This window comes from Carcharodon carcharias, chromosome 1 (genome assembly GCF_017639515.1).
Source record: "Carcharodon carcharias isolate sCarCar2 chromosome 1, sCarCar2.pri, whole genome shotgun sequence".
NCBI lineage: Eukaryota > Metazoa > Chordata > Chondrichthyes > Lamniformes > Lamnidae > Carcharodon > Carcharodon carcharias.
Window position 1 is genome coordinate 263,337,725 of NC_054467.1, and position 244,695 is coordinate 263,582,419.

Sequence of the window (244,695 nt, forward strand, 5' to 3'; positions counted from 1 at the left end):
AAACCTAACTAAATTGAACTAGGAGAGGTCATGCTCAACAACCCAGGGTTCCTTGACAGTTCGAAATCCAGCCAGGTAAGCCGGTTGCAGTTTTGGGGTATGCTTTTTGTGTCCTCTGGGGCCTGCCGTCCCCATGTGGTCCTGGTCTGTGGAATCTGTGAAGGTTCTTCAGTTGGGTGGAGGACCCGGTTGTGGGTGGTCGATCTTCGTGGAGGGCTGCGGTTGCAGCCTTGTTGTCTTCGGTTGAGCCTGCCACCCCGTGCCCCTCACCGTGATGTTGCGTGCGGGCCTGAAAACCTCCAGATCTCCTCCCTCTGCCTGGCACAGCTACCTCTCCCTGCTTAAACTCTGCTTCAACTGCTCCAAAAACTGCTCACCCCTCCTGTGTTCCCTTTCTCTTCGTAACTGCTGGCCCAGTTATACTGTTTTCTCGAATTTCTTATCTGAAACCAAATCAAGGTTTGTCTGATTCGGGCTTCTTCAGGCGATTGTTGTCTCGTTGTTTTCAATGGGCTCGCATGATGTTTATCATTGTCTTCCTGCCCCCATAACTAGTCTTGAACTGAAAGCCATTGTGTATGTGGAGTATTGATAGGTTCGCATAATTGCATTGATTGCGGCCTTCCTGCCTTAGTAGTTAGTAGCGATTATTTATGCGAGATTTTGATGGGCTTTAGTTTCGTGTAAGATGAAGTCTTTCTCTGGGTTGATTGTTTTAAAGGGAAGAATGTGTATTGTGTCTCCTCTCACCCTAGCCTCCTGTCTGCAGGGTTCTACACTTAACCCAGCAGTTGGGTCCTCTGCCATAAAAGGCCAAAAGTCATATCCTTGTTGATGATATGAAAAAATGTGGGAATTTTGAGAACCCTTCACAATATTGATTAAAGATGTTACTACAGTACTGGAGAGAGATGATGTTCCAAAGGCGTCAAGGATGGAATCTCTCTGGCTAGAAGTAAGGAATGAAAAAGATGCGATAACATTGATCGATGTAGTTTTACTAGGATGTTGCTGGGTCTTAAGGAGTTGAGTTACACGGAAAAATTAAACAGGTTAGGACTTTATTCCTTGGAGCATAGAAGAATGAGGGGAGATATGATAGAAGTTTACAAAATTATGAGGGGTATAGACAGGGTAAATGCGAGTAGGCTCTTTCCAGTTAGATTAGGAGAGATAAACACGAGAGGACATGGCTTTAGGGTGAAAGGGGAAAGGTTTAGGGGGAACATTAGGGGGAACTTCTTCACACAGAGAGTGGTGGGAGTGTGGAACGAGCTCCCATCTGACGTGGTAAATGTGGGCTCACTCTTAAGTTTTAAGAATAAATTAGATAGATACATGGATGGGAGAGGTCTGGAGGGTTATGGACTGGGTGCAGGTCAATGGGACTAGCGGAATAATATTTCGGCACAGACTAGAAGGGCTGAATGGCCTGTTTTTCTGTGCTGTAGTGTTCTATGGTTCTATGGTTCTAGTATATAGATCATCAGTCAGTGGAAGGGATGTGGAGAAGCAAATTTGCAAAGAAATTACAGAAAGATGCAAGAATTATAATCATAATGGGGGACTTCAATTATCCAAATATTGACTGAGATAGGAATAGTGCAAGGGGGCAAGAGGGGCGAGAGTTCCTGGAATGTGTTCAGGATAATTTTCTGCAGCAGTATGTTTCTGGTCCAATGAAAGGGCAGGCACTGTTGGACCTGGTTCTGGGGAATGAGTTGGCCCAAGTGGAACAAATATCAATGGGAGAGCATTTAGGGGACAGTGACTATTGTATCACAAGGTTTGCGTGGGCCATGGAAAAGGACAAGGAACAATCCAGAACAGGGATAATTAATTGGGGGAAAACCATCTTCAATGGGATGAGAATGCACCTGAGTCAAGTGAGTTGGAATCAAATGTTGGCAGAAAAGACAGTGGCTGAACAATGGGCCATCCTCAAAGATAAAGTATTGCAGGAAATGTCAAGGTATATTCCCTTGAAGGGGTAAGAGAGGATAAATAAATCCAGAGTGCCCTGGGTGACAAGAGAGATGGAGGTAAAGATGAAAAGGAAGAAGTACGCATATGACAGACGTAGGCAGAAAATACAATGGAGAATGAGGCTGAATACAGAAGACCAGAGAGGAAGTGAAAAAGCTAATAAGAAAAGCAAGGAGAGAGCCTGAAAAGAGACTGACAGAAACATAAGAGGGAATCCCAAGGTTTTCTATAAGCATAAAAATAATAAAAGGGTGATAAAAGAAAGAGTAGGGCCAATTAGGGATAAAAAAGAGGGCTTGCATGTGGAGGCATGAGAAGTAGTGAGGGTATTAAATGAAAACTTTGCATCTGTCTTTACAAAGGAAGAATGTGCTACCCAGGTCAAGGAGAGAGAGGAGATAACTGGTACATTCAAGGATTTTACAATTGAGAAGGTCGGGGTGTTAGAAAGGCTGTCTTTACTTAAAATTGATAAGGTGCCAGGACCAGATGAGATACATCCAAGGGCACTGAGGGAGATGAGAGTGGAAATTTCAGAGGCACGAGCGATAATCTTCCTGTGTTCCTTAGACACAGGACCGATCGTGGAGGATTGGAGAATTGCGAATGTTACACCTTTGTTCAAAAAGGGTGCAAAGATAAAGCTGGCAATTACAGACCAGTCAATTTGACTTCAGTGGTAGGAAACCTTCTGGAAATTATAGTCCGGAACAAAATCAATAGTTACTTCGACAGGTGCAGGGTAATTAAGAAAAGCCAGCCTGGATTAATTAAGGGAAAGTAACATTTAACTATCTTACTGGAGGTTTTTAAGGAGGTAGCAGAGAAGCAGATAAGGGGAACGCTGTTGATGCCGTATATTTGGATTTTCTAAAGGTACTTGATACAGTGCCATACAAGAGACTTGTGAGCAAAATCCTAGGTAATAGAATAAAAGGGAAAGCAGACACTTGGGTAAGAAATTGGCTGAGTGACAGGAAACAGAGGGTAGTGATAAATGGTTGTTTTTCAGATTGGAGGAAGGTCTGTAGTGGAGTTCCCCAGGGGTCAGTGTTGGGACTCTTGCTCTTCCTGATATATTTTAATGACCTAGGGTGGACTGTGCTGTTCAGGGCATCATTTCAAAACTTGCTGATGATACAAAAATGGTATGTTGTCAGCTGTGATGAGGCTGGTCTTGAACTTCAAAAGGACATAGACATGTTGGTGAATTGGGCAGACAAGTGGCAGATGAAGCTCAACGCAGAGAAGTGTGAGGTGATTCATGTTGGAGGAAGAATATGGAGAGACAGTATAAAATAAAGGGAGAAACTCTAAAGGAGGTGCAGGAACAAAGGGACCTCGGTGTATATGTACTAAAGTCATTGAAGATGGCAGGGCATTTTGAGAGAGCAGTTAATAAAGCATATAGTATCTTATGCTTTATTAACAGGGACATTGAGCACAAGAGTAAGGAGGTCATGTTGAACTTGGATAAGACACTAGATAGGCCTCATCTCGAGTACTGCATCCATTTCTGGGCACCATACTTCGGGAAGGATGTGAAGGCATTGGAGAGAGTACAAAGGAGATTCACAAGAATGATTACAGGGATAAACATATGAGGATAGATTGGAGAGGCTGGGACTGTTTGCCTTGGAGAAAAGAAGGCTGAGAGGAGATTTGATAGAGGTATTCAAGATCCTGAAGGGTATGGGCAAAGTAAATAATGAGAAACTGTTCCCACTCACAACAGCATCAAGAACTAGAGGGCACAGATTCAAAATAATTGGCAAAAAGAGTAGAAGTGATGTGAGGAAAAATTTTTCTCCCAGAGGGAGGAGTCTGGAACAAACTTCCTGAGAGGGTGGTGGAGGCAGGTTAGATCAAGGTATTCAAAAGGGAATTGGATTGCCACCTGAAAAGAGAGAATGTGCAAGGTACAGGGATAAGGCAGCGGGACTAGGTAGAATGCTCTTCCAGAAAGCCAGTGCAGACTCGATGGGCCAAGTGGCCTCCTTCTGCACTATAAAAATTCTGTAATATTTCCCCCACACTCTGTTGAACACCGTTTTAAATGTTTCCCATTGTTTTTCCACATATTTGCCAATATTGTTGCACACTTTATTTTCCCAAGTTTGAATCTCTGCCCCTCAATGAATGAATTGTTAACCTCGACATCAAATTATTACTGCTCCCCTGCCATTCGATTAAAAAAAGCTCTCAAAATCAGCTTTTCTCCAACCCATATGGTTTTTGTCTTATTTATGGTCACTATTGCTTAGATATTCCCCGCTTCTACTTTTCGCATCTGCTCTGGTTCATTCCCCATTACGAGATCCAATAGACAATCTTCCCTTGTTGGGCTTTTAACATATTGGGTTAGAAAGGAATCCTGTACACACTATAGAAAATCCTAACCCTAATCCCCTTTACCTACTTTTTTTGTCCATTTAATATCTGAGTAATTGAAATCCCCCATGATTATTATTCTTAATGTTCCGCAATCCTCTAATTTGCATACTTCCTCCTCCACCTTCCTCCCACTTTGAGGTGGTGAGTAGACAACACCTATTACTGTGATTGATCCTTGATCATCTTTTATTGCCATCCACATAGATTCTATTTTTGTCTTGCTCATAGTTGTGTCCCTTTTTTCTACTGCCATCTTGTTATCCTGAAGTTAATCCACCCCGCTTTCTCCATCTCTATCTTTTCCAAATATATCATACCCTGCAGTGTTTAATTCCCAGTCCTGATTTTTTTGTAGCCATGTCTCAGTAATCTTTACTACGTCTGCTTCCTTCCAACCCAATTGTCTCGAGCTCCCTTTTTATTTTTGGATACTGTGCGCACCACTGTACCGACATCTTAACTCATTTTAAAAAGGATTTCCATGCACTTTATGTTTAGCCATCTTTTTGGACTCTCATTCTTTAACTCTATTCATTCCTTTATCTTCCCTTACTTTACTCTTTGCTGTTTTGTTTACATTTAGGCGGCTTACATATCACTGTTTTTTTAAAAGAACGTCTAATCACACATCCTCACATGTACAGACATGTGTCTGTTTACAGCAGTAAGAAAATCCCTGATAAGAAAAAAGCATTCCCAAAACTGCACATCAGCATATTTTTTTTGTACACTGTCAGGAATGCCGACACAATGTAGGATTTGATAAGATGAGTTGATACTGATAATCCGAGATCACACTCAATTGGAAATTTTGCAACCTGGGAACCACTTTATAACCTTAAAATGCAGACCCCTGACTAATTAACCACCACAAGTCCACGCAAGCTTGGCTTTCCTAGAATCAATGAGGCCTACGTAGAATTTGACAGTTAAATACATTTTCTTAGAATCAAAAAGGGCTGTTCTTAAGTAGAAATTAACAGTGATCAAAACCAAATTTGGAACATAAAGGGGCTGAACTTAATTACAATTAAGATACCACCCCTATTGGTAAGAAATTAGCTATGCAACCTCCAAAAAATACTATAAATATTGAGAAAAGTCATACGAATTTCCGATTTGCTGAACTCACTCAGGCATCTCTCACAAGATAAAGGTTTAACTGCTGATGCTCAATGAAGATGATTCTCTCCCTAACTGTAGACTTCACTTGGGGAATTAAGGAAAATGCTACTTTAATAATTGAAGGATATCCAATTAAAAAATTTTACTGTAACTATAACTGAGAAATTTAAAGCTGGATTCTCTACAAGAAAAAAGAATGTATTTTTTTCTCTTTTTCCTAGAACCTATTTCACGTTTCAATTGGGTGTTTCCACCTGACTTTGAATTGCACGTGCAGTTCTTTCATAAACTTCTATATATTTTAAAATCTATATTGTTTCACACAGTCTTCTGCATCATCAGCTTGAGAACCCGACTCTGTACTCCCTTTGGTGGAGGAGCACATTAGTAAGGAGTAGCCCGGACCCCGATGATATCCAGAATTTTATAATCTGGCTTAAAGTTCTTTAAAAAGCTATCCGGAGGATGGTAATACAGCTTTCCTCTCCTTTCGGCAGAGATAGATCAGTCCTTTACAACCATTTAGCATCTTCCTTGTGTTCTTCAAGATACGTCTTTCTTAACCTTTCCTAAATTGAGAGGTACTGAGTGGTACTCCTGATCTGGGATTGTCTCAAAAAGGGGCTAATATTATGATCCATCACAATTTGGGCCTGCAACCATTCTACCTTCAACAATATTTTTTATTTGTAAACAAGCCCAAGATCTGACATTGTGTAGATTGTATGGTCATGATTTCAGATAAAAGGCACTCTGAGGTACATCAATCCAGAAAGTGTTAGCATAAGTACATTCATTTGTATTCAATCATTGCATGTCAATGGATGCAGAATTTACATTCAAATACAGTGATGGTGTTGATACTCATGCATTTATTTATATCTGATGCTACATGCTCATCTTAATACCTATCTGCTAAATTGTGAGTACAGTTCGTAGAATTGGCTGCCATTGAGGTTAGAAGATTGTAAGATCATCTGATCGATGAGAATAAAATGTTAAAAGGATTTGATAGAGCGGAACTATTTATTTTGGTCAGGGTCTCCAGAACAAACGGGCACAACCTTAAAATGAGAGGTAGACCATTCAAGAGTGAAATCAGGAAGCATTTCTTCACATGGAGGAGAGTGGAAATTTGAAGTGCTCCTCCAAAAACTCTGTGGACTCTGGGGGTCAATTGAAACTTTCGAGACGAATGTTGAGCAAGCATATCAAGGGATATGGAGCACAGGCAGGAAAATAGAGCTGTGGCGTAGATCAATCATCATCTAACTGAAAGTAGAGGAGGCTGGAGTGGCTGAATGGCTCCCCCACCCCCACCCCCACCCCCACCCCCTGCTGATACTATTGTCACCAGTCAATTCGAGGGTGACATCTACGCAGCTTTCTCCCAGGGGTCTTCAAGTGACCATTTCTTGACCCTGTAGGGACCTGGGCACATGGGGCAGGTCATCCCGTGAGGCAGCGGGATCCGGAGCGCAGGAGCTGCTTCCTTTTTCTCTCTTTCTCCGCCGCCGCCGCCGCTCTGCCTCCTCACTGAGACGTTGGGACTCAAGGCGCGACGCAGCCCGATGGACACGCTGTCGCCATTTCGGACGATTGGCAAGAGAGCGCCTTCCCGGTCAGTAACGTCGACGCTGCCGGGCTCCAAGGAGAGTTTCAGGGTGTCTTTGAGGCGCTTCCTTTGCCTTCCCCTGGAACACTGGCCTGCAGTACCTCCCTTTGGGGAAGAGTGTGTGGGGTTGGGGTTGGGGGTGGGGTTGGGGGCGGGGGTGGGGGTGGTTTGGATGATGGTCATTGTGGAACTAACCCCCAGCAAGAATCAGGAGAGGAGGTTCGAACCTGGGGAAAAGAACTGGAGCAAGTAGGATTCAGCTCTTTCCCCCTCCAACCAAACCCAATCAGCCGCCCGCCCGCCTTTCCCGCCGAGGCGGGAACGCAGCGTCCTTAGCGACCGCCCGGGCAACCGTCTTTGCGGCTGTGGCTGTTGCTGCTGCACGGGCATGCGCAGTGCGGGGTACGGGGGGCCGGGGCCGGGGGGAGCATGCGCGGTGCGGGGCCGGGGCCGGGGGGGAGCATGCGCGGTGCGGTCCGGTGCCGAGGTGAGGGGAGGTGAGGTGATGGGAGCATGCGCGGTGCGGCCGGGGCCGGGGGGCGGAGCATGCGCGGAGCGGTCCGGTGCCGAGGTGAGGTGATGGGAGCATGCGCGGTGCGGTCTGTTGATTGGGGAGCTGCAGATGGAGCGAGCGGGAAGCGAGGTGAGAGCCCATTGAGTTGGGGGTCTGGGGGGGGGGCACATTCATTACACATGATATTTGTTCAGTTGTTCCAATAACTCAGGCAGGGCCTCGGTCTCCCGTGTTTTTGGTCTCTGGGGTTCAGTTTAAATTAATCCCCCCTCCCCCCCCTTCCCCCTTTCCCCCTCCCTCCTTGGGCCTGGTCCCCACAGCAGCCTCGGGTTTTCCTGCAGCCCCTAACCCCACCCCAAAGACTAGTGAAGCTGAGAGTGAGGAGAGACTTTGTGAGTCAGGAAACCCCCCCCTCCCCTCATTCAGGTCTTTATTGATCTTCACCGGAAAGTCTCTGAAGGGATGTTCGGCCAGTTGAGGCTTCAATAATTCCCTGTCTGTCCCCGTCCCTGACCCTGACCCTGTCAGCTTGACTCTCGCCTCTGAGTCTGAAGGTTCCAGCTTCAAGCCTCACCCCAGCCACCTCTGCACGAAAATCTGGGCTGACCCTTCCAGTGCCCTACTGAGGGAGCACTGCACTGCTGGCGGTGCCGTCTTTTTGGATGAGATGTTAAACCGAGGCCCCCCGTTCCCCCTCAGATGGATGTAAAAGATCCCAGGGCGTCATTTCAAAGAGTAAGGGTGTTCTTAAAGAACAATGAAAAGTACAGCACAGGAACAGGCCCTTCGGCCCTCCAAGCCTGCGCCAATCATATTGCCCGTCAACTAGAACATTTTGCACTTCCGGGGTCCGTATCCCTCTATTCCCATCCTATTCATGTATTTGTCAAGCTGCCTCTTAAACACCCCTATCGTACCTGCTTCCACCACCTCCTCTGACAGTGAATTCCAGACACTCACTACTCTCTAAGTAAAAAAAACTTGCCCTGCACATCTCTATAGTTTTCTCCTCTCACCTTAAATCTATGTCCCCTAGTAATTGACTCTTCCACCCTGGGAAAAAGCTTCTGACTGTCTTCTCCTCGGTGTACTGGCCAATATTTATCCCTCAACCAACACCTCAAAAACAAATAAAAACAGAAAATGCTGGAAAATCTCAGCAGGTTGGGCAGCATCTCTGGAGAGAAAAACAGAGTTAACAGTTTGTCTCTAATGTGACTCTCTCCACAGATGATGCCAGACCTGCTGAGTTTTTCTAGCACTTTGTTATCTATTTCAGATTTTCAGCATCCACAGTATTTTGCTCAGATCTAAAAAAACCAGATTATCTATTCATTATCACGTTGTTCTTTATATGATCTTTCTCTTTGCAAATGGACTGCTGTGTTTCTTACACTGCAATAATGACTACATTTCAAAAGTACTTCAAGTTGACTGTAAAGGTTGTGAAAGGTATTGTGTGAGAGTAAACATGAAACTGTGTCCCTGCAGGACCCACACCTTCCTGCCAGGAGAAAGTTGGAGTGCAATCCATCTGTGTTTGCACTTTACACTAAGCGTAAAAGGAAGGTGACCAAGGATGCATGATTTGTAACCAGAAAGCGGTCTAAAAACAAAACCTGAAAATGTTTGGGAATATACAGCATATTATGCTTTAATTACACAAAGGTATACCTTCTCTCCTTACAGACAGCCTCTCCGTCAAGGCTGCAATTCATATGTCTGTTGGCTGATGAATGTGAGTTGTTGTTCTTGATGAGCCTAACTAGACCGAGCTGCATCCTCATGAATTACAGGGACTACTGGAGTTAGCCTGATTGCATTATCTCTGCTGGTCAGCTTTCCGTTGTTTCACACTTAAATAAAACTCTTTGAAGGTAATTGCAGCTGAGATATACCAACGTCGCATCTGTTAGCTTACTGATTCAGTGGAAGTTGGGGTAGCGGTAGAGCTGTGTGAAAATTGTTCTGAGTGCAAACTGGCGTTCTTGTCTCGGGACTGACTACCAGTCTGTCGAGGAGCACTTTCATATCCCGATTTCATCCCCCCTTGTTCTAAATCTGAAGGAGCCAGTGACACACATCAGTGTGTTCCTGTGTGCGAGCTTAAACAGTGATTGCCAAAGGCCTGTTCAGCCATTGAGTGCAACGCTCAGTCTTGTTCTCCTCTAATGTCAACACAGAGTGAAGCAAACTCCTTGAAAATTTGTCCGCTAGCTTCAAATAACTTAAAACGTCTCCTCGGTGTGACTGACTTCAAGATGCATTCTAGGAAATTTGTTATACAGGGTAGTTGCCCATGGTCGTCGAATGATACAGCACAGAAGGAGGCCTTTTGGCCCATCGTGCTTGTACTTGCTCTTTGAAAGAGCTATCCAGTTAACCCCATGTCCCTGCTCTTTGCCCATAGTCCTGTAATTTTCCTCCCTTCAAGTATTTATCCAGTTTCTTTTTGATTGTTGCAATTCCATCTGGTTCTATTATCCTTTCAGTCAGTGCATTTCAGAATGCAGAGCAATTCACAATGTGAAAACATTCTCATAGAATAGAATCATAGAATGGCTACAGTAGAAGGAGGGCAAAAGGGCCACCCTGTCTGTTCTGGCTCTCTCTACTCAGCCATCCCCACTTTTCTGCCCTTTAACTTGTAGCGCTGCAAATGTTTTCTCTTCCAATAATTTTTAAATTCTCTTTGAAAGCCCCGATTGATCTTGCCTCTCAGGCAGTGCATTCCACATCCAAAACACTCGTTGTGTAAAAAGGTTTTTCCTCATATCACCGTTATTTTTTTTTGCCAATCACCTTCAATTGGTGTTCTCTGGTTCTCAACCCTTCCACCAATGAGGACAGTTTTTCTTTATCGACACTGTCAAGACCCCTCATAATTTCCAGCCCTGTCAAATCTTCTCTCAGCCTTTTCTTCACTGGGAAGAACAGTGCCAGCTTCTCCAATCTCTTCATGTAGTTGAAGTCTCGGTTCCCTGGAACAGTTCTTGTAAGTCTTTTCTGCAACCTGTCTCAAGCCTTCACATCTTTCCTAAATTTTATTAATATGCCTCCTGGTATCTCTGTGCCATTTTTTTTATTCATTCATGGGATGTGGGTTACGTTGGCTGGGCCAGTGTTTATTGCCCATCCCTAGTTGCCCTTGAGATGGCGGTGGTGAGCTGCCTTTTTGAACTGCTGCAGTCTATGTGGCGTAGGTACACCCACAGTGCTGTTAGGGAGGGCGTTCCAGGATTTTGACCCAGCGATAGTGAAGGGACAGCAATATGTTTCCAAGTCAGGATGGTGAGTGGCCTGGAGGGGGACTTCCAGGTGGTGGTGTTCCCATCTATCTGCTGCCCCTGTCCTTCTAGATGGTAGTGGTCGTGGGTTTGGAAGGTGCTGTCTAAGTAGGCTTGGTGAGTTGTTGCATTCATGCATACGAACTGCATTCATACAAACATACGAATTAGGAACAGGAGTAGGCCACTCAGTCCCTCAAGTCTGCTCCACCATTCAATAAGATCATAGCTGATCTGATTGTAACCTCAATCCCACATTCCTGCTTAACCCTGATAACCTTTCACCCCCTTGGTAATCAAAAATTTATCTAGCTCTGCCTGAAAAATATTCAAAGATTCAGCTTTCACTGCCTTTTGAGGAAGAATGTTCCAAAGACTCACTATCCGCATGAGAGAAAAAAATTTCTTCTCATCTTTGTCTTAAATGAACCACCCCTTATTTTTAAACAGTGACCCCGAGTTCTAGATTCTCCTAGAAGAGGAAATGTCCTCTCCACGTCTACCCTGTCAAGACCCCTCAGGACCTTAAAGGATTCAATTAAGTCGCCTCTTATGCTTTTTAAACTCCAGTGGATACAAGCCTAATCTGTCCAACCTTTCCTCATAAAACAACCCATCCATTCCTGGTATTAGTTAGTAAGCCTTCTCTGAACAGCTTCGAATGCATTTACATCTTTCTTTAAATAAGGAGACCAGTACTGTACATAGTACTCCAAATGTGGTCTCACCAATGATCTGTGCAACTGAAGCATAACCTCCCTACTTTTGCAATCAGTTCCCCTCACAATAAATGATAACATAGCTTTCCTAATTACCTGCTGTACCTGCATACTAACCTTTTGTGATTCATGCACTAGGACACCCAGAATCTCCCTTTGAATCTCAGAGCTTTTCAATCTCTCACTATTTAGTTAATAAGCTTCTTTTTTATTCTTCCTGCCAAAATGAATGATCTCACATTTGCCCACATTAAACGCCATTGGTCAGATCTTTGCCCCCTCACTTAATCTATCTGGGTCATTTTGTAGCCGCCTTTCATTCTCTCCACAATTTCCTACTTGTCTTTGTGTCATCAGCAAATTTAGCAACCATTCCTTCAGTCCCTTCATCCAAGCCATTTATATAAATTGTAAGACATTGAGGCCACAGCACTGATCCTTGTGGCACACCACTCATCACATCCTGCCAACCGGAGAAAGACTTATTTATGCCAACTCTCTGCTTCTGGTTAGCTAGCCGGTTTTCCATCCACGCCAATATGTTACCCCCTACACCAGGAGCTTTTATTTTCTGTAATAATCTTTGATGTGGCACCTTATCAAATGTCTTCTGGAAATCCAAGTACAGTACATCCACCTGTTCCCCTTTATCCACAGAACATGTGACTCCTTCAAAGAACTCCCTTTTAAATGAAATAATTTACTTAATTCTTCCCATCAAAGTGCATCACCTCACATGCTTGAAATGGGCAGACAGTTAGGAGATGATATTTAACTGTATTTTATCCACTATATTCTGAGTCTTACATCATTGGAAAACTTTGCAATGATGCCCACTATACCAAAGACTAGGTCATTAACATATATCAGAAAGGGCAGTGGTCCTGATAAACCCCTGGATGACACCACTGTACACTTCCCTCCAGCCTGATAAACAGCTATTCACCACCACTCTGCTTTTGGTCTTGTAGCCAGTATATTATTCACACTGCTGCTGCCCAATCCAAATTCTGCTCACATGTCACATCTATTGGTAAAAGAATCAACTCCAATCCCAGGCTTTTTGGAGAGAGGCAGCCCTTCAAGTGAAAAGTCAGATAAGACAACTCTAGGGATACATTTCATCATATTTTGTGAAATATGTAATTCTTTTTATTTGTAAAGAAAATGTTTACATCTATTTTGGACATTAATAATTTCAATTACTCCGTAAAAGAATGGCGAATAAAAGATGTTCAGAATGCATTATGAGTGAGCTATGAGAACTTAGTGGGCAGACTGCGTTTCCCAGTGACAGGTTTAGAGCGGCATGAACTTGTGAACATATGGACATGAAAATTTATAACCTGAAAAAGTTGGCACAAAAAGAAACGTGAGCAATGTTTGAGGACTCTGGGTCTATACTTGATGGAGTTTAGAAGGATGAGGGGGGATCTGATTGAAACTTACAGAATACTGAAAGGCCTGGATAGAGTGGACGTGGGGAAGATGGTTTCCATTAGTGGAGAGACTAGGACCCAAGGGCACAGCCTCAGAGTAAAGGGAAGACCTTTTAGATCAGATATGAGGAGAAACTTCTTTAGCCAGAGAGTGGTGAATCTATGGAAGGCTGTGGAGGCCAGTCATTGAGTGTATTTAAAACTGAGATAGATAGGTTCTTGATCGGTAAGGGGATCAAAGGTTACGGGAAGAAGGCGGGAGAATGGGGTTGAGAAACTTATCAGCCATGATTGAATGGCGGGGCAGACTCGATGGGCCGAATGGCCTAATTTCTGCTCCTAGATCTTATGGTCTAAAAATTGGGACAAAATGTAACAACAGGAAATTGCGAAGCTTACTGGCTGCTACAATAATGTATTTTGAAGCAATTGCAACATGTCTGTTGTAGGTGATAGCGACAACGCCACCAATGACCCGTAGCCTGGAGGAGCTGGTCAGTCAAACCAGTAGCCCTGAAAGTGGGACCCACCTGTCCAACGTGAGTGGCTTCTCACTGGGAGAGGCAATCGTCCAGAGAGCAAAGCAGGTAACACCATGGGGAAGGGAGTGAGCGGTTGTGGCTGTAGGGTGATCAAGGCTGGGAACTAAATATTGAAGGATATTTGACATTTAGGAAGGAGAGGCAGAAAGGAAAGGGAGGTTGGGTAATGCTGTTAATAAAGGGTGAGATCAGTACATTAGTGAGACAGGATCTTGGATGGGAAGAGCAAGATGTATAATCAGTTTGGGTGGAGCTAAGAAATAGTAAGGGGCAGCAAAAATTGACAGGAGTTGTTTATAATCCACCAAACAGTAGTGGTGATGTAGGGCAGGAAATTAGAGGTGCATGTAACAAGGGTAATACAGTAATCATGGGACACTTCAATCTACATATACACTGGGTAAACCTAATGAGCATGAATGTTGAGGAGGACAAATTCCTGGAATGTGTATGAGATTGTTTCAGAGCAGTATGTGGAGGAACCAACTTGGGAACAGGCTATTTTAGATCTAGTATGACGCAATGAGAGAGGGCTAATTAAGCTTATGGTAAAAGAACCCTCGGGGAATAGTGACTATAATACGATAGAATTTTCCATTAAGCTTGAAAACGATGTGCTTCGATCTGAAACTAGAGTCATAAATCTAAACAAAGGAAACTACAAAGGTATGAGGGGCAAGTTGGCTGTGGTGGATGGAGAAAATACATTAAAAGGTATGACAGTAGACAGGCAATGGCAAGTATTTAAATAACTAATACATGGTTTACAACAAATATACATTTCTTTCAGATACAAAAACCCAACAGGAAAAACGAGTCGACCGTGGCTAACAAAGGAAATTAAAAATTGCATTAGGAAGAGGCTTATAAAGTTGCCAAAAAAGTGGTAAGCCTGAGGATTGGGAGTACTTTAGAATTTAGCAAAGAAGGACCAAGAAACTGATAAAGAAAGAGAAAATAGAATATGAATGTAAACCAGTAAGAAACATAAAATGGACTGTAAAAGCTCCTATAGGTATGTAAAAAGGAAAAGATTAGAAAAGAAGAACGTGGGCCCATTACAAACAGAGACAGGAGCATGTATAATTGGGAATAAGGAAATGGCAGAGAAGCTAAATAATTACCTTGTGTCTGTCTTCATGGAGGAAAATACAAGAAATTCCCAGAAATAATAGAGATCCAAGGGACTAATCAGAATGAGGAACTGAAAGAAATTAATATTCAGATATTCAGAGGGAGGCAATGGCATAGTAGTGTTGTCACTGGATTGGTATTCCAGAGACCCAGGGTAATGCTCTGGGGACCTGGTTTCAAATCCTGCCACGGCAGATGGTGGAATTTGAATTCAATTAAAATCTGGATTTAAAAGTCCAATGATGACCATGAGAGCATTGTCGTAAAAACCCATCTGGCTCACTAATGTCCTTTAGGAAATCTGCTGTTCTTACCTGGTATGGTCTGCATGTGACTCCAGACCCACAGCAATGTGGTTAAATCTTAAATGCCCCCTGAAGTGGCCCAGCAAGCCACTCAAACTATGACAAAAAACTGGATGGAACACCTGGCATTGACCTCGGCACCGGAAAGGACAAGGTCAATCTCAGCCCTGTCGAGCCTGCAAAGTCCACCTTAGTAACATCTGGGGTCTTGTGCCAAAATTGGGAGAGCTGTCTCATAGACTAGTCAAGCAGCAGCCTGACATAGTCATTCTTACGGAATCATATCTTACAGATAATGTCCCAGACATCACCATCACCATCCCTGGGTATGTCCTGTCCCACAGACTCAGCAGAGGTGACGGCACAGTGGTATACAGTAAGGAGGGAGCTTCCCTGGGAGTCCTCAACATCAACTCCGGACCCCATGAAGTCTCGTTGCATCAGGTCAAACGTGGGCAAGGAAACCTCCTACTGATTACCACGTGCTGCCCTCCCTCAGCTGCTGAATCAGTGCTCCTCCATGTTGAACACCGCTTGGAGGAAGCACTGAGGGTGCGGGATGTACTCTGGGTAGGGGACTTCAATGTCCATCACCAAGAGTCCCTCAGTAGCACCACTATTGACCAAGCTGGCTGAGTCCTAAATGACAGCTGCTAGACTGGTGGTGATGGAACCAACAAGAGGGAAAAACACATTTGACCTCATCCTCAACAATCTGCCAGCTGCAGATGCATCTATCCATGACAGTGTGGGTAGGAGTGACCACTGCACAGTCATTGTGGAGATGAAGTCCCGCCTTCACATTGAGGATACCCTCCATCGTGTTGTTTGGCACTACCACCATGCTAAATAGGATAGACGTTGAACAGATCAAGCAACTGGGAATCCATGAGGCGCTGTGGGCCATCAGCAGCAGCAGAATTGTACTTAAACACAATCTGTAACCTCTTGGCCTAGCATATCCCCCACTCTACCATTACTATCAAGCCAAGGGATCAATGACGTGTGCAGGAGGGCATGCCAGGAGCAGCACCAGGCATATCTAAGAATGAGGTGTCAACCTGGTGAAGCTACAACTTAGGACTACTTGCGTGCCAATTAGCATAAGCAGCAAGTGATAGACAGAGCTAAGTGGTCCCACAACCAATGGATCAGACCTAAGTTCTGCCGTCCTGCCACATCCATTCGTGACAATATCCAGGCTTGGACAGACAATTTGCAAGTAACATTCATGCCACAAAGTGCCAGGCAATGACTATCTACAACAAGAGAGAATCTAACCATCGCTCCTTGCCATTCAATGGCATTACTGTCGCTGAATCCCCCAATATCAACATCCTGGGGATTACCATTAACCAGAAACTGAGCTGGCTTATCGATGTAAATACCGCGACTACAAGACCAGGTCAGAAGCTAGGAATCCTGCGGCAAGTAACTCACTTGCTGACTCCCCAAAGCCTGTCCACCATCTACAAGGCATAAGTCAGGAGCGTGATGGAATACTCCCCACTTGCCTGGATGAGTGCAGCTCCAACAACATCTTAGAAGCTTGGCACCATCCAGGATAAAGCAGTCCGCTTGATTGGCACCCATTCCACAAACATTCACTCCTTCCACCACTGACACACAGTAGCAGCAGTGTGTGTACCATCTACATGATGTACTGCAGGAACTCACCAAGGCTCCTTAGACACCACCTTCCAAACCCACAACCACCACCATCTACAAGGACAAGGGCAGCAGATAGATGGGAACACCACCACCTGGAAGTTCCCCTCCAAGTCACTACCACCTGACTTGGAACTATATCGCCGTTCCTTCACGGTCGCTGGATCAAAATTCCCTTCCTAACAGCACTGTGCATTTACCTATACCAGATAGACTGGAGCGGTTCACGAAGGCAGCTCATCACCACCTTCTCAAGGGCAATATGGGACGAACAATAAGTACTGGCCTAGCCAGCGACACCCACATCCCGTAAATGAATAAAAAAAAAGTTGTTTGGCAATGCAGAACTTATGTATCACTGAAAAAAGACACGTTGAAGCTTTTTGTCTTGCATTCATCAGGACATTCGCAACAATACCAAATGTTAAGGGAACAACAATTTATACTTCATGAGAAGAGAGTGCTGATTGGTTGGCAAGTGGACTCTGATTGATAGAGGTGTTGCCATGGAGAATGCACCAGTTAACTGATGAGTGACATTTAACGGCCAAGCTTTGCTTAAATTCAACCTGGCTGGTTGCATGTGAGGCTTGCACAGTTTTAATTTTTTTTTCCATTCATGGGATTTGAACACCACTGTCTCGGCCAGCGTTTATTGCCCATCCCTAATCTCCCTTGAGAAACTGATGGTGAGCTGCCTTCTTGAACAGCTGCCATCTACGTGGTGTTGGTACACCCACAGGGCTCTTCAGCACACGGTTCCAGGATTTTGACCCAGCGACAGTGAAGGAATGATGTAGTTCCAAGTCAGGATTATGTGTGGCTTGGAGGGGAACTTGCAGATGGTAGTGTTCCCATCTGTCTGCTGCCCTTGTCCTTCTAGGTGGGAGAGCTCTTGGGTTTGGAAGGTGCTGTCGAAGGAACCTTGCTGAGTTGCTGCAGTGCATGTGCTGCTACTGTGCATCGGTGATGGAGGGAGTGAATGTTTGTGGAAGGGGTACCAATCAAGCTCGCTACTTTATCCTGGATGATGTTGAGCTTCTTGAGTGTTGTGGGAGCTGCACTCATCCAGGCAAGTGGAGAGTATTCCATCACACTCCTGACTTGTACCTTGTAGATGGTGGACAGGCTTTGGGGAGTCAGGAGGTGAGTTACTTGCCGCAGGATTCCTAGCTTCTGACTTGCACTTGTAGCCACAGTATTTATATAGCTAGTCCAGTTCAATTTCTGGTTAATGTTAACCCCCAGTAGGGGATTCAGCAATGGTGGTGTTATTGAATGTCATGGGGAGATGGTTAGGTTCTCTTTTGTTGGAGATGGTCATTGCCTGGCATTTGTGTGGCACGAATGTTACTTGTAACTGTCAGCCCAAGACTGTGTTTCCACCCATTTGTAGTTGAGACTTCTTAAGAAACTCACCAAGGCTCCTTAGACAGCATTGTCCAAACCCATGACCGCTACCATCTAGAAGGACAGGGGCAGCAGTTGGATGGGAACACCACCACCTGGAAGTTGCCCACCAAGCCACTCACTGTCCTGACTTGGAAATATATCGCTGTTCTTTCACTGTCACTGGTCAAAATCCTGGAACTCCCTCTCTAACAGCACTGTGGGGTACCTACACCACATGGGCTGCAGTGATTCAAGAAGGCGGCTCACCACCACCAAAGGCAACTAGGGATGGGCAATAAATGCTGGCCTAGCAAGTAACGCCCACATCCCATAAATTAATTTTAAGATAAAAACATAAACAGGAGAGGAGTAGGCCATTCAGCCCTTCAGGCTATTCTGGAAGACCATGACTAACCTACTTCAACCACATTTTCCTGCGCTATCCCCGTATCTCTTGATGTTTATTATGTAGAAATCAGTTTTAAACATGCTCAGTGACTGAGCTTCCACAGCCCCCTGGGGTAGAGAATTCCAAAGGTTCACCACCGTCTGAGTGAAGAAATTCCTCCTCATCTCAGTCCTAAATGGCCTTCCCCTTTTTCTGAGACTGTATCCCCTGGTTCTAGACCCCCAGCCAGGGGAAATATCCTTTCTACATCTACCGTATCGAGCCCCGTAAGAATTTTTTAATATTTGAATGAGATCATCTCTCATTCTTCTAAACTCCACAGAATAAAAGCCCAACCTATTTAATCTTTCCTCTTGGACAATCCCTCCATCCCAGGAATTAGTTTGATGAACCTTTGCTGCACTTTCTCTATGACAAATGTATCTTTCCTTAGATAAGGAGACCAAAACTGCAAACAATACTCCAGGTGTGGTCTCATCAAGGCTCTATATAGTTCCAGTAAGACATCTTTACTCCTGTCCTCAAATGCTGTTGTAATAAAGGCCAATTTGCCGCCTTCCTTGCTTGCTGTACCTGCCTATTCACTTTCAGCCCCATTAATTTCACCAGTATTCTTTTTTAATATTAATTATTTTAGATTCTGTTGTCTCATTAGACCCTTTCTGGTATGTGTGTTGTGTCTTCTAGTGTGAAGAGAGACAAAATCTTTGTTTAACATCTCTACCATTACCTTATTCCTCATTATAATTTCTCCTGTCTCAACCTCTAAGGGATGCGTTTGTATCCACTGGAGTTTAGAAGAGTAAGAGGTGATCTGATTGAAGCATATAAGATCCTGAGGGATCTTGGCAGGGTGGATGGAGAGAGGATGTTCCCTCTTGTGGGAGAATCTAGAACTAGGGGTCGCTTTTCAAAAATAAGGGGTCGCTCATTTAAGACAGATGAGGAGAAATTTTTTCTGAGGGCTGTGAGTCTTTGGAACTCTTTTCCTCAAAAGGTGGTGGAAGCAGAGTCTTTGAATATTTTCAAGGCAGAGCTAGATAGATACTTGATTAACAAGGAGGTGAAAGGTTATTGGGTGTAGGCAGGAGTGTGGGGTTAAGGTTACAATCAGATCAGTCACGATCTTATTGAATGTTGGAGCAGGCTCGAGAGGCCGAGTGGCCTACACCTCCTAATTTGTATGTTTATGCATAAACAAGCTCAATTTACAACTCCATGACTCCCTCCATCATTCTGGTTATTTTCTTTCCATAAGTTTATTGAGCACACATACATTCAAGGAGCCACTTGTAGACAGTTCAGTTCAGATCAAAATATGTGGCAATTGATGGAGGTCCATCAAGTAATGAAAGTGTTTTATGGGGTAGATGTGGAGAAAACATTTCCTCTTACAGAGGAGGCAAGAACTAGGGGCCAGAAATATAAGATAGTCATGAATAAATCTAGTAGGGAATTCAGAGAAACTTCTTTGCCCAGGGAGCGATGAGAATGTGGAACTCCCTACACAGGCAAATAGCCTGGATGTATTTAAGCGGAAGTTAAATAGGCACAAAAGGGAGAAAGGACAAGAAGGACATGCTGGTGGGGTGAGATGTAATAAGGTGAGAGGAAGCTCTTGTGGAACACAACTGCCAGCATGGACCCATTGGCCAATTATCCTGTTCTGTTCTGTGGAATTGACGGAACTGTAGACCGAGTTGGTGCTGTTCCCTGTCAAGTGCTGTGTTCTCTGTTTTCACCACAGGGAAACGAGTCAGGGCCTCAGCTGCAGGCAACAACAGATATTGGAGGGATGACTTCAGCATCTGTGTCTCGGCTGCCACTGGCTGATGCAGAGCGCCAGCCAAAATTTGAGGAGTTCCCCACCATGGAGGAAGGGATGATCAGTGTTACTGAAGAATCGATGAGTACACAGGGGGTCTTTGGAGAACACCGACCCAGACAAATGCTTGGTAAGTGATGGTGAGAGAATCCTGGGGCACTGACCCACTCTCAGATCCTGCTGAATGAAGGGGTTGCCACCATGATGGAATTATAATTCACTCTTGCTTTAAACAATGTTTTTTTTCCCTAACAAATTTTGAAATGAGTATAAAAGGGGGAACAATGCAGATAGTGTAGATAAGGAGGAGGACTGTGAAATATCGAATGGGATTAAAGTAAGTGTTATGATCCCTGTGGAAACCAACAAATCAAAATAATTAAGTTTACTGAATGACCTGCAACAAGAAACCAATGGACAAGATTTTGCTTTTTATAATGATTACTTTAAGAACATACCAAAGTCACCGTAAGTTAACCATGAATTAACAGACCGATCATCATCAATATTTTATTAAATCACGCATTACATGACAGACACAACAAAGGTCGATCCCATGTATTATTTCAGTTGGCCACTTGGCCTGTACGCCCACCAATTTCAGCCACAGAGTCCATCAAAGGTCTGGTCTTCCTCAGATAAAATTCCAGCTTCTTTTCAAGGATTTAGCCACTGATTCTCGCAGCTTCCCCTCAACCAGAATTCCACAGGTACAATCTTCGACACAAAGGTGCACTTCTCGAGATCCTTATCAGCTGTGCTCATGACATGCTTGATGGTGTGGATTCACCGGCATTACCTTTATCCAAACCCTCTGTACGAATCCAGTGCGCTGTATGGCCGGTTCTGGTCAATCAGTACCTTTAAAGTAACTGGAACAGTGGCTGTTGCCTTTTATTTGCCCACTCCTGAATCTAGCCTCCACGTCCTTTTTCAGCTGTGCCACACTCTCCTCCCCTCAGCCTGCCTGTACTGCACTGCCGAACAATCTGAGCTAGCTGTCTCTGTGTCTTTGGCTGGTTTCAACCGGTTTCAGTTCCAGTTAGGATCTAACGCTAAAAAGTACAGACTTTGAAACCACGGTCAGTGCGCCCACCAGAACACTCAGCAAGTCATTTGTTCAGACAACAGTTCTCACATCCCCCACCCCAAAACTGGTCCTGCAAACCACAGATTCCACCACCGCAATGAGAGTCAGAGTGTTAAGGAGTTTGGATCTTTGAAAGTGGGTAGCTCGCCAAGCCCAGATGAACTGTATCCCAGGCTGTTAAGAGAAGCAAGGGAGAGGTTAGCAGATGCTCTGACCGTCATTTTCCAGTCCTCTCTGGTTACAGAGGACTGGCGGACTGTTAACATTGTATGTTGTTTCAAAAAGAAGGGAAGGATACACCGCCAAATTACAAAGCACTCAGCTTAACCTTGGTGGTGGGTAAATAATTGGAAACAATTCTGAGGGACAGTATTCATCCTCATCTAGAAATGGGATTAATCAAGGTCAGTCAGCATGGGTTTGTTCTGTTGAAGGGTCATGAGGACTCGAAACGTCAACTCTTTTTTTCTCCGCCGATGCTGCCAGACCTGCTGAGTTTTTCCAGGTAATTCTGTTTTTGTTTTGTTAAGAGAATATCGTGTCTGACTAACAATGGGAATTTTTGAAGAGCTACCGAGGAGGGTTGATGAGGGTAGCACGTTTGAATTTCGAGATGGATTCCAGCAAGGCTTTTGACAAGTCTGCCACATGGCAGACTAGTCAAAAAGTTAAAAACACGCGGGGATCCAAGGGAAAGTGGCAAGTTGGACCCAAAATTGGTTCAGTAGCAGAAAGTAAAGGGTAATGGTTGATGCTTCTTTTGTGACTAGAGGGCTGTTTCCAGAACTGACTCCCTTGCTATTCATGATATATGTCAATGATTTGAACTTGAATGCAGGGGGCATGGTTAAGAAGTTTGCAGATGATACAAAAATTGACCATTTGGTTTAAATAAAAAAGAACGATAGACTGCAGGAAGTTATCAGTACCCTGGTCAGGTGGGCAGAAAATTGAATTCAATCTGGAGAAGTGTGAGATAATGCATTTGGGGAGGATAAACAAGTTAAGGGAGTTACATGGTAAATAGCAGGATAGCGAGAAGTGAAGAGGAACAGACAGACCTAGGAATGCATCCCTGAAGGTATAGAACAGGTAGATAAGGTGGTTAAGAAAGCATATAGAGTATCTTCTTTCACTGGTGCTGAAGCATAGAATATAAGTGCTGGGAGGTTTTGTTAGGACTGAATAAAATGCTACAACACAAAAGCAAAATACTGCGGATGCTTGAAATCTGAAATGAAACCAGAAAATATTGGGAACACTGGGCAGGTCTGGCAGCATTTGTGGAGAGAGAGTTAACCTTTCATCAGAACAATATGTACACGAACAACCCTCATCTAAAGCAGCGTGGCCTCCAAGGAGAGGTGAGAACCCAGGCTGATCTGGGGCAAATGTATCTGAGAAATTCCTTCCTGGTCCCCTTAGGAAATCAAAGTGAGTCCAGGAGGCCACTCTGGCCCTTGAAATGTCTTCAAGGGAAAGATGCCAAATGTGAAAGGACTAATTTAATCTGGGGCCCTAAAGGGATTTGAATTTGTGCTCCATTTTTTGCTGTCATACTGTATTGGGTTTAACCTTTATTGGGGACACCTTATCCGTGTGTAATCCTTTTAGTAGAGGGGGCTGACAGGGGATTGTTGTTCTTCCTACAGAGCTTCAGGGAAGTGGATTGTCTCCTGCACTCCCACTCTTAGCTTCCTACTCCATGCAGAATCAGGAGGAAGAACTTTCCAGCATGTTCTTTCATCGCTCTCCAATGGAGTTTGCCCCTCTCAGGTAAGACATGTGCTCTGTCCTTCTTCATTCATCAAAGTGAAGAATCTAATCCTTAACCAAGCTAAGCGGCAAGGTGATCAGGGTTTCATTGTCTGAGGAAAAGAACGAGGTTCGATTGGGGAAGGCTGATGAGTTTCGGGCAGCAGACCAGAATCACTCAGTATAAAGGCACCGTATTACATAAACATCGGAATTAGGAGCAGGCGTTGGCCACTCAGCCCCTCAAGCCTCCTCCACCATTCAATAAGTTCATGGCTGATCTGATTGTAACGTTATCCTCGATAACCTTTCATCTCCTTGCTTATCAAGAATCTATCTACCTCCGCCTTAAAAATAATAAAAGACTTGGCTTTCACTGTCTTTTGAGGAAGAGAGTTAGAAAGACTCACTACCCTCAGAAGAAAAAATACTCCTGATCTCTGTCTTAAATGAGCCACCCCTTATTTTTAGACAGTGACCCCTGGGTCTAGATTCTCCCACAAGAGGAAACATCCTCTCCACATCCACCCTGTCAAGTCCCCTCAGGATTTTTTTTTCAATCAAGTCGCCTCTTATTTCTTTAAACTCCAGCAGATACAAGCCTAACCTGTCCAACTTTTCCTCATAAGACAACGCGCCCATTCCTGGTATTAGTCTGGTAAACCTTCTCTGAGCTGCTTCCAACATATTTACATCCTTCCTTAAATAACGAGACCAATACTGTACACAGCACTCCAGATGTGATCTGACCAATGCCCTGTACAACTGAAGCATGACCTCCTTACTTTTATATTCAATTCCCCTCACAATAAATGTTAACATTCTACTAGCATTCCTAATTACTTGCTGTACCTGCACACTAACCTTTTGCAATTCATGCCCGAGGACACCCAGATCCCTCTGCATCTCTGAGCTCTGCAATCTCTTACCATTTAGATAATAAGCTTCTTTTTTATTCTTCCTGCCAAAATGGACAATTTTGCATTTTCCCACATTATACTCCATTTGCTAGATCTTTGCCCACTCACTTAACCCATCCTCCGTTTGGAGCCTCCCTATGTCCTCTTCACAACCTACTTTCCTACCGCTCTCTTTGTCATCAGCAAATTTAGCGACCATACAGGTCCCTTCATCTAAATCATTTATGTAAATTGTAAAAAGTTGAGGCTCCCGGCCCTGATCCCTGTGGCACACCACTCATCACATCCTGCCAACCAGAAAATGAGCCATTTATGCCTATTGTTTCCTGTTAGCCAGCCAATCTTCTATCCATGCCAACGTGTTACCCCCCACACCATGAGCTTTCATTTTCTGCAATACTGTGATGTGGCACCTTATCAAATGCCTTCTGGAAATCTAAGTACAGTATATCCACTGGCTCTCCTTCATCTACAGTACATGTTACTTCTTTGAAGAACTCTAATAAATTGGTTCAACCTCTCAAAACCATGTTGACTCTGTCTGATTGCCTCAATTTTTTTCTAAGTACCCTGTTATAACATCTTTAATAATAGTTTCTAACAACATTGACCCAAATTTTTAATTCCTCTCTGGCCACGGGAGAGGTGCCACAGGACTGGAGAACAGCTAATGTGGTTCCGCTATTTAAGAAGGGTTGTAGAGATAAGCCAGGGAACTACAGGCCATTGAGTCTCACGTCAGTGGTAGGGAAACTATTGGAGATAATCCTGAAGGAGAGAATCTATCTCCACTTGGAGAGGCAAGGTTTGATCAGGAATAGTCAGCATGGCTTTGTCAGAGGGAGGTCATGCCTAACAAATTTGAATGAATTATTTGAGGAGGTGACCAGGTGTGTAGATGAGGGTAGTGTTGATGATGTAGTTTATATGGATTTCAGCAAAGCCTTTGACAAGGTCCCACATGGGAGACTTATAAAGAAGGCAAAGGCACAAGGGATACAGGGTAATTTGATAAGGTGGATTCAAAATTTGCTTAGTTGTAGGAGACAGAGGGTGATGACAGAAGGATGCTTCAGTGACTGGAAGCCAGTGTCCGGTGGCATACCACAGGGATCTGTGCTGTGTCCCCTATTATTTGTCATTTATATAAACGACATAGGTGACTATGTGGGGGGTAGGATTAGTAAGTTTGCGGATGACACAAAGATTGGCCGGGTGGTTAACAGTGAGGTTCAGTGTCTTGGGCTACAGGAAGATATAGACGGGATGGTCAAATGGGCAGATAAGTGGCAGATGGATTTTAACCCTGAGAAGTGTGAGGTGATACACTTTAGAAGGAGTAATTTGGCAAGCAAATATTCATTGAACGGCATGACACTAGGAAGTTCTGAGGAACAAAGGGATCTTGGCGTGTGTGTCCATAGATCTCTGAAGGCAGAGGGGCATGTTAGTGGGGTGGTGAAAAAGGCATTTGGGACACTTGCCTTTATCAATCGAGGCATAGATTACAAAAGTAGGGAGGGCGTATTCGAGTTGTATAGAACCTTGGTGAGGCCACAGCTGGAGTACTGTGTGTAGTTCTGGTCACCACATTATAGGAAGGATGCGATTGCACTGGAGGGGGTGCAGAGGAGATTCACCAGGATATTGCCTGGGATGAAACATTTAAGTTATGAAGAGAGGTTGGATAGACTTGGGTTGTTTTCGTTGGAGCAGAGAAGACTGAGGGGTGACCTGATGGAGGTGTACAAGATTAAGAGGGGCATGGACAGGGTGGATAGGGAGCAGCTGCTCCCCTTAGATGAAGGGTCAGTCCCAAGGGGGCATCAGTTCAAGGTGAGGAGGTTTAGGGGGGATGTGAGGAAAAACTTTTTTACCCAGAGGGTGGTGAGGGTCTGGAATGCGCTGCCTGGGAGGATGTTGGAGCCAGGTTGCCTCACATCCTTTAAAAAGTACCTGGATGAGCACTTGTCACGTCACAACATTGAAGGCTATGGGCCAAGTGCTGGTAAATGGGATTAGGTAGGTAGGTCAGGTGTTTCTCACGTGTTGGTGCAGACTCGATGGGCCGAAGGGCCTCCTCTGCACTGTGATTCTGTGATCTTCCCTCTGACAGGTGCTAAGCTAACTGGCCTGTAATTTCCTGCTTTCTGTCTCCCTCCCTTTGTGAATAAATGAGTTACAGATTTGCTATTTTCCAATCCAATGGAACCTTCCCTGAACCCAAGGCATTTTGGAAAATTAAAAATCAACTAGTGACTATCTCACTAGCCACGTCATTTAAGACCCTAGGATCAAGTCCATCAGGACCTGGGCACTTATCAGCCTGCAGCTCCAACAATTTGCTCAGTATCACTTCCTGGGTGATTCATTTTCCTGAGTTCCTCTCTCCCTTCCATTTCATGATTTACGGCTGCTTCTGGGATGTTACTTGTATCCTTTATAGTGAAGACTGATGCAAAATACCTGTGCAGTTCATCTGCCATCTCCTTATTTTCGATTACTAATTTCCCACATTCACTTTCTATCAGTCCAATGCTCACTTTGACTCTTTTCTAAATAGCTATTGAAACTCTGACGATCTGTCTTTATGCTTCTAGCTAGTTTTTTCTCGTACACTAATTTCCCCCTCCTTATTACTCATTATTCTTTGCTGTTTTTTTATATTCTGTCCAATCTTCTGACCTGCCAGACATCCTTGTGCATTTGTATGCTTTTTCTTTAAGTTTGATACCATCTTTACCTTATTTAGTTAACCACAGATGGTGGGCCCTCCCCTTGGAATTTTTCTTTCCCTTTGGAATGTATCTATTCTGTGTATTCTGAAATATCCCCTTAAATGTCTGCCACTGCATTTCTATTGGCCTAGCTCTTATCCTCATTTGCCAGTTCACTTCAGCTGGTTCTGCTTTCATGCCCTCATAATTGCCCTTATTTAAGGTTGAAATGCTAGACTTAGACCTGTTCTTCTCTCCCTTAAACCAAATGTAAAATTCAAACACATTATGATCGCTGCTATCTAGGTTGCTTTCACTGTGAGGTCATTAATTAATCCTATCTTGTTGCACAATACCAGGTCTAATATAGCCTGCTCTCTGGTTGGCACCAGAAGAAACAATCCCAAAAACATTCTATGAATTCCTCATTTAGCCTAGCTTTGCGCATCTGATTTTTCCAGCCTGTCGATTAAAATGCCCCGTGAAGATCACCGTCCCTTTCTGACAAGCTCCCATTATTTCTTCCTTTATACCCCTCCTACCATGTGGTTACTGATGTGGGGGCCAGTACACTACTCCCTTGCCTTTATCATCTCATCTCTACTCAAACCGCTTCTACATCCTGGTTTCCTGAACTTAAGTCATCCCTCTCTATCATGCTAATACCATTATAATGTGCTTATACCATCATTAATTGAGAGAGCCACGCCTCAACCTTTTCATAGTTCCTAAATGTCACGTACCCTTCAGTATTCAGGTATGTCATTCTGCAGCCATGTCTCTGTAATGGCTATCAGACTGTACTTATTTACTTCTATTGGCGCTGTCAGGCCATCTGTTTTGATATGAGTGCTACATGCAATCAGATGCAGAGCCTTTAGTTTTAGTCTTCTATTATTTTTGTAATCTCTAGCCTTACCTGCTGACTTACTCTTAAATTTGAACTCTGTCCCTTCCTGCCAAGGTCTGTTTATCGTTTCCCAAATTAATACCTTTCTCTCTTGCCCTGTCTCTATTCTTTGACTTAGCACATCTTCTCAAATTTGATCCCTTCCCCCTATTATTTAGGTTAAAACCCTCTACTTCCCTAGGTGTGCAGCTCACTAGAACACTGGGTCCCAGCAAGGTACAGGCGTAGACCCAATGGTACAGCCTCCACTTTCCCCAGTACAGGTGCCAATGCCCAACGAACCAGAATCCACTTCGCCCACACCAGTCTTTGAGCCACGCTTTCATCTCTCTAATTTTATTGACCCTATGTGAATTTGCACAGCGATCAGGTCATAATTCAGAGGGATTATTACCTTTGAGGTTCTGCCGTTGGAATCTACATGGACCACAACAACTGGATCCTCCCCCTCCCACTACCTGTTCCTCTCCAGCCCTGAGCAGATATCCTGAACCCTGGCACCAGGCAGACAGCAAAGTCTTCTGGATTCTTGCTGTCAGCTGCATAGAACAATGTCTACCCCTGACTATACTACCTCAGACTACCACTGCATTCTTTTTAACTCCCCCACTTGAACGGCTTCCTGTGCCATGGTCGGTCTGCTTAACCACACTGCAACCCTCGCTCTTGTCCATACAAGCTATAAGACCATAAGACGTACGAGCAGAAGTAGGCCATTGGCCGATCAAATCTGCTCTGCCATTTAATGAGATTACGGCTGATCTGCTAATCCTCAACTCCACTTGCCTGCCTTTTCTCCAAAGCTCTTAATTCCTTTACTGATTAAAAACCTGTCTATCTCAGCCTGAATATACTTAGCGACCCAGCCTCTACAGCCCTCTGCGGTAAAGAATTTCACAGATTCACTACCCTCTGAAAGAAGAAATCCCTCCTCATTTCTGTCTTAAATGGGTGACCCCTTAGTCTGAGATTATGCCCTCTGGTCCTAGACTCTCCCACAAGGATAAACAGCCTCTCAGCATCTACCCTGCCAAGAGCCTTAAGAATCTCCTGCATTCCCACCTTTTCAATCCCCTTACCTGCCTGTGTCTCAGTCACAACCTCCTCCCCTGACCAAATCGGATGACGCTAACCTAAGGGGTGTGTCTGTCTTCTGGAACAAAGTGTCCAGGTAACTTTCCCCCTCCCTGATGAGCCGTAATGTCTGTAGCTCAGCTTCTAGCTCATTAACTCTGAGCCAAAGTTCCTTAAGCTGCAAACACTCAGTGCAGATGTTGGTGCCACGGATTGCACTGGCACCCAGGAGCTGCGACCACGCCACATCATCCACCTTGCCATCTGTTAGAGTTAATTAAATGAATTTATATTAATTTATAGTTCCCTCCTCAACAAACTCCTAGCTTCACATTCTGTGCACTCAAAGTAGCACTCAGCACAGATACCCAAGCAACACTGAGGAACGTACCCCTGTTTTTATCCTTTCTGAAAAAAAAGAGTCAAGCTCTGAAAGCCAGTTTAAGCTTACTACCTAATTCACTAGCTGCAGCGGCTCGGAGAGCTTGTTTTCCCCTGTTTAAAGCTGGAATAAACTTAACTTCTCTTAGCTTAGAGTAATTTTTACTTGATTGCTTAATTAAAGAAAAAAATTAAGAGTTCAGGGAGAAATTAACCCGTAAAACCCCCTCAGCACAGACCTTCAGCAGAGAAGCGGTGGCGTCTGAGTGTGATGAGCTTCTGTGAGACTCCCTGCGTTGTTTTATTACGTGAAAAGCACGAGATAGATTGAAGAGGGTTGTGCATGCTGGACGTGGCGTGACATTGCTCATACTCATTGAGTGGATAATCTGAAGGACAGGAACATTGAATCATTCGCCACGATTTATTTTTCTGCTCAGCTACAGGTGTGTGACTGAAATATCAACATACGTCTTTTTATTTTTACATTTTAAAAAGTTTACTCATGGAATGAGGGCATCAGTGGCAAGGCCAGAATCATTGCCTGTCCCTATTGCCTTTAACTGAGTGAGTGGCTTCCTAGGCTGTTGCAGGATAGTTAAGAAACAACCACATTTCTCTCGCTCTGGAGTCACATATAGCCGGTCCAGACCGGGTAAGCAGATTTCCTTCCCTAAAGGACATTGGTGACCTAGATTGGTTCCGATGACGGTCTGGTATTTTAATGGTCACCGTTACTGAAACCAGCTTTTAATTCCAGATTTATTTAATTAATTGAATTTAAGTTCCCCGGTTGCCACAGTGGGATTTGAAGCCAGGTCTCCGGAACATTCATCCGTGCCTCTGGATTAAGGCTGCAAGGAAAGAAATACCATGTATTCTTGAAATCAATGACGTGCTGACTGCCCTTAGCAGATCCTATTAGCAGTCGGAATGGGCTGTGGTTTCCATGCGAGGTACCTGAGGTGTGGTCAGAAGTTGTTTGCGAAATTTGGCCACCTAATGCATGCCTGTCGTGTGTTGAAGTGAAATTCCTTCGAAGGAGGTGATGGTGTCGTGGAATTTGGCAGATGGTGGAATTTGAATTCAATAAAAATCGGGAATTTAAAGTCTAATAATGACCGTGAAACCATTGTCGATTGTTGTAAAAACCCATCTGCGTCCTTTAGGGAAGGAAATCTGTCGCCTTTACCTGGACTGGCTCCAGACCCACTCCAATGTGGTTGACTCTTAAATGCTCTCCGAAATGGCCTAGCAAGCCGCTCAGTTGTGTCAAACCGCTACAAAGCCACAAAAACGTAATGAAACCGGACAGACCACCCGGCATCAACCTAGGCACCGGAAATGACAATGGCAATCTCAGCCCTGCTGACCCAAAGTCCTCTTTATTAACATCTGGGGGCTAGTGCCAAAATTGGGAGAGCCGTCTCACAGACTAGTCAAGCAACAGCCTGACATAGTCATCGTCACAGAATCATACCTTACAGATAATGTCCCAGACACCACCATTGCCACCCTTGAATTTGTCCTGTTCCACTGGCAGGACAGACCCGGCAGAGGTGGCGGCATGGTGGTATACAGCTGGGAGGGAGTTTCTCTGGGAGTCCTCAACATCAAATCCAGACCTCATGAAGTCTGACGTCATCAGGTCAAACATGGGCAAGGAAACATCTTGCTGATTACCATGTACCGCCCTCCCTCAGCTGCTGAACCTTTGCTCCTCCATGTTGAACATCAATTGGAGGAAGCACTGAGGGCAGCAAGGGCTCAGAATGTACTCCGGATGGGGGACTTTAATGTCCATCACCAAGAGTGTCTCAGTAGCACCACTACTGACCGAGCTGGCCGAGTCCTAAATGACATAGCTGCTAGACTGGGTCTGTGGCAAGTGGTGAGGGAAAAACAAACTTGACCTCATCCTCACCAACCTGCCTGCCACAGATGCATCTGTCCATGACAGTATTGATAGGAGTGACCACAGCACAGACGTTATGGAGACGAAGTCCCACCTTCACATTGAGGATACACTCCATCGTGCTGTGTAGCACTACCACCGTGCTAAATGGGATAGATTTCAAACAGGTCTAGCAACTCATGACTGGGCATCTGTGGGCCATCAGCAGCAGCAGAATTGTACTCGAACACAATCTGTAACCTCATGGCCCAGCATATCCCCCACTCTACCATTACCATCAAGCCAGGGGATCAACCCGGGTTTAATGAAGAGTGCAGGAGGGCATGCCAGGAGCAGCACCAGGCATACCTAAAAATGAGGTGTCAACCTGGTGAAGCTGCAACACAGGACTACTTGCACGTCAAACAGCATAAGCAGCAAGTGATAGACAGAGCTAAGCGCCCCCACAACTAATAGATCAGATTTAAGCTCTGCTGTCCTGCCACATTCAGTCGTGAATGGTGGTGGATAATTAAACAACTCACTGGAGGAGGAGGCTCCACAAATATCTCCATCCTCAATGATGGAGGAGCCCAGCACATCAGTGCAAAAGGTAAGGCTGAAGTATTTGCAACAATCTTCAGCCAGAAGTGCCAAGTGGATGATCCATCTCAGCCTCTTCCGGAGGTCCCCAGCATCACAAATGCCAGTCTTCAGCCAATTCGATTCACTCCACGTGATATCAAGAAATGGCTGAAGGCACTGGATACTGCAAAGGCTATGGGAACTGACAATATTTAGGCAATAGTACTGAAGACTTGTGCTCCAGGACTTGCGCCCCTAGCCAAGCTGTTCCAGTACAGCTACAACACTGGCTATGTGGAAAATTGCCCACGTATGTCCTCATCAGTAAAAGGCATACTAATGTCAGTGCTATCATCAGTGTTAGCAAGCGGCACTTGCTTAGCAATAACCTGCTCACTGATGCCCAGTTTGGGTTCCACCAGGGCAACTCAACTCCTGACCGCATTTCAGCCTTGGTTCAAACATGGACAAAAGAGCTGAACTCCCGAGGTGAGGTGAGAGTGACTGCCCTTCACATCAAGGCAGCATTTGACCGAGTGTGGCATCAAGGAGCCCAAGCAAAACTGGAGTCACTGGGAATCCGGGGGAAAACTCTTGGCTGGTTGGAATCATACCTAGCACAAAGGAAGATGGTTGTGGTTGTTGGAGGTCAGTCATCTCAGTTCCAGGACATCATTGCAAGGGTTCCTCAGAGTAATGTTCTAGGCCCAACCACCTTCAGCTGCTTCATCAATGACCTTCCTTCCATCATAAGGTCAGAAGTGGGGATGTTCGCTGATGGTTGCACAATGTTCAGCCCCATTCGCAACTCCTCAGATACTGAAGCAGTTCCTGTCCAAATGCAGCAAGACCTGGACAATATCCAGGCTTGGGCTGACAAGTGGCAAGTAACATTCGTGCCACACAAGTGTCAGGCAATGACCATCTCCGACAAGAGAGAATCCAACTATCGCCCCTTGATGTGCAATGGCATTACCATCACTGAATCCCCCACTGCCAGCATCCTGGGGGGGTTACCATTGACCAGAAACTGAATTGGTCTAGCCATATAAATACTTTGGCTACAAGAGCAGGTCAGAGGCTAGGAATCGTGCTACGAGTAACTCACCTCCTGACTCCCCAGAGCCTGTCCTTATTTCTACAAGGCATAAGTCAGGAGTGTGATGGAATACTCCCCACTTGCTTGGATGAGTGCAGCTCCCAAAACACTGAAGAAGCTGGACAGCATCCAGGACAAAGCAGCCGGCTTGACTGGCACCACATCCACAAACATTCTCTCCCTCCACCACTGATGCACAGTAGCAGCAGTGTATATCATCTACAAGATGTACTGCAGGAATTCACCAAGGCTCCTTCAACAGCACCTTCCAAACCCATGACCGCTACCATCCAGAAGGACAAGGGCAGCAGATAGATGGGAACACCACCACCTGGAAGTTCCCCTCCAAGTCACTCACCATCCTGACTTGGAAATCTATCGCCGTTCCTTCACTGTCGCTGAGTCAAAGTCCTGGAACTCCCTCCCTACACCACGTGGATTGCAGCGGTTTAAGAAGGCAGCTTACCGCCACCTTCTCAAGGGCAACAAAGGATCGGCAATAAATGCTGGCCCAGCCAGTGAAGCCCACATCCCATGAATGAACGAACTGAAACTACACCTAACTGGCTGAAACAAAGTAGCATCTTTTTGAAAAAGTATTGCCTTAAAATAAATCTGGAGTTGATCTCAGTATGTGCAATATTGGTGTGTGCCTTAAAGAGACAGGTTATGTTGAAAATTGTTCGATTTTCACAGATTAATATGCTGTGCATTACATGGTACAAAACTCCTACTGTCCCCTACCTTGGGAATCAAAGGGAAAGGTACAGTCATTGACATTGAATCTGAGAAAGGCAAATCAGGATATAGTCTAAATTGGGAAAGAGCAGGAGCTTTTGGAGGAGTGCAGGGCTTTGGGTGTCCAGGTATAAACATCACCAAGAGTGAGCACAGGTACAAAAAGCAACCACAAAGGCTAACAAAATGGCAGCCTTTATTTCAAGAGGCATTGAATTTAAAGTGAGGAAGTGATGCCTCTGTTCTACAGAGCACTGATGAGACCTCAACTGGAGGAACTGTGTCCAGTTCTGGGTGTTGCAACTCAGGAAGAATAGTGTGGCCTTGGAAGGGGTACAGCGCAAATTCACCTGTAAGATAATGGGTATTAAATAGGGCCCGAGCCATTTGCTCACCACATAAGCTTGATGCCAAAAGAGAACCTTAGAAAAGATATGGCGCAAAAAGAGGCCATTCAGCCTATCCTGTGTGCCGGCCAGAAAAAGATGAAAAAACACTAGACGTTCATTTTAATCCCACTTTCCAGTACCTGCTCCGTAACCTTGCAGGTTACAGCGCTTCAGATGCAGATCCAAGTACCTTTTAAATGAGTTGAGCGTTTCAGCCTCAACCAGCGATTTAGGTCGTGAACTTCAGACACCCACCACCCTCTGGGTAAAAAGGTTTTTCCTCATGTCCCCCCTAATCCTACCAATCACCTTAAATCTATACCCCCTGGTAATGGAGCCCTCAGCTCAGGGAAACAAGTCTTTACTGTTCATCTTATCTAGACCCCTCATAATTTTCGATACCTCAACAGGACACCTCAAAGACATCCTGCGGGATAATGGCTATCCTGATCAGATCATTTCATGCTGTATATTGCACAAACTCATGAAAGGGCCTAAGGCCCTGAAAAGTGCCCAGTCTACCTCAGATTAACTTGGAAGGGCAAGGTATCTCAAAAATTTGAGCAACAGGTGAAGCTAGCTGTGTCACGCTGCTACTATGCAGTAGCAACATGAGTGGTATTCACCACTAACAGGATGCTGCTGTCAAGCCAAAAAGATGTCCTGCCTATCAGACAAAAGAGTGATGCGGTCTATGAATTTCAGTGCCAGTGTGGTGATGTTAGATATGTTGGCTGTACGTCACAAATACTGGTGGATCGTATCAGAAAGCATTTCCCAGCCACTGCTCGTAATGGGCAAGGGACAGACCGTACCGAACCAGCCCATGTTTGCAAAACTCAAAGTAGTGTCCAACATTAGATGTGAGCCGCGATTGGACAACATTTGCTAAATAATCCTCATTGTGCTAAAAATTATCATGTTGTGCTCCATTGTTTCACTGAGTATATTTAAGAAGGATATAGGTAGATTTCTAGACCCTAAAGGTGTCAAGGAGTATGGGGAGAGAGCAGGAATATGGTGTTGAGATAGAGGATCAGCCATGATTAAATTGAATGGCGGAACAGGCTCAAAGAGCCCAATGACCTACTCCTCCTATTTTCTATGCTTTTATGTTTCCACGCTGACAACCAATTTAAGATTGTCAGTCAGGCTTGCAGAGTAGTGCATTTGTACTGGAAGCTACGTATATTATTACACAGGGCCTGTTCTTTGCAGACAGAAAGAACATGTACACACATTGTGCCTGCTTCAGCTAAACAAAATAAATGACAGCCATTAGCTGGTTCATTCCTCAGAACAATGCCTTGTCCCATCAGAGTCAAACTGCTTGGTTTAAATTTCAAACAGTGCTTGGCAGTTACCTGTCAGTCACCATCAACCAGTGCATTCACTATGGTAACACCTCTACGAATCAGAGCCCACTTGCCAACACATCAGCACTCTCTTTTTGTGCGTTATAAATTGTTGTTCACTTTACATTTGGTTTTCTTGCTAATTGTCCTGATGAGTGCAAGACGAAAAGCTTTGACAAAAGAAGTCCCTTTTTTTAGCAATACTCAGGATCTTGAAGTGTTAAATTATGTGGACTAGTTGTATAACTTGGCTTGAATTCCCTTGAATATAGATTCAGGGGTTATCTAATCAAGGTATTTAAAACGATTAAAGGGATCCAATGGGTTAAGTAGAGAGAAACTGTTCCCTCTGGTGGAGGTATGCAGACCAAGGGGGCACAGTTAGGCTATTCAGCAGCGAAAGCAAAAATTACAGCGGTTCGGGGAAAACTGGAATTCTTCTTTTCCCTCAAAAATGGCAAAGCAAGTACTACGATCTTAGCACTATATTTCATAAGCACTATTACGATCCCTAGCTGAGGTCACCCCGAGGCAAGCCTGATCCCAGCTTGATAGACCCTAACTTTTAATTTGTTAATTTAGATTCATGGAGAGTAGCTATTGAGTATAGTCACAGGAGTCAGCTAATGAACTTTTAACAAAAGATTTAACATTTATTAAACAAGAAAAGAGTAACTATATTACAATACCCCATCACACACAACTATACCTTTCCAGATATATACAGATTTGTAAGGATAACACAAGTTACAAATGCTATCTTATACTTTAATGTTAACAGTCTATGTACACCTATGGCGACCTGTGGTCAGACACACCACACTTTGAAACCAAGTAACTGATGTCACCTCAACTAGATGCTATGGATCTCTCCTGAACTTCCCCCCTGACACTTGTCATGCCGTGAGCCAACTGGTTTCACTGAACTCTGTCTTTCACACGAGGGTTTCCAATCTCCACTCTCCAAGGCCTCGCCTTGGAATCTTCTCCCAAAGCAACGCTTTCTCTCAGATGCCTTCAAGGGTCCACCTTCCCTTTTGATATTCCTTTTCCCTGAGCCACCACATGCATTTAAGCTATCTTCTACGTACTCTCTCTCACCAACTCAGCCGTCAATAGTACCACTGTTTCACGTGTCCATAGCAAAGAGTTACAGACCTTCAGTCGTCCCTTTGGACCTTCTTGCCTCTTGAAAGTTGTTCTTGCTTTAAATCTGCTTTCTGCAGCTTTTGTCTCTTTAAGTCTGAAGCTTGGAACCTTTCTCTCTGCCCTCAACTCTTAACTTCACTTAACAGGACCTTTTCCAGGTAACTGTAATTCCCTTTGACTAGAAGGTCTTCTTTAGACTTTCCCCTATTCCACTCCCTGGACTCTTAGGGTTTGTCCTTAGCTTGGGATTGGCTATCTGTCCCCTTTGCTCCAGCTTCTGGCAGCTATTTTCAAACCCAACTTTAGCTTGGAGCTGGCTATCAGCCCCCTTCTGTTTGGCAGCAGTCTTCAAAACCAGCTGAATTCCAACAGCTTCTACAACAAAACTGCTGTAACTTGTTTTTCTGTGTGTCTGTGGGAGGAACCTGCCTCACTGGATCCATGTCGCTAGGCAACAGCCCAATTCTTCTACTCTTGTTTGCTTAGCTTATGGTTGTAAAACTCTCATTAGAAATGCAAGCTCCTTTTAAAGTGAAACTAAAACTCAATTTGGCCATTCTTAATACACAAATACAGAAATACAAATCAAACTTAAACCCCAAACCCAAAACTCATTCCTAACACCCACAAACACCAACATAACTCATTCAATCTGTCTCTATTTCTGAACAGCACTTATTCTTGAAGTCCAAAAATCTCAGTGGGTCCCTCCCCATTCAGTGTTTATTTCCATCCAAGCATTCCCCAATACTTTACTTTTGAGGATTCCTTTGCTTCTCCTGGGATGAAGCCAAGGTGTGCCATAGCTCTCAGGAATTCATTTTGATTCTCGCAGTGTCTCTGCAGGTCCCTTCGTCTGAGGTATGAGATTTCTTGGGCTCCTTTCACTAACATCCAGTTCAGCAAGCCTCTGAATTTGCTTAGGCACCTCATGATTGTGTGCACCCCAACTCAAGCATGGGCCTCACTGCACTCTTGCATGGTGACTCCAACTCAGAAATAACCCTGGTTCCTGATAGCCCTCTTCTCCTGATCCTCACCAAGCCTCCTTATACAGCACCCTCCAAACGCACAACCACTACTATGTAGAAGGACAAGGGCAGCAGATAGATGGGAACACCACCAGCTGGAAGTTCCCTTCCAAGCCACTCACCATCCTGACTTGGAAATATATCACTGTTTCTTCACAGTCGCTGGGTCAAAATCCTGGAACTCCCTCCCTAACAGCACTGTGGATGTACCTACACTACACGGACTGCAGCGGTTCAAGAAGGCAGCTCACCACCACCTTCTCAAGGGCAATTAGGGATGAGCATAGATGCTGGTCCAGCCAGTGAAGCCCACATCCAATGAATGAATTTAAAAAGAATTCCTTTACTGCCTCTGGCGGATTCTCTCTCTCTTTCTGCCTGTTTCCAAACTATTCCAGCTCTATACATAAACTGCCTGTTTAAAGCTGCTCCCAAGCTAACTAACGGTTTCTGTGAGAAAACACACAGAAAAGTTCAAAACACAATCCTGCAATCAGTCCCCACAGCAATGTGGCACACCCAGGGTGTCCAAAACAGATTTAAACAAAGTGTCTCCAATTTCCAAACCTGCCCTTTGATCTGAAAAGTAGATTGATATTTTGAGACCTTTGTTTAACTGTAGCCATCTTGCCATCTCCAAGACTCAAAAAGAGGTCGCCCATTGTTTACAGTTTTCACAATACCACCTCTGATCTCTTTAAGCCACCAGGACCATGCTTTGATTGGCAATTATCTTTGTGGCTTATTTACCAGCTTCTCAAATCAGGAGTTATCTTTTATCTGACACTAAATAATTTCAATCCCCAAACCACAACATATTTCAACAACACGTGAGTCTTGAAATTACAAATTCATAAGAAAAGGTTCATCAAAACTTCCTGGCTTTTATACTCTATGCCCCTTTTTAGAAAGATCCTGAATGCCTTTTTAACCATTTTCTCAACCAGTCCTGCCACCTTTAATGATTTATGTACGTGTACACCCAGGTCTCTCTGTTCCTGTAGCCCCTTCAGAGTTCCATCCTTTATGTTATATTGTGTCAGGTTGTTCTTCCTCCTAAAATGAATCAGCCACGCTTCTCTGCGTTAAATTTCGTCTGCTACAGTCTGCCCATTCCACCAACCTGTCTATGTCCTCTTCAAGTTTTGTCACTATCCTCCTCACAGTTCACGATACTTCTAAGCTTTGTCTCATCTGCAAGTTTTGAAATTGTGCCCTGTACACCCAAGTTGAGGCCTTTAATATATTATCAGGAAAAGCAGTGTAGGCCTAGTAATGACTCCCGGGAACCCCATTGTATACCATTCCCCAATCCGAAAAACAACCATTCACCTCCAACTCTCTGTTTCCTGTCTTTCAGCCAATTTGTATCCAAAGTGCGGTGCTTCCCATCTTCTGTTTATTTCCAAAGCGTATTTCTTTGGGAACATTATTCCCAAAGTCGCCTGTTTTCCCAAGCATGCTGCACTCACCATGTGTCATGTCTGAAACCAGTCATGTACTGTGCCCTAGAATGGTATTTCTTGACAGAAAACTACTTCGATTAAACTTCCACCATCTTTCCAGTGAGACTCACCAATTTCTGTTCAATTATATTTCAGGGGGACCCCTGACCTGTCTGGAGTATCGTGCGAAGGATACGCGAGAGCCTTCCAGCAGGCGGTCATCTCTGAGGCTTCCTCAAACTGCGTGAGGGGCAGCCTCTCCCTGTCGCAGCACCCACTTGGGGATATCAACAGCACCTGCTCCCTGTCGCAGCACTCCCTGACGCCTCCCAGCCCAAGGTGGTCACAGGCCACAGAGGACGAGGACTTCGCTCGAGCAGAGAAATTCATCCGTGACCAGCGCTTCATGGAGCTTCCCAGTGTGTCGCCATGCGTCAGGAGTGATGGATCCCACCCCCAGACTGGCGGAGTGCCTTTTCCTGGACAGGCATTGCCTCTGGGCAGGGAGCTGTCCAGTCCACGACTACTGGAGGAGGAGATTGGATTGCCCAGCAGCCCTGGCTTGACATCCAGCTCCGGCAGTGTGACTGAAACGAATCGGCCCCTCGGTGATAACCAGAGGAGCAGCTTGCTCGGGGCAGGGGGTGCAGGTGGCATTGCGGACCCTGGGAAGCAATGGGAGCCGAGTGCCTCCGGCAAGCCTGCTGCCAGCCCCAGGAGAGCTCCGGTTTCTCCGCAATCATCCGACCCTGAGCTCGTCGTGCCGCACGAGCAGCCTGCCCTGTCTGACCCAGGGATCACCTTTCCCGAGCCTCTTGGAGTTGGGAGTATGAGTTTGTTGGACCCAGCGAGACCAGAGTTTTCTGACGCTGTGGTCCAGTTGCAGGAGCAGCAAGCGAGTGCTACCCGTCAAACATCTCACTCTAAAGTAAGCTTGGAATGTCAAAGACCATCCTCTCGCAGTTTGTCTGCTACTTCCAAGAATGGTGTCAGCTCGGGAGCCAACATCGAGTCTGCCAGCTCGTTCTGTGGGAAGGACGATACCATCATCGAGGTCTTGCCCATCAGGAGTGGGGACAGGAAGGGCAATGGGATGGGACTATCTGGCTGTAGCACAGAGCAGGAGCAAAAAGACAGTGAGCTTTCTCCCACTGTGTGTCCACCAAGCTTCACCGATTCCTCGCTCCTCACTTCTTTAGCCAGTCCCGTTTGTCAGTCTACACCAGCCGTCGCCTTGAGTGTACCACCAGCCAAGGGCCCTGCTCAGTTGGGTCAGGGAAGGCGAGTGGCAAATCGCCTCATTGAAAGCCAGGCTCCTCTGGCTGGCACCTCCAAGTTCTCGCTGGCACCCTCGTTCGGAAAGCAGGGTTTGAGCAGCACCAGTCAGAACGCCACAGCCTCCAACAGCCAGGCCTCTCCGGGCACCCTGCAGTCCATGCCTCCCCTGAGCTACATGGAGAAAGTTGGGGCCTGGGACCTGCACCATGGCCCAGGTAATAAGCCCAGCTTTGACAGCCTGGTCTTACACGGCCTGAGAGGAGTTTCACCCCGACAGCGGGCACACAGCGCCATCGCCGACTCTCTCAATCACATCCTGTCACGGATTAGCGAGACTCCGACGTCCAGCTCTCTGCCAAGGAGAAGTATTGCAGCGACCTCCGGAACTGCTGGCCGGCCGGCTGACCACCAGCAATCCGCCCAGGGCGATGGCCAGCTGTCAGATGCTGCCACCCGAGATGCTCCAAGGAGTGGCTCTCAGCCGGATGCTAGGAGAGGAAGCTTGCATGATGCCTCTCTCTACAAACCTGACTCACCTCGTTCCTGCCTGAACCAGGACAGAGGTCGTGGCATTCGCTCACCGGAGTCCGCCAGTGCCCTGGGCAAGTGCCTTTCGTCCTGGCACAGTGGAGCCGGCCGGTTGATGCAGGAGGACCCTCCGGCTCCCGACCCGACTGACCGGAGGGAGAACATTGATTCCGAGCAGATCGCCAGAGGGTCTGAACCTCATGCCATCTTGCCTGGTCCATGCCCTACGAGTACCACCGTCCACCCTGACCGATTCTATGTTGCCTCTCCAGTGGATGAACTCAACCCACCGGGCAGCTCTCAGGACACCAGCCGGGTGGGTGAACAGACGCTGACTGTGTCAGGTCACTCACTGACCAGCCTGGAGGTGGACAACTATGTTCCCATCTGGACACCATCACGGCTTACCCCAGATCCCAACCACTTCAATGTAGAAGACAGAATACCGGTAGGTGCATGAGCAGGGCAGCTCACAGCTCTCCAACTTGACTCCAACATCACCCAGTGAGCTGCCTCCCATGTATAATGCAGTCTGAGCCCCGCAATTGGATCTGAGGGCTCATCGCAAATTGAATCCTGTCTGTTACCTCCTATTTCGAGGAGACGGTGATATAGTGGTATTGTCATTGGACTAGTAATGTAGAGGCCCAGGCAAATCCCACCATGGCAGCTGGCAGAATGTGAATTCATTGAATAAATCTGGAATATGAAGCTAGTCTCAGTAATGGGGGCCATGACAACCATCATCGATTGACGTAAAGATCCTTCTGGGGCCTGGCGTAAGACCTTCTGGTTTACTTTAGGGAAGCAAATCTGCTGTCCTTACCTGGTCCGGCCTCCGTGTAACTCCAGACCCACAGTTAACTGCCCTTTGACATAGCCTCGCAAACCTCTCAGTTCACAGGTCATTAGGGATTGGCATCAAATTCAGGCCTTGCCAGCAGCACCCACATCTCCTGAAAGAATGAATAGAAAAAGAAAAATTAAACGCCGGGCTTTCTTTTATTGGGATTGTTCACCTCAGGGCAGGGAAGGTTAAAGGGAGACTTAATGGAGATGTTTAAAATAATGAGGGGATTTTACAGAGTAAATAAGGTGAAGTGATTTCCAATAGATACAGATTTAGGATAATTGGCAGAAAATTCAAGGGGGAGATGCAGTTTCCTTTTACACAATGAGTGGTGGAAGCAGGCTCAAAAATAGCTTTCCAAAGGGTGTTAGAATAAATAGTTGAAATGGAGGGATTGAAACAGACCAGGTGAGTGGGACTAACTGGATCGCCCTTCCAAAAAAGCTGGCACAAACGCAGTGGGCTGAATGGTCTCCTTTGCTGCTTCATTGTATGATTCCCACTGTTGTACTGATCCAGTTATATCAGAAATCCAGCCCCGTTCTGGGACAGAAGAAGCCCCTGTGATATCCAGACCCGGCTGTTTAAATGGAGCTCTGGCCAGCTGCTTGAACTGCCAGTGAGCGGTCTTGTGGGATCAACTCAGCAGCATCTCGTGTTGAGCTGTTTCTGTAGCCTCCGAAATGTTGCATTAAGGACTGTGGTTCAATGCCTTCGAGCAAATTTAACAGCTGATCTGAATCCTGCTTCACATGTCTTCCCCTTCAGCCCATTTTGGAACTTGTTGGTGGTTGGGGGGGGGGGGGTGGGGGGGGGGGGGGGGGGGGGGGGGGGGGGGGGGGGGCGCGTCAGTCCCCGTGATTTGCAGAGCCAAGGCTCCAGGTTTCTACACCGCACAGACTGTCCACAGCTCAGCACCACTAGTTTCTCAGTGGTTCAGCAATTAATGCCAGCATTGCCATTGGTGCCCACATCCCTTCAACGAATATAAAAATATCTTTTGATTCCCTCAGTACCCAAAAAAATCTGTCAAGCACTGTCTTGATTTTTTTTTTTCCAATTGGTAGCACAGAACTTGAATATTGCTGATAAAAGGAGATATGTCAAAGTTTTTAGACTTGCATTCATCAGGACACTATGCAAGAATACCAGTATAAGGGGAAAACAACAATTGATACTGCATGAGAAGTGAGTGTTGATTGGTTGGCAAGTGGATTCTGATGGCACATTTGCGTATACTGGAAGCTAAGTATATTAATACACAGGGTCCTACTCTCTGCACAGAACATTTACACAGATTGCACATGTTTCAGCGAAACAATAAGTGACAGCCATTCGCTGACTCATTCCTCAGGGCAATTCCTTGACCAATTAGGGTCAAGCTGCCTGGTTTAAATTTAAAACAATGCTGGCAGTTAACTGTAAGCTATCATCAATTGGTGCATTCTCCATGGCAACACCTCCACCAATCAGAGTCCACTTTCCAACCAATCAGCACTCTTTTTCTCATACAGCATAAACTGTTGTACTCCCCTTGTGAAGTGTCCTCTTGAGTGCAAGATGAAAAGCTTCAATATGTCTCTTTTTCTCAGAAGTACATTTTTTTTCATTCATTCACAGGATGTGGGCATTGCTGGCTAGGCCTGTATTTATTGCCCATCCTTAATTCCCTACTTACCCTCGAGAAGATGGTGGTGAACTGCCTTCTTGAACCACTGCAGCCCATGTGGTGTAGTCCGCTGTTGACTAAACTACGATGGAGCATCCACAGCTCTCTGGAGTAGAGATTTCTAAGGATTCACATCCCTCTTGGTGAAGGAATTCCTCCTCCCCTCAATCGTAAATCATTCACACCCTTATCTTCATAGAATTATAAAATGGTTACAGCACAGAAGGAGGCCATTTGACCTGTCATGTCTGTGCCAGCACTCTGTGAGAGACACGCCCCTAGTGCCTCTCCTTGTAGCCTTGCAATTTTTTTCTCTTCAGGTGCTTATGTAATTCCCTTTTGAAAAGCAAATTGAATCTGCAGCTGGTGGAATTTGATTTCAATTAATAAAATCCGCAATTGAAAGCTAGTCTCAGTAATGGTGACCATGAATCTATCATCAGTTATCGTAAAAACCCATCTGGTTCACTAATATCCTTTAGGGAAGGAAATCTGCCATCCTTGCCTGGTCTGGACTACATGTGACTCCACACCCACAGCAACGTGGCTGACTCTTAACTGCCCTGCGAAATGGCCACTCAGTTTCCACCTCGCTCTCAGCCAGTGCATTCCTGATCCTAACCTCTCGCTGTATTGAAGAAGTTCTTCCCCATGTTCCACCCTTTATTCTTTTGCCAGTCACCTTATTTTGTTGCCCCCGTGGTTCTCAACCCTTCCACCCAATGGGAGCAATTTCTCCTCTACTCTGTCCGGATCCCTCTTGATTTTGGACACCTCTCAGATCTCTTCTCAATCTTTTCTGAGGAGAAAAACCCAGCATTGCCACTGAAGTAACGGAAGTTCCCTGGGCCTGTTCTCATCAACCTTTACTGCACCCTCTCCCAACAATTTCACATAGGACCCAGTACTCCAGTTAGGGTTGAATCAGTTTATTCTAATTCTTTCACAGGATGTGGACGTCACTGGCAAGGCCAGCTTTTGCTGCCCAGACCTAATTGCCCTTGAGCTGAGTGGCCATTTCAGAGGGCAATTAAGAGTCAGCCACGTTGCTGTGGGTGTGGAGTCCAGACCAGGTAAGGATGGCAGATTTCCTTCCCTAAAGGATATTAGTGAACCAGATAATCGATGATAGATTCATGGTCACCATTACTGAGACTAGCTTTCAATTGCAGATTTTATTAATTGAATTCAAATTCCACCAGCTGCTGTGGTGGAATTTGAACCCATGTCCCCAAAGCGTTAGCCTGGGCCTCTGGCTTACCAGTGAGTCACATTACCACTACCGGCTTTGTACAGGTTTATCATAACTTTCTTGCTTTTGTATGCCTCTATTTACAAAGTCCGGGGTCCCGTATTAACCACTTTCTCAAGGTATATCACTCCATCTTTCTCTGGATTAAATTTCACATGCCCTTTGTCTACCCATTCCACCACCCTGTCTATGTCCTCTTGAAGGCCGTAGCTATGCTCTACAAGTTCACAATACTTCTTAAATTTTATGTTATCTGTAACTTTTGGGAGCTTTAGCGGGGAGATGGTGACGTAGTGGTAATGTCACTGGACGAGTAACCCAGAGGTCCAGGCTAATGCTCTGGGGATAAGATGGCAGCTGGTGGAATTTGAATTCAATTAATAAAAAACCTGGAATTGAAGGCTAGTCCCAGTAATGGTGACCGTGACGACCATCATCGATTGTAGTAGAAACCCATCTTTGGGGAAGGAAACCTGCCATCCTTAGCGTACATGTGACTGCAGACCCACAGCAATGCGGTTGACTCTTAACTGCCCTGTGAAATGACCAAAGAAGCCACTCAATTGTCGGGCAGTTAGGGATGGGGCAACAAATGCTGGCTTGGCCAGTGAGGCCCACATCTCATGAAAGAATACATTTAAAAAAAATTGTCACCCAAGTCAAGGCCATTAGTATATATCATGAAATGCAGTGGTCCTAACTCTGATCTCTGTGGAAACTCATTGTATATCTTCTCCAGTCTGAAAAACAGGCATTCGCCAGTACTCTCTTTTCCCTGTCACTACTCAGCCAACTCCGTTTCCCTGGTGTTCCTGTCACTCAGCCAACTCCGTCTCCCTGGTGTCCCTGTCACTCAGCCAACTCCGTCTCCCTGGTGTCCCTGTCACTCAGCCAACTCCGTCTCCCTGGTGTCACTGTCCCTTTCCCTGTCACTCAGCCAACTCCGTCTCCCTGGTGTCCCTGTCACTCAGCCAACTCCGTCTCCCTGGTGTCCCTGTCACTCAGCCAACTCCATCTCCCTGGTGTCCCTGTCACTCAGCCAACTCCGTCTCCCTGGTGTCACTGTCCCTTTCCCTGTCACTCAGCCAACTCCGTCTCCCTGGTGTCACTGTCACTCAGCCAACTCTGTCTCCCTGGTGTCCCTGTCACTCAGCCAACTCCGTCTCCCTGGTGTTCCTGTCACTCAGCCAACTCCGTCTCCCTGGTGTCCCTGTCACTCAGCCAACTCCGTCTCCCTGGTGTCACTGTCCCTTTCCCTGTCACTCAGCCAACTCCGTCTCCCTGGTGTCACTGTCACTCAGCCAACTCCGTCTCCCTGGTGTCCCTGTCACTCAGCCAACTCCGTCTCCCTGGTGTTCCTGTCGCTCAGCCAACTCCGTCTCCCTGGTGTCCCTGTCACTCAGCCAACTCCATCTCCCTGGTGTCCCTGTCCCTTTCCCTGTCACTCAGCCAACTCCATCTCCCTGGTGTCCCTGTCCCTTTCCCTGTCACTCAGCCAACTCCATCTCCCTGGTGTCACTGTCACTCAGCCAACTCCATCTCCCTGGTGTCCCTGTCACTCAGCCAACTCCATCTCCCTGGTGTCCCTTTCCCTGTCACTCAGCCAACTCCGTCTCCCTGGTGTCCCTTTCCCTGTCACTCAGCCAACTCCGTCTCCCTGGTGTCCCTTTCCCTGTCACTCAGCCAACTCCGTCTCCCTGGTGTCCCTGTCACTCAGCCAACTCCATCTCCCTGGTGTCCCTTTCCCTGTCACTCAGCCAACTCCATCTCCCTGGTGTCCCTGTCACTCAGCCAACTCCATCTCCCTGGTGTCCCTGTCACTCAGCCAACTCCGTTTCCCTGGTGTCCCTTTCCCTGTCACTCAGCCAACTCCATCTCCCTGGTGTCCCTGTCACTCAGCCAACTCCATCTCCCTGGTGTCCCTTTCCCTGTCACTCAGCCAACTCCATCTCCCTGGTGTCCCTGTCACTCAGCCAACTCCATCTCCCTGGTGTCCCTTTCCCTGTCACTCAGCCAACTCCATCTCCCTGGTGTCCCTGTCACTCAGCCAACTCCATCTCCCTGGTGTCCCTGTCACTCAGCCAACTCCATCTCCCTGGTGTCCCCGTCCCTTTCCCTGTCACTCAGCCAACTCCATCTCCCTGGTGTCACTGTCACTCAGCCAACTCCATCTCCCTGGTGTTCCTGTCACTCAGCCAACTCCATCTCCCTTGTGTCACTGTCACTCAGCCAACTCCATCTCCCTGGTGTTCCTGTCACTCAGCCAACTCCGCCTCCCTGGTGTCCCTGTCACTCAGCCAACTCCATCTCCCTGGTGTCCCTGTCACTCAGCCAACTCCATCTCCCTGGTGTCCCTGTCACTCAGCCAACTCCGTTTCCCTGGTGTCCCTTTCCCTGTCACTCAGCCAACTCCATCTCCCTGGTGTCCCTGTCACTCAGCCAACTCCATCTCCCTGGTGTCCCTTTCCCTGTCACTCAGCCAACTCCATCTCCCTGGTGTCCCTGTCACTCAGCCAACTCCATCTCCCTGGTGTCCCTTTCCCTGTCACTCAGCCAACTCCATCTCCCTGGTGTCCCTGTCACTCAGCCAACTCCATCTCCCTGGTGTCCCTGTCACTCAGCCAACTCCATCTCCCTGGTGTCCCCGTCCCTTTCCCTGTCACTCAGCCAACTCCATCTCCCTGGTGTCACTGTCACTCAGCCAACTCCATCTCCCTGGTGTTCCTGTCACTCAGCCAACTCCATCTCCCTTGTGTCACTGTCACTCAGCCAACTCCATCTCCCTGGTGTTCCTGTCACTCAGCCAACTCCGCCTCCCTGGTGTCCCTGTCACTCAGCCAACTCCGTCTCCCTGGTGTTCCTGTCACTCAGCCAACTCCGCCTCCCTGGTGTCCCTGTCACTCAGCCAACTATATCTCCCTGGTGTCCCTGTCACTCAGCCAACTCCATCTCCCTGGTGTCCCTGTCCCTTTCCCTGTCACTCAGCCAACTCCGTCTCCATGGTGTCCCTGTCCCTTTCCCTGTCATTCAGCCAACTACATCTCCCTGGTGTCCCTGTCACTCAGCCAACTCCATCTCCCTGGTGTCCCTGTCCCTTTCCCTGTCACTCAGCCAACTCCGTCTCCATGGTGTCCCTGTCACTCAGCCAATTCCATCTCCCTGGTGTCCCTGTCACTCAGCCAACTCCGTCTCCCTGGTGTTCCTGTCACTCAGCCAACTCCGTCTCCATGGTGTCCCTGTCACTCAGCCAGCTCTGTCTCTATGGTGACCCTGTCCCTTTCCCTGTCACTCAGCCAACTCCGTCTCCATGGTGTCCCTGTCCCTTTTATTCCATGGGCATCAACTTTGCTGACAAACCAGTTTTGTGGCACTTTATCAAAAGCTTTTTGGAAGTCCACTTACGCACATCACCCACATTCCCCTATTCAACCTCTCCGTAAATTCATGGAAAAACTCAATCAAATTAGTTAAACATGATTGGCCCTTGACAAATCAAAACAGAAAATGCTGGAAGGATTGAGCAGATCAGGCAGCGTTTGTGGAGAGAGAAATAGAGTTGATGTTTCAATGACCTTTCGGTTGAACCAGCATCCTACCTCTCTGACCAAGCTTCTGGTCATTTGACCTAATATCTCCTTACGTAGCTTAGTGCCAGAGAGGTAGGTTTTAAGGAGCATCTAATAGGAGGAAAGAAAGGTAGATAGGAGAGCTTTAGTGAGGTAATTCCAGACTTTGGGGTGAAGGCAATGAAATGTACGGCCACCAATGGGCAGCGATTAAAATCGAGGGCTGCTTCAGAGGCCGGAATCGAAGGAGTGCAAGTATCTCAGAGGGTTGCGGGGCTGGAGGAGATGACAGAGATAAAGAGTGGAAGAAAGGCCATGGAGGGATTTGAAAACGAGGATGAGAATCTTAAAATCAAGACATTGCTTAACCAGGAGCCAGTGTAGGTCAGTGAGCACTGGGGTGCTAGGGGAATGGGACTTGCTACGAGTTAGAACAGCAGAGTTTTGGATGACATCAAGTTTATGGAGGGTCTAATGTGGGAGAGTAGCCACTGAGGGCCTCTGACATCTGATTTCCACCCCTGCAGTCCCTGGCCAATCCTCTGATCTCAGCCATCAGCCAAACAATGTCCAACACCGCCCCCCCCACCAACCCACCCACCCACCACCACCACCACCACCACCACCAAGACTGGACCACACCTCACCCCAGAAAAGCACAAGGTTTCCTTTTTATTTTAATCAGAGAACATTGCAGAACTATTTTGTCCCTTTGTTTAATTCTGTTTTATACCATGAAGTATTAGCAACATACTGGATGAAAATCCTCACACAGGTTATGTTGCTGAAAGTGTGGATAGGCATCTAATCAGGTCATTCCACACATAAATATTCAAAAGACAGTAACTTTCTCTGCAGTGGTTTTCATGTGATTTGTAAGTTGAATAAAGATGTTTCTTTTCTTTATGTTCTGTGAGTGTGGAACTTGCTGCCAGAGGGAGTGGTTGCAGCAAATAGTACCGATGCATTTAAGCGAGAGAAGGGAATGGAGGGTTATGCTGATCAAGTTGAAAGAGCAAGGGTGGGAGGAGGCTTGAGCAGAGACTGATTAGGCCGTATGGTATGCTTCTGTGCTGTAAATTTTGTGTAATCTTATGTAATTCAAATGCAGTGCATGGTATTCTCTCACTTTAGCTCTGTCGTACAGGTCAAAGATCTTTTAAATTAGTAACCCAAGATGACAAATAATGATAGCTGATTTTCCTCAAGTTGACTTGAGATACCACAAAACACGGATGATGTCAAGTGACACATTGCTATCCGGTTTAGCCATTGCACCTGTACTATTGTTCCTGCAACCAGCTCCGGATTCTTGCTCCAACTGGAAACCAAGCCTATCCTTCCGAACCTGTCAGCATTTTCCGGACCTCCAGTGGCCAACCCCCTCCCTCTCCCAGCGGGGTAGAAAGTGAAAATTCTTCCCCCCTGCTTTGTGTTCTCCCTTCTCACAGTTTATTTTCCCACCTAGCTTTGCATCATTAGCAAACGTGGATTAAATACAATCAGTCTCCTCAGCTAAAGCATTAATATGGATTGTACATGGCTGAGGCCTAAGTCCTGGTACTTGCAGTACCCCAATGATTACAACTTGGCAACCCAAAAATGTTCCAATTCTTCTGATGAGCTGCTTTCTGATCATATTAATATATCACCTCCAATCTCATTGACCCCCTGCAGAGGGGAGGACCATGTGCATCATGTGGTGTGGTTTCATAGACGGAGAAGGTCTTAGCAAGGTGAGCGTTCAGCTGCAGAAGAGAAAAATGGAGTGAGGATAGCACTGGGGGAACATCTGTAGCAGGACAGCATCCATAATTTATAGCACTGTATCCCAGAAGGACCCAAAGGGGAGAGGGAGCCTTTGGGGATTGGGGTTTTGGGGTAGGGTGCAGTGTGTGAAATTAACTGCAGCTTCTGACTTGTCCTGTTTCACGGTTCTCAGATCTACCTTCGGAACCTGGGGATTAACCAGTCTCCCAGGAGCATACTGGGGTCAAAAGGACCATCGGGACAGCTGGATTTTACCCCAATGGAGTTGAAAAGACTGGGAGACACAGTTGCTAGAACAAGCCCAGGATTTCAAGGTGCAGAAGGTAAGATGTTTTGCAGCGCGTGAAGCTACAGTGCCTATATCAGTGAGGGGAGTGAGTGAGGTTGGAGTGTCTGTGTTCAGTGGGGAGTGAGGTTGGAGTGTCTGTGTGCAGTGGGGGAGTGAGGTTGGAGGGTGTGTGTTCAGTGGGGAGTGAGTTTGGAGGGTCAGTGTTCAGTGGGGAGTGAGGTTGGAGTGTCTGTGTTCAGTGGGGAGTGAGGTTGGAGTGTCTGTGTCCAGTGGGGAGTGAGGTTGGAGTGTCTGTGTTCAGTGGGGATTGAGGTTGGAGTGTCTGTGTTCAGTGGGCAGTGAGGTTGGAGTGACTGTGTTCAGTGGGGAGTGAGGTTGGAGTGTCTGTGTTCAGTGGGGAGTGAGGTTGGAGTGTGTGGTCAGTGGGGAAGTGAGGTTGGAGTGTCTGTGTTCAGTGGGGATTGAGGTTGGAGTGTCTGTGTTCAGTGGAGAGTGAGGTTGAAGTGTCTGTGTTCAGTGGAGAGTGAGGTTGGAGTTTCTGTGCTCAGTGGGGAGTGAGGTTGGAGTGTCTGTGTTCAGTGGGGGAGTGAGGTTGGAGTGTCTGTGTTCAGTGGGGGAGTGAGGTTGGAGTGTCTGTGTTCAGTGGGGAGTGAGGTTGGAGTGTCTGTGTTCAGTGGGGAGTGAGGTTGGAGTGTCTGTTCAGTGGGGAGTGAGGTTGGAGTGTCTGTGTTCAGTGGGGAGTGAGGTTGGAGGGTGTGTGTTCAGTGGGGGAGTGAGGTTGGAGTGTCTGTGTTCAGTGGGGAGTGAGGTTGGAGTGTCTGTGTTCAGTGGGGAGTGAGGTTGGAGTGTGTGTGTTCAGTGAGGAGTGAGGTCAGAGTGTCTGTGTTCAGTGGTGAGTGAGGTTGGAGTGTCTGTGTTCAGTGGGGAGTGAAGTTGGAGTGTGTGTTCAGTGGGGAGTGAGGTTGGAGTTTCTGTGTTCAGTGGGGGAGTGAGGTTGGAGTGTCTGTGTTCAGTGGGGGAGTGTGGTTGGAGTGTGTGTTCAGTGGGGATTGAGGTTGGAGTGTCTGTGTTGAGTGGGGAGTGAGGTTGGAGTCTCTGTGTTCAGTGGGGATTGAGGTTGGAGTGTCTGTGTTCAGTGGGGAGTGAGGTTGGAGTGTCTGTGTTCAGTGGGGGAGTGAGGTCGAGTGTCTGTGTTCAGTGGGGAGTGAGGTTGGAGTGTCTGTGTTCAGTGGGGAGTGAGGTCAAGTGTCTGTGTTCAGTGGGGAGTGAGGTTGGAGTGTCTGTGTTCAGTGGGGAGTGAGGTTGGAGTGTCTGTGTTGAGTGGGGAGTGAGGTTGGAGTGTCTGTGTTGAGTGGGGAGTGAGGTTGGAGTGTCTGTGTTCAGTGGGGAGTGAGGTTGGAGTGTCTGTGTTCAGTGGGGAGTGAGGTTGGAGTGTCTGTGTTGAGTGGGGATTGAGGTTGGAGTGTCTGCGTTCAGTGGGGATTGAGGTTGGAGTGTCTGTGTTCAGTGGGGAGTGAGGTTGTAGTGTCTGTTGAGTGGGGGAGCGAAGTTGGAGTGTCTTTGTTCAGTGAGGAGTGAGGTTGGAGTGTGTGCTCAGTGGGGGAGTGAGGTTGGAGTGTCTGTGTTCAGTGGGGAGTGAGGTTGGAGTGTCTGTGTTCAGTGGGGAGTGAGGTTGGAGTGTCTGTGTTCAGTGGGGAGTGAGGTTGGAGTGTCTATGTTCAGTGGGGAGTGAGGTTGGAGTGTCTGTGTTCAGTGGGGAGTGAGGTTGGAGTGTCTGTGTTGAGTGGGGAGTGAGGTTGGAGTTTCTGTGTTCAGTGGGGATTGAGGTTGGAGTGTCTGTGTTCAGTGGGGAGTGAGGTTGGAGTGTCTGTGTTCAGTGGGGATTGAGGTTGGAGTGTCTGTGTTCAGTGGGGATTGAGGTTGGAGTGTCTGTGTTCAGTGGGGAGTGAGGTTGGAGTGTCTGTGTTGAGTGGGGAGTGAGGTTGGAGTGTCTGTGTTCAGTGGGGAATGAGGTTGGAGTGTCTGTGTTGAGTGGGGAGTGAGGTTGGAGTGTCTGTGTTGAGTGGGGAGTGAGGTTGGAGTGTCTGTGTTCAGTGGGGAGTGAGGTTGGAGTGTCTGTGTTCAGTGGGGAGTGAGGTTGGAGTGTCTGTGTTCAGTGGGGAGTGAGGTTGGTGTGTCTGTGTTCAGTGGGGAGTGAGGTTGGTGTGTCTGTGTTCAGTGGGGAGTGAGCTTGGAGTGTCTGTGTTCAGTGGGGAGTGAGGTTGGAGTTTCTGTGTTCAGTGGGGGAGTGAGGTTGGAGTGTCTGTGTTCAGTGGGTGAGTGAGGTTGGAGTGTCTGTTCAGTGGGGAGCGAGGTTGGAGTGTCTGTGTTCAGTGGGGAGCGAGGTTGGAGTGTCTGTGTTCAGTGGGGAGTGTGGTTGGAGTGTCTGTGTTCAGTGGGGAGTGAGGTTGGAGTGTCTGTGTTCAGTGGGGAGTGAGGTTGGAGTGTGTGGTCAGTGGGGGGGTGAGGTTGAAGTGTCTGTGTTCAGTGGGTGAGTGAGGTTGAAGTGTCTGTGTTCAGTGGGTGAGTGAGGTTGGAGTGTCTGTGTTCAGTGTGGAGTGAGGTTGGAGTGTCTGTGTTCAGTGGGGAGTGAGGTTGGAGTGTGTGGTAAGTGGGGAAGTGAGGTTGGAGTGTCTGTGTTCAGTGGGGATTGAGGTTGGAGTGTCTGTGTTCAGTGGAGAGTGAGGTTGGAGTTTCTGTGCTCAGTGGGGAGTGAGGTTGGAGTGTCTGTGTTCAGTGGGGGAGTGAGGTTGGAGTGTCTGTGTTCAGTGGGGGAGTGAGGTTGGAGTGTCTGTGTTCAGTGGGGAGTGAGGTTGGAGTGTCTGTGTTCAGTGGGGAGTGAGGTTGGAGTGTCTGTTCAGTGGGGAGTGAGGTTGGAGTGTCTGTGTTCAGTGGGGAGTGAGGTTGGAGGGTGTGTGTTCAGTGGGGGAGTGAGGTTGGAGTGTCTGTGTTCAGTGGGGAGTGAGGTTGGAGTGTCTGTGTTCAGTGGGGAGTGAGGTTGGAGTGTGTGTGTTCAGTGAGGAGTGAGGTCAGAGTGTCTGTGTTCAGTGGTGAGTGAGGTTGGAGTGTCTGTGTTCAGTGGGGAGTGAAGTTGGAGTGTGTGTTCAGTGGGGAGTGAGGTTGGAGTTTCTGTGTTCAGTGGGGGAGTGAGGTTGGAGTGTCTGTGTTCAGTGGGGGAGTGTGGTTGGAGTGTGTGTTCAGTGGGGATTGAGGTTGGAGTGTCTGTGTTGAGTGGGGAGTGAGGTTGGAGTCTCTGTGTTCAGTGGGGATTGAGGTTGGAGTGTCTGTGTTCAGTGGGGAGTGAGGTTGGAGTGTCTGTGTTCAGTGGGGGAGTGAGGTCGAGTGTCTGTGTTCAGTGGGGAGTGAGGTTGGAGTGTCTGTGTTCAGTGGGGAGTGAGGTCAAGTGTCTGTGTTCAGTGGGGAGTGAGGTTGGAGTGTCTGTGTTGAGTGGGGAGTGAGGTTGGAGTGTCTGTGTTGAGTGGGGAGTGAGGTTGGAGTGTCTGTGTTGAGTGGGGAGTGAGGTTGGAGTGTCTGTGTTGAGTGGGGAGTGAGGTTGGAGTGTCTGTGTTCAGTGGGGAGTGAGGTTGGAGTGTCTGTGTTCAGTGGGGAGTGAGGTTGGAGTGTCTGTGTTCAGTGGGGAGTGAGGTTGGAGTGTCTGTGTTCAGTGGGTGAGTGAGGTTGGAGTGTCTGTTCAGTGGGGAGCGAGGTTGGAGTGTCTGTGTTCAGTGGGGAGCGAGGTTGCAGTGTCTGTGTTCAGTGGGGAGTGTGGTTGGAGTGTCTGTGTTCAGTGGGGAGTGAGGTTGGAGTGTCTGTGTTCAGTGAGGAGTGAGGTTGGAGTGTGTGGTCAGTGGGGGGGTGAGGTTGAAGTGTCTGTGTTCAGTGGGTGAGTGAGGTTGGAGTGTCTGTGTTCAGTGTGGAGTGAGGTTGGAGTGTCTGTGTTCAGTGGGGAGTGAGGTTGGAGTGTCTGTGTTCAGTGGGGAGTGAGGTTGGAGTGTCTGTGTTCAGTGGGTGAGTGAGGTTGGAGTGTCTGTGTTCAGTGGGGAGTGAGGTTAGAGTGTCTGTGTTCAGTGGGGAGTGAGGTTGGAGTGTCTGTGTTCAGTGGGGAGTGAGGTTGGAGTGTCTGTGTTCAGTGGGGAGTGAGGTTGGAGTGTCTGTGTTCAGTGGGGATTGAGGTTGGAGTGTCTGTGTTCAGTGGGGAGTGAGGTTGGAGTGTCTGTGTTCAGTGGGGAGTGAGGTTGGAGTGTCTGTGTTCAGTGGGGGAGTGAGGTTGGAGTGTCTGTGTTCAGTGAGGTGTGAGGTTGGAGTGTCTGTGTTCAGTGGGGAGTGAGGTTGGAGTGTCTGTGTTCAGTGAGGAGTGAGGTTGGAGTGTCTGTGTTGAGTGGGGAGTGAGGTTGGAGTGTCTGTGTTGAGTGGGGAGTGAGGTTGGAGTGTCTGTGTTGAGTGGGGAGTGAGGTTGGAGTGTCTGTGTTCAGTGGGGAGTGAGGTTGGAGTGTCTGTGTTGAGTGGGGAGTGAGGTTGGAGTGTCTGTGTTCAGTGGGGGAGTGAGGTTGGAGTGTCTGTGTTCAGTGGGGATTGAGGTTGAAGTGTCTGTGTTCAGTGGGGAGTGAGGTTGAAGTGTGTGTTCAGTGGGGAGTGAGGTTGGAGTGTCTGTGTTCAGTGGGGGAGTGAGGTTGGAGTGTCTGTGTTCAGTGGGGAGTGAGGTTGGAGTGCCTGTGTTCAGTGAGGAGTGAGGTTGGAGTGTCTGGGTTCAGTGGGGAGTGAGGTTGGAGTGTCTGGGTTCAGTGGGGACTGTGGTTGGAGTGTCTGTGTTCAGTGGGGAGTGAGGTTGGAGTGTCTGTGTTCAGTGAGGAGTGAGGTTGGAGTGTCTGTGTTCAGTGGGGAGTGAGGTTGGAGTGTCTGTGTTCAGTGAGGAGTGAGGTTGGAGTGTCTGTGTTCAGTGTGGAGTGAGGTTGGAGTGTCTGTGTTGAGTGGGGAGTGAGGTTGGAGTGTCTGTGTTCAGTGGGTGAGTGAGGTTGGAGTGTCTGTGTTCAGTGGGGAGCGAGGTTGGAGTGTCTGTGTTCAGTGGGGAGCGAGGTTGGAGTGTCTGTGTTCAGTGGGGAGTGTGGTTGGAGTGTCTGTGTTCAGTGGGGAGTGAGGTTGGAGTGTCTGTGTTCAGTGGGGAGTGAGGTTGGAGTGTGTGGTCAGTGGGGGGGTGAGGTTGAAGCGTCTGTGTTCAGTGGGTGAGTGAGGTTGGAGTGTCTGTGTTCAGTGTGGAGTGAGGTTGGAGTGTCTGTGTTCAGTGGGGAGTGAGGTTGGAGTGTCTGTGTTCAGTGGGGAGTGAGGTTGGAGTGTCTGTGTTCAGTGGGGGAGTGAGGTTGGAGTGTCTGTGTTCAGTGGGGAGTGAGGTTAGAGTGTCTGTGTTCAGTGGGGAGTGAGGTTGGAGTGTCTGTGTTCAGTGGGGAGTGAGGTTGGAGTGTCTGTGTTCAGTGGGGAGTGAGGTTGGAGTGTCTGTGTTCAGTGGGGAGTGAGGTTGGAGTGTCTGTGTTCAGTGGGGAGTGAGGTTGGAGTGTCTGTGTTCAGTGGGGAGTGAGGTTGGAGTGTCTGTGTTCAGTGGGGATTGAGGTTGGAGTTTCTGTGTTCAGTGGGGAGTGAGGTTGGAGTGTCTGTGTTCAGTGGGGAGTGAGGTTGGAGTGTCTGTGTTCAGTGGGGGAGTGAGGTTGGAGTGTCTGTGTTCAGTGAGGTGTGAGGTTGGAGTGTCTGTGTTCAGTGGGGAGTGAGGTTGGAGTGTCTGTGTTCAGTGAGGAGTGAGGTTGGAGTGTCTGTGTTCAGTGAGGAGTGAGGTTGGAGTGTCTGTGTTCCGTGGGGAGTGTGGTTGGAGTGTCTGTGTTCAGTGGGGAGTGAGGTTGGAGTGTCTGTGTTCAGTGGGGAGTGAGGTTGGAGTGTCTGTGTTCAGTGAGGAGTGAGGTTGGAGTGTCTGTGTTCAGTGGGGAGTGTGGTTGGAGTGTCTGTGTTCATTGGGGGGGGTGAGGTTGGAGTGTATGGTCCGTGGGGGGGTGAGGTTGGAGTGTCTGTGTTCAGTGGGGAGTGAGGTTGGAGTGTCTGTGTTCAGTGGGGAGTGAGGTTGGAGTGTCTGTTTTCAGTGGGGAGTGAGGTTGGAGTGTCTGTGTTCAGTGGGGAGTGAGGTTGGAGTTTCTGTGTTGAGTGGGGAGTGAGGTTGGAGTTTCTGTGTTCAGTGGGGAGTGAGGTTGGAGTGTCTGTGTTCAGTGGGGAGTGAGGTTGGAGTGTCTGTGTTCAGTGGGGAGTGAGGTTGGAGTGTCTGTGTTCAGTGGGGATTGATGTTGGAGTGTCTGTGTTGAGTGGGGAGTGAGGTTGGAGTGTCTGTGTTGAGTGGGGAGTGAGGTTGGAGTGTCTGTGTTGAGTGGGGAGTGAGGTTGGAGTGTCTGTGTTCAGTGGGGAGTGAGGTTGGAGTGTCTGTGTTGAGTGGTGAGTGAGGTTGGAGTGTCTGTGTTCAGTGGGGGAGTGAGGTTGGAGTGTCTGTGTTCAGTGGGGAGTGAGGTTGGAGTGTCTGTGTTCAGTGGTGAGTGAGGTTGGAGTGTCTGTGTTCAGTGGGGAGTGAGGTTGGAGTGTCTGTGTTCAGTGGGGGAGTGAGGTTGGAGTGTCTGTGTTCAGTGGGGAGTGAGGTTGGAGTGTCTGTGTTCAGTGAGGTGTGAGGTTGGAGTGTCTATGTTCAGTGGGGAGTGAGGTTGGAGTGTCTGTGTTCAGTGGGGACTGTGGTTGGAGTGTCTGTGTTCAGTGGGGAGTGAGGTTGGAGTGTCTGTGTTCAGTGGGGAGTGAGGTTGGAGTGTGTGCTCAGTGGGGGAGCGAGGTTGGAGTGTCTATGTTCAGTGGGGAGTGAGGTTGGAGTGTCTGTGTTCAGTGGGGAGTGAGGTTGGAGTGTCTGTGTTCAGTGGGGAGTGAGGTTGGAGTGTGTGTTCAGTGGGGGGGGGTGAGGTTGAAGTGTCTGTGTTCAGTGGGTGAGTGAGGTATTAGTGTCTGTGTTCAGTGGGGAGTGAGGTTGGAGTGTCTGTGTTCAGTGGGGAGCGAGGTTAGAGTGTCTGGGTTCAGTGGGGAGTGTGGTTGGAGTGTCTGTGTTCAGTGGGGAGTGTGGTTGGAGTGTCTGTGTTCAGTGGGGAGTGAGGTTGGAGTGTCTGTGTTCAGTGGGGAGTGTGGTTGGAGTGTCTGTGTTCAGTGGGGGGGGGTGAGGTTGGAGTGTATGGTCCGTGGGGGGGTGAGGTTGGAGTGTCTGTGTTCAGTGGGGAGTGAGGTTGGAGTGTCTGTGTTCAGTGGGGAGTGAGGTTGGAGTGTCTGTGTTCAGTGGGGAGTGAGGTTGGAGTGTCTGTTTTCAGTGGGGAGTGAGGTTGGAGTGTCTGTGTTCAGTGGGGAGTGAGGTTGGAGTGTCTGTGTTGAGTGGGGAGTGAGGTTGGAGTTTCTGTGTTCAGTGGGGAGTGAGGTTGGAGTGTCTGTGTTCAGTGGGGAGTGAGGTTGGAGTGTCTGTGTTCAGTGGGGAGTGAGGTTGGAGTGTCTGTGTTCAGTGGGGATTGAGGTTGGAGTGTCTGTGTTGAGTGGGGAGTGAGCTTGGAGTGCCTGTGTTGAGTGGGGAGTGAGGTTGGAGCGTCTGTGTTGAGTGGGGAGTGAGGTTGGAGTGTCTGTGTTCAGTGGGGAGTGAGGTTGGAGTGTCTGTGTTGAGTGGGGAGTGAGGTTGGAGTGTCTGTGTTCAGTGGGGGAGTGAGGTTGGAGTGTCTGTGTTGAGTGGGGAGTGAGGTTGGAGTGTCTGTGTTCAGTGGGGAGTGAGGTTGGAGTGTCTGTGTTCAGTGAGGTGTGAGGTTGGAGTGTCTGTGTTCAGTGGGGAGTGAGGTTGGAGTGTCTGGGTTCAGTGGGGACTGTGGTTGGAGTGTCTGTGTTCAGTGGGGAGTGAGGTTGGAGTGTCTGTGTTCAGTGGGGAGTGAGGTTGGAGTGTGTGCTCAGTGGGGGAGCGAGGTTGGAGTGTCTATGTTCAGTGGGGAGTGAGGTTGGAGTGGCTGTGTTCAGTGGGGAGTGAGGTTGGAGTGTCTGTGTTCAGTGGGGAGTGAGGTTGGAGTGTGTGGTCAGTGAGGGGGGTGAGGTTGAAGTGTCTGTGTTCAGTGGGTGAGTGAGGTATTAGTGTCTGTGTTCAGTGGGGAGTGAGGTTGGAGTGTCTGTGTTCAGTGGGGAGCGAGGTTAGAGTGTCTGGGTTCAGTGGGGAGTGTGGTTCGAGTGTCTGTGTTCAGTGGGGAGTGTGGTTGGAGTGTCTGTGTTCAGTGGAGAGTGAGGTTGGAGTGTCTGTGTTCAGTGGGGAGTGTGGTTGGAGTGTCTGTGTTCAGTGGGGGGGGTGAGGTTGGAGTGTATGGTCCGTGGGGGGGTGAGGTTGGACTGTCTGTGTTCAGTGGGGAGTGAGGTTGGAGTGTCTGTGTTCAGTGGGGAGTGAGGTTGGAGTGTCTGTGTTCAGTGGGGAGTGAGGTTGGAGTGTCTGTTTTCAGTGCGGAGTGAGGTTGGAGTGTCTGTGTTCAGTGGGGAGTGAGGTTGGAGTGTCTGTGTTGAGTGGGGAGTGAGGTTGTAGTTTTTGTGTTCAGTGGGGAGTGAGGTTGGAGTGTCTGTGTTGAGTGGGGAGTGAGGTTGGAGTGTCTGTGTTCAGTGGGGAGTGAGGTTGGAGTGTCTGTGTTCAGTGGGGATTGAGGTTGGAGTGTCTGTGTTCAGTGGGGAGTGAGGTTGGAGTGTCTGTGTTCAGTGGGGAGTGAGGTTGGAGTGTCTGTTTTCAGTGGGGAGTGAGGTTGGAGTGTCTGTGTTCAGTGGAGAGTGAGGTTGGAGTGTCTGTTTTCAGTGGGGAGTGAGGTTGGAGTGTCTGTGTTCAGTGGGGAGTGAGGTTGGAGTGTCTGTGTTCAGTGAGGAGTGAGGTTGGAGTGTCTGTGTTCAGTGGGGAGTGAGGTTGGAGTGTCTGGGTTCAGTGAGGAGTGAGGTTGGAGTGTCTGTGTTCAGTGGGGAGTGAGGTTGGAGTGTCTGGGTTCAGTGGGGACTGTGTTTGGAGTGTCTGTGTTCAGTGGGGAGTGAGGTTGGAGTGTCTGTGTTCAGTGGGGAGTGAGGTTGGAGTGTGTGCTCAGTGAGGGAGCGAGGTTGGAGTGTCTATGTTCAGTGGGGAGTGAGGTTGGAGTGTCTGTGTTCAGTGGGGAGTGAGGTTGGAGTGTCTGTGTTCAGTGGGGAGTGAGGTTGGAGTGTGTGTTCAGTGGGGGGGGTGAGGTTGAAGTGTCTGTGTTCAGTGGGTGAGTGAGGTATTAGTGTCTGTGTTCAGTGGGGAGTGAGGTTGGAGTGTCTGTGTTCAGTGGGGAGCGAGGTTAGAGTGTCTGGGTTCAGTGGGGAGTGTGGTTGGAGTGTCTGTGTTCAGTGGGGAGTGAGGTTGGAGTGTCTGTGTTCAGTGGGGAGTGTGGTTGGAGTGTCTGTGTTCAGTGGGGAGTGAGGTTGGAGTGTCTGTGTTCAGTGGGGGCGGTGAGGTTGGAGTGTATGGTCAGTGGGGGGGTGAGGTTGGAGTGTCTGTGTTCAGTGGGGAGTGAGGTTGGAGTGTCTGTTCAGTGGGGAGTGAGGTTGGAGTGTCTGTGTTCAGTGAGGAGTGAGGTTGGAGTGTCTGTGTTCAGTGGGGAGTGAGGTTGGAGTGTCTGTGTTCAGTGGGGAGTGAGGTTGGAGTGTCTGTGTTCAGTGGGGAGTGAGGTTGGAGTGTCTGTGTTCAGTGGGGAGTGAGGTTGGAGTGTCTGTGTTCAGTGGGGAGTGAGGTTGGAGTGTCTGTGTTCAGTGGGGCAGTGTGGTTGGAGTGTCTGTGTTCAGTGGGGAGTGAGGTCGAGTGTCTGTGTTCAGTGGGGAGTGAGGTCGAGTGTCTGTGTTCAGTGGGGAGTGAGGTCGAGTGTCTGTGTTCAGTGGGGAGTGAGGTCGAGTGTCTGTTAAGTGGGGAGTGAGTTTGGAGTGTCTGTGTTCAGTGGGGACTGAGGTCGAGTGTCTGTGTTGAGTGGGGAGTGAGGTCGAGTGTCTGTGTTGAGTGGGGAGTGAGGTTGGAGTGTCTGTGTTGAGTGGGGAGTGAGGTTGGAGTGTCTGTGTTCAGTGGGGAGTGAGGTCGAGTGTCTGTGTTGAGTGGGGAGTGAGGTTGGAGTGTCTGTGTTCAGTGGGGAGTGAGGTTGGAGTGTCTGTGTTCACTGGGGGAGTGAGGTTGAAGTGTCTGTGTTCAGTGGGGAGTGAGGTTGGAGTGTCTGTGTTCAGTGGGGGAGTGAGATTGGAGTGTCTGTGTTCAGTTGGGAGTGAGGTTGGAGTGTCTGTGTTCAGTGATGTGTGAGGTTGGAGTGTCTGTGTTCAGTGGGGAGTGAGGTTGGAGTGTCTGTGTTCAGTGAGGATTGAGGTTGGAGTGTCTGTGTTCAGTGGGGAGTTAGGATGGAGTGTCTGTGTTCAGTGGGGAGTGAGGTTGGAGTGTCTGTGTTCAGTGGGGAGTGAGGTTGGAGTGTCTGTGTTCAGTGGGGCAGTGTGGTTGGAGTGTCTGTGTTCAGTGGGGAGTGAGGTCGAGTGTCTGTGTTCAGTGGGGAGTGAGGTCGAGTGTCTGTGTTCAGTGGGGAGTGAGGTCGAGTGTCTGTTCAGTGGGGAGTGAGTTTGGAGTGTCTGTGTTCAGTGGGGAGTGAGGTCGAGTGTCTGTGTTGAGTGGGGAGTGATGTCGAGTGTCTGTGTTGAGTGGGGCGTGAGGTTGGAGTGTCTGTGTTCAGTGGGGAGTGAGGTTGGAGTGTCTGTGTTCAGTGGGGAGTTTGGTCGAGTGTCTGTGTTGAGTGGGCAGTGAGGTTGGAGTGTCTGTGTTCAGTGGGGAGTGAGGTTGGAGTGTCTGTGTTCACTGGGGGAGTGAGGTTGAAGTGTCTGTGTTCAGTGGGGAGTGAGGTTGGAGTGTCTGTGTTCAGTGGGGGAGTGAGATTGAAGTGTCTGTGTTCAGTTGGGAGTGAGGTTGGAGTGTCTGTGTTCAGTGAGGTGTGAGGTTGGAGTGTCTGTTTTCAGTGGGGAGTGAGGTTGGAGTGTCTGTGTTCAGTGAGGAGTGAGGTTGGAGTGTCTGTGTTCAGTGGGGAGTGAGGATGGAGTGTCTGTGTTCAGTGGGGAGTGAGTTTGGAGTGTCTGTGTTCAGTGGGGAGTGAGGTTGGAGTGTGTGGTCAGTGGGGGGAGTGAGGTTTGAGTGTCTGTGTTCAGTGGGGAGTGAGGTTGGAGTGTCTGTGTTCAGTGGGGAGTGTGGTTGGAGTGTCTGTGTTCAGTGGGGAGTATGGTTGGAGTGTCTGTGTTCAGTGGGGAGTGAGGCTGGAGTGTCTGTGTTCAGTGGGGAGTGTGGTTGGAGGGTGTGTGTTCAGTGGGGGAGTGAGGTTGGAGTGTCTGTGTTCAGTGGGGAGTGAGGTTGGAGTGTCTGTGTTCAGTGGGGAAGTGAGGTTGGAGTGTGTGTGTTCAGTGAGGAGTGACGTCAGAGTTTCTGTGTTCAGTGGGGAGTGAGGTTGGAGTGTCTGTGTTCAGTGGGGAGTGAGGTTGGAGTGTGTGTTCAGTGGGGAGTGAGGTTGGAGTTTCCGTGTTCAGTGGGGGAGTGAGGTTAGAGTGTCTGTGTTCAGTGGGGGAGTGTGGTTGGAGTGTGTGTTCAGTGGGGATTGAGGTTGGAGTGTCTGTGTTGAGTGGGGAGTGAGGTTGGAGTCTCTGTGTTCAGTGGGGATTGAGGTTGGAGTGTCTGTGTTCAGTGGGGAGTGAGGTTGGAGTGTCTGTGTTCAGTGGGGAGTGAGGTTGGAGTGTCTGTGTTCAGTGGGGAGTGAGGTTGGAGTGAGGTTGGAGTGTCTGTGTTCAGTGGGGAGTGAGGTTGGAGTATCTGTGTTCAGTGGGGAGTGAGGTTGGAGTGTCTGTGTTCAGTGGGGAGTGAGGTTGGAGTGTCTGTGTTCAGTGGGGAGTGAGGTTGGAGTGTCTGTGTTGAGTGGGGAGTGAGGTTGGAGTGTCTGTGTTCAGTGGGGAGTGAGGTTGGAGTGTCTGTTCAGTGGGGAGTGAGGTTGGAGTGTCTGTTCATTGGGGAGTGAGGTTGGAGTGTCTGTGTTCAGTGGGGAGTGAAGTTGGAGTGTCTGTGTTCAGTGGGGGAGTGAGGTTGGAGTGTCTGTGTTCAGTGGGGAGTGAGGTTGGAGTGTCTGTGTTCAGTGGGGAGTGAGGTTGGAGTGTCTGTGTTCAGTGGGGAGTCTGGTTGGAGTGTCTGTGTTCAGTGGGGAGTGATGTTGGAGTGTCTGTTCAGTGGGGAGTGAGTTTTGAGTGTCTGTGTTCAGTGGGGAGTGAGTTTGGAGCGTCTGTGTTCAGTGGGGGAGTGAGGTTGGAGTGTCTGTGTTCAGTGGGGAGTGAGGTTGGAGTGTCTGTGTTCAGTGAGGAGTGAGGTTGGAGTGTCTGTGTTCAGTGAGGAGTGAGGTTGGAGTGTCTGTGTTTAGTGGGGAGTGAGGTTGGAGTGTCTGTGTTGAGTGGGGAGTGAGGTTTGAGTGTCTGTGTTCATTGGGGAGCGAGGTTGGAGTGTCTGTTCAGTGGGGAGTGTGGTTGGAGTGTCTGTGTTCAGTGGGGAGTGTGGTTGGAGTGTCTGTGTTTAGTGGGGAGTGAGGTTGGAGTGTCTGTGTTCAGTGGGGAGTGAGGTTGGATTGTGTGGTCAGTGGGGGGGTGAGGTTGAAGTATCTGTGTTCAGTGGTTGAGTGAGGTTGTAGTGTCTGTGTTCAGTGGGGAGTGAGGTTGGAGTGTCTGTGTTCTGTGGGGAGTGAGGTTGGAGTGTCTGTGTTCAGTGGGGAGTGAGGTTGGAGTGTCTGTGTTCAGTGGGGGAGTGAGGTTGGAGTGTCTGTGTTCAGTGGGGAGTGAGGTTGGAGTGTCTGTGTTCAGTGGGGAGTGTGGTTGGAGTGTCTGTGTTCAGTGGGGAGTGAGGTTGGAGCGTCTGTGTTCTTTGGGGGAGTGTGGTTGGAGTGTCTGTGTTCAGTGGGGAGTGAGGTCGAGTGTCTGTGTTGAGTGGGGAGTGAGTTTGGAGTGTCTGTGTTCAGTGGGGAGTGAGGTTGGAGTGTCTGTGTTCAGTGGGGAGTGAGGTTGGAGTGTCTGTGTTCAGTGGGGAGTGAGGTCGAGTGTCTGTGTTCAGTGGGGAAGTGAGGTTGGAGTGTGTGTGTTCAGTGAGGAGTGACGTCAGAGTTTCTGTGTTCAGTGGGGAGTGAGGTTGGAGTGTCTGTGTTCAGTGGGGAGTGAGGTTGGAGTGTGTGTTCAGTGGGGAGTGAGGTTGGAGTGTCTGTGTTCAGTGGGGAGTGAGGTTGGAGTGTCTGTGTTCAGTGGGGAAGTGAGGTTGGAGTGTGTGTGTTCAGTGAGGAGTGACGTCAGAGTTTCTGTGTTCAGTGGGGAGTGAGGTTGGAGTGTCTGTGTTCAGTGGGGAGTGAGGTTGGAGTGTGTGTTCAGTGGGGAGTGAGGTTGGAGTTTCCGTGTTCAGTGGGGGAGTGAGGTTAGAGTGTCTGTGTTCAGTGGGGGAGTGTGGTTGGAGTGTGTGTTCAGTGGGGATTGAGGTTGGAGTGTCTGTGTTGAGTGGGGAGTGAGGTTGGAGTCTCTGTGTTCAGTGGGGATTGAGGTTGGAGTGTCTGTGTTCAGTGGGGAGTGAGGTTGGAGTGTCTGTGTTCAGTGGGGAGTGAGGTTGGAGTGTCTGTGTTCAGTGGGGAGTGAGGTTGGAGTGAGGTTGGAGTGTCTGTGTTCAGTGGGGAGTGAGGTTGGAGTATCTGTGTTCAGTGGGGAGTGAGGTTGGAGTGTCTGTGTTCAGTGGGGAGTGAGGTTGGAGTGTCTGTGTTCAGTGGGGAGTGAGGTTGGAGTGTCTGTGTTGAGTGGGGAGTGAGGTTGGAGTGTCTGTGTTCAGTGGGGAGTGAGGTTGGAGTGTCTGTTCAGTGGGGAGTGAGGTTGGAGTGTCTGTTCATTGGGGAGTGAGGTTGGAGTGTCTGTGTTCAGTGGGGAGTGAAGTTGGAGTGTCTGTGTTCAGTGGGGGAGTGAGGTTGGAGTGTCTGTGTTCAGTGGGGAGTGAGGTTGGAGTGTCTGTGTTCAGTGGGGAGTGAGGTTGGAGTGTCTGTGTTCAGTGGGGAGTCTGGTTGGAGTGTCTGTGTTCAGTGGGGAGTGATGTTGGAGTGTCTGTTCAGTGGGGAGTGAGTTTTGAGTGTCTGTGTTCAGTGGGGAGTGAGTTTGGAGCGTCTGTGTTCAGTGGGGGAGTGAGGTTGGAGTGTCTGTGTTCAGTGGGGAGTGAGGTTGGAGTGTCTGTGTTCAGTGAGGAGTGAGGTTGGAGTGTCTGTGTTCAGTGAGGAGTGAGGTTGGAGTGTCTGTGTTTAGTGGGGAGTGAGGTTGGAGTGTCTGTGTTGAGTGGGGAGTGAGGTTTGAGTGTCTGTGTTCATTGGGGAGCGAGGTTGGAGTGTCTGTTCAGTGGGGAGTGTGGTTGGAGTGTCTGTGTTCAGTGGGGAGTGTGGTTGGAGTGTCTGTGTTTAGTGGGGAGTGAGGTTGGAGTGTCTGTGTTCAGTGGGGAGTGAGGTTGGATTGTGTGGTCAGTGGGGGGGTGAGGTTGAAGTATCTGTGTTCAGTGGTTGAGTGAGGTTGTAGTGTCTGTGTTCAGTGGGGAGTGAGGTTGGAGTGTCTGTGTTCTGTGGGGAGTGAGGTTGGAGTGTCTGTGTTCAGTGGGGAGTGAGGTTGGAGTGTCTGTGTTCAGTGGGGGAGTGAGGTTGGAGTGTCTGTGTTCAGTGGGGAGTGAGGTTGGAGTGTCTGTGTTCAGTGGGGAGTGTGGTTGGAGTGTCTGTGTTCAGTGGGGAGTGAGGTTGGAGCGTCTGTGTTCTTTGGGGGAGTGTGGTTGGAGTGTCTGTGTTCAGTGGGGAGTGAGGTCGAGTGTCTGTGTTGAGTGGGGAGTGAGTTTGGAGTGTCTGTGTTCAGTGGGGAGTGAGGTTGGAGTGTCTGTGTTCAGTGGGGAGTGAGGTTGGAGTGTCTGTGTTCAGTGGGGAGTGAGGTCGAGTGTCTGTGTTGAGTGAGGTTGGAGTTTCTGTGTTCAGTGGGGATTGAGGTTGAAGTGTCTGTGTTCAGTGGGGAGTGAGGTTGGAGTGTCTTTTTTCAGTGGGGAGTGAGGTTGGAGTGTCTGTGTTCAGTGGGGGAGTGAGGTTGGAGTGTCTGTGTTCAGTGGGGAGTGAGGTTGGAGGGTCTGTGTTCAGTGGGGAGTGAGGTTGGAGTGTCTGTGTTCAGTGGGGATTGAGGTTGGAGTGTCTGTGTTCAGTGGGGAGTGAGGTTGGAGTGTCTGTTTCAGTGGGGAGTGAGGTTGGAGTGTCTGTGTTCTGTGGGGATTGAGGTTGGAGTGTCTGTGTTCGGTGAGTAGTACGTTTGGAGTGAGGTTGGAGTGTCTGTGTTCAGTGGGGGAGTGAGGTTGGAGTGTCTGTGTTCAGTGGGGGAGTGAGGTTGGAGTGTCTGTGTTCAGTGGGGAGTGAGGTTGGAGTGTCTGTGTTCAGTGGGGAGTGAGGTTGGAGTGTCTGTGTTCAGTGGGGAGTGAGGTCAGAGTGTCTGTGTTCAGTGGGGAGTGAGGTTTAAGTGCCTGTTGTCATTTGAGTCACTGATTTTTGATTCACGTGATGTCTGCATTGCCCTGAAGGTCAACATTAATTTCCGATTGGGGTGGTCAATAATTGTTCGATTTGCCAGTGATGCCCACAGCCAGGGAATGAATAAATGATTCACTTTTCCCGGACGGCAATGCCACTTTTACCACATGTTGTCCTTGCTCATGTGGATCCTGGACCAGGGCCCGAGCTTCTCTGTATGGCTGCTCAGTTTTACACCAGCCTCGCTCCCGGCCAACAGGAGAAATAGATCAAATTTTACACTCCTATTTTCTGAAAAATAAAGTGCCCTGATTTTCCATTTGCTTTATGAACCGACTGTGATTTTTAGATGTTTTTAATTCCTGATGCTGACTTATTTAAATTACAGAGCTCTCTTCGTTGGATCATGTTTCAAGATGCAGCTTCAGTTCTGATACTCTGACCCACAGCACGTCCATTCCCAGTGGTTGTGACAGAGGCCAGGACGCCCTGATTCATTCCCAGCTGGCTGCGGGGATGGCCACAGTTCCAGCTGTCAGCCAGTGCGGCACTGCGTATCCTTCTGCCACCAGACAGCTAGACTTCTCCGACCAGCTCCCAGCCCACAGGCAGCCAGCCCCGAAGGACTCGCCTGAGGGGGGAGAAAAGCCAGTCCTTCCACTGCTGAATGTGGCATCGGGCCTGAACTCCAAGTCTCTGTCCAGGACGGTTGGACAGTCTTTGCACGGTTTGGGAAGTGCCGCCGATGTGGTTGTCCATGAGCCCATGCCTCTCTGCTCCTCCCCAGGTAGCAAGCGAATGCCTGCTGCACCTCCTGCAGCCGGTCTCCAACTGACTGGAGAGGGGGTGGAGGCATTCTCGCCTGGCACCCAGAGCTGTGGCCGTTCTCACCTCCACCGTGATGATTGTCCCTGGCATGAGGATGAACTCATTGGTCTGAAGACTCTGAGTGAGATCCGTAAGCTGTTAGGTGAAACAGGAACTCCTCTGACCAACCGGCAGGGCTCCGTCGCCACAGACTTTATACCGGAGAAGCTCGGCCCCAGTAAGGATGAGGCAGTGACCCCGGCGAATGTGGAAGAGTTCCTATCTCGGTGGACAGTCACAAGCCCACAGTCCAACAGCCTATTCGGAGAGGGTCCAGGGACAGGAGAGGACCTAGGCCATAGGACACCTCCCACCATCGGGAATACCAGCTGCATTGCGCGCTCACTCCCAGGGGAGGGGGAGCGGCAGTGGCAAGAGCCCCTCGAGAGACAAGCGTCAACTGCAAGTGGAGAAAGGGCAACGCAAACGGCCTTCGTTGCCCGTGTGGACAGAGCCGAACCTGAGGGGTGCAGCGGGGCCACCGCTGGCAGGCCAGCCACAGCGGAGCCAGCAGAGTTTTCCAGAACCACCTCCAAGACCGTCAAACTGACTGCCTCCAAACCACTAGCAACCCCATCTGTTCCCCAATTTGCCAGCCAGCCTGTGAGGGCCCATGCGCTCAGTGTCAACAACAGCAGCAGAGATGGAGGGCTTGATGAAGACAGCAGCACTGACTCGCTGGCTGCAAGAGTATCCAACCTGCTCCGAGACCAGAGCACTGCAACACGGGAAAGTATTTCCACCTGGGCAGCAGACAAAGTGAAACACAGAACACATGGTGAGAGAACCAGCAAGCAGCCTTGGCGATCCTCATATCCCCTTCCTGTTTATATTGTCATCGCTGTAAAACAGTCTGTCCTGGGAGTGTTTGATGGGGACAGTGTAGAGGGAGCTTTACTCTGTATCTAACCCCGTGCTGTACCTGTCCTGGGAGTGTTTGATGGGGACAGTGTAGAGGGAGCTTTACTCTGTATCTAAACCCGTGCTGTACCTGTCCTGGGAGTGTTTGATGGGGACAGTGTAGAGGGAGCTTTACTCTGTATCTAACCCCGTGCTGTACCTGTCCTGGGAGTGTTTGATGGGGACAGTGCAGAGGGAGCTTTATTCTGTATCTAACCCCGTGCTGTACCTGTCCTGGGATTGTTTGACGGGGACAGCGTAGAGGGAGCTTTACTCTGTATCTAACCCCGTGCTGTACCTGTCCTGGGAGTGTTTGATGGGGACAGTGTAGAGGGAGCTTTACTCTGTATCTAACCCCGTGCTGTACCTGTCCTGGGATTGTTTGATGGGGACAGTGTAGAGGGAGCTTTACTCTGTATCTAAACCCGTGCTGTACCTGCCCTGGGAGTGTTTGATGAGGACAGTGTAGAGGGAGCTTTACTCTGTATCTAACCCCATGCTGTACCTGTCCTGGGAGTGTTTGATGGGGACAGTGTAGATGGAGCTTTACTCTGTATCTAACCCCATGCTGTTCTTGTCCTGGGAGTGTTTGATGGGGGCAGTGTAGAGGGAGCTTTACTCTGTATCTAACTCCGTGCTGTACCTGCCCTGGGAGTGTTTGATGAGGACAGTGTAGAGGGAGCTTTACTCTGTATCTAACTCCGTGCTGTACCTGCCCTGGGAGTGTTTGATGGGGACAGTGTAGATGGAGCTTTACTCTGTATCTAACCCCGTGCTGTACCTGTCCTGGGAGTGTTTGATGGGACAGTTAAAGGAGGTTGATTTGTAAAAGAGGAACGTTGAAAGACAATGGTGAGTGAACAGAGGATTGAATCAAACTAACATGGAGAGAAAACTGATGAGCCAAATGGCCTGCTGCTCTGCTGGAGCATCCCTTAACTCACAATGTGAAAAATACCATACTCGCCACCTCAGTGTGCGGGAACACGAGAAATGACAGGGGCGCAAAAAATAGGGCCTCTCAGCTGCCAGTCTCAGAGTAACAAAATGGCCAGATGCTGTATCCAAGAGTCACAATGTACTCAGTCTCTGAGGTACTGAGGGCCACAGTGAGCAGAATCTAACCACCTAACCCTTTGATCTAGATGAGGAACAGATAAAGCTGTTAATGCAGCCTCCTGACCCACTCACAATCCTGGATGAAGAGGACAGGAGGAAGATTGAAGAAATCAAAGCAGAATTACTTCAAACATCCAAAAATTTCATCCACCCTCAGGTATGGTTGAGAAAGTGCTTTTGTCTGTAAACCTGGTTTGTTATCTGATGTTGGCCTGTTCTGACCTGTGCTGTACCTTTCCTGGGAGTGTTTGATGTGGACAGTGTAGAGGGAGCTTTACTCTGTATCTAACCCCGTGCTGTACCTGTCCTGGGTGTTTTTGATGGGGACAGTTTATAGGGAGCTTTACTCTGTATCTAACCCCGTGCTGTACCTGTCCTGGGAGTGTTTGATGGGGATAGTGTAGAGGGAGTTTTACTCTGTATCTAACCCCGTGCTGTCCCTGTCCTGGGAGTGTTTGATGGGGACAGTGTAGAGGGAGCTTTACTCTGTATCTAACTCCGTGCTGTACCTGCCCTGGGAGTGTTTGATGGGGACAGAATAGAGGGAGCTTTACTCTGTATCTAACCCCGTGCTGTACCTGTCCTGCGAGTGTTTGATGGGGACAGTGTAGAGGGAGCTTTATTCTGTATCTAACCCCGTTCTGTACCTGTCCTGGGAGTGTTTGATGGGGACAGAATAGAGGGAGCTTTACACTGTAACTAACCCCGTGCTGTACCTGTCCTGGGAGTATTTGATGGGGACAGTGTAGAGGGAGCTTTACTCTGTATCTAACTCCGTGCTGTACCTGCCCTGGGAGTGTTTGATGGGGACAGTGTAGAGGGTGCTTTACTCTGTATCTAACCCTGTGCCGTACCTGTCCTGGGAGTGTTTGATGGGGACAGTGTAGAGGGAGCTTTACTCTGTATCTAACTCCTTGCTGTACCTGCCCTGGGAGTGTTTGATGGGGACAAAATAGAGGGAACTTTACTATGTATCTAACTCCGTGCTGTACCTGCCCTGGGAGTGTTTGATGGGGACAGTGCAGAGGGAGCTTTATTCTGTATCCAACCCCGCGCTGTACCTGTCCTGGGAGTGTTTTATGGGGACAGTGTAGAGGGAGCTTTATTCTGTATCTAACCCCGTGCTGTACCTGTCCTGGGATGTTTGATGGGGACAGAACAGAGGGAGCTTTACTCTGTAACTAACCCGGTGCTCTACCTGTCCTGGGAGTGTTTGATGGGGACAGTGTAGAGGTAGCTTTATTCTGTATCTAACCCCGTGCTGTACCTGTCCTGGGAGTGTTTGATGGGGACAGTGTAGAGGGAGCTTTACTCTGTATCTAACCCCGTGCTGTACCTGTCCTGGGAGTGTTTGATGGGGACAGTGTAGAGGGAGCTTTACTCTGTATCTAACCCTGTGCTGTACCTGTCCTGGGAGTGTTTAATGGGGATAGTGTAGAGGGAGCTCTACCCTGTATCTAACCCCATAATATTCCAGTTCTCACAGTATTTGATGTTGACACTGGTTGCTGGAAACGACATGAGCTGTCTGCAGCCTGTGTTTAGGTGTGGTGGAGAAAAAAATCAGTTCTTTAATTATGTGGCGAGAACTAGTCATCGATATTCGGACGAGGACTTCTTTTCTCCTAAGCTACTTGTGTCAGTTAGTACGAATGAACTGTTGCTGACATTGTAATGCTCATTCTGCCCTTTCTTCTGCTCATTACCAAAGGGAATGAATCCAGGGTGGAATAAATATGAGTTTTCTGCCTGTGATATTACCCTGACCCACGTGAGGCCCTGAATCCATTGATTATGAGCTTGTTGCTGTTAGGGTAACTGTTAGTAAACAGAAAGCAACAAGTCTGGGCCTGACTCCTGCCCTCAGAGCTGACCAATGGAAGACTTGCATAATTACATGTAGACAAAGCCTTGAGATTGTTTACGTTAACAAGGACCAACGTTACAATTCACTGCATGAGGGTAAGGTTCAGTTTCTGCTGGTGTAGTCTCTGTCTGTTTCAACTCCTTTTACACCTCTCAGCCTCTCTCCTCTTTTCTGTCTGTTTCCACTCTGTTTCTAACCCTCTACTCCATCTGCTTCAACTCTTGTATAATTTGTGCTTGCTATTCTTATTGAGAGTATCAATTGTTCAGCCACAGTATAAACCATTCAGTTTGCACAGATTCATCAGTTTGTAACCTGTGATATTTAATCATGTTCAGTCTGAAACCTGTGCTATCTAATTCTGTTCGCTCTTTAATTCCACGGCCTTGCCCCTCCCTATCTCGGTGACCTTATCCTGCTTTACCTGCCCATCCCACACCCCTAGAAACCACTGCGTTCCTCTGACTGACTTTGCCTGTTCCCCCCTCTTTTTGCCCCACTCCAAGCAGTTGTGCCATCTGTCACCTCAGCCTCTTGCTTTGCAATGTCTCCTCCAAACTCCTTCGTTGCTCCATTTGCCACTCCCTTTATTGGCCATAAGGGCAATTAGGGCCGGGTGTTAAATGCTGGCCTGGCTGGTGGTGTTCACATCCCATAAATGAATGAAATAAAAACTCTACCTTGACAACCCCTTAGAAACAACCTCTTTGATTATGCTTTTGGTCATTCCCCCCCTAATTTCTCGGCCTTTGGCTCAACACCCTTTTCCCTTCGCAGCTTGGTGGTGTGCCTTGGAATGTTTTTTCCTCTTTAAAGGCGCGATGCAAATGCACGTTTTCTTTCCCTAACCCGCGATCAGTTCCTTTTCAGATTAGAATCTCTGCTAACCAGTATTTTACAGTGTATAATACCTGTGATTTCCTCATGTTTAGTCATCCAGGGCACTTTGATTCAACCTTGAATGGACAATGAAAAGCATCATATCCAAGCTTGTTTGGCCCTTGTTCAATTTACACATAAATGCATGCAAATAAATGCACACAATCATAAGGCACACGCAAGCATGCGCAGGAAGGAATATGCACTTGTGCATGCAACTATCCACACATGCATACAAATATCCACACTGCTATAAACGCACATGCTCATGTCATGTACACGTGCACATATTCATGCACATATGTACAAATATATTTATACATGCACACAAAGGTACACATGCAGACAAATATACCTGTATATATGTACGCAGGCACACACAAACATACACATGCGCCTTCAAACACAGCCATATACAGGCCAAGTATCCTATATCCAAAACCTTTGAGGCCGATTGTATTTCAGTTTTCAGATACTTTTGGTTTTCGGACCTACCGTATACATGGTAGGCCTACGTCTACTCACATTACAATATCCTAAGATAAGAACAGAAAATGCTGGAAAATCTCAGCAGGTCTGGCAGCATCAATCTGTGGAGAGAAAAAACAGAGTTAAAATTCTGGATTCTGAGGAAGTCACATTGGACTCGAAACGTTAACACGGCTTCTCTCTTCACATATGCTGCCAGCCCTGCTGAGATTTTCCAGCTTGTTCTGTTCTTATTTCACATTTCCAGCAGCCACAGTACTTTGCTTTTATCTTCCGATAGCCTAGGCTAACTGTAGTCTATAAATACTAGGATAAAAGCAAAATACTGCGGATACTGGAAATCTGAAACAAAAACAAAAATAGCTGGAAAAGCTCAGCAGGTCTGACAGCCTCTATGGAGAGGAACACAGTTAACATTTCGAGTCCAAATGACTCTTCAGCAGATTCCTCAGTTCTGATGAAGAGTCATTTGGACTCGAAGCGTTAACTGTGTTCCTCTCCACAGAGGCTGTCAGACCTACTGAGTTTTTCCAGCTATTTTGGTCTTTGTGTCTATATATACTAGGTTGTTTCTCCATTTGCCAACTCTCATGCACCCTATTTCTTATCTGTTACACTGATTACACCTTTAACATAATATTACATTGCTTTATTAACGTACAAATTAACTGCTTAGCCGTTCAGCAAACATTTGGGTTTTTTTTGATGTGTTCGATTTTTGGATGTATGGATGAAGGATATTCATAAGACCTTAAGAAATAAGAGCAGGAGTAGGCCATTCGGCCCCTCAAGCCTGCCCCACCATTCATTAAGATCATGGCTGACCTGCCCCAGGCCTCAGCTCCTCTTTCGTGCCAGCTCCTCATAGCCCTCAACTTCCCAATATTTCAAACATCTATCTACCTCCTCTTTAACTACTTTCAGTGATCTAGCCTTCACAACCCTCCGAGGTAGAGAATTCCAGACATTTACTACCCTCGGAGAGAAGAAATTCCTTCACACCTCAGTTTTAAATGAGTCTCCTTTTATTTTGTAACTGTGTTCCCTAGTTTGAGATTCCCCCCACTAGTGGAAACATCTCAACATCTGCCCTGTCAATCCACCTCAGAATCTTTAACGTTTCAATAAGATCATCCTTCATTCTTCTAAACTCTAATGAATAAAGGCCTAACCTGTTTAGCTGTTCTTGATAAGCCAACCCCTTCACCCCAGGAATCAGCCTCCAATGCCAGTATATCCTTTCTTAAATACAGGGACCAAAACTGTACACAGTGTTCCAGCTGCAGCCTCACCAACATCCTGTACAGTTGTAACAAGACTTCCCTATTTTTAAACTCCAATCCCCTAGCAATACAGGCCAAAATTTAAGTTCTTAATTACTAGCTGCACCTGCATGTTAACTTTTTGTGTTTCATGCACAAGATCACCTAGATAATTTAGTGCTGCATTTTTTAGAATCTCTCTCCATTTAAATAATAGTTTGCCTTTTGATTTTTCATATCAAAGTGCATGATCTCACTTTTTGCCCACTCACTCAATCTGTCTGTATCCCCTTACAGATTCATTATGTCCTCATCACAACATGCTCTCCCATCTATTTTTGTATCGTCAGAAAATTTGGATACATTACACTCTGCCCCCCCCACCCCGGCCAAGATATTAATATAGATAGTAAATAATTGAGGCCCGAGGACTGATCCTCGTGGCACTCCATTATCCAACCTGAAAAAGGCCCATCAATTCCGACTCTCTGTCTCCTGTGTGTTAACCAATCCTTAATCCATGCTAATACATTACCCCCAATACCGTGAGCTCCTATCTTGTGCAATAACCTTTTATGTGGCACCTTATCAAATGCCTTCTGGAAATCCAAAGACACGACATCTACCGGTTCCCCCCTATCAACTTTGCTTGTTATATCCTCAAAGAACTCTAGCAAATTTGTCAAACATGATTTTCCTTTCACAAAACCACATGGACTCTGTTTGATTGCTTTAAGCTTTTCCAAATGTCCTGCTCTTTCTTCCTTAACAATGAACTCTAGCATTTTCCCAAAGACAGATGTTAGGCTGACTGGCCTATAGTTTCCTGCTTTATGTCTCCCTCCCTTCTTGAACAGGGGTATCACATTAGCGATTTTCCAATCTGCTGGGACCCTCCTGGAATCCAGTGAGTTCTGGAATATTTCCACCAATGCCTCCACCATCTCTGCAGCCACTTCCTTTAAAACCCTTGAATGCAGGCCATCAGGTCCTGGCGACTTGTCTGCCTCTAGTCCCATTAGTTTGTCAAATACTTTGTCCCTCGTGATAAAGACTGTTAAAAGATCTTCTCTCCCATGAGCTCCTTGCTTATCTGACATCTTTGGAATATTTATAGTGTCCCCCACCATGAAGACCAGTGCAAAATATTGGTTTAAATTATCTGCTATCTCCCTGTTCCTCATTATCAATTCTCCAGTCGCACCCTCCAAGGGTCCCACGCTCACTTTAGTTGCTCTTTTTTTATATACCCATAGAAGCTCTTGCTGTTTGTTTTTATATTTCTTGCCAGTTTACTTTCATGATCAATTTTCTCCCTCTTTATTAGCTTTTGAATCATCTGCTGCTGGTCCCTAAAAAATTCCCAAACCTCAGGCCTACCACTAGTTTTCGGCTGCTTTGTATGCCTTAGTTTTTGATTGGATATTCTCCTTGACCACCTTTATTAACCACGGGTGGTCCATCCTTCTCATCAAGTCCTTCTTTTTGACCAGGATGAATTTTTGATGAGAGTTATGAAATATCTGCTTAAATGTCTATCACTGCTCATCCACTGACCTTCTCCTTGGTCTATTTTCCCAGCCCGCTTTAAACAACTCTTTATTCATACCCCTATAATTGTCCTTATTTAAGTTGAGGACACTGGTTTGAGACCCGAGTTGTTTGCCCTCAAACTGAATTTGAAATTCTACCGTGTTGTGATCGCTACCCCCTAGAGGATCCTTAACTACAATATCTCTTATTAACCCCACCTCATTACACATTACTAGATCTAAAATAGCCTGTACCCTGGTAGGTTCTGCAATGCATTGCTCTAAGAAACAATCCCTGATGCACTCTACAGATTCGCCTTCCATGTTACCCCTGCCAACCTGAATTGTCCAGTCAGGATGCAGATTAAAATCAAATTGTAGCATCCTTATTACATGCCTCCATTATTTCCCGATTTATACTTTGTCCTACAGTGAGGCAACTCTTCGGGGGCCTATAGACAACTCCCACCCGTGACTTCTTCCCCTTGCTATTCCTTATTTCCACCCAAACTGGTTCTACATCTCGATCTATTGCACCTATATCACCACTCACCAACACACTGATACCTTCCTTTATTAACAAAGCTACCCCACCTCCTTTTTCTTTAGCCTATTTTTCCAGAATGTTGAATATTCTTGAATATTGACTTCCCAGTCTTGGTCACCCTGCAACCTGGTCTCTGTAATAGCTGTTAAGTCATATCCATTTATTTCTATTTGTGCCGTCAACTCATCTATCTCATTACAACTGCTGCGTGCATTCAGATAAAGAGCCTTAAGCTTTGTCTTTTTACCATTATTACTAATTCTGGTTCTAATTTCTGCTGCACTCTTCTGCTTATATTTTCTGTCCCTTCCTGTCACACTTTGATTATTGTTCGACTCTTCACTACCCTGCACCTCTGCTCTCTCGTTTATTTTTGATTTTTTAAACTTTCCTTCAATTTAACCCTTCCCCCAACTAATTAGTTTAAAGCCTGTGTAAATATTCAACCTGTATTAATAGATGCTGCACCCGGGTATATATACATATTATATATGTATAACATCCACACAAATATACACATGTCTGCCCATGTGAGCAGATACATATGTACACTCACGTGTAGACATGAACACTAAGATAAAAGCAAAATGCTGCAGATGCTGGAAATCTGAAACAAAAACAAAAATAGCTGGAAAAACTCAGCCTCTGACAGCCTCTGTGGGGAGGAACACAGTTAACGTTTCGAGTCCGTATGACTGTTCTTCAGGACTCTGATGAGTCATTCGGACTTGAAACGTTAACTGTATTCCTCTCTGCAGATGCTGTCAGACCTGCTGAGATTTTCCAGCTATTTTTGTTTTTGCATACATGAACGCATGTACTTGTACGTGCTGACACATGTGTGTGTATGTGTGCGTATGCTCACACAAACACACATGCTCACGCACATGCTCACAGGCATGCGCACACACTCACCGTCTCACACACGCACGCACTCACTCATTTTGTTTTCCAGCAGTATCACGACAGTAGCTGACTAATGCTCAGGAAGTTTATTTTCACCTCCTTAGCTCAGGGGCATTGAGACAAATTGCAGAACCTGACCCCCCTTCATGCCAGCTGAGATCAGTTGACCCAGCACAATCGGGCATTGCAGCAGGCAGCTTCCTGTACATTCGCCAAACCAGGCCACTGGGTGAGGTTTACAAGGCTGGGACCCTGGAAGATGCCCTGCACTCAGCCAGATTCACAAGTTCAGGTTTCTTTATTGTAGGCACGGACTCCTTCAGTGGCAGCTGCCAGGGTGTAAGTTGCTTTGCTTTAACTTCTTAACCCCCTCTGGTGTGTAATTTCTCCACTGCTCTTTGGTCCATGAAGATGGAGAGGATGGGCTTCACGTGGTGTATGGAAAATGCATGAGGATGCATTTTATCCACTGGGTGCTCCTCTGTCTCCTTCCCGGGTGCTGCATGCTTTCAGTTTGAGTTGACTGGCATGGCTTGGAGGTTGGTGTTATGCTTATTTTTGTGCAGTGAATCCAGTTAGATAAGGGGAGGGGCGGGGTACCTGCCCCCTTGCGGAGCGCGGTGCCTGCAGATTTGCCGTGTGAGTGTGGCATTGTGGCTATAATCTGGAGGAATCGTTAACCCAGGTGTGCGCTCCATACAAAGCATGGAGTTCCAGTTCACACAAGTTTTGAGAAACCTGTTGGTTATGAACACCCGATAAACCCTAATAGTAAGATGTCTCATAAAATACTCAGCATTAACCTGATGCGACACAATTGCTGTTCACACACTCGATAGAACACTGTGGCCAACGTTTTAGTGATACATTATAATAGGAAGAATAAGGAGACCCAGCGCAAACTCAACGGTACAATTTCAACAGAGATGCAAGAACAGAGAGAATCAGTGGTGTTTGTGCACAAGTACTTCATGGTGGTAAGACAGGTTAATAAATCAGTTTATAAAACATACAGGAGGATCCTGGGCTTAACAAACAGAGGCAGAGAGTACAAAAGCCCAGAAGTTATGCCAACCCTATATAGAAAACCGTTTGAGCCTCGGCTGGACCATTGTGACCAATTCGAAGCAGCACACCTTTGGGATGATGTGCAGGCTTTGTAGTGAGTATAGAAAAGATTAACCAGAATGGCTCCAGGATTGAAGAATTACAGGAACTTGGAGAGACCTGAGGAGCTAGGGTTGTTCTCCTGAAGCAGAGAAGTTTAAGGTCAGATTTGTTAGAGATGCGCAAAACGGTGAAGGGTTTCAGAGAGTAAACAAAGAGAAACTGTTTCCAATGACTGGGTGGATAACCAGAGAGTGCAGATTTAGGGGGACTGACAAAACAGACAGAGTAGACATAAGAAAACTTGCTGCATTTAAAAAAAAGTGTTTAGGATTTGAAATGAGCTGTCAATGGGGTGGTGGATACAGATTCAACAGAAACCTTCATAAGTTAAAAACTTAATGGAGAAACATTCCAGAATTACGGGAAAGAACAGCTGAGTGAGACCAACTGAATTATTTTTTGTTGAGCTAGTGCAGCTTGTTGGGCTGAATGGCCTCCTTTTCTGCTGTATTATTTACTGATTCTTTACACAAACTTAAAATTAACACCTGACAAGAGAAATGTCTCATACACTTACTGTTAGCAGCTGTTTTTCACTCGTTTCATTAATTCCACTCTTGTGGTCTTCGCTGGCTGGGCCAGCATTTATTGCCCATCCCTAGTTGCCCTTGAGAAGGTGGTGATGAGCTGCCTTCTTGAACCGCTGCAGTCCATGTGGTGTAGGTACACCCACCGTGCTGTTAGGGAGGGAGTTTCAGGATTTTGACCCAGTGACAGTGAATGAACACCGATATATTTCCAAATCAGGATGGTGAGTGACTTGGAGGGGAACTTCCAGGTGGTGGTGTTCCCATCTATCTGCTGCCCTTGTCCTTCTAAATGGTAGTGGTTGTGGGTTTGGAAGGTGCTGTCTAAGGAGCCTTGGTGAATTCCTGTAGTGCATCTTGTAGATGGTACACACTGCTGCTACTGTGCGTCGGTGGTGGAGGGAGTGAATATTTGTGGATGTGGTGCTAATTAAGTGGGCTGCTTTGTCCTGGATGGTGTCCAGCTTCTTGAGTGTTGTGGGAGCTGCACTCATCCAGGCAAGTGGGGAGTATTCCATCCCACTCCTGACTTGTGTCTTGTAGATAGTGGACAGGCTTTGGGGAGTCAGGAGGTGAGTTACTCGTCGCACAATTTCTAGCCCCTGACCTGCACTTATAGCCCCAGTATTTATATGGCTAGTCGAGATCAGTTTCTGTTCAATGGTAACCCCCAGGATGTTGATAGTGGGGGATTCAATGATGCTAATGCCCATTGAACGTCAAGGGGCAATGGTTGGATTCTCTCTTTTTGGGGATGATCATGGCCTGATGGTTATTGATGCTGAAAAAATGTTTCCCCTGGCTGGGGAATGTAGAATATGGCTTCAGGATAAATGATTGGCCATTTAGGACTGAGATGAGGTGAAATTTCTTCACCCAGAGGATTGTGAACCTTTGGAATTCTCCCCTCCAGAGGATGGTGGATGCTAAGTTATTGAATATATTGAAGACAGAGCTGAGTAGATTTTTGTGTTCTAAAGGAATTAAGGAGTTAAAGATCAGCCGTGATTTTATTGGATGGTGGAACAGGCTTGAAAGGCTGAATGGCCTCCTTGTTTCTGTAAGGTTGGTTGGTGTCAGTGCCACTGGGCTAGTTGTGGGAGAAGGCATCCCTGGCCTCTGCTGATGATGATCGGCCAGTGTAGCCCAGCTGGTAAGGTGATGAGGAAGGACTGAATCTGTCTTTTGACCTGGCCCCTTCATCATCACTTTCCCGCTGACGGTCACGGCCGAGGCTCATGTGAAAAGACCACTTTCCCGGCTGAGCTGGCAGAGTGCAGCTGAAGGCCGGGAAACTCTTGTGCTTGCAGAAGCCAGGCCCTTGGGGAGAGGATTGTGTAACTGTAGAATCATGGAATGGCTAAGGCACAGAGGGAAGCCATTCAGCCCCTTGTGTCCATGCTAGCCCTCTGAAAGAAGAGCGACTCAGCAAGTCTCACACCCCTGCCTTTTCCACGTAGCTCTTATCCTTTCAGGTAATGATACAATTCTCTTTCACAGGCCACGATCGAATCTCCTTCCCTCACATTCTCAGGGAGTGCATTCCAGCCTCAAATTAAAGAGCAGATGAAAATAACCTTTGTGTCTTTGGCAGGATGACTGCTCGCTGAATGCTGAGGATATATCACTGCCGTCAGATCTTGCTTCGTCAGTAGACACCGCCTCAGAGATTGAGCTGCCCACCATCCCATCTGCAGCACTCCAATCTGTCAACGCAGCGCGATCCCAGCTCTCTAACCAGCTCCAGAAGCTCCCTGACGATCCGTTTGACACCGCCGTGCAGCTGCGGACCCCCCTGCGCGGGGACATGGGCGAGCAGCTGAAAGCCATGGATCGGGACTCCCCCGTGAGTGACTGCATCCAGTACCCCCCATCACAGCCTGTGAAGCCCGTCGTCGCCATCACCTTCTCCTCACGCAGGAAGCCCCCTTCCCCCGGTCCTCAGGTCAGCGCTCCGCTCCCCGAGGGGATATCCGGTGGACAGCGGGGGGCCAGTGAGGACTCTCCCACCTCTGCCAGGGCAGTGAGAGATGAGCTGGCCCAGCCGCCGAGCCCCACGTTCCGCGAGACGCGGCAGCGGCGCCCGCAAAGTGGCCCAGAGCAGAGGGAGCAGCTCGCCGGCGGGAGCAGCGTTCCCAGGCAGGCGCTGGCAGATACGGGTGAACCACCCTGTCCTGGCACCCCCACAGAACAGAAGCCCCACTCCAGCCCTCCAGATCCCCGCGGTTCCTCTTCCTCCAGGACTGTCCTTTCACGCATCCGGGTAACCCTTTCCCCCATGCGGCCAGCTGGCCCCGGAGCTCTTCCCAATAACACCCCCACCTCGTCCGGGGGACCCCTCCTCGGTGCTGAAGAGAGACACAGGTCAGGAGAAGGACCGCAACCAGCTCCTCCCCCAACCCACCACGATTCTCTGGACATGCCCTGTCCTGTTGCCTGTCAGCCCGCTGGCCGTGGGCCGCCATACCCACCCCTTCCCATGCCCATTCCGGCCTTTTACCCCACCTTCCTGCCCTTGTTCGACTACCCCTCTGAAGTCAAGCTGGAACCGAGGATTCCAACTGCACAGGACGGAAGTAAGGTGGACGTATCCACTCAGACAATCATACCACCCTCATCGGACTCACCCGTTGCCACTGCCGTTACAGTGGAGCAGGAGGTGTTGGCGCAAACCAGGAGAACTCAGCCAGATGTGGCATTGAGGACAACTGTCAACAGCACAGCCACCTCCAGCCACACACAGGGCACACAGGGAACAGGTAGGTATCAAGACTACTAAACTGAGAAATGTTTATTCTGGAGTGAATTCCCAACCTGAATCTGTGAAGACTGTGGTATTGGGCAGCGAGAACAGAGGCTGAGCCTCTGTAATGTATATTACTGGAATACCTATGTGGGAACACAGAAGCAGGACTTTGGGTCAACTTAGTCCTTCGAACTAGCTCTGACATTCCCTATCACCAGAAGAAATAGTTTTTCCCTATCTGCCCTGTTGAATCCAATTATCATTTTAAACACCTTGATCAGATCACCATGTTGCCTTAAACTCAGGGGAATATGACCAAGGTCCTCATAGTGTAACTCTAAGCCCCAGTTTCATTCTGACAAATCTGCATTACTCCCCCTCTAAAGCCAATATATCCTTACTGAGGTGCAGTGCCCACAACTGAACACAGTTACTCTCGATGGACTCTGACCAAAGTTCTGTACAGCTGAAGTATCGTTTCACCCCACAGTCGTCTTTGGTTATGATATGGCAGGTGGTAATTGCCAGGCTGACCAAATCCCAAAGTTTCCCAAAGGGAAACTTGGCCAAACTATCACAATGACTTTGCGATTTTATTATGAGAAGGTATGTGCACTGAGTCAGAAGTAGAGAGTCCACTGCCAATTTTGGAGATTTTAAGGATTAAATTAAAAGATTTATTAATAAAAGAAAAGAAAACTCAAACACACAAGATTACAGCTATGCAGTTAAGTTCATTCTTACAATATTCCCCAAAAGATTTCTACTTTGCTAGACTCCCAAAATAACCATCCTGTTCCAGGCAACAGTCCAAATAGATTCCTAATCTATAAAACATCCAGTAATATTAACACAAAGCACCCACTGTTGCTATAAGGGAGGTATTTCACAGCTCCCCTCTCCCCCTCACTGGAAAATGGAATTCCAGGGCTTTTAACAAAACCTTGCTCTCTGAAACAAGCAAGCACTTCTCTGGGGTGGTTAGAAGCTGATACTTCACTCCTCAAGTACACTCCTCAAGATCTTGCATAGCCACTCACAGCCTTCAATCTTTCCTTAAATCTATTTTCTCCCCTTTGGTCTTTAAATCCATTGTCTTAAACTTTCTTTGAAACTCAAACTCTTCCAAATATAAGATCTTTCATGTTTTCATCTTGGCTTTGCTTTTGGGTCAATAAAACATAATATCTCCATTGCCACCTATGAGCTCCTGCAAGATGCAATCAGTTTCCTTGTCACCTTCTAATTCCCCTTTGAAATTCAAGCAACCTCTCAACTTCTACAAATGCAAATGTTAGTTTGTCCATTTCTATTTCAAAATGCCTGCTTACCCCAACCCCTTTGATGATTTAAACCTTGCAGTCTGACTGTCTTCAGTTAGATTAAATTAGTCACACACACGCACAAACATACACGGACACAGCTCCCTCAAGCCTGCTTTAAAGTATCTCACAGTGATATTAGAAACAAAATGACATTTTCTTTACACTTGAGATGCGGGTCAACATTTCATTAATTAGCTTTTAAATTTTTTTTGCATCTCTCCACCAACTTTTAATGATTGGTGAACTGATGAAAACCTCTTTGTTCCTTCACAACTTCCAGTTTCTCACCATTTAGAAAATATTTTGATTGGTCGCTTTCGGCACTGGACCTCACATTTGCCAAGTACCACAACGTTGCCTATTCCCTAAGTACTGGGCCAGACTTTAACTCTATCTAAGTGAATGGGTTTTGAGTGAGTTAAAATCGGGCCCAGTCAGTCTGTCTACGTTCTAAGTAACCTCCTGTTCCCATCTGCACAACTTGCTCGTTGTGTGCCAGCCTCGTGGGTTCTGGGTTCAAGTCCCACTCCAGAGCTTGTGCACAAAAGTCAAGGCTGACACTGCACAGTGCAGCACTGAGGGAGTGCTGCAGTGCCGGGAGGTGCTGTCTTTCAGATGAGACATTAAACAGAGGCCCCATCTTCCAGCTAGTGTGAGTGTAAAAGATCCCATGGGACTGTTTTGAACAAGAGCGGGGAAGTTAATCCCTGATGTCTTGGCCAATATTTATCCCTCAGTCAAAAAACTGATTACAGATTATCTGGTCATTATCACATTGTTGTTTGTGGGATCTTGCTGTGCACAAATTGTCTGTCATATTTCCTGCAGTACAACAGTGACTGCAGTTGAAGCGCTTTACAGCCACTTTCAAAACCACGACCACTACCATATAGAAGGACAAGGGCAGCAGATAAATGGGAACACCACCACCTGGAAGTTCTCCTCCAAGTCACTCACCATCCTGACTTGGAAATATATCACCGTTCCTTCACTGTCGCTGGGTCAAAATCCTGGAACTCCCTCCCTAACAGCACTGTGGGTGTACCTACACCACATGGACTGCAGCGGTTCAAGAAGGCAGCTCACCACCACCTTCTCAAGGGCAACTAGGGATGGGCAATAAATGCTGGGCCCAGCCAGAGAAGCCCACATCCCGTGAATAAATAACAAAAAGTACTTTGAAATGTTTGGTGGTGTGAAAAGTGCAGTCTATCTTTTGTTCCCTCCTAATTCTGCGTCATCTGTAAACTTGGATGTACAACTCTTTATTCCTTCAGCCAAGTCATTGATAAATCATGTCATTGAAAATCAATATAAATAAAATCTATACAGCCATCTAAATTATCACACATGACATGCCATTTACAAATCCATGCTGTCTCCCTTTAGCTAACTCATATATGATCAAGTACCCAGTACAACCCTAAATGATAAATTCTTGTAGCCTCCACAGCACGTTTCAAACTGATAAATCCGAAGTTACCTGGTTTCTCTCCCCCACCCGCCCCCCACGGCCACCATCCTTCATAAATAATGGAGTGACTAATACTTTTAAAGATTATGACCAGCACCTCTACAATTTCCTCACCTTTTTATAATACCCTGAGCTGGAAACTAGCAGGTCCTGGAAACTTATCTTAAGCACCATATTTTTCTCCATTGCTTTTATTTTAACTTGTCTTAAATGCGGTAAGTTCATCCTTTTGTCTTGGGGTCAGATTGCTCTGTTAGTGGGGTTAATGGGGTATTTATTTGGGTCGGATTGCTCTGTTAATGGGGTATTTATTTGGGTGGATAGCTCTGTTAGTGGGGTTAATGGGGTATTTATTTGGGTCGGATTGCTCTGTAAGTGGGGTTAATGGGGTATTTATTTGGGTCGGATTGCTCTGTTAATGGGGTATTTATTTGGGTCAGATTGCTCTGTTAGTGGGGTTAATGGGGTATTTATTTGGGTCAGATTGCTCTGTTAGTGAGGTTAATGGGGTATTTATTTGGGTCGGATTGCTGTGTTAGTGGGGTAATGGGGTATTTATTTGGGTCGGATTGCTCTGTTAATGGGGTATTTATTTGGGTCAGATTGCTCTGTTAGTGGGGTTAATGGGGTATTTATTTGGGTCAGATTGCTCTGTTAGTGAGGTTAATGGGGTATTTATTTGGGTCGGATTGCTGTGTTAGTGGGGTAATGGGGTATTTATTTGGGTCGGATTGCTCTGTTAGTGGGGTAATGGGGTATTTATTTGGGTCGGATTGCTCTGTTAGTGGGGTAATGGGGTATTTATTTGGGTCGGATTGCTCTGTTAGTGGGGTAATGGGGTATTTATTTGGGTCAGATTGCTCTGTTAGTGGGGTAATGGGGTATTTATTTGGGTCGGATTGCTTTGTTAATGGGTTAATGGGGTATTTATTTGGGTCGGATTGCTCTGTTAGTGGGGTTAATGGGGTATTTATTTGGGTTGGATTGCTCTGTTAGTGGGGTTAATGGGGTATTTATTTGGGTCGGATTGCTCTGTTAGTGGGGTTAATGGGGTATTTATTTGGGTCAGATTGCTCTGTTAGTGGGGCTAATGGGGTATTTATTTGGGTCGGATTGCTCTGTTAGCTTTTAACGATCAGCCTGTTGTTGGTTGCTAAGATATTTACATAGTGATGCGTTTTTTATTGATGAGATCATTACTGAGGGATTATGATCTCACTGCTACAATAATTCAGCACTCTAATTTGCCATTACAGTTGGGTGACTGGAAATGTTAACATTATGTAAAAGAGAAATGTGCAGTAGCTGGATAATGGGGGCCAAATACACGCCTGTATACTGAGAATGGAAAGCTAGTCTGTAAACTGAAGTGTAATACAGTTCTGTATACTGGGAACGCGAAATTAATACGGGTCTGTGCGCTGGGAGTGTAATACGGGTCCGTGCACTGGGAGCGTAATGCGGGTCCGTGCGCTGGGAGCGTAATGCGGGTCCGTGCGCTGGGAGCGTAATGCGGGTCCGTGCGCTGGGAGCGTAATGCGAGTCCGTGCGCTGGGAGCGTAATGCGGGTCCGTGCGCTGGGAGCGTAATGCGGGTCCGTGCGCTGGGAGCGTAATGCGGGTCCGTGCGCTGGGAGCGTAATGCGGGTCCGTGCACTGGGAGCGTAATGCGGGTCCGTGCGCTGGGAGCGTAATACGAATATGGATCTGGATAATCAGAGTGTAATACGGGTCTGTGTGCTGGGTGCGTAATACAGGTTTGTATACTGGGAAAGCAGAACTAATATGGGTCTGTCTGTTGGGGGTGTAATATGGATTTGTACACTGGGAAAGCAAAACTAATACGGGTCTGTATGCTGGGAGTGCAAAAGGAATGTGCGTCTGTATGCTGGGAGTGTAATATGGTTGCAATAATATAACACAGTTAAGGTCATATGTACTATAAAAAAGTTCTTTTGAAAAAGTGTTGACAGTGTAGTTGATCAAATGGAAACCCACAGATAACCAATATTCTCATTGACTCTGGGCCCTTCTCATTTCTCTGGGGTATTGCTTGCCTCTTCTCGGTTGGTGGGCTCTGGTAGACTGAACCTTCGGACAGGACCAGGCAGCTGGTGCCGCACCACACTGGACTGCATAATGCCTCCCTTCCAACTGGTTTTCAATCAGAGTGTTGGTACCGGGCGCTGTCCCACCACCCACTGCTGCTGTTGAGCTCAAGTCGTCCACTCAGTCTCCAGCCAGAGCCCCAGATCGGAGCTCTGATTGATTCAGCCCCTGGGATGTCAATGCCTTGCACGCGACACTGTCCAGCTCGCAGAAGCTGACAGGCACCAAACATGGCAGGCAGAAACCAAAGATATTCCCAGAACTGGGAGTGTATTATGGCTCTGTATGCGGGGATTGTGATAGAGGCTCTGTGTGCGGGGATTGTGATAGAGGCTCTGTGTGCGGGGATTGTGATAGAGGCTCTGTGTGCGGGGAGTGTGTCAGGGCTCTGTGTGCGGGGAGTGTGTCAGGGCTCTGCGTGCGGGGAGTGTGTCAGGGCTCTGCGTGCGGGGAGTGTGTCAGGGCTCTGCGTGCGGGGAGTGTGTCAGGGCTCTGTGTGCGGGGAGTGTGTCAGGGTTCTGTGTGCGGGGAGTGTGATAGAGGCTCTGTGTGCGAGGAGTGTGATAGAGGCTCTGCGTCCGGGGAGTGTGATAGAGGCTCTGCGTCCGGGAGTGTGATAGAGGCTCTGCGTCCAGGGAGTGTGATAGAGGCTCTGTGTGCGGGGAGTGTGATAGAGGCTCTGTGTGCGGGGAGTGTGATAGAGGCACTGTGTCCGGGGAGTGTGATAGAGGCACTGTGTGCGGGGAGTGTGATAGAGGCACTGTGTGCGGGGAGTTTGATAGAGGCTCTATGTGCAGTGAGTGTGATGGAGGCTCTGTGTGCGGGAAGTGTGATAGTGGCTCTGTGTGCAGTAAGTGTAATAGAGGCTGTGCGTGCGGGGAGTGTGGTAGAGGCCCTGCGGGCGGGGAGTGTGATAGAGGCTCTGTGTGCGGGGAGTGTGATAGAGGCTCTGTGTGCGGGGAGTGTGATAGAGACTCTGTGTGCGGGGAGTGTGATAGAGGCTCTGTGTGCGGGGATTGTGATAGAGGCTCTGTGTGCGGGGATTGTGATGGAGGCTCTGTGTGCGGGGATTGTGATGGAGGCTCTGTGTGCGGGGATTGTGATAGAGGCTCTGTGTGCGGGGAGTGTGATGGAGGCTCTGTGTGCGGGGAGTGTGATGGAGGCTCTGTGCGGGGATTGTGATGGAGGCTCTGTGTGCGGGGATTGTGTTAGGGGCTCTGTGTGTGGGGAGTGAGTTAGGGGCACTGTGTGCGGGGAGTGTGGTGGAGGCTCTGTGTGCGGGGAGTGTGATGGAGGCTCTGTGTGCGAGGAGTGTGATGGAGGCTCTGTGTGCGAGGAGTGTGATGGAGGCTCTGTGTGCGAGGAGTGTGATGGAGGCTCTGTGTGCGGGGAGTGTGTTGGAGGCTCTGTGTGCGGGGAGTGTGTTGGAGGCTCTGTGTGCGGGGAGTGTGATTGAGGCTCAGTGTGCGAGGAGTGTGATTAAGGCTCTGCGTGCGGGGAGTGCGAGAGAGGCTCTGTGTGCAGGAAGTGTGATAGATGCTCCGTGTGCGGGGACTGTGATAGAGTCTCTGTGTGCAGTAAGTGTGATAGAGGCGTGTGTGTCAGGGCTCTGTGTGCAGGGAGTGTGTCAGGGGTCTGTGTGCGGGGAGTGTGTCAGGGCTGTGTGTGCGGGGAGTGTGTCAGGGCTGTGTGTGCGGGGAGTGTGTCAGGGCTGTGTGTGCGGGGAGTCTGTCAGGGCTGTGTGTGCGGGGAGTGTGTCAGGGCTGTGTGTGCGGGGAGTGTGTCAGGGCTCTGTGTGCGGGGAGTGTGTCACGGCTCTGTGTGCGGGGAGTGTGTCAGGGCTCTGTGTTCGGGGAGTGTGTCAGGACTCTGTGTGCGGGGAGTGTGTCAGGGCTCTGTGTGCGGGGAGTGTGTCAGGACTCTGTGTGCGGGGAGTGTGTCAGGGCTCTGTGTGCGGGGAGTGTGTCAGGGCTCTGTGTGCGGGGAGTGTGTCAGGGCTGTGTGTGCGGGGAGTGTGTCAGGGCTGTGTGTGCGGGGAGTGTGTCAGGGCTCTGTGTGCGGGGAGTGTGTCAGGGCTGTGTGTGCGGGGAGTGTGTCAGGGCTGTGTGTGCGGGGAGTGTGTCAGGGCTGTGTGTGCGGGGAGTGTGTCAGGGCTGTGTGTGCGGGGAGTGTGTCAGGGCTGTGTGTGCGGGGAGTGTGTCAGGGCTGTGTGTGCGGGGAGTGTGTCAGGGCTGTGTGTGCGGGGAGTGTGTCAGGGCTGTGTGTGCGGGGAGTGTGTCAGGGCTGTGTGTGCGGGGAGTGTGTCAGGGCTGTGTGTGCGGGGAGTGTGTCAGGGCTGTGTGTGCGGGGAGTGTGTCAGGGCTGTGTGTGCGGGGAGTGTGTCAGGGCTGTGTGTGCGGGGAGTGTGTCAGGGCTGTGTGTGCGGGGAGTGTGTCAGGGCTGTGTGTGCGGGGAGTGTGTCAGGGCTGTGTGTGCGGGGAGTGTGTCAGGGCTGTGTGTGCGGGGAGTGTGTCAGGGCTGTGTGTGCGGGGAGTGTGTCAGGGCTGTGTGTGCGGGGAGTGTGTCAGGGCTGTGTGTGCGGGGAGTTTGTCAGGGCTGTGTGTGCGGGGAGTGTGTCAGGGCTGTGTGTGCGGGGAGTGTGTCAGGGCTGTGTGTGCGGGGAGTGTGTCAGGGCTGTGTGTGCGGGGAGTGTGTCAGGGCTCTGTGTGCGGGGAGTGTGTCAGGGCTCTGTGTGCGGGGAGTGTGTCAGGGCTGTGTGTGCGGGGAGTGTGTCAGGGCTGTGTGTGCGGGGAGTGTGTCAGGGCTGTGTGTGCGGGGAGTGTGTCAGGGCTCTGTGTGCGGGGAGTGTGTCAGGGCTATGTGTGCGGGGAGTGTGTCAGGGCCCTGTGTGCGGGGAGTGTGTCAGGGCCCTGTGTGCGGGGAGTGTGTCAGGGCCCTGTGTGCGGGGAGTGTGTCAGGGCCCTGTGTGCGGGGAGTGTGTCAGGGCTTTGCGTGCGGGGAGTGTGATGGAGGCTCTGCGTGCGGGGAGTGTGATGGAGGCTCTGCGTGCGGGGAGTGTGATGGAGGCTCTGCGTGCGGGGAGTGTGATGGAGGCTCTGCGTGCGGGGAGTGTGATGGAGGCTCTGCGTGCGGGGAGTGTGATGGAGGCTCTGCGTGCGGGGATTGTGATGGAGGCTCTGCGTGCGGGGAGTGTGATGGAGGCTCTGCGTGCGGGGAGTGTGATGGAGGCTCTGTGTGCGGGGAGTGTGATGGAGGCTCTGCGTGCGGGGAGTGTGATGGAGGCTCTGCGTGCGGGGAGTGTGATGGAGGCTCTGCGTGCGGGGAGTGTGATGGAGGCTCTGCGTGCGGGGAGTGTGATGGAGGCTCTGCGTGCGGGGAGTGTGATGGAGGCTCTGCGTGCGGGGAGTGTGATGGAGGCTCTGCGTGCGGGGAGTGTGATGGAGGCTCTGCGTGCGGGGAGTGTGATGGAGGCTCTGCGTGCGGGGAGTGTGATGGAGGCTCTGCGTGCGGGGAGTGTGATGGAGGCTCTGCGTGCGGGGAGTGTGATGGAGGCTCTGCGTGCGGGGAGTGTGATGGAGGCTCTGCGTGCGGGGAGTGTGATGGAGGCTCTGCGTGCGGGGAGTGTGATGGAGGCTCTGCGTGCGGGGAGTGTGATGGAGGCTCTGCGTGCGGGGAGTGTGATGGAGGCTCTGCGTGCGGGGAGTGTGATGGAGGCTCTGCGTGCGGGGAGTGTGATGGAGGCTCTGCGTGCGGGGAGTGTGATCGAGGCTCTGTGTGTGTGGGCCGTGTGACAGAGGCTCTGTGTGCGGGAAGTGTGATAATGGCTCTGTGTGCGAGGCGTGTGATAGAGGCTCTGTGTGCGAGGATTGTGATAGAGGCTCTGTGTGCGAGGAGTGTGATAGAGGCTCTGTGTGCGAGGAGTGTGATAGAGGCTCTGTGTGCGGGGATTGTGATAGAGGCTCTGTGTGCGGGGAGTGTGATGGAGGCTCTGTGTGCGGGGATTGTGTTAGGGGCTCTGTGTGCGAGGAGTGTGTTGGAGGCTCTGTGTGTGGGGAGTGTGTTGGAGGCTCTGTGTGTGGGGAGTGTGTTAGGGGCACTGTGTGCGGGTAGTGTGATGGAGGCCCTGTGTGCGGGGAGTGTGATGGAGGCTCGGTGTGCGAGGAGTGTGATGGAGGCTCTGTGTGCGAGGAGTGTGATGGAGGACTTGTGTGCGGGGAGTGTGTTGGAGGCTCTGTGTGCGGGGAGTGTGTTAGAGGCTCTGTGTGCGGGGAGTGTGTTAGAGGCTCTGTGTGCGGGGAGTGTGATAGAGGCTCTGTGTGCGGGGAGTGTGATAGAGGCTCTGCGTGCGGTGAGTGTGATAGAGGCTCTGCGTGCGGGGAGTGTGATAGAGGCTCTGTGTGCGGAGAGTGTGTTGGAGGCTCTGCGTGCGGGGAGCGTGATAGAGGCTCTGCGTGCTGGGAGCTTGATAGAGGCTCTGCGTGCTGGGAGCGTGATAGAGGCTCTGTGTACGGGGAGTGTGATAGAGGCTCTGCGTGCGGGGAGTGTGATAGAGGCTCTGTGTGCGGGAAGTGTGATAGAGGCACACAGAGGCCTGTCACATTCCCCGCACACATAGAGTCTATCACACACCCCGCACGCAGAGCCTCTATCACACTCCCCACACGCAGAGCCTCTATCACACTCCTCGCACACAGAGCCTCTATCACACTCCCCCCACGCTGAGCCTCTATCACACTCCCCGTACACAGAGCCTCTATCACATTCCCCGCACACAGAGCCTCTATCTCACTGCCCGCACGCTGAGCCTCCATCGCTCTCCCCGCACGCAGAGCCTCTATCTCACTCCCTGCACGCAGAGCCTCCATCTCACTCCCCGCACTCGGAGCCTCTATCAGACTCCCCGCACACGGAGCCTCTATCACACTCCCCGCGCACAGAGCCTCTATCACAGTCCCAGCACGCAGAGCCTCTATCACACTCCCCGCACGCAGAGCCTCTAACACACTCCCCGCACACAGAGCCTTCATCACACTCCCTGCACGCTAAGCCTCTATCACCCTCCCCGTACGCAGAGCCTCTATCACACTCCCCGCACACAGAGCACTATCACACTCCCCGCACACAGAGCCTCTAACACACTCCCCGCACACAGAGCCTTTATCACACTCCCCGCACACAGAGCCTCTATCACACACCCCGCACACAGAGCCTCTATCTCACTCCCCGCACGCAGACCCTCCATCACACTCCCCGCACGCAGAGCCTCCATCACACTCGCCGCTCGCAAAGCCTCTATCACACTCCCCGAACACAGAGCGTCTGTCACACTCCCCGCACGCAGAACCTCTATCCCACTCCCCACACACCGAGCCACTATCACACTCCCCCCACGCAGAGCCTCCATCACACTCCCCACACACAGAGCGTCCATCACACTCCCCGCACACAGAGCCTCTATCACACTCCCTGCACACAGAGCCTCTATCACACTTCCCGCCCATAGAGGCTCTGGGTGCGGAGAGTGTGACAAGGCTCTGTGCGTGAGGAGTGTGATCGAGGCTTTGTGTGCAAGGAGTGTGATAGAGGCTCTGTGTGCGAGGAGTGCGATAGAGGCTCTGCGTCCGGGGAGTGTGATAGAGGCTCTGTGAGCGGGGAGTGTGGTAGAGGCTCTGTGTGCAGGGATTTTGATAGAGGCTCTGTGTGCGGTGAATGTGATAGAGGCTCTGCGTGCGGGAAGTGTGTCAGGGTTCTGCGTGCAGGGAGTGTGATAGAGGCTCTGGGTGCGGGGAGTGTGATAGAGGCTCTGAGTGCGGGGAGTGTGATAGAGGCTCTGCGTGCAGGGAGTGTGATAGAGGCTCTGCGTGCGGGGAGTGTGTCAGGGCTCTGCGTGCAGGGAGTGTGTCAGGGCTCTGCGTGCAGGGAGTGTGATAGCGGCTCTGGGTGCGGGGAGTGTGACAAGGCTCTGTGTGCGGGGAGTGTGATGGAGGCTCTGCGTGCAGGGAGTGTGATAGAGGCTCTGTGCGCGGGGAGTGTGATAGAGGCTCTGTGTGCGGGGAGTGTGTTGGAGGCACTGCGTGCGGGGAGCGTGATAGAGGCTCTGCGTGCGGGGAGTGTGTCAGGGCTCTGCGTGCAGGGAGTGTGATAGAGGCTCTGTGTGCGGGGAGTGTGTCAGGGCTCTGTGTGCGGGGAGTGTGTCAGGGCTCTGTGTGCGGGGAGTGTGTCAGGGCTCTGTGTGCGGGGAGTGTGTCAGGGCTCTGTGTGCGGGGAGTGTGTCCGGGCTCTGTGTGCGGGGAGTGTGTCAGGGCTCTGTGTGCGGGGAGTGTGTCAGGGCTCTGTGTGCGGGGAGTGTGTCAGGGCTTTGTGTGCGGGGAGTGTGTCAGGGCTTTGTGTGCGGGGAGTGTGTCAGGGCTTTGTGTGCGGGAGTGTGTCAGGGCTGTGTGTGCGGGGAGTGTGTCTGGGCTCTGTGTGCGGGGAGTGTGTCAGGGCTCTGTGTGCGGGGAGTGTGTCAGGGCTCTGTGTGCGGGGAGTGTGTCAGGGCTCTGTGTGCGGGGAGTGTGTCAGGGCTCTGTGTGCGGGGAGTGTGTCAGGGCTCTGTGTGCGGGGAGTGTGTCAGGGCCCTGTGTGCGGGGAGTGTGTCAGGGCCCTGTGTGCGGTGAGTGTGTCTGGGCCCTGTGTGCGGGGAGTGTGTCAGGGCTTTGCGTGCGGGGAGTGTGATGGAGGCTCTGCGTGCGGGGAGTGTGATGGAGGCTCTGCGTGCGGGGAGTGTGATGGAGGCTCTGCGTGCGGGGAGTGTGATGGAGGCTCTGCGTGCGGGGAGTGTGATGGAGGCTCTGCGTGCGGGGAGTGTGATGGAGGCTCTGCGTGCGGGGAGTGTGATCGAGGCTCTGTGTGTGTGGGCCGTGTGACAGAGGCTCTGTGTGCGGGAAGTGTGATAGTGGCTCTGTGTGCGAGGCGTGTGATAGAGGCTCTGTGTGCGAGGATTGTGATAGAGGCTCTGTGTGCGAGGATTGTGATAGAGGCTCTGTGTGCGAGGATTGTGATAGAGGCTCTGTGTGCGAGGATTGTGATAGAGGCTCTGTGTGCGGGGATTGTGATAGAGGCTCTGTGTGCGAGGAGTGTGATAGAGGCTCTGTGTGCGGGGATTGTGATAGAGGCTCTGTGTGCGGGGAGTGTGATGGAGGCTCTGTGTGCTGGGATTGTGTTAGGGGCTCTGTGTGCGAGGAGTGTGTTGGAGGCTCTGTGTGTGGGGAGTGTGTTAGGGGCACTGTGTGCGGGGAGTGTGATGGAGGCCCTGTGTGCGGGGAGTGTGATGGAGGCCCTGTGTGCGGGGAGTGTGATGGAGGCTCGGTGTGCGAGGAGTGTGATGGAGGCTCGGTGTGCGAGGAGTGTGATGGAGGCTCTGTGTGCGAGGAGTGTGATGGAGGCTTTGTGTGCGGGGAGTGTGTTGGAGGCTCTGTGTGCGGGTAGTGTGTTAGAGGCTCTGTGTGCGGGGAGTGTGTTAGAGGCTCTGTGTGCGGGGAGTGTGATAGAGGCTCTGCGTGCGGGGAGTGTGATAGAGGCTCTGCGTGTGGGGAGTGTGATAGAGGCTCTGTGTGCGGAGAGTGTGTTGGAGGCTCTGCGTGCGGGGAGCGTGATAGAGGCTCTGCGTGCTGGGAGCTTGATAGAGGCTCTGCGTGCTGGGAGCTTGATAGAGGCTCTGTGAGCGGGGAGTGTGATAGAGGCTCTGTGTGCAGGGATTTTGATAGAGGCTCTGTGTGCGATGAATGTGATAGAGGCTCTGCGTGCGGGAAGTGTGTCAGGGTTCTGCGTGCAGGGAGTGTGATAGAGGCTCTGCGTGCGGGGAGTGTGATAGAGGCTCTGAGTGCAGGGAGTGTGATAGAGGCTCTGCGTGCAGGGAGTGTGATAGAGGCTCTGCGTGCGGGGAGTGTGTCAGGGCTCTGCGTGCAGGGAGTGTGATAGAGGCTCTGGGTGCGGGGAGTGTGAAAAGGCTCTGTGTGCGGGGAGTGTGATGGAGGCTCTGCGTGCAGGGAGTGTGATAGAGGCTCTGTGCGCGGGGAGTGTGATAGAGGCTCTGTGTGCGGGGAGTGTGTTGGAGGCACTGCGTGCGGGGAGCGTGATAGAGGCTCTGCGTGCGGGGAGCGTGATAGAGGCTCTGCGTACAGGGAGTGTGATAGAGGCTCTGCGTACAGGGAGAGTGATGGAGGCTCTGCGTGCGGGGAGTGTGATAGAGGCTCTGCGTGCGGGTAGTGTGATAGAGGCACACAGAGGCCTCTCACACTCCCCGCACACATAGAGTCTATCACACTCCCCACACGCAGAGCCTCTATCACGCTCCCCGCACGCAGAGCCTCTATCACACTCCCCGCACACAGAGCCTCTAACACACTCCCCGCACGCTGATCCTCTATCACACTCCCCGCACGCTGAGCCTCTATCACACTCCCCGCACACAGAGCCTCTATCACACTCCCCTCACACAGAGCCTCTATCACACTCCCCGCACACAGAGCCTCTATCACACTCCCCGCACGGAGAGCCTCTATCACACTCCCCGCTCGCAGAGCCTCTATCACACTCCCCGCATGCAGAGCCTCTATCACACTCCCCGCACGCAGAGCCTCTATCACACTCCCCGCACGCAGAGCCTCTATCACACTCCCCGCACGCAGAGCCTCTATCACACTCCCCGCACGCAGAGCCTCTATCACACTCCCCGCACGCAGAGCCTCGATCACACTCCCCGCACACAGAGCCTCTATCATGCTCCCCGCCAACAGAGCCTCTATCACGCTCCCCGCACGCAGAGCCTCTGTCACACTCCCCGCACGCTGAGCCTGTATCAGCCTCTCCGTACACAGAGCCTGTATCACACTCGCCGCGCGCAGAGCCTCTATTACACTCCCCGCACACAGAGCCTCTATCACACTCGCCGCGCGCAGAGCCTCTATCACACTCCCCGCACGCAAAGCCTCTATCACACTCCCCGCACGCTGAACCTCTATCACACTCCCCCTACGCAGAGCCTCTATCACATAGCCCGCACACAGAGCCTCAATCTCACTCCCCGCACGCAGAGCCTCCATCACACTCCCCGCACACAGAGCCTCCATCACACTCCCCACACGCAGAGCCTCTATCTCACTCCCTACACGCAGAGCCTCTATCACACTCCCCGCACACAGAGCCTCTATCACACTCCCTGCACACAGAGCCTCTATCACACTTCCCGCCCATAGACGCTCTGGGTGCGGAGAGTGAGACAAGGCTCTGTGTGCGGGGAGTGTGAGGGAGGCTCTGTGCGCGAGGAGTGTGATGGAGGCTCTGTGTGCGGGGATTGTGATAGAGGATCTGTGTGCGGGGAGTGTGATAGAGGCTCTGTGTGCGGGGAGTGTGATAGAGGCTCTGTGTGTGTGGGCAGTGTGACAGAGGCTCTGTGTGTGCGGGAAGTGTGATAGAGGCTCTGTGTGCGAGGAGTGTGATAGAGGCTCTGTGTGCGAGGAGTGTGATAGAGGCTCTGTGTGCGAGGAGTGTGATAGAGGCTCTGTGTGCGAGGAGTGTGATAGAGGCTCTGTGTGCGAGGAGTGTGATAGAGGCTCTGTGTGCGAGGAGTGTGATAGAGGCTCTGTGTGCGAGGAGTGTGATAGAGGCTTTGTGTGCGAGGAGTGTGATAGAGGCTCTGTGTGCGGGGAGTGTGATGGAGGCTCTGTGTGCGGGGATTGTGTTAGGGGCTCTGTGTGCGAGGAGTGTGTTGGAGGCTCTGTGTGTGGGGAGTGTGTTAGGGGCACTGTGTGCGGGGAGTGTTATGGAGGCCCTGTGTGCGGGGAGTGTGATGGAGGCTCGGTGTGCGAGGAGTGTGATGGAGGCTCTGTGTGCGAGGAGTGTGATGGAGGCTCTGTGTGCGAGGAGTGTGATGGATGCTCTGTGTGCGGGGAGTGTGATGGAGGCTCTGTGTGCGAGGAGTGTGATGGAGGCTCTGTGTGCGAAGAGTGTGATGGAGGCTCTGTGTGCGAGGAGTGTGATGGAGGCTCTGTGTGCGGGGAGTGTGGTGGAGGCTCTGTGTGCGGGGAGTGTGATGGAGGCTCTGTGTGCGAGGAGTGTGATGGAGGCTCTGTGTGCGAGGAGTGTGATGGAGGCTCTGTGTGCGGGGAGTGTGTTGGAGGCTCTGTGTGCGGGGAGTGTGATTGAGGCTCAGTGTGCGAGGAGTGTGATTAAGGCTCTGCGTGCGGGGAGTGCGAGAGAGGCTCTGTGTGCAGGAAGTGTGATAGATGCTCCCTGTGCGGGGACTGTGTTAGAGTCCCTGTGTGCAGTAAGTGTGATAGAGGAGTGTGTATCAGGGCTCTGTGTGCAGGGAGTGTGTCAGGGCTCTGTGTGCGGGGAGTGTGTCAGGGCTCTGTGTGCGGGGAGTGTGTCATGGCTCTGTGTGCGAGGAGTGTGTCAGGGCTCTGTGCGGGGAGTGTGTCAGGGCTCTGTGTGCGGGGAGTGTGTCAGGGCTCTGTGTGCGGGGAGTGTGTCAGGGCTCTGTGTGCGGGGAGTGTGTCAGGGCTGTGTGTGCGGGGAGTGTGTCAGGGCTGTGTGTGCGGGGAGTGTGTCAGGGCTGTGTGTGCGGGGAGTCTGTCAGGGCTGTGTGTGCGGGGAGTGTGTCAGGGCTGTGTGTGCGGGGAGTGTGTCAGGGCTGTGTGTGCGGGGAGTGTGTCAGTGCTCTGTGTGCGGGGAGTGTGTCAGGACTCTGTGTGCGGGGAGTGTGTCAGCGCTCTGTGTGCGGGGAGTGTGTCAGGACTCTGTGTGCGGGGAGTGTGTCAGGGCTCTGTGTGCGGGGAGTGTGTCAGGGCTCTGTGTGCGGGGAGTGTGTCAGGGCTCTGTGTGCGGGGAGTGTGTCAGGGCTCTGTGTGCGGGGAGTGTGTCAGGGCTCTGTGTGCGGGGAGTGTGTCACGGCTGTGTGTGCGGGGAGTGTGTCAGGGCTGTGTGTGCGGGGAGTGTGTCAGGGCTGTGTGTGCGGGGAGTGTGTCAGGGCTGTGTGTGCGGGGAGTGTGTCTGGGCTGTGTGTGCGGGGAGTGTGTCAGGGCTCTGTGTGCGGGGAGTGTGTCAGGGCTCTGTGTGTGGGGAGTGTGTCAGGGCTCTGTGTGCGGGGAGTGTGTCAGGGCTCTGTGTGCGGGGAGTGTGTCTGGGCTCTGTGTGCGGGGAGTGTGTCAGGGCTCTGTGTGCGGGGAGTGTGTCAGGGCTCTGTGTGCGGGGAGTGTGTCAGGGCTCTGTGTGCGGGGAGTGTGTCAGGGCCCTGTGTGCGGGGAGTGTGTCAGGGCCCTGTGTGCGGGGAGTGTGTCAAGGCTTTGCGTGCGGGGAGTGTGATGGAGGCTCTGCGTGCGGGGAGTGTGATGGAGGCTCTGCGTGCGGGGAGTGTGATGGAGGCTCTGCGTGCGGGGAGTGTGATCGAGGCTCTGTGTGTGTGGGCCGTGTGACAGAGGCTCTGTGTGCGGGAAGTGTGATAGTGGCTCTGTGTGCGAGGCGTGTGATAGAGGCTTTGTGTGAGAGGATTGTGATAGAGGCTCTGTGTGCGAGGATTGTGATAGAGGCTCTGTGTGCGGAGATTGTGATAGAGGCTCTGTGTGCGGGGAGTGTGTCAGGGCTCTGCGTGCAGGGAGTGTGATAGAGGCTCTGGGTGCGGGGAGTGTGACAAGGCTCTGTGTGCGGTGAGTGTGATGGAGGCTCTGCGTGCAGGGAGTGTGATAGAGGCTCTGTGCGCGGGGAGTGTGATAGAGGCTCTGTGTGCGGGAGTGTGTTGGAGGCACTGCGTGCGGGGAGCGTGATAGAGGCTCTGCGTGCGGGAAGCGTGATAGTGGCTCTGTGTGCGAGGCGTGTGATAGAGGCTCTGTGTGCGAGGATTGTGATGGAGGCTCTGTGTGCGAGGATTGTGATAGAGGCTCTGTGTGCGGAGATTGTGATAGAGGTTCTGTGTGCGAGGAGTGTGATAGAGGCTCTGTGTGCGGGGATTGTGATAGAGGCTCTGTGTGCGGGGAGTGTGATAGAGGCTCTGTGTGCGGGGAGTGTGATGGAGGCTCTGTGTGTGTGGGCAGTGTGACAGAGGCTCTGTGTGTGCGGGAAGTGTGATAGAGGCTCTGTGTGCGAGGAGTGTGATAGAGCCTCTGTGTGCGAGGAGTGTGATAGAGGCTCTGTGTGCGAGGAGTGTGATAGAGGCTCTGTGTGCGAGGAGTGTGATAGAGGCTCTGTGTGTGTGGGCCGTGTGACAGAGGCTCTGTGTGCGGGAAGTGTGATAGTGGCTCTGTGTGCGAGGCGTGTGATAGAGGCTTTGTGTGCGAGGATTGTGATAGAGGCTCTGTGTGCGAGGATTGTGATAGAGGCTCTGTGTGCGGAGATTGTGATAGAGGCTCTGTGTGCGGGGAGTGTGTCAGGGCTCTGCGTGCAGGGAGTGTGATAGAGGCTCTGGGTGCGGGGAGTGTGACAAGGCTCTGTGTGCGGTGAGTGTGATGGAGGCTCTGCGTGCAGGGAGTGTGATAGAGGCTCTGTGCGCGGGGAGTGTGATAGAGGCTCTGTGTGCGGGAGTGTGTTGGAGGCACTGCGTGCGGGGAGCGTGATAGAGGCTCTGCGTGCGGGAAGCGTGATAGTGGCTCTGTGTGCGAGGCGTGTGATAGAGGCTCTGTGTGCGAGGATTGTGATAGAGGCTCTGTGTGCGAGGATTGTGATAGAGGCTCTGTGTGCGGAGATTGTGATAGAGGCTCTGTGTGCGAGGAGTGTGATAGAGGCTCTGTGTGCGGGGATTGTGATAGAGGCTCTGTGTGCGGGGAGTGTGATAGAGGCTCTGTGTGCGGGGAGTGTGATGGAGGCTCTGTGTGTGTGGGCAGTGTGACAGAGGCTCTGTGTGTGCGGGAAGTGTGATAGAGGCTCTGTGTGCGAGGAGTGTGATAGAGCCTCTGTGTGCGAGGAGTGTGATAGAGGCTCTGTGTGCGAGGAGTGTGATAGAGGCTCTGTGTGCGAGGAGTGTGATAGAGGCTCTGTGTGCGAGGAGTGTGATAGAGGCTCTGTGTGCGAGGAGTGTGATAGAGGCTCTGTGTGCGAGGAGTGTGATAGAGGCTCTGTGTGCGAGGAGTGTGATAGAGGCTTTGTGTGCGAGGAGTGTGATAGAGGCTCTGTGTGCGGGGAGTGTGATGGAGGCTCTCTGTGCGGGGATTGTGTTAGGGGCTCTGTGTGCGAGGAGTGTGTTGGAGGCTCTGTGTGTGGGGAGTGTGTTAGGGGCACTGTGTGCGGGGAGTGTTATGGAGGCCCTGTGTGCGGGGAGTGTGATGGAGGCTCGGTGTGCGAGGAGTGTGATGGAGGCTCTGTGTGCGAGGAGTGTGATGGAGGCTCTGTGTGCGAGGAGTGTGATGGATGCTCTGTGTGCGGGGAGTGTGATGGAGGCTCTGTGTGCGAGGAGTGTGATGGAGGCTCTGTGTGCGAGGAGTGTGATGGAGGCTCTGTGTGCGAGGAGTGTGATGGAGGCTCTGTGTGCGAGGAGTGTGATGGAGGCTCTGTGTGCGGGGAGTGTGGTGGAGGCTCTGTGTGCGGGGAGTGTGATGGAGGCTCTGTGTGCGAGGAGTGTGATGGAGGCTCTGTGTGCGAGGAGTGTGATGGAGGCTCTGTGTGCGGGGAGTGTGTTGGAGGCTCTGTGTGCGGGGAGTGTGATTGAGGCTCAGTGTGCGAGGAGTGTGATTAAGGCTCTGCGTGCGGGGAGTGCGAGAGAGGCTCTGTGTGCAGGAAGTGTGATAGATGCTCCCTGTGCGGGGACTGTGATAGAGTCTCTGTGTGCAGTAAGTGTGATAGAGGAGTGTGTATCAGGGCTCTGTGTGCAGGGAGTGTGTCAGGGCTCTGTGTGCGGGGAGTGTGTCAGGGCTCTGTGTGCGGGGAGTGTGTCATGGCTCTGTGTGCGAGGAGTGTGTCAGGGCTCTGTGCGGGGAGTGTGTCAGGGCTCTGTGTGCGGGGAGTGTGTCAGGGCTCTGTGTGCGGGGAGTGTGTCAGGGCTCTGTGTGCGGGGAGTGTGTCATGGCTCTGTGTGCGAGGAGTGTGTCAGGGCTCTGTGCGGGGAGTGTGTCAGGGCTCTGTGTGCGGGGAGTGTGTCAGGGCTCTGTGTGCAGGGAGTGTGTCAGGGCTGTGTGTGCGGGGAGTGTGTCAGGGCTGTGTGTGCGGGGAGTGTGTCAGGGCTGTGTGTGCGGGGAGTGTGTCAGGGCTGTGTGTGCGGGGAGTGTGTCAGGGCTGTGTGTGCGGGGAGTGTGTCAGGGCTGTGTGTGCGGGGAGTGTGTCAGTGCTCTGTGTGCGGGGAGTGTGTCAGGACTCTGTGTGCGGGGAGTGTGTCAGCGCTCTGTGTGCGGGGAGTGTGTCTGGACTCTGTGTGCGGGGAGTGTGTCAGGGCTCTGTGTGCGGGGAGTGTGTCAGGGCTCTGTGTGCGGGGAGTGTGTCAGAGCTCTGTGTGCGGGGAGTGTGTCAGGGCTCTGTGTGCGGGGAGTGTGTCAGGGCTCTGTGTGCGGCGAGTGTGTCAGGGCTGTGTGTGCGGGGAGTGTGTCAGGGCTGTGTGTGCGGGGAGTGTGTCAGGGCTGTGTGTGCGGGGAGTGTGTCAGGGCTGTGTGTGCGGGGAGTGTGTCTGGGCTGTGTGTGCGGGGAGTGTGTCTGGGCTGTGTGTGCGGGGAGTGTGTCAGGGCTCTGTGTGCGGGGAGTGTGTCAGGGCTCTGTGTGCGGGGAGTGTGTCAGGGCTGTGTGTGTGGGGAGTGTGTCAGGGCTCTGTGTGCGGTGAGTGGGTCTGGGCCCTGTGTGCGGGGAGTGTGTCAGGGCTTTGCGTGCGGGGAGTGTGATGGAGGCTCTGCGTGCGGGGAGTGTGATGGAGGCTCTGCGTGCGGGGAGTGTGATGGAGGCTCTGCGTGCGAGGAGTGTGATGGAGGCTCTGCGTGCGGGGAGTGTGATGGAGGCTCTGCGTGCGGGGAGTGTGATGGAGGCTCTGCGTGCGGGGAGTGTGATGGAGGCTCTGCGTGCGGGGAGTGTGATCGAGGCTCTGTGTGTGTGGGCCGTGTGACAGAGGCTCTGTGTGCGGGAAGTGTGATAGTGGCTCTGTGTGCGAGGCGTGTGATAGAGGCTCTGTGTGCGAGGATTGTGATAGAGGCTCTGTGTGCGAGGATTGTGATAGAGGCTCTGTGTGCGAGGATTGTGATAGAGGCTCTGTGTGCGAGGATTGTGATAGAGGCTCTGTGTGCGGGGATTGTGATAGAGGCTCTGTGTGCGAGGAGTGTGATAGAGGCTCTGTGTGCGGGGATTGTGATAGAGGCTCTGTGTGCGGGGAGTGTGATGGAGGCTCTGTGTGCTGGGATTGTGTTAGGGGCTCTGTGTGCGAGGAGTGTGTTGGAGGCTCTGTGTGTGGGGAGTGTGTTAGGGGCACTGTGTGCGGGGAGTGTGATGGAGGCCCTGTGTGCGGGGAGTGTGATGGAGGCCCTGTGTGCGGGGAGTGTGATGGAGGCTCGTTGTGCGGGGAGTGTGATGGAGGCTCGGTGTGCGAGGAGTGTGATGGAGGCTCTGTGTGCGAGGAGTGTGATGGAGGCTTTGTGTGCGGGGAGTGTGTTGGAGGCTCTGTGTGCGGGTAGTGTGTTAGAGGCTCTGTGTGCGGGGAGTGTGTTAGAGGCTCTGCGTGCGGGGAGTGTGATAGAGGCTCTGCGTGCGGGGAGTGTGATAGAGGCTTTGCGTGTGGGGAGTGTGATAGAGGCTCTGTGTGCGGAGAGTGTGTTGGAGGCTCTGCGTGCGGGGAGCGTGATAGAGGCTCTGCGTGCTGGGAGCTTGATAGAGGCTCTGCGTGCTGGGAGCTTGATAGAGGCTCTGTGAGCGGGGAGTGTGATAGAGGCTCTGTGTGCAGGGATTTTGATAGAGGCTCTGTGTGCGATGAATGTGATAGAGGCTCTGCGTGCGGGAAGTGTGTCAGGGTTCTGCGTGCAGGGAGTGTGATAGAGGCTCTGGGTGCGGGGAGTGTGATAGAGGCTCTGAGTGCAGGGAGTGTGATAGAGGCTCTGCGTGCAGGGAGTGTGATAGAGGCTCTGCGTGCGGGGAGTGTGTCAGGGCTCTGCGTGCAGGGAGTGTGATAGAGGCTCTGGGTGCGGGGAGTGTGAAAAGGCTCTGTGTGCGGGGAGTGTGATGGAGGCTCTGCGTGCAGGGAGTGTGATAGAGGCTCTGTGCGCGGGGAGTGTGATAGAGGCTCTGTGTGCGGGGAGTGTGTTGGAGGCACTGCGTGCGGGGAGCGTGATAGAGGCTCTGCGTGCGGGGAGCGTGATAGAGGCTCTGCGTACAGGGAGTGTGATAGAGGCTCTGCGTACAGGGAGAGTGATGGAGGCTCTGCGTGCGAGGAGTGTGATAGAGGCTCTGTGTGCGAGGAGTGTGATAGAGGCTCTGTGTGCGAGGAGTGTGATAGAGGCTCTGTGTGCGAGGAGTGTGATAGTGGCTTTGTGTGCGAGGAGTGTGATAGAGGCTCTGTGTGTGAGGAGTGTGATAGAGGCTCTGTGCGCGAGGATTGTGATAGAGGCTCTGTGTGCGAGGAGTGTGATAGAGGCTCTGTGTGCGGGGATTGTGATAGAGGCTCTGTGTGCGGGGATTGTGATGGAGGCTCTGTGTGCGGGAATTGTGATAGCGGCTCTGTGTGCGGGGAGTGTGATCGAGGCTCTGTGTGCGGGGAGTGTGATGGAGGCTCTGCGTGCGGGGAGTGTGATCGAGGCTCTGTGTGTGTGGGCCGTGTGACAGAGGCTCTGTGTGCGGGAAGTGTGATAGTGGCTCTGTGTGCGAGGCGTGTGATAGAGGCTCTGTGTGCGAGGATTGTGATAGAGGCTCTGTGTGCGGGGATTGTGATGGAGGCTCTGTGTGCGGGAATTGTGATAGAGGCTCTGTGTGCGAGGATTGTGATAGAGGCTCTGTGTGCGAGGAGTGTGATAGAGGCTCTGTGTGCGGGGATTGTGATAGAGGCTCTGTGTGCGGGGATTGTGATGGAGGCTCTGTGTGCGGGAATTGTGATAGAGGCTCTGTGTGCGGGGAGTGTGATCGAGGCTCTGTGTGCGGGGAGTGTGATGGAGGCTCTGCGTGCGGGGAGTGTGATCGAAGCTCTGTGTGTGTGGGCCGTGTGACAGAGGCTCTGCGTGCTGGGAGCTTGATAGAGGCTCTGCGTGCTGGGAGCGTGATAGAGGCTCTGCGTACGGGGAGTGTGATAGAGGCTCTGCGTGCGGGGAGTGTGATAGAGGCTCTGTGTGCGGGAAGTGTGATAGAGGCACACAGAGGCCTGTCACATTCCCCGCACACATAGAGTCTATCACACACCCCGCACGCAGAGCCTCTATCACACGCCCCGCACGCAGAGCCTCTATCACACTCCTCGCACACAGAGCCTCTATCACACTCCCCCCACGCTGAGCCTCTATCACACTCCCCGTACACAGAGCCTCTATCGCATTCCCCGCACACAGAGCCTCTATCTCACTCCCCGCACGCTGAGCCTCCATCACTCTCCCCGCACGCAGAGCCTCTGTCTCACTCCTTGCACGCAGAGCCTCCATCTCACTCCCCGCACACGGAGCCTCTATCAGACTCCCCGCACACAGAGCCTCTATCACACTCCCCGCACACAGAGCCTCTATCACAGTCCCAGCACGCAGAGCCTCTATCACACTCCCCGCACGCAGAGCCTCTAACACACTCCCCGCACACAGAGCCTTCATCACACTCCCTGCACGCTAAGCCTCTATCACCCTCCCCGTACGCAGTGCCTCTATCACACTCCCTGCACACAGAGCACTATCACACTCCCCGCACACAGAGCCTCTAACACACTCCCCGCACACAGAGCTCTATCACACTCCCCGCACACAGAGCCTCTATCACACTCCCCGCACACAGAGCCTCTATCTCACTCCCCGCACGCAGACCCTCCATCACACTCCCCGCACGCAGAGCCTCCATCACACTCGCCGCTCGCAAAGCCTCTATCACACTCCCCGAACACAGAGCGTCTGTCACACTCCCCGCACGCAGAACCTCTATCCCACTCCCCACACACCGAGCCACTATCACACTCCCCGCACGCAGAGCCTCCATCACACTCCCCACACACAGAGCCTCCATCACACTCCCCGCACACAGAGCCTCTATCACACTCCCTGCACACAGAGCCTCTATCACACTTCCCGCCCATAGAGGCTCTGGGAGCGGAGAGTGTGACAAGGCTCTGTGCGTGAGGAGTGTGATCGAGGCTTTGTGTGCAAGGAGTGTGATAGAGGCTCTGTGTGCGAGGAGTGCGATAGAGGCTCTGCGTCCGGGGAGTGTGATAGAGGCTCTGTGAGCGGGGAGTGTGATAGAGGCTCTGTGTGCAGGGATTTTGATAGAGGCTCTGTGTGCGATGAATGTGATAGAGCCTCTGCGTGCGGAAAGTGTGTCAGGGTTCTGCGTGCAGGGAGTGTGATAGAGGCTCTGCGTGCGGGGAGTGTGATAGAGGCTCTGAGTGCAGGGAGTGTGATAGAGGCTCTGCGTGCAGGGAGTGTGATAGAGGCTCTGCGTGCGGGGAGTGTGTCAGGGCTCTGCGTGCAGGGAGTGTGATAGAGGCTCTGGGTGCGGGGAGTGTGACAAGGCTCTGTGTGCGGGGAGTGTGATGGAGGCTCTGCGTGCAGGGAGTGTAATAGAGGCTCTGTGCGCGGGGAGTGTGATAGAGGCTCTGTGTGCGGGGAGTGTGTTGGAGGCACTGCGTGCGGGGAGCGTGATAGAGTCTCTGCGTGCGGGGAGCGTGATGGAGGCTCTGCGTACAGGGAGTGTGATAGAGGCTCTGCGTACAGGGAGTGTGATGGAGGCTCTGCGTGCGGGGAGTGTGATAGAGGCTCTGCATGCGGGAAGTGTGATAGAGGCACACAGAGGCCTCTCACACTCCCCGCACACATAGAGTCTATCACACTCCCCGCACACAGAGCCTCTATCACAATCCCCGCACACAGAGCCTCTATCACACTCCCCGCACGCAGAGCCTCTATCACACTCCCCGCTCGCAGAGCCTCTATCACACTCCCTGCACGCAGAGCCTCTATCACACTCCCCGCACGGAGAGCCTCTATCACACTCCCCGCACGCAGAGCCTCCATCACGCTCCCCTTACGCAGAGCCTCTATCACACTCCCCGCACGCAGAGCCTCTATCACACTCCCCGCACGCAGAGCCTCTATCACACTCCCCGCACGCAGAGCCTCTATCACACTCCCCGCACACAGAGCCTCTATCATGCTCCCCGCCAGCAGAGCCTCTATCACGCTCTCCGCACGCAGAGCCTCTGTCACACTCCCCGCACGCTGAGCCTCTATCAGCCTCCCCGTACACAGAGCCTCTATCACACTCGCCGCGCGCAGAGCCTCTATTACACTCCCCGCACACAGAGCCTCTATCACACTCGCCGCGCGCAGAGCCTCTATCACACTCCCCGCACGCAAAGCCTCTATCACACTCCCCGCACGCTGAACCTCTATCACAATCCCCGTACGCAGAGCCTCTATCACATAGCCCGCACACAGTGCCTCAATCTCACTCCCCGCATGCAGAGCCTCCATCACAGTCCCCGCAAGCAGAGCCTCCATCACACTCCCCACACGCAGAGCCTCTATCTCACTCCCTACACGCAGAGCCTCTATCTCACTCCCCGCACACAGAGCCTCTATCACACTCCCTGCACACAGAGCCTCTATCACACTTCCCGCCCATAGACGCTCTGGGTGCGGAGAGTGAGACAAGGCTCTGTGTGCGGGCAGTGTGAGGGAGGCTCTGTGTGCGGGGATTGTGATAGAGGCTCTGTGTGCGGGGAGTGTGATAGAGGCTCTGTGTGCGGGGAGTGTGATAGAGGCTCTGTGTGTGTGGGCAGTGTGACAGAGGCTCTGTGTGTGCGGGAAGTGTGATAGAGGCTCTGTGTGCGAGGAGTGTGATAGACGCTCTGTGTGCGAGGAGTGTTATAGAGGCTCTGTGTGCGAGGAGTGTGATAGAGGCTCTGTGTGCGAGGAGTGTGAAAGAGGCTCTGTGTGCGAGGAGTGTGATAGAGGCTCTGCGTGCGGGGAGTGCGAGAGAGGCACTGTGTGCAGGAAGTGTGATAGATGCTCCGTGTGCGGGGACTGTGATAGAGTCTCTGTGTGCAGTAAGTGTGATAGAGGCGTGTGTGTCAGGGCTCTGTGTGCAGGGAGTGTGTCAGGGCTCTGTGTGCGGGGAGTGTGTCAGGGCTCTGTGTGCGGGGAGTGTGTCAGGGCTCTGTGTGCGGGGAGTGTGTCAGGGCTCTGTGTGCGGGGAGTGTGTCAGGGCTCTGTGTGCGGGGAGTGTGTCAGGGCTCAGTGTGCGGGGAGTGTGTCAGGGCTCAGTGTGCGGGGAGTGTGTCAGGGCTCTGTGTGCGGGGAGTGTGTCGGGCTCTTTGTGCGGGGAGTGTGTCAGGGCTCCGTGTGCGGGGAGTGTGTCAGGGCTCTGTGTGCGGGGAGTGTGTCAGGGCTCTGTGTGCGGGGAGTGTGTCAGGGCTCTGTGTGCGGGGAGTGTGTCAGGGCTCTGTGTGCGGGGAGTGTGTCAGGGCTCTGTGTGCGGGGAGTGTGTCAGGGCTCTGTGTGCGGGGAGTGTGTCAGGGCTCTGTGTGCGGGGAGTGTGTCAGGGCTCTGTGTGCGGGGAGTGTGTCAGGGCTCTGTGTGCGGGGAGTGTGTCAGGGCTCTGTGTGCGGGGAGTGTGTCAGGGCTCTGTGTGCGGGGAGTGTGTCAGGGCTCTGTGTGCGGGGAGTGTGATGGAGGCTCTGCGTGCGGTGAGTGTGATTGAGGCTCTGTGTGTGTCGGCAGTGTGACAGAGGCTCTGTGTGCGGGAAGTGTGATAGTGGCTCTGTGTGCGAGGCGTGTGATAGAGGCTCTGTGTGCGAGGATTGTGATAGAGGGTCTGTGTGCGAGGAGTGTGATAGAGGCTCTGTGTGCGGGGATTGTGATAGAGGCTCTGTGTGCGGGCAGTGTGATGGAGGCTCTGTGTGCGGGGATTGTGTTATTTGCTCTGTGTGCGGGGAGTGTGATGGAGGCTCTGCGTGCGGTGAGTGTGATTGAGGCTCTGTGTGTGTCAGCAGTGTGACAGAGGCTCTGTGTGCGGGAAGTGTGATAGTGGCTCTGTGTGCGAGGCGTGTGATAGAGGCTCTGTGTGCGAGGATTGTGATAGAGGGTCTGTGTGCGAAGATTGTGATAGAGGCTCTGTGTGCGGGGATTGTGATAGAGGCTCTGTGTGCGAGGAGTGTGATAGAGTCTCTGTGTGCAGTAAGTTTGATAGAGGCGTGTGTGTCAGGGCTCTGTGTGCAGGGAGTGTGTCAGGGCTCTGTGTGCGGGGAGTGTGTCAGGGCTCTGTGTGCGGGGAGTGTGTCAGGGCTCTGTGTGCGGGGAGTGTGTCAGGGCTCTGTGTGCGGGGAGTGTGTCAGGGCTCTGTGTGCGGGGAGTGTGATGGAGGCTCTGCGTGCGGTGAGTGTGATAGAGGCTCTGTGTGTGTGGGCAGTGTGACAGAGGCTCTGTGTGCGAGGCGTGTGATAGAGGCTCTGTGTGCGAGGAGTGTGATAGAGGGTCTGTGTGCGAGGATTGTGATAGAGGCTCTGTGTGCGGGGATTGTGATAGAGGCTCTGTGTGCGAGGGGTGTGATAGAGGCTCTGTGTGCGGGGATTGTGATAGAGGCTCTGTGTGCGGGGAGTGTGATGGAGGCTCTGTGTGCGGGGATTGTGTTAGGGGCTCTGTGTGCGAGGAGTGTGTGGGAGGCTCTGTGTGTGGGGAGTGTGTTAGGGGCACTGTGTGCGGGGAGTGTGATGGAGGCCCTGTGTGCGGGGAGTGTGATGGAGGCTCGGTGTGCGAGGAGTGTGATGGAGGCTCTGTGTGCGAGGTGTGTGATGGAGCCTCTGTGCGCGGGGAGTGTGTTGGAGGCTCTGTGTGCGGGGAGTGTGTCAGATGCTCTGCGTGCGGGGAGTGTGATAGAGGCTCTGCGTGCGGGGAGGGTGATAGACTCTATGTGTGCGGGGAGTGTGAGAGGCCTCTGTGTGCCTCAATCACACTCCCCGCACGCAGAGCCTCTATCACACTCCCCGCACGCAGAGCCTCCATCACACTCCCCGCACACAGAGCCTCTGTCACACTCCCCGCACGGAGATCCTCTATCACACTCCCCGCACGCAGAGCCTCTATCACACTCCCCGCACGCAGAGCCTCTATCACAATCCCCGCACGCAGAGCCTTTGTCACACTCCCCGCACGCTGAGCCTCTATCAGCCTCCCCGTACACAGAGCCTCTATCACATTCGCCGCGCGCAGAGCCTCTATCACACTCCCCGCACGCAAAGCCTCTATCACACTCCCCGCACGCTGAACCTCTTTCACACTCCCCGTACGCAGAGCCTCTATCACATAGCCCGCACACAGAGCCTCAATCTCACTCCCCGCACGCAGAGCCTCCATCACACTCCCCGCACGCAGAGCCTCCATCACACTCCCCACACGCAGAACCTCTATCTCACTCCCTACACGCAGAGCCTCTATCACACTTCCCGCACACAGAGCCTCTATCACACTCCCTGCACACAGAGCCTCTATCACACTTCCCGCCCATAGACGCTCTGGGTGCGGAGAGTGAGACAAGGCTTTGTGTGCGGGGAGTGTGAGGGAGGCTCTGTGCGCGAGGAGTGTGATGGAGGCTCTGTGTGCTGGGATTGTGATAGAGGCTCTGTGTGCGAGGAGTGTGATAGAGGCTCTGTGCGCGGGGATTGTGATAGAGGCTCTGTGCGCGGGGATTGTGATAGAGGCTCTGTGTGCGGGGATTGTGATGGAGGCTCTGTGTGCGGGGATTGTGATAGAGGCTCTCTGTGCGGGGAGTGTGATGGAGGCTCTGTGTGCGGGGAGTGTGATGGAGGCTCTGTGCAGGGATTGTGATGGAGCTCTGTGTGCGGGGATTGTGTTAGGGGCTCTGTGTGTGGGGAGTGAGTTAGGGGCACTGTGTGCGGGGAGTGTGGTGGAGGCTCTGTGTGCGGGGAGTGTGATGGAGGCTCTGTGTGCGAGGAGTGTGTCAGGGCTCTGTGTGCAGGGAGTGTGTCAGGGCTCTGTGTGCGGGGAGTGTGTCAGTGCTCTGTGTGCGGGGAGTGTGTCAGCGCTCTGTGTGCGGGGAATGTGTCAGGGGTCTGTGTGCGGGGAGTGTGTCAGGGCTCTGTGTGCGGGGAGTGTGTCAGGGCTCTGTGTGCCGGGAGTGTGTCAGGGCTCTGTGTGCGGGGAGTGTGTCAGGGCTCTGTGTGCGGGGATTGTGTCAGGGCTCAGTGTGCGGGGAGTGTGTCAGGGCTCTGTGTGCGGGGAGTGTGTCAGGGCTCTGTGTGCGGGGAGTGTGTCAGGGCTCTGTGTGCGGGGAGTGTGTCAGGGCTCTGTGTGCGGGGAGTGTGTCAGGGCTCTGTGTGCGGGGAGTGTGTCAGGGCTCTGTGTGCGGGGAGTGTGTCAGGGCTCTGTGTGCGGGGAGTGTGTCAGGGCTCTGTGTGCCGGGAGTGTGTCAGGGCTCTGTGCGGGGAGTGTGTCAGGGCTCTGTGCGGGGAGTGTGTCAGGGCTCTGTGTGCGGGGAGTGTGTCAGGGCTCTGTGTGCGAGGAGTGTGTCAGGGCTTTGCGTGCGGGGAGTGTGATGGAGGCTCTGCGTGCCGGGAGTGTGATAGAGGCTCTGTGTGTGTGGGCAGTGTGACAGAGGCTCTGTGTGCGGGAAGTGTGATAGTGGCTCTGTGTGCGAGGCGTGTGATAGAGGCTCTGTGTGCGAGGATTGTGATAGAGGCTCTGTGTGCGAGGATTGTGATAGAGGCTCTGTGTGCGGGGATTGTGATAGAGGCTCTGTGTGCGAGGAGTGTGATAGAGGCTCTGTGTGCGGGGATTGTGATAGAGGCTCTGTGTGCGGGGATTGTGATAGAGGCTCTGTGTGCGGGGAGTGTGATAGAGGCTCTGCGTGCGGGGAGTGTGTCAGGGCTCTGCGTTCAGGGAGTGTGATAGAGGCTCTGGGTGCGGAGAGTGTGACAAGGCTCTGTGTGCGGGGAGTGTGATGGAGGCTCTGCGTGCAGGGAGTGTGATAGAGGCTTTGCGTGCGGGGAGTGTGTTGGAGGCTCTGCGTGCGGGGAGCGTGATAGAGGCTCTGCGTGCGGGGAGCGTGATAGAGGCTCTGCGTACAGGGAGTGTGATGGAGGCTCTGCGTGTGGGGAGTGTGATAGAGGCACACAGAGGCCTCTCACACTCCCCGCACACATAGAGTCTTTCACACTCCCCGCACACAGAGCCTTGTCTCACTTTCCGCACCCAGAGCGTCTATGGGCGGGAAGTGTGATAGAGGCTCTGTGTGCGGGGAGTGTGATAGAGGCTCTGCGTGTAGGGAGTGAGATAGAGGCTCTGCGTGTGGGGAGTGTGATGGAGGCTCTGTGTGCGGGGAGTGTGATGGAGGCTCTGCGTGCGGGGAGTGAGATTGAGGCTCTGTGTGCGGGCTATGTGATAGAGGTTCTGCGTACGGTGAGTGTGATAGAGGTTCAGCGTGCGAGGAGTGTGATAGAGGCTCTGTGTGCGAGGATTGTGATAGAGGCTCTGTGTGCTGGGATTGTGATAGAGGCTCTGTGTGCGAGGAGTGTGATAGAGGCTCTGTGTGCGGGGATTGTGATAGAGGCTCTGTGTGCGGGGACTGTGATGGAGGCTCTGTGTGCGGGAATTGTGATAGAGGCTCTGTGTGCGGGGAGTGTGATGGAGGCTCTGTGTGCGGGGAGTGTGATGGAGGCTCTGTGCGGGGATTGTGATGGAGGCTCTGTGTGCGGGGATTGTGTTAGGGGCTCTGTGTGTGGGGAGTGAGTTAGGGGCACTGTGTGCGGGGAGTGTGGTGGAGGCTCTGTGTGCGGGGAGTGTGATGGAGGCTCTGTGTGCGAGGAGTGTGATGGAGGCTCTGTGTGCGAGGAGTGTGATGGAGGCTCTGTGTGCGGGGAGTGTGTTGGAGGCTCTGTGTGCGGGGAGTGTGATTGAGGCTCAGTGTGCGCGGAGTGTGATTGAGGCTCTGCGTGCGGGGAGTGCGAGAGAGGCTCTGTGTGCAGGAAGTGTGATAGATGCTCCGTGTGCGGGGACTGTGATAGAGTCTCTGTGTGCAGTAACTGTGATAGAGGCGTGTGTGTCTGGGCTCTGTGTGCAGGGAGTGTGTCAGGGCTCTGTGTGCGGGGAGTGTGTCAGGGCTCTGTGTGCGGGGAGTGTGTCAGGGCTCTGTGTGCGGGGAGTGTGTCAGGGCTCTGTGTGCGGGGAGTGTGTCAGGGCTCTGTGTGCGGGGAGTGTGTCAGGGCTCTGTGTGCGGGGAGTGTGTCAGGGCTCTGTGTGCGGGGAGTGTGTCAGGGCTCAGTGTGCGGGGAGTGTGTCAGGGCTCTGTGTGCGGGGAGTGTGTCAGGGCTCTGTGTGCGGGGAGTGTGTCAGGGCTCTGTGTGCGGGGAGTGTGTCAGGGCTCTGTGTGCGGGGAGTGTGTCAGGGCTCTGCGTGCGGGGAGTGTGTCAGGGCTCTGCGTGCGGGGAGTGTGTCAGGGCTCTGTGTGCGGGGAGTGTGTCAGGGCTCTGTGTGCGGGGAGTGTGTCAGGGCTCAGTGTGCGGGGAGTGTGTCAGGGCTCTGTGTGCGGGGAGTGTGTCAGGGCTCTGTGTGCGGGGAGTGTGTCAGGGCTCTGTGTGCGGGGAGTGTGTCAGGGCTCTGTGTGCGGGGAGTGTGTCAGGGCTCTGCGTGCGGGGAGTGTGTCAGGGCTCTGCGTGCGGGGAGTGTGTCAGGGCTCTGTGTGCGGGGAGTGTGTCAGGGCTCTGTGCGGGGAGTGTGTCAGGGCTCTGTGCGGGGAGTGTGTCAGGGCTCTGTGTGCGGGGAGTGTGTCAGGGCTCTGTGTGCGGGGAGTGTGTCAGGGCTTTGCGTGCGGGGAGTGTGATGGAGGCTCTGCGTGCGGGGAGTGTGATAGAGGCTCTGTGTGTGTGGGCAGTGTGACAGAGGCTCTGTGTGCGGGAAGTGTGATAGTGGCTCTGTGTGCGAGGCGTGTGATAGCGGCTCTGTGTGTGAGGATTGTGATAGAGGCTTTGTGTGCGAGGATTGTGATAGAGGCTCTGTGTGCGGGGATTGTGATAGAGGCTCTGTGTGCGAGGAGTGTGATTGAGGCTCTGTGTGCGGGGATTGTGATAGTGGCTCTGTGTGCGGGGAGTGTGATGGAGGCTCTGTGTGCGGGGATTGTGTTAGGGGCTCTGTGTGCGAGGAGTGTGTTGGAGGCTCTGTGTGTGGGGAGTTTGTTCGGGGCACTGTGTGCGGGCAGTGTGATGGAGGCCCTGTGTGCGGGGAGTGTGATGGAGGCTCGGTGTGCGAGGAGTGTGATGGAGGCTCTGTGTGCGAGGAGTGTGATGGAGGCTCTGCGTGCAGGGAGTGTGTTAGAGGCTCTGCGTGCGGGGAGTGTGATAGAGGCTCTGAGTGCTGGGAGTGTGATAGATGCTCTGCGTGCGGGGAGTGTGATAGAGGCTCTGAGTGCGGGGAGTGTGATAGAGGCTCTGCGTGCAGGGAGTGTGATAGAGGCTTTGCGTGCGGGGAGTGTGTCAGGGCTCTGCGTGCAGGGAGTGTGATAGAGGCTCTGGGTGCGGGGAGTGTGACAAGGTTCTGTGTGCGGGGGGTGTGATGGAGGCTCTGCGTGCAGGGAGTGTGATAGAGGCTCTGTGCGCGGGGAGTGTGATAGAGGCTCTGTGTGCGGGGAGTGTGTTGGAGGCTCTGGGTGCGGGGAGCGTGATAGAGGCTCTGCGTGCGGGGAGCGTGATAGAGGCTCTGCGTGCGGGGAGTGTGATAGAGGCTCTGCGTGCGGGGAGTGTGATAGAGGCACACAGAGGCCTCTCACACTCCCCGCACACATAGAGTATATCACACTCCCCGCACGCAGAGCCTCTATCACACTCCCCGCACACAGAGCCTCTATCACAGTCCCCGCACACAGAGCCTCTATCACACTCCCTGCACGCTGAGCCTCTATCACACTCCCCGCACACAGAGCCTCTATCACACTCCCCGCACACAGAGCCTCTATCACACTCCCCGCACACAGAGCCTCTATCACACTCCCCGCACACAGAGCCTCTATCACACTCCCCGCACGGTGAGCCTCTATCACACTCCCCGCACGCAGAGCCTCTATCACACTCCCCGCACGCAGAGCCTCTATCACACTCCCCGCACGCAGAGCCTCTATCACGCTCCCCGTATGCAGAGCCTCTATCACACTCCCCGCACGCAGAGCCTCTATCACACTCCCCGCACGCAGAGCCTCTATCACACTCCCCGCACACAGAGCCTCTATCACACTCGCCGCGCGCAGAGCCTCTATCACACTCCCCGCACGCAAAGCCTCTATCACACTCCCCGCACGCTGAACCTCTATCACAATCCCCGTACGCAGAGCCTCTATCACATAGCCCGCACACAGAGCCTCAATCTCACTCCCCGCACGCAGAGCCTCCATCACACTCCCCGCACGCAGAGCCTCCATCACACTCCCCACACGCAGAGCCTCTATCTCACTCCCTACACGCAGAGCCTCTATCACACTCCCCGCACACAGAGCCTCTATCACACTCCCTGCACACACAGCCTCTATCACACTTCCCGCCCATAGACGCTCTGGGTGCACAGAGTGAGACAAGGCTCTGTGTGCGGGCAGTGTGAGGGAGGCTCTGTGCGCGAGGAGTGTGATGGAGGCTCTGTGTGCGGGGATTGTGATAGAGGCTCTGTGTGTGCGGGGAGTGTGATAGAGGCTCTGTGTGCGAGGAGTGTGGTAGAGGCTCTGTGTGCGAGGAGTGTGATAGAGGCTCTGTGTGCGAGGAGTGTGATAGAGGCTCTGTGTGCGAGGAGTGTGATAGAGGCTCTGTGTGCGAGGATTGTGATAGAGGCTCCGTGTGCGGGGATTGTGATAGAGGCTCTGTGTGGGAGGAAGGTGATAGAGGCTCTGTGTGCGGGGATTGTGATAGAGGCTCTGTGTGCGGGGATTGTGATGGAGGCTCTGTGTGCGGGAATTGTGATAGAGTCTCTGTGTGCGGGGAGTGTGATGGAGGTTCTGTGTGCGGGGAGTGTGGTGGAGGCTCTGTGTGCGGGGAGTGTGGTGGAGGCTCTGTGTGCGGGGAGTGTGATGGAGGCTCTGTGTGCGAGGAGTGTGATGGAGGCTCTGTGTGCGAGGAGTGTGATGGAGGCTCTGTGTGCGGGGAGTGTGTTGGAGGCTCTGTGTGCGGGGAGTGTGATTGAGGCTCAGTGTGCGAGGAGTGTGATTGAGGCTCTGCGTGCGGGGAGTGCGAGAGAGGCTCTGTGTGCAGGAAGTGTGATAGATGCTCCGTGTGCGGGTACTGTGATAGAGTCTCTGTGTGCAGTAAGTGTGATAGAGGCGTGTGTGTCAGGGCTCTGTGTGCAGGGAGTGTGTCAGGGCTGTGTGTGCGGGGAGTGTGTCAGGGCTGTGTGTGCGGGGAGTGTGTCAGGGCTCTGTGTGCGGGGAGTGTGTCAGGGCTCTGTGTGCGGGGAGTGTGTCAGGGCTGTGTGTGCGGGGAGTGTGTCAGGGCTCTGTGTGCGAGGAGTGTGTCAGGGCTCTGTGTGCGGGGAGTGTGTCAGGGCTCTGTGTGCGGGGAGTGTGTCAGCGCTCTGTGTGCGGGGAGTGTGTCAGGGCTCTGTGTGCGGGGAGTGTGTCAGGGCTCTGTGCGGGGACTGTGTCAGGGCTCTGTGCGGGGAGTGTGTCAGGGCTCTGTGTGCGGGGAGTGTGTCAGGGCTCTGTGTGCGGGGAGTGTGTCAGGGCTTTGCGTGCGGGGAGTGTGATGGAGGCTCTGCGTGCGGGGAGTGTGATAGAGGCTCTGTGTGTGTGGGCAGTGTGACAGAGGCTCTGTGTGCGGGAAGTGTGATAGTGGCTCTGTGTGCGAGGCGTGTGATAGAGGCTCTGTGTGTGAGGATTGTGATAGAGGCTCTGTGTGCGGGGAGTGTGTCAGGGCTCTGTGTGCGGGGAGTGTGTCAGGGCTGTGTGTGCGGGGAGTGTGTCAGGGCTCTGTGTGCGGGGAGTGTGTCAGGGCTCTGTGTGCGGGGAGTGTGTCAGGGCTCTGTGTGCGGGGAGTGTGTCAGGGCTCTGTGTGCGGGGAGTGTGTCAGGGCTCTGTGTGCGAGGAGTGTGTCAGGGCTCTGTGTGCGGGGAGTGTGTCAGGGCTCTGTGTGCGGGGAGTGTGTCAGGGCTCTGTGTGCGGGGAGTGTGTCAGGGCTCTGTGTGCGGGGAGTGTGTCAGGGCTCTGTGTGCGGGGAGTGTGTCAGGGCTCTGTGCGGGGAGTGTGTCAGGGCTCTGTGTGGGGAGTGTGTCAGGGCTCTGTGCGGGGAGTGTGTCAGGGCTCTGTGTGCGGGGAGTGTGTCAGGGCTCTGTGCGGGGAGTGTGTCAGGGCTCTGTGTGCGGGGAGTGTGTCAGGGCTCTGTGTGCGGGGAGTGTGTCAGGGCTTTGCGTGCGGGGAGTGTGATAGAGGCTCTGTGTGTGTGGGCAGTGTGACAGAGGCTCTGTGTGCGGGAAGTGTGATAGTGGCTCTGTGTGCGAGGCGTGTGATAGAGGCTCTGTGTGTGAGGATTGTGATAAAGGCTCTGTGTGCGAGGATTGTGATAGAGGCTCTGTGTGCGGGGATTGTGATAGAGGCTCTGTGTGCGAGGAGTGTGATAGAGGCTCTGTGTGCGGGGATTGTGATAGTGGCTCTGTGTGCGGGGAGTGTGATGGAGGCTCTGTGTGCGGGGATTGTGTTAGGGGCTCTGTGTGCGAGGAGTGTGTTGGAGGCTCTGTGTGCGAGGAGTGTGTTGGAGGCTCCGTGTGTGGGGAGTGTGTTAGGGGCACTGTGTGCGGGGAGTGTGATGGAGGCTCGGTGTGCGAGGAGTGTGATGGAGGCTCTGTGTGCGTGGAGTGTGATGGAGGCTCGGTGTGCGAGGAGTGTGATGGAGGCTCTGTGTGCGAGGAGTGTGATGGAGGCTCTGCGTGCAGGGAGTGTGTTAGAGGCTCTGCGTGCGGGGAGTGTGATAGAGGCTCTGAGTGCAGGGAGTGTGATAGATGCTCTGCGTGCGGGGAGTGTGATAGAGGCTCTGAGTGCAGGGAGTGTGATAGAGGCTCTGCGTGCAGGGAGTGTGATAGAGGCTTTGCATGCGGGGAGTGTGTCAGGGCTCTGCGTGCAGGGAGTGTGATAGAGGCTCTGGGTGCGGGGAGTGTGACAAGGTTCTGTGTGCGGGGGGTGTGATGGAGGCTCTGCGTGCAGGGAGTGTGATAGAGGCTCTGTGCGCGGGGAGTGTGATAGAGGCTCTGCGTGCAGGGAGTGTGATAGAGGCTCTGCGTGCGGGGAGTGTGTCAGGGCTCAGTGTGCGGGGAGTGTGTCAGGGCTCTGTGTGTGGGGAGTGTGTCAGGGCTCTTTGTGCGGGGAGTGTGTCATGGCTCCGTGTGCGGGGAGTGTGTCAGGGCACTGTGTGCGGGGAGTGTGTCAGGGCTCTGTGTGCGGGGAGTGTGTCAGGGCTCTGTGTGCGGGGAGTGTGTCAGGGCTCTGTGTGCGGGGAGTGTGTCAGGGCTCTGTGTGCGGGGAGTGTGTCAGGGCTCTGTGTGCGGGGAGTGTGTCAGGGCTCTGTGTGCGGGGAGTGTGTCAGGGCTCTGTGTGCGGGGAGTGTGTCAGGGCTCTGTGTGCGGGGAGTGTGTCAGGGCTCTGTGTGCGGGGAGTGTGTCAGGGCTTTGCGTGCGGGGAGTGTGATGGAGGCTCTGCGTGCGGGGAGTGTGATGGAGGCTCTGCGTGCGGGGAGTGTGATGGAGGCTCTGCGTGCGGGGAGTGTGATAGAGGCTCTGTGTGTGTGGGCAGTGTGACAGAGGCTCTGTGTGCGGGAAGTGTGATAGTGGCTCTGTGTGCGAGGCGTGTGATAGAGGCTCTGTGTGCGAGGATTGTGATAGAGGGTCTGTGTGCGAGGATTGTGATAGAGGGTCTGTGTGCGAGGATTGTGATAGAGGGTCTGTGTGCGAGGATTGTGATAGAGGCTCTGTGTGCGGGGATTGTGATAGAGGCTCTGTGTGCGGGGATTCTGATAGAGGCTCTGTGTGCGGGGAGTGTGATGGAGGCTCTGTGTGCGGGGATTGTGTTAGGGGCACTGTGTGCGGGGAGTGTGATGGAGGCCCTGTGTGCGGGGAGTGTGATGGAGGCTCGGTGTGCGAGGAGTGTGAAGGAGGCTCTGTGTGCGAGGTGTGTGATGGAGGCTCTGTGTGCGGGGAGTGTGTTGGAGGCTCTGTGTGCGGGGAGTGTGTTAGAGGCTCTGTGTGTGGGGAGTGTGTTAGAGGCTCTGTCTGCGGGGAGTGTGATAGAGGCTCTGTGTGCGGGGAGTGTGATAGATGCTCTGCGTGCGGGGAGTGTGATAGAGGCTCTGCGTGCGGGGAGGGTGATAGACTCTATGTGCGCGGGGAGTGTGAGAGGCCTCTGTGTGCCTCTATCACACTCCCCGCACGCAGAGCCTCTATCACACTCCCCGCACACAGAGCCTCCGTCACACTCCCCGCACGGAGATCCTCTATCACACTCCCCGCACGCAGAGCCTCTATCACGCTCCCCGCACGCAGAGCCTCTATCACGCTCCCCGTACGCAGAGCCTCTATCACCCTCCCCGCACGCATAGCCTCTATCACACTCCCCGCACGCAGAGCCTCTATCACAATCCCCGCACGCAGAGCCTTTGTCACACTCCCCGCACGCTGTGCCTCTATCAGCCTCTCCGTACACAGAGCCTCTATCACACTCGCCGCGCGCAGAGCCTCTATTACACTCCCCGCACACAGAGCCTCTATCACATTCGCCGCGCGCAGAGCCTCTATCACACTCCCCGCACGCAAAGCCTCTATCACACTCCCCGCACGCTGAACCTCTTTCACACTCCCCGTACGCAGAGCCTCTATGACATAGCCCACACTCAGAGCCTCAATCTCACTCCCCGCACGCAGAGCCTCCATCACAATCCCCGCACGCAGAGCCTCCATCACACTCCCCACACGCACAGCCTCTATCTCACTCCCTACACGCAGAGCCTCTATCACACTTCCCGCACACAGAGCCTCTATCACACTCCCTGCACACAGAGCCTCTATCACACTTCCCGCCCATAGACGCTCTGGGTGCGGAGAGTGAGACAAGGCTCTGTGTGCGGGGAGTGTGAGGGAGGCTCTGTGCGCGAGGAGTGTGATGGAGGCTCTGTGTGCTGGGATTGTGATAGAGGCTCTGTGTGCGGGGATTGTGATAGAGGCTCTGTGTGCGAGGAGTGTGATAGAGGCTCTGTGTGCGGGGATTGTGATAGAGGCTCTGTGTGCGGGGAGTGTGATGGAGGCTCTGTGTGCGGGGATTGTGTTAGGGGCTCTGTGTGCGAGGAGTGTGTTGGAGGCTCTGTGTGTGGGGAGTTTGTTCGGGGCACTGTGTGCGGGCAGTGTGATGGAGGCCCTGTGTGCGGGGAGTGTGATGGAGGCTCGGTGTGCGAGGAGTGTGATGGAGGCTCTGTGTGCGAGGAGTGTGATGGAGGCTCTGCGTGCAGGGAGTGTGTTAGAGGCTCTGCGTGCGGGGAGTGTGATAGAGGCTCTGAGTGCAGGGAGTGTGATAGATGCTCTGCGTGCGGGGAGTGTGATAGAGGCTCTGAGTGCGGGGAGTGTGATAGAGGCTCTGCGTGCAGGGAGTGTGATAGAGGCTTTGCGTGCGGGGAGTGTGTCAGGGCTCTGCGTGCAGGGAGTGTGATAGAGGCTCTGGGTGCGGGGAGTGTGACAAGGTTCTGTGTGCGGGGGGTGTGATGGAGGCTCTGCGTGCAGGGAGTGTGATAGAGGCTCTGTGCGCGGGGAGTGTGATAGAGGCTCTGTGTGCGGGGAGTGTGTTGGAGGCTCTGGGTGCGGGGAGCGTGATAGAGGCTCTGCGTGCGGGGAGCGTGATAGAGGCTCTGCGTGCGGGGAGTGTGATAGAGGCTCTGCGTGCGGGGAGTGTGATAGAGGCACACAGAGGCCTCTCACACTCCCCGCACACATAGAGTATATCACACTCCCCGCACGCAGAGCCTCTATCACACTCCCTGCACACAGAGCCTCTATCACAGTCCCCGCACACAGAGCCTCTATCACACTCCCTGCACGCTGAGCCTCTATCACACTCCCCGCACACAGAGCCTCTATCACACTCCCCGCACACAGAGCCTCTATCACACTCCCCGCACACAGAGCCTCTATCACACTCCCCGCACACAGAGCCTCTATCACACTCCCCGCACGGTGAGCCTCTATCACACTCCCCGCACGCAGAGCCTCTATCACACTCCCCGCACGCAGAGCCTCTATCACACTCCCCGCACGCAGAGCCTCTATCACGCTCCCCGTATGCAGAGCCTCTATCACACTCCCCGCACGCAGAGCCTCTATCACACTCCCCGCACGCAGAGCCTCTATCACACTCCCCGCACACAGAGCCTCTATCACACTCGCCGCGCGCAGAGCCTCTATCACACTCCCCGCACGCACGCAAAGCCTCTATCACACTCCCCGCACGCTGAACCTCTATCACAATCCCCGTACGCAGAGCCTCTATCACATAGCCCGCACACAGAGCCTCAATCTCACTCCCCGCACGCAGAGCCTCCATCACACTCCCCGCACGCAGAGCCTCCATCACACTCCCCACACGCAGAGCCTCTATCTCACTCCCTACACGCAGAGCCTCTATCACACTCCCCGCACACAGAGCCTCTATCACACTCCCTGCACACACAGCCTCTATCACACTTCCCGCCCATAGACGCTCTGGGTGCACAGAGTGAGACAAGGCTCTGTGTGCGGGCAGTGTGAGGGAGGCTCTGTGCGCGAGGAGTGTGATGGAGGCTCTGTGTGCGGGGATTGTGATAGAGGCTCTGTGTGTGCGGGGAGTGTGATAGAGGCTCTGTGTGTGCGGGAAGTGTGATAGAGGCTCTGTGTGCGAGGAGTGTGATAGAGGCTCTGTGTGCGAGGAGTGTGATAGAGGCTCTGTGTGCGAGGAGTGTGATAGAGGCTCTGTGTGCGAGGAGTGTGATAGAGGCTCTGTGTGCGAGGAGTGTGATAGAGGCTCTGTGTGCGAGGATTGTGATAGAGGCTCCGTGTGCGGGGATTGTGATAGAGGCTCTGTGTGGGAGGAGTGTGATAGAGGCTCTGTGTGCGGGGATTGTGATAGAGGCTCTGTGTGCGGGGATTGTGATGGAGGCTCTGTGTGCGGGAATTGTGATAGAGTCTCTGTGTGCGGGGAGTGTGATGGAGGTTCTGTGTGCGAGGAGTGTGATGGAGGCTCTGTGTGCGAGGAGTGTGATGGAGGCTCTGTGTGCGGGGAGTGTGTTGGAGGCTCTGTGTGCGGGGAGTGTGATTGAGGCTCAGTGTGCGAGGAGTGTGATTGAGGCTCTGCGTGCGGGGAGTGCGAGAGAGGCTCTGTGTGCAGGAAGTGTGATAGATGCTCCGTGTGCGGGGACTGTGATAGAGTCTCTGTGTGCAGTAAGTGTGATAGAGGCGTGTGTGTCAGGGCTCTGTGTGCAGGGAGTGTGTCAGGGCTGTGTGTGCGGGGAGTGTGTCAGGGCTCTGTGTGCGGGGAGTGTGTCAGGGCTGTGTGTGCGGGGAGTGTGTCAGGGCTCTGTGTGCGGGGAGTGTGTCAGGGCTCTGTGTGCGGGGAGTGTGTCAGGGCTGTGTGTGCGGGGAGTGTGTCAGGGCTCTGTGTGCGAGGAGTGTGTCAGGGCTCTGTGTGCGGGGAGTGTGTCAGGGCTCTGTGTGCGGGGAGTGTGTCAGCGCTCTGTGTGCGGGGAGTGTGTCAGGGCTCTGTGTGCGGGGAGTGTGTCAGGGCTCTGTGCGGGGAGTGTGTCAGGGCTCTGTGCGGGGAGTGTGTCAGGGCTCTGTGTGCGGGGAGTGTGTCAGGGCTCTGTGTGCGGGGAGTGTGTCAGGGCTTTGCGTGCGGGGAGTGTGATGGAGGCTCTGCGTGCGGGGAGTGTGATAGAGGCTCTGTGTGTGTGGGCAGTGTGACAGAGGCTCTGTGTGCGGGAAGTGTGATAGTGGCTCTGTGTGCGAGGCGTGTGATAGAGGCTCTGTGTGTGAGGATTGTGATAGAGGCTCTGTGTGCGGGGAGTGTGATAGAGGCTGTGTGTGTGTGGGCAGTGTGACAGAGGCTCTCTGTGCGGGAAGTGTGATAGTGGCTCTGTGTGCGAGGCGTGTCATAGAGGCTCTGTGTGCGAGGATTGTGATAGAGGCTCTGTGTGCGGGGATTGTGATAGAGGCTCTGTGTGCGAGGAGTGTGATAGATGCTCTGTGTGCGGGGATTGTGATAGAGGCTCTGTGTGCGGGGAGTGTGATGGAGGCTCTGTGTGCGGGGATTGTGTTAGGGGCTCTGTGTGCGAGGAGTGTGTTAGAGGCTCTGCGTGCGGCGAGTGTGATAGGGGCTCTGAGTGCAGGGAGTGTGATAGATGCTCTGCGTGCGGGGAGTGTGATAGAGGCTCTGAGTGCAGGGAGTGTGATAGAGGCTCTGCGTGCAGGGAGTGTGATAGAGGCTTTGCGTGCGGGGAGTGTGTCAGGGCTCTGCGTGCAGGGAGTGTGATAGAGGCTCTGGGTGCGGGGTGTGTGACAAGGTTCTGTGTGCGGGGGGTGTGATGGAGGCTCTGAGTGCAGGGAGTGTGATAGAGGCTCTGTGCGCGGGGAGTGTGATAGAGGCTCTGTGTGCGGGGAGTGTGTTGGAGGCTCTGGGTGCGGGGAGCGTGATAGAGGCTCTGGGTGCGGGGAGCGTGATAGAGGCTCTGTGTGCGGGGATTGTGATAGAGGCTCTGTGTGCGAGGAGTGTGATAGAGGCTCTGTGTGCGGGGATTGTGATAGAGGCTCTGTGTGCGGGGATTGTGATGGAGGCTCTGTGTGCGGGAATTGTGATAGAGGCTCTCTGTGCGGGGAGTGTGATGGAGGCTCTGTGTGCGGGGAGTGTGATGGAGGCTCTGTGTGCGGGGATTGTGTTAGGATCTCTGTGTGTGGGGAGTGAGTTTGGGGCACTGTGTGCGGGGAGTGTGGTGGAGGCTCTGTGTGCGAGGAGTGTGATGGTGGCTCTGTGTGCGAGGAGCGTGATGGAGGCTCTGTGTGCGAGGAGTGTGATGGAGGCTCTGTGTGCGGGGAGTGTGTTGGAGGCTCTGTGTGCGGGAATTGTGATAGAGGCTCTGTGTGCGGGGAGTGTGATTGAGGCTCTGTGTGCGGGGAGTGTGATGGAGGCTCTGTGCGGGGATTGTGATGGAGGCTCTGTGTGCGGGGATTGTGTTAGGGGCTCTGTGTGTGGGGAGTGAGTTAGGGGCACTGTGTGCGGGGAGTGTGGTGGAGGCTCTGTGTGCGGGGAGTGTGATGGAGGCTCTGTGTGCGAGGAGTGTGATGGAGGCTCTGTGTGCGAGGAGTGTGATGGAGGCTCTGTGTGCGGGGAGTGTGTTGGAGGCTCTGTGTGCGGGGAGTGTGATTGAGGCTCAGTGTGCGAGGAGTGTGATTGAGGCTCTGCGTGCGGGGAGTGCGAGAGAGGCTCTGTGTGCAGGAAGTGTGATAGATGCTCCGTGTGCGGGGACTGTGATAGAGTCTCTGTGTGCAGTAAGTGTGATAGAGGCGTGTGTGTCAGGGCTCTGTGTGCAGGGAGTGTGTCAGGGCTGTGTGTGCGGGGAGTGTGTCAGGGCTCTGTGTGCGGGGAATGTGTCAGGGCTCTGTGTGCGGGGAGTGTGTCAGGGCTCTGTGTGCGGGGAGTGTGTCAGGGCTCTGTGTGCGGGGAGTGTGTCAGGGCTCAGTGTGCGGGGAGTGTGTCAGGGCTGTGTGTGCGGGGAGTGTGTCAGGGCTCTGTGTGCGGGGAGTGTGTCAGGGCTCTGTGTGCGGGGAGTGTGTCAGGGCTCTGTGTGCGGGGAGTGTGTCAGGGCTCTGTGTGCGGGGAGTGTGTCAGGGCTCTGTGTGCGGGGAGTGTGTCAGGGCTCTGTGTGCGAGGAGTGTGTCAGGGCTCTGTGTGCGGGGAGTGTGTCAGGGCTCTGTGTGCGGGGAGTGTGTCAGGGCTCTGTGTGCGGGGAGTGTGTCAGGGCTCTGTGTGCGGGGAGTGTGTCAGGGCTTTGCGTGCGGGGAGTGTGATAGAGGCTCTGTGTGTGTGGGCAGTGTGACAGAGGCTCTGTGTGCGGGAAGTGTGATAGTGGCTCTGTGTGCGAGGCGTGTGATAGAGGCTCTGTGTGTGAGGATTGTGATAGAGGCTCTGTGTGCGAGGATTGTGATAGAGGCTCTGTGTGCGGGGATTGTGATAGAGGCTCTGTGTGCGAGGAGTGTGATAGAGGCTCTGTGTGCGGGGATTGTGATAGTGGCTCTGTGTGCGGGGATTGTGATGGAGGCTCTGTGTGCGGGGATTGTGTTAGGGGCTCTGTGTGCGAGGAGTGTGTTGGAGGCTCCGTGTGTGGGGAGTGTGTTAGGGGCACTGTGTGCGGGGAGTGTGATGGAGGCTCGGTGTGCGAGGAGTGTGATGGAGGCTCTGTGTGCGTGGAGTGTGATGGAGGCTCGGTGTGCGAGGAGTGTGATGGAGGCTCTGTGTGCGAGGAGTGTGATGGAGGCTCTGCGTGCAGGGAGTGTGTTAGAGGCTCTGCGTGCGGGGAGTGTGATAGAGGCTCTGAGTGCAGGGAGTGTGATAGATGCTCTGCGTGCGGGGAGTGTGATAGAGGCTCTGAGTGCAGGGAGTGTGATAGAGGCTCTGCGTGCAGGGAGTGTGATAGAGGCTTTGCGTGCGGGGAGTGTGTCAGGGCTCTGCGTGCAGGGAGTGTGATAGAGGCTCTGGGTGCGGGGAGTGTGACAAGGTTCTGTGTGCGGGGGGTGTGATGGAGGCTCTGCGTGCAGGGAGTGTGATAGAGGCTCTGTGCGCGGGGAGTGTGATAGAGGCTCTGCGTGCAGGGAGTGTGATAGAGGCTCTGCGTGCGGGGAGTGTGTCAGGGCTCAGTGTGCGGGGAGTGTGTCAGGGCTCTGTGTGCGGGGAGTGTGTCAGGGCTCTTTGTGCGGGGAGTGTGTCATGGCTCCGTGTGCGGGGAGTGTGTCAGGGCACTGTGTGCGGGGAGTGTGTCAGGGCTCTGTGTGCGGGGAGTGTGTCAGGGCTCTGTGTGCGGGGAGTGTGTCAGGGCTCTGTGTGCGGGGAGTGTGTCAGGGCTCTGTGTGCGGGGAGTGTGTCAGGGCTCTGTGTGCGGGGAGTGTGTCAGGGCTCTGTGTGCGGGGAGTGTGTCAGGGCTCTGTGTGCGGGGAGTGTGTCAGGGCTTTGCGTGCGGGGAGTGTGATGGAGGCTCTGCGTGCGGGGAGTGTGATGGAGGCTCTGCGTGCGGGGAGTGTGATGGAGGCTCTGCGTGCGGGGAGTGTGATAGAGGCTCTGTGTGTGTGGGCAGTGTGACAGAGGCTCTGTGTGCGGGAAGTGTGATAGTGGCTCTGTGTGCGAGGCGTGTGATAGAGGCTCTGTGTGCGAGGATTGTGATAGAGGGTCTGTGTGCGAGGATTGTGATAGAGGGTCTGTGTGCGAGGATTGTGATAGAGGGTCTGTGTGCGAGGATTGTGATAGAGGCTCTGTGTGCGGGGATTGTGATAGAGGCTCTGTGTGCGGGGATTCTGATAGAGGCTCTGTGTGCGGGGAGTGTGATGGAGGCTCTGTGTGCGGGGATTGTGTTAGGGGCTCTGTGTGCGAGGAGTGTGTTGGAGGCTCTGTGTGTGGGGAGTGTGTTAGGGGCACTGTGTGCGGGGAGTGTGATGGAGGCCCTGTGTGCGGGGAGTGTGATGGAGGCTCGGTGTGCGAGGAGTGTGATGGAGGCTCTGTGTGCGAGGTGTGTGATGGAGGCTCTGTGTGCGGGGAGTGTGTTGGAGGCTCTGTGTGCGGGGAGTGTGTTAGAGGCTCTGTGTGTGGGGAGTGTGTTAGAGGCTCTGTCTGCGGGGAGTGTGATAGAGGCTCTGTGTGCGGGGAGTGTGATAGATGCTCTGCGTGCGGGGAGTGTGATAGAGGCTCTGCGTGCGGGGAGGGTGATAGACTCTATGTGCGCGGGGAGTGTGAGAGGCCTCTGTGTGCCTCTATCACACTCCCCGCACGCAGAGCCTCTATCACACTCCCCGCACACAGAGCCTCCGTCACACTCCCCGCACGGAGATCCTCTATCACACTCCCCGCACGCAGAGCCTCTATCACGCTCCCCGCACGCAGAGCCTCTATCACGCTCCCCGTACGCAGAGCCTCTATCACACTCCCCGCACGCATAGCCTGTATCACACTCCCCGCACGCAGAGCCTCTATCACAATCCCCGCACGCAGAGCCTTTGTCACACTCCCCGCACGCTGTGCCTCTATCAGCCTCTCCGTACACAGAGCCTCTATCACACTCGCCGCGCGCAGAGCCTCTATTACACTCCCCGCACACAGAGCCTCTATCACATTCGCCGCGCGCAGAGCCTCTATCACACTCCCCGCACGCAAAGCCTCTATCACACTCCCCGCACGCTGAACCTCTTTCACACTCCCCGTACGCAGAGCCTCTATGACATAGCCCACACACAGAGCCTCAATCTCACTCCCCGCACGCAGAGCCTCCATCACAATCCCCGCACGCAGAGCCTCCATCACACTCCCCACACGCACAGCTTCTATCTCACTCCCTACACGCAGAGCCTCTATCACACTTCCCGCACACAGAGCCTCTATCACACTCCCTGCACACAGAGCCTCTATCACACTTCCCGCCCTTAGACGCTCTGGGTGCGGAGAGTGAGACAAGGCTCTGTGTGCGGGGAGTGTGAGGGAGGCTCTGTGCGCGAGGAGTGTGATGGAGGCTCTGTGTGCTGGGATTGTGATAGAGGCTCTGTGTGCGGGGATTGTGATAGAGGCTCTGTGTGCGAGGAGTGTGATAGAGGCTCTGTGTGCGGGGATTGTGATAGAGGCTCTGTGTGCGTGGAGTGTGATGGAGGCTCTGTGTGCGGGGATTGTGTTAGGGGCTCTGTGTGCGAGGAGTGTGTTGGAGGCTCTGTGTGTGGGGAGTTTGTTCGGGGCACTGTGTGCGGGCAGTGTGATGGAGGCCCTGTGTGCGGGGAGTGTGATGGAGGCTCGGTGTGCGAGGAGTGTGATGGAGGCTCTGTGTGCGAGGAGTGTGATGGAGGCTCTGCGTGCAGGGAGTGTGTTAGAGGCTCTGCGTGCGGGGAGTGTGATAGAGGCTCTGAGTGCAGGGAGTGTGATAGATGCTCTGCGTGCGGGGAGTGTGATAGAGGCTCTGAGTGCGGGGAGTGTGATAGAGGCTCTGCGTGCAGGGAGTGTGATAGAGGCTTTGCGTGCGGGGAGTGTGTCAGGGCTCTGCGTGCAGGGAGTGTGATAGAGGCTCTGGGTGCGGGGAGTGTGACAAGGTTCTGTGTGCGGGGGGTGTGATGGAGGCTCTGCGTGCAGGGAGTGTGATAGAGGCTCTGTGCGCGGGGAGTGTGATAGAGGCTCTGTGTGCGGGGAGTGTGTTGGAGGCTCTGGGTGCGGGGAGCGTGATAGAGGCTCTGCGTGCGGGGAGCGTGATAGAGGCTCTGCGTGCGGGGAGTGTGATAGAGGCTCTGCGTGCGGGGAGTGTGATAGAGGCACACAGAGGCCTCTCACACTCCCCGCACACATAGAGTATATCACACTCCCCGCACGCAGAGCCTCTATCACACTCCCCGCACACAGAGCCTCTATCACAGTCCCCGCACACAGAGCCTCTATCACACTCCCTGCACGCTGAGCCTCTATCACACTCCCCGCACACAGAGCCTCTATCACACTCCCCGCACACAGAGCCTCTATCACACTCCTCGCACACAGAGCCTCTATCACACTCCCCGCACACAGAGCCTCTATCACACTCCCCGCACGGTGAGCCTCTATCACACTCCCCGCACGCAGAGCCTCTATCACACTCCCCGCACGCAGAGCCTCTATCACACTCCCCGCACGCAGAGCCTCTATCACGCTCCCCGTATGCAGAGCCTCTATCACACTCCCCGCACGCAGAGCCTCTATCACACTCCCCGCACGCAGAGCCTCTATCACACTCCCCGCACACAGAGCCTCTATCACACTCGCCGCGCGCAGAGCCTCTATCACACTCCCCGCACGCAAAGCCTCTATCACACTCCCCGCACGCTGAACCTCTATCACAATCCCCGTACGCAGAGCCTCTATCACATAGCCCGCACACAGAGCCTCAATCTCACTCCCCGCACGCAGAGCCTCCATCACACTCCCCGCACGCAGAGCCTCCATCACACTCCCCACACGCAGAGCCTCTATCTCACTCCCTACACGCAGAGCCTCTATCACACTCCCCGCACACAGAGCCTCTATCACACTCCCTGCACACACAGCCTCTATCACACTTCCCGCCCATAGACGCTCTGGGTGCACAGAGTGAGACAAGGCTCTGTGTGCGGGCAGTGTGAGGGAGGCTCTGTGCGCGAGGAGTGTGATGGAGGCTCTGTGTGCGGGGATTGTGATAGAGGCTCTGTGTGTGCGGGGAGTGTGATAGAGGCTCTGTGTGTGCGGGAAGTGTGATAGAGGCTCTGTGTGCGAGGAGTGTGATAGAGGCTCTGTGTGCGAGGAGTGTGATAGAGGCTCTGTGTGCGAGGAGTGTGATAGAGGCTCTGTGTGCGAGGAGTGTGATAGAGGCTCTGTGTGCGAGGATTGTGATAGAGGCTCCGTGTGCGGGGATTGTGATAGAGGCTCTGTGTGGGAGGAGTGTGATAGAGGCTCTGTGTGCGGGGATTGTGATAGAGGCTCTGTGTGCGGGGATTGTGATGGAGGCTCTGTGTGCGGGAATTGTGATAGAGTCTCTGTGTGCGGGGAGTGTGATGGAGGTTCTGTGTGCGAGGAGTGTGATGGAGGCTCTGTGTGCGAGGAGTGTGATGGAGGCTCTGTGTGCGGGGAGTGTGTTGGAGGCTCTGTGTGCGGGGAGTGTGATTGAGGCTCAGTGTGCGAGGAGTGTGATTGAGGCTCTGCGTGCGGGGAGTGCGAGAGAGGCTCTGTGTGCAGGAAGTGTGATAGATGCTCCGTGTGCGGGGACTGTGATAGAGTCTCTGTGTGCAGTAAGTGTGATAGAGGCGTGTGTGTCAGGGCTCTGTGTGCAGGGAGTGTGTCAGGGCTGTGTGTGCGGGGAGTGTGTCAGGGCTCTGTGTGCGGGGAGTGTGTCAGGGCTCTGTGTGCGGGGAGTGTGTCAGGGCTCTGTGTGCGGGGAGTGTGTCAGGGCTCTGTGTGCGGGGAGTGTGTCAGGGCTGTGTGTGCGGGGAGTGTGTCAGGGCTGTGTGTGCGGGGAGTGTGTCAGGGCTCTGTGTGCGGGGAGTGTGTCAGGGCTCTGTGTGCGGGGAGTGTGTCAGGGCTCTGTGTGCGGGGAGTGTGTCAGGGCTGTGTGTGCGGGGAGTGTGTCAGGGCTCTGTGTGCGGGGAGTGTGTCAGGGCTCTGTGTGCGAGGAGTGTGTCAGGGCTCTGTGTGCGAGGAGTGTGTCAGGGCTCTGTGTGCGGGGAGTGTGTCAGGGCTCTGTGTGCGGGGAGTGTGATGGAGGCTCTGTGTGCGGGGAGTGTGTTGGAGGCTCTGTGTGCGGGGAGTGTGATTGAGGCTCAGTGTGCGAGGAGTGTGTCAGGGCTCTGTGTGCAGGGAGTGTGTCAGGGCTCTGTTTGCGGGGAGTGTGTCAGGGCTGTGTGTGCGGGGAGTGTGTCAGGGCTCTGTGTGCGGGGAATGAGTCAGGGCTCTGTGTGCGGGGAGTGTGTCAGGGCTCGGTGTGCGGGGAGTGTGTCAGGGCTCTGTGTGCAGGGAGTGTGTCAGGGCTCTGTGTGCGGGGAGTGTGTCAGGGCTCTGTGTGCGGGGATTGTGTCAGGGCTCAGTGTGCGGGGAGTGTGTCAGGGCTCTGTGTGCGGGGAGTGTGTCAGGGCTCTGTGCGGGGAGTGTGTCAGGGCTCTGTGCGGGGAGTGTGTCAGGGCTCTGTGTGCGGGGAGTGTGTCAGGGCTCTGTGTGCGGGGAGTGTGTCAGGGCTCTGTGTGCGGGGAGTGTGTCAGGGCTCTGTGTGCGGGGAGTGTGTCAGGGCTCTGTGTGCGGGGAGTGTGTCAGGGCTCTGTGCGGGGAGTTTGTCAGGGCTCTGTGCGGGGAGTGTGTCAGGGCTCTGTGTGCGGGGAGTGTGTCAGGGCTCTGCGTGCGGGGAGTGTGATGGAGGCTCTGCGTGCGGGGAATGTGATAGAGGCTCTGTGTGTGTGGGCAGTGTGACAGAGGCTCTGTGTGCGGGAAGTGTGATAGTGGCTCTGTGTGCGAGGCGTGTGATAGAGGCTCTGTGTGCGAGGATTGTGATAGAGGCTCTGTGTGCGAGGATTGTGATAGAGGCTCTGTGTGCGGGGATTGTGATAGAGGCTCTGTGTGCGAGGAGTGTGATAGAGGCTCTGTGTGCGGGGATTGTGATAGAGGCTCTGTGTGCGGGGATTGTGATAGAGGCTCTGTGTGCGGGGAGTGTGATAGAGGCTCTGCGTGCGGGGAGTGTGTCAGGGCTCTGCGTGCAGGGAGTGTGATAGAGGCTCTGGGTGCGGAGAGTGTGACAAGGCTCTGTGTGCGGGGAGTGTGATGGAGGCTCTGCGTGCAGGGAGTGTGATAGAGGCTCTGTGCGCGGGGAGTGTGATAGATGCTCTGCGTGCGGGGAGTGTGTTGGAGGCTCTGCGTGCGGGGAGCGTGATTGAGGCTCTGCGTGCGGGGAGCGTGATAGAGGCTCTGCGTACAGGGAGTGTGATGGAGGCTCTGCGTGCGGGGAGTGTGATAGAGGTTCTGCGTGCGGGGAGTGTGATAGAGGCACACAGAGGCCTCTCACACTCCCCGCACACATAGAGTCTATCACACTCCCCGCACGCAGAGCCTCTATCTCACTCCCCGCACGCAGAGCCTCTATCACACTCCCCGCACACAGAGCCTCTATCACACTCCCCGCACACAGAGCCTCTATCACACTCCCCGCACGCTGAGCCTCTATCACACTCCCCGCACACAGAGCCTCTATCACACTCCCCGCACACAGAGCTTCTATCACACTCCCCGCACACAGAGCCTCTATCACACTCCCCGCACGCAGAGCCTCTATCACACTCCCCGTACGCAGAGCCTCTATCACACTCCCCGTACGCAGAGCCTCTATCACACTCCCCGCACGCAGAGCCTCTATCACACTCCCCGCACGCAGAGCCTCTATCACACTCCCCGCACGCAGAGCCTCTATCACACTCCCCGCACACAGAGCCTCTATCATGCTGCCCGCCCGCAGAGCCTCTATCACGCTCCCCGCACGCAGAGCCTCTGTCACACTCCCTGCACGCTGAGCCTCTATCAGCCTCCCCGTACACAGAGCCTCTATCACACTCGCCGCGCGCAAAGCCTCTATTACACTCACCGCACACAGAGCCTCTATCACACTCGCCGCGCGCAGAGCCTCCCTCACACTCCCCGCACACAGAGCCTTGTCTCACTTTCCGCACCCAGAGCGTCTATGGGGGGGAAGTGTGATAGAGGCTCTGTGTGCAGGGAGTGTGATAGAGGCTCTGTGTGCGGGGAGTGTGATAGAGGCTCTGCGTGTAGGGAGTGAGATAGAGGCTCTGCGTGTGGGGAGTGTGATGGAGGCTCTGTGTGCGGGGAGTGTGATGGAGGCTCTGCGTGCGGGGAGTGAGATTGAGGCTCTGTGTGCGGGCTATGTGATAGAGGTTCTGCGTACGGGGAGTGTGATTAAGGTTCAGCGTGCGAGGAGTGTGATAGAGGCTCTGTGTGCGAGGATTGTGATAGAGGCTCTGTGTGCGGGGATTGTGATAGAGGCTCTGTGTGCGAGGAGTGTGATAGAGGCTCTGTGTGCGGGGATTGTGATAGAGGCTCTGTGTGCGGGGATTGTGATGGAGGCTCTGTGTGCGGGAATTGTGATAGAGGCTCTGTGTGCGGGGTGTGTGATTGAGGCTCTGTGTGCGGGGAGTGTGATGGAGGCTCTGTGCGGGGATTGTGATGGAGGCTCTGTGTGCGGGGATTGTGTTAGGGGCTCTGTGTGTGGGGAGTGAGTTAGGGGCACTGTGTGCGGGGAGTGTGGTGGAGGCTCTGTGTGCGGGGAGTGTGATGGAGGCTCTGTGTGCGAGGAGTGTGATGGAGGCTCTGTGTGCGAGGAGTGTGATGGAGGCTCTGTGTGCGGGGAGTGTGTTGGAGGCTCTGTGTGCGGGGAGTGTGATTGAGGCTCAGTGTGCGAGGAGTGTGATTGAGGCTCTGCGTGCGGGGAGTGCGAGAGAGGCTCTGTGTGCAGGAAGTGTGATAGATGCTCCGTGTGCGGGGACTGTGATAGAGTCTCTGTGTGCAGTAAGTGTGATAGAGGCGTGTGTGTCAGGGCTCTGTGTGCGGGGAGTGTGTCAGGGCTCTGTGTGCGGGGAGTGTGTCAGGGCTTTGCGTGCGGGGAGTGTGATGGAGGCTCTGCGTGCGGGGAGTGTGATAGAGGCTCTGTGTGTGTGGGCAGTGTGACAGAGGCTCTGTGTGCGGGAAGTGTGATAGTGGCTCTGTGTGCGAGGCGTGTGATAGAGGCTCTGTGTGTGAGGATTGTGATAGAGGCTCTGTGTGCGGGGAGTGTGATAGAGGCTGTGTGTGTGTGGGCAGTGTGACAGAGGCTCTCTGTGCGGGAAGTGTGATAGTGGCTCTGTGTGCGAGGCGTGTCATAGAGGCTCTGTGTGCGAGGATTGTGATAGAGGGTCTGTGTGCGAGGAGTGTGATAGAGGCTCTGTGTGCGAGGCGTGTCATAGAGGCTCTGTGTGCGAGGATTGTGATAGAGGCTCTGTGTGCGGGGATTGTGATAGAGGCTCTGTGTGCGAGGAGTGTGATAGATGCTCTGTGTGCGGGGATTGTGATAGAGGCTCTGTGTGCGGGGAGTGTGATGGAGGCTCTGTGTGCGGGGATTGTGTTAGGGGCTCTGTGTGCGAGGAGTGTGTTAGAGGCTCTGCGTGCGGCGAGTGTGATAGGGGCTCTGAGTGCAGGGAGTGTGATAGATGCTCTGCGTGCGGGGAGTGTGATAGAGGCTCTGAGTGCAGGGAGTGTGATAGAGGCTCTGCGTGCAGGGAGTGTGATAGAGGCTTTGCGTGCGGGGAGTGTGTCAGGGCTCTGCGTGCAGGGAGTGTGATAGAGGCTCTGGGTGCGGGGTGTGTGACAAGGTTCTGTGTGCGGGGGGTGTGATGGAGGCTCTGAGTGCAGGGAGTGTGATAGAGGCTCTGTGCGCGGGGAGTGTGATAGAGGCTCTGTGTGCGGGGAGTGTGTTGGAGGCTCTGGGTGCGGGGAGCGTGATAGAGGCTCTGGGTGCGGGGAGCGTGATAGAGGCTCTGTGTGCGGGGATTGTGATAGAGGCTCTGTGTGCGAGGAGTGTGATAGAGGCTCTGTGTGCGGGGATTGTGATAGAGGCTCTGTGTGCGGGGATTGTGATGGAGGCTCTGTGTGCGGGAATTGTGATAGAGGCTCTCTGTGCGGGGAGTGTGATGGAGGCTCTGTGTGCGGGGAGTGTGATGGAGGCTCTGTGTGCGGGGATTGTGTTAGGATCTCTGTGTGTGGGGAGTGAGTTTGGGGCACTGTGTGCGGGGAGTGTGGTGGAGGCTCTGTGTGCGAGGAGTGTGATGGTGGCTCTGTGTGCGAGGAGCGTGATGGAGGCTCTGTGTGCGAGGAGTGTGATGGAGGCTCTGTGTGCGGGGAGTGTGTTGGAGGCTCTGTGTGCGGGAATTGTGATAGAGGCTCTGTGTGCGGGGAGTGTGATTGAGGCTCTGTGTGCGGGGAGTGTGATGGAGGCTCTGTGCGGGGATTGTGATGGAGGCTCTGTGTGCGGGGATTGTGTTAGGGGCTCTGTGTGTGGGGAGTGAGTTAGGGGCACTGTGTGCGGGGAGTGTGGTGGAGGCTCTGTGTGCGGGGAGTGTGATGGAGGCTCTGTGTGCGAGGAGTGTGATGGAGGCTCTGTGTGCGAGGAGTGTGATGGAGGCTCTGTGTGCGGGGAGTGTGTTGGAGGCTCTGTGTGCGGGGAGTGTGATTGAGGCTCAGTGTGCGAGGAGTGTGATTGAGGCTCTGCGTGCGGGGAGTGCGAGAGAGGCTCTGTGTGCAGGAAGTGTGATAGATGCTCCGTGTGCGGGGACTGTGATAGAGTCTCTGTGTGCAGTAAGTGTGATAGAGGCGTGTGTGTCAGGGCTCTGTGTGCAGGGAGTGTGTCAGGGCTGTGTGTGCGGGGAGTGTGTCAGGGCTCTGTGTGCGGGGAGTGTGTCAGGGCTCTGTGTGCGGGGAGTGTGTCAGGGCTCTGTGTGCGGGGAGTGTGTCAGGGCTCTGTGTGCGGGGAGTGTGTCAGGGCTCAGTGTGCGGGGAGTGTGTCAGGGCTGTGTGTGCGGGGAGTGTGTCAGGGCTCTGTGTGCGGGGAGTGTGTCAGGGCTCTGTGTGCGGGGAGTGTGTCAGGGCTCTGTGTGCGGGGAGTGTGTCAGGGCTCTGTGTGCGGGGAGTGTGTCAGGGCTCTGTGTGCGGGGAGTGTGTCAAGGCTCTGTGTGCGAGGAGTGTGTCAGGGCTCTGTGTGCGGGGAGTGTGTCAGGGCTCTGTGTGCGGGGAGTGTGTCAGGGCTCTGTGTGCGGGGAGTGTGTCAGGGCTCTGTGTGCGGGGAGTGTGTCAGGGCTCTGTGCGGGGAGTGTGTCAGGGCTCTGTGTGGGGAGTGTGTCAGGGCTCTGTGCGGGGAGTGTGTCAGGGCTCTGTGTGCGGGGAGTGTGTCAGGGCTCTGTGCGGGGAGTGTGTCAGGGCTCTGTGTGCGGGGAGTGTGTCAGGGCTCTGTGTGCGGGGAGTGTGTCAGGGCTTTGCGTGCGGGGAGTGTGATAGAGGCTCTGTGTGTGTGGGCAGTGTGACAGAGGCTCTGTGTGCGGGAAGTGTGATAGTGGCTCTGTGTGCGAGGCGTGTGATAGAGGCTCTGTGTGCGAGGATTGTGATAGAGGCTCTGTGTGCGAGGATTGTGATAGAGGCTCTGTGTGCGGGGATTGTGATAGAGGCTCTGTGTGCGAGGAGTGTGATAGAGGCTCTGTGTGCGGGGATTGTGATAGTGGCTCTGTGTGCGGGGAGTGTGATGGAGGCTCTGTGTGCGGGGATTGTGTTAGGGGCTCTGTGTGCGAGGAGTGTGTTGGAGGCTCCGTGTGTGGGGAGTGTGTTAGGGGCACTGTGTGCGGGGAGTGTGATGGAGGCTCGGTGTGCGAGGAGTGTGATGGAGGCTCTGTGTGCGTGGAGTGTGATGGAGGCTCGGTGTGCGAGGAGTGTGATGGAGGCTCTGTGTGCGAGGAGTGTGATGGAGGCTCTGCGTGCAGGGAGTGTGTTAGAGGCTCTGCGTGCGGGGAGTGTGATAGAGGCTCTGAGTGCAGGGAGTGTGATAGATGCTCTGCGTGCGGGGAGTGTGATAGAGGCTCTGAGTGCAGGGAGTGTGATAGAGGCTCTGCGTGCAGGGAGTGTGATAGAGGCTTTGCGTGCGGGGAGTGTGTCAGGGCTCTGCGTGCAGGGAGTGTGATAGAGGCTCTGGGTGCGGGGAGTGTGACAAGGTTCTGTGTGCGGGGGGTGTGATGGAGGCTCTGCGTGCAGGGAGTGTGATAGAGGCTCTGTGCGCGGGGAGTGTGATAGAGGCTCTGCGTGCAGGGAGTGTGATAGAGGCTCTGCGTGCGGGGAGTGTGTCAGGGCTCAGTGTGCGGGGAGTGTGTCAGGGCTCTGTGTGCGGGGAGGGTGTCAGGGCTCTTTGTGCGGGGAGTGTGTCATGGCTCCGTGTGCGGGGAGTGTGTCAGGGCACTGTGTGCGGGGAGTGTGTCAGGGCTCTGTGTGCGGGGAGTGTGTCAGGGCTCTGTGTGCGGGGAGTGTGTCAGGGCTCTGTGTGCGGGGAGTGTGTCAGGGCTCTGTGTGCGGGGAGTGTGTCAGGGCTCTGTGTGCGGGGAGTGTGTCAGGGCTCTGTGTGCGGGGAGTGTGACAGAGGCTCTGTGTGCGGGAAGTGTGATAGTGGCTCTGTGTGCGAGGCGTGTGATAGAGGCTCTGTGTGCGAGGATTGTGATAGAGGGTCTGTGTGCGAGGATTGTGATAGAGGGTCTGTGTGCGAGGATTGTGATAGAGGGTCTGTGTGCGAGGATTGTGATAGAGGCTCTGTGTGCGGGGATTGTGATAGAGGCTCTGTGTGCGGGGATTGTGATAGAGGCTCTGTGTGCGGGGAGTGTGATTGAGGCTCTGTGTGCGGGGATTGTGTTAGGGGCTCTGTGTGCGAGGAGTGTGTTGGAGGCTCTGTGTGTGGGGAGTGTGTTAGGGGCACTGTGTGCGGGGAGTGTGATGGAGGCCCTGTGTGCGGGGAGTGTGATGGAGGCTCGGTGTGCGAGGAGTGTGATGGAGGCTCTGTGTGCGAGGTGTGTGATGGAGGCTCTGTGTGCGGGGAGTGTGTTGGAGGCTCTGTGTGCGGGGAGTGTGTTAGAGGCTCTGTGTGTGGGGAGTGTGTTAGAGGCTCTGTCTGCGGGGAGTGTGATAGAGGCTCTGTGTGCGGGGAGTGTGATAGATGCTCTGCGTGCGGGGAGTGTGATAGAGGCTCTGCGTGCGGGGAGGGTGATAGACTCTATGTGCGCGGGGAGTGTGAGAGGCCTCTGTGTGCCTCTATCACACTCCCCGCACGCAGAGCCTCTATCACACTCCCCGCACACAGAGCCTCCGTCACACTCCCCGCACGGAGATCCTCTATCACACTCCCCGCACGCAGAGCCTCTATCACGCTCCCCGCACGCAGAGCCTCTATCACGCTCCCCGTACGCAGAGCCTCTATGACACTCCCCGCACGCATAGCCTCTATCACACTCCCCGCACGCAGAGCCTCTATCACAATCCCCGCACGCAGAGCCTTTGTCACACTCCCCGCACGCTGTGCCTCTATCAGCCTCTCCGTACACAGAGCCTCTATCACACTCGCCGCGCGCAGAGCCTCTATTACACTCCCCGCACACAGAGCCTCTATCACATTCGCCGCGCGCAGAGCCTCTATCACACTCCCCGCACGCAAAGCCTCTATCACACTCCCCGCACGCTGAACCTCTTTCACACTCCCCGTACGCAGAGCCTCTATGACATAGCCCACACACAGAGCCTCAATCTCACTCCCCGCACGCAGAGCCTCCATCACAATCCCCGCACGCAGAGCCTCCATCACACTCCCCACACGCACAGCTTCTATCTCACTCCCTACACGCAGAGCCTCTATCACACTTCCCGCACACAGAGCCTCTATCACACTCCCTGCACACAGAGCCTCTATCACACTTCCCGCCCATAGACGCTCTGGGTGCGGAGAGTGAGACAAGGCTCTGTGTGCGGGGAGTGTGAGGGAGGCTCTGTGCGCGAGGAGTGTGATGGAGGCTCTGTGTGCTGGGATTGTGATAGAGGCTCTGTGTGCGGGGATTGTGATAGAGGCTCTGTGTGCGAGGAGTGTGATAGAGGCTCTGTGTGCGGGGATTGTGATAGAGGCTCTGTGTGCGGGGAGTGTGATGGAGGCTCTGTGTGCGGGGATTGTGTTAGGGGCTCTGTGTGCGAGGAGTGTGTTGGAGGCTCTGTGTGTGGGGAGTTTGTTCGGGGCACTGTGTGCGGGCAGTGTGATGGAGGCCCTGTGTGCGGGGAGTGTGATGGAGGCTCGGTGTGCGAGGAGTGTGATGGAGGCTCTGTGTGCGAGGAGTGTGATGGAGGCTCTGCGTGCAGGGAGTGTGTTAGAGGCTCTGCGTGCGGGGAGTGTGATAGAGGCTCTGAGTGCAGGGAGTGTGATAGATGCTCTGCGTGCGGGGAGTGTGATAGAGGCTCTGAGTGCGGGGAGTGTGATAGAGGCTCTGCGTGCAGGGAGTGTGATAGAGGCTTTGCGTGCGGGGAGTGTGTCAGGGCTCTGCGTGCAGGGAGTGTGATAGAGGCTCTGGGTGCGGGGAGTGTGACAAGGTTCTGTGTGCGGGGGGTGTGATGGAGGCTCTGCGTGCAGGGAGTGTGATAGAGGCTCTGTGCGCGGGGAGTGTGATAGAGGCTCTGTGTGCGGGGAGTGTGTTGGAGGCTCTGGGTGCGGGGAGCGTGATAGAGGCTCTGCGTGCGGGGAGCGTGATAGAGGCTCTGCGTGCGGGGAGTGTGATAGAGGCTCTGCGTGCGGGGAGTGTGATAGAGGCACACAGAGGCCTCTCACACTCCCCGCACACATAGAGTATATCACACTCCCCGCACGCAGAGCCTCTATCACACTCCCCGCACACAGAGCCTCTATCACAGTCCCCGCACACAGAGCCTCTATCACACTCCCTGCACGCTGAGCCTCTATCACACTCCCCGCACACAGAGCCTCTATCACACTCCCCGCACACAGAGCCTCTATCACACTCCTCGCACACAGAGCCTCTATCACACTCCCCGCACACAGAGCCTCTATCACACTCCCCGCACGGTGAGCCTCTATCACACTCCCCGCACGCAGAGCCTCTATCACACTCCCCGCACGCAGAGCCTCTATCACACTCCCCGCACGCAGAGCCTCTATCACGCTCCCCGTATGCAGAGCCTCTATCACACTCCCCGCACGCAGAGCCTCTATCACACTCCCCGCACGCAGAGCCTCTATCACACTCCCCGCACACAGAGCCTCTATCACACTCGCCGCGCGCAGAGCCTCTATCACACTCCCCGCACGCAAAGCCTCTATCACACTCCCCGCACGCTGAACCTCTATCACAATCCCCGTACGCAGAGCCTCTATCACATAGCCCGCACACAGAGCCTCAATCTCACTCCCCGCACGCAGAGCCTCCATCACACTCCCCGCACGCAGAGCCTCCATCACACTCCCCACACGCAGAGCCTCTATCTCACTCCCTACACGCAGAGCCTCTATCACACTCCCCGCACACAGAGCCTCTATCACACTCCCTGCACACACAGCCTCTATCACACTTCCCGCCCATAGACGCTCTGGGTGCACAGAGTGAGACAAGGCTCTGTGTGCGGGCAGTGTGAGGGAGGCTCTGTGCGCGAGGAGTGTGATGGAGGCTCTGTGTGCGGGGATTGTGATAGAGGCTCTGTGTGTGCGGGGAGTGTGATAGAGGCTCTGTGTGTGCGGGAAGTGTGATAGAGGCTCTGTGTGCGAGGAGTGTGATAGAGGCTCTGTGTGCGAGGAGTGTGATAGAGGCTCTGTGTGCGAGGAGTGTGATAGAGGCTCTGTGTGCGAGGAGTGTGATAGAGGCTCTGTGTGCGAGGATTGTGATAGAGGCTCCGTGTGCGGGGATTGTGATAGAGGCTCTGTGTGGGAGGAGTGTGATAGAGGCTCTGTGTGCGGGGATTGTGATAGAGGCTCTGTGTGCGGGGATTGTGATGGAGGCTCTGTGTGCGGGAATTGTGATAGAGTCTCTGTGTGCGGGGAGTGTGATGGAGGTTCTGTGTGCGAGGAGTGTGATGGAGGCTCTGTGTGCGAGGAGTGTGATGGAGGCTCTGTGTGCGGGGAGTGTGTTGGAGGCTCTGTGTGCGGGGAGTGTGATTGCGGCTCAGTGTGCGAGGAGTGTGATTGAGGCTCTGCGTGCGGGGAGTGCGAGAGAGGCTCTGTGTGCAGGAAGTGTGATAGATGCTCCGTGTGCGGGGACTGTGATAGAGTCTCTGTGTGCAGTAAGTGTGATAGAGGCGTGTGTGTCAGGGCTCTGTGTGCAGGGAGTGTGTCAGGGCTGTGTGTGCGGGGAGTGTGTCAGGGCTCTGTGTGCGGGGAGTGTGTCAGGGCTCTGTGTGCGGGGAGTGTGTCAGGGCTCTGTGTGCGGGGAGTGTGTCAGGGCTCTGTGTGCGGGGAGTGTGTCAGGGCTGTGTGTGCGGGGAGTGTGTCAGGGCTCTGTGTGCGGGGAGTGTGTCCGGGCTCTGTGTGCGGGGAGTGTGTCAGGGCTCTGTGTGCGGGGAGTGTGTCAGGGCTGTGTGTGCGGGGAGTGTGTCAGGGCTCTGTGTGCGGGGAGTGTGTCAGGGCTCTGTGTGCGAGGAGTGTGTCAGGGCTCTGTGTGCGGGGAGTGTGTCAGGGCTCTGTGTGCGGGGAGTGTGATGGAGGCTCTGTGTGCGGGGAGTGTGTTGGAGGCTCTGTGTGCGGGGAGTGTGATTGAGGCTCAGTGTGCGAGGAGTGTGTCAGGGCTCTGTGTGCAGGGAGTGTGTCAGGGCTCTGTTTGCGGGGAGTGTGTCAGGGCTGTGTGTGCGGGGAGTGTGTCAGGGCTCTGTGTGCGGGGAATGTGTCAGGGCTCTGTGTGCGGGGAGTGTGTCAGGGCTCTGTGTGCGGGGAGTGTGTCAGGGCTCTGTGTGCGGGGAGTGTGTCAGGGCTCTGTGTGCGGGGAGTGTGTCAGGGCTCTGTGTGCGGGGATTGTGTCAGGGCTCAGTGTGCGGGGAGTGTGTCAGGGCTCTGTGTGCGAGGAGTGTGTCAGGGCTCTGTGCGGGGAGTGTGTCAGGGCTCTGTGCGGGGAGTGTGTCAGGGCTCTGTGTGCGGGGAGTGTGTCAGGGCTCTGTGTGCGGGGAGTGTGTCAGGGCTCTGTGTGCGGGGAGTGTGTCAGGGCTCTGTGTGCGGGGAGTGTGTCAGGGCTCTGTGTGCGGGGAGTGTGTCAGGGCTCTGTGCGGGGAGTTTGTCAGGGCTCTGTGCGGGGAGTGTGTCAGGGCTCTGTGTGCGGGGAGTGTGTCAGGGCTCTGCGTGCGGGGAGTGTGATGGAGGCTCTGCGTGCGGGGAATGTGATAGAGGCTCTGTGTGTGTGGGCAGTGTGACAGAGGCTCTGTGTGCGGGAAGTGTGATAGTGGCTCTGTGTGCGAGGCGTGTGATAGAGGCTCTGTGTGCGAGGATTGTGATAGAGGCTCTGTGTGCGAGGATTGTGATAGAGGCTCTGTGTGCGGGGATTGTGATAGAGGCTCTGTGTGCGAGGAGTGTGATAGAGGCTCTGTGTGCGGGGATTGTGATAGAGGCTCTGTGTGCGGGGATTGTGATAGAGGCTCTGTGTGCGGGGAGTGTGATAGAGGCTCTGCGTGCGGGGAGTGTGTCAGGGCTCTGCGTGCAGGGAGTGTGATAGAGGCTCTGGGTGCGGAGAGTGTGACAAGGCTCTGTGTGCGGGGAGTGTGATGGAGGCTCTGCGTGCAGGGAGTGTGATAGAGGCTCTGTGCGCGGGGAGTGTGATAGATGCTCTGCGTGCGGGGAGTGTGTTGGAGGCTCTGCGTGCGGGGAGCGTGATTGAGGCTCTGCGTGCGGGGAGCGTGATAGAGGCTCTGCGTACAGGGAGTGTGATGGAGGCTCTGCGTGCGGGGAGTGTGATAGAGGTTCTGCGTGCGGGGAGTGTGATAGAGGCACACAGAGGCCTCTCACACTCCCCGCACACATAGAGTCTATCACACTCCCCGCACGCAGAGCCTCTATCTCACTCCCCGCACGCAGAGCCTCTATCACACTCCCCGCACACAGAGCCTCTATCACACTCCCCGCACACAGAGCCTCTATCACACTCCCCGCACGCTGAGCCTCTATCACACTCCCCGCACACAGAGCCTCTATCACACTCCCCGCACACAGAGCTTCTATCACACTCCCCGCACACAGAGCCTCTATCACACTCCCCGCACGCAGAGCCTCTATCACACTCCCCGTACGCAGAGCCTCTATCACACTCCCCGTACGCAGAGCCTCTATCACACTCCCCGCACGCAGAGCCTCTATCACACTCCCCGCACGCAGAGCCTCTATCACACTCCCCGCACGCAGAGCCTCTATCACACTCCCCGCACACAGAGCCTCTATCATGCTGCCCGCCCGCAGAGCCTCTATCACGCTCCCCGCACGCAGAGCCTCTGTCACACTCCCTGCACGCTGAGCCTCTATCAGCCTCCCCGTACACAGAGCCTCTATCACACTCGCCGCGCGCAAAGCCTCTATTACACTCACCGCACACAGAGCCTCTATCACACTCGCCGCGCGCAGAGCCTCCCTCACACTCCCCGCACACAGAGCCTTGTCTCACTTTCCGCACCCAGAGCGTCTATGGGGGGGAAGTGTGATAGAGGCTCTGTGTGCAGGGAGTGTGATAGAGGCTCTGTGTGCGGGGAGTGTGATAGAGGCTCTGCGTGTAGGGAGTGAGATAGAGGCTCTGCGTGTGGGGAGTGTGATGGAGGCTCTGTGTGCGGGGAGTGTGATGGAGGCTCTGCGTGCGGGGAGTGAGATTGAGGCTCTGTGTGCGGGCTATGTGATAGAGGTTCTGCGTACGGGGAGTGTGATTAAGGTTCAGCGTGCGAGGAGTGTGATAGAGGCTCTGTGTGCGAGGATTGTGATAGAGGCTCTGTGTGCGGGGATTGTGATAGAGGCTCTGTGTGCGAGGAGTGTGATAGAGGCTCTGTGTGCGGGGATTGTGATAGAGGCTCTGTGTGCGGGGATTGTGATGGAGGCTCTGTGTGCGGGAATTGTGATAGAGGCTCTGTATGCGGGGTGTGTGATTGAGGCTCTGTGTGCGGGGAGTGTGATGGAGGCTCTGTGCGGGGATTGTGATGGAGGCTCTGTGTGCGGGGATTGTGTTAGGGGCTCTGTGTGTGGGGAGTGAGTTAGGGGCACTGTGTGCGGGGAGTGTGGTGGAGGCTCTGTGTGCGGGGAGTGTGATGGAGGCTCTGTGTGCGAGGAGTGTGATGGAGGCTCTGTGTGCGAGGAGTGTGATGGAGGCTCTGTGTGCGGGGAGTGTGTTGGAGGCTCTGTGTGCGGGGAGTGTGATTGAGGCTCAGTGTGCGAGGAGTGTGATTGAGGCTCTGCGTGCGGGGAGTGCGAGAGAGGCTCTGTGTGCAGGAAGTGTGATAGATGCTCCGTGTGCGGGGACTGTGATAGAGTCTCTGTGTGCAGTAAGTGTGATAGAGGCGTGTGTGTCAGGGCTCTGTGTGCAGGGAGTGTGTCAGGGCTGTGTGTGCGGGGAGTGTGTCAGGGCTCTGTGTGCGGGGAGTGTGTCAGGGCTCTGTGCGGGGAGTGTGTCAGGGCTCTGTGTGCGGGGAGTGTGTCAGGGCTCTGTGTGCGGGGAGTGTGTCAGGGCTCAGTGTGCGGGGAGTGTGTCAGGGCTGTGTGTGCGGGGAGTGTGTCAGGGCTCTGTGTGCGGGGAGTGTGTCAGGGCTCTGTGTGCGGGGAGTGTGTCAGGGCTCTGTGTGCGGGGAGTGTGTCAGGGCTCTGTGTGCGGGGAGTGTGTCAGGGCTCTGTGTGCGGGGAGTGTGTCAGGGCTCTGTGTGCGAGGAGTGTGTCAGGGCTCTGTGTGCGGGGAGTGTGTCAGGGCTCTGTGTGCGGGGAGTGTGTCAGGGCTGTGTGTGCGGGGAGTGTGTCAGGGCTCTGTGTGCGGGGAGTGTGTCAGGGCTCTGTGTGCGGGGAGTGTGTCAGGGCTCTGTGCGGGGAGTGTGTCAGGGCTCTGTGTGGGGAGTGTGTCAGGGCTCTGTGCGGGGAGTGTGTCAGGGCTCTGTGTGCGGGGAGTGTGTCAGGGCTCTGTGCGGGGAGTGTGTCAGGGCTCTGTGTGCGGGGAGTGTGTCAGGGCTCTGTGTGCGGGGAGTGTGTCAGGGCTTTGCGTGCGGGGAGTGTGATAGAGGCTCTGTGTGTGTGGGCAGTGTGACAGAGGCTCTGTGTGCGGGAAGTGTGATAGTGGCTCTGTGTGCGAGGCGTGTGATAGAGGCTCTGTGTGTGAGGATTGTGATAGAGGCTCTGTGTGCGAGGATTGTGATAGAGGCTCTGTGTGCGGGGATTGTGATAGAGGCTCTGTGTGCGAGGAGTGTGATAGAGGCTCTGTGTGCGGGGATTGTGATAGTGGCTCTGTGTGCGGGGAGTGTGATGGAGGCTCTGTGTGCGGGGATTGTGTTAGGGGCTCTGTGTGCGAGGAGTGTGTTGGAGGCTCCGTGTGTGGGGAGTGTGTTAGGGGCACTGTGTGCGGGGAGTGTGATGGAGGCTCGGTGTGCGAGGAGTGTGATGGAGGCTCTGTGTGCGTGGAGTGTGATGGAGGCTCGGTGTGCGAGGAGTGTGATGGAGGCTCTGTGTGCGAGGAGTGTGATGGAGGCTCTGCGTGCAGGGAGTGTGTTAGAGGCTCTGCGTGCGGGGAGTGTGATAGAGGCTCTGAGTGCAGGGAGTGTGATAGATGCTCTGCGTGCGGGGAGTGTGATAGAGGCTCTGAGTGCAGGGAGTGTGATAGAGGCTCTGCGTGCAGGGAGTGTGATAGAGGCTTTGCGTGCGGGGAGTGTGTCAGGGCTCTGCGTGCAGGGAGTGTGATAGAGGCTCTGGGTGCGGGGAGTGTGACAAGGTTCTGTGTGCGGGGGGTGTGATGGAGGCTCTGCGTGCAGGGAGTGTGATAGAGGCTCTGTGCGCGGGGAGTGTGATAGAGGCTCTGCGTGCAGGGAGTGTGATAGAGGCTCTGCGTGCGGGGAGTGTGTCAGGGCTCAGTGTGCGGGGAGTGTGTCAGGGCTCTGTGTGCGGGGAGTGTGTCAGGGCTCTTTGTGCGGGGAGTGTGTCATGGCTCCGTGTGCGGGGAGTGTGTCAGGGCACTGTGTGCGGGGAGTGTGTCAGGGCTCTGTGTGCGGGGAGTGTGTCAGGGCTCTGTGTGCGGGGAGTGTGTCAGGGCTCTGTGTGCGGGGAGTGTGTCAGGGCTCTGTGTGCGGGGAGTGTGTCAGGGCTCTGTGTGCGGGGAGTGTGTCAGGGCTCTGTGTGCGGGGAGTGTGTCAGGGCTCTGTGTGCGGGGAGTGTGTCAGGGCTTTGCGTGCGGGGAGTGTGATGGAGGCTCTGCGTGCGGGGAGTGTGATGGAGGCTCTGCGTGCGGGGAGTGTGATGGAGGCTCTGCGTGCGGGGAGTGTGATAGAGGCTCTGTGTGTGTGGGCAGTGTGACAGAGGCTCTGTGTGCGGGAAGTGTGATAGTGGCTCTGTGTGCGAGGCGTGTGATAGAGGCTCTGTGTGCGAGGATTGTGATAGAGGGTCTGTGTGCGAGGATTGTGATAGAGGGTCTGTGTGCGAGGATTGTGATAGAGGCTCTGTGTGCGGGGATTGTGATAGAGGCTCTGTGTGCGGGGATTCTGATAGAGGCTCTGTGTGCGGGGAGTGTGATGGAGGCTCTGTGTGCGGGGATTGTGTTAGGGGCTCTGTGTGCGAGGAGTGTGTTGGAGGCTCTGTGTGTGGGGAGTGTGTTAGGGGCACTGTGTGCGGGGAGTGTGATGGAGGCCCTGTGTGCGGGGAGTGTGATGGAGGCTCGGTGTGCGAGGAGTGTGATGGAGGCTCTGTGTGCGAGGTGTGTGATGGAGGCTCTGTGTGCGGGGAGTGTGTTGGAGGCTCTGTGTGCGGGGAGTGTGTTAGAGGCTCTGTGTGTGGGGAGTGTGTTAGAGGCTCTGTCTGCGGGGAGTGTGATAGAGGCTCTGTGTGCGGGGAGTGTGATAGATGCTCTGCGTGCGGGGAGTGTGATAGAGGCTCTGCGTGCGGGGAGGGTGATAGACTCTATGTGCGCGGGGAGTGTGAGAGGCCTCTGTGTGCCTCTATCACACTCCCCGCACGCAGAGCCTCTATCACACTCCCCGCACACAGAGCCTCCGTCACACTCCCCGCACGGAGATCCTCTATCACACTCCCCGCACGCAGAGCCTCTATCACGCTCCCCGCACGCAGAGCCTCTATCACGCTCCCCGTACGCAGAGCCTCTATCACACTCCCCGCACGCATAGCCTCTATCACACTCCCCGCACGCAGAGCCTCTATCACAATCCCCGCACGCAGAGCCTTTGTCACACTCCCCGCACGCTGTGCCTCTATCAGCCTCTCCGTACACAGAGCCTCTATCACACTCGCCGCGCGCAGAGCCTCTATTACACTCCCCGCACACAGAGCCTCTATCACATTCGCCGCGCGCAGAGCCTCTATCACACTCCCCGCACGCAAAGCCTCTATCACACTCCCCGCACGCTGAACCTCTTTCACACTCCCCGTACGCAGAGCCTCTATGACATAGCCCACACACAGAGCCTCAATCTCACTCCCCGCACGCAGAGCCTCCATCACAATCCCCGCACGCAGAGCCTCCATCACACTCCCCACACGCACAGCCTCTATCTCACTCCCTCCACGCAGAGCCTCTATCACACTTCCCGCACACAGAGCCTCTATCACACTCCCTGCACACAGAGCCTCTATCACACTTCCCGCCCATAGACGCTCTGGGTGCGGAGAGTGAGACAAGGCTCTGTGTGCGGGGAGTGTGAGGGAGGCTCTGTGCGCGAGGAGTGTGATGGAGGCTCTGTGTGCTGGGATTGTGATAGAGGCTCTGTGTGCGGGGATTGTGATAGAGGCTCTGTGTGCGAGGAGTGTGATAGAGGCTCTGTGTGCGGGGATTGTGATAGAGGCTCTGTGTGCGGGGAGTGTGATGGAGGCTCTGTGTGCGGGGATTGTGTTAGGGGCTCTGTGTGCGAGGAGTGTGTTGGAGGCTCTGTGTGTGGGGAGTTTGTTCGGGGCACTGTGTGCGGGCAGTGTGATGGAGGCCCTGTGTGCGGGGAGTGTGATGGAGGCTCGGTGTGCGAGGAGTGTGATGGAGGCTCTGTGTGCGAGGAGTGTGATGGAGGCTCTGCGTGCAGGGAGTGTGTTAGAGGCTCTGCGTGCGGGGAGTGTGATAGAGGCTCTGAGTGCAGGGAGTGTGATAGATGCTCTGCGTGCGGGGAGTGTGATAGAGGCTCTGAGTGCGGGGAGTGTGATAGAGGCTCTGCGTGCAGGGAGTGTGATAGAGGCTTTGCGTGCGGGGAGTGTGTCAGGGCTCTGCGTGCAGGGAGTGTGATAGAGGCTCTGGGTGCGGGGAGTGTGACAAGGTTCTGTGTGCGGGGGGTGTGATGGAGGCTCTGCGTGCAGGGAGTGTGATAGAGGCTCTGTGCGCGGGGATTGTGATAGAGGCTCTGTGTGCGGGGAGTGTGTTGGAGGCTCTGGGTGCGGGGAGCGTGATAGAGGCTCTGCGTGCGGGGAGCGTGATAGAGGCTCTGCGTGCGGGGAGTGTGATAGAGGCTCTGCGTGCGGGGAGTGTGATAGAGGCACACAGAGGCCTCTCACACTCCCCGCACACATAGAGTATATCACACTCCCCGCACGCAGAGCCTCTATCACACTCCCTGCACACAGAGCCTCTATCACTGTCCCCGCACACAGAGCCTCTATCACACTCCCTGCACGCTGAGCCTCTATCACACTCCCCGCACACAGAGCCTCTATCACACTCCCCGCACACAGAGCCTCTATCACACTCCCCGCACACAGAGCCTCTATCACACTCCCCGCACACAGAGCCTCTATCACACTCCCCGCACGGTGAGCCTCTATCACACTCCCCGCACGCAGAGCCTCTATCACACTCCCCGCACGCAGAGCCTCTATCACACTCCCCGCACGCAGAGCCTCTATCACGCTCCCCGTATGCAGAGCCTCTATCACACTCCCCGCACGCAGAGCCTCTATCACACTCCCCGCACGCAGAGCCTCTATCACACTCCCCGCACACAGAGCCTCTATCACACTCGCCGCGCGCAGAGCCTCTATCACACTCCCCGCACGCAAAGCCTCTATCACACTCCCCGCACGCTGAACCTCTATCACAATCCCCGTACGCAGAGCCTCTATCACATAGCCCGCACACAGAGCCTCAATCTCACTCCCCGCACGCAGAGCCTCCATCACACTCCCCGCACGCAGAGCCTCCATCACACTCCCCACACGCAGAGCCTCTATCTCACTCCCTACACGCAGAGCCTCTATCACACTCCCCGCACACAGAGCCTCTATCACACTCCCTGCACACACAGCCTCTATCACACTTCCCGCCCATAGACGCTCTGGGTGCACAGAGTGAGACAAGGCTCTGTGTGCGGGCAGTGTGAGGGAGGCTCTGTGCGCGAGGAGTGTGATGGAGGCTCTGTGTGCGGGGATTGTGATAGAGGCTCTGTGTGTGCGGGGAGTGTGATAGAGGCTCTGTGTGTGCGGGAAGTGTGATAGAGGCTCTGTGTGCGAGGAGTGTGATAGAGGCTCTGTGTGCGAGGAGTGTGATAGAGGCTCTGTGTGCGAGGAGTGTGATAGAGGCTCTGTGTGCGAGGAGTGTGATAGAGGCTCTGTGTGCGAGGATTGTGATAGAGGCTCCGTGTGCGGGGATTGTGATAGAGGCTCTGTGTGGGAGGAGTGTGATAGAGGCTCTGTGTGCGGGGATTGTGATAGAGGCTCTGTGTGCGGGGATTGTGATGGAGGCTCTGTGTGCGGGAATTGTGATAGAGTCTCTGTGTGCGGGGAGTGTGATGGAGGTTCTGTGTGCGAGGAGTGTGATGGAGGCTCTGTGTGCGAGGAGTGTGATGGAGGCTCTGTGTGCGGGGAGTGTGTTGGAGGCTCTGTGTGCGGGGAGTGTGATTGAGGCTCAGTGTGCGAGGAGTGTGATTGAGGCTCTGCGTGCGGGGAGTGCGAGAGAGGCTCTGTGTGCAGGAAGTGTGATAGATGCTCCGTGTGCGGGGACTGTGATAGAGTCTCTGTGTGCAGTAAGTGTGATAGAGGCGTGTGTGTCAGGGCTCTGTGTGCAGGGAGTGTGTCAGGGCTGTGTGTGCGGGGAGTGTGTCAGGGCTCTGTGTGCGGGGAGTGTGTCAGGGCTGTGTGTGCGGGGAGTGTGTCAGGGCTCTGTGTGCGGGGAGTGTGTCAGGGCTCTGTGTGCGGGGAGTGTGTCAGGGCTGTGTGTGCGGGGAGTGTGTCAGGGCTCTGTGTGCGAGGAGTGTGTCAGGGCTCTGTGTGCGGGGAGTGTGTCAGGGCTCTGTGTGCGGGGAGTGTGTCAGCGCTCTGTGTGCGGGGAGTGTGTCAGGGCTCTGTGTGCGGGGAGTGTGTCAGGGCTCTGTGCGGGGAGTGTGTCAGGGCTCTGTGCGGGGAGTGTGTCAGGGCTCTGTGTGCGGGGAGTGTGTCAGGGCTCTGTGTGCGGGGAGTGTGTCAGGGCTTTGCGTGCGGGGAGTGTGATGGAGGCTCTGCGTGCGGGGAGTGTGATAGAGGCTCTGTGTGTGTGGGCAGTGTGACAGAGGCTCTGTGTGCGGGAAGTGTGATAGTGGCTCTGTGTGCGAGGCGTGTGATAGAGGCTCTGTGTGTGAGGATTGTGATAGAGGCTCTGTGTGCGGGGAGTGTGATAGAGGCTGTGTGTGTGTGGGCAGTGTGACAGAGGCTCTCTGTGCGGGAAGTGTGATAGTGGCTCTGTGTGCGAGGCGTGTCATAGAGGCTCTGTGTGCGAGGATTGTGATAGAGGCTCTGTGTGCGGGGATTGTGATAGAGGCTCTGTGTGCGAGGAGTGTGATAGATGCTCTGTGTGCGGGGATTGTGATAGAGGCTCTGTGTGCGGGGAGTGTGATGGAGGCTCTGTGTGCGGGGATTGTGTTAGGGGCTCTGTGTGCGAGGAGTGTGTTAGAGGCTCTGCGTGCGGCGAGTGTGATAGGGGCTCTGAGTGCAGGGAGTGTGATAGATGCTCTGCGTGCGGGGAGTGTGATAGAGGCTCTGAGTGCAGGGAGTGTGATAGAGGCTCTGCGTGCAGGGAGTGTGATAGAGGCTTTGCGTGCGGGGAGTGTGTCAGGGCTCTGCGTGCAGGGAGTGTGATAGAGGCTCTGGGTGCGGGGTGTGTGACAAAGTTCTGTGTGCGGGGGGTGTGATGGAGGCTCTGAGTGCAGGGAGTGTGATAGAGGCTCTGTGCGCGGGGAGTGTGATAGAGGCTCTGTGTGCGGGGAGTGTGTTGGAGGCTCTGGGTGCGGGGAGCGTGATAGAGGCTCTGTGTGCGGGGAGTGTGTTGGAGGCTCTGGGTGCGGGGAGCGTGATAGAGGCTCTGGGTGCGGGGAGCGTGATAGAGGCTCTGTGTGCGGGGATTGTGATAGAGGCTCTGTGTGCGAGGAGTGTGATAGAGGCTCTGTGTGCGGGGATTGTGATAGAGGCTCTGTGTGCGGGGATTGTGATTGAGGCTCTGTGTGCGGGTATTGTGATAGAGGCTCTCTGTGCGGGGAGTGTGATGGAGGCTCTGTGTGCGGGGAGTGTGATGGAGGCTCTGTGTGCGGGGATTGTGTTAGGATCTCTGTGTGTGGGGAGTGAGTTTGGGGCACTGTGTGCGGGGAGTGTGGTGGAGGCTCTGTGTGCGAGGAGTGTGATGGTGGCTCTGTGTGCGAGGAGCGTGATGGAGGCTCTGTGTGCGAGGAGTGTGATGGAGGCTCTGTGTGCGGGGAGTGTGTTGGAGGCTCTGTGTGCGGGAATTGTGATAGAGGCTCTGTGTGCGGGGAGTGTGATTGAGGCTCTGTGTGCGGGGAGTGTGATGGAGGCTCTGTGCGGGGATTGTGATGGAGGCTCTGTGTGCGGGGATTGTGTTAGGGGCTCTGTGTGTGGGGAGTGAGTTAGGGGCACTGTGTGCGGGGAGTGTGGTGGAGGCTCTGTGTGCGGGGAGTGTGATGGAGGCTCTGTGTGCGAGGAGTGTGATGGAGGCTCTGTGTGCGAGGAGTGTGATGGAGGCTCTGTGTGCGGGGAGTGTGTTGGAGGCTCTGTGTGCGGGGAGTGTGATTGAGGCTCAGTGTGCGAGGAGTGTGATTGAGGCTCTGCGTGCGGGGAGTGCGAGAGAGGCTCTGTGTGCAGGAAGTGTGATAGATGCTCCGTGTGCGGGGACTGTGATAGAGTCTCTGTGTGCAGTAAGTGTGATAGAGGCGTGTGTGTCAGGGCTCTGTGTGCGAGGAGTGTGTCAGGGCTCTGTGTGCGGGGAGTGTGTCAGGGCTCTGTGTGCGGGGAGTGTGTCAGGGCTGTGTGTGCGGGGAGTGTGTCAGGGCTCTGTGTGCGGGGAGTGTGTCAGGGCTCTGTGTGCGGGGAGTGTGTCAGGGCTCTGTGCGGGGAGTGTGTCAGGGCTCTGTGTGGGGAGTGTGTCAGGGCTCTGTGCGGGGAGTGTGTCAGGGCTCTGTGTGCGGGGAGTGTGTCAGGGCTCTGTGCGGGGAGTGTGTCAGGGCTCTGTGTGCGGGGAGTGTGTCAGGGCTCTGTGTGCGGGGAGTGTGTCAGGGCTTTGCGTGCGGGGAGTGTGATAGAGGCTCTGTGTGTGTGGGCAGTGTGACAGAGGCTCTGTGTGCGGGAAGTGTGATAGTGGCTCTGTGTGCGAGGCGTGTGATAGAGGCTCTGTGTGTGAGGATTGTGATAGAGGCTCTGTGTGCGAGGATTGTGATAGAGGCTCTGTGTGCGGGGATTGTGATAGAGGCTCTGTGTGCGAGGAGTGTGATAGAGGCTCTGTGTGCGGGGATTGTGATAGTGGCTCTGTGTGCGGGGAGTGTGATGGAGGCTCTGTGTGCGGGGATTGTGTTAGGGGCTCTGTGTGCGAGGAGTGTGTTGGAGGCTCCGTGTGTGGGGAGTGTGTTAGGGGCACTGTGTGCGGGGAGTGTGATGGAGGCTCGGTGTGCGAGGAGTGTGATGGAGGCTCTGTGTGCGTGGAGTGTGATGGAGGCTCGGTGTGCGAGGAGTGTGATGGAGGCTCTGTGTGCGAGGAGTGTGATGGAGGCTCTGCGTGCAGGGAGTGTGTTAGAGGCTCTGCGTGCGGGGAGTGTGATAGAGGCTCTGAGTGCAGGGAGTGTGATAGATGCTCTGTGTGCGGGGAGTGTGATAGAGGCTCTGAGTGCAGGGAGTGTGATAGAGGCTCTGCGTGCAGGGAGTGTGATAGAGGCTTTGCGTGCGGGGAGTGTGTCAGGGCTCTGCGTGCAGGGAGTGTGATAGAGGCTCTGGGTGCGGGGAGTGTGACAAGGTTCTGTGTGCGGGGGGTGTGATGGAGGCTCTGCGTGCAGGGAGTGTGATAGAGGCTCTGTGCGCGGGGAGTGTGATAGAGGCTCTGCGTGCAGGGAGTGTGATAGAGGCTCTGCGTGCGGGGAGTGTGTCAGGGCTCAGTGTGCGGGGAGTGTGTCAGGGCTCTGTGTGCGGGGAGTGTGTCAGGGCTCTTTGTGCGGGGAGTGTGTCAGGGCTCTGTGTGCGGGGAGTGTGTCAGGGCTCAGTGTGCGGGGAGTGTGTCAGGGCTGTGTGTGCGGGGAGTGTGTCAGGGCTCTGTGTGCGGGGAGTGTGTCAGGGCTCTGTGTGCGGGGAGTGTGTCAGGGCTCTGTGTGCGGGGAGTGTGTCAGGGCTCTGTGTGCGGGGAGTGTGTCAGGGCTCAGTGTGCGGGGAGTGTGTCAGGGCTCTGTGTGCGGGGAGTGTGTCAGGGCTCTTTGTGCGGGGAGTGTGTCAGGGCTCCGTGTGCGGGGAGTGTGTCAGGGCACTGTGTGCGGGGAGTGTGTCAGGGCTCTGTGTGCGGGGAGTGTGTCAGGGCTCTGTGTGCGGGGAGTGTGTCAGGGCTCTGTGTGCGGGGAGTGTGTCAGGGCTCTGTGTGCGGGGAGTGTGTCAGGGCTCTGTGTGCGGGGAGTGTGTCAGGGCTCTGTGTGCGGGGAGTGTGTCAGGGCTTTGCGTGCGGGGAGTGTGTCAGGGCTTTGCGTGCGGGGAGTGTGATGGAGGCTCTGCGTGCGGGGAGTGTGATGGAGGCTCTGCGTGCGGGGAGTGTGATGGAGGCTCTGCGTGCGGGGAGTGTGATAGAGGCTCTGTGTGTGTGGGCAGTGTGACAGAGGCTCTGTGTGCGGGACGTGTGATAGTGGCTCTGTGTGCGAGGCGTGTGATAGAGGCTCTGTGTGCGAGGATTGTGATAGAGGGTCTGTGTGCGAGGATTGTGATAGAGGGTCTGTGTGCGAGGATTGTGATAGAGGGTCTGTGTGCGAGGATTGTGATAGAGGCTCTGTCTGCGGGGATTGTGATAGAGGCTCTGTGTGCGGGGATTCTGATAGAGGCTCTGTGTGCGGGGAGTGTGATGGAGGCTCTGTGTGCGGGGATTGTGTTAGGGGCTCTGTGTGCGAGGAGTGTGTTGGAGGCTCTGTGTGTGGGGAGTGTGTTAGGGGCACTGTGTGCGGGGAGTGTGATGGAGGCCCTGTGTGCGGGGAGTGTGATGGAGGCTCGGTGTGCGAGGAGTGTGATGGAGGCTCTGTGTGCGAGGTGTGTGATGGAGGCTCTGTGTGCGGGGAGTGTGTTGGAGGCTCTGTGTGCGGGGAGTGTGTTGGAGGCTCTGTGTGCGGGGAGTGTGTTAGAGGCTCTGTGTGTGGGGAGTGTGTTAGAGGCTCTGTCTGCGGGGAGTGTGATAGAGGCTCTGTGTGCGGGGAGTGTGATAGATGCTCTGCGTGCGGGGAGTGTGATAGAGGCTCTGCGTGCGGGGAGGGTGATAGACTCTATGTGCGCGGGGAGTGTGAGAGGCCTCTGTGTGCCTCTATCACACTCCCCGCACGCAGAGCCTCTATCACACTCCCCGCACACAGAGCCTCCGTCACACTCCCCGCACGGAGATCCTCTATCACACTCCCCGCACGCAGAGCCTCTATCACGCTCCCCGCACGCAGAGCCTCTATCACGCTCCCCGTACGCAGAGCCTCTATCACACTCCCCGCACGCATAGCCTCTATCACACTCCCCGCACGCAGAGCCTCTATCACAATCCCTGCACGCAGAGCCTTTGTCACACTCCCCGCACGCTGTGCCTCTATCAGCCTCTCCGTACACAGAGCCTCTATCACACTCGCCGCGCGCAGAGCCTCTATTACACTCCCCGCACACAGAGCCTCTATCACATTCGCCGCGCGCAGAGCCTCTATCACACTCCCCGCACGCAAAGCCTCTATCACACTCCCCGCACGCTGAACCTCTTTCACACTCCCCGTACGCAGAGCCTCTATGACATAGCCCACACACAGAGCCTCAATCTCACTCCCCGCACGCAGAGCCTCCATCACAATCCCCGCACGCAGAGCCTCCATCACACTCCCCACACGCACAGCCTCTATCTCACTCCCTACACGCAGAGCCTCTATCACACTTCCCGCACACAGAGCCTCTATCACACTCCCTGCACACAGAGCCTCTATCACACTTCCCGCCCATAGACGCTCTGGGTGCGGAGAGTGAGACAAGGCTCTGTGTGCGGGGAGTGTGAGGGAGGCTCTGTGCGCGAGGAGTGTGATGGAGGCTCTGTGTGCTGGGATTGTGATAGAGGCTCTGTGTGCGGGGATTGTGATAGAGGCTCTGTGTGCGAGGAGTGTGATAGAGGCTCTGTGTGCGGGGATTGTGATAGAGGCTCTGTGTGCGGGGAGTGTGATGGAGGCTCTGTGTGCGGGGATTGTGTTAGGGGCTCTGTGTGCGAGGAGTGTGTTGGAGGCTCTGTGTGTGGGGAGTTTGTTCGGGGCACTGTGTGCGGGCAGTGTGATGGAGGCCCTGTGTGCGGGGAGTGTGATGGAGGCTCGGTGTGCGAGGAGTGTGATGGAGGCTCTGTGTGCGAGGAGTGTGATGGAGGCTCTGCGTGCAGGGAGTGTGTTAGAGGCTCTGCGTGCGGGGAGTGTGATAGAGGCTCTGAGTGCAGGGAGTGTGATAGATGCTCTGCGTGCGGGGAGTGTGATAGAGGCTCTGAGTGCGGGGAGTGTGATAGAGGCTCTGCGTGCAGGGAGTGTGATAGAGGCTTTGCGTGCGGGGAGTGTGTCAGGGCTCTGCGTGCAGGGAGTGTGATAGAGGCTCTGGGTGCGGGGAGTGTGACAAGGTTCTGTGTGCGGGGGGTGTGATGGAGGCTCTGCGTGCAGGGAGTGTGATAGAGGCTCTGTGCGCGGGGAGTGTGATAGAGGCTCTGTGTGCGGGGAGTGTGTTGGAGGCTCTGGGTGCGGGGAGCGTGATAGAGGCTCTGCGTGCGGGGAGCGTGATAGAGGCTCTGCGTGCGGGGAGTGTGATAGAGGCTCTGCGTGCGGGGAGTGTGATAGAGGCACACAGAGGCCTCTCACACTCCCCGCACACATAGAGTATATCACACTCCCCGCACGCAGAGCCTCTATCACACTCCCCGCACACAGAGCCTCTATCACAGTCCCCGCACACAGAGCCTCTATCACACTCCCTGCACGCTGAGCCTCTATCACACTCCCCGCACACAGAGCCTCTATCACACTCCCCGCACACAGAGCCTCTATCACACTCCTCGCACACAGAGCCTCTATCACACTCCCCGCACACAGAGCCTCTATCACACTCCCCGCACGGTGAGCCTCTATCACACTCCCCGCACGCAGAGCCTCTATCACACTCCCCGCACGCAGAGCCTCTATCACACTCCCCGCACGCAGAGCCTCTATCACGCTCCCCGTATGCAGAGCCTCTATCACACTCCCCGCACGCAGAGCCTCTATCACACTCCCCGCACGCAGAGCCTCTATCACACTCCCCGCACACAGAGCCTCTATCACACTCGCCGCGCGCAGAGCCTCTATCACACTCCCCGCACGCAAAGCCTCTATCACACTCCCCGCACGCTGAACCTCTATCACAATCCCCGTACGCAGAGCCTCTATCACATAGCCCGCACACAGAGCCTCAATCTCACTCCCCGCACGCAGAGCCTCCATCACACTCCCCGCACGCAGAGCCTCCATCACACTCCCCACACGCAGAGCCTCTATCTCACTCCCTACACGCAGAGCCTCTATCACACTCCCCGCACACAGAGCCTCTATCACACTCCCTGCACACACAGCCTCTATCACACTTCCCGCCCATAGACGCTCTGGGTGCACAGAGTGAGACAAGGCTCTGTGTGCGGGCAGTGTGAGGGAGGCTCTGTGCGCGAGGAGTGTGATGGAGGCTCTGTGTGCGGGGATTGTGATAGAGGCTCTGTGTGTGCGGGGAGTGTGATAGAGGCTCTGTGTGTGCGGGAAGTGTGATAGAGGCTCTGTGTGCGAGGAGTGTGATAGAGGCTCTGTGTGCGAGGAGTGTGATAGAGGCTCTGTGTGCGAGGAGTGTGATAGAGGCTCTGTGTGCGAGGAGTGTGATAGAGGCTCTGTGTGCGAGGATTGTGATAGAGGCTCCGTGTGCGGGGATTGTGATAGAGGCTCTGTGTGGGAGGAGTGTGATAGAGGCTCTGTGTGCGGGGATTGTGATAGAGGCTCTGTGTGCGGGGATTGTGATGGAGGCTCTGTGTGCGGGAATTGTGATAGAGTCTCTGTGTGCGGGGAGTGTGATGGAGGTTCTGTGTGCGAGGAGTGTGATGGAGGCTCTGTGTGCGAGGAGTGTGATGGAGGCTCTGTGTGCGGGGAGTGTGTTGGAGGCTCTGTGTGCGGGGAGTGTGATTGAGGCTCAGTGTGCGGGGAGTGTGTCAGGGCTGTGTGTGCGGGGAGTTTGTCAGGGCTCTGTGTGCGGGGAGTGTGTCAGGGCTCTGTGTGCGGGGAGTGTGTCAGGGCTCTGTGTGCGGGGATTGTGTTAGGGGCTCTGTGTGCGAGGAGTGTGTTGGAGGCTCTGTGTGTGGGGAGTGTGTTAGGAGCACTGTGTGCGGGGAGTGTGATGGAGGCTCGGTGTGCGAGGAGTGTGATGGAGGCTCTGTGTGCGTGGAGTGTGATGGAGGCTCGGTGTGCGAGGAGTGTGATGGAGGCTCTGTGTGCGAGGAGTGTGATGGAGGCTCTGCGTGCAGGGAGTGTGTTAGAGGCTCTGCGTGCGGGGAGTGTGATAGAGGCTCTGAGTGCAGGGAGTGTGATAGATGCTCTGCGTGCGGGGAGTGTGATAGAGGCTCTGAGTGCAGGGAGTGTGATAGAGGCTCTGCGTGCAGGGAGTGTGATAGAGGCTTTGCGTGCGGGGAGTGTGTCAGGGCTCTGCGTGCAGGGAGTGTGATAGAGGCTCTGGGTGCGGGGAGTGTGACAAGGTTCTGTGTGCGGGGGGTGTGATGGAGGCTCTGCGTGCAGGGAGTGTGATAGAGGCTCTGTGCGCGGGGAGTGTGATAGAGGCTCTGCGTGCAGGGAGTGTGATAGAGGCTCTGCGTGCGGGGAGTGTGTCAGGGCTCAGTGTGCGGGGAGTGTGTCAGGGCTCTGTGTGCGGGGAGTGTGTCAGGGCTCTTTGTGCGGGGAGTGTGTCAGGGCTCCGTGTGCGGGGAGTGTGTCAGGGCACTGTGTGCGGGGAGTGTGTCAGCGCTATGTGTGCGGGTAGTGTGTCAGGGCTCTGTGTGCGGGGTGTGTGTCAGGGCTCTGTGTGCGGGGAGTGTGTCAGGGCTCTGTGTGCGGGGAGTGTGTCAGGGCTCTGTGTGCGGGGAGTGTGTCAGGGCTCTGTGTGCAGGGAGTGTGTCAGGGCTCTGTGTGCGGGGAGTGTGTCAGGGCTCTGTGTGCGGGGAGTGTGTCAGGGCTCTGTGTGCGGGGAGTGTGTCAGGGCTGTGTGTGCGGGGAGTGTGTCAGGGCTCTGTGTGCGGGGAGTGTGTCACGGCTTTGCGTGCGGGGAGTGTGATGGAGGCTCTGCGTGCGGGGAGTGTGATGGAGTCTCTACGTGCGGGGAGTGTAATAGAGGCTCTGTGTGTGTGGGCAGTGTGACAGAGGCTCTGTGTGTGGGAAGTGTGATAGTGGCTCTGTGTGCGAGGCGTGTGATAGAGGCTCTGTGTGCGAGGATTGTGATAGAGGGTCTGTGTGCGAGGATTGTGATAGAGGCTCTGTGTGCGGGGATTGTGATAGAGGCTCTGTGTGCGAGGAGTGTGATAGAGGCTCTGTGTGCGGGGATTTTGATAGAGGCTCTGTGTGCGGGGAGTGTGATGGAGGCTCTGTGTGCGGGGATTGTGTTAGGGGCTCTGTGTGCAAGGAGTGTGTTGGAGGCTCTGTGTGTGGGGAGTGTGTTAGGGGCACTGTGTGCGAGGAGTGTGATGGAGGCCCTGTGTGCGGGGAGTGTGATTGAGGCTCGGTGTGCGAGGTGTGTGATGGAGGCTCTGTGTGCGTGGAGTGTGATGGAGGCTCGGTGTGCGAGGAGTGTGATGGAGGCTCTGTGTGCGTGGAGTGTGATGGAGGCTCGGTGTACGAGGAGTGTGATGGAGGCTCTGCGTGCAGGGAGTGTGATGGAGGCTCTGCGTGCGGGGAGTGTGATAGAGGCTCTGAGTGCAGTGAGTGTGATAGAGGCTCTGCGTGCAGGGAGTGTGATAGAGGCTCTGCGTGCGGCGAGTGTGTCAGGGCTCTGCGTGCAGGGAGCGTGATAGAGGCTCTGGGTGCGGAGAGTGTGACAAGGCTCTGTGTGCGGGGAGTGTGATGGAGGCTCTGCGTGCAGGGAGTGTGATAGAGGCTCTGTGCGCGGGGAGTGTGATAGAGGCTCTGTGTGCGGGGAGTGTGTAGGAGTCTCTGCGTGCGGGGAGCGTGATAGAGGCTCTGCGTACAGGGAGTGTGATGGAGGCTCTGCGTGCGGGGAGTGTGATAGAGGCTCTGCGAGCAGGGAGTGTGATAGAGGCACACAGAGGCCTCTCACACTCCCCGCACACATAGAGTCTATCACACTCCCCGCACGCAGAGCCTCTATCACACTCCCCGCACGCAGAGCCTCTATCACACTCCCCGCACACAGAGACTCTATCACACTCCCCGCACACAGAGCCTCTATCACACTCCCCGCACGCTGAGTCTCTATCACACTCCCCGCACACAGAGCCTCTATCACACTCCCCGCACGCAGAGCCTCTATCACACTCCCCGCACGCAGAGCCTCTATCACACTCCCCGCACGCAGAGCCTCTATCACACTCCCCGTACGCAGAGCCTCTATCACACTCCCCGCACGCAGAGCCTCTATCACACTCCCCGCACGCATAGCCTCTATCACACTCCCCGCACGCAGAGCCTCTATCACACTCCCCGCACACAGAGCCTCTATCACGCTCCCCGCCAGCAGAGCCTCTATCACGCTCCCCGCACGCAGAGCCTCTGTCACACTCCCCGCACGCTGAGCCTCTATCAGCCTCCCCGTACACAGAGCCTCTATCACACTCGCCGCACGTAGAGCCTCTATTACACTCCCCGCACACAGAGCCTCTATCACACTCGCCGCGCGCAGAGCCTCTATCACACTGCCCGCACGCAAAGCCTCTATCACACTCCCCGCACGCTGAAGCTCTATCACACTCCCCGTACGCAGAGACTCCGTCTCACTCCCAGCACGCAGAGCCTCTATCACACTCCCCGCACGCAGAGCCTCTAACACACTCCCCGCACACAGAGCCTCCATCACACTCCCTGCACGCTAAGCCTCTATCACCCTCCCCGTACGCATAGCCTCTATCACACTCCCTGCACGCAAAGCACTATCACACTCCCTGCGCGCAGAGCCTCTATTATACTCTCCGCACACAGAGCCTCTATCACACTCGCCGCGCGCAGAGCCTCTATCACACTCCGCGCACGCCAAGCCTCTATCACACTCCCCGCACGCTGAGCCTCTATCAGCCTCCCCGTACGCAGAGCCTCTATCACACTCGCCGCGCGCAGAGCCTCTATTACACTCCCCGCACACAGAGCCTCTGTCACACTCGCCGCGCGCAGAGCCTCCCTCACACTCCCCGCACACAGAGCCTTGTCTCACTCTCCGCACCCAGAGCATCTATGGGCGGGAAGTGTGATAGAGGCTCTGTGTGCAGGGAGTGTGATAGAGGCTCTGTGTGCGGGGAGTGTGATAGAGGCTCTGCGTGTAGGGAGTGAGATAGAGGCTCTGTGTGTGGGGAGTGTGATGGAGGCTCTGTGTGCGGGGAGTGTGATGGAGGCTCTGCGTGCGGGGAGTGAGATTGAGGCTCTGTGTGCGAGGCGTGTGATAGAGGCTCTGTGCGCGGGGAGTGTGATAGAAGCTCTGTGTGCGGGGAGTGTGTAGGAGGCTCTGCGTGCGGGGAGCGTGATAGATGCTCTGCATGCGGGGAGCGTGATAGAGGCTCTGCGTACAGGGAGCGTGATGGTGGCTCTGCGTGCGGGGAGTGTGATAGAGGCTCTGCGTGCGGGGAGTGTGATAGAGGCACACAGAGGCCTCTCACACTCCCCGCACACATAGAGTCTATCACACTCCCCGCACGCAGAGCCTCTATCACACTCCCCGCACGCAGAGCCTCTATCACACTCCCCGCACACAGAGCCTCTATCACACTCCCCGCACGCTGAGCCTCTATCACACTCCCCGCACACAGAGCCTCTATCACACTCCCCGCACGCAGAGCCTCTATCACACTCCCCGCACGCCGAGCCTCTATCACACTCCCCGCACGCAGAGCCTCTATCACACTCCCCGTATGCAGAGCCTCTATCACACTCCCCGCACGCAGAGCCTCTATCACACTCCCCGCACGCAGAGCCTCTATCACACTCCCCGCACGCAGAGCCTCTATCACGCTCCCCGCACGCAGAGCCTCTGTCACACTCCCCGCACGCTGAGCCTCTATCAGCCTCCCCGTACACAGAGCCTCTATCACACTCGCCGCGCGCAGAGCCTCTATTACACTCCCCGCACACAGAGCCTCTATCACACTCGCCGCGCGCAGAGCCTCTATCACACTCCCCGCACGCTGAACCTCTATCACACTCCCCGTACGCAGAGCCTCCATCTCACTCCCCGCACACGGAGCCTCTATCAGACTCCCCGCACACAGAGCCTCTATCACACTCCCCGCACACAGAGCCTCTATCACACTCCTCGCACACAGAGCCTCTATCACAATCCCCTCACACAATGCCTCTATCACATTTCCCGCCCATAGAGGCTCTGGGTGCGGAGAGTGTGACAAGGCTCTGTGCGCGAGGAGTGTGATCGAGGATTTGTGTGCAAGGAGTGTGATAGAGGCTCTGTGTGCGAGGAGTGCGATAGAGGCTCTGCGTCCGGGGAGTGTGATAGAGGCTCTGTGACCGGGGAGTTTGATAGAGGCTCTGTGTGCAGGGATTTTGATAGATGCTCTATGTGCGGTGAATGTGATAGAGGCTCTGCGTGCGGGAAGTGTGTCAGGGTTCTGCGTGCAGGGAGTGTGATAGAGGCTCTGAGTGCGGGGAGTGTGATAGAGGCTCTGAGTGCAGGGAGTGTGATAGAGGCTCTGCGTGCCGGGAGTGTGATATAGGCTCTGTGTATGTGGGCAGTGTGACAGAGGCTCTGTGTGCGGGAAGTGTGATAGTGCCTCTGTGTGCGAGGCGTGTGATAGAGGCTCTGTGTGCGAGGATTGTGATAGAGGCTCTGTGTGCGAGGATTGTGATAGAGGCTCTGTGTGCGGGGATTGTGATAGAGGCTCTGTGTGCGAGGAGTGTGATAGAGGCTCTGTGTGCGGGGATTGTGATAGAGGCTCTGTGTGCGGGGAGTGTGATGGAGGCTCTGTGTGCGGGAATTGTGTTAGGGGCTCTGTGTGCGAGGAGTGTGTTGGAGGCTCTGTGTGTGGGGAGTGTGTTAGTGGCACTGTGTGCGAGGAGTGTGATGGAGGCCCTGTGTGCGGGGAGTGTGATGGAGGCTCGGTGTGCGAGGAGTGTGATGGAGGCTCTGTGTGCGTGGAGTGTGATGGAGGCTCGGTGTGCGAGGAGTGTGATGGAGGCTCTGCGTGCAGGGAGTGTGATAGAGGCTCTGCGTGCGAGGAGTGTGATAGAGGCTCTGTGTGCGAGGAGTGTGATAGAGGCTCTGTGTGCGAGGATTGTGATAGAGGCTCTGTGTGCGGGGATTGTGATAGAGGCTCTGTGTGCGAGGAGTGTGATAGAGGCTCTGTGTGCGGGGATTGTGATAGAGGCTCTGTGTGCGGGGATTGTGATGGAGGCTCTGTGTGCGGGAATTGTGATAGAGGCTCTGTGTGCGGGGAGTGTGATGGAGGCTCTGTGTGCGGTGAGTGTGATGGAGGCTCTGTGCGGGGATTGTGATGGAGGCTCTGTGTGCGGGGATTGTGTCAGGGCTCTGCGTGCAGGGAGTGTGATAGAGGCTCTGCGTGCGGGCAGTGTGATATAGGCTCTGCGTGCGGGAATGTGATAGAGGCTCTGTGTGTGGGGAGTGCGATAGAAGCTCTGAGTGCAGAGAGTGTGATAGAGGCTCTGCGTGCAGGGAGTGTGTCAGGGCTCTGCGTGCAGGGAGTGTGATAGAGGCTCTGCGTGCAGGGAGTGTGATAGAGGCTCTGCGTGCGGGAAGTGTGATAGAGGCTCTGCGTGCAGGGAGTGTGATATAGGCTCCGTGCAGGAAGTGTGATAGAGGCTCTGCGTGCGGGGAGTGTGTCAGGGCTCTGCGTGCAGGGAGTGTGATAGAGGCTCTGCGTGCGGGGTGTGTAATATAGGCTCTGCGTGCGGGGAGTGTGATAGAGGCTCTGTGTGCGGGGAGTGCGATAGAGGCTCTGTGTGCGGGGAGTGTGTTGGAGGCTCTCCGTGCGGGAAGTGTGATAGAGGCTCTGCGTGCAGGGAGTGTGATAGAGGCTCGACGTGCGGGGAGTGTGTCAGGGCTCTGCGTGCAGGGAGTGTGATAGAGGCTCTGCGTGCGGGCAGTGTGATATAGGCTCTGCGTGCGGGAATGTGATAGAGGCTCTGTGTGCGGGGAGTGCAATAGAGGCTCTGTGTTCGGGGAGTGTGTTGGAGGCTCTGCGTACGGGGAGTGTGATAGAGGCTCTGCGTGCGGGGAGTGTGATAGAGGCTCTGCGTGCGGGGACTGTGATAGAGGCTCTGCGTGCGGGGAGTGTGATAGAGGCTCTGCGTGCGGGGATTTTGATCAAGGCTCTGCTTGCGGGGAGTGTGATAGAGGCTCTGTGTGCGGGAAGTGTGATAGAGGCACACAGAGGCCTCTCACACTCCCCGCAAACATGGAGTCTATCACACTCCCCGCACGCAGAGCCTCTATCACACTCCCCGCACGCAGAGCCTCTATCACACTCCCCGCACGCTGAGCCTCTATCACACTCCCCGTACACAGAGCCTCTATCACATTCCCCGCACACAGAGCCTCTATCTCACTCTCCGCACGCTGTGCCTCCATCACACTCACCGCACGCAGAGCCTCCATCACACTCCCCGCACGCAAAGCCTCTATCTCACTCCCTGCACGCAGAGCCTCTATCACACTCCCCGCACACAGAGCCTCTATCACACTCCCCGCACACAGAGCCTCTATCACACTCCCCGCACGGAGAGCCTCTATCACCGTCCCAGCACGCAGAGCCTCTAACACACTCCCTGCACGCAGAGCCTCTATCACACTCCCCGCACACAGAGCCTCCATCACACTCCCCGCACGCTGAGCCTCTATCACCCTCCCCGTACACGGAGCCTCTATCACACTTGCCGCACGCAGAGCCTCTATCACATTCCCCGTACACACAGCGTCTATCACTCTCCCCGCACGCAGAGCCTCTATCACACTCCCCGCACACAGAACCTCTATCTCACTCCCCGCACATTGAGCTCTATTACATTCCCCGCACACAGAGCCTCTATCACACTCCCCGCACGGAGAGCCTCTATCACAGTCCCCGCACGCAGAGCCTCTATCACACTCCCCGCACACAGAGCCTCTGTCACACTACCCGCACACAGAGCCTCTATCACACTTCCCGCCCATAGAGGCTCTGGGTGCGGAGAGTGTGACAATGCTCTGTGTGCGGAGTGTGTGATGGAGGCTCTATGCATGAGGATTGTGATCGAGGCTTTGTTTGCAAGGAGTGTGATAGAGGCTCTGTGTACGTGGCGTGTGGTAGAGACTTTGCGTCCGGGCAGTGTGATAGAGGCTCTGTGACCGGGGAGTGTGATAGAGGCACTGTGTGCGGGGAGTTTGATTGAGGCTCTGTGTGCGGTAAGTGTGATGGAGGCTCTGTGTGCAATAAGTATAATAGAGGCTGTGCGTGCGGGGAGTGTGATAGAGGCTCTGTGTGAGAAAAGTCTGATAGAGGCTCTGTGTGCGAGGAGTGTGATAGAGGGTCTGTGTGCGAGGATTGTGATCGTGGCTCTGTGTGCGAGGATTGTGATAGAGGCTCTGTGTGTGAGGAGTGTGATGGAGGCTTTGTGTGTGAGGAGTGTGATGGAGGTTCTGTGTGCAGGGAGTGTGATGGAGGTTCTGTGTGCAGGGAGTGTGTTGGAGGCTCTGTGTGCGGGGGATGTGTTAGAGGCTCTGTGTGCGGGGAGTGTGATTGAGGTTCTGTGTGCAGGGAGTGTGATAGAGGCTCTGCGTGTGGTGAGTGTGATAGAGGCTTTGAGTGCAGGGGGTGTGATAGAGGCTCTGAGTGCAGGGAGTGTGATAGAGGCTCTCCGTGCATGGAGTGTGATAGAGGCTCTGCGTGCAGGGAGTGTGTCCGGGCTCTGCGTGCAGGGAGTGTTTTAGAGGCTCTGCGTGCGGGGAGTGTGATAGAGGCTCTGCGTGCGGGGAGTGTGATAGAGGCTCTGTGTGCTGGGAGTGTGATAAAGGCTCTGCTTGCGGGGAGTGTGTTGGAGGCTCTGCGTGCGGGGAGCGTGATAGAGGCTCTGCTTTTTGGGAGCATGATAGAGGCTCTGCGTACAGGGAGTGTGATAGAGGCTCTGCGTGCGTGGAGTGTGATAGAGTCTCTGTGTGCAGCATTTGTGATAGAGGCACACAGAGGCCTCTCACACTCCCCGCACACATAGAGTCTATCACACTCCCCGCACGCAGAGCCTCTATCACACTCCCCGCACGCAGTGCCTCTATCACACTCCCCGCACACAGAGCCTCCATCACACTCCCTGCACGCTGAGCCTCTATCACACTCCCCGCACACAGAGCCACTATCACACTGCCCGCACACAGAGCCTCTATCACACTCCCCGCACACAGAGCCTCTATCACACCACCCGCACGGAGAGCCTCTATCAGACTCCCCGCGCGCAGAGCCTCTATCAGACTCCCCGCGCGCAGAGCCTCTATCACACTCCCCGCACGCAGAGCCTCTATCACACTCCCCGCACGCAGAGCCTCTATCACACTCCCCGCACGCAGAGCCGCGATCACACTCCCCGCACGCAGACCCTCTATCACACTACCCGCATACAGAGACCTGTCACACTGCCCTCAAACAGAGCGTCTATCACACTCGCCGCACGCAGAGCCCTTATCACGCTCCCCGCAAGCAGAGCCTCTATCACACTCCCCGCACGCAGAGCCTCTATCACACTCCCCGCACGCTGAGCCGCTATCCCCCTCCCCGTCCACAGAGACTCTATCACACTCGCCGCGCGCAGAGCCTCTATCACACTCCCCGCACACAGAGCCTCCATCACACTCCCCGCACGCAGAGCCTCTATCACACTCCCGGTACGCAGAGCCTCTATCACATTCCCCGCACACAGAGGCTCTATCTCACTGCCCGCATGCAGAGCCTCCATCACACTTCCCGCCCATAGAGGCTCTGGGTGCGGAGAGTGTGACAAGGCTCTGTGTGCGGGGAGTGTGATGGAGGCTCTGTGCGCGAGGAGTGTGATCGAGGCTTTGTGTGCAAGGAGTGTGATAGAAGCTCTGTATGCGAGGAGTGTGATAGAGGCTCTGCGTCCGGGGAGTGTGATAGAGGCTCTGTGACCGGGGAGTGTGATAGAGGCTCTGCGTGCGGGGAGTGTGATAGAGGCTCTGTGTGCGGGGAGTGTGATAGAGGCTCTGTGTGCGGGACGCGTGATAGAGGCACACAGAGGCCTCTCACACTCCCCGCACACATAGAGTCTATCACACTCCCCGCACCCAGATCCTCTATCACACTCCCCGCACACAGACCCTCTATCACACTCCCCGCACGCAGAGCCTATATCACACTCCCCGCACGCAGAGCCTCTATCACACTCCCCGCACGCAGAGCCTATATCACACTCCCCGCACGCAGAGCCTATATCACACTCCCCGCACGCAGAGCCTCTATCACACTCCCCGCACGCAGAGCCTCTATCACACTCCCCGCACACAGAGCCTATATCACACTCCCCGCACGCAGAGCCTCTATCACACTCCCCGCACGCAGAGCCTATATCACACTCCCCGCACGCAGAGCCTCTATCACACTCCCTGCACGCAGAGCCCTGACACACTCCCCGCACGCAGAGCCTCTATCACACTCCCTGCATGCAGAGCCCTGACACACTCCCCGTATACAGAGCCTCTATCACATTCCCCGCACACAGTGCCTCTATCTCACTCCCCGCACGCTGAGCCTCCATCACACTCCCCGCATTCAGAGCCTCCATCACACTCCCCGCACGCAAAGCCTCTATCTCACTCCCTACACGCAGAGCCTCTATCACACTCCCCGCACACAGAGCCTCTATCACCCTCTCCGCACACAGAGCCTCTATCACACTCCCGGTACGCAGAGCCTCTATCACATTCCCCGCACACAGAGGCTCTATCTCACTCCCCGCACGCAGAGCCTCCATCACACTCCCCGCACGCAGAGCCTCTTTCACACTCCCCGCACGCAGAGCCTCTATCACAGTCCCCGCACACAGAGCCTCTATCACACTCCCCGCACACAGAGCTCTATCACACTCCCCGCACACAGAGCCTCTAACTCACTCCCCGCACGCAGAGCCTCTATCACACTTCCCGCACGCAGAGCCTCTATCACACTCCCTGCACACAGAGCCTCTATCACACTTCCTGCCCATAGAGGCTCTGGGTGCGGAGAGTGTGACAATGCTCTGTGCACGAGGAGTGTGATAGAGGCTCTGCGTCCGGGGAGTGTGATTGAGGCTCTGTGACCGGGCAGGGTGATAGAGGCACTGTGTGCGGGGAGTTTGATAGAGGCTCTGTGTGCGGTGAGTGTGATAGAGCTCTGTGTGCAGTAAGTGTAATAGAGGCTCTGTGTGCGGGGAGTGTGATAGAGGGTCTGTGTGCGGGGAGTGTGATGGAGGCTCTGTGTGCGGGGAGTGTGATAGAGGCTCTGTGTGCGGGGAGTGTGATGGAGGCTCTGTGTGCGGGGAGTGTGATAGAGGCTCTGTGTGCAGTAAGTGTAATAGAGGCTCTGTGTGCGGGTAGTGTGATAGAGGCTCTTTGTGCGGGGAGTGTGATGGAGGCTCTGTGTGCGGGGAGTGTGATAGAGGCTCTGTGTGCGGGGAGTGTGATGGAGGCTCTGTGTGCAGTAAGTGTAATAGAGGCTCTGTGTGCGGGTAGTGTGATAGAGGCTCTTTGTGCGGGGAGTGTGATGGAGGCTCTGTGTGCGGGGAGTGTGATAGAGGCTCTGCGTCCAGGGAGTGTGATTGAGGCTCTGTGACCGGGCAGGGTGATAGAGGCACTGTGTGCGGGGAGTGTAATAGAGGCTCTGTGTGCGGGGAGTGTGATAGAGGCTCTGTGTGCGGGGAGTGTGATAGAGGCTCTCTGTGCGGGGAGTGTGATGGAGGCTCTGTGTGCGGGGAGTGTGATAGAGGCTCTGTGTGCGGGGAGTGTGATGGAGGCTCTGTGTGCGGGGAGTGTGATAAAGGCTCTGTGTGCAGTAAGTGTAATAGAGGCTCTGTGTGCGGGTAGTGTGATAGAGGCTCTGTGTGCGGGGAGTGTGATGGAGGCTCTGTGTGCGGGGAGTGTGATAGAGGCTCTGTGTGCGGGGAGTGTGATGGAGGCTCTGTGTGCAATAAGTGTAATAGAGGCTCTGTGTGCGGGGAGTGTGATAGAGGCTCTGTGTGCAGTAACTGTAATAGAGGCTCTGTGTGCGGGGAGTGTGATAGAGGCTCTGTGTGCGGGGAGTATGATGGAGGCTCTGTGTGCGGGGAGTGTGATAGAGGCTCTGTGTGCGGGGAGTGTGATAGAGGCTCTGTGTGCGGGGAGTGTGATAGAGGCTCTGTGTGCAGTAAGTGTAATAGAGGCTCTGTGTGCGGGGAGTGTGATGGAGGCTCTATGTGCGGGGAGTGTGATGGAGGCTCTGTGTGCGGGGAGTGTGATAGAGGCTCTGTGTGCGGGGAGTGTGATGGAGGTTCTGTGTGCAGTAAGTGTAATAGAGGCTCTGTGTGCGGGGAGTGTGATGGAGGCTCTGTGTGCGGGGAGTGTGATAGAGGCTCTGTGTGTGGGGAGTGTGATGGAGGCTCTGTGTGCGGGGAGTGTGATAGAGGCTCTGTGTGCAGTAAGTGTAATAGAGGCTCTGTGTGCGGGTAGTGTGATAGAGGCTCTTTGTGCGGGGTGTGTGATGGAGGCTCTGTGTGCGGGGAGTGTGATAGAGGCTCTGTGTGCGGGGAGTGTGATGGAGGCTCTGTGTGCAGTAAGTGTAATAGAGGCTCTGTGTGCGGGGAGTGTGATAGAGGCTCTGTGTGCAGTAAGTGTAATAGAGGCTCTTGTGCGGGGAGTGTGATAGAGGCTCTGTGTGCGGGGAGTGTGATGGAGGCTCTGTGTGCGGGGAGTGTGATAGAGGCTCTGTGTGCGAGGAGTGTGATAGAGGCTCTGTGTGCGGGGAGTGTGATAGAGGCTCTGTGTGCAGTAAGTGTAATAGAGGCTCTGTGTGCGGGGAGTGTGATAGAGGCTCTGTGTGCGGGGAGTGTGATGGAGGCTCTGTGCGCGGGGAGTGTGATAGAGGCTCTGTGTGCGAGGAGTGTGATAGAGGCTCTGCGTGCGGGGAGCGTGATAGAGGCTTTGCGTGCTGGGAGCGTGATAGAGGCTCTGCGTGTGGGGAGTGTGATAGAGGAGTTGTGTGCGAGGAGTGTGATAGAGGCTCTGCGTGCGGGGCGTGTGATAGAGGCTCTGTGTGCAGGGAGTGTGTCAGGGCTCTGCGTGCAGGGAGTGTGATAGAGGCTCTGCGTGCGGGGAGTGTGATATAGGCTCTGCCTGCGGGGAGTGTGATAGAGGCTCTGTGTGCGGGGAGTGTGATAGAAGCTCTGTGTGCGGGGAGTGTGTTGGAGGCTCTGCGTGCGGGGAGCCTGATAGAGGCTCTGCGTGCTGGGAGCGTGATAGAGGCTCTGCGTACAGGGAGTGTGATAGAGGCTCTGCGTGCGTGGAGTGTTATAGAGGCTCTGCGTGCGGGGAGTGTGGTAGAGGCACACATAGGCCTCTCACACTCCCCGCACACTTAGAGTCTATCACACTCCCCGCACGCAGAGCCTCTATCACACTCCCCGCACGCAGAGCCTCTATCACACTCCCCGCACGCTGAGCCTCTATCACACTCCCCGTACACAGAGCCTCTATCTCACTCCCCGCACGCTGAGCCTCCATCACACTCCCCGCACACAGAGCCTCCATCACACTCCCCGTACGCAGAGCCTCTATCACACTCCCCGCACGGAGAGCCTCTATCACCCTCCCCGTACACAGAGCCTCTATCACACTCCCCGCACGCAGAGCCTATATCACACTCCCCGCACACAGAGCCTCTATCACACTCCCCGCACAGAGAGCTCTATCACACTCCCCGCACACAGAGCCTCTATCACACTACCCGCACACAGAGCCTCTAACTCACTCCCCGCTCGCAGAGCCTCTATCACACTTCCCGCACGCAGAGCCTCTATCACACTCCCTGCACACAGAGCCTCTATCACACTCCCTGCTCACAGAGCCTCTATCACACTTCCTGCCCATAGAGGCTCTGGGTGCGGAGAGTGTGATAATGCTCTGTGCACGAGGAGTGTGATAGAGGCTCTGCGTCCGGGGAGTGTGATTGAGGCTCTGTGACCGGGCAGTGTGATAGAGGCACTGTGTGCGGGGAGTTTGATAGAGGCTCTGTGTGCGGTGAGTGTGATAGAGCTCTGTGTGCAGTAAGTGTAATAGAGGCTCTGTGTGCGGGGAGTGTGATAGAGGGTCTGTGTGCGGGGAGTGTAATAGAGGCTCTGTGTGCGGGGAGTGTGATAGAGGCTCTGTGTGCGGGGAGTGTGATAGAGGCTCTGTGTGCGGGGAGTGTGATGGAGGCTCTGTGTGCGGGGAGTGTGATAGAGGCTCTGTGTGCGTGGAGTGTGATGGAGGCTCTGTGTGCGGGGAGTGTGATAAAGGCTCTGTGTGCAGTAAGTGTAATAGAGGCTCTGTGTGCGGGTAGTGTGATAGAGGCTCTGTGTGCGGGGAGTGTGATGGAGGCTCTGTGTGCGGGGAGTGTGATAGAGGCTCTGTGTGCGGGGAGTGTGATGGAGGCTCTGTGTGCAATAAGTGTAATAGAGGCTCTGTGTGCGGGGAGTGTGATAGAGGCTCTGTGTGCAGTAACTGTAATAGAGGCTCTGTGTGCGGGGAGTGTGATAGAGGCTCTGTGTGCGGGGAGTATGATGGAGGCTCTGTGTGCGGGGAGTGTGATAGAGGCTCTGTGTGCGGGGAGTGTGATAGAGGCTCTGTGTGCGGGGAGTGTGATAGAGGCTCTGTGTGCAGTAAGTGTAATAGAGGCTCTGTGTGCGGGGAGTGTGATGGAGGCTCTATGTGCGGGGAGTGTGATGGAGGCTCTGTGTGCGGGGAGTGTGATAGAGGCTCTGTGTGCGGGGAGTGCGATGGAGGTTCTGTGTGCGGGGAGTGTGATAGAGTCACACAGAGGCCTCTCATACTCCCCGCACGCAGAGCCTCTATCACAATCCCCGCACGCAGAGCCTCTATCACACTCCCCGCACGCAGAGCCTCCATCACACTCCCTGCATGTAGAACCTCTATCACACCCCCCGCACACAGAGCTCTATCACACTTCCCGCACACAGAACCTCTATCACACTCCCCTCACACAGAGCCTCTATCACACTCCCCGCACGCTGAGCCTCCATCACACTCCCCTCACGCAGAGCCTCCATCACACTCCCCGCGCGCAGAGCCTCTATCTCACTCCCCGCACGCTGAGCCTCCATCACACTCCCCTCACGCAGAGCCTCCATCACACTCCCCGCGCGCAGAGCCTTTATCTCACTCCCCGCATGCAGAGCCTCTATCACAATCCCCGCACGCAGAGACTTTATCACACTCCCCGCGCACAGAGCCTCTATCACACTTCCAGCATGCCGAGCCTCTATCACACTCCCCGCAGGCAGAGCCTCTATCTCGCTCCCCGCATGCAGAGCCTCCATCACACTCCCCTCACACAGAGCCTCTATCATACTCCCTGCACGCAGAGCCTACATCTCACTCCCCGCACACAGAGCCTCTATCACACTCCCCGCTCACAGAGCCTCTATCACACTTCCCGCCCATAGAGGCTCTGGGTGCGGAGAGTGTGACAAGGGTCCATGTGCGGGGAGTGTGATAGAGGCTCTGTGTGCGAGGATTGCGATAGAGGCCCTGTGTGTTTGGATTGTGATAGATGCTCTGTGTGCGGGGCGTGTTATAGAGGCTCTGTGTGCAGGGATTGTGATAGAGGCTCTGTGTGCGGGGATTGTGTTAGGGGCTCTGTGTGCGAAGAGTGTGTTGGAGGCTGTGTGTGTGGGGAGTGTGTTAGGGGCATTGTGTGCGGGGAGTGTGATGGAGGCTCTGTGTGCGAAGAGTGTGATGGAGGCTCTGTGTGCAAGGAGTGTGATGGAGGCTCTGTGTGCGAGGAGTGTGATGGAGGCTTTGTGTGTGAGGAGTGTGATGGAGGCTCTGTGTGCGGGGAGTGTGTCAGGGCTCTGTGTGTGGGGAGTGTGATGGAGGCTCTGTGTGCGGGGAGTGTGATGGAGGCTCTGTGTGCGGGGAGTGTGTCAGGGCTCTGTGTGTGGGGAGTGTGTCAGGGCTCTGTGTGCGGGGAGTGTGAAAGAGGCTCTGCGTGCGGGGAGTGTGATAGAGGCTGTGCGTGCGGTGAGTGTGATAGAGGCTGTGCGTGCGGGGAGTGTGATAGAGGCTCTGCGTGCGGGGAGTGTGATAGAGGCTCTGCGTGCGGGGAGTGTGATAGAGGCTCTGCGTGCGGGGAGTGTGATAGAGGCTCTGCGTGCGGTGAGTGTGATAGAGGCTCTGCGTGCGGGGAGTGTGATAGAGGCTCTGCGTGCGGGGAGTGTGATAGAGGCTCTGCGTGCGGTGAGTGTGATAGAGGCTCTGCGTGCGGTGAGTGTGATAGAGGCTCTGCGTGCGGTGATTGTGATGGAGGTTCTGCGTGCGGGGAGTGTGATAGGGGCTCTGCGTGCGGGGAGTGTGATGGAGGCTCTGCGTGTGGGGAGTGTGATGGAGGCTCTGCGTGCGGGGAGTGTGATAGAGGCTCTGTGTGCGGGGATTGTGATAGAGGTTCTGTGTGCGGGGATTGTGTTAGGGCCTCTGAGTGCGAGGAGTGTGTTAGGGGCACTGTGTGCGGGGAGTGTGATGGGGGCTCTGTGTGCGGGGAGTGTGATGGGGGCTCTGTGTGCGGGGAGTGTGATGGAGGCTCTGTGTGCGAGGAGTGTGATGGAGGCTCTGTCTGCGAGGAGTGTGATGGAGGCTCTGTGTGCGGGGAGTGTATTGGAGGCTCTGGGTGCGGAGAGTGTGACAAGGCTCAGCGTGTGGGGAGTGTGATGGAGGCTCTGTGCGCGAGGAGTGTGATAGAGGCTCTGTGTGTGGGGATTGTGTTAGAGGCTCTGTGTACGAGTAGTGTGATGGAGGCTCTGTGTGCGGTGTTTGTGATGGAGGCTCTGTGTGCGGTGAGTGTGATGGAGGCTCTGTGTGCGGGGAGTGTGATAGAGGCTCTGTGTGTGGGGATTGTGTTAGGGGCTCTGTGTACGAGTAGTGTGATAGAGGCTCTGTGTGCGGTGAGTGTGATGGAGGCTCTGTGTGCGGTGAGTGTGATGGAGGCTCTGTGTGCGGGTAGTGTGATGGAGGCTCTTTCTGTGGGCAGTGTGATAGAGGCTCTTGTGTGCAGGGAGTGTGATAGAGGCTCTGTGTGCGCGGAGTGTGATAGAGTATATGTGTGCGAGTAGTGTGATTGAGGCTCTGTGTGCGAGTAGTGTGATAGAGGCTCTGTGCGAGGAGCGTGATAGAGGCTCTGCGTACGGGGAGTGTGATCGAGGCTCTGCATGCGGGGAGTGTGATAGAGGCTCTGTTTGCGGGGAGTGTGATAGAGGCTCTGCGTGCAGGGAGTGTGATGTAGGCTCTGCGAGCTGGGAGTGTGATGTAGGCTCTGCGAGCTGGGAGTGTGATAGAGGCTCTGTGTGCGGGGAGTATGATAGAGGCTCTTTGTGCGGGGAATGTGATGGATGCTCTGTGTGCAGGGAGTGTGATAGAGGCTCTGTGTGCGGGGAGTATGATAGAGGCTCTTTGTGCGGGGTGTGTGATGGAGGCTCTGTGTGCGGGGAGTATGATAGAGGCTCTTTGTGCGGGGAGTGTGATAGAGGCTCTGTTTGCGGGGAGTGTGATAGAGGCTCTGCGTGCGGGGAGTGTGATAGAGGATCTGTGTGCGGGGAGTGTGATAGAGGCACTGTGTGCGAGGAGTGTGATGGAGGCTCTGTGTGCGAGGAGTGTGATAGAGGCTCTGCGTGCGGGGAGTGTGATTGAGGCTATTTCTGCGGGGAGTGTGTTAGAGGCTCTGTGTCCGGGGAGTGTGTTAGAGGCTCTGCGTTTGGGAAGTGTGATAGAGGCTCTCTGTGCGTGGAGTGTGATAGAGGCTCTGTGTGCCGTAAGTGTTATGGAGGCTCTGCGTGCGGGGAGTGTGATAGAGGCTTTGCGTGCGGGGAGTGTGATAAAGGCTGTGTGTGTGTGGAGTGTGATAGAGGCTCTTTGTGCGGGGAGTGTAATAGAGGCTCTTTGTGCGGGGAGTGTGATGCAGGCTCTGTGTCCGGAGAGTGTGTTAGAGGCTCTGCGTGCGGGGAGTGTGATAGAGGCTCTATGTGCGGGGAGTGTGATAGAGGGTCTGTGTGCGAGGAGTGTGATAGAGGCTCTGTGTGCGGGGAGTGTGATAGAGGCTCTGTGTGTGTGGAGTGTGATAGAGGCTCTTTGTGCGGGGAGTGTGATAGAGGCTCTGTGTGCGGGGAGTGTGATAGAGGCTCTGTGTGCGGGGAGTGTGATAGAGGCTCTGTGTGCGGGGAGTGTGATAGAGGCTCTGTGTGCGGGGAGTGTGATAGAGGCTCTGTGTGCGGGGAGTGTGATAGAGGCTCTGTGTGCGGGGAGTGTGATAGAGGCTCTGTGTGCGGGGAGTGTGATAGAGGCTCTGTGTGCGGGGAGTGTGATAGAGGCTCTGTGTGCGGGGAGTGTGATAGAGGCTCTGTGTGCGGGGAGTGTGATAGAGGCTCTGTGTGCGGGGAGTGTGATAGAGGCTCTGTGTGCGGTGAGTGTGATAGAGACTCTGTGTGCGAGGAATGTGTTAGAGGCTCTGTGTGCGGGGAGTGTGATTGAGGCTCTTTGTGCGGGGAGTGTGATAGAGGCTCTGTATCTGGGGAGTGTTTTAGAGGCTCTGCGTTCGGGAAGTGTGAAAGAGGCTGTCTGTGCGTGGAGTGTGATAGAGGCTCTGTGTGCCGTAAGTTTGATGGAGGCTCTGCGTGCGGGGAGTGTGATAGAGGCTTTGCGTGCGGGGAGTGTGATAGAGGCTTTGTGCGCGGGGAGTCTGATGGAGGCTCTGTGTGCGGGGAATGTGATAGGTGCTCTGTGTGCGGAGAGTGTGATAGAGGCTCTGTGTGCGGGGAGTGTGATAGAGGCTCTGCGTGCAGGGAGTGTGATGTAGGCTCTGCGAGCTGGGAGTGTGATAGAGGCTCTGTGTGCGGGGAGTATGATAGAGGCTCTTTGTGCGGGGAGTGTGATCGAGGCTCTGTTTGCGGGGAGTGTGATAGAGGCTCTGCGTGCGGGGAGTGTGATAGAGGCTCTGCGTGCGGGGAGTGTGATAGAGGATCTGTGTGCGGGGAGTGTGATAGAGGCACTGTGTGCGAGGAGTGTGATGGAGGCTCTGTGTGCGAGGAGTGTGATGGAGGCTCTGCGTGCGAGGAGTGTGATGGAGGCTCTGTGCGAGGAGTGTGATGGAGGCTCTGTGTGCGGGGAGTGTGATGGAGGCTCTGTGTGCGGGGAGTGTGATGGAGGCTCTGTGTGCGGGGATTGTGATAGAGGCTCTGGGTGCGGGGATTTTGTTAGGGTCTCTGGGTGCGAGGAGTGTGAAGCAGGCTCTGTGTGCGGGGAGTGTGTTAGGGGCTCTGTGTGCAGGGAGTGTGATGGAGGCTCTATGTGCGGGGAGTGTGTCAGCGCTCTGTGTGCGGGGCGTTTTATAGAGGCTCTGTGTGTGGGGAGTGTAATAGAGGCTCTTTGTGCGGGGAGTGTGATGCAGGCTCTGTGTCCGGGTAGTGTGTTAGAGGCTCTGCGTGCGGGGAGTGTGATAGAGGCACTGTGTGAGTGGAGTGTGATAGAGGCTCTGTGTGCGGGGAGTGTGATAGAGGCTCTGTGTGCGAGGAGTGTGATAGAGGCTCTGCGTGCGGGGAGTGTGATTGAGGCTATTTCTGCGGGGAGTGTGTTAGAGGCTTTGTGTCCGGGGAATGTGTTAGAGGCTCTGCGTTCGGGAAGTGTGATAGAGGATCTCTGTGCGTGGAGTGTGATCGAGGCTCTGTGTGCCGTAAGTGTTATGGAGGCTCTGCGTGCGGGGAGTGTGATAGAGGCTTTGCGTGCGGGGAGTGTGATAGAGGCTCTGCGCGCGGGGAGTGTGATAGAGGCTCTTTGTGCGGGGAGTGTTATAGATGCTCTGTGTGACGGTAGTGTGACAGAACTCTGTGTGCGGGGAGTGTGATAGAGGCTCTGTGTGCGGGGAGTGTAATAGAGGCTCTTTGTGCGGGGAGTGTGATGCAGGCTCTGTGTCCGGGGAGTGTGTTAGAGGCTCTGCGTGCGGGGAGTGTGATAGAGGCTCTATGTGCGGGGAGTGTGATGGAGGGTCTGTGTGCGAGGAGTGTGATAGAGGCTCTGTGTGCGGGGAGTGTGATAGAGGCTCTGTGTGTGTGGAGTGTGATAGAGGCTCTTTGTGCGGGGAGTGTGATAGAGGCTCTGTGTGCGGGGAGTGTAATAGAGGCTCTGTGTGCGAGGAGTGTGATAGAGGCTCTGTGTGCGGGGAGTGTGATAGAGGCTCTGTGTGCAGGGAGTGTGATAGAGGCTCTGTGTGCGGGGAGTGTGATAGAGGCTCTGTGTGCGGGGAGTGTGATAGAGACTCTGTGTGCGGGGAATGTGTTAGAGGCTCTGCGTGCGGGGAGTGTGATTGAGGCTCTTTGTGCGGGGAGTGTGATAGAGGCTCTGTATCTGGGGTGTGTTTTAGAGGCTCTGCATTCGGGAAGTGTGAAAGAGGCTGTCTGTGCGTGGAGTGTGATAGAGGCTCTGTGTGCCGTAAGTGTGATGGAGGCTCTGCGTGCGGGGAGTGTGATAGAGGCTTTGCGTGCGGGGAGTGTGATAGAGGCTTTGTGTGCGGGGAGTCTGATGGAGGCTCTGTGTGCGGGGAGTGTGATAGGTGCTCTGTGTGCGGAGAGTGTGATAGAGGCTCTGTGTGCGGGGAGTGTGATAGAGGCTCTGTGTGCGGGGAGTGTGATAGAGGCTCTGTGTGCGGGGAGTGTGATAGAGGCTCTGTGTGCGGGGAGTGTGACAGAGGCTCTGTGTGCAGGGAGTGTGATAGAGGCTCTGTGTGCGGGGAGTGTGATAGAGGCTCTCTGTGCGGGGAGTGTGACAGGGCTCTGTGTTCGGGGATTGTGATAGAGGTTCTGTTTGCGGGGAGTGTGACAGGGCTCTGTGTGCGGGCAGAGTGACAGGGCTCTCTGTGCGGTTAGTGTGACTGAGCTCTGTGTGTGGGGAGTTCAATACTGTTCTATATACTTCGAGTGGATAACTGGATGAGAGTATAATTGCCTGCAACAATTGTCCTAAAGGTCTTTTTGTTGAAGCATTTTTTTTTGCAAAGAGTGATTAATGATGGACTCACCCATCACAATTTTTTTTACTGTAAACTCATTGCCTGTTTACATTTCTGTGTGGAATGTCCATCAACGCTCTGTTTTCGGGACTTGCAGGAAACTTTGCTGAGTTAATCTGATATAATAAAGATTGTGATTGTGTTATGATCACTGCTGGTGTTACTCCTGTGACATCAAATCTCAGGATGGATAGATCCTAACTTTTATTTTTTGTTTAAAAACATGGAGGGTAGCTACTGAACAGAGTCACAGGAGTCAACAAAAGAATAAAACCTTCATTAAACAGGAAAAGCTTAACTTTATTGTCAGCTTCACCCACACCTATCCCTTTACAATTATATTCAGATTCATCAGGAGAAAGCAAGTTAGAAAAGGTATCTTATTCTCTGAACTGAACTCTGTCTTTCACACAAGGGTTTCCAATCTTCACTTTCGGAGAGCCCACTTTGGACTCTACTCCCAAACCACACTTTCTCTCGGATGCCTTCCACAAGGGTTCACATCCAGGGTTTTGAACTCTGCTTCTGAGGTCCCTCTCCCCTGGATTGCCACGTGCATTCAGGCTTTTGCCCTCCACACACTCTCTCTCAGATACTCAGCCGTGGCAACAGAACACCACTGCTTCAAATGCCTATGGTAAGGAGTCACCAACCTTTGGCTGTCACCTTGAATCCTCTGAATTCTCGAATGCCTGTTTTGCTTTCAGTCTGCATCCTGCAGCTTTTTCCCTTTAAGAATGGAGCCTTCCTTTGCCCCTCACTCTTAACTTGGTTTAACAGGGCTGTTTCCAGATTCCTGTTCTTTTCTTGTCACTAGAAGGTCTTCTTGGTACTTTCTTTTTTTCCTGCTCCCTGGCTTCTGTGTCCTTCTTCCGTTCTAATGAGAGATCTGATTTCTGTAGTTCCCTTTCCGGTCCAGCTCCTCCTGGTTTCAACTGAACTGAAACTTTAATTTCTGTTTTTTTCTGTCTCTGTGGGTGCCTCTGGGAGTCCTAAAACCTCATTAGAATGCAGGCATCTTTTAAAGTGAAACCAAATCTCAAGTCCTCCCTTTCTTAACACGCAAATACAGAAATACAAATTAAACTTAAAGATATACCTTATTCCTAACGCATACAAATATAACTTATTAAACTATGTCTAGTTCCTAACAATTGGTGACGTGAAAACATTTACCTTCCCTCCAGCTGGAAGGTAATTAGAAACCTGCCTGTTAACTGCTTCACCACACCACAACCCCCTGCTCTTCCTGGAGTGGGATTAGGCTCAGTGGTTCCTGTTAGGTACGTTCCACTGCCCGCCTATCGGTTGTACAGTGCTGAGTGTTTCATGGTCTTGTACTTGCTGTTTACCAGCCTGTCTATGCTGGAATATTACTAACAGGCTGCCTGGTGTGTGGAATTTCTACCATTGGGGCACCACCAGTAACTGGGACTGAGCTCCACTCACAGGCCCAACTGTCAAACTCCGTGAACGAACCCCTGCTTGAGGCTCCTGGACAATGTTGACATAGTGGCTCATTCCTATCCTACTCCAGCCCTAACCCTGCAAATCCATTTCCCTGTGTCTCTGAGGCCTCTCGTTGCTTCTTTCAGGATTCTCAGCCAGTCTGAGGTGCTGATAATCCTGTTACATGCCCTTCTCCAGAGCCATCTCAGAGCTCACCCTGCGATCACTTAGTAATGTCTCGCTGTCTGAGCGCACCAGGCCCCTAGGCCTGACACTGAGCTCCCCGGTTTGTGAGGCCTCAACTGAGCTGCTCTAGCTGGTGAAGAAATCAAAATAACAACCAGCGATGCTCGACCCACCACAACCCATGCCATCGCAGCAGCAAATCCCATTCACCTTCGTTTGTGGACCCTGAACTTTCTCTGGGGATCTCAGTTTGATAAGGTAATAAGAAATAAGAGCAGGAGTAGGCCATTTGGCCCATTGAGCCTGCTCCACCATTCAATAAGATCATGGCTGGCCTGATTGTGGCCTCAACTCCACTCTCCTGTCTGACCCCCATAACTCTTGGCTCCCTTGTCGATCAAAAATCTGTCCATCTCAGCTTTGAATATATTCAATGACCCAGCCTCCACTGCTCTTTGTAGAAGCGAATTCCACAGACCAACCACTCGTTGAGAAAAGAAGTTCGTCCTCACCTCCACGTTAAACTTGTTCTGGATTCCCTCATGAGAGGAAACATCCTCTCCACATTTTCCCTGTGAAGCTCCCTCAGAATCTTTTATCTTTCAATAAGATCACCTCTTATTCTTCTAAACTTCAAGGAGCACAGACCCAGCAGCTCCACCTTTGCTCATTAGACAGCTCCTTCATCCCAGGTATCTGCCTCGTGAACCTTCTTTGAACTGCCTTCAATGCAACTGTGTCCTTCCTTAAGTCAGGAGACCAGAAACTGTGCCCAGTACTTGACCACTGACCTACAAGACACCAGGATTTCCATTCTGCGGGGGGGGGGAGACATGCTCAAATATTTTTTCTTGCCTGCAGATGTCCCTGTGATGTTGCCGTACAAGCCTGCAGGTAGCTCCAAACTCTTCTACATGCCAAAATCAGGGACAAGGAACAGGATTGGCCAGTTGGATCCCGAGAGTAGCAGCGAGAGCTTGAGAGCAGGTCAGCTCCTTGACTTTTCTAAACATTGTTCTGCTGATTCAGACCCCGGCGATTTGACCTCAGCTCTCTGTTTCACCTCTCAGATTCACAGGAGGCACCTCCCGCTGGGATCCCGGCAGAGGCCCTGGGAGCCAGGGGCCACGTTCCATCGAGCACACAAACCAAACACAGAGGGAGGGCAAAGCACAGCAGAGCAGCAGCCTCGAAGAAGCCCAGGGAGAAGGAGGACATGAGATTGTTCGAAAGCGGTGAGAATGTGCATGTGTAGATCGACGCAATGTCAGATAGCGTAGAAAGGGCAGACAGGGGGCAGAAACAGTTTAATATGGATAAGTGTGAGATAATACATGTCGGGAGGAACAATGAGAATAGTATCGCTCACCGAGGCATGTGGATGAACAGTGAGATCTCGAGGGTCAAGTATGTACTTCCCCGAAATTGCGGTGTGTGCATGTGAAGGTTTAAAAAAATAGAATTTTAAGTTTCATGAATGGGGGCATAGAGTAAAAATAAATATATACCAAATAATCATTAGACCACAGTTAAAGAAGAATTTATTTTTCTCAGGACGTGGGAGTCGCTGGTGAGGTCAGGGTTTGTTGTCCATCCTGCTTTCCCTGTGCAGAGGGAGGTGGTGAATGTGCTAGGCTGGTTCAGAGGGCACATAAGAGTCAACCACAACCTCAGAAAATATGCATTTATACAGTATCAATTTATATAGCTCAACCTTCGGACATCTGAAGCACTTCACAGCTGATTAAGTACTTGTGAAGTGTAGGCATTGTTGTAAAATAGGAAACGTGACAGCCAATTTACACACAGCAAGATCTCTCAGACATCATTGTGATAAATAATAACAGCAGATAATCTGCTGTTTGAGTGATGTTGGTTGAGGGATAAATATTGGACAGGGCATATGAAAAGATGGACAAGTAAAGATTGTCTGCTCCATTAATTGTGTCACATGGTGCAAACAAACCCTCCCACCTGTAGTTGTAGTGTTATCTCCGGTGATTGATGCAGGGCTGTGGGGAGTGAGTGAGGCAGTGTGATTAGTTTGGGATTGATACAGGGCTATGGGGAGAGAGTGAGGCAGTGGGATTAGTTTGGGATTGATACAGGGCTATGGGGAGAGAGTGGGGCAGTGGGATTAGTTTGGGATTGATACAGGGCTGTGGGGAGAGAGTGAGGCAGTGGGATTAGTTTGGAATTGACACAGGGCAATGGGGAGAGAGTGAGGCAGTGGGATTAGTTTGGGATTGATACAGGGCTATGGGGAGAGAGCGGGGCAGTGGGATTAGTTTGGGATTGATACAGGGATATGGGGAGAGAGTGAGGCAGTGGGATTAGTTTGGGGATTGATACCGGGATATGGGAAGAGAGTGGGGCAGTGAGATTAGTTTGGGAATGATACAGGGCTATGGGGAGAGAGTGGACCTGTGGGATTAGTTTGGAATTGATAAGGGCTATGGGGAGTGAGTGAGGCAGTGGGATTAGTTTGGGATTGATACAGGGCTATGGGGAGAGAGCGGGGCAGTGGGATTAGTTTGGGATTGATACAGGGCTATGGGGAGAGAGTGGAGCAGTGGGATTAGTTTGAGATTGATACAGGGATATCGAGAGAGAGTGAGGCAGTGGGATTAGTTTGGGATTGATACAGGGATATGGGGAGAGAGTGAGGCAGTGGGATTAGTTTGGGATTGATACAGGGCTATGGGGAGAGAGTGAGGCAGTGGGATTAGTTTGGGATTGATACAGGGCTATGGGGAGAGAGTGAGGCAGTGGGATTAGTTTGGGATTGATACAGGGCTATGGGGTGAGAGCGGGGTAGTGGGAATAGTTTGGGTATTGATACAGGGCTATGGGGAGAGAGTGGGGCAGTGAGATTAGTTTGGGATTGACACTGGGCTATGGGGAGATAGTGTTGTATATTTTCTTTCATGTTGAAAGACCTCCCAAGGTGCTTCACAGGAGCAATTATCAAACAAAATTTGACATTGAGTGGTTTAAGGAGATATTAGGTCTGGTCACCAAAAGATTTGTTGAGGAGGTAGGTTTTAAGTAGAGAGTTGGAGACCTTTATGGGGAGAATCCCATAGCTCAGGCCTTGACACAAGGCATGGCCATTATTGGTGGCACAAAGAACTTTGGGATGCTCAAGAGAACAGACGTATAGGGGCACATATAGGGGCACGGACATATAGGAACACAGACATATGGGGCACGGATATATAGGGGCACGGATATATAGGAACACAGACATATGGGGCACGGATATATAGGAGCACGGATATATAGGCGCACGGACATATAGGGGCACGGATATATAGGAGCACGGATATATAGGGGCACAGAAATCTCTGAGAGTGTTAGGGCTCGTGGAGATTTGAATACAAGGATCAGAATCTTGAAACGGACGAGTTGCTAGACTTGAGGACAGTGTCGGTCGGTGAGAAATGGGCTGAGGGCGAACTGGATTTGGTGCAGGTTTGGATAGGGTTCACTTGTGTTGACCTCCTGGCTTTACTCTCACTCCTGGTTTCCATGTTGTCACCGCAGGTATCCGATGTCATCAGAGCTCCCTCACCCCTGGTGCAGGGACTTTTCCTGAGAAAATGCCGCTGCGGGATGTCAGTGACAGCGACTTTTCCACCAGCGATCCCGTCCAGCGCAACATCAGGAGTCCGAGCGACTCCCAGGACAGGCGCCCCCCGCTTTACCCCAAAGCAAGGCAGCGAGCCGGCGAGCGAGAGCCAAGTAGCAGGGGCTCTCAATCTTACCCAACTACGCGACAGGCCAGCTCTGCCAGAGTTGGCTGCAGGAACGCAGCCTGGCCCCACACCACAGGAGAGGCTCAGAGGTACTGGGAGGAGGAGGAGGAGGGGGGACATCATGCCCTGTCGTACTTGGAATGGACAAAGGCAGCTGCCGGAAAGCCCCGACATGGCAGATCTGGAGGTCAGCCTACCCCCATCAGTCGCTACACTGAACTGGCTGTGAGTGCAGTCTCCCCAACAGAGCAGAGCAGTGGCCTGCCAAGAGCTGGAGGGACAGAGAGATACAGCAGCCTGGATGAGCTGTGGCAGAGATTTAAAGAGAGGCAGAAGAAGCACAAGAGGCTGGGTTCGAGCAGTGCCAGTGAGCTTTCCCTGCTGGAACGTTTGGACGAGCTGGCCCGCCTTCTCAGAAACCCGGTACACCACCCACTCCTCTCCGCTGAGGGGAGGGATCGGCAGCACAGGGCAGCGCAGAGAGAGAGGAGACGCAGAGCTTGGGAGGACCCAGCGCTGGCGCGTCCGTCTTCCCCTCCTCCAGGTTCCCTGGCCACCACAAAGAGCGAGAGCGCCGACTCCCTGGAGGAAATCTCCACCGAGCGAATCAAGAAGATCCTAGACCACCAGCGGTACGCGGGCACGCAGAACAGCAGTTCGGCTGGGCCACCCACCACCGAGTCAGACACCACCACTCTGGCCGAGACAGACGCGCAGACGCAGACTGAGACGGGGAGCACCATATCCACCATCGACACGGAGCGCTTGGTCAGGGCTTTCGGGCCGGAGCGTGTCACTGTGCAGCCTCTCTCCCGCTTATACGGCACCATTGAGAAACAGAAAGAGAGCTCGGTTCACAGGAGGGAGAGGCCACGGAGGGCAGAAACCAGATGTCCAAGTGCTGCCAGTGACCAGCAGGTGAGTGAGTGAGTCTTGGTCAGGCTGTGGCTCCTCGTCTCCTTCGCAGTGCTGCTGGTGTGTCGTTTCACTCAACTACCCACCTCCACTGTGCGCATTAAACAGCATCGGTGAGGGTGCTGGCAATGCTCTGAGGAGGCCATTCAGCTCTTCGACCCTGACCAACCATTCCGTTTGATCGTGGTGGATCTGTATCTTCACCAGCTGCCTGTCCTGGTTCCGTAACCCTTAAAACGCTTACTCAACAAAAATCAGTCACTCCTTTTTGACATTTTAATTCACCCCCAGCCTCAACAGCTTTGTTCTATTTTTTTTTGTGGGAGGGAGTTCCAGATTTCCACTCCCCTTTGAGTGAGGAACTGCTCCCTGAATGGCTGGGCTTGAATTTTAAGATTGTGCCCCTTTGTTGTGAACTCCCCCAAAACCAGGGGAAATAGTTCCTCTCTATCTACCCTCCCAAATTCTTTAATCATCTTAAAACACCTCGATTAGATCACCCCTTAATTTTCTATACTCAAGCCCATAGAGGCCTAATCTATGCAACCTCTCATATTTTATCAGGGATCATTCTGGTGAATCTGCACTGTGCTCCCTCCATGGTTAAAACATCTTACCTGACGTGCAGAGCCCAGAATGGATTGCAGTTACTCCAGATGGGATCTGACTGAGGCTCCAGAGAGCAGAAGCATCACTTTGAATTCCAGTCCCAGTGAGATAAAGGCCCACCTTGTATCTACCAGTATGGAATTCATTGCCACAGAAGGCTGTGGAGGCCAGGTCATTGAGTGTATTTCAGACGGAGATAGATAGGTTCTTGATTGGTAAGGGGATCAAAGGTTATGGGGAGAAGGCGGGAGAATGGGGTTGAGAAACTTATCAGCCATGATTGAATGGCGGAGCAGACTCGATGGGCCGAATGGCCTAATTTCTGCTCCTATGTGTTATGGTCTTATTGTCCGATTTCTGGTCAAGCACAATCCAATCAAAGAATGACCTCTGTGCCTACACTACCCCCAAGGTCTCACCGCAGGACCAAGATCCCTGGTTAAACTACACCCCCCCCTCACCCTCTGCCCCAACACATTGAACCCTCCCACACTGACTGAGCATTCAGCATTGATGAGCAATCGGTGAGTGTAGCTCAGTGGGAAGTGCACCGACATGCTGCTGGCAAAGGACTCTGCTCATCTCTCTTGCTGTCTCTCTCCTCACTCACAGCTCTGCTGGAATCCTTCATTCTCCCTGCTGCTGGGTAAAAGCTCATGGTGCAGTGGGTAACATGTCAGCATGGATAGAGGATTGGCTGGCTGGCAGAAAGCCGAGAGTATGTATAAATGGGTCTTTTCCTGATTGGCAGGATGTGACTAGTGGAGTCCAACAGGGGTCTGTGCTGGGGCCTCAACTTTTTACAATTTACATCAATGACTTAGATGAGGGGAGTGAAGATATGGTAGCTAAATTTGTAGATGACACAAAGATAGGTAGGAAAGTATGTGGTGAAGAGGACATGAGGTTACAGATGGATAGAAATAGGTTGAGTGAGTGGGCAAATGGAGTTTAATGTGGGAAAATGTGAAGTTGTTCACTGTGGCAGGAAGAACAAAAAAGCAGAGTATTACTTAAATGGAGAACGGCTGCATAATTCTGAGCTGCAGAGGGACCTAGGTGTTCTTGTACGAGTCACAAAAAGTTAGTTTACAGGTACAGCAAGTAGTTAAGGCTAATGGAATGTTGTCCTTTATTACGAGAGGGATTGAACATAAAAGTAAGGATGTTATGCTTCGGTTATACAGGGTATTGGTGAGATCGCGCCTGGAATACTCTGTGCAGTTTTGATCCCCTTATTTAAGAAAGGATGTAAATGCATTGGAGGCGGTTCAGAGAATCAATCACAGAATCACTGTGCAGTAGAGGCCCTTCGGCCCATCGAGTCTGCACCGAACCCTATTCAAAGGAGGTTTACTAGATTGATACCTGGAATGAGTGGGTTGTCTTATGAGGAAAGGTTGGACAGACTGGGCTTGTTTCCACTGGAGTTTATCGGAGTGAGGGGTGATTTGATTGAAGTTATACAAGATCCTGAACGGCCTTGACAAGGTGGATTTGGAAAGGATGTTTCCTCTTGTGGGTGAGTCCAGAACTAGGGGGCAGTGTTTAAAATTAGGGGTCACCCTTTTAGGACAGAGATGAGGAGAAAATTTTTCTCTGAGGGTTGTGTGACTTTGGAACTCTCTGCCTCAGAAGGTGGTGGAGGCGGGGTCACTGAATATTTTTAAGGCCGAGGTAGATGGATTTTTGTCAGACAAGGGAATCAAAGGTTATCAGGGTTAGATGGGAATGTGGAAATCGAAACACAAGATGATCAGCCATGATCTTATTGAATGACAGAACAGGCTCGAGGGGCCGAATGGTCTACTCCTGTTCCTATTTCTTATGTTCTTAAGGAATATGACTGTTCCGCCATATCTCCTGTGTTTGCTTCCACAGATCTCTGGAGCACAAAGCTTCACCGTACCCATAACCACGTCCGACTCTGCGTCCACTCAAAGCCCCTCTGTCCGTCCACCACACGGCCCCTCCAGCAAACTCATCAACAAGAGGTGCACCAGGCTGGTCAACCAGGGGGTGCAGACAGGTAAGTGCCCGGGAGGAGTTGGTTTGTTGTTTTGGTGGGTGGTTTCTTTATTAACCTGGTGGTGGAACCAGGTCACGCAGAGCAGAGAGGTTCTGGAGCCCTGGAGTCTCAGATAGATGACACTTGCAGCTCTGTAGCACCTTTCATGAACCCCCGATATCCCAAACATCTTCACAGCCAATCCAGTAAGTGTAGTCACTGTTGTCATGTAGGAAACTCGGCAACCAATTTGCATACAGCAAGACCTCACAAACAACGATGTGATAACAGAATAATCTATTTCATTGTGGTGATTGAAGGATAAATGTTGGCCATGACATACTTTTCTTTGAAATAGTGTCATTGGATATCTTACATCCATCTGAGAGGGCAGACAGGGTTTAAAGCTTCATCTGAAAAACAGCACCTCTGACTGTATAGCACTCCCTCAGCTGTGCTCAAGCCTTTGGAGTGGGACTTGGATCCACAGTCTCTGACTCTGTCACCATTGATTCAAGGCTGACGCTTATGTGAAAGTAAGAGTCAGTGGGTGGGGTACTTGGGCATGGATGGGGCAGTTGGGCGTGGATGGGGCAGTTGGGCGTGGATAGGGCAGGGTCTCCTGGCACTAACATCCCCATCTCCGTGAAGGAGCAAAAGGATGAGTCAGGAACCCTGCCCACAAGAGGTTCTTCAGTTACTGCAGCTGTCAGAGTGGGTGTTCCCCTCATGGCCGAACAGCCACTACCTCGGCTGACACGTAATGAATGACCAACTGACTGTGGTCCTCGGTGACATGTTGGCTGTAAAATCTGAAGCGGAAGTAGCAGGGCCGGGGAGGTAGCTGAGTGGCCACTTTGCATGACTCATGGCCCCTACTCAGTGTTTGCCACAGAACCACAGAAAACTTAAAGCACAGAAAGAGGCCATTCAGCCCATCACGTCTATGCCAGCCAGAAAAGAGGAAAGGAAAAAGTAACTATCCATTCTAATCCCACCTTCCAGCCCCTGCTCCGTAGCCTTGCAGGTTACATCACTTCAGCTGCCGATCCAGGTACCTTTTAAATGAGCTGAGGGTTTCTGCCTTCACTGCCAAACCAGGCAGTGAATTCCAGATACCCACCTCCCTCTGGGTGAAGAAGGTTTTCCTCATGTCTCATCTAATCCTTCTACCACCTTAAATCGATGCCCCCTGGCAGGTGACCGCTCAGCTAGGGGAAACAGGCCTTTCCTGTCCAATCTATCTCGGTCCCTCATAATTTTGCACACCTCAGTTAGGTCATCCCTCAACCTCTTGTGTTCTAAGGAAAATAACCCCAGCCTATCCAATCTCTCCTCACAGCTGCAGTTTTCAAGCCTTGGCAACATTCTTGTAACATTCCTCTGTATTCTCCCCAGAGCAGTTATGTCTTTCTATAATGTGATGACCAGAACTGTACACAAAATTCCAGCTGTGGCCTAACCAGAATTTTATACAGTTCCATCATTACCTCCCTGCATTTGTATTCAGTACCTCGCCCAGTAAAGGAAAGCATTCCATATGCTTTCTTTACCACCTTATCCACCTGCCCTGCCACCTTCAGGGATGTGTGGACATGCACTCCAAGCCTATTGCTCTACCCCTCACACTATCTTCCCGTTTATTGTGTGTTCACTAACTTTGTTTTCCCTCTGAAAGTGCATTACCTCACTTTTCTGAATTAACTTCCATTTACCACTTTTTCGCCTATTCAGCCAAACCATTGATATCATTCCAGAGTTGTTGCCTCGCCTTCTGACAGAGCAGTACCTTGAGGATAATAATCTCTGGATGACTATCTGAGCAACATACAAATTGGCATAGGGCCAAGCAGATTAGAGAATTACATGCATGGCTCAGAGAGTGGTGTGGAGGGGGAAGGGCTTTTGACTTGTGCAGCACTGGTACTGCGGAAAGAGGGAACTGTTCCGTTGGGATGGGGCTCCATTTAAACAGGGCTGGGCCTCGCGCCCTGGTGAATTGTGTAACTACGGTTGTGGATAAGACTTCAAATGATAAGGGAGGGAAGGGTCAGATGAAGGGAGATTTAGAAATCTGAAGAGAGAAGTCAAGGCCATGGAACAGTTTATCGACTTGGATAGAGTGAGACAGGAAGGGGTAGAGAGTTTAGTGGTAATAGTGCGTTGATGAATAAGGTCCAAACAAATCATAATGGATTAAACAAGTAAAATTAAAGGTTCTTTATCTGAATGCAGAAACCATTCTTAATAAGATAGATAGAACTAGTGGCCCAAGGTTTTGAAGAGGCTTAACAGGGTTGATAATGAGATGTTGTTTCCCTTGGCTGGAGAATCTTGAACATGGACACAGCCTCAGGGTGACTGGTTGATTATTTAGGACTGAGATGAGGAGAAATTTTGAGTGGAAAGCAAGAATCTTAAGCTTAAACAAACCAATTGCTTAGCATGAGGGGAGAGCTGGCTAAGATCACTTGTTCAGTGCTTTGCCTTTTAATTTATTTACCCAAACAATGGGAAGTATTTTAAGAAATTATTCAAAATGTTCAACGAAAATACGTTCCATTAAAAAAAGACAAAATCTCAGTGGGAAAGCTCCGTCTGTGGCTGACTAAGGAGGTTAAGGAAAGTATCAGGTTAAAAGACGAGGCTAATGATGTTCCAAAAAATAGGAGTAAGTCTGACGATTGAGAGAGTTTTAGAAACTGGCAAAAGGTGACCAGCAAGTTGATAAAAAGGGAAAAATATAGAATGAGTAAAGGAGCCAGAAATATGAAAAGATTGTAAGAGCTTTTCCAGTATATAAAAAGGAGAGTAGCTAAAGTAAACATTGGTCCCTTAGAGACAGGGATAAGAAAAATTATCATAGGGAATAAGGAAATATTACATCTGAATTCACGGTAGAATACATAAAGTACATAGCAAAAACATAGGTAACCTGGGGCTAAAAAAAGTGAGGAACTTAAGATAATTAATATCAGTTGACTAAGGACGTTAGAGGAACTTAATGGACTAAAATATGATAAATCCCCAGGGACCTGATGGCCTATGTCCTAGAGTTCTAAAATATAGCTGCAGAGATAGTGGATGCGCTGGTGATGATTTTTCAAAATTGTCTCGGTTCTGGAACAGTTCCAGCAGCCTGGTAGTTGGCAAGTGTAGTCTCCGCTATTCAAGCAAGGAGAGAGAAAGGAAAAAGCAAAATCACAGGCTGGTTGGCCTGACATCGGTCATCGGGAAAGTGCTGGACTCTATTATTAGGGAAGGCGTGAAAATGCAGTTAGAAAATCAAAGTTTTAACAGACAACGCCAACGTGGTTTTTTTATGAAAGGGGAACCACATTTGACAAATTTATTAGTTTTTTTTGAGGATGTGAAGAGTAGGGTAGATGAAGGGGAGCAGTCGATGTAGTTTACTTGAATTACTAAAAGGCACTTGATCAGGAGTCACAAAAGGTTAATAGGCAAGAACAAGGACTCCTGGTGTTGAGGGTAAAATATGGGTAAAGGCTTGGAAGAACAAGCAGGAAGCAATGATAAACAGGACATTTTCAAGTTGGCACCAGTGGACTGCTGCAAAGGATCAGTGCTGGGGCTTCAGCTATTTACAATCTATATGACTTCGACAAAGAGACCAAGAGTAAAGTATCCAGATTTGCGCTTGATACTAAGCTCAGTGGAAAGATAAGCTGTGGGGAGGACACAGAGAGGCTGCAAAGAGATATGGACAGGGTAAGTGAGTGAGCAAGAAGATGGCAGATGGAGTATAATGTGAGGAAGTTATTTACTTTGATAGAAAAGCAGATTGTTTTTTAAAAGGTGCGAAACGTTAAATGTTGATGTTCAAAGAGACTTGAGTGTGTTTGTACGAGGATTGCAGAAAGATAGCATGTAGGTGCAGCAAGCAATTGGAAAGGCAAATGGCATGTTGGCCTTTATTGCCAGGGGATTGGCGTACAAGAATCAAGAAGTGTTGCAAGAATTGTTTAGGGTTTTGGTGCCACCACACCTGGAATACTGTGGGCAGCTTTGGTGTCCATATTTGAGGAAGGCTTTACTGCAAGGCAGTGCAGTGAAGGTTCACTAGATTAGGCCCTGGGATGAGAGTAAATTGGGCCTATATTCTCTGGAGTTTAGAAGAATGAGAGGTGATCCCGTTGAAACCTACAAAATTCTGAAGGGGCTTGACAGAGTCGACAACGAGAAGCTGCTTCCCCTTGCTGGGGAATCTAGGAAAAGGGGTCACTGCCTTAGGATTGATCATTTAGGACTGAGATGGGGAGACATTTCTTCACTCAAATAGTTTGTGAAGCTTTGGAATTCTCTATCCCAGAGGGTTGTGGATGCTTCATCGTTAAGTATATTTAACTTTGAGGGAGATGCATTTTTGGCCTCTCAGGGAATTGAGGGACATGGGAGCAGGCAGCAAAGTGGAGTTCAGGCCAAGATCAGATCAGCTATGATGGTATTAAATGGCAGATCAGGCAGGTGTGGCCATCTGGTCTGCTCCTAACACTATTTTTTTGATCTTGTGATGTACGTTCTGCTTGGGATAGTGAGAGTGTGTCAGGCAGCTTGGAGGTAATGGTGTTCCTCATTAACATTGCTAGTCTTATAGAACTTGTTTTTTGTGACTGGATGCCTGTGTCCAGTGGGGTTCCACAGGGATCGGTGTTGGGTCCCTTGCTGTTTGTGCTATGTATTTAGACTTGAATGTAGGAGGGTCGATCAGTAAGTTCGCGGATGACACGAAAATTGGTGGGGTGGCAAATAGTGAGGAGGATAGCCTTAGATTACAGGAGGATATAGACGGGCTGGTCAGATGGGCTGATCAGTGGCAAATGGAATTTAATCTGGATAAGTGTGAGGTGATGCACTTGTGCAGGACAAACAAGGCAAGGGAATACACGATGAATGGTAGGACCCTGGGAAGTACCGAGGATCAGAGGGACCTTGGTGTGCATGTCCACCGGTCCCTTAAGGTAGCGGGTCAGGTAGATAAGGTGGTTAAGAAGGCATATTTGCCTTTATTAGCCGAGGTATAGAATATAAGAGCTGGGGGGTTATGCTGGAACTGTATAAAACGCTGGTTAGGCCACAGCTAGAGTACTGCGTGCAGTTCTGGAATCCGCATTATAGGAAGGATGTGATTGCACTAGAGAGAGTGCAGAGGAGATTTACCAGGATGTTGCCTGGGCTGGAGAGTTTTAGTTATGAGGAGAGATTGGATAGACTGGGCTTATTTTCCCTGGAGCAGAGGAGATTGACGGGGGACATGATTGAGGTGTATAAAATTATGAGGGGCATTGATAGGGTTGACAGGAACTTTCCCCTTGGTGGAGGGATCAATAACCAGGGGGCATAGATTTAAGGTAAGGGGCAGGAGGTTTAGAGGGAATGTGAGGAAGAATTTTTTCACCCAGAGGGTGATGGGAATCAGGAACTCACTGCCTGAAAGTGTGGTAGAGGCAGAAACCCTCATAACATTTAAGAAGTATTTGGATGTGCACTTGCGATGCCATGACATACAAGGTTATGGGCCTAGTGCTGGAACAGGGGATTAGAATAATTAGGTACTTGTTTGACTGGCGCAGACTCGATGGGCTGAAGGGCCTTTTTCTGTGCTGTAGACCTCTATGATTCTATGACTATGACTCTATAACTTGGTAATTTGTGGACACGTACCAGAAAACATGGCCAGAGTGTTAGAAAACCCAGCGAGTTTAGGAAGAGTCTGCTAGCACCACCCTCACTTCCCCCAGTCTGGACTATATATTACTTCAGGTCCACAGTATGTGCTTGGCTGTAAATATATCAGGGCAATAATAACAGCTCACCAGTATCATCCGATTAGAAAATCCCTCAATTCCTTCCCATATATCCAACCCCTCCACGCCGGGTCCCTCAACCCCTCACACACAGACACACACACACACACACACACATACAGACACACACACACACACACACACACACAGACACACACACACACACAGACACACACACATACAGACACACACACACACACACACACAGACACACACATACACACACATACACACACACATACAGACACACACACACATACAGACACACACACACATACATACACACACACACACACACATACAGACACACACACACACACACACACACACATATATATATACAGACACACACACATACACACACACACACACACACACACACATACAGACACACACACACATACAGACACACACACACATACAGACACACACACACACACACACACACACACACACACACATATATATACAGACACACACACACACACCCCCGCCCGCCCGCCAGTCCCTCAATGTGCTGGATGCTCCTGTTATAGTAGAGACAGATGTTCCCCCACTCTGCCTCTCTCTGTCTGTAACATTGTTTTGTGCCATGTGTCAGAATCTCTGCCGATTGTCACGAGTGCTAAGGGGAGACGGACTCGCGATGTGGGCGTGACCTTCCCTTCGCCAGATTCAGAGCCAACCCTGCATCTACCAGCTGTCCTGGGCAGTCACCGTCAGCACTCGGCCTCTCCCGCCGGCTGCAGCTCCGCCAGAGCCAAGGACAGGAAGAGGAAGGGCAGCTCACACACAGAGAGGGCTCCTGGGAAAGACGGCAGGACATCAGCTGGGCCAGGTAAGCCACCATTCCATTCAGTCAGGAATCATCCACTCGATTCGTCACCCGATGTCTGAATGAGATTGCTGTTGTGTAAGAGCCTCAAGGGATATGAAGCAAAGGTGGGGAAATGGAGTTACACAGACCAGCTGTGACTGAATGGCCTCCTCCGGTTCCCGGGTAACAGGCTCAAAGGGCTGTGTGGCCTCCTCTTGTTTCTTTGTAACAGGTTCAAGTGGCTAGATGGCCTCCTCCTGTTCCTGTGAAACTCTAGCCTATGAGGGCTTTATCTCTCCAATTCCAAGTGGCCCTCACTCCAAAACCTTAGCCCCAAAATCTGAACAGTTCTGATAATTTTTACATCTTTTATTATTTGGATGTCACTTTCTCAAACACTCATACCAGGAACGTATACTTGGAGCGCAGAGACCTCTTTTCCTGGATTCCCCACTGGAGGGAGGAGTCGACCACCTCAGTCCCCTGCATTTGAATCCCCACCCTCAACAGATCGGTGTGATTTGTTACTATGGTGTGGGGTGTACAGGTGTGATTTGTTATTGGGGTGTGGGGTGTACAGGTGTGATTTGTTGTTGGGGTGTGGGGTGTACAGGTGTGATTTGTTATTGGGGTGGGGTGTACAGGTGTGATTTGTTATTGGAGTGTGGGGTGTACAGGTGTGATTTGTTATTGGAGTGTGGGGTGTACAGGTGTGATTTGTTGTTGGGGTGTGGGGTGTACAGGTGTGATTTATTATTGGGGTGTGGGGTGTACAGGTGTGATTTGTTGTTGGGGTGTGGGGTGTACAGGTGTGATTTGTTATTGGGGTGGGGTGTACAGGTGTGATTTGTTATTGGAGTGTGGGGTGTACAGGTGTGATTTGTTATTGGGGTGTGGGGTGTACAGGTGTGATTTGTTATTGGGGTGTGGGGTGTACAGGTGTGATTTGTTATTGGGGTGTGGGGTGTACAGGTGTGATTTGTTATTGGGGTGTGGGGTGTACAGGTGTGATTTGTTATTGAGGTGTGGGGCGTACAGGTGTGATTTGTTATTGGGGTGTGGGGTGTACAGGTGTGATTTTCTTTTGGGGTTGTTGTGGATTACAGGCTGTACAGGTGTGATTTTCTATTGGGTTGTTTTGGGTTACAGGCTGTACAGGTGTGATTTTCTATTGGGGTTGTTGTGGATTACAGGCTGTACAGGTGTGATTTTCTATTGGGTTGTTTTGGGTTACAGGCTGTACAGGTGTGATTTGTTATTGGGGTGTGGGGCGTACAGGTGTGATTTGTTATTGGGGTGTGGGGCGTACAGGTGTGATTTGTTATTGGGGTGTGGGGTGTACAGGTGTGATTTTCTTTTGGGGTTGTTTAGGGTTACAGGCTGTACAGGTGTGATTTTCTATTGGGGTTGTTGTAGATTACAGGCTGTACAGGTGTGATTTTCTATTGGGGTTGTTGTGGATTACAGGCTGTACAGGTGTGATTTTCTATTGGGGTTGTTTTGGGTTACAGGCTGTACAGGTGTGATTTTCTTTTGGGGTTGTTTTGGGTTACAGGCTGTACAGGTGTGATTTTCTATTGGGTTGTTTTGGGTTACAGGCTGTACAGGTGTGATTTTCTATTGGGGTTGTTGTGGATTACAGGCTGTACAGGTGTGATTTTCTATTGGGTTGTTTTGGGTTACAGGCTGTACAGGTGTGATTTTCTATTGGGGTTGTTGTGGATTACAGGCTGTACAGGTGTGATGACACGTATGGTTTTTGAGTGAGAGTTAATATCTTTATTTTATCAAACCCCAGCCTGGTTCATTCCTGCCACTGAGCTGAAATGGGCCTTGAGGAAGGAGAATGATCCAGGGACCTGCCGCAGTCACACTTCAGGCAATTTTGAATTGTTACCATCAACCACCTTGTGCAGAGAACCACTGCGAGAGAAACAACTACAACAGCAATGGATCAGCAATAGTGCGAGAGCCTGGGGCCAGGAACCTGCACAGGGTGACGCTCTTCTGAAGAATCCTTCCCCCTTAATACGCATCACCTTGAAAGTAAGGAAAGTTATGTGACTTGCAATAATAGTGAAACTTTGCAGCAACAGACGCACACTGGTCCCATGGTAAAGTTCAACATGTGAGGCTTTGAGGGAAGATTAAAGCACAAGTAATCAGTGCTGTGTTAGCTCAGTGAATCACACTTGCTAATTAAGCGATGGTGGTGAATGGTAGAGTGTCTGGTGGAGTCTCAGTCTCCCATTGCAACAAGGTTGGGTTTGGAGGCATTTTAACATTCAGCTACAAGAGCTAAGAATAAGCTGAGACTCAAACCGTTTCTAAATAATTAGTAGTTTGGTAGTGCAGAACTTGAGTATTGCGGAAGAAAGAGACATGTCAAAGCTTTTTGTCTTGCACTCATTAGGACATTTTGCAAATGGACCATCATAAGCGGAAAACAGCAATTTATACTGTATGAGAAGAGAGTGCTGATTGGTTGGCAAGTGAACTCTGATTAGTAGAGGCATTGCCATGGAGAATGCACCAACTGATGGTGACTGACTGTTAACTTCCAAGCATTGTTTGAAATTTAAGGCAGGAAGCTTTACCCTGATTAGTCAAGGTATTGCCCTGAGGAATGAGTTAGTGAATGGCTGTCACTTATTTTGTTTAGCTGAAACAGGCGCAATGTGTGTTCTTTCTGTCTGCAAAGAACAGGGCTCTGTGTATTAATATATGTAGCTTCCAATACACATAAATGTGCCACACTGCAAGCCTGACTGACAATCATAAATTGAGATTTGTTATTAGGGTGTGGGTTGTACAGATGTGATTCTGCGTAATTCTAGCACACTGAAGATTATTTTATAAAATGTGAAACATTTGAGCCACAGGTGAAGCTAGCTGTGTCACGCTGCTACCATGCAGCAGCAGCACGAGTGCTATTCACCACTAACAGGATGCTGTCGTCAAGCCAAAAAGACATTCTGCCTATCACATAGATGAATAATGTGGTATATGAATTTCAGTGCCGGTGTGATGCTTGGTATGCAGGCTGTGCATCCCAAAGACTGGCAGATCACATCAAACAGCATGTCCCAGCCACTGTTCACAGTGAGCAAGGTACAGACCATACCCAAACAGAACATGTACACACATTGCATCTGCTTCAGCTAAATAAAATAAGTGACAGCCATTCGCTGACTCATTCCTCAGGGCGATGCCTTGACCAATATGTTCAAGCCTTGCACCTTTTTTGAATTACCTGGGAGCTTGGTGAGCCTATTGTTCCCCAAGTTGATTTCTCCATGGCAACACCTCAGCCAATCAGAGTCAACTTGCCAACCATTTTGTTCCCGGATCTAAATCATTGATATATATTGTGAACAGCCGGGGCCCAAGTACTGGTCCTTGTGGTACCCCACTAATCACCATCTGCCACTCTGAAAAAGGCCCATTTATTCCTACTCTCTGTTTCCTGTCTGCTAACCAATTCTCAATCCATGCCAATATATTACTCCCAGTCCCATACACTTTAATTTTACACACTAACCTCTTATGTGGGACTTTATCAAAAGCTTTCTGAAAATCCAAATACACCACATCCACTGGTTCTCCCTTATCTATTCTGCTAATTATATGTTCAAAAAAAACTCCAGTAGGATGGTTTGCCTTTCATAAACCCATGTTGACTTTGTCTAATCCCGTTGATATTTTCTAAGTGTCCTGTTATCGCACCCTTTATAATAGACTTTAGCATTTTCCCTACTGCTGAGGTTAGGCTAACTGTTCTTTAATTTTCTGTTTTCTCCCTTCCTCCTTTTTTAAATAGTGGGATTACATTTTTCACCCTCCAACCTGCCAAGACTATTCCAGAATCTACAGAGTTTTGGAAGATGACAACTAACACATCCACTATTTCCATGGCCACCTGCTTTAGTACCCTGGGATGTAGATTATCAGGCCCTGGGGATTTATCAGCTTTCAGTCCCAATAATTTCTCCAGCACTATTTTTTTACTAATATTAATTTCCTTCAATTCCTTCTTCTCACTCGACCCTTGGCTCCCGAGTATTTCTGGGAAGTTGTTTGTGTCTTCCTCCATGACACCAGCACTGTGTACAGTTTTGGTCTCCTTCTCTAAGGAAGGATATACCTGTCTTAGATGGAGTGCAACGGAGATTCACCAGTCTGATTCCTGGGACGAGAGAAGATTGCCCTACGAGGAGCGATTGTGTATTCCCTTGAATTTAAAAAAATGAGATATGATTTAATAGAAACATATAAAATTCTTAAAGGGCTTAACTTAACAGGAGACACAGTGAGTGTTACCCCCAGGCTGGAGAGTCTTGAATTAGGTGTCATACTCTCAGGATAAAGTCCACCATTTAGGACTGAGATAAGGAGAAGTTATTTCACTCGAAGGGTTGTGACTCTTGGGAATTCTCTACCCTTGAGACCTGTGGGATGCTCCATCGTTGAGCATATCAAAGACAGAGGTTGATAGATTTTTGTGTCCTGAGGGAATCGAGGTATATGTGGATAATGGAGGAAGGTTAAGGTGGTGTGGAGGATCAGCCATGATTTTATTGAAAGGCAGAGCAGGATCGATGGTCTAATGGCCTTCTCCAACTCCTATTTCTCACATTTCTAATGCTCTTATCTAATAAAGAGGAGCAGGAGTTGACTTTACAGCCCCAAGAGCCTGCTTTGAAATCTCTCGATTCCCTTCATTTCCAAAAATAAATCTCTCAATCTCGGCCCTGAATACAACTCAACACCCGCAACCCTCTGAGGTGGAGAAGTCCAAAGATTCATTTTCTCCTCCTCTCGGTCTGAAATGTCCACTCCCTTATCTTGAGACCATGCCCACTCGTCCCAGAACCTTTAGCCATGAGGAACAGCCCCCTCGGCATCTACTCTGTCACCCCCTCAAAAGAGGTTTATACGTTTCAACGAGATCTTGGAAACACCAGAGAATTGGACTGAAATATTATTGATTAAATGTCTCCAGTCAGTCAGGGCCCAACATTCATTGTGGAAAAGATGTTGAGAGTGGTGGAGGTGTCATTTTTGGAGCGATGAGATGGGGGAAGGGTGGTGATGGGATAGGGAGGAAAGGGAGGGCTGATCTGGGGTTGGGATCCTCACATATGCGAGAGAATTTCTTTGTGAGCCGGGGAGGGCAGTCTGGTAATGTGCTAAGCCGAGAAAGACCACACATGGGAAACAGCCGCTTGGCTCAGCGGCGATGGAGCTGTTTCCCAGCAGAGAATCAGCATCTTCAGAGGAGGCAGACCTCCCGCAGATCGGGATTGAAAGCGGGAGTGCTCTGGTGTACTGTGGCTCAGTACCGAGTCCACAAGTGTATCCGCGGCTGTCTGTTTTATTTTGCTGTTTGACAGGAAGCCTTACACATGAACAGACCGGATTTCATCTCCCATTCCCGGCAACGGGTGAAGCGCCTGGAGTTACTGATGGAAGAGAGGAAGATACAGAGCATCCTGCAGAGCGAGAGAGAGAGACTTTTCAACCAGCCCCAGGAGAGAGGCCCCAGGGATAGGAATGGCCATCAGCTCGGTGAGCACACATTTACACCCAATTCCATAATTACCCCTCCTGTACAACACCGAAACAGGCTGTCTGGTCCACGCTGCTGTCGATGTGCCACACAAGTCTCTCTACCCACCCACCCTGCTTAATCTAACCACTGTCAACCTGGGAGAACTACTTCATATTTCACATGGGGTTGTTGTCACCCAGACTGAATGTGGTAGTGCAGTGCTTAGGTCCCTGGACCTGTAACCTAGGCCCCTGCATTAAAAAAAACGGATATTAAGAAGCTGGGACCAGTAAAAGTGACCATGTGGTCAAAATCCAGCTGGTTCACTACTGAAACCTGCTGTTCTTTGCCTGTGTGAGTCAAGATGTGACTCCAATCCCACGTTAATGTGACTGTATTTGAACTGCCCTCTGAAGTGGCCTAGCAAGCTATTTGGGTGTACCCAGTGGGGGTGGGGGAGGGTGTTATCTAGGATGGGTAATAGTGTAGGGTGGACTTGCCAGCGACACTCATATCCTGCCCCTTGTGATTTGGGTGTATTTTGCTGTCAGCGTTTAATATGTTTAACAGTTCTACCCAAAGCCAGAGTCACCTCTCTCTTGTATTTTTCAGCCGAAGCTATTTTATTCAAGAGGAGAATCCCAAAGAGGGAAATGTTTGACAGGTCCAAGCGGTGAGTGTTACTCCGGGTCTTCATCAGAAATAGGAGCAGGAGTAGACCACGCGTCTCCTCGAGCCTGCTCCGCTGTTCAACGCGATCATGGCTGACCTTGGACTTCAACTCCCATTTTCCCGCCCACTCCCCATGTCCCCTAATTCCCTGTCCATCCCAGCCTGAAATATATTCAACAATGGAGCATCCACAACCCTCTGGGGTGGAGAATTTCAAAGATTCACAACCCTTTGAAGTAATTTCTCCTCATCTCAGTGCTAAATGGTCGTCCCCTTATCCCAAGATCGTTCGCTCCCCCCCCTCGTGTTTTAGATTCCCTGGCAAGTGGAAACAATCTCTCAGCGTCCACCCTATCAAGTCCTTTCAGAATCTTGTGACGATGGTGTCGAGATGTTTCACCCTGTCCTGTTGTTGCAGCTCTCCTCGGGATAGGCCAAATGATGGAACGCTCCCAATCACCCAGGATTCTCCCTTGTTTTCCCCAAGACACTGATCCCAGAGCTGTCCGACAACCTGGGGGAGGCATCAGTTCAAATCCCACCAGGTCAAAGCTGAGAGAGATTGAATTCAGTAACTCTAGTTGTTGGTGGGAGAGACAGGTCGTGTCCCATGGGGAGGGAGAGTGTTCATGTCCTGAGGCGATGGGGTGAAGGTCCATGTTATGACACAGCTGTTGGTAAAGGCTGAGCTATTTCAAACCCCAGAGGGAGACTTCAAACAACTGTCTTAACCTAGATTTTCAGTTGGTACAATTGAAATGCAGCTCTGAATTCAGGAATAAAAACCACCGAGCCTCAAGAGGTTTTTTATATAATTTAAATTAAACATTTATTAATCTAACATGCATGTGTTTACTACCTTATGTCTACAAATTACTACTATAATAGCTATTAAACAAATCCCCAAATTAATCACTCCCAGGTAATCTTCCCCAAGGCAGCAATAACCCAAAGACTTAAACAGATCCCAGGCAAAGCACATTTTATCCTGCAAGTTCAAAATGAAGTTCCTTTCAATTTGCTCCTTCGCTGACAACTGTAGGCTCATGGGCATCTTAGATCATCCATGCCTCCGAACTGCACACACAATCTCCTCTCGGGTTATATCTTTGAATGTAAATTCTCATTGTATCACCAGGGCCCTTTGAACTCCACCTCTAACAATAAAACCACTTTCCTAGTACCAATTTTATTAGTAACATTGCTTGGTGTCTCCAAGCTAGGTAGAAGATTTCAGCCCCCAGTCTTTGAACGATTTATTCAACAAAATGCAAATGTCCTCTTTACCTTACTGTTTACACCTCAAAACTACTACATATCAAAGCACCCAGACTAGCTGGCTTTAATCCAATTAAGACACACACACTCACACACACACACCCACAGACATAGACCCTACTACAAGTACAATTCAAAAATAATTTCCATTAACATTATACACGTTAATATCTTCATGACAACCCATGTCCCAGGGGGATGGAGTGAGGGTCTGTGTCCCGGGCTGGGGACGGGGGGGAGGTGCATGTGGAATGGGGTGAGGGTCCATGTCCAGCGTTGGGGGGGGGGGGGGGGGGTGGATGGGGTGGGGGTCTGTGTCCGGCGTGGGGGGGGTTGGGGGGGATGGGGTGGGGGTCTGTGTCCGGCGTGGGGGGGAAGGGATGGGGTGGGGGTCTGTGTCCAGCGTGGGGGGGTTGGGGGGGGATGGGGTGGGGGTCTGTGTCCGGCGTGTGGGGGGAGGGATGGGGTGGGGGTCTGTGCCCCAGGAGGGTGAAGAGGAGGGAGAGGGTCGGTGTCCCTGTGGTTGATGGGGTGGAGAGAGGATCTGTGACCCGGGGATGGAGCAATGGGCAGGATGGTTCTGAATGAGCTCAATGTCAGCTCTTTACTCCCCCATTGAAAGCCCTTGTACCATACGAGAGTCAGGAAGATGTGGTCAGATTTCACTGAAGTCCTTTATCTGTCCCTTTGCAGCCTCTATGAGCAGCTCCCAGAGGTGACCAGGAAACGAGATGAGGACAGACGAAGGGCAGAGTATCAGACTAACAGGCTGAAAGCTCAGCTGTATAAACAGGTAGGTCTCTCTCACCAGCCCAACAGCAGCCACTTGAAGCAGTGGCACACTCCAGCCTCAAGCTTTTCATTCAACTGTCAGAAACTGGGAAAGCCCCCCATCGGAGTCGGCTGAACCTGAACACAATGTGCAAGAGTGATCATTGCTGAATGGATGTACATGTGTATATGTACTTAAATGATTGTTTGTGTGGGTGTGTGTGCATCTTGCCTGCGTGTGTGTGAGTGAGTGTGCGTGGGCATTAATCAGTCCATATGTGAGTGTGTGGGTGTGTGTGAATGAGCTTGTGTGGGTGTGTGTGTGAATGAGCGTGCATGGTTGTGTGTGAATGAGCATGCATGGTTGTGTGTGAATGAGCGTGCGTGGGTGTGTGTGAATGAGCGTGCGTGGGTGTGTGTGAGTGAGCGTGTGTGGGTGTGTGTGAATGAGCGTGCGTGGGTGTGTGTGAGTGAGCGTGTGTGGGTGTGTGTGAATGAGCGTGCGTGGGTGTGTGTGAGTGAGTGTGTGTGAATGAGCGTGTGTGGGTGTGTGTGAATGAGCGTGCATGGGTGTGTGTGAATGAGCGTGCGTGGGTGTGTGAGTGAGTGTGTGTGAATGAGCGTGCATGGGTGTGTGTGAATGAGCGTGCATGGGTGTGTGTGAGTGAACGTGTGTGGGTGTGTGTGAGTGAGCGTGCGTGGGTGTGTGTGAATGAGTGTGGGTGTGTGTGAATGAGCGTGTGTGGGTATGTGTGAATGACCGTGCGTGGGTGTGTGTGAGTGAGCGTGCGTGGGTGTGTGAGTGAGCGTGTGTGGGTGTGTATGAGTGAGCATGCGTGTGTGGGTGTGTGTGAGTGAGCGTGCGTGGGTGTGTGTGAGTGAGCGTGCGTGGGTGTGTGTGAGTGAGCGTGCGTGGGTGTGTGTGAGTGAGCGTGCGTGGGTGTGTGTGAATGAGCGTGCGTGGGTGTGTATGAATGAGCGTGCGTGGGTGTGTATGAATGAGCATGCGTGTGTGGGTGTGTGTGTGAGCGTGTGTGGGTGTGTGTGTGAGCGTGGGTGGGCGTGTGTGTGTGAACGTGCGTGGGTGTGAGAGTGAGCATGCATGGGTGTGAACGTGCATGGGTGTGGGCGTGTGTGAGTGAGCGTGCGTGGGTGTGGGTGTGTGTGAGTGAGCATGCGTGGGTGTGTGCATGGGCGTTTATCCGTCTGTGTGTGAGTGCGTGGGTGTGAATGAGTGCACATTGGGGTGTGTGCCTCTGGGAATGAGTGAGTGTACATGTGTGATTTTTTAATTCGTTCATAGGATGTGGGCTTTGCTGTCTGGCCCAGCATTTATTGCCCACCCCTAGTTGCCCTTGAGAAGGTGGTGGTGAGCTGCCTTCTTGAACCACTGCAGTCCATGTGGTGTAGCTACACCTACAGTGCTGTTAGGGAGGGAGTTCCAGGATTTTGACCCAACGACAGTGAAAGAACGGCAATTTAGTTCAAAGTGTGTTCTGTTGTGTGTGTGTAGGCGCTGTGTGGTGTGTGTGTACACAGTGTGTGTGTGTGTGTACGCGCTGTGCGGTGTGTGTACGTGGTGTCTGTGTGTGTGTGTGCACGTGTGCGAGTTTGCATTGACACTTGTCTCTGTGAATGGCCAGTTATAATATGGACACAATCTCTAAACTGATCTGCTGCTCCCTCATGGTACTTGGGATGGGCTGTCACTGAAACATATGGACGTAGAAACTAGGAGCAGAAGTAGCCCATTCGGCCCCTCGAGTCTGCTCCACCATTCAATAAGATCATGGCTGATGATCTTGTGTTTCGTTTTCCACATTCCCCTCTAACCCTGATAACCTTTGATTCCCTTGTCTGACAAGAATCCATCTACCTCTGCCTTAAAAATATTCAATGACCCACCTCCACCACCTTCTGCAGCAGAGAGTTCCAAAGTCACACAACCCTCTGAGAAAAAAACTCTCCTCATCTCTGTCCTAAAACAGTGCCCCCCCCCTGCCTAGTTCAGGACTCAACCCCAGGATTCCCACCATCAGCCTGATGCCAGAATCTGGAACTGATTGAAGCCAAGTTCAGGGACCCAGTCTGTACATTCAGTCCTCAGTTTGCAGACATGCAGCGCGGGAATCAAGTATCCCACGTCCCAGCGTTTATAGACCCGCGCCCAGCGTTTACAGACCGGCGCCCCAGCGTTTACAGAGTTACAGACCCGCGTCCCAGCGTTTACAGACCCGCGTCCCAGCGTTTACAGAGTTACAGACCCGCGTCCCAGCGTTTACAGACCCGCGTCCCAGCGTTTACAGACCCGCGTCCCAGCGTTTACAAACCCGCGTCCCAGCGTTTACAGACCCTCTGTCCCAGTGTTTACAGAGTTACAGACCCGCGTCCCAGCGTTTACAGAGTTACAGACCCGCGTCCCAGCGTTTACAGAGTTACAGACCCGCGTCCCAGCGTTTACAGACCCGCGTCCCAGCGTTTACAGACCCGCGTCCCAGCGTTTACAGACCCGCGTCTCAGCGTTTACAGACCCGCGTCCCAGCGTTTACAGAGTTACAGACCCGCGTCCCAGCGTTTACAGACCCGCGTCCCAGCATTTACAGAGTTACAGACCCGCGTCCCAGCGTTTACAGACCCGCGTCCCAGCGTTTACAGAGTTGCAGACCCGCGTCCCAGCGTTTACAGACCCGCGTCCCAGCGTTTACGGACCCGCGTCCCAGCGTTTACGGACCCGCGTCCCAGCGTTTACAGACCCGCATCCCAGCGTTTACAGAGTTACAGACCCGCGTCCTAGCGTTAACAGAGTTACAGACCCGCGTCCCAGCGTTTACAGAGTTACAGACCCGCGTCCCAGCGTTTACAGACCCGCGTCCCAGCATTTACAGAGTTACAGACCCGCGTCCCTGCGTTTACAGAGTTACAGACCCGCGTCCCAGCGTTTACAGACCCGCGTCCCGGCGTTTACAGAGTTACAGACCCGCGTCCCAGCGTTTACAGACCCGCGTCCCAGCGTTTACAGAGTTGCAGACCTGCGTCCCAGCGTTTACAGACCCGCGTCCCAGCGTTTATGGACCCACGTCCCAGCGTTTACAGAGTTACAGACCCGCGTCCCAGTGTTTACAGACCCGCGTCCCAGCGTTTACAGACCTGCGTCCCAGCGTTTACAGACCCGCGTCCCAGCGTTTACAGAGTTACAGACCCGCGTCCCAGCGTTTACAGACCCGCGTCCCAGCGTTTACAGACCCGCGTCCCAGCGTTTACAGAGCCGCGTCCCAGCGTTTACAGAGCCGCGTCCCAGCGTTTACAGAACCGCGTCCCAGCGTTTACAGAGTTACAGACCCGCGTCCCAGCGTTCACAGAGTTACAGACCCGCGTCCCAGTGTTTACAGAGTTACAGACCCGCGCCCCAGCGTTTACAGACCCGCGTCCCAGCGTTTACAGGCCCGCGTCCCAGCGTTTACAGAGTTACAGACCCACGTCCCAGCGTTTACAGAGTTACAGACCTGCGTCCCAGCGTTTACAGACCCGCGTCCCAGTGTTTGCAGAGTTACAGACCCGCGTCCCAGCGTTTACAGACCCGCGTCCCAGCGTTTACAGAGTTACAGACCCGCGTCCCAGCGTTTACAGAGTTACAGACCCGCATCCCAGCGTTTACAGACCCGCGTCCCAGCGTTTACAGAGTTACAGACCCGCGTCCCAGCGTTTACAGACCTGCGTCCCAACGTTTACAGACCCGCGTCCCAGCGTTTACAGACCCGCGTCCCAGCGTTTACAGAATTACAGACACGCGTCCCAGCGTTTACGGACCCGCGTCCCAGCGTTTACAGACCCCCGTCCCAGCGTTTACAGACCCGCGTCCCAGCATTTACAGACCCGCGTCCCAACGTTTACAGACCCGCGTCCCAGCGTTTACAGACCCGCGTCCCAGCGTTTACAGAGTTACAGACCTGCATCCCAGCGTTTATAGACCCGCGTCCCAGTGTTTACAGACCCGCGCCCCAGCGTTTACAGAGTTACAGACCCGCATTCCTGCGTTTACAGAGTTACAGACCCGCGTCCCAGCGTTTTCAGACCTGCGTCCCAGCGTTTACAGAGTTACAGACCCGCGTCCCAGCGTTTACAGAGTTGCAGACCCGCGTCCCAGCGTTTACGGACCCACGTCCCAGCGTTTACAGACCCGCGTCCCAACGTTTACAGACCCACGTCCCTGCGTTTACAGACCCGCGTTTACAGAGTTACAGACCCGCGTCCCAGCGTTTACAGACCCGCGTCCCAGCGTTTACAGACCCGCGTCCCAGCGTTTGCAGAGTTACAGACCCGCGTCCCAGCGTTTACAGACCCGCGTCCCAGCGTTTACAGACCCACGTCCCAGCGTTTACAGACCCGCGTCCCAGCGTTTACAGACCCGCGTCCCAGCGTTTACAGACCCGCGTCCCAGCGTTTACAGAGTTACAGACCGCGTCCCAGCGTTTACAGACCCGCGTCCCAGCGTTTACAGACCCGCGTCCCAGCGTTTACAGACCCGCGTCCCAGCGTTTACAGAGTTACAGACCCGCATCCCAGCGTTTACAGAGTTTACAGACCCGTCCCAGCGTTTACAGACCCGCGTCCCAGCGTTTACAGACCCGCGTCCCAGCGTTTACAGACCCGCGTCCCAGCGTTTACAGACCCGCAGACCTGCGTTTACAGAGTTACAGACCCGCGTCCCAGCGGTTACAGACCCGCGTCCCAGCGTTTACAGAGTTACAGACCCGCGTCCCAGCGTTTACAGACCCGCGTCCCAGCGTTTACAGAGTTGCAGACCCGCGTCCCAGCGTTTACAGACCCGCGTCCCAGCGTTTACAGAGTTACAGACCCGCGTCCCAGCGTTTACAGACCCGCGTCCCAGCGTTTACAGAGTTACACACCCGCGTCTCAGCGTTTACAGACCCGCGTCCCAGCGTTTACAGACCCGCGTCCCAGCGTTTACAGACCCGCGTCCCAGCGTTTACAGAGTTACAGACCCGCGTCCCAGCGTTTACAGACCCGCGTCCCAGCGTTTACAGACCCGCGTCCCAGCGTTTACAGACCCGCGTCCCAGCGTTTACAGAGTTACAGACCCGCGTCCCAGCGTTTACAGAGTTACAGACCCGCGTCCCAGCGTTTACGTCCCAGCGTTTACAGACCCGCGTCCCAGCGTTTACAGACCCGCGTCCCAGCGTTTACAGAGTTACAGACCCGCGTCCCAGCGTTTACAGAGTTACAGACCCGCGTCCCAGCGTTTACAGAGTTACAGACCCGCGTCCCAGCGTTTACAGACCCGCGTCCCAGCGTTTACAGACCCGCGTCCCAGCGTTTACAGACCCTCGTCCCAGCGTTTACGGACCCGCGTCCCAGCGTTTACGGACCCGCGTCCCAGCGTTTACAGACCCGCATCCCAGCGTTTACAGAGTTACAGACCCGCGTCCTAGCGTAACAGAGTTACAGACCCGCGTCCCAGCGTTTACAGAGTTACAGACCCGCGTCCCAGCGTTTACAGACCCGCGTCCCAGCATTTTACAGAGTTACAGACCCGCGTCCCTGCGTTTACAGAGTTACAGACCCGCGTCCCAGCGTTTACAGACCCGCGTCCCGGCGTTTACAGAGTTACAGACCCGCGTCCCAGCGTTTTACAGACCCGCGTCCCAGCGTTTACAGAGTTGCAGACCTGCGTCCCAGCGTTTACAGACCCGCGTCCCAGCGTTTATGGACCCACGTCCCAGCGTTTACAGAGTTACAGACCCGCGTCCCAGCGTTTACAGACCCGCGTCCCAGCATTTACAGAGTTACAGACCCGCGTCCCAGCGTTTACAGACCCGCGTCCCAGCGTTTACAGAGTTGCAGACCCGCGTCCCAGCGTTTACAGACCCGCGTCCCAGCGTTTACGGACCCGCGTCCCAGCGTTTACGGACCCGCGTCCCAGCGTTTACGGACCCGCGTCCCAGCGTTTACAGACCCGCATCCCAGCGTTTACAGAGTTACAGACCCGCGTCCTAGCGTTAACAGAGTTACAGACCCGCGTCCCAGCGTTTACAGAGTTACAGACCCGCGTCCCAGCATTTACAGAGTTACAGACCCGCGTCCCTGCGTTTACAGAGTTACAGACCCGCGTCCCAGCGTTTACAGACCCGCGTCCCGGCGTTTACAGAGTTACAGACCCGCGTCCCAGCGTTTACAGACCCGCGTCCCAGCGTTTACAGAGTTGCAGACCTGCGTCCCAGCGTTTACAGACCCGCGTCCCAGCGTTTATGGACCCACGTCCCAGCGTTTACAGAGTTACAGACCCGCGTCCCAGTGTTTACAGACCCGCGTCCCAGCGTTTACAGACCTGCGTCCCAGCGTTTACAGACCCGCGTCCCAGCGTTTACAGAGTTACAGACCCGCGTCCCAGCGTTTACAGACCCGCGTCCCAGCGTTTACAGACCCGCGTCCCAGCGTTTACAGACCCGCGTCCAGCGTTTACAGACCCGCGTCCCAGCGTTTACAGAGCCGCGTCCCAGCGTTTACAGAGCCGCGTCCCAGCGTTTACAGAAACCGCGTCCACAGCGTTTACAGAGTTACAGACCCGCGTCCCCAGCGTTTCACAGAGTTACAGACCCGCGTCCCAGCGTTCACAGAGTTACAGAACCCGCGTCCCAGTGTTTACAGAGTTACAGACCCGCGCGCCAGCGTTTTACAGACCCGCGTCCCAGCGTTTACAGCCGCGTCGCCAGCGTTTACAGAGTTACAGACCCACGTCCCAGCGCTTACAGAGTTACAGACCTGCGTCCCAGCGTTTACAGACCCGCGTCCCAGCATTTACAGAGTTACAGACCCGCGTCCCAGCGTTTACAGACCCGCGTCCCAGCGTTTACAGACCCGCGTCCCAGCGTTTACAGACCCGCGTCCCAGCGTTTACAGAGTTACAGACCTGCATCCCAGCGTTTATAGACCCGCGTCCCAGTGTTTACAGACCCGCGCCCCAGCGTTTACAGAGTTACAGACCCGCATTCCTGCGTTTACAGAGTTACAGACCCGCGTCCCAGCGTTTTCAGACCTGCGTCCCAGCGTTTACAGAGTTACAGACCCGCGTCCCAGCGTTTACAGAGTTGCAGACCCGCGTCCCAGCGTTTACGGACCCACGTCCCAGCGTTTACAGACCCGCGTCCCAACGTTTACAGACCCACGTCCCTGCGTTTACAGACCCGCGTTTACAGAGTTACAGACCCGCGTCCCAGCGTTTACAGACCCGCGTCCCAGCGTTTGCAGAGTTACAGACCCGCGTCCCAGCGTTTACAGACCCGCGTCCCAGCGTTTACAGACCCACGTCCCTGAGTTTACAGACCCGCGTCCCAGCGTTTACAGACCCGCGTCACAGCGTTTACAGACCCGCGTCCCAGCGTTTACAGAGTTACAGACCTGCATCCCAGCGTTTATAGACCCGCGTCCCAGCGTTTACAGACCCGCGCCCCAGTGTTTATAGACCCGCGTCCCAGCGTTTACAGAGTTACAGACCCGCATCCCAGCGTTTACAGAGTTACAGACCCGCGTCCCAGCGTTTACAGACCTGCGTCCCAGCGTTTACAGAGTTACAGACCCGCGTCCCAGCGTTTACAGACCCGCGTCCCAGCGTTTACAGACCCGCGTCTCAGCGTTTACAGACCCGCGTCTCAGCGTTTACAGACCCGCGTCCCAGCGTTTACAGAGTTACAGACCCGCGTCCCAGCGTTTACAGACCCGCGTCCCAGCATTTACAGAGTTACAGACCCGCGTCCCAGCGTTTACAGACCCGCGTCCCAGCGTTTACAGAGTTGCAGACCCGCGTCCCAGCGTTTACAGACCCGCGTCCCAGCGTTTACGGACCCGCGTCCCAGCGTTTACGGACCCGCGTCCCAGCGTTTACAGACCCGCATCCCAGCGTTTACAGAGTTACAGACCCGCGTCCTAGCGTTAACAGAGTTACAGACCCGCGTCCCAGCGTTTACAGAGTTACAGACCCGCGTCCCAGCGTTTACAGACCCGCGTCCCAGCATTTACAGAGTTACAGACCCGCGTCCCTGCGTTTACAGAGTTACAGACCCGCGTCCCAGCGTTTACAGACCCGCGTCCCGGCGTTTACAGAGTTACAGACCCGCGTCCCAGCGTTTACAGACCCGCGTCCCAGCGTTTACAGAGTTGCAGACCTGCGTCCCAGCGTTTACAGACCCGCGTCCCAGCGTTTATGGACCCACGTCCCAGCGTTTACAGAGTTACAGACCCGCGTCCCAGCGTTTACAGACCCGCGTCCCAGCATTTACAGAGTTACAGACCCGCGTCCCAGCGTTTACAGACCCGCGTCCCAGCGTTTACAGAGTTGCAGACCCGCGTCCCAGCGTTTACAGACCCGCGTCCCAGCGTTTACGGACCCGCGTCCCAGCGTTTACGGACCCGCGTCCCAGCGTTTACGGACCCGCGTCCCAGCGTTTACAGACTCGCATCCCAGCGTTTACAGAGTTACAGACCCGCGTCCTAGCGTTAACAGAGTTACAGACCCGCGTCCCAGCGTTTACAGAGTTACAGACCCGCGTCCCAGCATTTACAGAGTTACAGACCCGCGTCCCTGCGTTTACAGAGTTACAGACCCGCGTCCCAGCGTTTACAGACCCGCGTCCCGGCGTTTACAGAGTTACAGACCCGCGTCCCAGCGTTTACAGACCCGCGTCCCAGCGTTTACAGAGTTGCAGACCTGCGTCCCAGCGTTTACAGACCCGCGTCCCAGCGTTTATGGACCCACGTCCCAGCGTTTACAGAGTTACAGACCCGCGTCCCAGTGTTTACAGACCCGCGTCCCAGCGTTTACAGACCTGCGTCCCAGCGTTTACAGACCCGCGTCCCAGCGTTTACAGAGTTACAGACCCGCGTCCCAGCGTTTACAGACCCGCGTCCCAGCGTTTACAGACCCGCGTCCCAGCGTTTACAGACCCGCGTCCCAGCGTTTACAGACCCGCGTCCCAGCGTTTACAGAGCCGCGTCCCAGCGTTTACAGAGCCGCGTCCCAGCGTTTACAGAACCGCGTCCCAGCGTTTACAGAGTTACAGACCCGCGTCCCAGCGTTCACAGAGTTACAGACCCGCGTCCCAGCGTTCACAGAGTTACAGACCCGCGTCCCAGTGTTTACAGAGTTACAGACCCGCGCCCCAGCGTTTACAGACCCGCGTCCCAGCGTTTACAGGCCCGCGTCCCAGCGTTTACAGAGTTACAGACCCACGTCCCAGCGCTTACAGAGTTACAGACCTGCGTCCCAGCGTTTACAGACCCGCGTCCCAGCGTTTGCAGAGTTACAGACCCGCGTCCCAGCGTTTACAGACCCGCGTCCCAGCGTTTACAGAGTTACAGACCCGCGTCCCAGCGTTTACAGAGTTACAGACCCGCATCCCAGCGTTTACAGACCCGCGTCCCAGCGTTTACAGAGTTACAGACCCGTGTCCCAGCGTTTACAGACCTGCGTCCCAGCGTTTACAGACCCGCGTCCCAGCGTTTACAGACCCGCGTCCCAGCGTTTACAGAATTACAGACACGCGTCCCAGCGTTTACGGACCCGCGTCCCAGCGTTTACAGACCCCCGTCCCAGCGTTTACAGACCCGCGTCCCAGCATTTACAGACCCGCGTCCCAACGTTTACAGACCCGCGTCCCAGCGTTTACAGAATTACAGACACGCGTCCCAGCGTTTACGGACCCGCGTCCCAGCGTTTACAGACCCCCGTCCCAGCGTTTACAGACCCGCGTCCCAGCATTTACAGACCCGCGTCCCAACGTTTACAGACCCACGTCCCTGCGTTTACAGACCCGCGTTTACAGAGTTACAGACCGCGTCCCAGCGTTTACAGACCCGCGTCCCAGCGTTTGCAGAGCTACAGACCCGCGTCCCGGCGTTTACAGACCCGCGTCCCAGCGTTTACAGACCCACGTCCCTGAGTTTACAGACCCGCGTCCCAGCGTTTACAGACCCGCGTCCCAGCGTTTACAGACCCGCGTCCCAGCGTTTACAGACCCGCGTCCCAGCGTTTACAGAGTTACAGACCTGCATCCCAGCGTTTATAGACCCGCGTCCCAGTGTTTACAGACCCGCGCCCCAGCGTTTACAGAGTTACAGACCCGCATTCCTGCGTTTACAGAGTTACAGACCCGCGTCCCAGCGTTTTCAGACCTGCGTCCCAGCGTTTACAGAGTTACAGACCCGCGTCCCAGCGTTTACAGAGTTGCAGACCCGCGTCCCAGCGTTTACGGACCCACGTCCCAGCGTTTACAGACCCGCGTCCCAACGTTTACAGACCCACGTCCCTGCGTTTACAGACCCGCGTTTACAGAGTTACAGACCCGCGTCCCAGCGTTTACAGACCCGCGTCCCAGCGTTTGCAGAGTTACAGACCCGCGTCCCAGCGTTTACAGACCCGCGTCCCAGCGTTTACAGACCCACGTCCCTGAGTTTACAGACCCGCGTCCCAGCGTTTACAGACCCGCGTCACAGCGTTTACAGACCCGCGTCCCAGCGTTTACAGAGTTACAGACCTGCATCCCAGCGTTTATAGACCCGCGTCCCAGCGTTTACAGACCCGCGCCCCAGTGTTTATAGACCCGCGTCCCAGCGTTTACAGAGTTACAGACCCGCATCCCAGCGTTTACAGAGTTACAGACCCGCGTCCCAGCGTTTACAGACCCGCGTCCCAGCGTTTTCCGTTACAGACCCGCGTCCCAGCGTTTACAGAGTTACAGACCTGCATCCCAGCGTTTATAGACCCGCGTCCCAGTGTTTACAGACCCGCGCCCCAGCGTTTACAGAGTTACAGACCCGCATTCCTGCGTTTACAGAGTTACAGACCCGCGTCCCAGCGTTTTCAGACCTGCGTCCCAGCGTTTACAGAGTTACAGACCCGCGTCCCAGCGTTTACAGAGTTGCAGACCCGCGTCCCAGCGTTTACGGACCCACGTCCCAGCGTTTACAGACCCGCGTCCCAACGTTTACAGACCCACGTCCCTGCGTTTACAGACCCGCGTTTACAGAGTTACAGACCCGCGTCCCAGCGTTTACAGACCCGCGTCCCAGCGTTTGCAGAGTTACAGACCCGCGTCCCAGCGTTTACAGACCCGCGTCCCAGCGTTTACAGACCCACGTCCCTGAGTTTACAGACCCGCGTCCCAGCGTTTACAGACCCGCGTCACAGCGTTTACAGACCCGCGTCCCAGCGTTTACAGAGTTACAGACCTGCATCCCAGCGTTTATAGACCCGCGTCCCAGCGTTTACAGACCCGCGCCCCAGTGTTTATAGACCCGCGTCCCAGCGTTTACAGAGTTACAGACCCGCATCCCAGCGTTTACAGAGTTACAGACCCCCGTCCCAGCGTTTACAGACCCGCGTCCCAGCATTTACAGACCCGCGTCCCAACGTTTACAGACCCACGTCCCTGCGTTTACAGACCCGCGTTTACAGAGTTACAGACCGCGTCCCAGCGTTTACAGACCCGCGTCCCAGCGTTTGCAGAGCTACAGACCCGCGTCCCGGCGTTTACAGACCCGCATCCCAGCGTTTACAGACCCACGTCCCTGAGTTTACAGACCCGCGTCCCAGCGTTTACAGACCCGCGTCCCAGCGTTTACAGACCCGCGTCCCAGCGTTTACAGACCCGCGTCCCAGCGTTTACAGACCCGCGTCCCAGCGTTTACAGAGTTACAGACCTGCATCCCAGCGTTTATAGACCCGCGTCCCAGTGTTTACAGACCCGCGCCCCAGCGTTTACAGAGTTACAGACCCGCATTCCTGCGTTTACAGAGTTACAGACCCGCGTCCCAGCGTTTTCAGACCTGCGTCCCAGCGTTTACAGAGTTACAGACCCGCGTCCCAGCGTTTACAGAGTTGCAGACCCGCGTCCCAGCGTTTACGGACCCACGTCCCAGCGTTTACAGACCCGCGTCCCAACGTTTACAGACCCACGTCCCTGCGTTTACAGACCCGCGTTTACAGAGTTACAGACCCGCGTCCCAGCGTTTACAGACCCGCGTCCCAGCGTTTGCAGAGTTACAGACCCGCGTCCCAGCGTTTACAGACCCGCGTCCCAGCGTTTACAGACCCACGTCCCTGAGTTTACAGACCCGCGTCCCAGCGTTTACAGACCCGCGTCACAGCGTTTACAGACCCGCGTCCCAGCGTTTACAGAGTTACAGACCTGCATCCCAGCGTTTATAGACCCGCGTCCCAGCGTTTACAGACCCGCGCCCCAGTGTTTATAGACCCGCGTCCCAGCGTTTACAGAGTTACAGACCCGCATCCCAGCGTTTACAGAGTTACAGACCCGCGTCCCAGCGTTTACAGACCTGCGTCCCAGCGTTTACAGAGTTACAGACCCGCGTCCCAGCGTTTACAGACCCGCGTCCCAGCGTTTACAGACCCGCGTCTCAGCGTTTACAGACCCGCGTCTCAGCGTTTACAGACCCGCGTCCCAGCGTTTACAGAGTTACAGACCCGCGTCCCAGCGTTTACAGACCCGCGTCCCAGCATTTACAGAGTTACAGACCCGCGTCCCAGCGTTTACAGACCCGCGTCCCAGCGTTTACAGAGTTGCAGACCCGCGTCCCAGCGTTTACAGACCCGCGTCCCAGCGTTTACGGACCCGCGTCCCAGCGTTTACGGACCCGCGTCCCAGCGTTTACAGACCCGCATCCCAGCGTTTACAGAGTTACAGACCCGCGTCCTAGCGTTAACAGAGTTACAGACCCGCGTCCCAGCGTTTACAGAGTTACAGACCCGCGTCCCAGCGTTTACAGACCCGCGTCCCAGCATTTACAGAGTTACAGACCCGCGTCCCTGCGTTTACAGAGTTACAGACCCGCGTCCCAGCGTTTACAGACCCGCGTCCCGGCGTTTACAGAGTTACAGACCCGCGTCCCAGCGTTTACAGACCCGCGTCCCAGCGTTTACAGAGTTGCAGACCTGCGTCCCAGCGTTTACAGACCCGCGTCCCAGCGTTTATGGACCCACGTCCCAGCGTTTACAGAGTTACAGACCCGCGTCCCAGCGTTTACAGACCCGCGTCCCAGCATTTACAGAGTTACAGACCCGCGTCCCAGCGTTTACAGACCCGCGTCCCAGCGTTTACAGAGTTGCAGACCCGCGTCCCAGCGTTTACAGACCCGCGTCCCAGCGTTTACGGACCCGCGTCCCAGCGTTTACGGACCCGCGTCCCAGCGTTTACGGACCCGCGTCCCAGCGTTTACAGACCCGCATCCCAGCGTTTACAGAGTTACAGACCCGCGTCCTAGCGTTAACAGAGTTACAGACCCGCGCCCCAGCGTTTACAGAGTTACAGACCCGCATTCCTGCGTTTACAGAGTTACAGACCCGCGTCCCAGCGTTTTCAGACCTGCGTCCCAGCGTTTACAGAGTTACAGACCCGCGTCCCAGCGTTTACAGAGTTGCAGACCCGCGTCCCAGCGTTTACGGACCCACGTCCCAGCGTTTACAGACCCGCGTCCCAACGTTTACAGACCCACGTCCCTGCGTTTACAGACCCGCGTTTACAGAGTTACAGACCCGCGTCCCAGCGTTTACAGACCCGCGTCCCAGCGTTTGCAGAGTTACAGACCCGCGTCCCAGCGTTTACAGACCCGCGTCCCAGCGTTTACAGACCCACGTCCCTGAGTTTACAGACCCGCGTCCCAGCGTTTACAGACCCGCGTCACAGCGTTTACAGACCCGCGTCCCAGCGTTTACAGAGTTACAGACCTGCATCCCAGCGTTTATAGACCCGCGTCCCAGCGTTTACAGACCCGCGCCCCAGTGTTTATAGACCCGCGTCCCAGCGTTTACAGAGTTACAGACCCGCATCCCAGCGTTTACAGAGTTACAGACCCGCGTCCCAGCGTTTACAGACCTGCGTCCCAGCGTTTACAGAGTTACAGACCCGCGTCCCAGCGTTTACAGACCCGCGTCCCAGCGTTTACAGACCCGCGTCTCAGCGTTTACAGACCCGCGTCTCAGCGTTTACAGACCCGCGTCCCAGCGTTTACAGAGTTACAGACCCGCGTCCCAGCGTTTACAGACCCGCGTCCCAGCATTTACAGAGTTACAGACCCGCGTCCCAGCGTTTACAGACCCGCGTCCCAGCGTTTACAGAGTTGCAGACCCGCGTCCCAGCGTTTACAGACCCGCGTCCCAGCGTTTACGGACCCGCGTCCCAGCGTTTACGGACCCGCGTCCCAGCGTTTACAGACCCGCATCCCAGCGTTTACAGAGTTACAGACCCGCGTCCTAGCGTTAACAGAGTTACAGACCCGCGTCCCAGCGTTTACAGAGTTACAGACCCGCGTCCCAGCATTTACAGAGTTACAGACCCGCGTCCCTGCGTTTACAGAGTTACAGACCCGCGTCCCAGCGTTTACAGACCCGCGTCCCGGCGTTTACAGAGTTACAGACCCGCGTCCCAGCGTTTACAGACCCGCGTCCCAGCGTTTACAGAGTTGCAGACCTGCGTCCCAGCGTTTACAGACCCGCGTCCCAGCGTTTATGGACCCACGTCCCAGCGTTTACAGAGTTACAGACCCGCGTCCCAGTGTTTACAGACCCGCGTCCCAGCGTTTACAGACCTGCGTCCCAGCGTTTACAGACCCGCGTCCCAGCGTTTACAGAGTTACAGACCCGCGTCCCAGCGTTTACAGACCCGCGTCCCAGCGTTTACAGACCCGCGTCCCAGCGTTTACAGACCCGCGTCCCAGCGTTTACAGACCCGCGTCCCAGCGTTTACAGAGCCGCGTCCCAGCGTTTACAGAGCCGCGTCCCAGCGTTTACAGAACCGCGTCCCAGCGTTTACAGAGTTACAGACCCGCGTCCCAGCGTTCACAGAGTTACAGACCCGCGTCCCAGCGTTCACAGAGTTACAGACCCGCGTCCCAGTGTTTACAGAGTTACAGACCCGCGCCCCAGCGTTTACAGACCCGCGTCCCAGCGTTTACAGGCCCGCGTCCCAGCGTTTACAGAGTTACAGACCCACGTCCCAGCGCTTACAGAGTTACAGACCTGCGTCCCAGCGTTTACAGACCCGCGTCCCAGCATTTACAGAGTTACAGACCCGCGTCCCAGCGTTTACAGACCCGCGTCCCAGCGTTTACAGACCCGCGTCCCAGCGTTTACAGACCCGCGTCCCAGCGTTTACAGAGTTACAGACCTGCATCCCAGCGTTTATAGACCCGCGTCCCAGTGTTTACAGACCCGCGCCCCAGCGTTTACAGAGTTACAGACCCGCATTCCTGCGTTTACAGAGTTACAGACCCGCGTCCCAGCGTTTTCAGACCTGCGTCCCAGCGTTTACAGAGTTACAGACCCGCGTCCCAGCGTTTACAGAGTTGCAGACCCGCGTCCCAGCGTTTACGGACCCACGTCCCAGCGTTTACAGACCCGCGTCCCAACGTTTACAGACCCACGTCCCTGCGTTTACAGACCCGCGTTTACAGAGTTACAGACCCGCGTCCCAGCGTTTACAGACCCGCGTCCCAGCGTTTGCAGAGTTACAGACCCGCGTCCCAGCGTTTACAGACCCGCGTCCCAGCGTTTACAGACCCACGTCCCTGAGTTTACAGACCCGCGTCCCAGCGTTTACAGACCCGCGTCACAGCGTTTACAGACCCGCGTCCCAGCGTTTACAGAGTTACAGACCTGCATCCCAGCGTTTATAGACCCGCGTCCCAGCGTTTACAGACCCGCGCCCCAGTGTTTATAGACCCGCGTCCCAGCGTTTACAGAGTTACAGACCCGCATCCCAGCGTTTACAGAGTTACAGACCCGCGTCCCAGCGTTTACAGACCTGCGTCCCAGCGTTTACAGAGTTACAGACCCGCGTCCCAGCGTTTACAGACCCGCGTCCCAGCGTTTACAGACCCGCGTCTCAGCGTTTACAGACCCGCGTCTCAGCGTTTACAGACCCGCGTCCCAGCGTTTACAGAGTTACAGACCCGCGTCCCAGCGTTTACAGACCCGCGTCCCAGCATTTACAGAGTTACAGACCCGCGTCCCAGCGTTTACAGACCCGCGTCCCAGCGTTTACAGAGTTGCAGACCCGCGTCCCAGCGTTTACAGACCCGCGTCCCAGCGTTTACGGACCCGCGTCCCAGCGTTTACGGACCCGCGTCCCAGCGTTTACAGACCCGCATCCCAGCGTTTACAGAGTTACAGACCCGCGTCCTAGCGTTAACAGAGTTACAGACCCGCGTCCCAGCGTTTACAGAGTTACAGACCCGCGTCCCAGCGTTTACAGACCCGCGTCCCAGCATTTACAGAGTTACAGACCCGCGTCCCTGCGTTTACAGAGTTACAGACCCGCGTCCCAGCGTTTACAGACCCGCGTCCCGGCGTTTACAGAGTTACAGACCCGCGTCCCAGCGTTTACAGACCCGCGTCCCAGCGTTTACAGAGTTGCAGACCTGCGTCCCAGCGTTTACAGACCCGCGTCCCAGCGTTTATGGACCCACGTCCCAGCGTTTACAGAGTTACAGACCCGCGTCCCAGCGTTTACAGACCCGCGTCCCAGCATTTACAGAGTTACAGACCCGCGTCCCAGCGTTTACAGACCCGCGTCCCAGCGTTTACAGAGTTGCAGACCCGCGTCCCAGCGTTTACAGACCCGCGTCCCAGCGTTTACGGACCCGCGTCCCAGCGTTTACGGACCCGCGTCCCAGCGTTTACGGACCCGCGTCCCAGCGTTTACAGACCCGCATCCCAGCGTTTACAGAGTTACAGACCCGCGTCCTAGCGTTAACAGAGTTACAGACCCGCGTCCCAGCGTTTACAGAGTTACAGACCCGCGTCCCAGCATTTACAGAGTTACAGACCCGCGTCCCTGCGTTTACAGAGTTACAGACCCGCGTCCCAGCGTTTACAGACCCGCGTCCCGGCGTTTACAGAGTTACAGACCCGCGTCCCAGCGTTTACAGACCCGCGTCCCAGCGTTTACAGAGTTGCAGACCTGCGTCCCAGCGTTTACAGACCCGCGTCCCAGCGTTTATGGACCCACGTCCCAGCGTTTACAGAGTTACAGACCCGCGTCCCAGTGTTTACAGACCCGCGTCCCAGCGTTTACAGACCTGCGTCCCAGCGTTTACAGACCCGCGTCCCAGCGTTTACAGAGTTACAGACCCGCGTCCCAGCGTTTACAGACCCGCGTCCCAGCGTTTACAGACCCGCGTCCCAGCGTTTACAGACCCGCGTCCCAGCGTTTACAGAGCCGCGTCCCAGCGTTTACAGAGCCGCGTCCCAGCGTTTACAGAACCGCGTCCCAGCGTTTACAGAGTTACAGACCCGCGTCCCAGCGTTCACAGAGTTACAGACCCGCGTCCCAGCGTTCACAGAGTTACAGACCCGCGTCCCAGTGTTTACAGAGTTACAGACCCGCGCCCCAGCGTTTACAGACCCGCGTCCCAGCGTTTACAGGCCCGCGTCCCAGCGTTTACAGAGTTACAGACCCACGTCCCAGCGCTTACAGAGTTACAGACCTGCGTCCCAGCGTTTACAGACCCGCGTCCCAGCGTTTGCAGAGTTACAGACCCGCGTCCCAGCGTTTACAGACCCGCGTCCCAGCGTTTACAGAGTTACAGACCCGCGTCCCAGCGTTTACAGAGTTACAGACCCGCATCCCAGCGTTTACAGACCCGCGTCCCAGCGTTTACAGAGTTACAGACCCGTGTCCCAGCGTTTACAGACCTGCGTCCCAGCGTTTACAGACCCGCGTCCCAGCGTTTACAGACCCGCGTCCCAGCGTTTACAGAATTACAGACACGCGTCCCAGCGTTTACGGACCCGCGTCCCAGCGTTTACAGACCCCCGTCCCAGCGTTTACAGACCCGCGTCCCAGCATTTACAGACCCGCGTCCCAACGTTTACAGACCCGCGTCCCAGCGTTTACAGAATTACAGACACGCGTCCCAGCGTTTACGGACCCGCGTCCCAGCGTTTACAGACCCCCGTCCCAGCGTTTACAGACCCGCGTCCCAGCATTTACAGACCCGCGTCCCAACGTTTACAGACCCACGTCCCTGCGTTTACAGACCCGCGTTTACAGAGTTACAGACCGCGTCCCAGCGTTTACAGACCCGCGTCCCAGCGTTTGCAGAGCTACAGACCCGCGTCCCGGCGTTTACAGACCCGCGTCCCAGCGTTTACAGACCCACGTCCCTGAGTTTACAGACCCGCGTCCCAGCGTTTACAGACCCGCGTCCCAGCGTTTACAGACCCGCGTCCCAGCGTTTACAGACCCGCGTCCCAGCGTTTACAGAGTTACAGACCTGCATCCCAGCGTTTATAGACCCGCGTCCCAGTGTTTACAGACCCGCGCCCCAGCGTTTACAGAGTTACAGACCCGCATTCCTGCGTTTACAGAGTTACAGACCCGCGTCCCAGCGTTTTCAGACCTGCGTCCCAGCGTTTACAGAGTTACAGACCCGCGTCCCAGCGTTTACAGAGTTGCAGACCCGCGTCCCAGCGTTTACGGACCCACGTCCCAGCGTTTACAGACCCGCGTCCCAACGTTTACAGACCCACGTCCCTGCGTTTACAGACCCGCGTTTACAGAGTTACAGACCCGCGTCCCAGCGTTTACAGACCCGCGTCCCAGCGTTTGCAGAGTTACAGACCCGCGTCCCAGCGTTTACAGACCCGCGTCCCAGCGTTTACAGACCCACGTCCCTGAGTTTACAGACCCGCGTCCCAGCGTTTACAGACCCGCGTCACAGCGTTTACAGACCCGCGTCCCAGCGTTTACAGAGTTACAGACCTGCATCCCAGCGTTTATAGACCCGCGTCCCAGCGTTTACAGACCCGCGCCCCAGTGTTTATAGACCCGCGTCCCAGCGTTTACAGAGTTACAGACCCGCATCCCAGCGTTTACAGAGTTACAGACCCGCGTCCCAGCGTTTACAGACCCGCGTCCCAGCGTTTTCCGTTACAGACCCGCGTCCCAGCGTTTACAGAGTTACAGACCTGCATCCCAGCGTTTATAGACCCGCGTCCCAGTGTTTACAGACCCGCGCCCCAGCGTTTACAGAGTTACAGACCCGCATTCCTGCGTTTACAGAGTTACAGACCCGCGTCCCAGCGTTTTCAGACCTGCGTCCCAGCGTTTACAGAGTTACAGACCCGCGTCCCAGCGTTTACAGAGTTGCAGACCCGCGTCCCAGCGTTTACGGACCCACGTCCCAGCGTTTACAGACCCGCGTCCCAACGTTTACAGACCCACGTCCCTGCGTTTACAGACCCGCGTTTACAGAGTTACAGACCCGCGTCCCAGCGTTTACAGACCCGCGTCCCAGCGTTTGCAGAGTTACAGACCCGCGTCCCAGCGTTTACAGACCCGCGTCCCAGCGTTTACAGACCCACGTCCCTGAGTTTACAGACCCGCGTCCCAGCGTTTACAGACCCGCGTCACAGCGTTTACAGACCCGCGTCCCAGCGTTTACAGAGTTACAGACCTGCATCCCAGCGTTTATAGACCCGCGTCCCAGCGTTTACAGACCCGCGCCCCAGTGTTTATAGACCCGCGTCCCAGCGTTTACAGAGTTACAGACCCGCATCCCAGCGTTTACAGAGTTACAGACCCCCGTCCCAGCGTTTACAGACCCGCGTCCCAGCATTTACAGACCCGCGTCCCAACGTTTACAGACCCACGTCCCTGCGTTTACAGACCCGCGTTTACAGAGTTACAGACCGCGTCCCAGCGTTTACAGACCCGCGTCCCAGCGTTTGCAGAGCTACAGACCCGCGTCCCGGCGTTTACAGACCCGCATCCCAGCGTTTACAGACCCGCGTCCCAGCGTTTACAGACCCGCGTCCCAGCGTTTACAGACCCGCGTCCCAGCGTTTACAGACCCGCGTCCCAGCGTTTACAGACCCGCGTCCCAGCGTTTACAGAGTTACAGACCTGCATCCCAGCGTTTATAGACCCGCGTCCCAGTGTTTACAGACCCGCGCCCCAGCGTTTACAGAGTTACAGACCCGCATTCCTGCGTTTACAGAGTTACAGACCCGCGTCCCAGCGTTTTCAGACCTGCGTCCCAGCGTTTACAGAGTTACAGACCCGCGTCCCAGCGTTTACAGAGTTGCAGACCCGCGTCCCAGCGTTTACGGACCCACGTCCCAGCGTTTACAGACCCGCGTCCCAACGTTTACAGACCCACGTCCCTGCGTTTACAGACCCGCGTTTACAGAGTTACAGACCCGCGTCCCAGCGTTTACAGACCCGCGTCCCAGCGTTTGCAGAGTTACAGACCCGCGTCCCAGCGTTTACAGACCCGCGTCCCAGCGTTTACAGACCCACGTCCCTGAGTTTACAGACCCGCGTCCCAGCGTTTACAGACCCGCGTCACAGCGTTTACAGACCCGCGTCCCAGCGTTTACAGAGTTACAGACCTGCATCCCAGCGTTTATAGACCCGCGTCCCAGCGTTTACAGACCCGCGCCCCAGTGTTTATAGACCCGCGTCCCAGCGTTTACAGAGTTACAGACCCGCATCCCAGCGTTTACAGAGTTACAGACCCGCGTCCCAGCGTTTACAGACCTGCGTCCCAGCGTTTACAGAGTTACAGACCCGCGTCCCAGCGTTTACAGACCCGCGTCCCAGCGTTTACAGACCCGCGTCTCAGCGTTTACAGACCCGCGTCTCAGCGTTTACAGACCCGCGTCCCAGCGTTTACAGAGTTACAGACCCGCGTCCCAGCGTTTACAGACCCGCGTCCCAGCATTTACAGAGTTACAGACCCGCGTCCCAGCGTTTACAGACCCGCGTCCCAGCGTTTACAGAGTTGCAGACCCGCGTCCCAGCGTTTACAGACCCGCGTCCCAGCGTTTACGGACCCGCGTCCCAGCGTTTACGGACCCGCGTCCCAGCGTTTACAGACCCGCATCCCAGCGTTTACAGAGTTACAGACCCGCGTCCTAGCGTTAACAGAGTTACAGACCCGCGTCCCAGCGTTTACAGAGTTACAGACCCGCGTCCCAGCGTTTACAGACCCGCGTCCCAGCATTTACAGAGTTACAGACCCGCGTCCCTGCGTTTACAGAGTTACAGACCCGCGTCCCAGCGTTTACAGACCCGCGTCCCGGCGTTTACAGAGTTACAGACCCGCGTCCCAGCGTTTACAGACCCGCGTCCCAGCGTTTACAGAGTTGCAGACCTGCGTCCCAGCGTTTACAGACCCGCGTCCCAGCGTTTATGGACCCACGTCCCAGCGTTTACAGAGTTACAGACCCGCGTCCCAGCGTTTACAGACCCGCGTCCCAGCATTTACAGAGTTACAGACCCGCGTCCCAGTGTTTACAGACCCGCGTCCCAGCGTTTACAGAGTTGCAGACCCGCGTCCCAGCGTTTACAGACCCGCGTCCCAGCGTTTACGGACCCGCGTCCCAGCGTTTACGGACCCGCGTCCCAGCGTTTACGGACCCGCGTCCCAGCGTTTACAGACCCGCATCCCAGCGTTTACAGAGTTACAGACCCGCGTCCTAGCGTTAACAGAGTTACAGACCCGCGCCCCAGCGTTTACAGAGTTACAGACCCGCATTCCTGCGTTTACAGAGTTACAGACCCGCGTCCCAGCGTTTTCAGACCTGCGTCCCAGCGTTTACAGAGTTACAGACCCGCGTCCCAGCGTTTACAGAGTTGCAGACCCGCGTCCCAGCGTTTACGGACCCACGTCCCAGCGTTTACAGACCCGCGTCCCAACGTTTACAGACCCACGTCCCTGCGTTTACAGACCCGCGTTTACAGAGTTACAGACCCGCGTCCCAGCGTTTACAGACCCGCGTCCCAGCGTTTGCAGAGTTACAGACCCGCGTCCCAGCGTTTACAGACCCGCGTCCCAGCGTTTACAGACCCACGTCCCTGAGTTTACAGACCCGCGTCCCAGCGTTTACAGACCCGCGTCACAGCGTTTACAGACCCGCGTCCCAGCGTTTACAGAGTTACAGACCTGCATCCCAGCGTTTATAGACCCGCGTCCCAGCGTTTACAGACCCGCGCCCCAGTGTTTATAGACCCGCGTCCCAGCGTTTACAGAGTTACAGACCCGCATCCCAGCGTTTACAGAGTTACAGACCCGCGTCCCAGCGTTTACAGACCTGCGTCCCAGCGTTTACAGAGTTACAGACCCGCGTCCCAGCGTTTACAGACCCGCGTCCCAGCGTTTACAGACCCGCGTCTCAGCGTTTACAGACCCGCGTCTCAGCGTTTACAGACCCGCGTCCCAGCGTTTACAGAGTTACAGACCCGCGTCCCAGCGTTTACAGACCCGCGTCCCAGCATTTACAGAGTTACAGACCCGCGTCCCAGCGTTTACAGACCCGCGTCCCAGCGTTTACAGAGTTGCAGACCCGCGTCCCAGCGTTTACAGACCCGCGTCCCAGCGTTTACGGACCCGCGTCCCAGCGTTTACGGACCCGCGTCCCAGCGTTTACAGACCCGCATCCCAGCGTTTACAGAGTTACAGACCCGCGTCCTAGCGTTAACAGAGTTACAGACCCGCGTCCCAGCGTTTACAGAGTTACAGACCCGCGTCCCAGCGTTTACAGACCCGCGTCCCAGCATTTACAGAGTTACAGACCCGCGTCCCTGCGTTTACAGAGTTACAGACCCGCGTCCCAGCGTTTACAGACCCGCGTCCCGGCGTTTACAGAGTTACAGACCCGCGTCCCAGCGTTTACAGACCCGCGTCCCAGCGTTTACAGAGTTGCAGACCTGCGTCCCAGCGTTTACAGACCCGCGTCCCAGCGTTTATGGACCCACGTCCCAGCGTTTACAGAGTTACAGACCCGCGTCCCAGCGTTTACAGACCCGCGTCCCAGCATTTACAGAGTTACAGACCCGCGTCCCAGCGTTTACAGACCCGCGTCCCAGCGTTTACAGAGTTGCAGACCCGCGTCCCAGCGTTTACAGACCCGCGTCCCAGCGTTTACGGACCCGCGTCCCAGCGTTTACGGACCCGCGTCCCAGCGTTTACGGACCCGCGTCCCAGCGTTTACAGACCCGCATCCCAGCGTTTACAGAGTTACAGACCCGCGTCCTAGCGTTAACAGAGTTACAGACCCGCGTCCCAGCGTTTACAGAGTTACAGACCCGCGTCCCAGCATTTACAGAGTTACAGACCCGCGTCCCTGCGTTTACAGAGTTACAGACCCGCGTCCCAGCGTTTACAGACCCGCGTCCCGGCGTTTACAGAGTTACAGACCCGCGTCCCAGCGTTTACAGACCCGCGTCCCAGCGTTTACAGAGTTGCAGACCTGCGTCCCAGCGTTTACAGACCCGCGTCCCAGCGTTTATGGACCCACGTCCCAGCGTTTACAGAGTTACAGACCCGCGTCCCAGTGTTTACAGACCCGCGTCCCAGCGTTTACAGACCTGCGTCCCAGCGTTTACAGACCCGCGTCCCAGCGTTTACAGAGTTACAGACCCGCGTCCCAGCGTTTACAGACCCGCGTCCCAGCGTTTACAGACCCGCGTCCCAGCGTTTACAGACCCGCGTCCCAGCGTTTACAGACCCGCGTCCCAGCGTTTACAGAGCCGCGTCCCAGCGTTTACAGAGCCGCGTCCCAGCGTTTACAGAACCGCGTCCCAGCGTTTACAGAGTTACAGACCCGCGTCCCAGCGTTCACAGAGTTACAGACCCGCGTCCCAGCGTTCACAGAGTTACAGACCCGCGTCCCAGTGTTTACAGAGTTACAGACCCGCGCCCCAGCGTTTACAGACCCGCGTCCCAGCGTTTACAGGCCCGCGTCCCAGCGTTTACAGAGTTACAGACCCACGTCCCAGCGCTTACAGAGTTACAGACCTGCGTCCCAGCGTTTACAGACCCGCGTCCCAGCATTTACAGAGTTACAGACCCGCGTCCCAGCGTTTACAGACCCGCGTCCCAGCGTTTACAGACCCGCGTCCCAGCGTTTACAGACCCGCGTCCCAGCGTTTACAGAGTTACAGACCTGCATCCCAGCGTTTATAGACCCGCGTCCCAGTGTTTACAGACCCGCGCCCCAGCGTTTACAGAGTTACAGACCCGCATTCCTGCGTTTACAGAGTTACAGACCCGCGTCCCAGCGTTTTCAGACCTGCGTCCCAGCGTTTACAGAGTTACAGACCCGCGTCCCAGCGTTTACAGAGTTGCAGACCCGCGTCCCAGCGTTTACGGACCCACGTCCCAGCGTTTACAGACCCGCGTCCCAACGTTTACAGACCCACGTCCCTGCGTTTACAGACCCGCGTTTACAGAGTTACAGACCCGCGTCCCAGCGTTTACAGACCCGCGTCCCAGCGTTTGCAGAGTTACAGACCCGCGTCCCAGCGTTTACAGACCCGCGTCCCAGCGTTTACAGACCCACGTCCCTGAGTTTACAGACCCGCGTCCCAGCGTTTACAGACCCGCGTCACAGCGTTTACAGACCCGCGTCCCAGCGTTTACAGAGTTACAGACCTGCATCCCAGCGTTTATAGACCCGCGTCCCAGCGTTTACAGACCCGCGCCCCAGTGTTTATAGACCCGCGTCCCAGCGTTTACAGAGTTACAGACCCGCATCCCAGCGTTTACAGAGTTACAGACCCGCGTCCCAGCGTTTACAGACCTGCGTCCCAGCGTTTACAGAGTTACAGACCCGCGTCCCAGCGTTTACAGACCCGCGTCCCAGCGTTTACAGACCCGCGTCTCAGCGTTTACAGACCCGCGTCTCAGCGTTTACAGACCCGCGTCCCAGCGTTTACAGAGTTACAGACCCGCGTCCCAGCGTTTACAGACCCGCGTCCCAGCATTTACAGAGTTACAGACCCGCGTCCCAGCGTTTACAGACCCGCGTCCCAGCGTTTACAGAGTTGCAGACCCGCGTCCCAGCGTTTACAGACCCGCGTCCCAGCGTTTACGGACCCGCGTCCCAGCGTTTACGGACCCGCGTCCCAGCGTTTACAGACCCGCATCCCAGCGTTTACAGAGTTACAGACCCGCGTCCTAGCGTTAACAGAGTTACAGACCCGCGTCCCAGCGTTTACAGAGTTACAGACCCGCGTCCCAGCGTTTACAGACCCGCGTCCCAGCATTTACAGAGTTACAGACCCGCGTCCCTGCGTTTACAGAGTTACAGACCCGCGTCCCAGCGTTTACAGACCCGCGTCCCGGCGTTTACAGAGTTACAGACCCGCGTCCCAGCGTTTACAGACCCGCGTCCCAGCGTTTACAGAGTTGCAGACCTGCGTCCCAGCGTTTACAGACCCGCGTCCCAGCGTTTATGGACCCACGTCCCAGCGTTTACAGAGTTACAGACCCGCGTCCCAGCGTTTACAGACCCGCGTCCCAGCATTTACAGAGTTACAGACCCGCGTCCCAGCGTTTACAGACCCGCGTCCCAGCGTTTACAGAGTTGCAGACCCGCGTCCCAGCGTTTACAGACCCGCGTCCCAGCGTTTACGGACCCGCGTCCCAGCGTTTACGGACCCGCGTCCCAGCGTTTACGGACCCGCGTCCCAGCGTTTACAGACCCGCATCCCAGCGTTTACAGAGTTACAGACCCGCGTCCTAGCGTTAACAGAGTTACAGACCCGCGTCCCAGCGTTTACAGAGTTACAGACCCGCGTCCCAGCATTTACAGAGTTACAGACCCGCGTCCCTGCGTTTACAGAGTTACAGACCCGCGTCCCAGCGTTTACAGACCCGCGTCCCGGCGTTTACAGAGTTACAGACCCGCGTCCCAGCGTTTACAGACCCGCGTCCCAGCGTTTACAGAGTTGCAGACCTGCGTCCCAGCGTTTACAGACCCGCGTCCCAGCGTTTATGGACCCACGTCCCAGCGTTTACAGAGTTACAGACCCGCGTCCCAGTGTTTACAGACCCGCGTCCCAGCGTTTACAGACCTGCGTCCCAGCGTTTACAGACCCGCGTCCCAGCGTTTACAGAGTTACAGACCCGCGTCCCAGCGTTTACAGACCCGCGTCCCAGCGTTTACAGACCCGCGTCCCAGCGTTTACAGACCCGCGTCCCAGCGTTTACAGACCCGCGTCCCAGCGTTTACAGAGCCGCGTCCCAGCGTTTACAGAGCCGCGTCCCAGCGTTTACAGAACCGCGTCCCAGCGTTTACAGAGTTACAGACCCGCGTCCCAGCGTTCACAGAGTTACAGACCCGCGTCCCAGCGTTCACAGAGTTACAGACCCGCGTCCCAGTGTTTACAGAGTTACAGACCCGCGCCCCAGCGTTTACAGACCCGCGTCCCAGCGTTTACAGGCCCGCGTCCCAGCGTTTACAGAGTTACAGACCCACGTCCCAGCGCTTACAGAGTTACAGACCTGCGTCCCAGCGTTTACAGACCCGCGTCCCAGCGTTTGCAGAGTTACAGACCCGCGTCCCAGCGTTTACAGACCCGCGTCCCAGCGTTTACAGAGTTACAGACCCGCGTCCCAGCGTTTACAGAGTTACAGACCCGCATCCCAGCGTTTACAGACCCGCGTCCCAGCGTTTACAGAGTTACAGACCCGTGTCCCAGCGTTTACAGACCTGCGTCCCAGCGTTTACAGACCCGCGTCCCAGCGTTTACAGACCCGCGTCCCAGCGTTTACAGAATTACAGACACGCGTCCCAGCGTTTACGGACCCGCGTCCCAGCGTTTACAGACCCCCGTCCCAGCGTTTACAGACCCGCGTCCCAGCATTTACAGACCCGCGTCCCAACGTTTACAGACCCGCGTCCCAGCGTTTACAGAATTACAGACACGCGTCCCAGCGTTTACGGACCCGCGTCCCAGCGTTTACAGACCCCCGTCCCAGCGTTTACAGACCCGCGTCCCAGCATTTACAGACCCGCGTCCCAACGTTTACAGACCCACGTCCCTGCGTTTACAGACCCGCGTTTACAGAGTTACAGACCGCGTCCCAGCGTTTACAGACCCGCGTCCCAGCGTTTGCAGAGCTACAGACCCGCGTCCCGGCGTTTACAGACCCGCGTCCCAGCGTTTACAGACCCACGTCCCTGAGTTTACAGACCCGCGTCCCAGCGTTTACAGACCCGCGTCCCAGCGTTTACAGACCCGCGTCCCAGCGTTTACAGACCCGCGTCCCAGCGTTTACAGAGTTACAGACCTGCATCCCAGCGTTTATAGACCCGCGTCCCAGTGTTTACAGACCCGCGCCCCAGCGTTTACAGAGTTACAGACCCGCATTCCTGCGTTTACAGAGTTACAGACCCGCGTCCCAGCGTTTTCAGACCTGCGTCCCAGCGTTTACAGAGTTACAGACCCGCGTCCCAGCGTTTACAGAGTTGCAGACCCGCGTCCCAGCGTTTACGGACCCACGTCCCAGCGTTTACAGACCCGCGTCCCAACGTTTACAGACCCACGTCCCTGCGTTTACAGACCCGCGTTTACAGAGTTACAGACCCGCGTCCCAGCGTTTACAGACCCGCGTCCCAGCGTTTGCAGAGTTACAGACCCGCGTCCCAGCGTTTACAGACCCGCGTCCCAGCGTTTACAGACCCACGTCCCTGAGTTTACAGACCCGCGTCCCAGCGTTTACAGACCCGCGTCACAGCGTTTACAGACCCGCGTCCCAGCGTTTACAGAGTTACAGACCTGCATCCCAGCGTTTATAGACCCGCGTCCCAGCGTTTACAGACCCGCGCCCCAGTGTTTATAGACCCGCGTCCCAGCGTTTACAGAGTTACAGACCCGCATCCCAGCGTTTACAGAGTTACAGACCCGCGTCCCAGCGTTTACAGACCCGCGTCCCAGCGTTTTCCGTTACAGACCCGCGTCCCAGCGTTTACAGAGTTACAGACCTGCATCCCAGCGTTTATAGACCCGCGTCCCAGTGTTTACAGACCCGCGCCCCAGCGTTTACAGAGTTACAGACCCGCATTCCTGCGTTTACAGAGTTACAGACCCGCGTCCCAGCGTTTTCAGACCTGCGTCCCAGCGTTTACAGAGTTACAGACCCGCGTCCCAGCGTTTACAGAGTTGCAGACCCGCGTCCCAGCGTTTACGGACCCACGTCCCAGCGTTTACAGACCCGCGTCCCAACGTTTACAGACCCACGTCCCTGCGTTTACAGACCCGCGTTTACAGAGTTACAGACCCGCGTCCCAGCGTTTACAGACCCGCGTCCCAGCGTTTGCAGAGTTACAGACCCGCGTCCCAGCGTTTACAGACCCGCGTCCCAGCGTTTACAGACCCACGTCCCTGAGTTTACAGACCCGCGTCCCAGCGTTTACAGACCCGCGTCACAGCGTTTACAGACCCGCGTCCCAGCGTTTACAGAGTTACAGACCTGCATCCCAGCGTTTATAGACCCGCGTCCCAGCGTTTACAGACCCGCGCCCCAGTGTTTATAGACCCGCGTCCCAGCGTTTACAGAGTTACAGACCCGCATCCCAGCGTTTACAGAGTTACAGACCCGCGTCCCAGCGTTTACAGACCCGCGTCCCAGCGTTTTCCGTTACAGACCCGCGTCCCAGCAGTTACAGACCCGCGTCCCAGCGTTTACAGACCCGCATCCCTGCGTTTACAGAGTTACAGACCCGCGTCCCAGCGTTTACAGACCTGCGTCCCAGCGTTTACAGAGTTACAGACCCGCGTCCCAGCGTTTACAGACCCGCGTCCCAGCGTTTACAGAGTTGCAGACCCGCGTCCCAGCGTTTACGGACCCACGTCCCAGCGTTTACAGAGTTACAGACCCGCGTCCCAGTGTTTACAGACCCGCATCCCAGCGTTTACAGAGTTACAGACCCGCGTCCCAGCGTTTACAGACCTGCGTCCCAGCGTTTACAGATCTGCGTCCCAGCGTTTACAGACCCGTGTCCCAGCGTTTACAGAGTTACAGACCCGCGTCCCAGCGTTTACAGACCCGCGTCCCAGCGTTTACAGACCCGCGTCCCAGCGTTTGCAGACCCGTGTCCCAGCGTTTACAGAGTTACAGACCCGCGTCCCAGCGTTTACAGACCCGCGTCCCAACGTTTACAGACCCACGTCCCTGCGTTTACAGACCCGCGTTTACAGAGTTACAGACCCGCGTCCCAGCGTTTACAGACCCGCGTCCCAGCGTTTGCAGAGTTACAGACCCGCGTCCCAGCGTTTACAGACCCGCGTCCCAGCGTTTACAGACCCACGTCCCTGAGTTTACAGACCCGCGTCCCAGCGTTTACAGACCCGCGTCACAGCGTTTACAGACCCGCGTCCCAGCGTTTACAGAGTTACAGACCTGCATCCCAGCGTTTATAGACCCGCGTCCCAGCGTTTACAGACCCGCGCCCCAGTGTTTATAGACCCGCGTCCCAGCGTTTACAGAGTTACAGACCCGCATCCCAGCGTTTACAGAGTTACAGACCCGCGTCCCAGCGTTTACAGACCCGCGTCCCAGCGTTTTCCGTTACAGACCCGCGTCCCAGCAGTTACAGACCCGCGTCCCAGCGTTTACAGACCCGCATCCCTGCGTTTACAGAGTTACAGACCCGCGTCCCAGCGTTTACAGACCTGCGTCCCAGCGTTTACAGAGTTACAGACCCGCGTCCCAGCGTTTACAGACCCGCGTCCCAGCGTTTACAGAGTTGCAGACCCGCGTCCCAGCGTTTACGGACCCACGTCCCAGCGTTTACAGAGTTACAGACCCGCGTCCCAGTGTTTACAGACCCGCATCCCAGCGTTTACAGAGTTACAGACCCGCGTCCCAGCGTTTACAGACCTGCGTCCCAGCGTTTACAGATCTGCGTCCCAGCGTTTACAGACCCGTGTCCCAGCGTTTACAGAGTTACAGACCCGCGTCCCAGCGTTTACAGACCCGCGTCCCAGCGTTTACAGACCCGCGTCCCAGCGTTTGCAGACCCGTGTCCCAGCGTTTACAGAGTTACAGACCCGCGTCCCAGCGTTTACAGACCCGCATCCCAGCGTTTACAGAGTTACAGACCCGCGTCCCAGCGTTTACAGAGTTACAGACCCGCGTCCCAGCGTTTACTGAGTTACAGACCTGCGTCCCAGCGTTTAGAGACCCGCGTCCCAGCGTTTGCAGAGTTACAGACCCGCGTCCCAGCGTTTACAGAGTTACAGACCCGCGTCCCAGCGTTTACAGAGTTACAGACCCGCGTCCCAGCGTTTACAGACCCGCGTCCCTGCGTTTACAGAGTTACAGACCCGCGTCCCAGCGTTTACAGACCCGCGTCCCGGCGTTTACAGAGTTACAGACCCGCGTCCCAGCGTTTACAGACCCGCGTCCCAGCGTTTACAGAGTTGCAGACCTGCGTCCCAGCGTTTACAGACCCGCGTCCCAGCGTTTATGGACCCACGTCCCAGCGTTTACAGAGTTACAGACCCGCGTCCCAGCGTTTACAGACCCGCGTCCCAGCATTTACAGAGTTACAGACCCGCGTCCCAGCGTTTACAGACCCGCGTCCCAGCGTTTACAGAGTTGCAGACCCGCGTCCCAGCGTTTACAGACCCGCGTCCCAGCGTTTACGGACCCGCGTCCCAGCGTTTACGGACCCGCGTCCCAGCGTTTACGGACCCGCGTCCCAGCGTTTACAGACCCGCATCCCAGCGTTTACAGAGTTACAGACCCGCGTCCTAGCGTTAACAGAGTTACAGACCCGCGTCCCAGCGTTTACAGAGTTACAGACCCGCGTCCCAGCATTTACAGAGTTACAGACCCGCGTCCCTGCGTTTACAGAGTTACAGACCCGCGTCCCAGCGTTTACAGACCCGCGTCCCGGCGTTTACAGAGTTACAGACCCGCGTCCCAGCGTTTACAGACCCGCGTCCCAGCGTTTACAGAGTTGCAGACCTGCGTCCCAGCGTTTACAGACCCGCGTCCCAGCGTTTATGGACCCACGTCCCAGCGTTTACAGAGTTACAGACCCGCGTCCCAGTGTTTACAGACCCGCGTCCCAGCGTTTACAGACCTGCGTCCCAGCGTTTACAGACCCGCGTCCCAGCGTTTACAGAGTTACAGACCCGCGTCCCAGCGTTTACAGACCCGCGTCCCAGCGTTTACAGACCCGCGTCCCAGCGTTTACAGAGCCGCGTCCCAGCGTTTACAGAGCCGCGTCCCAGCGTTTACAGAACCGCGTCCCAGCGTTTACAGAGTTACAGACCCGCGTCCCAGCGTTCACAGAGTTACAGACCCGCGTCCCAGCGTTCACAGAGTTACAGACCCGCGTCCCAGTGTTTACAGAGTTACAGACCCGCGCCCCAGCGTTTACAGACCCGCGTCCCAGCGTTTACAGGCCCGCGTCCCAGCGTTTACAGAGTTACAGACCCACGTCCCAGCGCTTACAGAGTTACAGACCTGCGTCCCAGCGTTTACAGACCCGCGTCCCAGCGTTTGCAGAGTTACAGACCCGCGTCCCAGCGTTTACAGACCCGCGTCCCAGCGTTTACAGAGTTACAGACCCGCGTCCCAGCGTTTACAGAGTTACAGACCCGCATCCCAGCGTTTACAGACCCGCGTCCCAGCGTTTACAGAGTTACAGACCCGTGTCCCAGCGTTTACAGACCTGCGTCCCAGCGTTTACAGACCCGCGTCCCAGCGTTTACAGACCCGCGTCCCAGCGTTTACAGAATTACAGACACGCGTCCCAGCGTTTACGGACCCGCGTCCCAGCGTTTACAGACCCCCGTCCCAGCGTTTACAGACCCGCGTCCCAGCATTTACAGACCCGCGTCCCAACGTTTACAGACCCGCGTCCCAGCGTTTACAGAATTACAGACACGCGTCCCAGCGTTTACGGACCCGCGTCCCAGCGTTTACAGACCCCCGTCCCAGCGTTTACAGACCCGCGTCCCAGCATTTACAGACCCGCGTCCCAACGTTTACAGACCCACGTCCCTGCGTTTACAGACCCGCGTTTACAGAGTTACAGACCGCGTCCCAGCGTTTACAGACCCGCGTCCCAGCGTTTGCAGAGCTACAGACCCGCGTCCCGGCGTTTACAGACCCGCGTCCCAGCGTTTACAGACCCACGTCCCTGAGTTTACAGACCCGCGTCCCAGCGTTTACAGACCCGCGTCCCAGCGTTTACAGACCCGCGTCCCAGCGTTTACAGACCCGCGTCCCAGCGTTTACAGAGTTACAGACCTGCATCCCAGCGTTTATAGACCCGCGTCCCAGTGTTTACAGACCCGCGCCCCAGCGTTTACAGAGTTACAGACCCGCATTCCTGCGTTTACAGAGTTACAGACCCGCGTCCCAGCGTTTTCAGACCTGCGTCCCAGCGTTTACAGAGTTACAGACCCGCGTCCCAGCGTTTACAGAGTTGCAGACCCGCGTCCCAGCGTTTACGGACCCACGTCCCAGCGTTTACAGACCCGCGTCCCAACGTTTACAGACCCACGTCCCTGCGTTTACAGACCCGCGTTTACAGAGTTACAGACCCGCGTCCCAGCGTTTACAGACCCGCGTCCCAGCGTTTGCAGAGTTACAGACCCGCGTCCCAGCGTTTACAGACCCGCGTCCCAGCGTTTACAGACCCACGTCCCTGAGTTTACAGACCCGCGTCCCAGCGTTTACAGACCCGCGTCACAGCGTTTACAGACCCGCGTCCCAGCGTTTACAGAGTTACAGACCTGCATCCCAGCGTTTATAGACCCGCGTCCCAGCGTTTACAGACCCGCGCCCCAGTGTTTATAGACCCGCGTCCCAGCGTTTACAGAGTTACAGACCCGCATCCCAGCGTTTACAGAGTTACAGACCCGCGTCCCAGCGTTTACAGACCCGCGTCCCAGCGTTTTCCGTTACAGACCCGCGTCCCAGCGTTTACAGAGTTACAGACCTGCATCCCAGCGTTTATAGACCCGCGTCCCAGTGTTTACAGACCCGCGCCCCAGCGTTTACAGAGTTACAGACCCGCATTCCTGCGTTTACAGAGTTACAGACCCGCGTCCCAGCGTTTTCAGACCTGCGTCCCAGCGTTTACAGAGTTACAGACCCGCGTCCCAGCGTTTACAGAGTTGCAGACCCGCGTCCCAGCGTTTACGGACCCACGTCCCAGCGTTTACAGACCCGCGTCCCAACGTTTACAGACCCACGTCCCTGCGTTTACAGACCCGCGTTTACAGAGTTACAGACCCGCGTCCCAGCGTTTACAGACCCGCGTCCCAGCGTTTGCAGAGTTACAGACCCGCGTCCCAGCGTTTACAGACCCGCGTCCCAGCGTTTACAGACCCACGTCCCTGAGTTTACAGACCCGCGTCCCAGCGTTTACAGACCCGCGTCACAGCGTTTACAGACCCGCGTCCCAGCGTTTACAGAGTTACAGACCTGCATCCCAGCGTTTATAGACCCGCGTCCCAGCGTTTACAGACCCGCGCCCCAGTGTTTATAGACCCGCGTCCCAGCGTTTACAGAGTTACAGACCCGCATCCCAGCGTTTACAGAGTTACAGACCCGCGTCCCAGCGTTTACAGACCCGCGTCCCAGCGTTTTCCGTTACAGACCCGCGTCCCAGCAGTTACAGACCCGCGTCCCAGCGTTTACAGACCCGCATCCCTGCGTTTACAGAGTTACAGACCCGCGTCCCAGCGTTTACAGACCTGCGTCCCAGCGTTTACAGAGTTACAGACCCGCGTCCCAGCGTTTACAGACCCGCGTCCCAGCGTTTACAGAGTTGCAGACCCGCGTCCCAGCGTTTACGGACCCACGTCCCAGCGTTTACAGAGTTACAGACCCGCGTCCCAGTGTTTACAGACCCGCATCCCAGCGTTTACAGAGTTACAGACCCGCGTCCCAGCGTTTACAGACCTGCGTCCCAGCGTTTACAGATCTGCGTCCCAGCGTTTACAGACCCGTGTCCCAGCGTTTACAGAGTTACAGACCCGCGTCCCAGCGTTTACAGACCCGCGTCCCAGCGTTTACAGACCCGCGTCCCAGCGTTTGCAGACCCGTGTCCCAGCGTTTACAGAGTTACAGACCCGCGTCCCAGCGTTTACAGACCCGCGTCCCAACGTTTACAGACCCACGTCCCTGCGTTTACAGACCCGCGTTTACAGAGTTACAGACCCGCGTCCCAGCGTTTACAGACCCGCGTCCCAGCGTTTGCAGAGTTACAGACCCGCGTCCCAGCGTTTACAGACCCGCGTCCCAGCGTTTACAGACCCACGTCCCTGAGTTTACAGACCCGCGTCCCAGCGTTTACAGACCCGCGTCACAGCGTTTACAGACCCGCGTCCCAGCGTTTACAGAGTTACAGACCTGCATCCCAGCGTTTATAGACCCGCGTCCCAGCGTTTACAGACCCGCGCCCCAGTGTTTATAGACCCGCGTCCCAGCGTTTACAGAGTTACAGACCCGCATCCCAGCGTTTACAGAGTTACAGACCCGCGTCCCAGCGTTTACAGACCCGCGTCCCAGCGTTTTCCGTTACAGACCCGCGTCCCAGCAGTTACAGACCCGCGTCCCAGCGTTTACAGACCCGCATCCCTGCGTTTACAGAGTTACAGACCCGCGTCCCAGCGTTTACAGACCTGCGTCCCAGCGTTTACAGAGTTACAGACCCGCGTCCCAGCGTTTACAGACCCGCGTCCCAGCGTTTACAGAGTTGCAGACCCGCGTCCCAGCGTTTACGGACCCACGTCCCAGCGTTTACAGAGTTACAGACCCGCGTCCCAGTGTTTACAGACCCGCATCCCAGCGTTTACAGAGTTACAGACCCGCGTCCCAGCGTTTACAGACCTGCGTCCCAGCGTTTACAGATCTGCGTCCCAGCGTTTACAGACCCGTGTCCCAGCGTTTACAGAGTTACAGACCCGCGTCCCAGCGTTTACAGACCCGCGTCCCAGCGTTTACAGACCCGCGTCCCAGCGTTTGCAGACCCGTGTCCCAGCGTTTACAGAGTTACAGACCCGCGTCCCAGCGTTTACAGACCCGCATCCCAGCGTTTACAGAGTTACAGACCCGCGTCCCAGCGTTTACAGAGTTACAGACCCGCGTCCCAGCGTTTACTGAGTTACAGACCTGCGTCCCAGCGTTTAGAGACCCGCGTCCCAGCGTTTGCAGAGTTACAGACCCGCGTCCCAGCGTTTACAGAGTTACAGACCCGCGTCCCAGCGTTTACAGAGTTACAGACCCGCGTCCCAGCGTTTACAGACCCGCGTCCCAGCGTTTACAGACCCCCGTCCCAGCGTTTACAGACCCACGTCCCAGCGTTTACAGACCCACGTCCCTGCGTTTACAGACCCGCGTCCCAGCGTTTACAGAGTTACAGACCCGCGTCCCAGCGTTTACAGACCCGTGTCCCAGCGTTTACAGACCCGCGTCCCAGCATTTACAGACCCGCGTCCCAACGTTTACAGACCCACGTCCCTGCGTTTACAGAGTTACAGACCCGCGTCCCAGCGTTTACAGACCCGCGTCCCAGCGTTTACAGAGCCGCGTCCCAGCGTTTACAGAGTTACAGACCCACATCCCAGCATTTATAGACCCGCGTCCCAGCGTTTACAGACCCGCGCCCCATGTTTACAGACCCGCGTCCCAGCGTTTACAGAGTTACAGACCCGCGTCCCAGCGTTTACAGAGTTACAGACCCACGTACCAGCGTTTACAGACCCGCGTCCCAGCGTTTTCAGTTACAGACCCGCGTCCCAGCGTTTACAGACCCGCGTCCCAGCGTTTACAGACCCGCGTCCCAGCGTTTACAGAGTTACAGACCCACGTCCCAGCGTTTACAGACCCGCGTCCGAGCGTTTACAGACCCGCGTCCCACCGTTTACAGACCCACGTCCCTGCGTTTACAGACCCGCGTCCCAGCGTTTACAGACCCGCGTCCCAGCGTTTACAGAGTTACAGACACACATCCCAGCGTTTACAGACCCGCGTCCCAGCATTTACAGACCCGCGTCCCAGCGTTTACAGAGTTACAGACCCGCGTCCCCATGTTTACAGACCCGCATCCCAGCGTTTACAGAGTTACAGACCAGCGTTCCAGCGTTTACAGACCCGCGTCCCAGCGTTTACAGAGTTACAGACTCGCGTCCCAGCGTTTACAGACCCGCGTCCCAGCGTTTACAGACCCGCGTCCCAGCGTTTACAGAGTTACAGACCCGCGTCCCAGCGTTTACAGACCCGCGTCCCAGCGTTTACAGACCCGCGTCCCAGCGTTTACAGACCCGCGTCCCAGCGTTTACAGACCCGCGTCCCAGCGTTTACAGACCCGCGTCCCAGCGTTTACAGAGTTACAGACCCGCGTCTCAGCGTTTACAGACCAGCGTCCCAGCGTTTACAGACCCACGTCCCAGCGTTTACAGACCCGCGTCCCAGCGTTTACAGAGTTACACACCCGCGTCTCAGCGTTTACAGACCCGCGTCCCAGCGTTTACAGACCCGCGTCCCAGCGTTTACAGAGTTACAGACCCGCGTCCCAGCGTTTACAGACCCGCGTCCCAGCGTTTACAGAGTTACAGACCCGCGTCCCAGCGTTTACCGAGTTACAGACCCGCGTCTCAGCGTTTACAGACCCGCGTCTCAGCGTTTACAGACCCGCGTCCCAGCGTTTACAGACCCGAGTCCCAGCGTTTACAGAGTTACAGACCCGCGTCTCAGCGTTTACAGACCCGCGTCTCAGCGTTTACAGACCCGCGTCCCAGCGTTTACAGACCCGCGTCCCAGCGTTTACAGAGTTACAGACCACGTCCCAGCGTTTACAGACCCGCGTCCCAGCGTTTACAGACCCGCGTCCCAGCGTTTACAGACCCGCGTCCCAGCGTTTACAGAGTTACAGACCCGCGTCCCAGCATTTACAGAGTTACAGACCCACGTCCCAGCGTTTACAGACCCGCGTCCCAGCGTTTACAGAGTTACAGACCCGCGTCCCAGCGTTTACAGAGTTACACACCCGCGTCTCAGCGTTTACAGACCCGCGTCTCAGCGTTTACAGACCCACGTCTCAGCGTTTACAGACCCGCGTCTCAGCGTTTACAGACCCGCGTCCCAGCGTTTACAGAGTTACAGACCCGCGTCCCAGCGTTTACTGACCCACGTCCCAGCGTTTACAGACCCGCGACCCAGCGTTTACAGACCCGCGTCCCAGCGTTTACAGAGTTACAGACCCGCGTCTCAGCATTTACAGACCCGCGTCCCAGCATTTACAGACCCGCGTCCCAGCGTTTACAGACCCGCGTCCCAGCGTTTACAGAGTTACACACCCGCGTCCCAGCGTTTACAGACCCGCGCCCCAGCGTTTACAGACCCGCGTCCCAGCGTTTACAGAGTTACAGACCCGCATCTCAGCGTTTACAGACCCGCGTCCCAGCGTTTACAGACCCGCATCCCAGCGTTTACAGAGTTACAGACCCGCATCTCAGCGTTTACAGACCCGCGTCTCAGCGTTTACAGACCCGCGTCTCAGCGTTTACAGACCCGCGTCCCAACGTTTACAGACCCGCGTCCCAGCATTTACAGACCCGCGTCCCAGCGTTTACAGACCCGCGTCCCAGCGTTTACAGAGTTACAGACCCACGTCCCAGCGTTTACAGACCCGCGTCCCAGCGTTTACAGACCCGCGTCCCAGCGTTTACAGACCCGCGTCCCAGCGTTTACAGACCCGCGTCCCAGCGTTTACAGAATTACAGACCCGCGTCCCAGCGTTTACAGAGTTACAGACCCGCGTCCCAGCGTTTACAGAGTTACAGACCCGCATCCCAGCGTTTACAGACCCGCGTCCCAGCGTTTACAGAGTTACAGACCCGCGTCCCAGCGTTTACAGAGTTACAGACCCGCGTCCCAGCGTTTACAGACCCGCGTCCCAGCGTTTAGAGTGACGCAGCCTTACCCCACCAACATTGTAACACAATGTTATTTTACATTTAGGGTTTTTGCAGTTTGTCTGTTTGTAATTGGAAAGGTTATTGAAGAAACGCTGCTCTGTGTTGAAAGCTGTGTCTGTCCTGGGATCTGTATCTTCCTGTTTCACGCTGCTCAACCTTTTCTCCTGCTTTTCTTTCACTGCAGAAGATCACCAGCCGTGTGTTAGGGAAGAAGGTTTCCTGGCAGTGACCTGGCCAGCGTGTCTGTCAGAGCTCAGTCCTGGAACGCTCACCCTTACTGTCAAATCACCTATCGTGTAAATAAAGATTTATTTAAATAAAAATTGTCTTGTCACTCTGTCACAGCCACAATGGTTGGAGTATGAGAGATATCAGTGAAAACAGGGGAGGCTTTTACATCAATATTGTGAGAAAGTGCATTGCAGCAGGTCACCATGACAGTGGTGACAGACTAATTGAAATGACAGACTTGCTACTGACCCTTTACTCGGTGCTCACAGTAAATAACGTTAAAGATGGTGATGGAGGAAATAATGAGACTAAAGATGAATAAATCTTCATCACCCCAGGCTTTTAAAATATCAGCAACACTCTTAGAAATGCCACCTCGTCCGGATGAGATTCATCTTCAATTGCAATGCAGGCGTGGGAATTAATTCAAATTTATCCTTTCATGGGATGTGGGTGTGACTGGCAAGGCCAGCGTTTATTGCCCATCCCTAATTGACCTTGAACTGAATAGCTTGCAGGGCCATTGCAGAGGGCAGTTCATAGTCAACCACATTGCTGTGGGTCTGGAGTCACATGTAGGCCAGACCGAGTAAGGACAGCAGATTTCTTTCCCGAAGGACATTAGTGAACCCGATGGGTTTTTTTTTACAAAACTGATAATTGTCATGGTCCTGTTCTGCTGCTTGTTGGAGCCCCTCACTTTCAAGTTCAATGTGCAATAAACTGGGTAAAAGAATACAAAAGAGGTGTTTACCTGTCGCCTTCCTCGCCTGCTTAAACACAACTACACTCGCCAAAGGATCCTCTCTCTGCCGTCCCTCGAGGTTCTCACCCTCCTGTCATCACCACTGTCATCATTCACTGGTTCTGCTGTTGGCCAAGGCCCAGAACTCTTTCAGCATGAGATTCTTACCTGGGCCCAGGGGTGACATCCACCTGAGCTCTTAAATAATCCTGACACTCTACTTGGGGAAGGTATAGGCTAAGAAGTGAAAGTGAAGAGGGATCCGTTGAAGGCAGACCATGTTTGACTGACTTGATTGAATTGAAGTGAGAATTGTTTAGCAAACGTGCATATGGACTTTCAAAGGGAGTTTTACAAAGAACCAAATGATAGGCTTGTTAGCAACATGAAAGCCCATGGAATCATAGGGACACTGACAGAGTAGAAACAAAATTAGCGAAGGGGCAGGAAACAGAGCAGTGGGAAATGGCTGTTTTTTACTGGTCGGAGGGAGACAGTGGTAATCGCCGGGGACAGTAACAGAACAAAAGCAAAATACGGCCGATGCTGAATCTGAAAGAAACATATCAACTAGGAGCAGGAGTAGGCCATTCAGCCCCTCAAGCCTGCCCCGTCATTCAATAAGGTCATGGCTGATCTGATTGGAACCTCAACCCCACATTCCTGATAACCTTTCACCTCCTTGTTAAAACAGAATCTATCTCGCTCTGCCTTAACATTCAAAGACTCTGATTCCACTGCCTTTTGAGGAAGAGAGTTCCAGAGACTCATGACGCTCAGAGAAATAATTTCTCCTCATCCGTCTTAAATGAGCGATCCCTTATTTCTAAATAGTGACCCCCTAGTTCTAGATTCTCCCACAAGAGGAAACATGCTCTCCACATCCACCCTGTCAAGACCCCTGAGGATCTTAAAGGTTTCGAGCAAGTCACCTCTTACTCTTCTAAACTCTCTGTTTCCTGTTAGCCAGCCGATCTTCTATCCATTGCCAATATGTAACTCCCTACACCATGAGCTTTCATTTTCCATAATAACCTTTCACATGGCACCTTATCAAATGCCTTCTGGAAATCTAGGTACAGCACATCCACCAGTTCCCCATGATCCACAGCATATTTAACTCCTGAAATGCTGGAAACACTCAGCAGGTCTGGCACCATCTGTGGAGAGAACAAGTTAATATTTCAGGTCAATGACCTTTTATCAGAAAGGTATTAGGAATATATATATATATATATTAGTGATCTGGACTTGGCTGTAAAGGGCAAAATTTCAAATTTGCAGATGACATAAAAATTAGCAATGTAGGAAACAGTAACAAACTTCAAGAGGGCATAGAAAGGCTGGTTACAAGGGCAGGCATGTGGCAGATGAAGTTTAATGCAGGGAACTATCAAGTATTACATTTTAATAGGAATAACATGGAGAGAGAATATAAAATCAAGGATACAATTCTAAAGGGACGCAGGAACAGAATATATGTGCAAAAATCATTGAAGGTGACCTGATAAGTTGAGAGGCTATTGAAAAAGTATACAAGATTCTGAGTTTACAAACATTAGTTAGGGAGGACAGAACTTGAGTATTAAAAACAAAAAAACTGCGGATGCTGGAAATCCAAAACAAAAATAGAATTACCTGGAAAAACTCAGCAGGTCTGGCAGCATCGGCGGAGAAGAAAAGAGTTGATGTTTCGAGTCCTCATGACCCTTCGACAGAACTTGAGTGAGTCCAAGAAAGGGGTGAAATATAAGCTGGTTTAAGGTTTGAACTTGAGTATTGCTGGAAATAAAAGATGTGTCGAAGCTTTTAGTCTTGCACTCATCAGGACACCACAAGAATACCAATATAAGGGGAAAACAGCAATTTATACTGCATATGGAGAGTGCTGATTGGTTGGCAAGTGGACTCTGGTTGACAGAGGCATTACTGTAGAGAATGCACCAGTGATGGTGACTGACAGTTAACTGCCAAGCATTATTTGAAATTTAAACCAGGCAGCTTGACCCTGACTCTGCTTGTAGCTGCAACCAGTTAATTAGATAACTAGCTTAATCAGGTTTTCAGAGGCTATCCTCTCGTGCTGATTTTGTCTGCAGTCAATAACTTAAGTTAGAGTTTGGTGACTGAGGGGGTTTGGTGAGGAGGGAAAGGTGCCCCTTTCCTTTTCTACCTTTCCTCAGAACAAACAAGGAACAACGAAAAGTACAGCACAGGAACAGGCCCTTCGGCCCTCCAAGCCTGCGCCGATCCTATTGCCTGTCAACTAAATCATTTCGCACTTCCGGGGTCCGTATCCCTCTATTCCCATCCTATTCATGTATTTGTCAAGCTGCCTCTTAAACACCACTATCGTACCTGCTTCCACCACCTCCTCTGGCAGCGAATTCCAGACATTCACTACCCTCTACGTATAAAACCTGCCCCACACATCTCCTCAAAAGTTTTCTCCTCTCACCTTAAATCTATGTCCCCTAGTAATTGACTCTTCCACCCTGGGAAAAAGCTTCTGACTATCTACTCTGTCCATGCCACTCATAATATTGTAAACATCTATCAAGATGCCCCTTAATCTCCGTCGCTCTAGTGAGAACAATCCAAGTTTCTCCAACCTCTCCTCATAGCTAATAACCTCCAGGCCAGGCAGCATCCTAGTAAACCTCCTCTGCACCCTCTCCAACACCTCCATATCCTTCTGGTAATGTGGTGACCAGACTTGCATGCAATATTCCAAGTGTGGCCTAACCAAGGTTCTATACAGCTGCAGCATGATTTCCCAGCTTTTATACTCAATACCCCTGCCAATGAAGACAAGCATGCCATATGCCTTCCTGACTACCTTATCCACCTGCGTTGCCACTTTCAGTGACCTGTGAACCTGTACACCCAGATCCCTCTGCTCGTCGATGCACTTAAGGGTTCTGCCATTTACTGTTTAATTCCTGCCTGTATTAGACCTTCCAAAATGCATTACCTCGCATTTGTCCAGATTAAACTCCATTTGCCATTTCTCTGCCCAAGTCTCCAACTGATCTATATCCCATTGTATCCTTTGACAATCCTCTTCACTATCTACAACTCGTCCAACCTTAGTGTCGTCTGCAAACTTACTAGTTAGCCCAGTTACATTTTCCTCCAAATCATTTATGTATACTACAAACAGCAAAGGTCCCAGCACTGATCCCTGCAGAACTCCACTAGTCACAGCTCTCCATTCAGAAAAGCACCCTTCCACTGCTACCCTCTGTCTTCTATGACCAAGCCAATTCTGTATCCATCTTGCCAGCTCACCTCTGATCCCGTGCGACTTTACCTTCTGTACCAGTCTGCCATGAGGGACCTTGTCAAAGGCCTTACTGAAATCCATGTATATAACATCCACTGCCCTTCCATCGTCGATCATCTTTGTCATTTCCTCGAAAAACTCGATCAAGTTAGTGAGACACGACCTCCCCTTCACAAAACCATGCTGCCTCTCAATAATACACCCATTTGCTTCCAAATGGTAGTAAATCCTGTCAAGAAGAATCTTCTCCAATAATTTCCCCACCACTGACGTCAGGCTCACCAGCCTGTAATTTCCTGGATTATCCCTGCTACCCTTTTTAGACAATGGAACAACATTGGCCATTTTCCAGTCCTCTGGGACCTCACCCATAGCCAGTGAGGATACAAAGATTTCTGTTAAGGCCCCAGCAATCTCCTCCCTTGCCTCCCTCAGTACTCTGGGGTAGATCCCATCTGGCCCTGGGGACTTATCCACCTTAATATTCTTCAAGATGCCTAACACCTCTTTTTTGATCTCAACATGATCCAGGCTATCTACACACTCTTCCTAGACAAATCGACCACTAAATCCTTCTCTTTGGTGAATACTGATGAGAAGTACTCATGTAGTATCTCTCCCATTTCTTCTGGCTCCACACACAGATTCCCACCTCTGTCCCTGAGTGGGCCGACCCTTTCCCTGGCTACCCTCTTGCTTTTTATATATGTATAAAAGGCCTTGGGATTTTCCTTAATCCTGGTTGCCAGTGACTTTTCATGACCCCTTTTTGTCCTCCTGACTCCTTACTTGAGTTTCTTCCTACTTTCTTTTTTTCTCCACGGGCTTCATCTGTTCCCAGCCTTCTAGCCCTTACGAATGCTTCCCTTTTCTTTTTGACTAATCTCACAATATCCTTCGTTATCCAAGGTTCCTGAAACTTGCCATGCTTATCCTTCATCCTAGCAGGAACATGCTGGTCCTGAATTCTTATCAACTGACATTTGAAAGCCCCCATATGTCAGTTGTTGATTTGCCCTCAAACATCTGCCTCCAGTCTAGATTCCTCAGTTCCTGCCTAATATTGTTATAATTAGCCTTCCCCCAATTAAGCACCTTAAACCGAGGACTCCTGTTATCCTTATCCACCAGTACCTCAAAACTTACTGAATTATGGTCACTTTTCCTGAAATGCTCTCCTACTGAAACTTCGACCACCTGGCCGGGTTCATTCCCTAATACCAGGTCCAGTATTGCCCCTTCCCTAGTTGGGCTATCTACATATTGTCTCAGGAAGCCCCCCTGGATGCACCTTACAAATTCTGCACCATCCAAACCCCTAGCACTTAGTGATTCCCAGTCAATATAGGGAAAGTTAAAATCACCCACCACAACAACCCTATTGCTCTTACATCTTTCCAAAATCTGCCTACATAACTGTTCCTTAATCTCCCGCTGGCAATTGGGAGGCCTATAGTAAACCCCCAACATTGTGACTGCACCTTTCCTATTCCAGAGCTCTACCCATGTTGCCTCGCTGCATGAGCCCACCGAGGTGTCCTCCTGTCGTACAGCTGTGATATTCCCCTTAACCAGCAGTGGAACTCCCCCACCTCTTCTACATCCCTCTCTATCCTGCCTGAAACATCTAAATCCTGGAACGTTTATCTGCCAATCCTGTCCATCCTTCAACTAAGTCTCTGTAATAGCAATAACATCATAGTCCCAAGTACTAATCCAAGCTCTAAGCTCATCTGCCTTGCCTGTTATACTTCTCGTGTTGAAACAAATGTATTTCAGACCCCCAATCCCACTGTGTTCAGTAATTTCTCCCTGCCTGCCCTTCCTCTTAGTCCTACTGGCCATATTCACTGGTTCCCAGTCATTTATTTCACCTGCTGACCTAATGCTCTGGTTCCCATCCCTCTGCCATACTAGTTTAAACCTTCCTGAGTGACACTAGCAAACCTTGCAGCCAGGATATTGGTGCCCCTCCAGTTTAGATGCAACCCGTCCTTCTTGTACAGGTTCCACCTGCCCCGGAAGAGATCCCACTGATCCAGATATCGGAAACCCTCCCTCCTACAGCATCTGTTCAGCCACATGTTCAGCTGGACTATCTTCCTATTCTAGCCTCACTGGCACGTGGCACAGGGAGTAATCCTGAGATTACAACCCTCGAGGTCCTGTTTTTTTAACTTTCTGCCCAACTCCCTGAACTCCTGCTGCAGAACCTCGTCACTCTTCCTGCCTATGTCATTAGTACCAATGTGTACCACGACCTCTGGCTGTTCTCCCCCACCCCTTCAGAATGTCCCGCACCCGATCAGAGACATCCTGGACCCTGGCACCAGGGAGGCAACATACCATCCTGGTGTCTCTTTCACGACCACAGAAGCGCCTGTCTGAGCCCCTGACTATAGAGTCCCCAATGACAATTCCTCTTCTGTGCTTTGAACCCCCTGCTGAACAACAGAGACAGCTGTGGTGCCACTACTCTGACTCTGAAGAGTGGTGGCCTAGGTAAGTATGACCTGGTGGATAAATTTGAAAGTGTAACATTTTTAAATAAGTTGCTATACTTGGATTTTAAAAAACATTAATTCACAGGATGTGGGCCTCTCTGGCTGGGCCAGCATTTATTGCCCATCCCTAATTGCCCTTGAGAAGGTGGTGGTGAGCTGCCTTGAGCCGCTGCAGTCCATGTGGTGTAGGTACACCCACAGTGCTGTTAGGGAGGGAGTTCTAGGATTTTGACCCAGCGACAGTGAAGGAACGGCGACATATTTCCAAGTCAGGATGGTGAGTGACTTGGGAACACCACCACTTGGAAGTTCCCGCCTTGTATCTGCTGCTCTTGTCCTTCCAGATGGGAGTGGTGATGGATTTGGGAGGTGCTGTCTAAGGAGTCTTGGTGAGTTCCTGCAGTGCATCTTGTAGATGGTACACACACTGCTGCTACTGTGCGTCAGTGGTGGAGGGAGTGAATGTTTGTGGATGTGGTGCCAATCAAGCGGGCTGCTTTGTCCTGGATGATGACAAGCTTCTTGAGTGTTGTGGGAGCTGCAGGCAAGTGGAGAGTATTCCATCACATACATAGAAACGTAGAAACTAGGAGCAGGAGGAGGCCATTCGGCCCTTCGAGCCTGCTCCGCCATTCAATATGATCATGGCTGATCATCCAACTCAATAGCCTGCTCCCGCTTTCTCCCCATATCCTCTGATCCCTTTCACCCCAAGAGCTATATCTAACTCCTTCTTGAAGACATACAATGTTTTGGTCTCAACTACTTTCTGTGGTAACGAATTCCACAGGCTCACCACTCTCTGGGTGAAGAGATTTCTCCTCATCTCAGTCCTAAATGGTCTACCCCATATCCTCAGACTGTGACCCCTGGACTCCAGTGGTTCTGGACTCCCCCACCACTGGGAACATCCTTCCTGCATCTACCCTGTCTAGTCCTGTTAGAATTTTATAGGTTTCTATGAGATCCCCCCTCATTCTTCTGAACTCCAGCAAAAATATCTCTCATATGTCAATCCCGCCATCCCAGGAATCAGTCAGGTAAACCTTCGCTGCACTCCCTCTATAGCAAGAACATCCTTCCTCAGATAAGGAGACCAAAACTGCACACAATATTCCAGGTGTGGTCTCACCAAGACCTTGTACAATTGCAGCAAGACATCCCTGCTCCTGTACTCGAATCGTCTGGGTATGAAGGCCAACATACCATTTGCCTTCTTTACTGCCTGCTGCACCCAATGCTTACCTTCAGCGACTGGTGTACAAAGACACCCAGGTCTCGCTGCACATTCCCCTCTCTCAATTTATAGCCATTCAGATAAT

The 244,695-nt window shown here is 53.8% G+C and overlaps 1 protein-coding gene across 5 annotated transcripts; it reads left to right on the forward strand.

Moving 5' to 3' along the window:
• Nucleotides 1-7,700: 7,700 nt before the first annotated feature.
• LOC121279071 lies at nt 7,701-236,930 on the forward strand. Of its 5 annotated transcripts, none has more exons than XM_041189961.1 (19): nt 7,703-7,763; nt 13,529-13,666; nt 20,277-20,484; nt 23,097-23,220; nt 39,043-41,140; nt 49,972-50,122; nt 66,127-67,383; nt 68,651-68,781; nt 79,398-80,562; nt 177,496-177,621; nt 177,705-177,869; nt 180,181-181,310; nt 183,798-183,945; nt 190,351-190,587; nt 192,365-192,612; nt 195,960-196,134; nt 196,730-196,790; nt 198,761-198,860; nt 236,792-236,930. In XM_041189961.1, exons 1-19 carry the CDS (start codon nt 7,743-7,745, stop codon nt 236,834-236,836), a joined length of 7,728 nt encoding a protein of 2,575 aa, XP_041045895.1. In that variant the 5' UTR covers nt 7,703-7,742; the 3' UTR covers nt 236,837-236,930. The 5 variants fall into 5 exon arrangements, 4 of the variants coding, with proteins under 4 accessions (XP_041045912.1, XP_041045895.1, XP_041045903.1 ...); XM_041189969.1 differs by lacking the exon at nt 7,703-7,763 and adding an exon at nt 9,399-9,511; XM_041189978.1 differs by lacking the exon at nt 13,529-13,666 and having other exon boundaries at nt 7,701-7,763.
• The last annotated feature ends 7,765 nt before the right edge of the window (nt 236,931-244,695 follow it).

What these genes read in the sequence shown, in the direction of transcription:
- LOC121279071 (XM_041189961.1), top strand. Translation starts at nt 7,743, where the DNA reads ATGGAGCGAGCGGGAAGCGAG. An exon ending in AGGATTTCAAGGTGCAGAAG is followed by an intron (nt 50,123 to 66,126) that starts GTAAGATGTTTT and finishes TTTAAATTACAG; the next exon opens with AGCTCTCTTCGTTGGATCAT. An exon ending in AGTGAAACACAGAACACATG is followed by an intron (nt 67,384 to 68,650) that starts GTGAGAGAACCA and finishes CCTTTGATCTAG; the next exon opens with ATGAGGAACAGATAAAGCTG.